This window comes from Myotis daubentonii, chromosome 9 (genome assembly GCF_963259705.1).
Source record: "Myotis daubentonii chromosome 9, mMyoDau2.1, whole genome shotgun sequence".
Lineage (NCBI taxonomy): Eukaryota > Metazoa > Chordata > Mammalia > Chiroptera > Vespertilionidae > Myotis > Myotis daubentonii.
The window spans coordinates 28,011,603-28,286,904 of record NC_081848.1 but is presented as its reverse complement, the minus strand read 5'-3'; the positions used below and the strand labels follow the sequence as shown (position 1 = coordinate 28,286,904).

Here is a 275,302-nt window from a genome sequence, read left to right as displayed (position 1 = left end):
AAGGTCCCAGGTTCAATTCCGGTCAAGGGCATGTACCTTGGTTGTGGGCACATCCCCAGTAGGGGGTGTGCAGGAGGAAGGTGATCGATGTTTCTCTCTCATTGATGTTTCTCACTCTCTATCTCTCTCCCTTCCTCTCTGAAGAAATCAATAAAATATATTTTAAAAAAATAATAAAAAAAATAAGAAAAAGAAGGGCGAGATGTGAGGCGCCGATATAGGGTTAAGACTCGGACTGACCAGTTGGCTAAATCACAAACAAGTCTTCTTCTGAGTCTTAACGCAATCCAAGAGGTGGCTATTGATTTACACACTCTGTCATTTAAATAATAAAAACGGGGGAATTTGCCGGAAGCTGGTCCACCCTTGCTGCTTGACTCAGTCGCTGCAGGGAAGAAATATCTGCACAGCTTATGTTTCAAGGGACCTGGCGTATATGGCACATGTTTGCTCCCCCTCTTAGTGCTATGTGTTTTAAACAGGACCACCTCCCCGAGAAAGGTTGTTTCCCTAGGTGGGGATTTTTTCCCCTGCAGTTAGGGATGAACAGGACTAAGGAAGGGAATCTACACTAATAAAAGAGAAACATGGTAATTTGCGTATGACCGCTACCCTTTTCATTGGCTAATCAGCGAGATATGCAAATTAACTGTCAGCCAAGATGGCGGCGGGCAGCCAGGCAGCTTGAAATAACAGGAGGCTTGCTTGCCTCAGTGATAGAGGATCGTTGGAGGAAACCAACGTTCCCTGCCTGTGGCTGCAGGCCTCTGAGCGGGCAGTTTAAGAAACATTGTAACAAATACCCCCGGACTTCAGCCAGCGTTTTCACAACATTGTAAGCAAAGGCCAGAAACCTACTTTCAGCCGTGGAGGCCTATGAGCTGGAGCCAAGCCTCAAGGTAAAGCTGGCCCAGAATAATAAAAAAAAAAAAAAAGAATAAAAGGAGCGGTTGGGAACTTCAGTCACTCCCAGCCTGAAAACAGCCCTCAGCCCCTCTCCCAGACTGGCCAGGCACCCCAGTGGGGACCCCCACCCTGATCCAGGACACCCTTCAGGGCAAACCAGCCCGCCCCTCCCATGCACCAGGCCTCTACCCTGTATAGTAAAAGGGTAATATGCTTCCTGGCACCGGGATCAGTGTGACAGGGGCCAGCGCCCAAACCCCCTGATCGCCCTGAGGCTCTGTGTGTGACAGAGGGCGGTGCCCCAACCCCCTGAGCAGCCCTGCTCTGTGCCTGATAGGGGGGAGCTCCCCAACGCCCCCCCCCCATGGGCCCTGCTCTGTGTGTGACAGGGTAGAGCCATTACCTCCCCTTCGGCCCTGCCCTAAGTGTGAGAGTGGCAGCGCCCCAACCCCCTGATCGGCCCTGCTCTGTGGGTGATAGAGTGCGGTGCCCCAACCCCCTGATGGGCCCTGCTCTGTGTGTGACGGGGGCAGCGCCCCAACCCCCTGATTGGCCCTGCTCTGTGCGTGACAGGGAGCGGTGCTGCAACCTCCCCATCGAACATGCCTTGAGTGTGACAGGGGATGGTGACCCAACCTCCCAATTGGCCCTACCCTGAGCGTGACTGAGGGTGGCATCACAACCTCCCAATCTGCCCTGCTCTGTGCATGACGGGGCAGCGCCCCAACTCCCCAATCGGCCCTGCTCTGAGCCCGACCAGTGGCTGCACCTAGGGATTGGGCCTGCCCTCTGCCACCCGGGAGCAGGCCTAAGCCAGCAGGTCATTATCTCCCGAGAGGTCCCAGACTGCGAGAGGGCACAGGCCGGTCTGAGGGACCCCCCCCCTTCCCCCCGACTGCACAAATTTTTGTGCACCCGGCCTCTAGTAAATCCATAAAACCCCTTAACTAAGTGCCAGGCGGGTAGTTAATCACTTTAACTACAAATAATCATGCTTAAGCTACATAATCTTTACTTAGGATAATCTCCTTCAGTTACCTCCTTGTAGCTTAATAGAACAATAGAGTAACCTTGGAATGGAGATAAGAAACACCCTAGCCTTTGAAATAGAATGGATAGGATTTAAATTAACTGGTATAAATACAAATGTAAGAGGACAATAAAGAGAGAACCAACTATGCTGATTATCTGAAAAAAAAAATTCATAAATCAAAATCCTATTGCCCCAGCCAATGGGATTAGGAGCTGGAGCTTTGGGATTGGGTTAGGTCCTGAGGGTGGAGCCCTCATGATGAGATTTGTGCCCGTATAAAGGAGGCCTGAGAGAGCTGCCTGCCATATTCCCCAAGTGAGAATACAAGAAGTCAGAAGTCTACAATTGGAAGAGGGCCTGCACCAACTGACCAACCAACCATACAGGTACCATTGTAAGATATGATTTTTGCCTTCATAGTTCATAGTGAGTCCCATGTGGTGTGAACTGTTCTAGTCATGTGCAGTAGGACCACCTTGCACCTTGTAATATTTGAAAATTAGTTTGATTGTGACACTAGCAATGGATAGAATCTTGAATTCGTTGCTTTCATCAAATTTGATTTAATTTTAAAGGTAACATTAAAGGATGATTGTTGGAATTGGCAACTGATGAAAGATTGAAAATGAATAGTGAAAATATATTACTTGTTTCATTTTAGATAAAAGTTAAAAACGAATATTCGTAGCTTGCTGAAATTACTTTAGATATTCATCTTCCAAATATTGTATTTCAACTGTAATTGAAAACAAATCCCAAAACTCTTCTTTCATTTGCATCAATTTATCTTTGTGAGACTGTTTTCTCTATTATGGATATAAAAACAAAACAGAGGAACAGTTCAGATACATTACTCTCTTGATTTCCGCTATGTTAGAATAATGAACCAGGAGGAAATTCATTTGCAACTTTAAAAACCTTAGTTATTGAAATATGGGGTGTTTGTTCAAAGCTTTCTGTACGCTTATGATTGTGGAATGAAGAGTTAGGACAGTCAAAAGAATGCTTAGCAGCTTATACTACCTACATTTTCAAGAAACAATAGGTGCAGTTTTGTAATTACTTTTTTCCTTTCATTTATTCTGATTGTGTTTACTGAACTGAAATTTTATGTTTTCTGCAGCTAATAATTAAAAATAGGGGCTTGTGATCCAACGCAGGAGGCAGAAAGCGCTCTAGCTCGTGTCGACTCTCGGGGCGCGCGGAGGTGAAAGGGGAACCAGTATGATGGCGGAACAGGATGTGGAAAACGAGCTTCTGGATTATGAGGAAGATGAAGAGCCCCAGGCTCCTCCAGAGAGCACCCCAGTACCCCCCAAGAAAGATGTCAAGGGGTCCTACGTTTCCATCCACAGCTCTGGCTTCCGGGACTTTCTGCTGAAGCCTGAGCTCCTGAGGGCCGTAGGGGACTGTGGCTTTGAGCATCCATCTGAGGTTCAGCACCAGTGTATTCCCCAAGCCATCCTGGGCATGGATGTCCTGTGCCAGGCCAAGTCTGGAATGGGCAAGACTGCAGTCTTCGTGCTGGCCACCCTACAGCAGATCGAGCCCGTCAACGGACAGGTGGCTGTCCTGGTCATGTGCCACACTCGGGAGCTGGCCTTTCAGATCAGGAAGGAGTATGAGCGCTTCTCCAAGTACATGCCCAGTGTCAAGGTGTCCGTGTTCTTCGGGGGTCTTTCCATCAAGAAGGACGAAGAGGTGCTGAAGAAGAGCTGTCCCCATGTCGTGGTGGGGACCCCAGGCCGCCTCTTGGCACTCGTGCGCAACAGCAGCCTCAACCTGAGAAACGTGAAGCACTTCGTGCTGGACGAGTGTGACAAGATGCTGGAGCAGCTGGACATGCGGCGGGATGTACAGGAGATCTTTCGCCTGACGCCACACGAGAAGCAGTGCATGATGTTCAGTGCCACGCTGAGCAAGGAGATCCAGCCCGTCTGCAGGAAGTTCATGCAAGATCCCATGGAGGTGTTGGTGGACGACGACACCAAGCTCACGCTGCATGGGCTGCAGCAGTACTATGTCAAGCTCAAAGACAGCGACAAGAACCGTAAACTCGTCGACCTCCTGGACGTGCTAGAGTTTAACCAGGTGGTGATCTTCGTGAGGTCGGTGCAGCGCTGCATGGCCCTGGCCCAGCTACTTGTGGAACAGAGCTTCCCGGCCATCGCCATCCACAGGGCCATGGCCCAGGAGGAGCGCCTAGCACGCTATCAGCAGTTCAAGGACTTTCAGCAGCGGATCCTGGTGGCCACCAATCTGTTTGGCCGAGGGATGGACATTGAGCGAGTCAACATCGTCTTCAATTATGACATGCCTGACGACTCGGACACCTACCTCCACCGGGTGGCCCGGGCCGGGCGCTTTGGCACCAAAGGCCTGGCTATCACTTTTGTGTCTCATGACAATGATGCCAAAATCCTCACTGATGTTCAGGGTAGGTTTGAAGTCAATGTGGCGGAGTTTCCTGAAGAAATGGACATCTCCACATACATGGAGCAGAGCCCGTAACCACACACCTGACATCCCTGAGCCACCCTGCTTCCCACGTGCTGCTTCAAGTCCTCTTTCTAGGCGACAGTGGGGCTTTCTTTTTCTGTTCAAACACTGTGCATTTCTGCAACAATAAATTTGTATTGTGGAAAAATAAATAAAGATATGGGCTTGTATTTTGCTTCTTTCCCCCATTTTTCAAGTCATTCAATATGTATAGAATGCTAGATTTATAGAAACATTCCAACTATTATACAGAGAATTCTTGTCTACCCCTCACCAGTTTTCCCTAATGTTCCATTCACATGGAACATTTGTTAAAACTAAGATGTCTGCATATTATTATTCACTAAGCTGCAAATTTTATTCAGATTTCACCAATTTTTTGTTATAACGCACTTTGATGTTCCTGGATCCAATGTAGGATACCACGCTGCATTTAACATCTAGTAATTTTGTCAGAAAATATAGCTAAATGAAAATATCAAAGAAAATTGGATTCTGTTTGGATTTATTCTAAGAATTAGCGTGCTGCAGTTATAATCAGAATTAGGTTAAAATATGGAAAAATAAAATTTTAATCCTATTATTTTCTTTCAATTTTCAAACTGGAGTGCCAATCAGACCATTTCTTACAAAATTTACTACCAAATTTACGTCCCATTTGTAGAAATTTAACTTTAACCAGTTTTTTGTTTTATGCTTCCAACTATGCTTAGATAACTACAATAGATGGTTAGTGAGGCTTCCTTAAAATACGTAAAAGAGTATGTGACTAGGATCTGTGGATTAAAAAAGTAAGTTTGATGTCTGTATAATCAGTGGAACTGTATGTAATATGCATATTATTCTTTGAGCTACAAGTTAAATAAATGAATAAAGCAAGACTAGTTTTGATAGAGTGTAGAACCCACAGATGAAGCACTGTCAGATGGTAATTATTCTCTGCCTGCCCCTTGTTGCACAAATATATACTTTCAAACAGATATGCAGCACTGTAGTAAAAAAAAGATTTTCATTCATTTTAGGATATTCTATTTCACCAATATCACTTTTATAATGTTAAAAAATGAGCCCCAATGGATATGTAGCTTATATGTTGGAGGTGAGGCACATTTCCATTATTTGGTTCAATAAATAACTCTCCTAATGTCTAGGAGAATTAACATTTTCCAAGAAGCCAAATACACCCTTTTCTTCAAAAATTTTCACTGAACTGTGGCAGTTAGCTAGTGTCACAGAATTGCTGTGTGGCACACAACACTGCACATTTTTTTCTCAGGTGCCTGAAGGCTCGGCTAGGTTGACCTTTACTGGGAATGAAATCCTGGGCTGATACTCCAACCAGTGAGCTCAAACAGCCAGGGCTGTTGTCATATATTAATGTAAGAATACCTTGACCACTACTCTTTATTTTAAAAACCTCACCCAATAGTATCTTTATTTGTTCTGGAGAGAGAGAGAGAAAAGAGAGAGAAAAGAGAAAGATTGATAGGTTGCCTCCCTTATTCACTCTAACCAGGGATAGAACCCGCAACCTGGGTATGTGCCCTGACCAGGACTCAAACTCTTGCCCTGAGATCACAAATAGTACCCCCTTGCTCTAAAATCGCTGCTCTGGTGCTTGGAGCATATCTCAGTGGTTGAGCCTCAACTTATGAGTCAGGGGGTAATGGTTCCATTCTGGGTGGAGGCACATGCCTGGGTTGCAGGCTTGATCCCCAGTGGGAGGCATGCAGGAAGCAGCCAATTAATGATTCTCTCTCATCATTAATGTTTCTATCTCTCTCTCCCCTTCTATGCCTCTCTGAAATCATAGAAAAGAAAAAATAGCTGCTTTGTCATGCCATGGCTGTGGCTGTGGCTGTGGCTGTGGCCTTGACATCACAGATATTGTTAACATGTTGTTAAAATTAACAGTCAAATTAACCATCTGGGTGCTCCCTGCACAAGTCCTTAAGTGAAACTTTCCCTGACACCCACCTCTATCCAGCCTGCTGCCTACTCTGAAAATCACTTTGGTCTCCTTTAACTACTTAGTTTATGACTCACTGTAACAAGATGGAAACCCACATCAATGGGGGAAAATGACAAAGGAAGAATATTTGTAAATGAATAATTCCTATCTGGACTCTGCCAAAACTTGCTACTTAAACCTGGATGCATCCCATCCTCGATATATTTCTCACTAAATAAACCAACTGTGGGAATGCAGAGATTTTGTAAGAAATGGGAATTGCAACCTTGACTCTAAACCTTTTGCAACAAATGCCAATATATACTCAAAGTAGATGAAGTTACTAAGTTAGTACAGTTATGATTTTTAAAAATAGTCTGGAACTCCAAAAGCACAATTACTCTCTCCTGGGGGGACATAATTGTTCAAAATAAAGCCAAAGGCCATTTTTCCTTCTATTTATTAACCACTTTTTCTAGCAGCAAATTTTCCTCAGTTAAGTACAAGAATTTTGTTTACTAAGGAAATATAAACTAGTCCATCCCCGCCAGTGTGGATCAGTGGTTGGGCATCAACCCCTGCCCCAGAGCTCACTGGTTGGATTCCTGGGGAGGGCACTTGCCCAGGGTGTGGGCTCCATCTGCACTGGGATATGTGCAGGAGGCAGCCAATAAATGTTTCTCTCTCATCAATGTCTCTCTTTTTGTATCCCTCCCTTCTTCTCTCTGAAATCAATTTAAAAAGACAAAACAAAACACATGTAACAGCAAGAAAAGAGAGATTAGTTTGAGTTCATCAAAATTAGAAGCTTAAAATAGTTCTGGGATATAATTAAAGTTAAATTGCCTGAAATTACATGACATAATGAAAATCAAAGTCAAATATCTTGAGCCAGGTGAGTGACTGGCATTGAGTGTTAGCTGGGATATTAGAGCCTTCAGGACCCAGCGCCTGGAGCTATGGATTTGGGTGAAGTGCCTGAAACTCAAGCTATTTGGAAAAGGAAGGATGTCAGCAGAAGAGGGATTGTTCTTTATGCAGAAGAAAAGGGGGCGGGAGGGGGATGGAGTTGATTAAATAGTTAAGTAACTTCTCCAGGTTGTGGGAGCTTTCCTGGGTCTGCTTTCCATGTGTGTCACATGCCTACAAAGCCTGTCCTGCTCTAGACACAGTCATTGAGTCACATTTTGCTTAGACCGTTGTGTCTCCAGGGCAGAGGAAGAAACTCCTGATTTCTCCCCTCAGAAAAATGGGATCAGACCTCCCAAAAACTTCGCTAAAGAGCTCACCTGTGCCATCTGCCTGAATTACTGTATAGACCCAGTCACCATGGGCTGTGGGCACAGCTGCTGTTGTTCCTGTCTCTAGGTATCCTGGGAGAAAGCTCTACTTGCTGTCCTGTGTGCAGGGAACCATCAGAGCAGAAAATCTTCAAAACCAATATTATCCTGAAAAATGTGGTTTCCATTTGCCAGAAAAGCCAGTCTGCTGCAATTCCTGAGCTCTGAGGACAATGGGTGTGGGATGCACAAGGAGATAAGCAGATCTTCTGTGAAAATGACAGGAGCCTGCTGTTGCACTGCTCTAGCGCTCAGGAGCACCAGGCTCTCAGACATGGCTCCGGGGAAGAGGCTGGTGAGGAACACAGGGTGAGTGGTGCCCTCAGAGCACTTAGAATGCTGGAGGAGAGCACAGCAAAGAGATGAGGGTTGCATCTTCTCCTTTCTAATGGCATTGATACCCACGTCAGACTCAATAATGAAGCTGTGAGGAAATGCACTGGTTTACCTGTCTTCATGGACTCTGCAATTGAATATGGAACTGCCATTGGACCCAGTGATCCTAATTCAAGGAATATATTCCAAAAAACCAGAAACCAGAAAGAATGTATGCACCCCTATGTTCATAGCAGCACAATTTACAATAGCTAAGATCTGGAAACAGCCCAAGTGCACATCAGTAGATAAGTGGATAAAAAAGCTGTGGCACCTTTATAGCATGGAATACTAGGCAGCAGTGAACAAAGGAGGATCTCTTACCCTTTGAGACAGCATGGAGGGTAATGGAGAATATTACACTAAGAAAAATAAGCCATTCAAGAGAGATAAGTATCACATGATCTCAGTCATATGTGGAATCTAATTTATCAAAATAAAGTGATGAATAGAGTGGACCCAGAGACATAGAAGCATGAAAAAGTGTTTGGAATCTGGAGGGAAAGCAGGGTAAGTTTGTGGGTGGGTAATGATGAACCAAAGAACTAGAAGGCATGTATGCACATAACCCATGGACAGAGACAACAGGGTGATGAAGCCCTGGGCAGCGGGCTGGCGCGAGCTGGAGGGGTTGATTGGGGGGAAAAAGGGGACATATTTAACACTTTCAATATTAAGTTTACAAAAGAAGACCATGGTGGCAGTGACAGGCACACATATCCTGGGCTTGCCTTTCCTCTTTGTGACCTCTCGCCAGGGCTCTGCTTGCTGGGAGTAGGGCTTTTCCTGAGCTCTCCAATTTCTGAGGACTGGTTTCCTGATTTGTAACTGGCAGGCTCCATAGAGAGTGCCTGGGGAGGAGAGAACCCTCCGGGCACCTGCTGTTTCCTGCTCTTCACCTCAGTCAGGCTCAGCGGCCTCCTGGGCATTTCTCCCACTCCTGCCTGGTTTCCTGGCAGCTGCAGGCTTTCTGTGCTGGGGGAGCTCAGGGGGCTAACCTGCACTCAGGGCCACGTGGGGGTCACAGAGCTCTGCTCAGAGGCCTTGCAGGCACTGGTGCCTGCCCCTCTCCAGCTCTGAGCTGCGCTTTCCTGTCCACATCAGGCCATCATCACCATCAGCCTCCCAAGGCTTCCTCACCATCTTTACTGGGTTCTTCCTATCAGTGCTTTCCCATTGGCTGAGGTATCTCCAGGGTTGGAACAGAGAAGGAACCCTGAGCCCCTTTGCAGCCCACACCTCCACTCACTGTGCTCCCTGGTAATTCTGAGCTTTCTGCCCGGACCCCACTCTCCTCCAGGGAAGTGTTTGCATCCTATTGATGCCCTTCAGGCAACAAGGCTGTGCCACCATATCTCCCTTTGCTAGGCCAGCTAGTTAATGCTCCCTCACCTACTTCGCCTTTGCAACAGTCTCCTATTGATTCTCTAAATCTCCCATCTCCTACCGCCTCCTCTCCAGTCACACCACCCAGCATGTTTACAGGGTTTTCCTCTGCTTTACCATCATATGAGTAGGATTTCCGGGAGTCATGTCTAAAGAGAAGTCATCTAATAGTAAACATTTAGAGAAATAAACAAACTCATTCTTTAAGTTGATCTGGAATAAAAGAATATAGAAGATTCATCATGAAAATTCCGTAGGGAAAGGCCTGGATATATTACTGTAGAGCTATAGGACATGAAACACTGTAGAGTTGGCAATAAAAAGATTCTCTCTTAGCCTTTCCCCTTTTTCATTATAATGAGTGCAGTCTCCTGAGGAGGCTCCAGGATTCCTTGCTACCACCAGTCCCTTCTACACCTGGCCTTTTGTAAACTCCTGGAGAGCCTCTCATTTTACTCCCTAAAGTCCCTCCTGGTCCCCGAGCCATGGCTGCTCCTGACACTTTCCAGGGCTAGTGGAGCCTAAGGGCTTTCCTTAGCCCCTCTTGAGAGCCAGCGCTTGGGCAATGGGAGCTATTTCCTCTCACAAGTCCCAGGAACTAGTGTCTGAGGAGTTGCTCCTGGAAGAGCTGGGTTCTCTGTTCCTGGCCCCACCTACAGGTAACTCCCTGCAGGAGAGCTCAGGGAAATGGGTATTTCTCTGGCTTGGTCCAAGGACACCAGAGGGCTCTGCTCCCCATCTAGGCCTTGAGTTGGATTTCTTGGACCCCACTAGTAGCTAGATGCAGGACAGGGACAGTACCTATCTTCTTAAGCTTGGAAATGACCTGCCCTGGACCACAGGTTCACTGCCCCTGAGCTAGATTTCAGAGATGTGCCTTTCCTCCCATGGCTCCTCTGGGATCCAGGGACTAACTTCACCTTGATATACTCAATATTTACCAGTAGACAGATTGGAACATATAATAAAATATTTTTCAAAAAAAGAAATCAAGCACCTTAGGTGGTTTGGCTCAGTGGATAGAGCATTGGATTTCAGACTGGCTTAGTCTGGGATGTGATTCAGGTCAAGGGCACTTACCTGGGATGCTAGCTCCCCCCAGGCCAGGACCCTGGTTGGGGCCCATGCAGCAGGCAACCAATTGATGAGTTCTCTCACATTGATATTTCTCTCCGTCTTTTTCTTTCTTTTCCATTCTCTCTAAAAATCAATGAAAAAATATTCTTGTGACTCTTTAAAATAAAAACAAAGCAAAAATATTCTCCAATGAGGATTAAAAAGAACAAAACAAAAACAGCAACTTGAATTATTATCAGTCTCATTAGATAACAAGAGAAAAAGATAACTGTAATCCACAGAACTAACTAATAATAGAATGACAGATTAGCCTTTTTAAACTGAAAGAGTATTTACATACCATAAGCAAAAACCACCAACAACCATCATAACTCTCCAGGCACAGACAGTCCCAGCCTCCTTAACATCCCTTCAGTAACCTCCAGGTGGGCTGGCCATCCTCAAGTGGGGGTGGCAGAATGCTAAGTATAGATGAGATGAGTGGCAGTTGACAATGCTGAAATTCTGGACCACAAATCAGGTCATAGCAACCAGGAGCCCTCTCTGGCTCCTCCATTCTGCAGCAGCCAGGACAGGACTATGGCATTTCAGCCCCAGTAGAGCTGCTGTGTGTACATGCATATGTTTGTGTGTGTGGAGGTGGCATGCCTGGATAGACAAGCTGAAATCTATTCCCTCCACAAACTCCCCACACTTCCTAGGGCTTTGGTTCACTTTCTAAATGTTTTAATAAAACAGAAATATAACCCATAAATAGAAAGAAAAATATTTTAAATGCATATGTATCTTAAAGGATTTGTATCCAAAGAAAATTACAGTTCAAAATAAGACCAAAAATCCAATGATCATTGTACAATTTAGAGACTTGAGTAGGCACTTCACTAAAGAGGATATTTGGATGGCTACCAAGGACATAGTCTTAGCCTATTTTTACTTCTATAGCAAAAAGACAGTAGACTGGGTGGTTTATAAACAACATCAATGTGTTCCTCACATTTGTGGGGCTGAAAAGGTCAAGGTCAATATGCTGGCTGAATCAGTTCCTGGGAAAGTCCTATTTCCTGTTTTATACACAGCTGTTTTCTCTTCCAGTTTTAACAATTAGGAGAGGGGAGGGAGTTTCTGAAGTCTCCTTCATAAGGGCACTAATCCTATTCATGAGGGCTCCAGCCTCATAAGCAAATCACCTCCCAAAGGCCTTTTAAACCTATCAAAAGTTTTAGGTAGCTGATGAGTAAAGAATGAAATTGTGATTTATTGAGATTCTAAATCCACTGCAGCTGTCTGGGTTACCCTATCTTACATAAACTCAAGGTCACTGCTTGCGGGGGGTTGGGGGGAGGACCTGAGATATATCTTCTTAGACCAGTGGTTCTCAACCTTCCTAATACAGCTAGTCTTGTTGTGGAGACCTCCAACCATAAAATTTTTTCATTGCTACTTCATAACTGTAATTTTGCTACTGTTATGAATCATAATGTAAATATCTGATATGCAGGATGTATTTTCATTGCTACAAATTGAACATAATTAAAGCATAGTGATTAATCACAAAACAATATGAAATTATATATGTGTTTTCTGATGGTCTTAGGCGGCCCTGTGAAAGGGTCTGTAGACCCCCAAAGCAGTCACGGCCCACAGGTTGAGAACCGCTGTCTTAGACAGACTTTTATACCCTGTGACTATGACAGTTTATCTCTTCTTTTACACAAATATTCCCCCCCATAATATGGAAGCTGTTATATGTGTGCTATGTAGATATGAAAGTAATTGAGGTGATAATGCCTACAATACTAATTCCTTTTTAGTGAGGTTTGTCTCTCCTTTATTGATTAAAACACCTTTTAAGAGTCCTAGTCACAGACTCATTTAAAAACCAACTTCCCATTACATACACATGTATATGCACATACATTTTTTAAGTTATTGAATCATTAATGGTATTGGTCTGTCTGGTGACATTGGACATAGTGACCATATTATGTTTTTCAACCCATGAATATGGGATATTTCCATTTACAGGACTCATAGTTCTTTACTCTGTTGTTGTTGTTTTTTTAATAGCATTTTATAGTTTATATACACAGAATTATATAACTGTCATCAGATTTCATTTTAGGAATTTCATTTTCTGAGCATATAACATGCATTGTAAATTTCCTTTCCATTTTTTTTTTTTGTTTGTTTAGAAGAAATTCACTGATCTCATTTTTTCCTAACTTCATTAAATATAGATTTCAGGAAAATTTATAATTATGCAATCATGCTGAGCTAATAATATAAATTATTATAGCTTTCTTTCCTCTTAGAGTTATTTCTTTCACATGTCTAACTGTATTGAATAGGAATCCATCATAGTGTTGAATATATGTGGTAACAGCAGAAATTCTGTTGTTTTTTAATAAATTTTTATTGATTTCAGAGAAGGGAAAGGGAGATAGAAACATCAATGATGAGAGGCAATCTTTGGTTTTAGTGCACTTGCACACTGCCCACTGGGGATGGAGCCCACAACCCAGGCATGTGTGCTGACAGGGAATGAACCTATGCCCTCTTATTCCCAGGGCCCATGCTAAATGGCTGAGCACCATCAGGAGGCTTAGTCCAATGTTTTCGAGCTTGCACATGGCAGCGGAGTAGCTATTTCCTGCTTATTGCCCCTCTCATGCTTAGCCATAGCAGGAACTCAAGCCTCTTTATACCTATTTTGTCATTGTTTTCCTGGGGACTTTTTCTGGGGAAAGATGAGGGGGAAGGATCCTCAGTTCAGTCATCTGCTTTTCATTTTCTTCTTTAGTTGTACACAGCAGATCCCTCTTCCTTATTTGAGCCCTTAGGAATTTTTTATTTCTCTGTACATTCATTTATCATTTCCACTAAACTATAATCTGCAGATTCTAGGGCTTTTGCCTTACCTTTGAAGATTGGGTTTGGGCTAAGGGAATGGAGAAGGTATTATGGTACATAGCAAAACTTAGTTACTATATTTATGTATTTTGATAAATATTTTTTTAGATTGATTTCAGAGAGAGGAAGGGCAGACGGAGAGAGACTAACATCAATGTTGACAGATAATGAGTGCTTGGCTGCCTCCTACAAGCCCCCTAAGGGAATCTATCCTGAAACTCTGGCATAAGCACTGACCAAAATTCAAACCAAGTCCATCTGGTTCATTGGTAGAGACTCAACCATTCAACCACACCAGCCAGACTAGTTGCTCTATTTATTTATTTTTTTTAATTAAATCTTTATTGTTCAGATTATTACATTTGTTCCTCTTTTTTCCCCCCCATAACTCCCCTCCTCCCAGTTCCCGCCCTACCCTCTGCCCTCACTCCCCACCTACTGTCCTCATCCATAGGTGCATGATTTTTGTAAAATATATTTTATTGATTTTTTACAGAGAGGAAGGGATATGCCCTTGACCGGAATCAAACCTAGGACCTATGAATCCACAGGCCAACGCTCTATCCACTGAGCCAAACCGGTCAGGGATGTCTATTTATTATTTGAAGTAAGAACCAGATTACAGGGTCTGGGTTATAGAATGTTAAAATGCTCTGTGACAGAATGAGAAATCTAGGAAATATCAGTGCAAGTGAGTGTTGGAGAAGTTTCTGTGCGGGACAGCAGTAGGTAACAACACTACAGGAGGGCACACTGCCCACAGAATTAATTGATTTTTGCTGAAAAAAGGAAACTTCTTCTGCTATAAGCTTACGTGGGTGACTTGCAACAAGTTGATAACTGTTTGAGATAATTTTCTGAAAATTAATTAAATTTGGGATCTTGCAGGTCAATGACACTTCCGTTGGTTTACAATACTGTACATTGAATTAGAGGGCAGCAGCTGCGCCACTTTCTAGAATATGTGGTCTTTGATGGCTTTTACATTTTGTTTTTCCATAAATTTTAAAAGTAGAGTTACTTAGATTTTCACTTCTGAAACTCCTCACAACATTATTTTCATAGAGTTTTAAAAATAGGACTTAAATTCCCAAACATTTGATAATGTGGAAAATAATTCATATGGCATCAATAACTTCTTAACTTGTGATGGGTTTCAACAAAACACAGGTAGAATGGCACCTCTTTTAAAAATAATTTTCTACAGCGTCTATGAAGTAGTGACTACAGTTAATACTGAATTGCATATTGAAAAGTTTCATGTTTCTCACCAGAAAACACATTTACATTCTGTTAAGGTGTCAGCCCCCAGGTGTTTTCTATGTGTTGTAACCCTAATTAGCTATCAAACTATAATCTGTATAATCCATTTAAGGTGTTCACTTCCTTTTTTAGATTTTAGCCAATCTCAGCAAGTGGGTGTGGCCTAAGGGGAGTCATATAAAAGGCCCATCTGTGGCAGAGGACACATCACTTCTCCAGAGTAGACTGACTGAAGTTGGAGCTTCTGGTTGAGTGAAGAGAATTCCTACTGACCCTGATATCCACAGAACTCACCGAGGTGGGAGCACTCATAGTAGACTCTGGTGAGTATGGAATTTAGAATAAATATGTTTTTATTTTTTTTGAGTAAATAGCTCAAAAGATGCCTACTTTATCTTACTACAAATATTTTCAATTTTCCTCTCCAATTACTGGGATCTTCTCTAAGTAGAGAAGTAGATTTCCTAGTTAATTGAAATGACATCAATATTTCAAATATCTGGAATTGGAGCACTTTAATAGAGTGATATTTAGTATAATAAGTTATTTCATTATTTTTTATTTTAGTACCATATTGCCACTAGATGTTTTTTAGGTCGTAAAAGAGATTTCCCTAATTATGGAAATCATAAACCAACTAAAATTTATTCACATAATGTATGCATGTAAGAATGTACATACACATTAACCTAAAAAAAATGTGTCAATGAGAAAAAACTCATAAAGGTCCGCTTTGCTATTCCTTTAATACCTTCAGTTCCAGGCTATATTTGAAAACTTTAAAATAGATCCCAACCACTGTAAGGCTTCCCAAGAAGTGGCACTGGTCATAATGAGAGACTATCAGACATAGTGATAAACCAGTCATGCTTCCATGAACTGCATCTTAGCATTTCCTAGTGTAGAGATTCCTGTGTTTTCATTTGTTTTAAATTATTTACAGGGAGAATTAAGGAGAGAGAGGGAGAGAGATTGAGGTATTGATGAGAAAGACAAAGGGGAATCCATTGCCTCCAGCATGCACCTTGAATGTGTATGAAACCTGAGCCGTGGCTTGTGCCCTGAGCAGGAATCTAACCCATGGGCATTTGGTACAGGTGATGTTGCTCCACCCATCTGGTCCACACTGGCCAGGGCTTTAGTTTTGTATTTATTTATTTATTTAATCCTGGGACTATATTCAAGTGTGAATACATTAGATGACAGGGGTGAGGAACCTTTTTTCTGCCAAGGGCCATTTGGATATTTATAACATCATTTGAGGGCCATAACAAATGAAATGAAATTATTGATAATTAGCCTGCTGCAATTTGGTCAAACCTTTAAATTACCCCTATGCCTTGGGAGGGCCAGACCAAATGATTTTGGGGGCCTTATATGGACCTCAGACAGTATGTTCCCCACCTGGGGATTAGAGGATCACTTTAAGAAATGGCTGGCACCCTACCAAAAACTCAATAAATATCATTAAATGAATCTTAGATATTGTTGAGCATCTGTCTACTATGATAGCGTTTATGTTTTATTTATTTTATTTTTATTTCAGAGGCAAAGGCACAGGAAGAGAGACATAGAAACATCAATGAAGAAAGAGAATCGCTGAATTGCTGCCTCCTGCAAGCCCCACACACTGGGGATCGAGCCTGCAACGTGGCCACCTACCCTGACCTGGTCGCTCAAGCACTGAACCACGCTCCCAAAACAGCATTTATCTTCTGGTGCAACTTTCAGACACTTATTTTCAGAAGCAAAGCCTGGATGTTGTAGAGAGTATGAAGCAAATGAAGAAGGACAGGTACCAGCAGCTGTAGGCCCTGCTCTGAGAGAGTTCCTGTTAGACAAGACAACTTCATCTTCCCACTACTGACTTAACGTGGGTGAAAAGTGAACAGAAATCTTTGTCCTCTGACTTTGGAAATCTTGTTTAACTTTCAAACTTGCAATGTCAAGGGTTCCAAGTCCGCCACCTCCAGCAGAAATGTCGAGTGGCCCTGCAGCTGAGAGCTGGTGCCACACTGAGATCAAGGTAGTGAAATTCTCCCACAGGTGGACCATCAGTAACTTTAGCTTTTGCCCGCAGGAAGTGGGTGAAGTCATTCAAAGTTCAACCTTTTCATCAGAAGCCATTGCTCAACTGAAATGGTGTTTGAGAGTATACCCAAAAGGGGTAGATGCACACAGCAAGGATTACCTGTCACTTTACCTCTTTCTGGTCACTTCTCCAAAGCGTATATTTTTGGCAAAATTCAAACTCTCCATCCTGAATGACAAGGGAGAAGAAATCAAATGTTTGGAGAGTCACCAGGCATATAGCTTTGTGCAAGGCAAAGACTGGGGATTCAAGAAATTCATCCGGAGAGATGTTCTCTTGGATGAAGACAATAGTCTTCTCCCTGATGACAAGCTGACCCTCCTCTGTGAGGTGAGTGTGGTGCAAGATTCCGTCACCATTTCTGGCCAGAATACCATGAAGATGGTGAAGGTGCCTGAGTGCCAGCTGGCCGATGAGCTAGGAGGACTTTGGGAAAATTCCTGGTTCACAGACTGCTGTTTTTGTGTTGCTGGCCAGGAATTCCAGGCTCACAAAGCTATCGTAGCAGCTCGTTCTCCAGTGTTTAGGGCCATGTTTGCACACGCAATGGAGGAGAGCAAAAAGAATCGGGTTGAAATCATTGACATGGAGCCTGGAGTTTTTAAGGAAATGATGTGCTTCATTTACACGGGGAAGGCTCCGAACCTGGACAAAATGGCTGATGGTTTGCTGGCAGCTGCTGACAAGTATGCCCTGGAGCGTTTGAAGGTCATGTGTGAGGAAGCCCTCAGCAGACAGCTCTCTGAGGAGAACGCTGCAGAAATGCTCACCTTGGCTGACCTCCACAGCGCAGATCAACTGAAAACTCAGGCAGTGCATTTCATCCACTCTCATGCTGAGGGTGTCTTGGAGTCTGAAGGGTGGCAGGCAATGGTGGCGTCCCATCCCCACTTGGTGGCTGAGATGTACCGCTCTCTGGCTTCAGCACAGGGCGCCTGTCTGGGACCACCACGCAAGCGCCCGAAGCAGTCCTGAGATCCTGCCTGTTGTAAGCCTCCTTTGATTTTCCAGAAGCAGCGGCCACTGTTGCTGCCATTGAGCACCTGGTAGACAGCACAATCTGTGGAGTTTTCGTCTGCTGTCAGGGGAAGTCTGCATCTCGGCCCAAGATTTTTAGTTTTATTATTTTCCTTAAAGAAATCTTATTTTCAAATGTATCTTTACTGATTTCACAGAGGAAGTGGTGGGGAGAGAGGGAGAAACATCAGCGATGAGAGTGAATCTTCCATAAGCTGATTCCTGCATGCACCCCACTGGCGATCAAACCCACAACCAAGGCATCTACCCTGACCACCAATGGATCCTTGACCTCCTGGGTCATAGACTGACACACACCGACTGAGCAGCACTGGCCAGGCTGAGCATATTTTCTTCCATAGATTTTAGAGGGAGCGCAAAGTAGGGAAGGAAAGACTGAGACTCTGAGAAAGAGAAAGAGATGCAAAGCTCAGACAGATGCATTGCAAGGGATGGAAACTGCAACCCAGATATGCAGCCTGGAGTGGAGTCAAACCCCTGACCCTTCAGGTCTGAGCCAAAGCTGTAAACACTGAGACACTGACCAGGGTGAGATAACTCCTACATTGGGCCATAAACATTTAAATTTAGACAAATGCTCAAATGTCTGTCTTTAGGGATTTGCTTGTTCTGCAGATGGTGTGCTCATCTCTGCACTTCACTAGATGTGACAACCCAAACTGCACGTGTTGTTGTAGCTCACAATAAAGTAACATCTTAAAAGACCAACTTTTGCCTCAGGACTTTATTTGCAAGGTGTCCACATGATTTCTTTTTCTTTTTGCAGTGACTCTCACTTTGCAGCCGGGAAGAACTAATAGACTTGTCTTCCTTCCTGGAGGTTTGATCAGCCTTTGTGTGGGATGTGGTCCCGAAGGTGCAAATGTCTCTCCTGGATCTGAGTGTTTTTATGACTGGGGTGCTGAGACTTCTACCTCTGGGAGACAAGACTGGGAGATACAAGTGGGAGACATTGGAATCGGGCTGCTGGAGTCTGTAGTGATGATTGGAAAGAGAGGAATAGGAGTGTCCAGAAGGGCCTCTTCTTGGCTGTGCTAAAACCACATCCACTACAATGTCTGTGCCACCTCCTCACTTTTACTGCAATATGTGCCCTAACCTATTGGCTGAGTAGGGCCATTCCTGGATTATGAAGGTGAAAGTGTGACCTTTATAAAAGTAGCTCAAAGTTCCTTATATGTAAAATTTCTTCCTGCTCCTTCTCTCTCCATCTCAGGCCTAACTCTTCCTTTAGTCACTTTTGACTAGAAATAGATTAGGAATCATTCTACATGCTGGGGAACACCAGTATCTAAGAAAGGCTTTTTCCTAATACACTATCAATTAAGACAAACATATTACCCTTTTTTTGTTTTGGGTTTTCTTTTATGCCATGAAAACCCATTCACTATATTTTTAAATATGATGAAAACATTCAAAACATAGGTTTTGGTTTGCCCTTTACTCAGTTTGTTAAAATCTGCACGCATGATGCACGGCATAGGATATGTTCTCTGGATTTTGCTCTATTTCTAAACTGTCATCGGGAAGTATAATAATAGATGACAGGGGTGTCTGAAAAAGTACAATTAAATGCAAGAAGTTGCCTGATTTCATGTAGCATGATATTCTTCAGGTGCATTCATGCTGCCCCAAAGTTTCAGAAACCCCTCTTTTCAGCTGTGTAGTATTCCATTGTGTAAATGTCCCACAGCTTTTTTTATCCATTTGCCTATGGATGGCCACTTGGGCTGTTTCCAAATCTTAGTTATTGGGCAACAGAAATGAAGGAGAAAATAGACAAATGGAACTAGATCAAAATAAAAAGCTTCTGCACAGCAAAAGAATCATGATCAAAATGAAAAAGGACCCCTCTGTATGGGAGAAAATATTCGCCAATGTTACCTCTGATACGGGGTTAATATCCAAATTATATAAAGTCCTCATACAAGACGACAAAAGGTAAAGAAACTATCCAACAAGAATGGGCTGAAGGACCGATTAGACATCTCTCCAGTAGAATGACCAAGTTGTGGTACAATCATATAGTGGAATGCCCCGAGAGAAAATAATAAAAACAATTGCTCCACACAGAGGAGTGCATAAATCTCGCCAAAATACTTTTCTTTAATTCTTTAATTTTAAAAAGTGTATATATATATAATTTCAGAGAGGAAAGGAGAGGGAGAGAGAGATAGAAGCATCAGTGATGAGAGGAAAGTTTTGATTGGCTGCCTCCTACTAGTAATTCCTCTGACTGAGGATCAAACCTGCACCCTGGGTATGTGCCATGCCTGAGAATTGAACTGTGACCTGCTGGTTTATACGTCGACACTCAACCACTAAGTCACTCTGGCTGGGCTCACCAACATACTTTTAAACAAATGAAAGTACACACCAAAGTGTATGCATTGTGATTTTATTCATATGAATTTGAATAAATGATCATTAGAAACAGGGCATATTAATCACCAGCATATGATTACCTTTTTGGGAGAGGGGATTAGATTTTGGACAGGGTAGGCAATCCTGGGATCTAGAGGTCTGAGTATGTTACATTTGTGGTATGAAAGAGAACATTCTTTTGACCAGTTCTTCACCATTTTCCATAACATTAAGAAATCTCTGGACAGGGAAGCTATATTTTTGGGTGAGTATCATGGAACTGTATCCTTTCACTGTGTTCCCAAATATTATTTCATTTATGGTTTCCTACCTTATGGATTCTAGGGACCTCTAAGAGCATTATTTCCCCAGATTGATACATATAGACACAAAATTGCTATCAGTTAACAGCAATATCTAAGATGTGGGAAGTCAGCTCAAAAGACCTTTTAATTTGATCTAACTCTGTAAAAACCATTGTTTTCCTGGTCAAATATGAAGCTTTGGTATAATTTTAAAAATATGCTCATTTTCAATGATACTCATTTCTTTTCTTGTGTCGCCTAACATATAAGCTACAGTTTGGAATTTGCTTTCAATACAACTCTACACTATTCAAAGCTTATCATATCATACAATTAAAGATGGTTAGTGAAGTTACATTTACATTATGCATCCAAACTGCTACACAGAAGCATGCTATGGGAGTAAAATTTGTAAAGGAAAGGGAAATAAAGATGTGGAGGAGAATAAAAGAATGAAGACACAGGTGGAGAAAATGGAAAGAACAGACCTGAGGTATCTTAGAGTTTTGGGGTTTGTACCTTATTCTGGGCTTTCTGTATTTAGATAACTCTAATCCGCAATAACGAAATAATAATAGAAAGACAGATTAGCCTTTTTAAACTGAAAGATTATTGACATCCTATATGCAAATACCACCAACAATCATCATAACTCTCCAGGCACAGATAGTCCCAGCCCCCCTAACATCATATCTCTCCAGGCACAGAGAGTCCCAACCCCCCTAACATCTCTTCAGTAACCTCCAGGTGGGCTGGCCATGCTCAAGTGGGGGTGGCAGAAAGCTCAGTATAGATGAGATGAGTGGCAGTTGTCAATGCTGAAATTCTGGACCACAAATCAGGTCATAGTAAGCCAACACCCTGACAGGTTGCTTTCTCCCTGGCTCCTCCATTCTGCAGCAACCAGGACAGGACTATGGCATTTCAGCCCCAGTAGAGCTGCTGTGTGTACATGCATATGTTTGTGTGTGTGGAGGTGGCATGCCTGGATAGACAAGCTGAAATCTATTCCCTCCACAAACTCCCCACACTTCCTAGGGCTTTGGTTCACTTTCTAAATGTTTTAATAAAACAGAAATATAACCCATAAATAGAAAGAAAAATATTTTAAATGCATATGTATCTTAAAGGATTTGTATCCAAAGAAATCTTACAGTTCAAAATAAGTCCAAAAATCCAATGATCATTGTACAATTTAGAGGACTTGAGTAGGCACTTCACTAAAGAAGATATATGGATGGCTACCAAGGACATTGTCTTAGCCTATTTTTACTTCTATAACAAAAAGACTATAGACTAGGTGGCTTATAAACAACATCATTGTATTCCTCATAGTTCTGGCACCTGAAAAGTCCAAGGTCAATATTGTGGCTGATTCAGTTTCTGGGGAAGGCCTATTTCCTGTTTTATACACAGCTGGCTTCTCCTTCAGTTTTACCAATTAGTAGAGGTTAGGGAGCTTTCTGAAGTCTCCTTCTTAAGGGCACTAATCCTGTTTCTGAGGGTTCCAGCCTCATAAGCAAATCACCTCCCAAAAGCCTTTTAAATCTATCAATACTTTTAGGTTCTAGGTGATGAGTAAAGAATGAAATTGTGATTAATGAGATTCTAAATCCACTGCAGCTGCCTGGGTTACCATATGTTACATGAACTCAAGGTCACTGCTTGAAGGAAAGAAAAGCTGAGATAGATCTTCTTAGACAGACCTTTATACCCTGTTCCTACAACAGTTTATCTCTTCTTTTACACAAATATTCTCCCCCACAATATGGAAGCAGTTATAATTGTGCTATGTAGATATGAAAGTAATTGACGTGATATTGCCTACAATACTAATTCATTTTAGTGAGGTCTGTCTCTCCTTTATTGACTAAAACACCTTCTAAGGGTCCTAGTCACACACTCATTTAAAAACCAACTTCTCAATTACATACACATGTATATGCACACACTTTTTTTAAGTTATTGAATCATATTTATGGTATTGGTCTGTTTGGTGACATTAGGCATAGTTAGCATATTATGTCTTTCAATCCGTGAATATGGGACATTCACACTTACAGGACTTAAGGTTCTCTCTTTCGTTTCTTTCAGTAGCATTTAATAGTTTATACACACAGAATTGTATTACTTTTATGAGATTTATTTTTAGGTTTTGCAGTTTTTGATCATACAAGATGCCTTGTGAATTTCTTTTACTATTTTTCATTGTTTAGAGGAAATCCACTGATCTCATTTCTTCCTAACTTCATTAATTATAGACTTCAGGAAAATTTCTGATCATGTGATCCTGCTGAGCTAATAATATACATTATTATAGCTTTCTTTCCTCTTTCCTGTTAGATTTATTTCTTTCACGTGTCTAATTGCATTGAATAGCAATCCATCATAGTGTTGAATATATGTGATAACAGCAGAAATTCTGTTGTTCCTTAATATATTTTTATTGATTTCAGAGAAGAAGGGAGAGGGAGATGGAAACATTGATGATGAGAGGGAATCATTGATTTTGTGCCACTTGGGGATGGAGCCCACAACACAGGCATGTGTTCTGACAGGGACTGAACCTATGACCTCTTATTCCCAGGGCCCATGCTAAATGGCTGAGCCACACACGAAGTGTCAGTCCAAAGTTTTTGAGCTTGCACATGGCAGAGGAGTAGCTATTTGCTCCTTATTGCGGGGCTCATTGTTAACCATATCAGGGATTCAAGCCTTTCTCATCCTCTTTAGTCAATGTTCTCCTGGGGCCTTTTTCTGGGGAATGATGAGGGGGAAGGGTTCTCAGGTTCAGTCATCTGCTTCTCATATTCTTCTTTAGGTGTATACAGCAGATCCCTCTTCCTTATTTGAGCTTTTATGAGTTTTTTATTTCTCTGTGCTTGCATTTATCTTTTCCACTTACATATAATCTTCAGATTCTAGGGGATTTGCCTTACCTTTGAAGACTGGGTTTGGGGCAGGGAAATTGAGAAGTTACCATGGTACCCAGCAAAACTTAGTTATAATAACTTAGTTACTATATTTATTTATTTTGATAAATATATTTTGCTATTGTTTTCAGAGAGAGCAAGGGCAGAAGGAGAGAGAGAGTAACATCAATGTTGACAGATAATAACTGATTGGCTGCCTCCTACAAGCCCCGTCGTGGTCGGCAAAATGTGGCTCCCGAGCTACATGTGGCACCTAGGACCCATGAGTGTGGCTCTCCTAACCTTAGACGTACCATAATTAAGTTAATAACAATGTACTTATGTATATAGTTTAACTTCAAAACAATTCGGCTCTCACTAGAAATTTCAATTGTTGTACTGTTGATATTTGGCTCTGTTGACTAATGAGTTAGCTGACCACTGGCTAGCCTGAAACTCTGGCATATGCCCTAACCAAGATTCAAACCAAGTCCATCTGGTTCATGGCTAGAGACTCAACCATAAAACTACACCTGCCAGGCTAGTTCCGCTATTTATTATTTGAAGAAAGGCGTGCTCCTGGAGAATGGCTGTGGGCAGTGGTCCAGAAAGCCCACATGAAAATAAGCGGAGGCTCCTGGAGTTAGATGTGTCTATCTCTCTATCCCTCTCCTGTTCTCTCTGTATAAAATCCATACAAACATATTATTTAACAAATTACAAACATTCTCAAGGCAGTACTGGCTGACAGACTCATTGGGTAAAGTTCTAGTTCCAGCCTGAGCAGAGGCCTGAGCTGTGTGTAGGTGTGTCACAGCTGCCGAGTAAGAGAAGCTGCTGGGCTCAGTTGTGGCTGCAGCATGTCCAGTGGGAACCAGGGTCTTAGGAATCTGCAGAATGAGTCATCTGGAAACTAATACACACTTCCAAAGACAGCCACAGGAATGTGAGCTCTCCTTTGGTAGTTGGCTCCAAGCCATCATTAAGAGACTAACAGTTCTATCTATCTATCTATCTATCTATCTATCTATCTATCTATCTATCTATCATCTCCTGCTGTAATTTAGTTTAGAACACCTGAGAATGTTCTTATCAAGGCACACTATGGCAGGGAGGGATCCTGAAGGTGATATCAAAACCAGCCGTGTCCATGGCATCTAGGAGTGGGCTGAGAATGCCTGAGAGGTACCACAGCATTCCAGGGCAGCTGCCCAATGGGGAGGTGTGTTTGTCTAACAAATAGGAGCCCTGCTTGTCATAGTAGTAGAAACATCTGGCAACTTAATAAATGCGTCTTTTCTAGGAGAAAAAGCATCTTGACTGTGGACAGGGCCAGCCCAGATTGCTGCTTGGCTGGGAGGTGCTGTGTTCCCAGGTTTGAGGGTCAGATACAGCCATATTTGGCTAAATCTTCATCAGTGATAGGCTCAAAGATGGAAGACTGCCCATTGGCAGGGAATGTGTCCCAGGACTCCAGAGAGGTAGCTGCCTCTAGCTTTAGCTCCAGGGATTGACAGTCAGGGGCCCAGGAAATTTTGGCAACTGTGGCGGGGACCTGGACCATGGAGGCATGAGAGTGGTCCATCCTTACAAGCTCAGAGAGGCTCGCAGGGGCCCTGGGGTTTCCAGCAGTGTCTGTGGGGAAGGACCTCAGAGTCCCAGTGACACAGCGAGGAGTTAGTGGGACATTGTCAGGGAAATTGACTGGAATATTGTCCAGAGAGAGCAGGCACGGGCCAGGGTGCATCGGTGCATCAGGATCCAATGGGGGCCCCAAGGGCTGAAGGTCAGGGGCACAACAGCACCCAGAAGCCCACACAGGATGCTGGCCACCAGGGCTCAGTGGTGCTGGGCTGTCCATGGAGGGTTTGTCCTCAGGCACAGGCTGGGCTTTGGGATCCGGAGCTGTGCGCACTGCGCCCACTAGGCGGCCCCTCTTAGCAGGGGCCTGAACAATCCACCCTTGAGTCCCTGTTCCCGAGGGCGATGACCACTCTCAGGACCACGAGTGCCAGTTGGCTGGAGATCCTGGGCAGATGGGCGGGAGGTTGGCTGTGAGGATGGGTCGGGCTTTGAGGAGCAGAGGGCCGCGGCAGCAGCGGGCTGGGCAGCAGAGGCAGAACCCTGGCCTAGTGAGGGGTGCAGGCATGGCTGGCGCACAAGGGTATGGCGGCGACCATACCCACAGCCAGTGCCCACTGATTGAGGGGTGTGCGTGGCCCGACGGGGCTGCAGGTGCCTCAGGACCAGCGCAGATCTCCAGGCCGCCCCGCCCTCCCTCCAGACACTCAGCACCTCGCTGCCCAGGGCCTTGGGCTCCATATGGTCCACAACAGTCTGGTCCTGCCCACGTTTCCACAGCTCATAGCGCTCGGGCTGCAGGATGCACACGAACAAGTCCATGGAAAAGCTCACCCGGGCCTCCCCACAGCTGCACTGAGAGGCCACTTTGCCATAGTCGACCCATCGCGGGGTGGCAAAGTTGATGGCCTCCGCACAGTTGAAGCCATGGTTGAAGCCAGCGTGGTAGCCATAGGGAAAGGTCACCATGAACTCTCCAGCCTCCTGAGTGATGCGACTGAACGGGACCCCGTTCTCCTTGAGGACAGTGGGCGAGATTAGGGCCACCTTGTGCCGTAGGAAGGCCTCGCAGCCCTGAGAGCTGCCTGGGAAAAGGTCCCTGGCCAGGCGCTCCAGGCGCTGGCCGTGCTCTGGGGGCACCGCGTACCACGTTTTGGGCTCCCCGAAGTGCAGGTAGTTGATGCTGTAAAGGTCCATGTCCTCCGTGTGCCAAGCGAAGGTGGTCTTCCACATGCCAAAGTACAGGTAGGGGGTGTTGACGCCTTCGATGACAACCCCACACTCCTGCTCCAGCAGGTCCTGGATGGTTCCCAGGTGGCCAAGGTTCCATTGCTTAGTGTTGGCATCAAACAAGGAGCCACTGATGTCAGCGCCATATATGGGCGAGTCGTACAGGCGCGTTTTCCAGTATTTCCGCTCCAGATCCTCAAAGTCCAAGTGTGGTGGAGTCTGATACTGTGCACTGTTTGCCAACAGGCGATACTCGCCCACTGTCATGGCCCTCTTCTTTCTGTGGTATTGAATAAACACACCTGCTCGCCCAGACGCCACCTGCTGGAGGGGAGTGGCTATCACCATGTCACTGACATCATCATAGGTCTGTCTGGCTTTCCATTCCTTGGGTGGAATGACCTTCGCCAGGCCAGCTCGGTGGGCACCTTGGGACTCCATGTAACCAATATATTTGTTGAAATCTTTAAATTCTTCCATGGTTGGGTGGAAGGTCATGATTGTCCCACTTGGCTAATTAGACACCATGTCTGCAATGTAAGCAGAGGATTCCCGAGTTCTCAGGGATGTTTTAGATTCCTGAGAATGAGGGAGTAATGTCTTCTCTCTTGTTTTGTTTGTTTGTTTGTTTCTTTCTTTCTTTCTTTTGTTTTTTTAAGCTTTGGTGTATCTGTGAGGCAGTAAGTCAGATTCAGTAACCCTAACCCAATAATACATCTCAATCATAAATAATATAAAACTATAGTCAGTTCGTTAAACTGGTAATAGGAAAATAGCTCTTTTGCTCACAAGCACAAATAGCAGAAATCAAAATCCCAATTCCAAGTGAAGGTCCTGCAGGATCCAGAGAGCCAGTATCTGCTTGAGAGCTGGCTTTCAAATGCAGCCCACATCCTCTTGGGCCTGGCTTTATACCGGGGCCATAGTAATCTTCTCATTGCTCATCCAATGGGATCTAGGGAGGAGGGGCCTGGTTAGTCATCTGACTTTGTCCAGGTCCCATTTTCAAAACAAAAACTTGCCCTAGCAAGTTTGGCTCAGTGGAAGGGTCCTGGGTTCAATTCCAGTCATGGCACATGCCGAATTGGGGGCTTGATCCCGTGTGGGGTGTGCAGGAGGCAGCCAATGAATGATTCTGGCTTATCATTAAAGTTTCTCTCTCTCTCTCTCTCTCTCTCTCTCTCTCTCTCTCTCTTTCTCTCCCTTCCTCTTTGAAACCAATTTTTTTAAAAAAAGATATACAAGGCCCTAAAGGAGAAATAAAAAATGAAATGAAGACTGGATTGCGCCCAACCTGCAAGGCCCAGCGGGACCCCACGCCACTGTTGCGCTCACCTCCATGCTGGTCCTGGCTGCAGGCTGTGCTCTGCAGCTGCCTCTGGATGGCGGAGTCCACCTGGTGCTGGAGCCCGAGCCCACATGGGTCCTGCAGCAACTGTCTCTGGGAGGGCACACCCTGGTGCTGGTCCCCGAGGCGCTCTTGGGCTCAGGAGCTGGGGCGCACCGGCCCTTTGTCAGCCTTGAACCCAGCTCTCTCCTGGGCGCAAGGCGGGTGGAGGGGGGGGGGGGATGGTGTCGCCATCCAGCAGGGATTCTTCTGCGCATTTGCCCCACAGATCACAGTCCCAGAAGAGCCCCACCACCAGGAGTAGGATGAGACCTCCGGGTTCCTGAATCCCTGGATGGTTCCTGCAGCCAGCTGGGTCGCTGGAAAGGGGTTAGGCACCCACCCACAGGACCCCATCAAACAGCGATGGCCTCAGACCCCCATGCCTAGTCCAGAGGGACGCCTGCCTGAGCCCTGCATCAAGCTGAACTTCAACCTGTGGGAGCGCTTCCCCAGCTCACTGCTCCAAGCTCTACCTCCTGGGCCTGCTCTCCCAAGGCCCCGAAACGCCTGTTCCAGGGATGAACTGCTGCAATCCCACCCCCGGGGCTGAGGACCAGGAGAAGGGATTCTGATAGCCCTTGTGTGTATTTTGCACATCCTACAAGAATGGATAAAGGCAGATACTCTTGATGCAGGACGCTTTGCAGAATTTTCGACCAATGGGAGACTAAAACATTTGGAAGAAAGATCGCAAAGCAGCAGAGAAATGCTGCTTCAAACACAGGAAACTTGACTTGGGGTGGTGAGCACACAATGCTATATACAGATGATGTATTATGTAAAATTGGGCACTTGAAACGTATGCAATTTATTAACCAGTGACCCTAATAAACATGTTATTTAAGAAATATTTTAAAAATACAGTGTACTTCCAGCTTGCTACTTAGGTTGTTTTCTTTATGTAGGTCACCTTTAAGCAGTTCCATTCCCCCTAGTTTTGCTTCAAACCTCGCGCCAGTACTTTTCTCTAAAAATACTTCCCATTTTGTGGGTCCTAATCTATAATAATAAAGCATAATGCGATAATTGGACTGGCTGTCCTTCCGACATCCTTCTGTCGTCCTTCTGGGTGACCTTCCTGGAAGCCCAGGTTCCGGGGGTCAAAGGGAAGCCGGTGCCAGCAGCCAGGGAAAGGAAGGCCTACTCTTGCACAAATTTCGAGCATTGGGCCTCCAGTATATAATAGTTTGGAATCAAGATTTTATAATAGTACAAGGCAAGCACTTTTTAATTGTTTTATATAATAATTAGGAATCAAGATTTTGCAATCATAGAAGGCAAGCACTTTTTTTATTGTTGATTTTCCTTTAAAGCATAAACCAGTAGAAAACAATAACCTGTTATATCAGAAAGCAGAAAGATACATCTACCTCCAGGCACCTCTGCTTATTTACACGTGGGCTTTCTGGACCACTGCTCACAGCCAGTCTCCAGGAGCAGGTCTTTCTGCATTCAAATTCTGCTCCTATCCCAGAGCTGGCCTCCTCCTTCTCTCACCCCTTTGCCTATAGGCCATGTAAATTTATCTTAGATTAACTATTTGTACCCTCCACCCCTCCTGCCAACCCCTCCCCCCCCCCGATTTGATGTATAAAGAGCTTGCAATACTCTGGGACAATGGGCATGTTGTCTTTTCTACTATGCTGCTGGAGGTTTCGACTCCATGCCTCAAGTCAGGACTTGCTTTCGGTGAGCATTTTGGTTAATAAAACCGTACTTACAAAAAAGACTTTCAGCCCTGGAAGTGAAATTTTTTTTATCAGCCTCTAGCCTCCACAATTATTTGGGAGCAACAAATCCTGGACTTTGGTTCCCCTCCAGTCTCCCTCCCTTTTCTTTTCTTCCTTCCCTTCCCCCACCCAACACCCTCTCCTGGTAAACCAGGCTCCTTTCACCAATTAGGTCAGCAGATACTCAAAAAACAGTTATGATCTTTCTGAGTCATTGATATGTTTAAAATGCTATCACCAGTATTTCTTCACAAATATATTAAAGGTAACCGATATCTTACTGTTTTTCTAATATTGTTCATTCTACCAATTGAGGGTTTGAGGTTACTGTTTTCTGCACTTGTCTTAGTAATTATATCAAAACATTTTAAGCAAAACATGTTTTTATGGCCTAGTAAAAGTGTGTGGAGTTGGTGAATGAAGTTGGGGATGGTTGTGGGGTTCTGCTTGACTGCCTGGCTGGGGAATTGGATACGTACAGACATTATCTTAAGGATAACTCGGTGGAAATCATTTGGCACTGGGCTGAGCGGTAGGTAGTACCAGAGTTGCTGGGAGACATATGCAAGCAGAGGACAAAAGTACCATCATCCAAATTTTTTCTCTTCAAGTCTTCTTGCTGTTTCCAAGGTATATGTATGTATATATTTTTATATTTTGATATATTTTATTGATTTCAGAGAGAAAAGGAAAGGGAGAGAGAGATAGAAACATTAATGATGAGAGAGAATCATTGATCAGCTGTCTCCTGCACACTCCCAACAGGGGATTGAGCCCTGCATATGCCCTGACGGGGAATCCAACCGTGACCTCCTGGTTCATAGGTAGATGCTCAACCACAGAGCCCTTCCAGTCGGGCTATCTGTATATTTAATGCGGTTAATTCCCTGATTCATTTCAATAAACAAATCCATTAAATAAATTAACAATATTATTCCAATTGGTAACATGTGGGGATGGGACAGTAGGGCAGAATTTGTAGGGGCTGGCCTGGGTTCTGGTGATCAGGGAAAGTTTAGAGCAGGAGAACTTTCTGAGACCCAACTGACAAAAGGAGTTGGTTTCCACTTAGAGAAAACAGCAAATGTAATAGCTCTGCTGTGGAATGGAAAGGAAGCTTGTTCTTTGAGTCATAGAATAGAAGAAGGAGAACCATAGAACCTTTTGACTCATATTAGGTATTTGATTATTTTTCTTTTTCTTTTTTTAATAACTAATTAGTTACGTATTTTTATTGATTTCAGAGAGGAAGGGGGAGCGAGAAAGAGATAGAACCATCAATGATAAGAAAGAAACATTGATATGCTGCCTGCTGCATACCCACTAATGGGGATTGAGCCCACAACCCGGGTATGTACCCTTGATCAGAATCCAACCCAGGAAACTTTGGTCCACAGGCCGATGCTCTGTCCACTGAGCCAAACCAGTTAAGGCTGTATTTGAATATTTTTCAACTTGAAATAAGGCATTGGCAATTTAAAACAGCACTTCAGATGATGTGACATCCATATTCAATCAGCATAGCTCTTTGAACAAGGAGGGAGAAGTACTTAGAGTATCCAAGTGATACAGGGAGAGTTGATGGTTATTTTGACTTAGTCTTTACTATTGAAGATGCGTGGAGTGGACAAACTCAGAATAAATGTTGGAAATTGAAAATGATAGTTTGGGTACAGAAGGAAACATTTCAAAGAAGCAGACCACCTTTCCCCTGGCCCCAGACCTCCCTTACAGAACGTCAGTAACCCTCAGGCACATGAAGCACCGAATAAACAAGTGAAGAGCAGTGAGTACCCTCCTGTGAAGCCAGTGAGTGTATAATTGGTGAAAACTGTTGAGAAACAGTAGCAAGATAAAATTTGAATTCACATAACCTATGACCAAGAGATTCATTTGTAGGCACTGGTGCGGGGTCCTCCAATGGATGTGTGAGCGGATGTTCACAGCAGCGGAGTAAGAGGTCAGAAGAAGAAACAACACAAAGGCTCAGTGGCAGCAGCAAGGTCTACAATTGAATGCAGCCCAGGAACAAAACTAAATCCAGCTATGTGCGTGACACAAACGAAGGAAAAATACACACCAAAGGGAACATGAAAACATTCTCTTCTTAAAGGGTTATATTTAAAGGTCCTATAAAGTTTTAAAAAAACAGGTACAGTTTTAATTTCATATTGTGTACTGAAATTAATATGCTTATAGTTCGGTCAAGGTTAGTAGGAGAGGCAGATGAGGCAGTGCTCCCGAAGGAGGAGCCTGGGTCAGGTACCGGGTGACTGGCAATAGAGTGTTTCTTGACCTGGGACGTGCTTCTACTTTGTTCACTCTCCGGTTATTCATAGATGTGAATAGTTCTTAATATGTGTAAGTTAAGCTGTACAAATATGCTTTGTGAATTTCTGTATTAACATATTTTATAATTAAACAAATGTTAAACCTTCCTGCTTTAAAAAAATTATCATGTACTGGTTTATAGAATTGTTTGTTTTATATTGCGCCGTTTTGTAGACTGTTTTTAAAAGTAGGTTATGTTTCTAAGTTTTTTCATTCTTCTATTCTTCATTGACACCTACTCTTATCTATTATTTTAATACACTTAGTGATACTTTATTTTTTAGAACAGTTTTAGATTGAAAATTTGATCAGAGAATTGGGAGAGTTCCCCCCATATAACTACCCCCATGCTACCTCATTCACGGTTTCCACTATTATTAATACCTTACAATACTGTGGTACATTTGTTACAGCTAATAAATCAACGCTTATACGTTATTTAATAAATCTGTTAATCAGATTTCCTCAGTTTTTACACAATGTCCATTGTATGTTCCTGCCGGAAGCCAATCAACCCTTGCTGCTTAACACAGTCGCTGCAGGGAAGAAACATTTGCACAGCTTATGTTTCCAGGGACCTGGCATATATGGCATATGTTTGCTCCCCCTCTTAACACTATGTGTTTTGAACAGGACCACCACCCCGAGAAAGGTTGTTTCCCCAGGTGGGGATTTTTCCCTGGAGTTAGGGAGGGAATAAAACCCCTTAACTAAGTGCCAGGAGGGTAACTAATCACTTTAACTAGGAACAATCACACTTAAGCTACATAATATTTACTTAGGATAATCTCCTTCAGTTACTCCCTTGTAGTTTAAAAGAACAATAGAGTAACCTTGGAATGGAGATAAGAAACACCCTAACCTTTGGAATAGAATGGATAGGATTAAAATCAACTGGTGTGAATATAGATGTAATAGGACAATAGACACAGACCTTGGCTGGAATTCCTGGCTAGAGAACGGGGCTATGATGACCAACTGAAAGCTGGTCAAACAAGAGAGAAGACATTACTCCCTCATTCTCAGGTATCTAAAACATCCCTGAGAACCTGGAAATCCTCTGCTTACATTGCAGCCATGGTGTCTAATGAGCCAAGTGGGACAATCATGACCTTCCACCCAACCATGGAAGAATTTAAAGATTTCAGCAAATATATTGGTTACATGGAATCCCAAGGTGCCCACCGAGCTGGCCTGGCGAAGGTCATTCCACCCAAGGAATGGAAAGCCAGACAGACCTATGATGATGTCAATGACATGGTGATAGCCACTCCCCTCCAGCAGGTGGCGTCTGGGCGAGCAGGTGTGTTCATTCAATACCACAGAAAGAAGAGGGCCATGACAGTGGGCGAGTATCGCCTGTTGGCAAACAGTGCACAGTATCAGACTCCACCACACTTGGACTTTGAGGATCTGGAGCGGAAATACTGGAAAACGCGCCTGTACGACTCGCCCATATATGGCGCTGACATCAGTGGCTCCTTGTTTGATGCCAACACTAAACAATGGAACCTTGGCCATCTGGGAACCATCCAGGACCTGCTGGAGCAGGAGTGTGGGGTTGTCATCGAAGGCGTCAACACCCCCTACCTGTACTTTGGCATGTGGAAGACCACCTTCGCTTGGCACACGGAGGACATGGACCTTTACAGCATCAACTACCTGCACTTCAGGGAGCCCAAAACGTGGTACGCGGTGCCCCCAGAGCACGGCCAGCGCCTGGAGCGCCTGGCCAGGGCCCTTTTCCCGGGCAGCTCTCAGGGCTGCCAGGCCTTCCTGCGGCACAAGGTGGCCCTCATCTCGCCCACTGTCCTCAAGGAGAACGGGGTCCCGTTCAGTCGCATCACTCAGGAGGCTGGAGAGTTCATGGTGACCTTTCCCTATGGCTACCACGCTGGCTTCAACCATGGCTTCAACTGTGCGGAGGCCATCAACTTTGCCACTCCGCGATGGGTCGACTATGGCAAAGTGGCCTCTCAGTGCAGCTGTGGGGAGGCCCGGGTGAGCTTTCCCATGGACGTGTTCGTGCGCCTCCTGCAGCGCATGCGCTATGAGCTGTGGAAATGAGGGCAGGACCACACTGTTGTGGACCACGTGGAGCTGGGCCTCAGGCACCTCCAGCCCCTTCGGGCCATGCACACCCTTGGATCAGTGGGCAGGGGCCGTGGGTCCCGAGGCCACCATGGCAGCCGAGCCCTTGTGCGCTAGCCATGCTTGCGCCCCCCACTAGGCCAGGGTTCTGTCTCTGCTGCCCATCCCACAGCTGCCTTTGCCTTCTGCTCCTCAAAGCCGGAACCATCCTCACAGCTAACCCCGGGCCCATCTGCCCAGGATCACCAGCCAACTGGCACATATGGTCATGAGAGTGGTCGTCGTCCTCCAGAACCAAGGACTCAAGAGTCCATTGTACAGGTCCCAGCTAAGAGGCGCCGCCTAGTGGGTGCAGTGCGCACAGCTCCGGATCCCAAAGCCCAGCCTGTGCCTGAGGACAAACCCTGCATGGACAGCCCAGCACTGCTGGTCCCAGCATCCTAAGGTAGCTTTTGGGTGCGCTGTGCTCCAGTCTCTTAAGCCCAGGGGATGTATACTTTTGTTCTCCGTGGTCTTTTTTTAAAAAAAATTAAATCTTTGTTGTTCAGATTATTACAGTTGTGCCTCTTTCCCCCCCCCCCCCCACATAGCTCCCCTACCTGTTTCCCACGCCCTCTACGCCTTCACCCCTTCCCCCCACTGTCCTCATCCATAGGTGCACGAATTCTGTCCAGTCTCTTCCCGCATCCCCTTCACCCCTTTCCCCCCCAAGAATAGTCAGTCCACTCCCTTTCTATGCCCCTGATTCTATGATAATCACCAGTTTATTCTGTTCATCAGATTATTTATTCACTTGATTTTTAGATTCACTTGTTGATAGATGTGTATTTGTTGCTCATAATTTGTATCTTTACCTTTTTCTTCTTCTTCCTTTTCTTAAAGGATATCTTTCAGCATTTCATATAATACTGGTTTAGTGATGATGAACTCCTTTAGCTTTTTCTTATCTGTGAAGCTCTTTATCTGACCTTCAAATCTGAATAATAGCTTTGCTGGATAAAATAATCTTGGTTATAGGTTCTTGGTATTCATCACTTTGAATATTTCTTGCCACTCCCTTCTGGCCTGCATAGTTTCTGTGGAGAAATCAGCTGACAGTTGTATGGGTACTCCCTTGTAGGTAACTGACTGTCTTTCTCTTGCTGCTTTTAAGATTCTCTCTTTGTTTTTGCTCTTGGCATTTTAATTATGATGTGTCTTGGTATGGTCCTCTTTGGATTCCTTTTGTTTGGGGTTCTCTGCACTTCCTGGACTTGGAAGTCTATTTCTTTCATCAGATAAGGGAAGTTTTCTGTCATTATTTCTTCAAACAGGTTTTCAATATCTGGCTCTCTCTCTTCTTCTGGCGCCCCTATAATTCGGATGTTGGTACAGTTGAAGCTGTCCCAGAGGCTCCTTTGTATTTTTGGATTCTTTTTTCATTTTGCTCTTTTTGTTGGGTATTCTTTGCTTCTTTGCATTTCAAATCTTTGACTTGATTCTTGCGATCCTCTAGTCTGCTGTTGGAACTCTGCATAATATCCTTTATTTCAGTAAGTGTAGCCTTAATTTCTAGTTGGTCCTTTTTCATAACCTCGAGGGTCTCACCAGATTTCTTGAGGGTCTCATTACATTTATCGGCATTCTCACCAGACTTTCTGAGGGTCTTACTAAATTTATCAGTGGTTTCTAGAAAGTTCTTGAAAAACCTTAAAAGTGTGGTTTTGAACTCTATATCCAGTAGTTTGCTTTCCTCCATTTCTGTCATTTCTGAACTGTTTCGTTGTCTCCGCATTTTTTATGCTTGCCTGTGTTGGTAGAGTGGCTTTGTTTGCCAGTTGTCCTATAAGGCCCAGTGGCTCAGCCTCCCCAATTACCTGAGTTGGACACTCTTGGTGCACCCCTTTGTGGGCTTTGTGCACAGTCTTGTTGTAGTTAAGGCTTGATTGTTGTAGGTATCACTGGGAGGAATTGACCTCCAGGCCAATTGGCTGTGAGAATCAGCTGTGTCTACGGTGGGAGAGCTTCTGTGCTGAAGACGCCCTTATGAGGCAAGACTTGCTTCAGTGGGGCTTTGGTGCTCACTGAGTCTGTCCCCTGAGTGTGTCCCTTATGGATTTGAGGAGTTGTAATTAGATGGTCCCGCTCAGAGCACTGGGTACACTGGCTCTTGGATCTCTAAGGAGGTGCTAATTTAGCCTCTGCCTGAGGCTACACAGCAGGAGCTACGAGGAGATCTGCAGATTCCCCTTCCTTGTTTGGGGTTTGGAGGTGCCCAAATGAGGCCCAGCTGTGAAGCAATGCAAGCGGCTGTGGGGCCTTGGGCCTTCTCTTGGAATTTCTGGGTCTGTCTGGCCCAGCTGCAGTTTGTTAGGTAATTTTCACATTGCAAAGGGCCAGGACATTCATATGCAAAATCCTCTGCCACAGCTTTGGTAGGGCAGGGTCTCAGGGAATCAACAGGGCAGAGCAAGCAACTATGGGTGATCCTCAGCCCTGCCCTAAGGGGCCCCACATCTCACTGTCCTGGTATTCTCTGAAGCACCTTTGAGAGAAAGCCACCCTCGAGTTCTGAGTTCTTCCCACTGCCAGATAGTCCACTTTCTCCCTGTATGAGTCTGGATCCCCAGGGAGTCACCTGGAACTGGAGATCAGAGCAGTCGGGGGCTTGTGACACCCTCCTGATTCAAAAAGACAGCCGCGTCCTCTGTTGATAGCCCTTGCCGCATGCTTCTCCGTACCTCTGCACTTCCGCACCTCCTCTGAGTCTCAGTGTGCTTTTCTCTTTCCTTCTAGTTGTAGAATTTCCACTCAGCCAGCCTTCCTGAGGTTCTGGATGATGTCCATTTTGTCTTTTAGTTGTATTTTTGAATTTATTGTGGGAGGCAGCAATTTCTGGTGTTTACCTATGCCGCCATCTTGGTTTCTCCCTCCATGTTCTTTTGTGTGGCAATTCATTGAACCTGTCCACATTTACATCTCAAAGCTGTGAGAAAGTTTGTAAGTCACTGGTCTTGCAGGAGAGTTCCCCTGTTGTTGTCTCTGGACAGGCTGAGTCCCTGGGATTTAATAAGTTCGCCATAGATTATTCTTCCTCCCAAACCCTGGAATGTTCTTGGACTCTGCTAACTCCTGTGTGGCCAACTGAGCTTCACCCCCTGGACACACCGTGTCTACATGCATCCTGAAGGTTCTGCTGAGTTTTCCAAAGCTGGATCTACCCCAGACTCCCATCCTCTGGAACAGCTGTGGAGGTTGTCCATCTTCTGAAGAATTCTGGGCTTTGGTTCCCCTCCAGTCTCCCTCCCTTTTCTTTTCTTTCTACCCTTCCCCCACCCAATGCCCTCTCCTGATAAACCAGGCCCCTTTGACCAGTTAGGTCAGCAGATACTCAAAAAATGGTTATGATCTTTCTGAGTCATTGATATGTTTAAAATGCTATCACCGGTATTTCTTCACAAATATATTAAAGGTAACCGATATCTGACTTTTTTTCTAATATTGTTCATTCAACCAATTGAGGGTTTGAGGTTACTGTTTTCTGCACTTGTCTTAGTAATTATATCAAAACATTTTAAGCAAAACATGTTTTTATGGCCTAGTAAAATTGTGTGGAGTTGGTGAATGAAATTGGGGATGGTTGTTGAGTTCTGCTTGACTGCCTGACTGGCGAATTGGATATGTATAGACATTTATCTTCAGGGTGACTGGGTGGAAATCATTTGGCACTGGGCTAAGCAGTAGTACCCGACTTACTGGGAGACATGAGTGAGCAGAGGACAAAAGTACCATCAATTTTTTTCTCTTCAAGTCTTCTTGCTGTTTTAAAGCTATGTGTATGTATATATTTTTATATTTTAATATATTTTATTGATTTCAGGGAGAAAAGGAGAGGGAGAGAGAGATAGAACCATCAATGATGAGAGAGAATCATTGATCAGCTGTCTCCTGCACACTCCTGAGGGTATCTAGCCCACAACCCAGGCATAACCCTGACCGGAAATCCAACCGTGACCTCCTGGTTCATAGGTAGATGTTCAACCACAGAGCCATTCCAGTCAGGCTATATGTATATTTAATGTGGTTAATTCCCTGATTCATTTCAATAAGCAGATCCATTAAATAAATTAACATGATTATTTCAATTGGTAATATGTGGGTATTATAGTAATCATTATGATACTTAATGTTAGGCCCTTAGAATGTAAGACTTAAAGCATGTAACCCTGTGTGGACTGTTATAGTAATGTTAGATTAAGAATGCTGTGTGGGACCCAGGAATGCACCCTTGTAGCTCTGCTTGGTACTGATAAACAACCTATCTGATGGGAACACTCAAAGCCTGTACACACCCATAGATTAATAGACCCCGGGTGGATCCACATATGGCAGCCACTAATAACACACACACCAACGAAGACCACATCTACAGAGGGGTATAAGATCAGACAGTTTGATGGACCCAGCAGCTCATAGCTCTCCTGTCGCCAGAGCGTGAGGACCTGTGTGTGCTCACGTCTCAGTTCCCAGCACGAAACTCTGCCCAATTAACTGTCGATCAACAAAGGAGCCAGCAGCCAAGGGCACTGTCTACCCCTGTGTGTGTGTCAGCAAGCATCGCCAGGTGGATCCTTCCCAGCATCTGAGACCCATCAGGAACTGGTAAATAAACCCCCTGTGTGCTTCCATCTAACCTGTTTGTCTGTGTGTAATTTTTCCGGCACGCCTCAGATCTCGGTGCTGTCTCTGTGAAAGTGTCTGACCAGAAGGTATTGGCGCAAGCCTCAAGCCGATAGTCCAGACCACCTGTGCATGTCCCACTTAGGAGCAGCACCTGTATGGGAACCCCCCGCACCTCGACATAGGTGACAGGCCTTAAATATATAAGAAATAGAAGCTTATGTGGGACAGTGGGGATGGGACAGTAGGGAAGAATTGGCAGGGGCTGGCCTGGGTTCTGGTGATCATGGAAATCTTAGAGCAGGAAACCTCTCTGAGACACAACTGACAAAAGGAGTTGGTTTCCACTTAGAGAAAACAGCAAATGTAATAGCTCTACTGTGGAATAGAAAGGAAGCTTATTTGCATGAATCATAGAATAGAAGGAGAACCATAGAACCATGTGACTCTTTTTAGGTATTTGAATTTTTTCTTTTTTTTAATCACAATTTATTAAGTATTTCTATTGATTTCAGAGAAGAAAGGGTGGGGGGGAGAGAGAGAGAGAAACATCAATGATAAGAGAGAATCAATGATCTGCTGCCTCCTACATGCCCCCTGCTGGGGATTGATCCCTCAGCCCGGGTATGTACCCTTGATCAGAATCAAACCCAGGACACTTTGGTCCACATGCCAATGCTCTGTCCACTGAGCCAAACCAGCTAGGGCTGTATTTGAATATTTTTCAACTTGAAATAAGGCATTGCCAATTTAAAACAGCACTTCAGATGATGTGACATCCATATTCAATCAGCATAGCCCCGTGGACAATGGGGGAGAAGTACTTAGAATATCTAAGTGATACAAGGGAGAGTTGCTGAAACCGGTTTTGCTCAGTGGATAGAGCTTCGGCCTGCGGACTGAAAGGCCCCAAGTTCGATACCGGTCAGGGGCATGTACCTGGGTTTCGGGTACATCCCCAGTGGGAGATGTGCAGGAGGCAGCTGATCGATGTTTCTCTCTCATTGATGTTTCTAACTATCTCTCTCCCTTCCTCTCTGTAAAAAACCACTAAAATATATTTTTTTTTAAAAAAAAAGGGAGAGTTGATGGTTATTTTGACTTAGTTTTTACTATTGAAGATGCACAGAGTGGACAAACTTACAATAAATGTTGGAAATTGAAAATGATAGTTTGGATACAGAAGGAAACATTTCAAAGAAGCAAACCACCTTTCCCCTGGCCCCAGGCCTCCCTTACAGAACGTCAGTAACCCTCGGGCATATGAAGCACCGAATAAAAAAGTGAAGAGCAGTGAGCACCCTCCTTGAAGCTAGTGAGTGTGTAATTCAGAGGTCCTCAAACTATGGGCCGTGGGCCACATGCAAATACAAATATTGTATTTGTTCCCGTTTTGTTTTTTTACTTCAAAATAAGATATGTGCAGTGTGCATAGGAATTTGTTCATAGTTTTTTTTTTTTTTTGAACTATAGTCTGGCTCTCCATCGGTCTGAGGAACAGTGAACTGGCCCCCTGTTTAAAAGTTTGAGGACCCCTGGTGTTTGGTGAAAACTCTTGAGAAACAGTAGCAAGGTAAAATATGAATTCACATTCAAATCTATGACCAAGAGCTTAATTTGTAGGCACTGGTGTGCGGTCCTCCTATAGATGTGTGGGCGGATGTTCACCGCAGCGGAGTAAGAGGTCAGAAGAGGAAACAACGCAAAGGCTCAGCGGCAGAAGACACGTCTGTACAATTGAATGCAGCCCGCAAACAAAACAAAGTCCAGCTCTGTGCATGACGCCATCGAAGGGAAATACACACAAGAGGGAACATGAAAACATTCTCTCTTAAAGGTTTATTCTTAAAGGTCCTATAAAACACTCTCCCTGGTGCATTATGAATATTCTGTGTTCTTGTCTCCTAAAGGTTTATAAAACCTTTAAGAGACAAGTGGCAAAGGAAGAAACACAGTCAACTCAATATCAAACTTTAAGTACAGTCAATTCCGCTCGGCTTTGAGTTTACAAATATTCTTTTAAAAAGAAAAAGAGGAAAAGTTACCCCTAATGTTCAAATTTATATAACTGTAGTCCTAATACAGTTAGGATGTTCGGCCATTTTAAAAAACAGGTACAGTTTTAATTTCGTATTGTTTACTGAAATTAATATGCTTGTAGTTCTCTGATTATCTATCAGGTTCTGAAAAAATGATATTAATTACTGCTAGTCTAGGGTGGGTTATCTTTTCTAATATTGGTGTGGTTTGACTTACTCACTCCTTTATTTTTAGCACACTACTTTATTTTTAACATCCTAATCTGCTTAATGATTGGAGTTTAGTTTTTACTTTGGTATAAAAGGTGGCCTACTCAAAGTGAAAGGATTAACAAGGCCTCCTCCCAAGATCCCATTGGATGGGCAATGAGAAGATTACTATGGCCTCGGTATAAAGCCAGGCCCAGGAGGATGTAGGCTGCATTTGAAGGCCAGCTCTGAAGCAGATACTGTCTCTCTGGATCCTGCAGTACCAACACCGGGAATTGGGAGTTTGCTGGTGGAAGGTAGGTCACTTGATTTCTGCTATTTGGGCTTGTGAGCAAAAGCGCTATTTTCCTATTACAAGTTTAAAAAAATGACTATAGTTTTACATTATTTACCATGGAGAAATATGCATCTGAATATCATCCCTTGAGCTAAAGCAAGTTTTTATTCTTTTAAAAATCAATTGATTTATTTAGAGAGAGAGCAGGAGGAATAGAGAGAGATGGAAACATCGATGAGAGTGAAATCGATCAGTAGCCCCCTGTGTGCCCCTAACGCAGAATCGAATTCATAATCTGGGCATGTATCCTGATGGGGAGTTCATCTGGAGACCCCTTGGATCATAGATTGATGCTCAACCCTGAGCCACACCTGCCAGGCTGAAAAACACAGTTTAAAAGTAAAAACTTTATTTTTCTTGGGAGAGGGAGAGGGAGAGAGACATCAATGTTGAGAAAGAATCATTGATCGGCTGCCTCCTGCATATCCCCCATTGGGGATCAAGCCCACAACCCAGGCATGTGCCCTGACCAGGAGTTGACCATGATCTACTGGTTCATAGGTTGATTCTTAACCGTGGAGGCACACTAGCTGGGGCATATATGTACTTTTGAGAAAATGATTTATTTTACTTTTCAAAATTATTATCAACAAGGTGTTCATAAGATTAAACTCTAATTTTTTTTTAAGACTCACCCTGGTGCATTTTTAGATGTGTCCCCTATTTTATTATACTGTGCTTATTTATTTGTACTTTTCAACACTTATGTCTTTTCATTTCTAATGGTCTTTTCTAAGAATCAGGTTTTAGAATAATTTCTATTAGGTGTTAGGTGTGTGTGTGTGTGTAATTCTTTATGAATATTCTATGTTCTTGTCTTCCGGTTTAGCTTTTAAACTTCCTTGAGGAAACTTTCCACTACAGCGGGGTGAGGAGCCATCCAGGCACTCCAACCTGTGATCCAGGAGAAGCCTCAGAGACCGTAACACTCCAACTGAGGAGACTCACAGTGCTTCAGGCTGAGACCCGCTCTCCCCCTCCCCCCCAAAGCTTGTGCTCCTGAGCCACACCTGTCAGGCTGAAAAACACAGTTTAAAAGCAAACACTTTTGTCCTGGAGAACAGAGCCGGGACCTGGGGCGGCAGCGGTGGCGCGTTGGAGGCGGCCATGGCAAAGCAATACGACTCAGTGGCGTACCCCTTCTGTGATGAGGTGACCAAATATGAGATGCTCACTAAGATCGGCCAAGGCACTTTCGGGGAGGTGTTTAAGGCAAAGCATCGCCTGACCGGCCAAAAGGTGGCTCTGAAGAAAGTCCTGATGGAGAACGAGAAGGAGGGGTTCCCCATCACGGCCTTGCGGGAAATCAAGATCCTCCAGCTTCTAAAACATGAGAATGTGGTCAACTTGATTGAGATCTGTCGAGCCAAAGCTTCCCCCTATAACCGCCGCAAAGGCAGCATATACCTGGTGTTCGACTTCTGCGAGCATGACCTTGCTGGGCTGCTGAGCAACGTGTCAGTCAAGTTCACACTGTCTGAGATCAAGAAGGTCATGCAGATGCTGCTCAATGGCCTCTACTACATCCACAGGAACAAGATCCTGCACAGGGACCTGAAGCCAGCAAATGTGCTCATCACCCGAGACGGGGTCCTCAAACTGGCAGACTTTGGGCTGGCCAGGGCCTTCAGTCTGGCCAAGAACAGCCAGCCCAACCGCTATACCAACCGTGTGGTGACACTCTGGTACCGGCCCCCGGAGCTATTGCTCGGGGCGCGGGAATATGGCCCCCCCATTGACCTGTGGGGTGCTGGATGCATCATGGCGGAGATGTGGACCCGCAGCCCTATCATGCAGGGCAACACGGAGCAGCGCCAGCTTGCCCTCATCTGCCAGCTCTGTGGCTCCATCACACCTGAGGTGTGGCCAAATGTGCACAAGTACGAGCTGTTTGAGAAACTGGAGCTAGTGAAGGGCCAGAAGCGGAAGGTGAAGGATAGGCTGAAGGCCTATGTGCGCCACCCCTATGCACTGGACCTCATGGACAAGTTGCTGGTGTTGGACCCTGCGCAGCGCATCGACAGCGATGATGCCCTCAACCATGACTTCTTCTGGTCTGACCCCATGCCCTCAGACCTCAAGGGCATGCTCTCCACCCACCAGACATCCATGTTCCAGTACCTGGCGCCACCACGCCGCAAGGGCAGCCAGGTCACCCAGCCTTCCACTAACCAGAGCCGCAATCCCACCCATATCAACCAGACGGAGTTCGAGCGTGTCTTCTGAGTGGTGGCGCTGCTGCTTTTCTTTAGGGCTCTATCTTCTGCTCTGTGACTCACGCTGTGGAGACAATGGGGCATTTGTGTTTTTTCTCCAGTGCATATGTTGTCTTATCCCCACCTGGGCACTGGGAATGCCATCCGAGTGGACTGGAGTAAAGCTTTGGCTCAATGTCCAGGAAGGCACTGAGGGTGCCCCCCTGGTTCCCTGGCTATGGAGAATGTCCAGAGTGTCTCCGCTTACCTTAGGACAGGGATGAGGTGGGGGAGAGGTGCACCCCACCAGTATCTTTCTAGGTTCCCAGCATGATGGGAGGAGGGACAGGTCCTCACCCATTCCCGGTTTTTCTCTTGGCCTAAGTCACTTGCATGGGGGACACCAGCCTAGAATATGGGCTGCTCTTGGCCTGAGCCTCAGAGGCACTGGGGCTAGCAAAAACCTGGTTTCTTCAGTAGGAGAATTTTATCACAGCACCTCCCAGCCAATCAGCAATCTGGGCTGGCCCTGTCCACAGTCAAGATGCTTTATCTCCTAGGAATGACCCTTTTGTTAAGCTGCCAGATGATTCTACTACTATGACAAGCAGGGCTCCCAGTTGCTAGCCAAATGGACCTCCCTGTTGGTACAGCTGCCCTGGAATGCTGTGGTACCTCTCAGGCATTCTCAGCCCACTCCTAGATGCCATGGACACGGCTGATTTCGATATTACCTTCAGGATCCCTCCCCTGCCATAGTGTGCCTTGATAAGAAGAACAATCTCAGGTGTTCTAAACTAAATTACAGCAGGAGATAGATAGATAGATAGATAGATAGATAGATAGATAGATAGATCTGTTAGTCTCTTCATGGCTTGGAGCCAACTACCAAAGGAGAGCTCACATTCCTCTGGCTGTCTTTGGAAGTGTGTATTAATTTCCAGATGACTCGTTCTGCAGATTCCTAAGACCCTGGTTCCCACTGGACATGCTGCAGCCACAACTGAGCCCAGCAGCTTCTCTTACTCGGCAGCTCTGACACACCTACACACGGCTCAGGCCTCTGCTCAGGCTGGAACTAGAACTTTACCCAATGAGTCTGTCAGCCAGTACTGCCTTGGGGATATTTGTAATTTGTTATATATTATGTTGGTATCGATTTTATACAGAGAGAACGGGATAGGGATAAGAGATAGACACATCTAATTCCAGGAGCCTCTGCTTATTTTCACGTGGGCTTTCTGGACCACTGCCCACAGCCAGTCTCCTGGAGCACGCCTTTCTTCATTCAAATTCTGCTCCTATCCCAGAGCTGGCCTCCTCCTTCTCTCACCCTTTTGCCTATAGGTCATGTAAATTTATTTTAGGTTAACTCTTTTTCTTCCCTCCCCACCGTCAACCCTCCTACCATTTGATGTATAAAAAGCTTGCAATACTCTGGGACAATGGGCATGTTGTCTTTTCTACCGTGCTGCTGGAGGTTTAGACTCCATGCCTCAAGATGGGTCTTGTTTTTGGTGAGCATTTTGATTAATAAAACCTTACTTACAAAAAAGACTTTCAGCCGTGGAAGTGAAATTTTTTGATCAGCCTCTAGCCTCCACAATTATTTGGGGCCAACATCAGGTGATTCTGAGGACCTAGCTGAGCCATATCTGAGCCTCTGAATCACTGAACATGCTACAGCTACATCAGAGCCCAGGAGCTTTCTCTCTCTGCAGCTCTGACTCACCTACTCCCAGGCCACTGCTCAGGCCTCTGCTCATACCTGAAACTAGACCGTTACCCAATGAATCTGTCAGCCAGTTCTGCCTTAGGGATGTTCATAATTTTTATTAAAAAATATGCTTTTTTGCCCCACCCTCACAGTTCAGTGTTTGAGCACCTACCCATGAACTTTGTTAATGTAAAAATAAAAACACATTGAAACCTGTAAAGAATTTTTGTGAGTTTATTTGAGACAAACTGTCGAAATATGCCAGGAGGCAGAACCTTAATGAATTGAGATAATGTTCTGGAGAATGGAGGGTTACATCTGTATTTATACATTGCAATCAAAGGAAAGGGATGTAGGTGGGTTACATGAAATCATTGGTGATAGATTAAGGAGGTGGGAATAAGCAAAGCGGGGAAACCTCTGGTATAGGATAAAAAGTGAAATGATGGACATGTGCTCTCTTACACAGATGGGTACAGGATAGCTTAACATAATTAACAGTTGACAATTAACTTGATAACAGTGACAATGAGGGAATGTCCTGGTGCCATTTGTTGTGCCCTGTGGGGTCCGGGGGTAAAAAGAAAGTTACAAGTTACCCAGACATCTCACAGATATGTTATCTTAGAGGCCAAAAGGTGAATGGGCTCAGTAAGGACCAAAGTTGATCTTTGTCAGGGAAAATATCGGCTTAGGACATGACTACCCATTATAACCTGTTTGTAATTAAATATTTAATTTTCAGACCTTCTTTTGTGGTTATTTTAGGTCTCTGAGTTTGCAAGACTGCCAGCCACACAGGCCTCTCCTGAGCTTGTCAGGTTAGCATGTGGCTCCTTTCGTCCACAACTTGCAAGTGGTGTTTTGATCCCCAGTCAGGGCACATGCCAGCGTTCAGGGCTTGATCCCCAGGAAGGGGCATGCAGGAGGCAGCCGGTCAATGATTCTCTCTTATTGATGTTTCAATCTCTCTTTCCCACTCCCTTCCTCTCTGAATCAATAAAAACATATTAAAACAATAAATAAATAAAACTATGTTTTCATTGATTTTAGAGAGAAAGAGAGAAGGACAGAGAGAAACATTAGAGAGAACCATAGATTGGCTACCTGGTCCCACTGGGAATGTGCCCTTACTTTAATGGACCCGGGGACCTCTTTAACAGGCCTGGGCACCGTCACTGCTGGCAGCCTGAGCATAGCTTCCTCTTTTCCCACCTGAGCGTCTCCTCCCCCACATCCCAGCTCCAGGCCACAAGCAATGCCCATGATGATGAGAAGGTCTGAGAAGGCGGCTCCCCTCTCAGGGTCAGGGGCTCAGGCAGCCCCTCGTGCTGCACATGGCACGTGTATCTCTGCTCCGCAACAGGGGGTACCCCCACGGCCGGGCTGCCCACTTCTGGAAGGTCCCGTCCCCTGCAGGCTTGGTCTCCACCAGCTCCATGTCCTGGGTCTGGTCCTTTCGGTCACGCTGCCAGGTCAGGGCGATGTCCGCAGGGTAGAAGCCCAGCGCCCAGCACCTCGGGGTGACCTCAAGGTCAGAGATGGGGCTGCGGGTCCCCTGTGCCTTTGGAGGGTCTGCGCGCTGCAGGGTCTCCTTCCCTTTCTCCAGGAAAACGCGGTGCCACTCCATGCAGGAGCCCTTCAGGTAGCTCTTGGGATGCTCAGCGTCACAGGTGATGTGAGCTGCCATGTGGGCCGCGGTCCGGGAGGTCAGGTCCTCGTTCAGGGCGCTGCAGCTGGCGCCATCATAGGCGGATTGTCCGTCCGTACCGCGTTGGAGGCGTCCGTCGGTCCCACGTCGCAGCCATACATGACCTGGAAGGTGTGAGACCCGTCCTCGCTCTGGTTGCGGGATGTCCAGGCTCACTCGCTAACTCTGTGCGGATCCCTTGAACTTCCCCGGTTCTGTCCCAGAACTGCGGGTCCTCCTGCTCCACGCACGGCAGCGGCATCCAGGGCCCACGGCTCCATCATCGGACTCGAACCGCAGGCTTTGCGTGTGTCCATGAAGCTGAAGGCGAGATACCCAGTCTCCCTGAGACCGGGCCCGGACACGACGGTGCAGAAATACCCCAGGGAGTGGGGCCGGCCCAGCTGGGGGTCAGTACCAGCACCCCCGAGTGCACCAGGAGTGGGGTGGGGGACTTCATGACCCGCATCCTCGGCGTTGGGGGGACAATCTCTTACTTATGTTTGATTAAAGTTGTTATCCCCCGTGTGTATTTTCAGAATAAAGAAAGGTAAAATCCTTACAATGCTTTCTCAAAATTCAGAGTGATATAAAAGACACATAGCTGTTAAAAGCAAGAAAACAGGGCCATATAGGAGTCGCTCACGCTAGGCATCACCTCACCAAACCAAGACTTAACTTAGATTCAGTTCCCAGAAATGGAAGCCAAGCCAGTGAATCAGGACTCGCCTGATGAGCCTCAGTTAGATAATCTGCCTGATGGGCCCCTCCGGCCCCTAAGGCAGCGGTTCTCAACCTGTGGGTCGCGACCCCTTTGGCGGTCAAACGACCCTTTCACAGGGGTCGCCTAAGACCATCCTGCATATCAGATATTTACATTACGATTCATAAGAGTAGCCACATTACAAATCTGAAGTAGCAGCGAAAGTAATTTTATGTTGGGTAACAACATGCGGAGCTGTATTCAAAGGACCAGAAGGCTGAGAACCACTGTCCCTAAGGGAAGGTAACCTTGCAATAACCCACCCAGGTGTTGCCTCTGTGACTTCCTGCTTCTGCTCCTTTCCGCCTGGAAAGGCCTTGCTTTTTGCCCAGCTCCTCTGAGCTCCTTCCCAGCTGCTACCCTGTATGCTGCCTGATCTGAATCCATGGAATTTTAAAATGACCTGAGTTTATCTTTTAACAATCTCAAACAAAGTGATTCAGAAAAGTTACCAGTAAAAGGACAAGCAAAACTCTGTGGTGCAAATACAAACAGAAAGCAGGAGTTATGGGGCTAAAATCAGACAAATTAGAATTGAGGCCCAAAGGCAAGTATCACCATGAAAATATGGCCGTCATTGAATACCCATGCAACTTTGATAAGGATAGATTTCAGAAAATAAAACAGGTTAAAAGAAACAGATTAAAAATAGGATATGTTTATGTGATATTGTGATTTATAATAGGTATAGATTGTATATTGGGTCTTCATCCCTATTTCTGGCACAGAGCTCCTAAAACCCTTGGGAATTCCTAAGAGCTGAGAGCTACACAGGTCTTTTTTGTTATATTAATGAGGTGACTTTCAGAATGCCCCTTGGCAACCAAAAGATGGGAAGTAGTCACCCAGAAACCAACCTTGTGATGAGAGGGTTGGAAGCCCCAACCCATACCCCAGCCCCATCTCCTGGGAGGAAAGAGGGGCTGGAGAGCCAATCAATTCCACTGGCCAGTGACTTAATTATTCATGACTATGGAACCAAACCTCCCTAAAACCAAAAAGGACAGCATTTGGGGAGCTTTCTGATTGGTGAAGAAATGGAGGTGTTGGGAGTTTGTGTGTTGTTACTAGAGAGGGCATGGATGCTTCTCACCTGGCCCAAGCCTTGCTCTGTGCACCTTTCCATCTGGCTGTTCCTGAGCTGTAACTGTTAGGTCTGATCCAATGTGGAAATCAACACCACCTCCCGGGGACCTGACCTTTAGCCCACTTCACAAACCATTTTGCCTTTTGCTTAGACCACGTTCCACTTGCTAAGACCATTATCTCTCCCTCAGGACCCACCCAGGGAATGCTCCACCCAGAAAAAGCCCCCCTAGAGTCCTTTAAAACCTCTGACTCCCTGTCCCTGGGTGTGGGCCCCAATTTGGGGCTCAGCCTATCTGGTTTTCCAGATGACCTCATAAATTCATAATTCTTTACCCCTTTTGGCTTCTTGCATTCCTCCTTTGGCGACCCTCACAATCACTTTTTATACTAAACCGGTAACATGGTAAGTGAAATGTTCTCTGAATTCTGTTAGGTGTTCTAACAAATTAATAAAACCCAAGCAGGTGGCCCGGAACCCCTGATTTATAGCCAATGGGTCAGAAGTTCCTGGGCTTGTGACTGGCATCTGAAGGCCATGGCCGGGTGGGGGCAAGGGCAGTTTTGTAGGACTGAGCCCTGCAGATGTGAGATCTGATGCTTCTCCAGGAATGTAGTATGAGAACTGAGCTGAACTGTGGGACAACCTGCTGGTGCCCTGAGCATTCTTGGTGTTGATGTGAGGACAAACCTTGGCCACACATCGGAACTGGATGTTCAGAGGCCTCTTTTACTTTGTGTTGTGCAAGACAAAAAACAACATATAAAATAGACAAGCTTAAGGATACAGAAAGCTTAAACCACAAGAACAATCAGGTAGAATTTATGTACCTGGTAATAGAATGCTCCCTTTTGTAATGTGCCAATGATCTGATCAATCACAAAATTAATAGTATAAGTAGTATTAGGCTGAAGAGAAAACATTCATAAATTCCAAAGCAGAGAAAAAAATCAGGCTTCTTAATTTCCATGCAATAAAAGTAGACATTATTGTTAAAAATCAGAACTATGGGAGTCTTCGTTTTTGGAAAGTTAAACATTTTCAATGGACTGACTTGTAGGCTTCAGGAACAGATGTAGGTTGCAGGAAACAGGGAACCAGAATATTTGTTAACTCTATGAACTCTGGCGCCATACCACCTGGTTTTGAATTCCAGTTTAACTTATACCAGTTTGTGTGACCTTAGCAAATCACTTAAATTCTAGGTGACTCAGTTTCCTCAACTGTAAAATGGGTATAGTAATCGCATCAACCTCATATGATTAGTATGACAGTTCTATGAGCTAATGTTTGTAAAGCGATAAAATGGATGTCTAAAACCTAATAAGCATTATGGAAATGCTTTTAGATTTCAAAACGAATGAAATACACATAACAATAGATGTGATCAGTTAAAATAGGATTGAGGAAAATTTTCAGTCTTATCAATGAAATTAACTGGATTAAGCTTCTGTCTCATAAAATCAGGAAAAAACAAAGTTACCTAAAGTAGCAGGAAGAAATTAATAAAAACATGCAGAAATTACTGAGTTAGATAAATTATAAAATAATATAAGTGGAAAATCAACAAAAAGCTCAAATAATATAGATACTTTTCTAGAAAAAATGAACTAAACCTGATTTCAGAAGTTAAAAATCTTCTGCCCTAACCGGTTTGGCTCAATGGATAGAGCGTCGGCCTGCGGACTGAAGGGTCCCAGATTGGATTCTGGTCAAGGACATGTACCTTGGTTGCGGGCACATCCCCAATAAGGGGTGTGCAGGAGGCAGCTGATCGATGTTTCTAATTCTCTATCCTTCTCCCTTCCTCTTTGTAAAAAATAAAAATAAAAAAATAAAACAAACAAACAAACAACAAACAAAAACTTCTATGTAATAAATATCAAAAGACATCAAAAGATCTGCCTTTTCCAAAACCACCAGTACTAGATGATTTCACAAGGAAATGTGGGAAACCTTTGAAGAGGAAACATTTCCAAATCTATTTGGCATAGGAAAAAAAATTCAAAGTTTTAAAGTAAACACAATATTGATAGAAAAAAATTGAGGAATTGCATGATAAAAATTAGTAAAGTTATGAATAATTAGCTAATACAATCTAACTACATTAAAAGAATACTATAATGACTAAAGGGGCTTATCCTAGGAAGGCAATGATGCTTTAAAATAAGGAAATCAGTAACATAACTTATCCTATTAGTAGATCCAAGGAGAAAGTTATATGGCCATTTTCAGGTGCTGATAGGTATTTGACAATATTCAACTGTCTTGTTTTAAACACATCCCCACATAGGAACCAATGGAGAGTTTCTTAACATGAAAACATTTTCTCTATTCATATAGTTAGCTATTTTAGCCCCAAAGCCAGCATTTTTCTTTTTTTTAATTTTTCATTTTTTAAAATTAATTTCAGAGAGGCAGGGTGAGGGAGAGAGAGATAGAAACATCAATGATAAGAGAGAATCATGGATTGGCTGCCTCTTGCACACCCCACACTGGGGATTGAGTCCACAACCTGGGCATGTGTCCTTGACCGGAATCGAACATGGGACCCTTCAATCCGCAGGCCAGTGCTCTGTTTACTGAGCCAAACAAGCCAGTGCAAGCCAGCATTTTTCTTAAGAGTGAAATATTTGAGCTCTAGCTGATTTGGCTCAGTGCATAGAGCATCAGCCTATGGACTGAACAGCCCCAGGTTCGATTCTGGTCAAGGGCAGATGCCCATGTTGTGGGCTCGATCTTCAGTAGGGGGCATGCAGGAGGCAGCTGATCAATGATTCTCTCTGATCATGGATGTTTCTGTCTCTTCCTCTCCCTTGCTCCCTGAAATCAATTAAAAAATATTTTTTTAAAAAGGGTGAAATATCTGAGACATTTCTGCAAGTAATTAAAATAGTTATCATTATTTATTGTTAGCTATTACTGTTAATCTCTTCCTGTGCCTAATTTATAAATATATAATACAAAGGTAATATGCAAATCAAGAGGACAGCAGAATAACTGGTCGCTATGACATGCACTGACCACCAGGGGGCAGATGCTCAATGCAGGAGATACCCCCTGGTGGTCAGTGCACTCCCACAAGCCGGCTGATGGCTGGTGAGTGCAGTGGTGTTAAGCCAGTTGGACATCTCCTGAGGGCTTCCCCGAATGCTAAAGGGTGCAGGCCAGGCTGAGGGGACCCCTTCCCGACCTCCTCCTCCCTGAGTGTACAAATGTCGTGCACCGGGCCTCTAGTTTTTAAATAAACTTTATTATAGATATGTCTAGAAAAATACAAAGTTTACCTATTCATGATTTTGGGCATTCACTGGGGAGGTCTTAGAACCCCCGTGGATAAGGAGGAACAAATGTCACCACTTAGTAAATATTGGAGTCAGTATTCAAATCCAACTTATGAATTAGTGCTATTTCTGTACCTGTCTTATCTTCCCTATGGAAATGATCATTTTTTCAAAACAGCCTAAGTCTTGATTTCTTAAAATTCTCTCTTGAAGCTATCTCAGTACTTAAGCATTCTAATCACTCTTTTCATATTTTTTAAAAATATATTTTTATTTATTTCAGAGAGGAAAGGAGAGGAAGAAAGCGATAGAAACACCAATGATGAGAGAGAATCATTGATTGGCTGCTCCGGTATGCCCCACATGGGGGATCGAACCCGCAATCTGGTCATGTACCCTGACCAGGAATCAAACTGTGACCTCCTGATTCATAGATCAATGCTCAATCACTGAGCCATATTTCATATTTATTTGAATAAATGATTAAGTGAAATTATCTAGCTGGAGTTTCTCATCTTTCTCTTTCCTGACTGGAAATATCTCTGGATCCTCATCTTTTGTAGCTTTTAATTTTAAGTTTAATCCTATTTTGAATTACAGTGAGGAGCCATGGGATTGGATTAGGATATGCCTAATTGGATTAAAATGTTATTGCTATCAGCCTATTCCCTTTTAGGATGGCTCCAAGTAAGAAAGCACTTTCAGATTAGTGGCAGGTAGGCTATGTATTATTCCATTCCTTCTTTTTCTTGTTAAATGTGAAATTGATAGAAAGAGAGAACTTTCTCTGTTAAAAGTTTAAAGCATTTGCTTTTTAATTGTGGGAACATTTTTTACTTTTACCTTAGAAGTTGTGATAGATGGAGTTTCCATTTCTCCTAAATTAAAATTGAATATATGTATTTATTTCATTAAAAAATATATATATATATACACACACATATACATATACACACATATACATATGCACCTATATCTTCAGCTAGTTTTGCGATGTTGTCATGTTGAAAGTTTTAAAGCAAATGTTTTTAAATTGTTGTTTGTTGATATTTAGAGAAACAGAGGGAGAGAGAGAGAGAGAGAGAGAGAGAGAGAGAGAGAGAGAGAGAGAGAGATTTGTTGTTCCACTTGTTGATGCATTCATAGGTTGCCTCTTGTATGTGCCCTGACCAGAGATTGAACCTGAAACCTTGGTCATATCAGGATGATGCTCTAACCATCTAAGCTACTTGGCCAAGGCAGTTAAAGGAAGATTTTTATGATGAAAAAAATCTTTTTATTTGATGGGAAACTGAAGGAGTAGACCCGTTTTGGACATAAATGGTTTTGGAGGATGTTGACAGATTGTATAGGGATGGTGCTGAGAGAATTCAATTTTTGATGAAACACATAGAGCCAGACCTGCAGTCCATGCTGCTTCATTTTGAGGTTGAGTCCACAGGGAAAGCATATTTTTGGATCTTGGAAAATGTTCATGTAAAATTGAGATTCCATATTATTGGACAATTGCCTTTTTATTCCTCCATCCTTTTTTAAAATTTTTATTGATTAATTTTTATTGATTACATCTGTGTCCTTATCTCCATATTACCCCCCTCTCCCGCCACTCATGCCCTCAACCCCCTCTTGTCTGTGTCCATTGGTTAGGCATATATATATATATATATATATATATATATATATATATATATATACACACACACACACAGTGGGGCCTTGACTTATGAGTGTTTCGACTAATGAGTTTTTTGAGATAAGAGCCGTCTCTCGGCCGATTTTTTGCTTTGAGTTGTGAGCTAAAATTTGGGTTATGAGCCAGCTTCAGATACCCCCCACTAGTTGGCGCAGTGAACCTCACAGTGAACGCCACAACATCAGCCCAGCATCACGTGTCTCACTCGTTCACTTTTTGATTTGACATAACGAGTAATTTGAGTTATGAGCTCCGTCACAGAACGAATTAAACTCGTAAGTCAAGGCCCCACTGTATATATATTTAAATTTATACCATGGAATGTTATGCAGCAGTAAAAAAAGAAGAATCTCTTACCCTTTGAGACAGCATGGAGGGACCTGGAGAGTATCATGTGAAGTGAAATAGGTCAGTCAGAGAAAGACAAGTATGATAGGATCTCACTCATACGTGGAATCTAAGTAACAAAATAAACTGATGAATGGAGTGGATCCAGAGACATGAAAGCATGGAACAGTGTGTGGAATCTCAGAGGGAAGGAGGGGGAGGGCGGGTGGGAGTAATCAACCAGGACCTTGTATGCATATATGCATGGCCCATGGACACAGATGAGGCCATGCATGTATGGGGTGGTAATGGCCTGTGGCAGGGGGCGGGCTGGAGGGGGTTAATGGGGTAATGGGGGACAAAAGGGGACATATGTAATATTTTCAACAATAAAGAATTATGTTTTAAAAAAAGAATTAAGGATTGGCAAAAAAATGTTCAAAAGAGATTAAAGCAAGACTATTTACATTTAAAATATAGTTCTTTATTGATTTCAGAGATGAAGGAAGGGGGAGAGAGAAATAAAAACATCAATGATGAGAAAGAATCATTGATTGGCTGCCTCCTGCACATCCCCTACTGGGGATTGAGCCCGCAACTGGGGCATGTGCCCTTGTCAGGAATCCAGCCTGGGACCCTTCAGTCCACAGGCTGATGCTCTACCAGTGGTTCTCAACATTCCTAATGCCGTGACCCTTTAATACAGTTCCTCATGTTGTGGTGCCCCCCAACCATAAAATTATTTTCGTTGCTACTTCATAACTGTAATTTTGCTACTGTTATGAATCATAATGTAAATATCTGATATGCTATATTTGTTTTCTGATGGCCACGATCCACAGGTTGAGAACCTCCAATCCACTGAGCCAAACTGGTTAGGACAAGACTATTTTCATTTAAAGTGGAGTCTAAAATTTTTAAATCTTTACCTTTTGTTTTGGTGATTATTTTTTTTTATTTTATTTGGTCAAATTTTCAGTTTATTGGGGCATTTATGGGGTTTTGTGTATTTTCACATTCAGCTCTCAAAGAAATACATTCACAGAAAATAGTTTTCTTTAGTGAGATGATAAAACAAGGTTTACTAGCAGTGATAAAGAACATTTTGGAGCATGTGGTTGATCAATTACATTGGACCTGATTGAATAAAATTGTTTTTTCATTCACATCTATCATACTAAGATTTTTTAATGAACTGTCAATGAAAATATCCCATTTGTTTTGTGAAAGAAACTGCTGAATCTTGTATGTAGTTTCTGAATGAATTGGCAAGCTGGGAGATATTTTTATAATTGTAGTTGCTACAGAGTTCTAGTTCGAATAGTTGGTGCTGTGTGACATAGGTGAGATGTTATGTTGTTGTGGTGGTTAATATTTATGTGTTCGATAATAGTCGCTTCATGCATTTCTCTAGCAACCTTAGCTGTATTCAGAACAGACTCTGGGATTTGGGGAGTTTGCTGCTTATTTATTTAAAACCTTAGCATCTGAGGAACATGGCATCTAGACTCTAAGATTTAAAATAATGACATTTCATTCAGTGTGAAAAAATATATTTTAAAAATATATTGTTAATCCCAGCAACAACACAGAGTGGTTCCTGGTACGCGGTGCCTTGTTGTGTTGTATTTTGTGCCTTTAAATCAACGCAGCAGATCCAAACAACAGCAGCCTCCTGAGCACCACACCCTCTGTCTGAGGAACAGCAGCTGTACATGAAACCTCCCCCTACTAGCCAGAAGAGCTACCACACCTGTGAACAGCACCCACCAGAGGAGCTGCTGCCAACTGAGAAGCAGCTGCTACAGCAACCGCCCGAATAGCAACCACAGCCCAAGGAGTCACTGCCACCAAGGGAGCAGCCACTGAACGACTCAACGTCTAGATATGTCAGTGAGATCAAACATGGGTAGACAAAGAAACCCCCAAAGGAAAGAAAAAGAGGACTCGCCAGAAAAGCAACTAAGTGATACAGAGGCATGCAACATGACTGAAAAAGAATTCAGAATAAGGGTCCTAGAGTTCATAAACTGGACGGAGGACAAAATCAATAACATATGCAAGAAGCTAGAAGAAACAGATGAAAAAATCAACAACTTAAGTAAGACCCAAGAAGAAATGAAGAGTGATGTAGCTGCAATAAAAAACACCATTGAAAGTATCAACAGTAGACTAGGAGAAGCGGAGGACCGAATTAGTGAATTAGAAGACAAGGAAGCAAAACACACCCAAACTGTACTGCAATTGGAGAAAAAAATTAAAAGACAGGAGGAGAGCCTAAGGGAGCTTTGGGACAACATGAAACGAAACAACATACAAATAATAGGGGTGCCAGAACAACAGAAAGAGGAACAAGGATTAGAAAACCTATTCGAAGAAATAATATCAGAAAACTTCCCTGAGGTGGGGAAGAAAAAAGTCACACAAGCCCAGAGAATCCCAAACAAGGTGAACCCGAAAAGACCCACACCAAGACACATCATAATTACCATGGCCAATGTTCAGAACAAAGAGAAAATCTTACAGGCCGCAAGAGAGAGACGGAAAGTTACATACAAGGGATCTCCCATTAGATTGTCAAATGATTTCTCAACAGAAACATATCAGGCAAGAAAAGAATGGACCGAAATTTACAAAGTGATGCAAAGCAAAGGACTGAATCCAAGAATACTCTATCCAGCAAGGCTATCATTCAAACTTGAAGGGGAAATAAGAAGCTTCACAGACAAAAAAAGGCTAAGGGAGTTTATCACCACCAAACCAGCAATGCAAGAAATGCTAAAGGGACTGGTGTAAAAAGAAGAAATAAAAAGCTCAGAAAGAAAACAGCCACACAAAAAACGAAATGGCTACAAACAAGTACCTTTCAATAATAACTTTAAACGTAAATGGACTAAATGATCCAACCAAAAGACATCGAATGGCTGAATGGATAAAAAAACATGACCCATACATCTGCTGTCTACAAGAGACCCACCTCATTAGAAGGGACTCACACAGACTGAAAGTGAAGGGATGGAAAAATATCTTTCAGGCAAATGGAAAGGAAAAGAAAGCTGGGGTAGCAATACTTATATCGGACAAAATAGACCTCAAAGTGAAGGCCATAACAAGAGATAAGGAAGGCCACTTCATAATACTAAATTGATCAATACAACAAGAAGATATAACTCTGGTAAACATATATGCACCCAATGCAGGAGCACCCAAATTCATAAAAAAAAAACTCCTGGAAGATATCAAAGGAGAGATCGACAGCAATACAATCATAGTAGGGGACTTAAATACACCACTGACATCACTGGATAAGTCCGCTAGACAAACAATCAGCAAAGATACAGCAATCCTAAATGACTCACTAGATCAGATGGACTTAATAGACATCTTCAGAACACTTCACCCCAAAGCCAGGGAATATACATTCTACTCAAATGCTCATAAGACATATTCAAAAATAGACCATATATTGGGACACAAGCAAAGTATCCCCAAATTCAAGAAGATTGAAATCATAAAAAGCATCTTCGCAGACCACGATGGCATAATACTAGAAATAAACTACAATAAAAACAACCCAAAATACTCAAACACCTGGAAGCTGAATAGCATGCTATTAAACATTGATTGGGTTACCAATGAGATCAAAGAAGAAATGAAAAACATCCTGGAAACTAATGACAACGAAAACACAACAATCCAAAACCTATGGGACACAATGAAAGCAGTCCTGAGTGGGAAGTTTATAGCTCTACAGGCCTATCTCAAAAAACAAGAAAAAATGGTAATAAATCATCTAACTCTACAACTCAAAGAATTAGAAAGACAGCAACAAGAAAACCCCAGAGTGAGCAGAAGGAAGGAGATAATAAAGATCAGAGAAGAAATAAATGACATAGAGACCAAAAAAACAATACAGAAAATCAATGAAACCAAGAGCTGGTTCTTTGAAAGGATAAACAAGGTTGACAAACCTCTAGCCAGACTCACCAATAAGCAAAGAGCGAGGACCCAAATAAACAAAATCAGAAATGATAGAGGCGAAATAACAACAGACCCCACAGAAATACAAATGATTGTTAAAAAATACTATGGACAGCTCTACTCCAACAAACTAGACAACCTGGAGGAAATGGACAAATTCCTAGAAAAATACAACATTCCAAAACTCAATCAGGAAGAATCTAAAAACCTCAACAGGCCAATAACTATGGAAGAAATTGAAGCAGTCATCAAAAAGCTTCCATCAAACAAAAGCCCAGGACCAGACAGCTTCACAGGGGAGTTTTACCAAACATTCAAGGAAGAACTAAAACCTATCCTCCTCAGACTACTACAAAAAATTCAAGAGGAAGAAACACTTCTAAGCTCATTCTATGAAGCCAGCATGACCCTGATACCAAAACCAGGAAAAGACAACACAATGAAAGAGAATTACAGGCCAATATCCCTCATGAACATAGATGCCAAAATCCTCAACAAAATCTTAGCAAATCGGATCCAGCAGTACATCAGAAAGATCATACACCATGACCAAGTAGGATTTATCCCAGGGATGCAAGGATGGTACAATATCCGCAAATCAATAAACGTGATACATCACATAAACAAATTGAAAGAAAAAAACCACATGGTCATATCAATTGATGCAGAAAAAGCATTTGACAAAATTCAACACCCATTTTTGATAAAAACTCTCAGTAAGGTGGGAGTAGAAGGATCATACCTCAACATAATAAAAACCATATGTGACAGGCCCACAGCCAGCATCATACTCAATGGACAAAAACTAACACCATTTCCCCTAAGAACAGGAACAAGACAGGGATGCACCCTCTAACCACTCCTGTTCAACATAGTACTGGAAATGTTAGCCATTGCAATTAGGCAAGAAGAAGAAATAAAAGGCATCCAAATTGGAAAAGAGGAAGTAAAACTGTCCTTATTTGCAGACGACATGATTTTATACATACAAAACCCTAGAGACTCCATCAAAAAGCTACTAGACTTAATACATGAATTTGGCAATGTAGCAGGATACAAAATTAACCCCAAGAAATCTGAGGCATTTCTATACACCAATAGTGAACTTTCAGAAAGAGAGATTATAAAAACAACCCCGTTTACCATCACACCAAAAAAATTAAGCTACCTAGGAATAAACTTAACTAAAGAGGTAAAAGACCTCTACTCAGAAAACTACAGGACGTTGAAAAAAGATATAGAGGAAGACATAAACAGATGGAAGAACATACCGTGTTCATGGATTGGTAGAATCAACATCATCAAAATGTCCATACTACCCAAAGCAATCTATAAATTCAATGCACTTCCCATTAATATACCAACGGCATACTTCAGAGATCTAGAACGAACTCTCCAATAATTCATCTGGAATAAAAAAAGACCCCGAATAGCTGCAGCAATCCTGAAAAAGAACAAAGTAGGTGGGATCTCAATACCAGATATCAAGTTGTATTACAAAGCCACTGTTCTCAAAACTGCCTGGTACTGGCACAAGAGTAGGCATATAGATCAATGGAATAGAATAGAGAGCCCAGAAATCGGCCCGAACCAATATGCTCAATTAATATTTGACAAAGGAGGCAAGAACATACAATGGAGCCAAGCTAGTCTCTTCAATAAATGGTGTTGGGAAAATTGGACAGATATATATGCAAGAAAATGAAACTAGACCACCAACTTACACCATACACAAAAATAAACTCAAAATGGATAAAGGACTTAAATGTACGACAGGAAACCATAAAAATTCTAGAAGAATCCAAAGGCCACAAAATCTCAGACATATGCCGAAGCAATTTCTTCACTGATACGGCTCCTAGGGCACTTGAAACTAAAGAGAAAATGAACAAATGAGACTACATCAAAATAAAAAGCTTCTGCACAGCAAAAGAAACCATCAACAAAACAACGAAAAAACCCACTGTGTGGGAAAACATATTTGCCAATGTCATATCTGATAAGGGCCTAATCTCCAAAATTTATAGGGAACTCATACAACTTAACAAAAGGAAGATAAACAATCCAATCAAAAAATGGGCAAAGGACCTAAATAGACACCTTTCAAAAGAGGACATTCAGAAAGCCAAGAGACATATGAAAACATGCTCAAAGTCACTAATCATCCGAGAGATGCAAATCAAAACAACAATGAGGTACTATCTTACACCTGTCAGACTGGCTATCATCAAGAAATCAACAAACGACAAGTGCTGGAGAGGATGTGGAGAAAAAGGAACACATGTGCACTGCTGGTGGGAATGCAGACTGGTGCAGCCACTATGGAAGACAGTATGGAGTTTCCTCAAAAAACTGAAAATGGAATTCCCATTTGACCCTGTGATCCCACTTCTAGGAATATATCCCAAGAAACCAGAAACACCAATCAGAAAGGATATATGCACCCCTATGTTCATAGCAGCACAATTCACCATAGCTAAGATCTGGAAACAGCCTAAGTGCCCATCAGTAGATGAATGGATTAGAAAACTGTGGTACATCTACACGATGGAATACTATGCTGCTCTAAAAAGGAAGGAACTCTTACCATTTGCAACGTCATGGATGGAACTGGAGAGCATTATGCTAAGTGAAATAAGCCAGTCAATGAAGGAAAAATACCACATGATCTCACTCATTCGTGGATAATAGAGACCATTATAAACTTTTGAACAATAATAGATACAGAGGCGGGGCTGCCTCGGACAGATTGTCGGACTGCAGCGGGGGGGCCGGGGAGGGTTTGGGGGCAGGAGGTAGCGGGTAGGAGATCAACCGAAGGACTTGTGTGCATGCATATAAGCGTGACCAATGGACATGGCACACTGGGGGATGGGGGAGGCTAGGGGACTGCCTAGGGCGGGCGGGGGGGGGGGAAATGGACACATATGTAATACCCTTTGTAATACTTTAAGCAATAAAAAATAAATAAAAGCAAAAAAAAAAAGCTGGGGTAGCAATACTTATATCTCACAAAATAGACCTTAAAGCAGGGGTCCTCAAACTTTTTAAACAGGGGGCCAGTTCACTGTCCCTGAGACCATTGGAGGGCCGGACTATAGTTTAAAAAACAACTATGAACAAATTCCTATGCACACTGCACATATCTTATTTTGAAGTAAAAAAACAAAATGGGAACAAATACAATATTTGTATTTGCATGTGGCCCACGGGTCATAGTTTGAGGACCCCTGCCTTAAATTGAAAAGAAAATATATATATATATATATATATATATATATATATATATATATATATATATATATATATATATATATTGTTTACATGGAATCCACAGACAGAGCAGGCCTAGCTAAGAATCTCAAAATCAGGAGTCCATAGCATTGTAATGTCCACTCCTGTCCAGCAGGTGGCGGGTGTTGGTGTTCCAGGAAAAATCCCCACATTTTGGGGAAAAGCTGAAAGTATCTGACCCAGGCACCTAGGATTTTGAGGATTTGGAGTGAAAATATTTGAAGAAACCTTTATATAACCAAGTTATGTCATTTAAAAAAAAATCAGTGACTCTATATGTGATAAAAACGCTGGGAACCATTCAGTAACTACTGGAGCAGGAGTGTGGAGGGTCGCTGGGCACTAGGAGGACATGAACCTTTTCAGCATCAACTACCTGCACTTCGGGGAGCCCAAAACGTGGTAGGCGGTGCCCCCAGAGCACGGCCAGCGCCTGGAGCGCCTGGCCAGGGACCTTTTCCCAGGGCAGCTCTCAGGGCTGCCAGGCGTTCCTGCGGCACAAGGTGGCCCTAATCTCGCCCACTGTCCTCAAGGAGAACGGGGTCCCATTCAGTCGCATCACTCAGGAGGCTGGAGAGTTCATGGTGACCTTTCCCTATGGCTACCACGCTGGCTTCAACCATGGCTTCCACTGTGCGGAGGCCATCAACTTTGCCACCCAGCGATGGGTCGACTATGGCAAAGTGGCCTCTCAGTGCAGCTGCGGGGAGGCCCGGGTGAGCTTTCCCATGGACGTGTTCGTGCGCCTCCTGCAGCCCGAGCGCTATGAGCTGTGGAAACGCGGGCAGGACCGGACTGTTGTGGACCACGTGGAGCCCACGGCATCGCGCAGCCAGACGCTGAGCGTCTGGAGGGAGGGCAGGGCGGCCTGGAGATCTGCGCTGGGCCTGAGGCACCTGCAGCCCCGTCGGGCCACGCACACCACTGGGTCAGTGGGCACTGGCCATAGGTCCCGCGGCCACCAATGCTTCAGGGTCTTGTGCGCCAGCCATGCTTGCGCCCCCCACTAGCCCTGGGTTCTGCCCCTGCTGCCCAGCCCGAGGCTGCCGCGGCCCTCTGCTCCTTGAAGCCAGACCCATCCTCACAGCCAACCTCGGGCCCATCTGCCCAGCCCAGCCAACTGGCGCACGTGGTGGGGGAAGTGGTCATCGTCCACAGGAACAGGGGACTCGAGTGGACTGTCAGGCCCCGGCTAAGAGGCGCCGCCTAGTGGGCGCAGTGCGCAAACTCCGGATCCCACTGGGGCATCAGGGTGGTGTCCACAGCATCAATGAGGCCTCTCATGGCCTTGGACAGCTGCTGGGCCTCCACCACGTCCCGGCTGCCCGGACTCAGTGGCTCTGTGGCTGCTTCCACCTCCTGGGCCAGGCTCTGGCCCACTTCTCGGGCCTGCTCCCCAGTGATGGCCAGCAGGCGGTGGTGCCCTTTTTGAGCTGGCGCTCCCCAACGATGACCAGGTCTCCTACAGCCCCTGTGGGCAGCAAGTGCGTCCACAGCACAGCTCCACAGAGGTCTGCAGTGCAGCCTGAGAAGCTGGGTCCAGTGCCTGGGCCACGGGCACCCACACTGACACCACCCGCACTGGGTCTGGGTTTACCACATCCAGGCAGCACAGGCCAGGGACATGGGCAGTGTGTGCCAGGGCTACCTCCTCCATGGACATGGCCTCGTCCGGCTGCACAGCCTCCTGCACCGTGCTCTCCACTGCCTGGAGCTGCTCTGGGGTCAGCAGGGCCTGGGTGGCCATGTCAAAGAGCAGCCGCTCGGGGTTGAGATGGGAGCCTCGCTGCTCTGTGCCAGGGCCCAGGGCCCAAGACCTGCCGCAGCGCCCAGTTTAGCCGGTGGATGGCCGTGTGCTTCTGCATGCAGCCTAGATGCCAGGACCTATCCACATGCAGCTGCACCGCATCCCCCACCTTCAGGCCCTCAGAGGCCACAGCCTCAAACAGGATGAAGCCTTCACACACCTGGGCCCGGGCAACCGTGAACAGCACATCCTGCTGCCCCACCCGTACCAGGTAAGCTCGGCCTGAAGCCTGACCCCCTGTTCAGCGTAGAGGTTGGTTCTGTCTAAGAGGATGCCACAGCGCTGGCCTTCCCCCACAGAGGCCTCGGCTGTTCAGTCCTCTGTCTGTAGCTGGAGCTCCTGGGCCTCGCAGGTGCCAAACTCATAACCCCCACGGGGTCGAAGGCAGTAGTGGTACTTGGGGCTGTCATCGGTTGGGGGCAGCCCTCGGCGCTGCAGCTCCCCCAGCGCATGGATGTTGATCCGCAGTCCCTGCTCCTCAGCTGGCTCAGCCTGCTGGGCCCGGTGCTGGGCCTCCTCCTGGGCCAGCTGCGCCAGCCCAGCAGAGTCCAGCTGCACCCCTTTCTCCTCCAGCATTAGCTCTACCAGGTCCAGTGGGAGCCCCAGGCCACCAGACATTGACAAGGACCAGGCCACGTAGGCAGGGAGCACATCAGAAGGTCCCAGGTGCCTAATGGTCCGATCGATGATCCGCCGACCGACCCCGCTGCAGGGAGGCCAGGAAGGCTGCCTTGTCCTCCGACACCAGGTTGGCTATCTGGGCTGAGTTCTTCTGCAGCTCTGGGTAAGTGTCTCCCTGGAGGAGGGGACAGGGCAGTGTCTCCACCACTACCGGTACCAGGCTGCCTAGGAAGCCGGGTGGTGCCCGCAAGACCTCTGTAGAGAACCGCACGGCTCGATGGAGGGTCAGACGAAGAACCAGCCCGGTGCCCGACAGGAATCGAACTTGGGACCCTTCAGTCCGCAGGCCCACGCTCTATCCACTGAACCAAACCAGCTAGGGCATCCTCTGCTACCTCTTAAAGCAATCTTTCTCAACTTGGGAATTAGCACTTAGCGAGCTTTTACCGTTTGGGATAATCTGAAAACAAAAACAAACAGAAAACACAGCGAACACAAGCCTGTTTGGGGCACCGCATTATAGCATTATACCTGGGTGTGGGCCTGTGTTGAATTTCCATTTGCCTGTGTGAATTCCTGCCTTCTATGGAGCCATTGCCTTGCAGAGACAGGGATTTGGTTATTGTTATTTGCTTCTGAGAGTCTCATGGCTGATTCTCCATGGACTGAAGACAATCTCTGAATCTAGCTTGTGCCCCTTGTTTACATCTCTCCTGAGCCTTTTGCCTTTGTTTTCATTGGCTGTCAATTCTCATCAGCTGTTTTATTTCCTCAGTTCTTTGTGAATTTGAAGTGTAGGGAAAGTGGAGACACAGGGTTCCCTGTGCAAACATTAATTAATTACCTGTGTTCCTACCGTTTTGAGGTTGTACAAGTCATTTTATAAAAAACTGACCAGGTCTAAAATCAGTCTCCTCTCAAATCTCCCTCCCTTCTTAACTCTAGGCTCTACAGGGGTGGGCAAACTTTTTGACTCGAGGGCCACAATGGGTTCCTAAACTGGACCGGAGGGCCGGAACCAAAGCATGGATGGAGTGTTTGTGTGAACTAATATAAATTCAAAGGAAACATCATTTCATAAAAGGGTACGGTCTTTTTTTTCAATAGTTTTATTCATTTCAAAAGGGCCGGATCTGGCCCATGGGCCGTAGTTTGCCCATGGCTGTTAGCACCTTCCTTCCCAATGCCCTGGAGGAAAACGCAGCATTACAACAAAATGCAATCGCAAATGTTGCAAAAGATGCTGTATTTCACGTAGTTGAGCAAAGAGATGAGGGAAATGGCAAGTCATGGACAAATGGGGACAGGGCAGGAAGAAATTCAGAAATTCATAAATTGACAGAACCTGGCTGGAGAACCTGACTAGAGAACCTGGCTGGGCTGCTGATCAATTGAACGCTGTCTCCTTGTCCTTCCGTCTTTGCTGGCTCCATCCACACGTATGGGAACCCCTGGACCTGCTGGTGTTGGACCCCAGCATATGGCACTGCGGAGGCACGGGGACTTGCGGCGCCACCAGGCCGCGCTCTTCTTCCTGAACAACATCTCCCTGGACAGGCAGCCTGAGCCTGGGCCGGGTCAGCGAGAATCTCCCGCCGCCTCCACAGCTGCTGCCACTAGGCCCTCCTGACAGCATGGTCAGGGCCTGCTCAGCCCAGCACCCGCGCCCTCCCTGCTGGCCTAGGTCTGGATGCCCTGCGCCCGAGAAGGCGAGTTGCCTCCCAGCGCTGCTCCCTCCAGTTCCTGGAAGACACCATGGGATGTCCCTTGGCTCAAAGAACCCAGCACATACCCGGATCCCCCAGACACAAGGGCCTAAAGAAGCAGGATCATGCTGAGCTGCACCAAGCGGTTCCTGTGTGCGGCCTTGTCTGTCCTGCCTTATGGAGAAGGCCTGCAGGTCAGTGACCTGAGGGTGGACAGCCAGAAGCAGAGACATCCATCCGGTGGCGTGTCTGTTTCTTCTGAGATGTAGCAGAAACACACTTATTACTGTTTTGGATTGCCATTGTTTTATTTCCAAACAGGGACCCTTAGAAGGAGCAGTGCGGACAATTTGGGTACCAGAGTATTACGTGAGTCACCACAACGGACCCAGAGAAGCTCCTTGTCCCATCGTTCCGAAGACTTAGATTTGTCCCGATGACAGAAAAGTGGAAAAAAGAAGAAAAGGAAGGCTATGCAAGGGACTGAGGTGCCAACATGGTATCAGGTAAAGTAGTTAACAACTGAGGCCCAGCAGATGGTAGAAAAGCAAGAAGTGGAAGCTCCTCTCTCAGCCAAGTCTGAGGACTCTGAGTAAATCAGCAAAAGAAACTTGCATTTAGCAGAAACTCACTTACTGCTTTTTGCATTGCCATTGTTTTATTATTCTTACTAGCTTTAAAAATGTTATGTTTGTTTTAAAATGTTTTGGGTTTTGCATTGGTATTGTCTTGTTATTGTTTTAATAGCCAGAGTTTTGTTCGTGATGCTTAAGTTTTACTTTCATTATGGTAGCTTTTTGTTCTTGATGCTTAAAAACTTTCATTATAGTACCTTAAAAAATAGTGAAGGTCCCTGACTGGTTTGGCTCAGAGGATGGAGCGTTGGCCTGTGGATGAAAGGTCCCAGGTACGATTCCCGTCAAGGGCATGTACCTTGGTTGTGGGCACATCCCCAGTAGGGGGTGTGCAGGAGGAAGGTGATCGATGTTTCTCTCTCATTGATGTTTCTCACTCTCTATCTCTCTCCCTTCCTCTCTGTAAGAAATCAATAAAATATATTTTTAAAAAATAATAAAAAAAAATAAGTAAAAGAAGGGTGAGATGTGAGGAGCCGATATAGGGTTAAGACTCGGACTGACCAGTTGGCTAAATCACAAACAAGTCTTCTTCTGAGTCTTAACCCAATCCAAGAGGTGGCTATTGATTTACACACTCTGTCATTTAAATAGTAAAAACGGGGGAATTTGCCGGAAGCTGGTCCACCCTTGCTGCTTGACTCAGTCGCTGCAGGGAATAAATATCTGCACAGCTTATGTTTCAAGGGACCTGGCGTATATGGCACATGTTTGCTCCCCCTCTTAGTGCTATGTGTTTTAAACAGGACCACCTCCCCAAGACAGGTTGTTTCCCTAGGTGGGGATTTTTTTCCCTGCAGTTAGGGATGAACAGGACTAAGGAAGGGAATCTACACTAATAAAAGAGAAACATGGTAATTTGCGTATGACTGCTACCCTTTTCATTGGCTAATCAGCGAGATATGCAAATTAACTGTCAGCCAAGATGGCGGCGGGCACCCAGGCAGCTTGAAATAACATGAGGCTTGCTTGCTTCAGTGATAGAGGATCGTTGGAGGAAACCAACGTTCCCCGCCTGCGGCTGCAGGCCTCTGAGTGGGCAGTTTAAGAAACATTGTAACAAATACCATCGGACTTCAACCAGCATTTTCACAACATTGTAAGCAAAGGCCAGAAACCTACTTTCAGCCATGGAGGCCTAAGAGCTGGAGCCAAGCCTCAAGGTCAAGCTGGCCCAGAATAATAAAAACAAAAAGAATAAAAGGAGCGGTTGGGAACTTCAGTCACTCCCAGCCAGAAAACAGCCCTCAGCCCCTCTCCCAGACTGGCCAGGCACCCCAGTGGGGTCCCCCACCCTGATCCAGGACACCCTTCAGGGCAAACCAGCCGGCCCCACCCATGCACCAGGCCTCTACCCTGTATAGTAAAAGGGTAATATGCCTCCCGGCACCGGGATCAGTGTGACAGGGGCCAGCGCCCAAACCCCCTGATCGCCCAGAGGCTCTGTGTGTGACAGGGGGCGGTGCCCCAACCCCCTGAGCAGCCCTGCCCTGTGCCTGATAAGGGGGAGCTCCCCAACCCACACCCCCCTGCTCTGTGTGTGACGGGGTAGAGCCATAACCTCCCCATCAGCCCTGTACTGAGTGTGAGAGTGGCGGCGCCCAAACCCCCTGATCGGCCCTGCTCTGTGGGTGATAGAGTGTGGTGCCCCAACCCCCTGATGGGCCCTGCCTTGTGCGTGACAGGGAGTGGTGCCACAAACTCCCCATCGAACCTGCCTTGAGTGTGGCAGGGGACGGTGACCCAACCTACCAATTGGCCCTACCCTGAGCGTGACTGAGGGTGGCATCACAACCTCCCAATCTGCCCTGCTCTGTGCATGACGGGGCAGCCCCCCAACTCCCCAATCGGCCCTGCTCTGAGCCCGACCAGTGGCTGCACCTAGGGATTGGGCCTGCCCTCTGCCACCCGGGAGCAGGCCTAAGCCAGCAGGTCGTTATCTCCCGAGGGGTCCCAGACTGCGAGAGGGCACAGGCCGGTCTGAGGGACTCCCCCCCGGCCCCCAGACTGCACAAATTTTTGTGCACCCGGCCTCTAGTAAATCCATAAAACCCCTTAACTAAGTGCCAGGTGGGTAGTTAATCACTTTAACTACTAACAATCATGCTTAAGCTACATAATCTTTACTTAGGATAATCTCCTTCAGTTACCTCCTTGTAGCTTAATAGAACAATAGAGTAACCTTGGAATGGAGATAAGAAACACCCTAGCCTTTGAAATAGAATGGATAGGATTAAAATCAACTGGTATAAATACAAATGTAACAGGACAATAAAGAGAGAACCAACTATGCTGATTATCTGAAAAAAAAAATTCATAAATCAAAATCCTATTGCCCCAGCCAATGGGATTAGGAGCTGGAGCTTTGGGATTGGGTTAGGTCCTGAGGGTGGAGCCCTCATGATGAGATTTGTGCCCGTATAAAGGAGGCCTGAGAGAGCTGCCTGCCATATTCCCCAAGTGAGAATACAAGAAGTCAGAAGTCTACAATTGGAAGAGGGCCTGCACCGACTGACCGACCAACCATACAGGTACCATTGTAAGATATGATTTTTGCCTTCATAGTTCATAGTGAGTCCCATGTGGTGTGAACTGTTCTAGTCATGTGCAGTAGGACCACTTTGCACCTTGTAATATTTGAAAATTAGTTTGATTGTGACACTAGCAATGGATAGAATCTTGAATTCATTGCTTTCATCAAATTTGATTTAATTTTAAAGGTAACATTAAAGGATGATTGTTGGAATTGGCAACTGATGAAAGATTGAAAATGAATAGTGAAAATATATTACTTATTTCATTTTAGATAAAAGTTAAAAACGAATATTCGTAGCTTGCTGAAATTACTTTAGATATTCATCTTCCAAATATTGTATTTCAACTGTAATTGAAAAAAAATCCCAAAACTCTTCTTTCATTTGCATCAATTTATCTTTGTGAGACTGTTTTCTCTATTATGGATATAAAAACAAAACAGAGGAACAGTTCAGATACATTACCCTCTTGATTTCGGCTATGTTAGAATAATACCAGGAGGAAATTCATTTGAAACTTTAAAAACTTTAGTTATTGAAATATGGGGTGTTTGTTCAAAGCTTTCTGTACACTTATGATTGTTAAATGAAGAGTTAGGATAGTCAAAAGACTGCTTAGCAGCTTATACTACCTACATTTTCAAGGAACAATATGTGTAGTTTTTATAATTACTTTTTTCCTTTCATTTATTCTGATTGTGTTTACTGGAATGAAATTTTATGTTTTCTGCAGCTAATAATTAAAAATAGGGGCTTGTGATCCAACGCAGGAGGCAGGAAGCGCTCTAGCTCGTGTCGACTCTCGGGGCGTGCGGAGGCGAAAGGGGAACCAGTATGATGGCGGAACAGGATGTAGAAAACGTGCTTCTGGATTATGAGGAAGATGAAGAGCCCCAGGCTCCTCCAGAGAGCACCCCAGCACCCCCCAAGAAAGATGTCAAGGGGTCCTACGTTTCCATCCACAGCTCTGGCTTCCGGGACTTTCTGCTGAAGCCTGAGCTCCTGAGGGCCGTAGGGGACTGTGGCTTTGAGCATCCATCTGAGGTTCAGCACCAGTGTATTCCCCAAGCCATCCTGGGCATGGATGTCCTGTGCCAGGCCAAGTCTGGAATGGGCAAGACTGCAGTCTTCGTGCTGGCCACCCTACAGCAGATCGAGCCCGTCAACGGACAGGTGGCTGTCCTGGTCATGTGCCACACTCGGGAGCTGGCCTTTCAGATCAGGAAGGAGTATGAGCGCTTCTCCAAGTACATGCCCAGTGTCAAGGTGTCCGTGTTCTTCGGGGGTCTTTCCATCAAGAAGGACGAAGAGGTGCTGAAGAAGAGCTGTCCCCATGTCGTGGTGGGGACCCCAGGCCGCCTCTTGGCACTCGTGCGCAACAGCAGCCTCAACCTGAGAAACGTGAAGCACTTCGTGCTGGACGAGTGTGACAAGATGCTGGAGCAGCTGGACATGCGGCGGGATGTACAGGAGATCTTTCGCCTGACGCCACACGAGAAGCAGTGCATGATGTTCAGTGCCACGCTGAGCAAGGAGATCCGGCCCGTCTGCAGGAAGTTCATGCAAGATCCCATGGAGGTGTTGGTGGACGACGACACCAAGCTCACGCTGCATGGGCTGCAGCAGTACTATGTCAAGCTCAAAGACAGCGACAAGAACCGTAAACTCGTCGACCTCCTGGACGTGCTAGAGTTTAACCAGGTGGTGATCTTCGTGAGGTCGGTGCAGCGCTGCATGGCCCTGGCCCAGCTACTTGTGGAACAGAGCTTCCCGGCCATCGCCATCCACAGGGCCATGGCCCAGGAGGAGCGCCTAGCACGCTATCAGCAGTTCAAGGACTTTCAGCAGCGGATCCTGGTGGCCACCAATCTGTTTGGCCGAGGGATGGACATTGAGCGAGTCAACATCGTCTTCAATTATGACATGCCTGACGACTCGGACACCTCCCTCCACCGGGTGGCCCGGGCCGGGCGCTTTGGCACCAAAGGCCTGGCTATCACTTTTGTGTCTCATGACAATGATGCCAAAATCCTCACTGATGTTCAGGGTAGGTTTGAAGTCAATGTGGCGGAGTTTCCTGAAGAAATGGACATCTCCACATACATGGAGCAGAGCCCGTAACCACACACCTGACATCCCCGAGCCACCCTGCTTCCCACGTGCTGCTTCAAGTCCTCTTTCTAGGCGACAGTGGGGCTTTCTTTTTCTCTTCAAACACTGTGCATTTCTGCAACAATAAATTTGTATTGTGGAAAAATAAATAAAGATATGGGCTTGTATTTTGCTTCTTTCCCCCATTTTTCAAGTCATTCAATATGTATAGAATGCTAGATTTATAGAAACATTCCAACTATTATACAGAGAATTCTTGTCTACCCCTCACCAGTTTTCCCTAATGTTCCATTCACATGGAACATTTGTTAAAACTAAGACGTCTGCATATTATTATTCACTAAGCTGCAAATTTTATTCAGATTTCACCAATTTTTTGTTATAACGCACTTTGATGTTCCTGGATCCAATGTAGGATACCACGCTGCATTTAACATCTAGTAATTTTGTCAGAAAATATAGCTAAATGAAAATATCAAAGAAAATTGTATTCTGTTCGGATTTATTCTAAGAATTAGCGTGCTGCAGTTATAATCAGAATTAGGTTAAAATATGGAAAAATAAAATTTTAATCCTATTATTTTCTTTCAATTTTCAAACTGGAGTGCCAATCAGACCATTTCTTACAAAATTTACTACCAAATTTACGTCCCATTTGTAGAAATTTAACTTTAACCAGTTTTTTGTTTTATGCTTCCAACTATGCTTAGATAACTACAATAGATGGTTAGTGAGGCTTCCTTAAAATACGTAAAAGAGTATGTGACTAGGATCTGTGGATTAAAATGTAAGTTTGATGTCTGTATAATCAGTGGATGCCAGGGTCCAGCCCCAGCGGGTCCAGGGGTCCCCAAAGGTGTAGACAGAGTCGGCGAAGAAGGAAGGGCACGGAGACAGCGTTCAGTTGATCAGCAGCCTAGCCAGGATCTCCAGCCAAGTTCTGGTCTGGATCTCCAGAGAGGTTCTGCTTCGGATTTCCAGCGAGGTTCTGTAGCCATGTTCCCTCACTAGGTTCTCCAGCCAGGTTCTGTCCAGGCTCTCCAGTCAGGTTCTCCTGCCAATCTCTGTAGTCAGGTTCAGTCCAGGATCCCTTGCCATGTTCTCCCGCTAGGCTCTGTCTCTAGGCTCCGAGTAGATTCTGTCTTCTTGATTCTGTTCTAAGTTCTGAGTGTTTCTGTCTTGTTACAACTGTATTTATACCAGTTGATTCAATCCTATCAATCTCTATTACAAAGGTTAGGGCGTTTCTTATCTCCATTCCAGGGAGAAAAGATTATGTAGTTTAAGCATGATTGTTCGTAGTTAAAGGGATTAATTACCCGCCTGGCACTTAGTTGAGGGGTTTTATTCCCTCCCTAACTTCAGGGGAAAATCCCTACCTGGGGATTCAACCTTTCTCGGAGAGGTGACTTTGGTTAAAACACAGCGCCAAGAAGGTGAGCAAACATATTAAGAAAAGTATGCCATATATGCCAGGTCCCTTGAAACAGCAAGGATGGACCAGCTCCCAGTAAGTGGAACTGTAAGTAATATGCATATTATTCTTTGAGCTACAAGTTAAATAAATGAATAAAGCAAGACTAGTTTTGATAGAGTGTAGAACCCACAGATGAAGCACTGTCAGATGGTAATTATTCTCTGCCTGCCCCTTGTTGCACAAATATATACTTTCACACAGATATGCAGCACTGTAGTAAAAAAAAGATTTTCATTCATTTTAGGATATTCTATTTCACCAATATCACTTTTATAATGTTAAAAAATGAGCCCCAATGGATATGTAGCTTATATGTTGGAGGTGAGGCACATTTCCATTATTTGGTTCAATAAATAACTCTCCTAATGTCTAGGAGAATTAACATTTTCCAAGAAGCCAAATGCACCCTTTTCTTCAAAAATTTTCACTGAACTGTGGCAGTTAGCTAGTGTCACAGAATTGCTGTGTGGCACACAACACTGCACATTTCTTTCTCAGGTGCCTGAAGGCTCGGCTAGGTTGACCTTTACTGGGAATGAAATCCTGGGCTGATACTCCAACCAGTGCGCTCAAACAGCCAGGGCTGTTGTCATATATTAATGTAAGAATACCTTGACCACTACTCTTTATTTTAAAAACCTCACCCAATAGTATCTTTATTTATTCTGGAGAGAGAGAGAGAGAAAGAGAGAGAAAAGGGAAAGATTGATAGGTTGCCTCCCATATTTACTCTAACCAGGGATAGAACCCGCAACCTGGGTATGTGCCCTGACCAGGACTCAAACTCTTTCCCTGAGATCACAAATAGTACCCCCTTGCTCTAAAATCGCTGCTCTGGTGCTTGGAGCATAGCTCAGTGGTTGAGCCTCAACTTATGAGTCAGGGGGTAATGGTTCCATTCTGGGTGGAGGCACATGCCTGGGTTGCAGGCTTGATCCCCAGTGGGAGGCATGCAGGAAGCAGCCAATTAATGATTCTCTCTCATCATTAATGTTTCTATCTCTCTCTCCCCTTCTATGCCTCTCTGAAATCATAGAAAAGAAAAAATAGCTGCTTTGTCATGCCATGGCTGTGGCTGTGGCTGTGGCTGTGGCCTTGACATCACAGATATTGTTAACATGTTGTAAAAATTAACAGTCAAATTAACCATCTGGGTGCTCCCTGCACAAGTCCTTAAGTGAAACTTTTCTTGACACCCACCTCTATCCAGCCTGCTGCCTACTCTGAAAATCACTTTGGTCTCCTTTAACTACTTAGTTTATGACTCACTGTAACAAGATGGAAACCCACATCAATGGGGGAAAATGACAAAGGAAGAATATTTGTAAATGAATAATTCCTATCTGGACTCTGCCAAAACTTGCTACTTAAACCTGGATGCATCCCATCCTCGATATATTTCTCACTAAATAAACCAACTGTGGGAATGCAGAGATTGTGTAAGAAATGGGAATTGCAACCTTGACTCTAAACCTTTTGCAACAAATGCCAGTATATACTCAAAGTAGATGAAGTTACTAAGTTAGTACAGTTATGATTTTTAAAAATAGTCTGGAACTCCAAAAGCACAATTACTCTCTCCTGGGGGACATAATTGTTCAAAATAAAGCCAAAGGCCATTTTTCCTTCTATTTATTAACCACTTTTTCTAGCAGCAACTTTTCCTCAGTTAAGTACAAGAATTTTGTTTACTAAGGAAATATAAATTAGTCCATCCCAGCCAGTGTGGATCAGTGGTTGGGCATCAACCCCTGCCCCAGAGCTCACTGGTTGGATTCCTGGGGAGGGCACTGGCCCAGGGTGTGGGCTCCATCTGCACTGGGATATGTGCAGGAGGCAGCCAATAAATGTTTCTCTCTCATCAATGTCTCTCTTTTTGTATCTCTCCCTTCTTCTCTCTGAAATCAATTTAAAAAGACAAAGCAAAACACATGTAACAGCAACAAAAGAGAGATTAGTTTGAGTTCATCAAAATTAGAAGCTTAAAATAGTTCTGGGATATAATTAAAGTTAAATTGCCTGAAATTACATGACATAATGAAAATCAAAGTCAAATATCTTGAGCCAAGTGAGTGACTGGCATTGAGTGTTAGCTGGGATATTAGAGCCTTCAGGACCCAGCACCTGGAGCTATAGATTTGGGTGAAGTGCCTGAAACTCAAGCTATTTGGAAAAAGAAGGATCAGCAGAAGAGGGATTGATCTTTATGCAGAAGAAAAGGGGGCGGGAGGGGGATGGAGTTGATTAAATTGTTAAGTAACTTCTCCAGGTTGTGGGAGCTTTCCTGGGTCTGCTTTCCATGTGTGTCACATGCCTACAAAGCCTGTCCTGCTCTAGACACAGTCATTGAGTCACATTTTGCTTAGACCGTTGTGTCTCCAGGGCAGAGGAAGAAACTCCTGATTTTCTTCCCTCAGAAAAATGGGATCAGACCTCCCACAAAGTTCCCTATAGAGCTCACCTGTGCCATCTGCCTGAATTACTGTATAGACCCAGTCACCATGGGCTGTGGGCACAGCTGCTATTGTTCCTGTCTCTAGGTATCCTGGGAGAAAGCTCTACTTGCTGTCCTGTGTGCAGGGAACCATCAGAGCAGAAAATCTTCAAAACCAATATTATCCTGAAAAATGTGGTTTCCATTTGCCAGAAAAGCCAGTCTGTGGCAATTCCTGAGCTCTGAGGACAATGGGTGTGGGATGCACAAGGAGACAAGCAGATCTTCTGTGAAAATGACAGGAGCCTGCTGTTGCACTGCTCTAGCGTTCAGGAGCACCAGGCTCTCAGACAGGGCTCCGGGGAAGAGACTGGTGAGGAACACAGGGTGAGTGGTGCCCTCAGAGCACTTAGAATGCTGGAGGAGAGCACAGCAAAGAGATGAGGGTTCCATCTCCTCCTTTCTAATGGCATTGATAACCACTTCAGACTCAATAATGAAGCTGTGAGGAAATGCAGTGGTTTACCTGTCTTCATGGACTCTGCAATTAAATATGGAACTGCCATTGGACCCAGTGATCCTAATTCAAGGAATATATCCCAAAAAACCAGAAACCAGAAAGAATGTATGCACCCCTATGTTCATAGCAGCACAATTTACAATAGCTAAGATCTGGAAACAGCCCAAGTGCACATCAGTAGATAAGTGGATAAAAAAGCTGTGGCACCTTTATAGCATGGAATACTAGGCAGCAGTGAAAACAGGAGGATTTCTTACCCTTTGAGACAGCATGGAGGGTAATGGAGAATATTACACTAAGAAAAATAAGCCATTCAAGAGAGATAAGTATCACATGATGTCAGTCATATGTGGAATCTAATTTATCAAAATAGAGTGATGAATAGAGTGGATCCAGAGACATAGAAGCATGAAAAAGTGTTTGGAATCTTGGAGGGAAATCAGGGTAAGGTTGTGGGTGGGTAATGATGAACCAAAGAACTAGAAGGCATGTATGCACATAACCCATGGACACAGACAACAGGGTGATGAAGCCCTGGGCAGCGGACTGGCGCGAGCTGGAGGGGTTCAATGGGGGGAAAAAAGGGACATATTTAACACTTTCAATATTAAGTTTACAAAAGAAGACCATGGTGGCAGTGACAGGCACACATATCCTGGGCTTGCTTTCCCCTTTGTGACCTCTCGCCAGGGCTCTGCTTGCTGGGAGTAGGGCTTTTCCTGAGCTCTCCACTTTCTGAGGACTGGTTTCCTGATTTGTAACTGGCAGGCTCCATGGAGAGTGCCTGGGGAGGAGAGAACCCTCCGGGCACCTGCTGTTTCCTGCTCTTCACCTCAGTCAGGCTCAGCGGCCTCCTGGGCATTTTTCCCACTCCTGCCTGGTTTCCTGGCAGCTGCAGGTTTTCTGTGCTGGGGGAGCTCAGGGGGCTAACCTGCACTCAGGGCCGTGTGGGGGTCACAGAGCTCCGCTCAGAGGCCTTGCAGGCACTGGTGCCTGCCCCTCTCCAGCTCTGAGCTGCGCTTTCCTGTCCACATCAGGCCATCATCACCATCAGCCTCCCAAGGCTTCCTCACCATCTTTACTGGGTTCTTCCTATCAGTGCTTTCCCATTGACTGATGTATCTCCAGGGTTGGAACAGAGAAGGGACCCTGAGCCCCTTTGCAGCCCACACCTCCACTCACTGTGCTCCCTGGTACTTCTGAGCTTTCTGCCCCGACCCCACTCACCTCCAGGGAAGTGTTTGCATCCTATTGATGCCCTTCAGGCAACAAGGCTGTGCCACCATATCTCCCTTTGCTAGGCCAGCTAGTTAATGCTCCCTCACCTACTTCACCTTTGAAACAGTCTCCTATTGATTCTCTAAATCTCCCATCTCCTACCGCCCCCTCTCCAGTCACACCACCCAGTGTGTTTACAGGGTTTTCCTCTGCTTTGCCTTCATATGAGTAGGATTTCCGGGAGTCATGTCTAAACAGACGCCATCTAATATTTAGAGAAATAAACAAACTCATTCTTTAAATTGATCTGGAATGAAAGAATATGGAAGATTCATCATGAAAATTACATAGCGAAAGGCCTGGATATATTACTGTAGAGCTATAGGACATGAAACACTGTAGAGTTGGGAATAAAAAGATTCTCTCTTAGCCTTTCCCCTTTTTCATTATAATGAGTGCAGTCTCCTGAGGAGGCTCCAGTCCCTTGCTACCAACAGTCCCTTCTACACCTGGCCTTTTGTAAACTCCTGGAAAGCCTCTCATTTTATTTCCTAAAGTCCCTCCTGGTCCCTGAGCCATGGCTGCTCCTGACACTTTCCAGGGCTAGTGGAGCCTAAGGGCTTTCCTCAGCCCCTCTTGAGAGCCAGCGCTTGGGCAATGGGAGCTGTTTCCTCTCACAAGTCCCAGGAACTAGTGTCTGAGGAGTTGCCCCTGCAAGAGCTGGGTTCTCTGTTACTGGCCCCACCCACAGGTAACTCCCTGCAGGAGAGCTCAGGCAAATGGGTATTTCTCTGGCTTGGTCCAAGGACACCAGAGGGCCCTGCTCCCCATCTAGGCCTTGAGCTGGATTACTTGGACCCCACTAGTAGCTAGATGCAGGACCAGGGACAGTACCTATCTTCTTAATCTTGGCAGTGACCTGCCCTGGACCACAGGTGCACTGCCCCTGAGGTAGATTTCAGAGATGCGAGTTCCCTTCCATGGCTCCTCTGGGATCCAGGGACTAACTTCACCTTGATATACTCAATATTTTCCAGTAGACGGATTTGAACATATAATAAAATATTTTTCAAAAAAGAAACCAAGCACCTTAGGTGGTTTGGCTCAGTGGATAGAGCATTGGATTTCGGACTGGGTTAGTCTGGGATGTGATTCAGGTCAAGGGCACTTACCTGGGATGCTAGCTCCTCCCAGGCCAGGACCCTGGTTGGGCCCATGCAGCAGGCAACTAATTGATGTGTACTCTCACATAGATATTTCTCTCCATCTTTTTCTTTCTTTTCCATTCTCTCTAAAAATCAATGAAAAAATATCCTTGTGACTCCCTAAAAAAAAATAAATAAATAAAAAAATAAAAAATTCAAAAATATCCTCAGATGAGGATTTAAAAGAACAAAACAAAAACAGCAACTTGAATTATTATCAGTCTCATTATCTAACAAGAAAAAAGGATAAGTGTAATCCACAGAACTTACTAATAATAGAATGACAGATTAGCCTTTTTAAACTGAAAGATTATTTACATACCATAAGCAAATACTACCAACAACCATCATAACTCTCCATGCACAGACAGTCCCAGCCCCCTTAACATCCCTTCAGTAACCTCCAGGTGGGCTGGCCATCCTCAAGTGGTGGTGGCAGAACGTTAAGTATAGATGAGATGAGTGGCAGTAGACAATGCTCAAATTCTGGACCACAAATCAGGTCATAGTAAGCCAAGACCCTGACAGACCCTCTCTGGCTCCTCCATTCTGCAGCAACTAGGACAGGACTATGGAATCTCAGCCAAAGGAGAGCTGCTGTGTGTACAAGCATATGTTTGTGTGTGTGGAGGTGGCATGCCTGGATAGACAAGCTGAAATCTATTCCCCCCCCCAAATCCCCACTCTTACTAGGGCTTTGGTTCACTTTCTAAATGTTTTAAAAAAGCAAAAAGATAACCGATAAATAGAAAGAAAAATATTTTAAATACATATGTATCTTAAAGGATTTGTATCCAAAGAACTCTTATAGTTCAAAAATAAGACCAAAAATCCAATGATCATTGTACAATTTAGAGACTTGAGTAGGCACTCCACTAAAGAATATGGATGGATAGCTACCAAGGACATTGTCTTAGCATATTTTTACTTCTATAGCAAAAAGACAGTAGACTGGGTGGTTTATAAACAACATCATTGTGTTCCTCACAGTTGTGGGGGCTGAAAAGGTCAAGGTCAATATGCTGGCTGAATCAGTTCCTGGGAAAGTCCTATTTCCTGTTTTATACACAGCTGTTTTCTCTTCCAGTTTTAACAATTAGGAGAGGTGAGGGAGCTTTCTGAAGTCTCCTTCATAAGGGCACTAATCCTATTCATGAGGGCTCCAGCCTCATAAGCTAATCACCTCCCAAAGGCCTTTTAAACCTATCAAATGTTTTAGGTAGCTGACGAGTAAAGAATGAAATTGTGATTTATTGAGATTCTAAATCCACTGCAGTTGTCTGGGTTACCCTATCTTACATAAACTCAAGGTCACTGCTTGCGGGGGGAGGGGGGAAGCTGAGATATATCTTCTTAGACCAGTGGTTCTCAACCTTCCTAATGCCGTGACCCTTCAGTACAGCTAGTCTTGTTGTGGAGACCTCCAACCATAAAAATTTTAATTGCTACTTCATAACTGTAATTTTGCTACTGTTATGAAGCATAATGTAAATATCTGATATGCAGGATGTATTTTCATTGCTACAAATTGAACATAATTAAAGCATAGTGATTAATCACAAAACAATATGAAATTATATATGTGTTTTCTGATGGTCTTAGGCGGCCCTGTGAAAGGGTCTGTCGACCCCCAAAGCTTTTACGGCCCACAGGTTGAGAACCGCTGTCTTAGACAGACTTTTATACCCTGTGACTATGACAGTTTACCTCTTCTTTTACACAAATATTCCCCCCCATAATATGGAAGCTGTTATATGTGTGCTATGTAGATATGAAAGTAATTGAGGTGATAATGCCTACAATACTAATTTTTTTTTAGTGAGGTGTGTACCTCCTTTATTGACTAAAACACCTTTTAAGAGTCCTAGTCACAGACTCATTTAAAAACCAACTTCCCATTACATACACATGTATATGCACATACATTTTTTAAGTTATTGAACCATTAATGGTATTGGTCTGTCTGGTGACATGGGACATAGTGACAACATTATGTTTTTCAACACATGAATATGGGATATTTCCATTTACAGGACTCATAATTCTTTCCTCTGTTGTTGTTTTTCTCCAATAGTGTTTTATAGTTTATATACACAGAATTATATAACTTTTATTAGATTTCATTTTAGGAATTTCAGTTTCTGAGCATATAACATGCATTGTAAATTTCCTTTCCATTTTTTTTTGTTTGTTTAGAAGAAATTCACTGATCTCGTTTCTTCCTAACTTCATAAATTATAGATTTCAGGAAAATTTCTAATTATGCAATCATGCTGAGTTAATAATATAAATTATTATAGCTTTCTTTCCTCTTAGAGTTATTTCTTTCACGTGTCTAATTGTATTGAATAGGAATCCATCATTGTGTTGAATATGTGTGGTAACAGCAGATATTCTGTTGTTTATTAATAAATTTTTATTGATTTCAGAGAAGGGAAGAGGAGATAGAAACATCGATGATGAGAGGCAATCTTCGGTTTTATTGCACTTGCACACTGCCCACTGGGGATGGAGCCCACAACCCAGGCATGTGTGCTGACAGAGAATGAACCTATGACCTCTTATTCCCAGGGCCCATGCTAAATGGCTGAGCACCATCAGAAGGCTTAGTCCAATGTTTTCGAGCTTGCACATGGCAGCGGAGTAGCTATTTCCTGCTTATTGCCCCTCTCATGCTTAGCCATAGCAGGGATTCAAGCCTCTTTATACCTATTTTGTCATAGTTTTCCTGGGGCCTTTTTCTGGGGAAAGATGAGGGGGAAGGATCCTCAGTTCAGTCATCTGCTTTTCATTTTCTTCTTTAGTTGTACACAGCAGATCCCTCTTCCTTATTTGAGCCCTTGGGAATTTTTTATTTCTCTGTGCATTCATTTATCATTTCCACTAAACTATAATCTGCAGATTCTAGGGCTTTTGCCTTACCTTTGAAGATTGGGTTTGGGCTAAGGGAATGGAGAAGGTATTATGGTACATAGCAAAACTTAGTTACTATATTTATGTATTTTGATAAATATTTTTTTAGATTGATTTCAGAGAGAGGAAGGGCAGACGGAGAGAGACTAACATCAATGTTGACAGATAATGAGTGATTGGCTGCCTCCTACAAGCCCCCTAAGGGAATCTATCCTGAAACTCTGGCATAAGCACTGACCAAAATTCAAACCAAGTCCATCTGGTTCATTGGTAGAGACTCAACCATTCAACCACACCAGCCAGACTAGTTGCTTTATTTATTTATTTATTTATTTATTTATTTATTTTTTAATTAAATCTTTATTGTTCAGATTATTACATTTGTTCCTCTTTTTTCCTCCTATAACTCCCCTCCTCCCAGTTCCCGCCCTACCCTCCCCCCTCACTCCCCACCCACTGTCTTCATCCATAGGTGCACGATTTTTGTAAAATATATTTTATTGATTTTTTACAGAGAGGAAGGGATATGCCCTTGACCGGAATCAAACCTGGGACCCATGAGTCCGCAGGCCAACGCTCTATCCACTGAGCCAAACCGGTTAGGGATGTCTATTTATTATTTGAAGTAAGAACCAGATTACAGGGCCTGGGTTATAGAATGTTAAAATGCTCTGTGACAGAATGAGAAATCTAGGAAATATCAGTGCAAGTGAGTGTTGGAGAAGTTTCTGTGCGGGACAGCAGTAGGTAACAACACTACAGGAGGGCACACGGCCCACAGAATAAATTGATTTTTGCTGAAAAAAGGAAACTTCTTCTGCTATAAGCTTCCGTGGGTGACTTGCAACAAGTTGATAACTGTTTGAGATAATTTTCTGAAAATTAATTAATTTTGGGATCTTGCAGGTCAATGACCCTTCCGTTGGTTTACAATACTGTACATTGAATTAGAGGGCAGCAGCTGCGCCTCTTTCTAGAATATGTGGTCTTTGATGGCTTTTACATTTGTGTTTCCATAAATTTTAAAAGTGGAGTTACTTAGATTTTCACTTCGGAAACTCCTCACAACATTATTTTCATAGATTTTTAAAAATAGGACTTAAATTCCCAAACATTTGATAATGTGGAAAATAATTCATATGGCATCAATAACTTCTTAACTTGTGATGGGTTTCAACAAAACACAGGTAGAATGGCACCTCTTTTAAAAATAATTTTCTACAGCGTCTATGAAGTAGTGACTACAGTTAATACTGAATTGCATATTGAAAAGTTTCATGTTTCTCACCAGAAAACATATTTACATTCTGTTAAGGTGTCAGCCCCCAGGTGTTTTCTATGTGTTGTAACCCTAATTAGCTATCAAACTATAATCTGTATAATCCATGTAAGGTGTTCACTTCCTTTTTTAGATTTTAGCCAATCTCAGCAAGTGGGTGTGGCCTAAGGGGAGTCATATAAAAGGCCCATCTGTGGCAGAGGACACATCACTTCTCCAGAGTAGACTGACTGAAGTTGGAGCTTCTGGTTGAGTGAAGAGAATTCCTACTGACCCTGATATCCACAGAACTCACCGAGGTGGGAGCACTCATAGTAGACTCTGGTGAGTATGGAATTTAGAATAAATATGTTTTTATTTTTTTTGAGTAAATAGGTCAAAAAATGCCTACTTTATCTTATTACAAATATTTTCAATTTACCTCTCCAATTACTGGGATCTTCTCTAAGTAGAGAAGTAGGTTTCCTAGTTAATTGAAATGACATCAATATTTCAAATATCTGGAATTGGAGCACTTTAATACAGTGATATTTAGTATAATAAGTTATTTCATTATTTTTTATTTTAGTACCATATTGCCACTAGATGTTTTTTAGGTCATAAAAGAGATTTCCCTAATTATGGAAATCATAAACCAACTAAAATGTTTCACATAATGTATGCATGTAAGAATCTACATACACATTAACCTAAAAAAAATGTGTCAATGAGAAAAAACTCATAAAGGTCCGCTTTGCTATTCCTTTAATACCTTCAGTTCCAGGCTATATTTGAAAACTTTAAAATAGATCCCAACCACTGTAAGGCTTCCCAAGAAGTGGCACTAGTCATAATGAGAGACTATCAGACATAGCGATGAACCAGTCATGCTTCCATGAACTGCATCTTAGCATTTCCTAGTGTAGAGATTCCTGTGTTTTTATTTGTTTTAAATTATTTACAGGGAGAATTAAGGAGACAGAGGGAGAGAGATTGAGGTATTGATGAGAAAGACAAAGGGGAATCCATTGCCTCCATCAGGCACCTTGAATGTGTATGAAACCTGAGCCGTGGCTTGTGCCCTGACCAGGAATCTAACCCATGGGCATTTGGTACAGGTGATGTTGCTCCACCCATCTGGTCCACACTGGCCAGGGCTTTAGTTTTGTATTTATTTGTGTATTTAATCCTGAGACTGTATTCAAGTGTAAATACATTAGATTACAGGGGTAAGGAACCTTTTTTCTGCCAAGGGCCATTTGGATATTTATAACATCATTTGAGGGCCATAACAAATGAAATGAAATTATTGATAATTAGCCTGCTGCAATTTGGTCAAACCTTTAAATTACCCCTATGCCTTGGGAGGGCCAGACCAAATGATTTTGGGGGCCTTATATGGACCTCAGGCAGGACGTTCCCCACCTGGGGATTAGAGGATCACTTTAAGAAATGGCTGGCACCCTACCAAAAACTCAATAAATATTCTTCAATGAATCTTAGATATTGTTGAGCATCTGTCTACTATGATAGCATTTAGGTTTTATTTATTTTATTTTTATTTCAGAGGCAAAGGCAGAGGAACAGAGACATAGAAACATCAATGAAGAAAGAGAATCGCTGAATTGCTGCCTCCTGCAAGCCCCACACACTGGGCATCGAGCCTGCAACGTGGCCACCTACCCTGACCTGGTCGCTCAAGCACTGAACCACGCCTGCAAAACAGCATTTATCTTCTGGTGCAACTTTCAGACACTTATTTTCCGAAGCAAAGCCTGGATGTTGTAGAGAGTATGAAGCGAATGCAGAAGGACAGGTACCAGCAGCTGTAGGCCCTGCTCTGAGAGAGTTCCTGTTAGACAAGACAACTTCATCTTCCCACTACTGACATAACGTGGGTGAAAAGAGAACAGAAATCTTTGTCCTCTGACTTTGGAAATCTTGTTTAACTTTCAAACTTGCAATGTCAACGGTTCCAAGTCCGCCACCTCCAGCAGAAATGTCGAGTGGCCCTGCAGCTGAGATCTGGTGCCACACTGAGATCAAGGTAGTGAAATTCTCCCACAGGTGGACCATCAGTAACTTTAGCTTTTGCCCGCAGGAAGTGGGTGAAGTCATTCAAAGTTCAACCTTTTCATCAGAAGCCATTGCTCAACTGAAATGGTGTTTGAGAGTATACCCAAAAGGGGTAGATGCACACAGCAAAGATTACCTGTCACTTTACCTCTTTCTGGTCACTTCTCCAAAGCGTATATTTTTGGCAAAATTCAAACTCTCCATCCTGAATGACAAGGGAGAAGAAATCAAATGTTTGGAGAGTCACCGGGCATATAGCTTTGTACAAGGCAAAGACTGGGGATTCAAGAAATTCATCCGGAGAGATGTTCTCTTGGATGAAGGCAATAGTCTTCTCCCTGATGACAAGCTGACCCTCCTCTGTGAGGTGAGTGTGGTGCCAGATTCCGTCACCATTTCTGGCCAGAATACCACGAAGATGGTGAAGGTGCCTGACTGCCAGCTGGCCCATGAGCTAGGAGGACTTTGGGAAAATTCCTGGTTCACAGACTGCTGTTTTTGTGTTGCTGGCCAGGAATTCCAGGCTCACAAAGCAATCGTAGCAGCTCGTTCTCCAGTGTTTAGGGCCATGTTTGCACACGCAATGGAGGAGACCAAAAAGAATCGGGTTGAAATCATTGACATGGAGCCTGGAGTTTTTAAGGAAATGATGTGCTTCATTTACACGGGGAAGGCTCCGAACCTCGACAAAATGGCTGATGGTTTGCTGGCAGCTGCTGACAAGTATGCCCTGGAGCGTTTGAAGGTCATGTGTGAGGAAGCCCTCAGCAGACAGCTCTCTGAGGAGAATGCTGCAGAAATGCTCACCTTGGCTGACCTCCACAGCGCACATCAACTGAAAACTCAGGCAGTGCATTTCATCCACTCTCATGCTGAGGGTGTCTTGGAGACCGAAGGGTGGCAGGCAATGGTGGCGTCCCATCCCCACTTGGTGGCTGAGATGTACCGCTCTCTGGCTTCAGCACAGGGCGCCTGTCTGGGACCCCCACGCAAGCGCCCAAAGCAGTCCTGAGATCCTGCCTGTTGTAAGCCTCCTTTGATTTTCCAGAAGCCGCAGCCACTGTTGCTGCCATTGAGCACCTGGTAGACAGCACAATCTGTGGAGTTTTCATCTGCTGTCAGGGGCAGTCTGCATCTCCGCCCAAGATTTTTAGATTTATTATTTTCCTTAAAGAAATCTTATTTTCAAATGTATCTTTACTGATTTCAGAGAAGAAGTGGTGGGGAGAGAGGGAGAAACATCAGCGATGAGAGTGAATCTTCCGTAAGCTGATTCCTGCATGCACCCTACTGGCGATCAAACCCACAACCAAGGCATCTACCCTGACCACCAATGGATCCTTGACCTCCTGGGTCATAGACTGACACACACCGACTGAGCAGCACTGGCCAGGCTGAGCATATTTTCTTCCATAGATTTTAGAGCGAGTGCAAAGGAGGGAAGGAAAGACTGAGACTCTGAGAAAGAGAAAGAGATGCAAGGCCCAGACAGATGCATTGCAAGGGATGGAAACTGCAACTCAGATATGCAGCCTTGAGTGGAATCAAACCCCTGACCCTTCAGGTCTGAGCCAAAGCTGTAAACACTGAGACACTGACCAGGGTGAGATAACTCCTACATTGGGCCATAAACATTTAAATTTAGACAAATGCTCAAATGTCTGTCTTTAGGGATTTGCTTGTTCTGCAGATGTTGTGCTCATCTCTGCACTTCACTAGATGTGACAACCCAAACTGCTCGTGTTGTTGTAGCTCACAATAAAGTAACATCTTAAAAGACCAACTTTTGCCTCAGGACTTTATTTGCAAGGTGTCCACATGATTTCTTTTTCTTTTTGCAGTGACTCTCACTTTGCAGCCGGGAAGAACTAATAGACTTGTCTTCCTTCCTGGAGGTTTGATCAGCCTTTGTGTGGGATGTGGTCCCGAAGGTGCAAATGTCTCTCCTGGATCTGAGTGTTTTCATGACTGGGATGCTGAGACTTCTACCTCTGGGAGACAAGACTGCGAGATACAAGTGGGAGACATTGGAATCGGGCTGCTGGAGTCTGTAGTCATGATTGGAAAGAGAGGAATAGGAGGGTCCAGAAGGGCCTCTTCTTGGCTGTGCTAAAACCCACATCCACTACAATGTCTTTGCCACCTCCTCACTTGTACTGCAATATGTGACCTAACCTATTGGCTGAGTAGGGGCATTCCTGGATTATGAAGGTGAAAGTGTGACCTTTATAAAAGTAGCTCAAAGTTCCTTATATGTAAAATTTCTTCCTGCTCCTTCCCTCTCCATCTCAGGCCTAACTCTTCCTTTAGTCACTTTTGACTAGAAATAGATTAGGAATCACTCTACATGCTGGGGAACACCAGTATCTAAGAAAGGCTTTTTCCTAATACACTATCAGTTAAGACAAACATATTACCCTTTTTTTGTTTTTGGTTTTCTTTTATGCCATGAAAACCCATTCACTATATTTTTAAATATGATGAAAACATTCAAAACATAGGTTTTGGTTTGCCCTTTACTCAGTTTGTTAAAATCTGCACGCATGATGCACGGCATAGGATATGTTCTCTGGATTTTGCTCTATTTCTAAACTGTCATCAGGAAGTATAATAAGAGATGACAGGGGTGTCTGAAAAAGTACAATTAAATGCAAGAAGTTGCCTGATTTCATGTAGCATGATATTCTTCAGGTGCATTCATGCTGCCCCAAAGTTTCAGAAACCCCTCTTTTCAGCTGTGTAGTATTCCATTGTGTAAATGTCCCACAGCTTTTTTTATCCATTTGCCTATGGATGGCCACTTGGGCTGTTTCCAAATCTTAGTAATTGGGCAACAGAAATGAAGGAGAAAATAGACAAATGGAACTAGATCAAAATAAAAAGCTTCTGCACAGCAAAAGAATCATGATCAAAATGAAAAAGGACCCCTCTGTAGGGGAGAAAATATTTGCCAATGTTACCTCTGATACGGGGTTAATATCCAAATTATATAAAGTCCTCATACAAGACCACAAAAGGTAAAGAAACTATCCAACAGGAATGGGCTGAAGGACCGATTAGACATCTCTCCAGTAGAATGACCAAGTTGTGGTACAATCATATAGTGCAATACCCTGACACAAATTAATAAAAACAATTGCTACACACAGAGGAGTGCATAAATCTCACCAAAATACTTTTCTTTAATTTTTTAATTTTAAATATGTGTATATATATATATAATTTCAGAGAGGAAAGGAGAGGGAGAGAGAGAGAGAAGCATCAATGTTGAGAGGGAAGTATTGATTGGCTTCCTCCTACTAGTAATTCCTCTGACTGAGGTTCAAACCTGCACCCTGGGTATGTGCCATGCCTGAGAATTGAACTGTGACCTGCTGGTTTATAGGTCGACACTCAACCACTAAGTCACTCTGGCTGGGCTCACCAACATACTTTTAAACAAATGAAAGTACACACCAAAGTGTATACATTGTGATTTTATTCATATGAATTTGAAGAAGTGATCATTAGAAACTGGGCATATTAATCACCAGCATATGATTACCTTTTTGGGAGAGGGGATTAGATTTTGGACAGGGTAGGCAATCCTGGGATCTAGAGGTCTGAGTATGTTACATTTGTGGTATGAAAGAGAACATTCTTTTGACCAGTTCTTCACCATTTTCCATAACATTAAGAAATCTCTGGACAGGAAAGCTATATTTTTGGGTCAGTATCATGGAACTGTATCCTTTCACTGTGTTCCCAAATATTATTTCATTTATGGTTTCCTACCTTATTGATTCCAGGGACCTCTAAGAGCATTATTTCCCCAGATTGATACATATAGACACAAAATTGCTATCAGTTAACAGCAATATCTAAGATGTGGGAAGTCAGCTCAAAAGACCTTTTAATTTGATCTAACTCTGTAAAAAACATTGTTTTCCTGGTCAAATATGAAGCTTTGGTATAATTTCAAAAATATGCTCATTTTCAATGATACTCATTTCTTTTCTTGTGTCGCCTAACATATAAGCTACAGTTTGGAATTTGCTTTCAATACAACTCTACACTATTCAAAGCTTATCACATCATACAATTAAAGATGGTTAGTGAAGTTACATTTACATTATGCATCCAAACTGCTACACAGAAGCATGCTATGGGAGTAAAATATGTAAAGGAAAGGGAAATAAAGATGTGTAGGAGAATAAAAGAATGAAGACACAGGTAGAGAAAATGGAAAGAACAGACCTGAGGTATCTTAGAGTTTTGGGGTTTGTACCTTATTCTGGGCTTTCTGTATTTAGGTAACTCTAATCCGCAATAACGAAATAATAACAGAAAGACAGATTAGCCTTTTTAAACTGAAAGATTATTGACATCCTATATGCAAATACCACCAACAACCATCATAACTCTCCAGGCACAGATAGTCCCAGCCCCCCTAACATCATATCTCTCCAGGCACAGAGAGTCCCAGCCCCCCTAACATCTCTTCAGTAACCTCCAGGTGGGCTGGCCATGCTCAGGTGGAGGTGGCAGAACGCTCAGTATAGATGAGATGGGTGGCAGTTGTCAATGCTGAAATTCTGGACCACAAATCAGGTCATAGTAAGCCAACACCCTGACAGGTTGCTTTCTCCCTGGCTCCTCCATTCTGCAGCAACCAGGACAGGAATATGGCATTTCAGCCCCAGTAGAGCTGCTGTGTGTACATGCATATGTTTATGTGTGTGTGGAGGTGGCATGCCTGGATAGACAAGCTGAAATCTATTCCCTCCACAAAATCCCCACACTTCCTAGGGCTTTGGTTCACTTTCTAAATGTTTTAATAAAACAGAAATATAACCCATAAATAGAAAGAAAAATATTTTAAATGCATATGTATCTTAAAGGATTTGTATCCAAAGAACACTTACAGTTCAAAATAAGTCCAAAAATCCAATGATCATTGTACAATTTAGAGGACTTGAGTAGGCACTTCACTAAAGAAGATATATGGATGGCTACCAAGGACATTGTCTTAGCCTATTTTTACTTCTATAGCAAAAAGACTGTAGACTGGGTGGCTTATAAACAACATCATTGTATTCCTCATAGTTCTGGCACCTGAACAGTCCAAGGTCAATATTGTGGCTGATTTAGTTTCTGGGGAAGGCCTATTTCCTGTTTTATACACAGCTGGCTTCTCCTTCAGTTTTACCAATTAGTAGAGGTTAGGGAGCTTTCTGAAGTCTCCTTCTTAAGGGCACTAATCCTGTTTCTGAGGGTTCCAGCCTCATAAGCAAATCACCTCCTAAAAGCCTTTTAAATCTATCAATACTTTTAGGTTCTAGGTGATGAGTAAAGAATGAAATTGTGATTAATGAGATTCTAAATCCACTGCAGCTGCCTGGGTTACCATATCTTACATGAACTCAAGGTCACTGCTTGAAGGAAAGAAAAGCTGAGATAGATCTTCTTAGACAGACCTTTATACCCTGTTCCTACAACAGTTTATCTCTTCTTTTACACAAATATTCTCCCCCACAATATGGAAGCAGTTATAATTGTGCTATGTAGATATGAAAGTAATTGAGGTGATATTGCCTACAATACTAATTCATTTTAGTGAGGTCTGTCTCTCCTTTATTGACTAAAACATCTTCTAAGGGTCCTAGTCACACACTCATTTAAAAACCAACTTCTCAATTACATACACATGTATATGCACACACTTTTTTTAAGTTATTGAATCATATTTATGGTATTGGTCTGTTTGGTGACATTGGGCATAGTTAGCATATTATGTCTTTCAATCCGTGAATATGGGACATTCACACTTACAGGACTTAAGGTTCTTTCTTTCGTTTCTTTCAGTAGCATTTAATAGTTTATACACACAGAATTGTATTACTTTTATGAGATTTATTTTTAGGTTTTGCAGTTTTTGATCATACAAGATGCCTTGTGAATTTCTTTTACTATTTTTCATTGTTTAGAGGAAATCCACTGATCTCATTTCTTCCTAACTTCATTAATTATAGATTTCAGGAAATTTTCTGATCATGTGATCCTGATGAGCTAATAATATACATTATTATAGCTTTCTTTCCTCTTTCCTGTTAGATTTATTTCTTTCACGTGTCTAATTGCATTGAATAGCAATCCATCATAGTGTTGAATATATGTGATAACAGCAGAAATTCTGTTGTTCTTTAATATATTTTTATTGATTTCAGAGAAGAAGGGAGAGGGAGATGGAAACATTGATGATGAGAGGGAATCATTGATTTTGTGCCACTTGGGGATGGAGCCCACAACACAGGCATGTGTGCTGACAGGGACTGAACCTATGACCTTTTATTCCCAGGGCCCATGCTAAATGGCTGAGCCACACACGAAGGGTCAGTCCAAAGTTTTCGAGCTTGCACATGGCAGAGGAGTAGCTATTTGCTCCTTATTGCGGGGCTCATTGTTAACCATATCAGGGATTCAAGCCTTTTTCATCCTCTTTAGTCAATGTTCTCCTGGGGCCTTTTTCTGGGGAATGATGAGGGGGAAGGGTTCTCAGGTTCAGTCATCTGCTTCTCATATTCTTCTTTAGGTGTACACAGCAGATCCCTCTTCCTCATTTGAGCTTTTATGAGTTTTTTATTTCTCTGTGCTTGCATTTATCTTTTCCACTTACATATAATCTTCAGATTCTAGGGGATTTGCCTTACCTTTGAAGACTGGGTTTGGGGCGGGGAAATTGAGAAGTTACCATGGTACCCAGCAAAACTTAGTTATAATAACTTAGTTACTATATTTATTTATTTTGATAAATATATTTTGCTATTGTTTTCAGAGAGAGCAAGGGCAGAAGGAGAGAGAGAGTAACATCAATGTTGACAGATAATAACTGATTGGCTGCCTCCTACAAGCCCCGTCGTGGTCGGCAAAATGCGGCTCCCGAGCTACATGTGGCACCTAGGACCCATGAGTGTGGCTCTCCTAACCTTAGACGTACCATAATTAAGTTAATAACAATGTACTTATGTATATAGTTTAACTTCAAAACAATTCGGCTCTCACAAGAAATTTCAATTGTTGTACTGTTGATATTTGACTCTGTTGACTAATGAGTTAGCTGACCACTGGCTAGCCTGAAACTCTGGCATATGCCCTAACCAAGATTCAAACCAAGTCCATCTGGTTCATGGCTAGAGACTCAACCATAAAACTACACCTGCCAGGCTAGTTCCGCTATTTATTTTTTGAAGAAAGGCGTGTTCCTGGAGACTGGCTGTGGGCAGTGGTCCAGAAAGCCCACATGAAAATAAGCGGAGGCTCCTGGAGTTAGATGTGTCTATCTCTCTATCCCTCTCCTGTTCTCTCTGTATAAAATCCATACAAACATATTATTTAACAAATTACAAACATTCTCAAGGCAGTACTGGCTGACAGACTCATTGGGTAAAGTTCTAGTTCCAGCCTGAGCAGAGGCCTGAGCCGTGTGTAGGTGTGTCAGAGCTGCCGAGTAAGAGAAGCTGCTGGGCTCAGTTGTGGCTGCAGCATGTCCAGTGGGAACCAGGGTCCAGTGGGAACCAGGGTCTTAGGAATCTGCAGAATGAGTCATCTGGAAACTAATACACACTTCCAAAGACAGCCACAGGAATGTGAGCTCTCCTTTGGTAGTTGGCTCCAAGCCATCATTAAGAGACTAACAGTTCTATCTATCTATCTATCTATCTATCTATCTATCTATCTATCATCTATCTATCTATCATCTCCTGCTGTAATTTAGTTTAGAACACCTGAGAATGTTCTTATCAAGGCACACTATGGCAGGGAGGGATCCTGAAGGTGATATCAAAACCAGCCGTGTCCATGGCATCTAGGAGTGGGCTGAGAATGCCTGAGAGGTACCACAGCATTCCAGGGCAGCTGCCCAATGGGGAGGTGTGTTTGTCTAACAAATAGAAGCCATGCTTGTCATAGTAGTAGAAACATCTGGCAACTTAATAAATGCGTCTTTTCTAGGAGAAAAAGCATCTTGACTGTGGACAGGGCCAGCCCAGATTGCTGCTTGGCTGGGAGGTGCTGTGTTCCCAGGTTTGAGGGTCAGATACAGCCATATTTGGCTAAATCTTCATCAGTGATAGGCTCAAAGATGGAAGACTGCCCATTGGCAGGGAATGTGTCCCAGGACTCCAGAGAGGTAGCTGCCTCTAGCTTTAGCTCCAGGGATTGACAGTCAGGGGCCCAGGAAATTTTGGCAACTGTGGCGGGGACCTGGACCATGGAGGCATGAGAGTGGTCCATCCTTACAAGCTCAGAGAGGCTCGCAGGGGCCCTGGGGTTTCCAGCAGTTTCTGTGGGGAAGGACCTCAGAGTCCCAGTGACACAGCGAGGAGTTAGTGGGACATTGTCAGGGAAATTGACTGGAATATTGTCCAGAGAGAGCAGGCACGGGCCAGGGTGCATCGGTGCATCAGGATCCAATGGGGGCCCCAAGGGCTGAAGGTCAGGGGCACAACAGCACCCAGAAGCCCACATAGGATGCTGGCCACCAGGGCTCAGTGGTGCTGGGCTGTCCATGGAGGGTTTGTCCTCAGGCACAGGCTGGGCTTTGGGATCCGGAGCTGTGCGCACTGCGCCCACTAGGCGTTGCCTCTTAGCCGGGGCCTGAACAATCCACCCTTGAGTCCCTGTTCCCTAGGGCGATGACCACTCTCAGGACCACGTGTGCCAGTTGGCTGGAGATCCTGGGCAGATGGGCCGGAGGTTGGCTGTGAGGATGGGTCGGGCTTTGAGGAGCAGAGGGCCGCGGCAGCAGCGGGCTGGGCAGCAGAGGCAGAACCCTGGCCTAGTGAGGGGTAAAGGCATGGCTGGCGCACAAGGGTATGGCGGCGACCATACCCACAGCCTGTGTCCACTGATCGAGGGGTGTGCGTGGCCCGACGGGGCTGCAGGTGCCTCAGGCCCAGCGCAGATCTCCAGGCCGCCCCGCCCTCCCTCCAGACACTCAGCTCCTCGCTGCCCAGGGCCTTGGGCTCCATGTGGTCCACAACAGTCTGGTCCTGCCCTCCTTTCCACAGCTCATAGCGCTCGGGCTGCAGGAGGCGCACGAACACGTCCATGGGAAAGCTGGCCCGGGCCTCCCCGCAGCTGCACTGAGAGGCCACTTTGCCATAGTCGACCCATCGCGGGGTGGCAAAGTTGATGGCCTCCGCACAGTTGAAGCCAGCGTGGTAGCCATAGGGAAAGGTCACCATGAACTCTCCAGCCTCCTGAGTGATGCGACTGAACGGGACCCCGTTCTCCTTGAGGACAGTGGGCGAGATGAGGGCCACCTTGTGCCGCAGGAAGGCCTCGCAGCCCCGAGAGCTGCCCGGGAAAAGGTCCCTGGCCAGGCGCTCCAGGCGCTGGCCGTGCTCTGGGGGCACCGCGTACCACGTTTTGGGCTCCCCGAAGTGCAGGTAGTTGATGCTGTAAAGGTCCATGTCCTCCGTGTGCCAAGCGAAGGTGGTCTTCCACATGCCAAAGTACAGGTAGGGGGTGTTGACGCCTTCGATGACAACCCCACACTCCTGCTCCAGCAGGTCCTGGACGGTTCCCAGGTGGCCAAGGTTCCATTGTTTAGTGTTGGCATCAAACAAGGAGCCACTGATGTCAGCGCCATATATGGGCGAGTCGTACAGGCGCGTTTTCCAGTATTTCCGCTCCAGATCCTCAAAGTCCAAGTGTGGTGGAGTCTGATACTGTGCACTGTTTGCCAACAGGCGATACTCGCCCACTGTCATGGCCCTCTTCTTTCTGTGGTATTGAATGAACACACCTGCTCGCCCAGACGCCACCTGCTGGAGGGGAGTGGCTATCACCATGTCACTGACATCATCATAGGTCTGTCTGGCTTTCCATTCCTTGGGTGGAATGACCTTCGCCAGGCCAGCTCGGTGGGCACCTTGGGACTCCATGTAACCAATATATTTGTTGAAATCTTTAAATTCTTCCATGGTTGGGTGGAAGGTCATGATTGTCCCACTTGGCTAATTAGACACCATGTCTGCAATGTAAGCAGAGGATTCCCGAGTTCTCAGGGATGTTTTAGATTCCTGAGAATGAGGGAGTAATGTCTTCTCTCTTGTTTTTTTTGTTTGTTTGTTTCTTTCTTTCTTTCTTTTGTTTTTTTAAGCTTTGGTGTATCTGTGAGGCAGTAACTCAGATTCAGTAACCCTAACCCAATAATACATCTCAATCATAAATAATATAAAACTATAGTCAGTTCGTTAAACTTGTAATAGGAAAATAGCTCTTTTGCTCACAAGCACAAATAGCAGAAATCAAAATCCCAATTCCAAGTGAAGGTCCTGCAGGATCCAGAGAGACAGTATCTGCTTGAGAGCTGGCTTTCAAATGCAGCCCACATCCTCTTGGGCCTGGCTTTATACCGGGGCCATAGTAATCTTCTCATTGCTCATCCAATGGGATCTAGGGAGGAGGGGCCTGGTTAGTCATCTGACTTTGTCCAGGTCCCATTTTCAAAACAAAAACTTGCCCTAGCAAGTTTGGCTCAGTGGAAGGGTCCTGGGTTCAATTCCAGTCATGGCACATACCGAATTGGGGGCTTGATCCCGTGTGGGGTGTGCAGGAGGCAGCCAATGAATGATTCTGGCTTATCATTAAAGTTTCTCTCTCTCTCTCTCTCTCTATCTCTCTCTCTTTCTCTCCCTTCCTCTTTGAAACCAATTTTTTAAAAAAAGATATACAAGGCCCTAAAGGAGAAATAAAAAATGAAATGAAGACTGGATTGCGCCCAACCTGCAAGGCCCAGCGGGACCCCACGCCACTGTTGCGCTCACCTCCATGCTGGTCCTGGCTGCAGGCTGTGCCCTGCAGCTGCCTCTGGATGGCGGAGTCCACCTGGTGCTGGAGCCCGAGCCCACATGGGTCCTGCAGCAACTGTCTCTGGGAGGGCACACCCTGGTGCTGGTCCCCGAGGCGCTCTTGGGCTCAGGAGCTGGGGCGCACCGGCCCTTTGTCAGCCTTGAACCCAGCTCTCTCCTGGGCGCAAGGCGGGTGGAGGGGGGGGGGGTGTCGCCATCCAGCAGGGATTCTTCTGCGCATTTGCCCCACAGATCACAGTCCCAGAAGAGCCCCACCACCAGGAGTAGGATGAGACCTCCGCGTTCCTGAATCCCTGGATGATTCCTGCAGCCAGCTAGGTCGCTGGAAAGGGGTTAGGCACCCACCCGCAGGACCCCATCAGACAGCGATGGCCTCAGACCCCCACGCCTAGTCCAGAGGGACGCCTGCCTGGGCCCTGCATCAAGCTGAACTTCAACCTGTGGGAGCGCTTCCCCAGCTCACTGCTCCAAGCTCTACCTCCTGGGCCTGCTCTCCCAAGGCCCCGAAACGCCTGTTCCAGGGATGAACTGCTGCAATCCCACTCCCGGGACTGAGGATCAGGAGAAGGGATTCTGATAGCCCTTGTGTGTATATTGCACATCCTACAAGAATGGATAAAGTCAGATACTCTTGATGCAGGAGACTTTGCAGAATTTTCGACCAATGGGAGACTAAAACATTTGGAAGAAAGATCACAAAGCAGCAGAGAAATGCTGCTTCAAACACAGGATACTTGACTTGGGGTGGTGAGCACACAATGCTATATACAGATGATGTATTATGTAAAATTGGGCACTTGAAATGTATGCAATTTATTAACCAGTGACCCTAAAAACATGTTATTTAAGAAATATTTTAAAAATACAGTGTACTTCCAGCTTGCTACTTAGGTTGTTTTCTTTATGTAGGTCACCTTTAAGCAGTTCCATTCCCCCTAGTTTTGCTTCAAACGTCGCGCCAGTACTTTTCTCTAAAAATACTTCCCTTTCTGTGGGTCCTAATCTATAATAATAAAGCATAATGCGATAATTGGACTGGCTGTCCTTCCGACATCCTTCTGTCGTCCTTCTGGATGACCTTCCTGGAAGCCCAGGTTCCGGGGGTCAAAGGGAAGCTGGTGCCAGCAGCCAGGGAAAGGAAGGGCTACTCTTGCACAAATTTCGAGCATTGGGCCTCCAGTATATAATAATTTGGAATCAAGATTTTATAATACTACAAGGCAAGCACTTTTTAATTGTTGTTTTATATAATAATTAGGAATCAAGATTTTGCAATCATAGAAGGCAAGCACTTTTTTTATTGTTGATTTTCCTTTAAAGCATAAACCAGTAGAAAACAATAACCTGTTATATCAGAAAGCAGAAAGATACATCTAACTCCAGGCACCTCTGCTTATTTACACGTGGGCTTTCTGGACCACTGCTCACAGCCAGTCTCCAGGAGCAGGTCTTTCTGCATTCAAATTCTGCTCCTATCCCAGAGCTGGCCTCCTCCTTCTCTCAACCCTTTGCCTATAGGCCATGTAAATTTATCTTAGATTAACTATTTGTACCCTCCACCCCTCCTGCCGCCCCCCCCCCCCCCGATTTGATGTATAAAGAGCTTGCAATACTCTGGGACAATGGGCATATTGTCTTTTCTACCATGCTGCTGGTGGTTTAGACTCCATGCCTCAAGTCGGGACTTGCTTTCGGTGAGCATTTTGGTTAATAAAACCGTACTTACAAAAAAGACTTTCAGCCGTGGAAGTGAAATTTTTTTTATCAGCCTCTAGCCTCCACAATTATTTGGGAGCAACAAATCCTGGGCTTTGGTTCCCCTCCAGTCTCCCTCCCTTTTCTTTTCTTCCTTCCCTTCCCCCACCCAACACCCTCTCCTGGTAAACCAGGCTCCTTTCACCAATTAGGTCAGCAGATACTCAAAAAACAGTTATGATCTTTCTGAGTCATTGATATGTTTAAAATGCTATCACCAGTATTTCTTCACAAATATATTAAAGGTAACCGATATCTTACTGTTTTTCTAATATTGTTCATTCTACCAATTGAGGGTTTGAGGTTACTGTTTTCTGCACTTGTCTTAGTAATTATATCAAAACATTTTAAGCAAAACATGTTTTTATGGCCTAGTAAAAGTGTGTGGAGTTGGTGAATGAAGTTGGGGATGGTTGTGGGGTTCTGCTTGACTGCCTGGCTGGGGAATTGGATACGTACAGACATTATCTTAAGGATAACTCGGTGGAAATCATTTGGCACTGGGCTGAGCGGTAGGTAGTACCAGAGTTGCTGGGAGACATATGCAAGCAGAGGACAAAAGTACCGTCATCCAAATTTTTTCTCTTCAAGTCTTCTTGCTGTTTCCAAGGTATATGTATGTATATATTTTTATATTTTGATATATTTTATTGATTTCAGAGAGAAAAGGAGAGGGAGAGAGAGATAGAAACATTAATGATGAGAGAGAATCATTGATCAGCTGTCTCCTGCACACTCCCAACAGGGGATTGAGCCCACAACCCAGGCATATGCCCTGACGGGGAATCCAACCGTGACCTCCTGGTTCATAGGTAGATGCTCAACCACAGAGCCCTTCCAGTCGGGGTATATGTATATTTAATGCGGTTAATTCCCTGATTCATTTCAATAAACAAATCCATTAAATAAATTAACAATATTATTCCAATTGGTAACATGTGGGAATGGGACAGTAGGGCAGAATTTGCGGGGGCTGGCCTGGGTTCTGGTGATCAGGGAAAGTTTAGAGCAGGAGAACTTTCTGAGACCCAACTGACAAAAGGAGTTGGTTTCCACTTAGAGAAAAAAGCAAATGTAATAGCTCTACTGTGGAATGGAAAGGAAGCTTGTTCTTTGAGTCATAGAATAGAAGAAGGAGAACCATAGAAACTTTTGACTCATATTAGGTATTTGATTATTTTTCTTTTTCTTTTTTTAATCACTAATTAGTTACGTATTTTTATTGATTTCAGAGAGGAAGGGGGAGCGAGAAAGAGATAGAACCATCAATGATAAGAAAGAAACATTGATATGCTGCCTGCTGCATACCCACTAATGGGGATTGAGCCCACAACCCGGGTATGTACCTTTGATCAGAATCCAACCCAGGAAACTTTGGTCCACAGGCCGATGCTCTGTCCACTGAGCCAAACCAGTTAAGGCTGTATTTGAATATTTTTCAACTTGAAATAAGGCATTGGCAATTTAAAACAGCACTTCAGATGATGTGACATCCGTATTCAATCAGCATAGCTCTTTGAACAAGGAGGGAGAAGTACTTAGAGTATCCAAGTGATACAGGGAGAGTTGATGGTTATTTTGACTTAGTCTTTACTATTGAAGATGCGTGGAGTGGACAAACTCAGAATAAATGTTGGAAATTGAAAATGATAGTTTGGGTACAGAAGGAAACATTTCAAAGAAGCAGACCACCTTTCCCCTGGCCCCAGACCTCCCTTACAGAACTTCAGTGACCCTCAGGCACATGAAGCACCGAATAAACAAGTGAAGAGCAGTGAGTACCCTCCTGTGAAGCCAGTGAGTGTATAATTGGTGAAAACTGTTGAGAAACAGTAGCAAGATAAAATTTGAATTCACATAACCTATGACCAAGAGATTCATTTTTAGGCACTGGTGCGAGGTCCTCCAATAGATGTGTGAGCGGATGTTCACAGCAGCGGAGTAAGAGGTCAGAAGAGGAAACAACGCAAAGGCTCAGTGGCAGCAGCAAGGTCTACAATTGAATGCAGCCCAGGAACAAAACAAAATCCAGCTATGTGCGTGACACAAACGAAGGAAAAATACACACCAAAGGGAACATGAAAACATTCTCTTCTTAAAGGGTTATATTTAAAGGTCCTATAAAGTTTTAAAAAAACAGGTACAGTTTTAATTTCATATTGTGTACTGAAATTAATATGCTTGTAGTTCGGACAGGGTTAGTAGGAGAGGCAGATGAGGCAGTGCTCCTGAAGGAGGAGCCTGAGTCAGGTACCAGGTGACTGGCAATAGAATGTTTCTTGACCTGGGACGTGCTTCTACTTTGTTCACTCTATGGTTATTCACAGATGTGAATAGTTCTTAATATGTGTAAGTTAAGCTGTACAAATATGCTTTGTGAATTTCTGTATTAACATATTTTATAATTAAACAAATGTTAAACCTTCCTGCTTTAAAAAAATTATCATGTGCTGGTTTATAGAATTGTTTGTTTTATATTGCGCCGTTTTGTAGACTGTTTTTAAAAGTAGGTTATGTTTCTAAGTTTTTTCATTCTTCTATTCTTCATTGACACCTACTCTTATCTATTATTTTAATACACTTAGTGATACTTTATTTTTTAGAACAGTTTTAGATTGAAAATTTGATCAGAGAATTGGGAGAGTTCCCCCCATATAACTACCCCCATGCTACCTCATTCACGGTTTCCACTATTATTAATACCTTACAATACTGTGGTACATTTGTTACAGCTAATGAATCAAAGCTTATACGTTATTTAATAAATCTGTTAATCAGATTTCCTCAGTTTTTACACAATGTCCATTGTATGTTCCTGCCGGAAGCCAATCAACCCTTGCTGCTTGACACAGTCGCTGCAGGGAAGAAACATTTGCACAGCTTATTTTTCCAGGGACCTGGCATATATGGCATATGTTTGCTCCCCCTCTTAACACTATGTGTTTTGAACAGGACCACCACCCCGAGAAAGGTTGTTTCCCCAGGTGGGGATTTTTCCCTGGAGTTAGGGAGGGAATAAAACCCCTTAACTAAGTGCCAGGAAGGTAATTAATCACTTTAACTAGGAACAATCACACTTAAGCTACATAATATTTACTTAGGATAATCTCCTTCAGTTACTCGCTTGTAGTTTAAAAGAATAGAGTAACCTTGGAATGGAGATAAGAAACACCCTAACCTTTGGAATAGAATGGATAGGATTAAAATCAAATGGTATGAATACAGATGTAATAGGACAATACACACAGACCTTGGCTGGAATTCCTGGCTAGAGAACGGGGCTATGATGACCAACTGAAAGCTGGTCAAACAAGAGAGAAGACATTACTCCCTTATTCTCAGGTATCTAAAACATCCCTGAGAACCTGGAAATCCTCTGCTTACATTGCAGCCATGGTCTCTAATGAGCCAAGTGGGACAATCATGACCTTCCACCCAACCATGGAAGAATTTAAAGATTTCAGCAAATATATTGGTTACATGGAATCCCAAGGTGCCCACCGAGCTGGCCTGGCGAAGGTCATTCCACCCAAGGAATGGAAAGCCAGACAGACCTATGATGATGTCAATGACATGGTGATAGCCACTCCCCTCCAGCAGGTGGCGTCTGGGCAAGCAGTTGTGTTCATTCAATACCACAAAAAGAAGAGGACCATGAGAGTGGGCGATTATCGCCTGTTGGCTAACAGTGCACAGTATCAGACTCCACCACACTTGGACTTTGAGGATCTGGAGCGGAAATACTGGAAAACGCGCCTGTGGGACTCGCCCATATATGGCGCTGACATCAGTGGCTCCTTGTTTGATGCCAACACTAAGCAATGGAACCTTGGCCACCTGGGAACCATCCAGGACCTGCTGGAGCAGGAGTGTGGGGTTGTCATCGAAGGCGTCAACACCCCCTACCTGTACTTTGGCATGTGGAAGACCACCTTCGCTTGGCACACGGAGGACATGGACCTTTACAGCATCAACTACCTGCACTTCGGGGAGCCCAAAACGTGGTACGCGGTGCCCCCAGAGCACGGCCAGCGCCTGGAGCGCCTGGCCAGGGACCTTTTTCCGGGCAGCTCTCGGGGCTGCGAGGCCTTCCTACGGCACAAGGTGGCCCTCATATCGCCCACTGTCCTCAAGAAGAACGGGGTCCCGTTCAGTCGCATCACTCAGGAGGCTGGAGAGTTCATGGTGACCTTTCCCTATGGCTACCACGCTGGCTTCAACCATGGCTTCAACTGTGCGGAGGCCATCAACTTTGCCACCCTGCGATGGGTCGACTATGGCAAAGTGGCCTCTCAGTGCAGCTGTGGGGAGGCCCGGGTGAGCTTTCCCATGGACATGTTCGTGTGCCTCCTGCAGCCCCAGCGCTATGAGCTGTGGAAATGAGGGCAGGACCACACTGTTGTGGACCACATGGAGCTGGGCCTCAGGCACCTCCGGCTCCTTCGGGCCATGCACACCCTTGGATCAGTGGGCAGGGGCCGTGGGTCCAGAGGCCACCATGGCAGCCGAGCCCTTGTGCGCTAGCCATGCTTGCGCCCCCCACTAGGCCAGGGTTCTGTCTCTGCTGCCCATCCCACAGCTGCCTTTGCCTTCTGCTCCTCAAAGCCCGAACCATCCTCACAGCTAACCCCGGGCCCATCTGCCCAGGATCACCAGCCAACTGGCACATGTGGTCATGAGAGTGGTCGTCGTCCTCCAGAACCAAGGACTCCAGAGTCCATTGTACAGGTCCCAGCTAAGAAGCGCCGCCTAGTGGGTGCAGTGCGCACAGCTCCGGATCCCAAAGCCCAGCCTGTGCCTGAGGACAAACCCTCCATGGACAGCCCAGCACTGCTGGTCCCAGCATCCTAAGGTGGCTTTTGGGTGCGCTGTGCTCCAGTCTCTTAAACCCAGGGGATGTATACTTTTGTTCTCCGTGGTCTTTTATTAAAAAAAATTAAATCTTTATTGTTCAGATTATTACAGTTGTGCCTCTTCCCCCCCCCCCCACATAGCTCCCCTACCTGTTTCCCACGCCCTCTACGCCTTCACCCCTTCCCCCCACTGTCCTCATCCATAGGTGCACGAATTCTGTCCAGTCTCTTCCCGCATCCCCTACACCCCTTTCCCCCCCAAGAATAGTCAGTCCACTCCCTTTCTATGCCCCTGATTCTATGATAATCACCAGTTTATTCTGTTCATCAGATTATTTATTCACTTGATTTTTAGATTCACTTGTTGATAGATGTGTATTTGTTGCTCATAATTTGTATCTTTACCTTTTTCTTCTTCTTCCTTTTCTTAAAGGATATCTTTCAGCATTTCATATAATACTGGTTTAGTGATGATGAACTCCTTTAGCTTTTTCTTATCTGTGAAGCTCTTTATCTGACCTTCAAATCTGAATAATAGCTTTGCTGGATAAAATAATCTTGGTTATAGGTTCTTGGTATTCATCACTTTGAATATTTCTTGCCACTCCCTTCTGGCCTGCATAGTTTCTGTGGAGAAATCAGCTGACAGTTGTATGGGTACTCCCTTGTAGGTAACTGACTGTCTTTCTCTTGCTGCTTTTAAGATTCTCTCTTTGTTTTTGCTCTTGGCATTTTAATTATGATGTGTCTTGGTATGGTCCTCTTTGGGTTCCTTTTGTTTGGGGTTCTCTGCACTTCCTGGACTTGGAAGTCTATTTCTTTCATCAGATAAGGGAAGTTTTCTGTCATTATTTCTTCAAACAGGTTTTCAATATCTGGCTCTCTCTCTTCTTCTGGCACCCCTATAATTCGGATGTTGGTACAGTTGAAGCTGTCCCAGAGGCTCCTTTGTATTTTTGGATTCTTTTTTCATTTTGCTCTTTTTGTTGGGTATTCTTTGCTTCTTTGCATTTCAAATCTTTGACTTGATTCTTGCGATCCTCTAGTCTGCTGTTGGAACTCTGCATAATATCCTTTATTTCAGTAAGTGTATCCTTAATTTCTAGTTGGTCCTTTTTCATAACCTTGAGGGTCTCACCAGATTTCTTGAGGGTCTCATTACATTTATCGGCATTCTCACCAGACTTTCTGAGGGTCTTACTAAATTTATCAGTGGTTTCTAGAAAGTTCTTGAAAAACCTTAAAAGTGTGGTTTTGAACTCTATATCCAGTAGTTTGCTTTCCTCCATTTCTGTCATTTCTGAACTGTTTCGTTGTCTCCGCATTTTTTATGCTTGCCTGTGTTGGTAGAGTGGCTTTGTTTGCCAGTTGTCCTATAAGGCCCAGTGGCTCAGCCTCCCCAATTACCTGAGTTGGACACTCTTGGTGCACCCCTTTGTGGGCTTTGTGCACAGTCTTGTTGTAGTTAAGGCTTGATTGTTGTAGGTATCACTGGGAGGAATTGACCTCCAGGCCAATTGGCTGTGAGAATCAGCTGTGTCTACGGTGGGAGAGCTTCTGTGCTGAAGACGCCCTTATGAGGCAAGACTTGCTTCAGTGGGGCTTAGGTGCTCACTGAATCTGTCCCCTGAGTGTGTCCCTTATGGATTTGAGGAGTTGTAATTAGATGGTCCCGCTCAGAGCACTGGGTACACTGGCTCTTGGATCTCTAAGGAGGTGCTAATTTAGCCTCTGCCTGAGGCTACACAGCAGGAGCTACGAGGAGATCTGCAGATTCCCCTTCCTTGTTTGGGGTTTGGAGGTGCCCAAATGAGGCCCAGCTGTGAAGCAATGCAAGCGGCTGTGGGGCCTTGGGCCTTCTCTTGGAATTTCTGGGTCTGTCTGGCCCAGCTGCAGTTTGTTAGGTAATTTTCACATTGCAAAGGGCCAGGACATTCATATGCAAAATCCTCTGCCACAGCTTTGGTAGGGCAGGGTCTCAGGGAATCAACAGGGCAGAGCAAACAGCTATGGGTGATCCTCAGCCCTGCCCTAAGGGGCCCCACATCTCACTGTCCTGGTATTCTCTGCAAGCACCTTTGAGAGAAAGCCACCCTCGAGTTCTGAGTTCTTCCCACTGCCAGATAGTCCACTTTCTCCCTGTATGAGTCTGGATCCCCAGGGAGTCACCCGGAACTGGAGATCAGAGCAGTCGGGGGCTTGTGACACCCTCCTGATTCAAAAAGACAGCCGCGTCCTCTGTTGATAGCCCTTGCTGCATGCTTCTCCGTACCTCTGCACTTCCGCACCTCCTCTGAGTCTCAGTGTGCTTTTCTCTTTCCTTCTAGTTGTAGAATTTCCACTCAGCCAGCCTTCCTGAGGTTCTGGATGATGTCCATTTTGTCTTTTAGTTGTATTTTTGAATTTATTGTGGGAGGCAGCAATTTCTGGTGTTTACCTATGCCGCCATCTTGGTTTCTCCCTCCATGTTCTTTTGTGTGGCAATTCATTGAACCTGTCCACATTTACATCTCAAAGCTGTGAGAAAGTTTGTAAGTCACTGGTCTTGCAGGAGAGTTCCCCTGTTGTTGTCTCTGGACAGGCTGAGTCCCTGGGATTTAATAAGTTCGCCATAGATTATTCTTCCTCCCAAACCCTGGAATGTTCTTGGACTCTGCTAACTCCTGTGTGGCCAACTGAGCTTCACCCCCTGGACACACCGTGTCTACATGCATCCTGAAGGTTCTGCTGAGTTTTCCAAAGCTGGATCTACCCCAGACTCCCATCCTCTGGAACAGCTGTGGAGGTTGTCCATCTTCTGAAGAATTCTGGGCTTTGGTTCCCCTCCAGTCTCCCTCCCTTTTCTTTTCTTTCTACCCTTCCCCCACCCAATGCCCTCTCCTGATAAACCAGGCCCCTTTGACCAGTTAGGTCAGCAGATACTCAAAAAATAGTTATGATCTTTCTGAGTCATTGATATGTTTAAAATGCTATCACCGGTATTTCTTCACAAATATATTAAAGGTAACCGATATCTGACTTTTTTTCTAATATTGTTCATTCAACCAATTGAGGGTTTGAGGTTACTGTTTTCTGCACTTGTCTTAGTAATTATATCAAAACATTTTAAGCAAAACATGTTTTTATGGCCTAGTAAAATTGTGTGGAGTTGGTGAATGAAATTGGGGATGGTTGTTGAGTTCTGCTTGACTGCCTGACTGGCGAATTGGATATGTATAGACATTTATCTTCAGGGTGACTGGGTGGAAATCATTTGGCACTGGGCTAAGCAGTAGTACCCGACTTACTGGGAGACATGAGCGAGCAGAGGACAAAAGTACCATCAATTTTTTTCTCTTCAAGTCTTCTTGCTGTTTTAAAGCTATGTGTATGTATATATTTTTATATTTTAATATATTTTATTGATTTCAGGGAGAAAAGGAGAGGGAGAGAGAGATAGAACCATCAATGATGAGAGAGAATCATTGATCAGCTGTCTCCTGCACACTCCTGAGGGTATCTAGCCCACAACCCAGGCATAACCCTGACCGGAAATCCAACCGTGACCTCCTGGTTCATAGGTAGATGTTCAACCACAGAGCCATTCCAGTCAGGCTATATGTATATTTAATGTGGTTAATTCCCTGATTCATTTCAATAAGCAGATCCATTAAATAAATTAACATGATTATTTCAATTGGTAATATGTGGGTATTATAGTAATCATTATGATACTTAATGTTAGGCCCTTAGAATGTAAGACTTAAAGCATGTAACCCTGTGTGGACTGTTATAGTAATGTTAGATTAAGAATGCTGTGTGGGACCCAGGAATGCACCCTTGTAGCTCTGCTTGGTACTGATAAACAACCTATCTGATGGGAACACTCAAAGCCTGTACACACCCATAGATTAATAGACCCCGGGTGGATCCACATATGGCAGCCACTAATAACACACACACCAACGAAGACCACATCTACAGAGGGGTATAAGATCAGACAGTTTGATGGACCCAGCAGCTCATAGCTCTCCTGTCGCCAGAGCGTGAGGACCTGTGTGTGCTCACGTCTCAGTTCCCAGCACGAAACTCTGCCCAATTAACTGTCGATCAACAAAGGAGCCAGCAGCCAAGGGCACTGTCTACCCCTGTGTGTGTGTCAGCAAGCATCGCCAGGTGGATCCTTCCCAGCATCTGAGACCCATCAGGAACTGGTAAATAAACCCCCCGTGTGCTTCCATCTAACCTGTTTGTCTGTGTGTAATTGTTCCGGCACGCCTCAGATCTCGGTGCTGTCTCTGTGAAAGTGTCTGACCAGAAGGTATTGGCGCAAGCCTCAAGCCGATAGTCCAGACCACCTGTGCATGTCCCACTTAGGAGCAGCACCTGTATGGGAACCCCCCGCACCTCGACATAGGTGACAGGCCTTAAATATATAAGAAATAGATGCTTATGTGGGACAGTGGGGATGGGACAGTAGGGAAGAATTGGCAGGGGCTGGCCTGGGTTCTGGTGATCATGGAAATCTTAGAGCAGGAAACCTCTCTGAGACACAACTGACAAAAGGAGTTGGTTTCCACTTAGAGAAAACAGCAAATGTAATAGCTCTACTGTGGAATAGAAAGGAAGCTTATTTGCATGAATCATAGAATAGAAGGAGAACCATAGAACCATGTGACTCTTTTTAGGTATTTGAATTTTTTCTTTTTTTAAATCACAATTTATTAAGTATTTCTATTGATTTCAGAGAAGAAAGGCGGGGGGAGAGAGAGAGAGAAACATCAATGATAAGAGAGAATCAATGATCTGCTGCCTCCTACATGCCCCCTGCTGGGGATTGATCCCTCAGCCCGGGTATGTACCCTTGATCAGAATCAAACCCAGGGCACTTTGGTCCACATGCCGATGCTCTGTCCACTGAGCCAAACCAGCTAGGGCTGTATTTGAATATTTTTCAACTTGAAATAAGGCATTGGCAATTTAAAACAGCACTTCAGATGATGTGACATCCATATTCAATCAGCATAGCTCCGTGGACAATGGGGGAGAAGTACTTAGAATATCTAAGTGATACAAGGGAGAGTTGCTGAAACCGGTTTTGCTCAGTGGATAGAGCTTCGGCCTGCGGACTGAAAGGCCCCAAGTTCGATACTGGTCAGGGGCATGTACCTGGGTTTCGGGTACATCCCCAGTGGGAGATGTGCAGGAGGCAGCTGATCGATGTTTCTCTCTCATTGATGTTTCTAACTATCTCTCTCCCTTCCTCTCTGTAAAAAACCACTAAAATATATATTTTTTTTTAAAAAAAGGGAGAGTTGATGGTTATTTTGACTTAGTTTTTACTATTGAAGATGCACAGAGTGGACAAACTTACAATAAATTTTGGAAATTGAAAATGATAGTTTGGATACAGAAGGAAACATTTCAAAGAAGCAAACCACCTTTCCCCTGGCCCCAGGCCTCCCTTACAGAACGTCAGTAACCCTCGGGCACATGAAGCACCGAATAAACAAGTGAAGAGCAGTGAGTACCCTCCTTGAAGCTAGTGAGTGTGTAATTCAGAGGTCCTCAAACTATGGCCCGTGGGCCACATGCAAATACAAATATTGTATTTTTTCCCGTTTTTTTACTTCAAAATAAGATATGTGCAGTGTGCATAGGAATTTGTTCATAGTTTTTTTTTTTTAAACTATAGTCCGGCTCTCCATAGGTCTGAGGAACAGTGAACTGGCCCCCTGTTTAAAAGTTTGAGGGCCCCTGGTGTTTGGTGAAAACTCTTGAGAAACAGTAGCAAGGTAAAATATGAATTCACATTCAAATCTATGACCAAGAGCTTAATTTGTAGGCACTGGTGTGCGGTCCTCCTATAGATGTGTGGGCGGATGTTCACCGCAGCGGAGTAAGAGGTCAGAAGAGGAAAATACGCAAAGGCTCAGCGGCAGAAGACACGTCTGTACAATTGAATGAAGCCCGCAAACAAAACAAAGTCCAGCTATGTGCATGACGCCATCGAAGGGAAATACACACAAGAGGGAACATGAAAACATTCTCTCTTAAAGGCTTATTCTTAAAGGTCCTATAAAACACTCTCCCTGGTGCATTATGAATATTCTGTGTTCTTGTCTCCTAAAGGTTTATAAAACCTTTAAGAGACAAGTGGCAAAGGAAGAAACACAGTCAACTCAATATCAAACTTTAAATACAGTCAATTCCGCTCGGCTTTGAGTTTACAAATATTCTTTTAAAAAGAAAAAGAGGAAAAGTTACCCCTAATGTTCAAATTTATATAACTGTAGTCCTAATACAGTTAGGACTTTCGGCCATTTTAAAAAACAGGTACAGTTTTAATTTCGTATTGTTTACTGAAATTAATATGCTTGTAGTTCTCTGATTATCTATCAGGTTCTGAAAAAATGATATTAATTACTTCTAGTCTAGGGTGGGTTATCTTTTCTAATATTGGTGTGGTTTGACTTACTCACTCCTTTATTTTTAGCACACTACTTTATTTTTAACATCCTAATCTGCTTAATGATTGGAGTTTAGTTTTTACTTTGATATAAAAGGTGGCCTACTCAAAGTGAAAGGATTAACGAGGCCTCCTCCCAAGATCCCATTGGATGGGCAATGAGAAGATTACTATGGCCCGGGTATAAAGCCAGGCCCAGGAGGATGTAGGCTGCATTTGAAGGCCAGCTCTGAAGCAGATACTGTCTCTCTGGATCCTGCAGTACCAACACCGGGAATTGGGAGTTTGCTGGTGGAAGGTAGGTCACTTGGTGGAAGGTAGGTCACTTGATTTCTGCTATTTGGGCTTGTGAGCAAAAGCGCTATTTTCCTATTACAAGTTTAAAAAACTGACTATAGTTTTACATTATTTACCATGGAGAAATATGCATCTGAATATCATCCCTTGAGCTAAAGCAAGTTTTTATTCTTTTAAAAATCAATTGATTTATTTAGAGAGAGAGCAGGAGGAATAGAGAGAGATGGAAACATCGATGAGAGTGAAATCGATCAGTAGCCCCCTGTGTGCCCCTAACGCAGAATCGAATTCATAATCTGGGCATGTATCCTGATGGGGAGTTCATCTGGAGACCCCTTGGATCATAGATTGATGCTCAACCCTGAGCCACACCTGCCAGGCTGAAAAACACAGTTTAAAAGTAAAAACTTTATTTTTCTTGGGAGAGGGAGAGGGAGAGAGACATCAATGTTGAGAAAGAATCATTGATCGGCTGCCTCCTGCATATCCCCCATTGGGGATCAAGCCCACAACCCAGGCATGTGCCCTGACCAGGAGTTGACCATGATCTACTGGTTCATAGGTTGATTCTTAACCGTGGAGGCACACTAGCTGGGGCATATATGTACTTTTGAGAAAATGATTTATTTTACTTTTCAAAATTATTATCAACAAGGTGTTCATAAGATTAAACTCTAATTTTTTTTTAAGACTCACCCTGGTGCATTTTTAGATGTGTCCCCTATTTTATTATACTGTGCTTATTTATTTGTACTTTTCAACACTTATGTCTTTTCATTTCTAATGGTCTTTTCTAAGAATCAGGTTTTAGAATAATTTCTATTAGGTGTTAGGTGTGTGTGTGTGTGTAATTCTTTATGAATATTCTATGTTCTTGTCTTCCGGTTTAGCTTTTAAACTTCCTTGAGGAAACTTTCCACTACAGCGGGGTGAGGAGCCATCCAGGCACTCCAACCTGTGATCCAGGAGAAGCCTCAGAGACCGTAACACTCCAACTGAGGAGACTCACAGTGCTTCAGGCTGAGACCCGCTCTCCCCCTCCCCCCCAAAGCTTGTGCTCCTGAGCCACACCTGTCAGGCTGAAAAACACAGTTTAAAAGCAAACACTTTTGGCCTGGAGAACAGAGCCGGGACCTGGGGCGGCAGCGGTGGCGCGTTGGAGGCGGCCATGGCAAAGCAATACGACTCAGTGGCGTACCCCTTCTGTGATGAGGTGACCAAATATGAGATGCTCACTAAGATCGGCCAAGGCACTTTCGGGGAGGTGTTTAAGGCAAAGCATCGCCTGACCGGCCAAAAGGTGGCTCTGAAGAAAGTCCTGATGGAGAACGAGAAGGAGGGGTTCCCCATCACGGCCTTGCGGGAAATCAAGATCCTCCAGCTTCTAAAACATGAGAATGTGGTCAACTTGATTGAGATCTGTCGAGCCAAAGCTTCCCCCTATAACCGCCGCAAAGGCAGCATATACCTGGTGTTCGACTTCTGCGAGCATGACCTTGCTGGGCTGCTGAGCAACGTGTCAGTCAAGTTCACACTGTCTGAGATCAAGAAGGTCATGCAGATGCTGCTCAATGGCCTCTACTACATCCACAGGAACAAGATCCTGCACAGGGACCTGAAGCCAGCGAACGTGCTCATCACCCGAGACGGGGTCCTCAAACTGGCAGACTTTGGGCTGGCCAGGGCCTTCAGTCTGGCCAGGAACAGCCAGCCCAACCGCTATACCAACCGTGTGGTGACACTCTGGTACCGGCCCCCGGAGCTATTGCTCGGGGCGCGGGAATATGGCCCCCCCATTGACCTGTGGGGTGCTGGATGCATCATGGCGGAGATGTGGACCCGCAGCCCTATCATGCAGGGCAACACGGAGCAGCGCCAGCTTGCCCTCATCTGCCAGCTCTGTGGCTCCATCACGCCTGAGGTGTGGCCAAATGTGCACAAGTACGAGCTGTTTGAGAAACTGGAGCTAGTGAAGGGCCAGAAGCGGAAGGTGAAGGATAGGCTGAAGGCCTATGTGCGCCACCCCTATGCACTGGACCTCATGGACAAGTTGCTGGTGTTGGACCCTGCGCAGCGCATCGACAGCGATGATGCCCTCAACCATGACTTCTTCTGGTCTGACCCCATGCCCTCAGACCTCAAGGGCATGCTCTCCACCCACCAGACATCCATGTTCCAGTACCTGGCGCCACCACGCCGCAAGGGCAGCCAGGTCACCCAGCCTTCCACTAACCAGAGCCGCAATCCCACCCATATCAACCAGACGGAGTTCGAGCGTGTCTTCTGAGTGGCGGTGCTGCTGCTTTCCTTAGGGCTCTATCTTCTGCTCTGTGACTCACGCTGTGGAGACAATGGGGCATTTGTGTTTTTTCTCCAGTGCATATGTTGTCTTATCCCCACCTGGGCACTGGGAATGCCATCCGAGTGGACTGGAGTAAAGCTTTGGCTCAATGTCCAGGAAGGCACTGAGGGTGCCTCCCTGGTTCCCTGGCTCTGGAGAATGTCCAGAGTGTCTCCGCTTACCTTAGGACAGGGATGAGGTGGGGGAGAGGTGCATCCAAGCCAGTATCTTTCTAGGTTCCCAGCATGATGGGAGGAGGGACAGGTCCTCACCCATTCCCGGTTTTTCTCTTGGCCTAAGTCACTTGCATGGGGGACACCAGCCTAGAATATGGGCTGCTCTTGGCCTGAGCCTCAGAGGCACTGGGGCTGGCAAAAACCTGGTTTCTTCAGTAGGAGAATTTTATCACAGCACCTCCCAGCCAATCAGCAATCTGGGCTGGCCCTGTCCACAGTCAAGATGCTTTATCTCCTAGGAATGACCCTTTTGTTAAGCTGCCAGATGATTCTACTACTATGACAAGCAGGGCTCCCAGTTGCTAGCCAAATGGACCTCCCTGTTGGTACAGCTGCCCTGGAATGCTGTGGTACCTCTCAGGCATTCTCAGCCCACTCCTAGATGCCATGGACACGGCTGATTTCGATATTACCTTCAAGATCCCTCCCCTGCCATAGTGTGCCTTGATAAGAAGAACAATCTCAGGTGTTCTAAACTAAATTACAGCAGGAGATAGATAGATAGATAGATAGATAGATAGATAGATAGATAGATCTGTTAGTCTCTTCATGGCTTGGAGCCAACTACCAAAGGAGAGCTCACATTCCTCTGGCTGTCTTTGGAAGTGTGTATTAATTTCCAGATGACTCGTTCTGCAGATTCCTAAGACCCTGGTTCCCACTGGACATGCTGCAGCCACAACTGAGCCCAGCAGCTTCTCTTACTCGGCAGCTCTGACACACCTACACACGGCTCAGGCCTCTGCTCAGGCTGGAACTAGAACTTTACCCAATGAGTCTGTCAGCCAGTACTGCCTTGGGGATATTTGTAATTTGTTATATATTATGTTGGTATCGATTTTATACAGAGAGAACGGGATAGGGATAAGAGATAGACACATCTAACTCCAGGAGCCTCTGCTTATTTTCACGTGGGCTTTCTGGACCACTGCCCACAGCCAGTCTCCTGGAGCACGCCTTTCTTCATTCAAATTCTGCTCCTATCCCAGAGCTGGCCTCCTCCTTCTCTCACCCTTTTGCCTATAGGTCATGTAAATTTATTTTAGGTTAACTCTTTTTCTTCCCTCCCCGCCGTCAACCCTCCTACCATTTGATGTATAAAAAGCTTGCAATACTCTGGGACAATGGGCATGTTGTCTTTTCTACCGTACTGCTGGAGGTTTAGACTCCATGCCTCAAGATGGGTCTTGTTTTTGGTGAGCATTTTGATTAATAAAACCTTACTTACAAAAAAGACTTTCATCCGTGGAAGTGAAATTTTTTTATCAGCCTCTAGCCACAATTATTTGGGGCCAACATCAGGTGATTCTGAGGACCTAGCTGAGCCATATCTGAGCCTCTGAATCACTGAACATGCTACAGCTACATCTGAGCCAGGAGCTTTCTCTCTCTGCAGCTCTGACTCACCTACTCCCAGGCCACTGCTCAGGCCTCTGCTCATACCTGAAACTAGACCGTTACCCAATGAATCTGTCAGCCAGTTCTGCCTTAGGGATGTTCATAATTTTTATTAAAAAATATGCTTTTTTGCCCCACCCTCACAGTTCAGTGTTTGAGCACCTACCCATGAACTTTGTTAATGTAAAAATAAAAACACATTGAAACCTGTAAAGAATTTTTGTGAGTTTATTTGAGACAAACTGTCGAAATATGCCAGGAGGCAGAACCTTAATGAATTGAGATAATGTTCTGGAGAATGGAGGGTTACATCTGTATTTATACATTGCAATCAAAGGAAAGGGATGTAGGTGGGTTACATGAAATCATTGGTGATAGATTAAGGAGGTGAGATTAAGCAAAGCGGGGAAACCTCTGGGATAGGATAAAAAGTGAAATGATGGACATGTGCTCTCTTACACAGATGGGTACAGGATAGCTTAACATAATTAACAGTTGACAATTAACTTGATAACAGTGACAATGAGGGAATGTCCTGGTGCCATTTGTTGTGCCCTGCGGGGTCCGGGGGTAAAAAGAAAGTTACAAGTTACCCAGACATCTCACAGATATGTTATCTTAGAGGCCAAAAGGGGAATGGACTCAGTAAGGACCAAAGTTGATCTTTGTCAGGGAAAATATCGGCTTAGGACATGACTACCCATTATAACCTGTTTGTAGTTAAATATTTAATTTTCAGACCTTCTTTTGTGGTTATTTTAGGTCTCTGAGTTTGCAAGACTGCCAGCCACACAGGCCTCTCCTGAGCTTGTCAGGTTAGCATGTGGCTCCTTTCGTCCACAACTTGCAAGTGGTGTTTTGATCCCCAGTCAGGGCACATGCCAGCGTTCAGGGCTTGATCCCCAGGAAGGGGCATGCAGGAGGCAGCCGGTCAATGATTCTCTCTTATTGATGTTTCAATCTCTCTTTCCCTCTCCCTTCCTCTCTGAATCAATAAAAACATATTAAAACAATAAATAAATAAACCTATGTTTTCATTGATTTTAGAGAGAAAGAGAGAAGGACAGAGAGAAACATTAGAGAGAACCATAGATTGGCTACCTGATCCCACTGGGAATGTGCCCTGACTTTAATGGACCCGGGGACCTCTTTAACAGCCCTGGGAACTGTCACTGCTGGCAGCCTGAGCATAGCTTCCTCCTTTCCCACCTGAGGATCTCCTCCCCCACATCCCAGCTCCAGGCCCCAAGCGATGCCCATGATGATGAGAAGGTCTGAGAAGGCGGCTCCCCTCTCAGGGTCAGGGGCTCAGGCAGCCCCTCGTGCTGCACATGGCACGTGTATCTCTGCTCTGCAACAGTGGGTACCCCCATGGCCGGGCTGCCCACTTCTGGAAGGTCCCGTCCCCTGCAGGCTTGGTCTCCACCAGCTCCATGTCCTGGGTCTGGTCCTTTCGGTCACGCTGCCAGGTCAGGGCGATGTCCGCAGGGTAGAAGCCCAGCGCCCAGCACCTCGGGGTGACCTCAAGGTCAGAGATGGGGCTGCGGGTCCCGTGTGCCTTTGGAGGGTCTGCGCGCTGCAGGAAAACGCGGAGCCACTCCATGCGGGAGCCCTTCAGGTAGCTCTTGGGATGCTCAGCGTCACAGGTGATGTGAGCTGCCATGTGGGCCGCTGTCCGGGAGGTCAGGTCCTCGTTCAGGGCGCTGCAGCTGGCGTCATCGTAGGCGGATTGTCCGTCCGTACCGCGTTGGAGCCGTCCGTCGGTCCCACGTCGCAGCCATACATGACCTGGAAGGTGTGAGACCCGTCCTCGCTCTGGTTGCGGGATGTCCAGGCTCACTCGCTAACTCTGTGCGGATCCCTTGAACTTCCCCGGTTCTGTCCCAGAACTGCGGGTCCTCCTGCTCCACGCACGGCAGCGGCATCCAGGGCCCACGGCTCCATCATCGGACTCGAACCGCAGGCTTTGCGTGTGTCCATGTAGCTGGAGGCGAGATACCCAGGCTCCCTGAGACCGGGCCCGGACACGACGGTGCAGAAATACCCCAGGGAGTGGGGCCGGCCCAGCTGGGGGTCAGTACCAGCACCCCCGAGTGCACCAGGAGTGGGGTGGGGGACTTCATGACCCGCATCCTCGGCGTTGGGGGGACAATCTCTTACTTATGTTTGATTAAAGTTGTTATCCCCCGTGTGTATTTTCAGAATAAAGAAAGGTAAAATCCTTACAATGCTTTCTCAAAATTCAGAGTGATATAAAAGACACATAGCTGTTAAAAACAAGAAAACAGGGCCATATAGGAGTCGCTCACGCTAGGCATCACCTCACCAAACCAAGACTTAACTTAGATTCAGTTTCCCAGAAATGGAAGCCAAGCCAGTGAATCAGGACTCGCCTGATGAGCCTCAGTTAGATAATCTGCCTGATGGGCCCCTCAGGCCCCTAAGGCAGCGGTTCTCAACCTGTGGGTCGCGACCGCTTTGGCGGTCAAACGACCCTTTCACAGGGGTCGCCTAAGACCATCCTGCATATCAGATATTTACATTACGATTCATAAGAGTAGCCACATGACAAATCTGAAGTAGCAGCGAAAGTAATTTTATGTTGGGTCAGAACATGAGGAACTGTATTTAAAGGGCCAGAAGGTTGAGAACCACTGTCCCCTAAGGGAAGGTAACCTTGTAATAACCCACCCAGGTGTTGCCTCTGTGACTTCCTGCTTCTGCTCCTTTCTGCCTGGAAAGGCCTTGCTTTTTGCCCAGCTCCTCCGAGCTCCTTCCCAGCTGCTACCCTGAATACTGCCTGATCTGAATCCATGGAATTTTAAAATGACCTGAGTTTATCTTTTAACAATCTCAAACAAAGTGATTCAGAAAAGTTACCAGTAAAAGGACAAGCAAAACTCTGTGGTGCAAATACAAACAGAAAGCAGGAGTTATGGGGCTAAAATCACACAAATTAGAATTGAGGCCCAAAGGCAAGTATCACCATGAAAATATGGCCGTCATTGAATACCCATGCAACTTTGATAAGGATAGCTTTCAGAAAATAAAACAGGTTAAAAGAAACAGATTAAAAATAGGATCTGTTTATGTGATATTGTGATTTATAATAGGTATAGATTGTATATTGGGTCTTCATCCCTATTTCTGGCACAGAGCTCCTAAAACCCTTGGGAATGCCTAAGAGCTGAGAGCTACACAGGTCTTTTTTGTTATATTAATGAGGTGACTTTCAGAATGCCCCTTGGCAACCAAAAGATGGGAAGTAGTCACCCAGAAACCAACCTTGTGATGAGAGGGTTGGAAGCCCCAACCCATACCCCAGCCCCATCGCCTGGGAGGGAAGAGGGGCTGGAGAGCCAATCAATTCCACTGGCCAGTGACTTAATTATTCATGACTATGGAACCAAACCTCCCTAAAACCCAAAAAGGACAGCATTTGGGGAGCTTTCTGATTGGTGAAGAAATGGAGGTGTTGGGAGTGTGTGTGGTGTTACTAGAGAGTGCATGGATGCTTCTCACCTGGCCCAAGCCTTGCTCTGTGCACCTTTCCATCTGGCTGTTCCTGAGCTGTAACTGTTAGGTCTGATCCAATGTGGAAATCAACACCCCCTCCCGGGGACCTGACCTTTAGCCCACTTCACAAACCATTTTGCCTTTTGCTTAGACCACGTTCCACTTGCTAAGACCATTATCTCTCCCTCAGGACCCGCCCAGGGAATGCTCCACCCAGAAAAAGCCCCCCTAGAGTCCTTTAAAACCTCTGACTCCCTGTCCCTGGGTGTGGGCCCCAACTTGGGGCTCAGCCTATCTGGTTTTCCAGATGACCTCATAAATTCATAATTCTTTACCCCTTTTGGCTTCTTGCATTCCCCCTTTGGCGACCCTCACAATCACTTTTTATAATAAACCGGTAACATGGTAAGTGAAATGTTCTCTGAATTCTGTGAGGTGTTCTAACAAATTAATAAAACCCAAGCAGGTGGCCAGGAACCCCTGATTTATAGCCAATGGGTCAGAAGTTCCTGGGCTTGTGACTGGCATCTGAAGGCCGTGGCCGGGTGGGGGCAAGGGCAGTTTTGTAGGACTGAGCCCTGCAGATGTGAGATCCGATGCTTCTCCAGGAATGTAGCATCAGAACTGAGCTGAACTGTGGGACAACCTGCTGGTGCCCTGAGCATTCTTGGTGTTGATGTGAGGACAAACCTTGGCCACACATCGGAACTGGATGTTCAGAGGCCTCTTTTACTTTGTGTTGTGCAAGACAAAAAACAACATATAAAATAGACAAGCTTAAGGATACAGAAAGCTTAAACCACAAGAACAATCAGGTAGAATTTATGTACCTGGTAATAGAATGCTCCCTTTTGTAATGTGCCAATGATGTGATCAATCACAAAATTAATAGTATAACTAGTATTAGGCTGAAGAGAAAACATTCATAAATTCCAAAGCAGAGAAAAAAATCAGGCTTCTTAATTTCCATGCAATAAAAGTAGACATTATTGTTAAAAATCTGAACTACGGGAGTCTTTGTTTTTGGAAAGTTAAACATTTTCAATGGACTGACTTGTAGGCTACAGGAACAGATGTAAGTTGCAGGAAACAGGGAACCAGAATATTTGTTAACTCTATGAACTCTGGAGCCATACCACCTGGTTTTGAATTCCAGTTTAACTTATACCAGTTTGTGTGACCTTAGCAAATCACTTAAATTCTAGGTGACTCAGTTTCCTCAACTGTAAAATGGGTATAGTAATCGCATCAACCTCATATGATTAGTATGACAGTTCTATGAGCTAATGTTTGTAAAGCGATAAAATGGATGTCTAAAACCTAATAAGCATTATGGAAATGCTTTTAGATTTCAAAACGAATGAAATACACATAACAATAGATGTGATCAGTTAAAATAGGATTGAGGAAAATTTTCAGTCTTATCAATGAAATTAACTGGATTAAGCTTCTGTCTCAAAAAATCAGGAAAAAACAAACTTACCTAAAATAGCAGGAAGAAATTAATAAAAACATGCAGAAATTACTGAGCTAGATAAATTATAAAATAATATAACTGGAAAATTAACAAAAAGCTAAAATAATATAGATACTTTTCTAGAAAAACTGAACTAAACCTGATTTCAGAAGTTAAAAATCTTCTGCCCTAACCGGTTTGGCTCAGTGGATAGAGCGTCGGCCTGCGGACTGAAGGGTCCCAGATTGGATTCTGGTCAAGGACATGTACCTTGGTTGCGGGCACATCCCCAATAAGGGGTGTGCAGGAGGCAGCTGATCGATGTTTCTAACTCTCTATCCCTCTCCCTTCCTCTCTGTAAAAACAAAAAAAAACAACAATAAGAAAACCAAAAAAAAACCAAACAAAAACTTCTATGTAAGAAATATCAAAAGACATCAAAAGATCTGCCTTTTCCAAAACCACCAGTACTAGATGATTTCACAAGGAAATGTGGGAAACCTTTGAAGAGGAAACATTTCCAAATCTATTTGGCATAGGAAAAAAAATTCAAAGTTTTAAAGTAAACACAATATTGATAGAAAAAAATTGAGGAATTGCATGATAAAAATTAGTAAAGTTATGAATAATTAGCTAATACAATCTAACTACATTAAAAGAATAATATAATGACTAAAGGGGCTTATCCTAGGAAGGCAATGATGCTTTAAAATAAGGAAATCAGTAACATAACTTATCCTATTAGTAGATCCAAGGAGAAAGTTATATGGCCATTTTCAGGTGCTGATAGGTATTTGACAATATTCAACTGTCTTGTTTTAAACACATCCCCACATAGGAACCAATGGATAGTTTCTTAACATGAAAACATTTTCTCTATTTATATAGTTAGCTATTTTAGCCCCAAAGCCAGCATTTTTCTTTTTTTTAATTTTTCATTTTTAAAAATTAATTTCAGAGAGGCAGGGTGAGGGAGAGAGAGATAGAAACATCAATGATAAGAGAGAATCATGGATTGGCTGCCTCTTGCACACCCCACACTGGGGATTGAGTCCACAACCTGGGCATGTGTCCTTGACCGGAATCGAACATGGGACCCTTCAATCCGCAGGCCAGTGCTCTGTTTACTGAGCCAAACAAGCCAGTGGAAGCCAGCATTTTTCTTAGGAGTGAAATATTTGAGCTCTAGCTGATTTGGCTCAGTGCATAGAGCATCAGCCTATGGACTGAACAGCCCCAGGTTCGATTCTGGTCAAGGGCAGATGCCCATGTTGTGGGCTCGATCTTCAGTAGGGGGCATGCAGGAGTCAGCTGATCAATGATTCTCTCTGATCATGGATGTTTCTGTCTCTTCCTCTCCCTTCATCTCTGAAATCAATTAAAAAATATTTTTTTAAAAAGGGTGAAATATCTGAGACATTTCTGCAAGTAATTAAAATAGTTATCATTATTTATTGTTAGCTATTACTGTTAATCTCTTCCTGTGCCTAATTTATAAATATATAATACAAAGGTAATATGCAAATCAAGAGGACAGCAGAATAACTGGTCGCTATGACATGCACTGACCACCAGGGGGCAGATGCTCAACGCAGGAGATACCCCCTGGTTGTCAGAGCACTCCCAGAAGCTGGCTGATGGCTGGCGAGTGCAGTGGTGTTAAGCCAGTTGGACATCTCCTGAGGCCTTCCCCGACTGCAAAAGGGTGCAGGCCAGGCTGAGGGGACCCCTTCCCGTCCTCCTCCTCCCTGAGTGTACAAATGTCGTGCACCGGGCCTCTAGTTTATAAATAAACTTATTATAGATATGTCTAGAAAAATACAAAGTATACCTATTCATGATTTTGGGCATTCACTGGGGGGGTCTTAGAACCCCCGTGGATAAGGAGGAACAAATGTCACCACTTAGTAAATATTGGAGTCAGTATTCAAATCCAACTTATGAATTAGTGCTATTTCTGTACCTGTCTTATCTTCCCTATGGAAATGAACATTTTTTCAAAACAGCCTAAGTCTTGATTTCTTAAAATTCTCTCTTGAAGCTATCTCAGTATCTTAAGCATTCTAATCACTCAATTCATATTTTTTAAAAATATATTTTTATTTATTTCAGAGAGGAAAGGAGAGGAAGAAAGCGATAGAAACACCAATGATGAGAGAGAATCATTGATTGGCTGCCTCCGGCATGCCCCACATGGGGGATCAAACCCGCAATCTGGTCATGTACCCTGACCAGGAATCAAACTGTGACCTCCTGATTCATAGATCAATGCTCAATCACTGAGCCATATTTCATATTTATTTGAATAAATGATTAAGTGAAATTATCTAGCTGGAGTTTCTCATCTTTCTCTTTCCTGACTGGAAATATCCCTGGATCCTCATCTTTTGTAGCTTTTAATTTTAAGTTTAATCCTATTTTGAATTACAGTGAGGAGCCATGGGATTGGATTAGGATATGCCTAATTGGATTAAAATGTTATTGCTATCAGCCTATTCCCTTTTAGGATGGCTCCAAGTAAGAAAGCACTTTCAGATTAGTGGCAGGTAGGCTATGTATTATTCCATTCCTTCTTTTTCTTGTTAAATGTGAAATTGATAGAAAGAGAGAACTTTCTCTGTTAAAAGTTTAAAGCATTTAGTTTTTAATTGTGGGAACATTTTTCACTTTTACCTTAGAAGTTGTGATAGATGGAGTTTCCATTTCTCCTAAATTAAAATTGAATATATGTATTTATTTCATTAAAAATAAATAAATATATATATACACACACATATACATATACACACATATACATATGCACCTATATCTTCAGCTAGTTTTGCTATGTTGTCATGTTGAAAGTTTTAAAGCAAATGTTTTTAAATTGTTGTTTGTTGATATTTAGAGAAACAGAGGGAGAGAGAGAGAGAGAGAGAGAGAGAGAGAGAGAGAGAGAGTGAGAGAGAGAGAGAGGGAGAGAGATTTGTTGTTCCACTTGTTGATGCATTCATAGGTTGCCTCTTGTATGTGCCCTGACCAGAGATTGAACCTGAAACTTTGGTCATATCAGGATGATGCTCTAACCATCTAAGCTACTTGGCCAAGGCTGTTAAAGGAAGATTTTTATGATGAAAAAAAATCTTTTTATCTTATGGGAAACTGAAGGAGTAGACCAGTTTTGGACATAAATGGTTTTGGAGGATGTTGACAGATTGTATAGGGATGGTGCTGAGAGAATTCAATTTTTGATGAAACACATAGAGCCAGACCTGCAGTCCATGCTGCTTCATTTTGAGGTTGAGTCCACAGGGAAAGCATATTTTTGGATCTTGGAAAATGTTCATGTAAAATTGAGATTCCATATTATTGGACAATTGCCTTTTTATTCCTCCATCCTTTTTTAAAATTTTTATTGATTAATTTTTATTGATTACATCTGTGTCCTTATCTCCATATTACCCCCCTCTCCCGCCACTCATGCCCTCACCCCCCTCTTGTCTGTGTCCATTGGTTAGGAATATATATATATATATATATATATATATGTATATATATATATATATATATATATATATATATATATATATATATACACACACACACACAGTGGGGCCTTGACTTATGAGTGTTCCGAGTAATGAGTTTTTTGAGATACAAGCCGTCTCTGGGCCAATATTTTGCTTTGAGTTGCGAGCTAAAATTTGGGTTATGAGCCAGCTTCAGATACCCCCCACTAGTTGGCGCAGTGAACCTCACAGTGAACGCCACAACATCAGCCCAGCATCAAGTGTCTCACTAGTTCACTTTTTGAGTTGACATAACGAGTAATTTGAGTTATGAGCTCCGTCACGGAACGAATTAAACTCGTAAGTCAAGGCCCCACTGTATATATATTTAAATTTATACCATGGAATGTTATGCAGCAGTAAAAAAAGAAGAATCTCTTACCCTTTGAGACAGCATGGAGGGACCTGGAGAGTATCATGTGAAGTGAAATAGGTCAGTCAGAGAAAGACAAGTATGACATGATCTCACTCATACGTGGAATCTAAGTAACAAAATAAACTGATGAATGGAGTGGATCCAGAGACATGAAAGCATGGAACAGTGTGTGGAATCTCAGAGGGAAGGAGGGGGAGGGTGTGTGGGAGTAATCAACCAGGACCTTGTATGCATATATGCATGGCCCATGGACACAGATGAGGCCATGCATGTATGGGGTGGTAATGGCCTGTGGCAGGGGGCGGGCTGGAGGGGGTTAATGGGGTAATGGGGGACAAAAGGGGACATATGTAATATTTTCAACAATAAAGAATTATGTTTTAAAAAAAGAATTAAGGATTGGCAAAAAAATGTTCAAAAGAGATTAAAGCAAGACTATTTACATTTAAAATATAGTTCTTTATTGATTTCAGAGATGAAGGAAGGGGGAGAGAGAAATAAAATCATCAATGATGAGAAAGAATCATTGATTGGCTGCCTCCTGCACATCCCCTACTGGGGATTGAGCCCGCAACTGGGGCATGTGCCCTTGTCAGGAATCCAGCCTGGGACCCTTCAGTCCACAGGCTGATGCTCTACCAGTGGTTCTCAACATTCCTAATGCCGTGACCCTTTAATACAGTTCCTCATGTTGTGGTGCCCCCCAACCATAAAATTATTTTCGTTGCTACTTCATAACTGTAATTTTGCTACTGTTATGAATCATAATGTAAATATCTGATATGCTATATTTGTTTTCTGATGGCCACGACCCACAGGTTGAGAACCTCCAATTAACTGAGCCAAACTGGTTAGGACAAGACTATTTTCATTTAAAGTGGAGTCTAAAATGTTTAAATCTTTACCTTTTGTTTTGGTGATTATTTTTTTTTATTTTATTTGGTCAAATTTTCAGTTTATTGAGGCATTTATGGGGTTTTGTGTATTTTCATATTCAGCTCTCAAAGAAATACATTCACAGAAAATAGTTTTCTTTAGTGAGATGATAAAACAAGGTTTACTAGCAGTGATAAAGAACATTTTGGAGCATGTGGTTGATCAATTACATTGGACCTGATTGAATAAAATTGTTTTTTCATTCACATCTATCATACTAAGATTTTTAATGAACTGTCAATGACAATATCCCATTTGTTTTGTGAAAGAAACTGCTGAATCTTGTATGTAGTTTCTGAATGAATTGGCAAGCTGGGAGATATTTTTATAGTTGTAGTTGCTACAGAGTTCTAGTTCGAATAGTTGGTGCTGTGTGACATAGGTGAGATGTTCTGTTGTTGTGGTGGTTAATATTTATGTGTTCGATAATAGTCGCTTCATGCATTTCTCTAGCAACCTTAGCTGTATTCAGAACAGACTCTGGGATTTGGGGAGTTTGCTGCTTATTTATTTAAAACCTTAGCATCTGAGGAACATGGCATCTAGACTCTAAGATTTAAAATAATGACATTTCATTCAGTGTGAAAAAATATATTTTAAAAATATATTGTTAATCCCAGCAACAACACAGAGTGGTGCCTGGTACGCGGTGCCTTGTTGTGTTGTATTTTGTGCCTTTAAATCAACCCAGCAGATCCAAACAACAGCAGCCTCCTGAGCACCACACCCTCTGTCTGAGGAACAGCAGCTGTACATGAAACCTCCCCCTACTAGCCAGAAGAGCTACCACAGCTGTGAACAGCACCCACCAGAGGAGCTGCTGCCAACTGAGAAGCAGCTGCTACAGCAACCGCCCGAAGAGCAACCACAGCCCAAGGAGTCACTGCCACCAAGGGAGCAGCAACTGAACGACTCAACGTCTAGATATGTCAGTGAGATCAAACATGGGTAGACAAAGAAACCCCCAAAGGAAAGAAAAAGAGGACTCGCCAGAAAAGCAGCTAAGTGATACAGAGGCATGCAACATGACTGAAAAAGAATTCAGAATAAGGGTCCTAGAGTTCATAAACTGGACAGAGGACAAAATCAATAACATATGCAAGAAGGTAGAAGAAACAGATGAAAAAATCAACAACTTAAGTAAGACCCATGAAGAAATGAAGAGTGATGTAGCTGCAATAAAAAACACCATTGAAAGTATCAACAGTAGACTAGGAGAAGCGGAGGACCGAATTAGTGAATTAGAAGACAAGGAAGCAAAACACACCCAAACTGTATTGAAATTGGAGAAAAAAATTAAAAGACAGGAGGAGAGCCTAAGGGTGCTTTGGGACAACATGAAACAAAACAACATACAAATAATAGGGGTGCCAGAACAACAGAAAGAGGAACAAGGATTAGAAAACCTATTCGAAGAAATAATATCAGAAAACTTCCCTGAGGTGGAGAAGAAAAAAGTCACACAAGCCCAGAGAGTCCCAAACAAGGTGAACCCGAAAAGACCCACACCAAGACACATCATAATTACCATGGCAAATGTTCAGGACAAAGAGAGAATCTTACAAGCTGCAAGAGAGAGACGGAAAGTTACATACAAGGGATCTCCCATTAGATTGTCAAATGATTTCTCAACAGAAACACATCAGGTAAGAAAAGAATGGACCGAAATTTACAAAGTGATGCAAAGCAAAGGACTGAATCCAAGAATACTCTATCCAGCAAGGCTATCATTCAAACTTGAAGGGGAAATAAGAAGCTTCACAGACAAAAAAAGGCTAAGGGAGTTTATCACCACCAAACCAGCAATGCAAGAAATGCTAAAGGGACTGGTGTAAAAAGAAGAAATAAAAAGCTCAGAAAGAAAACAGCCACACAAAAAGGAAATGGCTACAAACAAGTACCTTTCAATAATAACTTTAAATGTAAATGGACTAAATGCTCCAACCAAAAGACATCGAATGGCTGAATGGATAAAAAAACATGACCCATACATCTGCTGTCTACAAGAGACCCACCTCATTACAAGGGACTCACACAGACTGAAAGTGAAGGGATGGAAAAATATCTTTCAGGCAAATGGAAAGGAAAAGAAAGCTGGGGTAGCAATACTTATATCGGACAAAATAGACCTCAAAGTGAAGGCCATAACAAGAGATAAGGAAGGCCACTTCATAATACTAAAGGGATCAATACAACAAGAAGATATAACTCTGGTAAACATATATGCACCCAATGCAGGAGCACCCAAATTCATAAAAAAAAAACTCCTGGAAGATATCAAAGGAGAGATCGACAGCAATACAATCATAGTAGGGGACTTAAATACACCACTGACATCACTGGATAAGTCCGCTAGACAAACAATCAGCAAAGATACAGCAATCCTAAATGACTCACTAGATCAGATGGACTTAATAGACATCTTCAGAACACTTCACCCCAAAGCCAGGGAATATACATTCTACTCAAATGCTCATAAGACATATTCAAAAATAGACCATATATTGGGACACAAGCAAAGTATCCCCAAATTCAAGAATATTGAAATCATAAAAAGCATCTTCGCAGACCACGATGGCATAATATTAGAAATAAACTACAATAAAAACAACCCCAAATACTCAAACACCTGGAAGCTGAATAGCATGCTATTAAACATTGATTGGGTTACCAATGAGATCAAAGAAGAAATTAAAAACATCCTGGAAACTAATGACAACGAAAACACAACAATCCAAAACCTATGGGACACAATGAAAGCAGTCCTGAGTGGGAAGTTTATAGCTCTACAGGCCTATCTCAAAAAACAAGAAAAAATGGTAGTAAATCATCTAACTCTACAACTCAAAGAATTAGAAAGACAGCAACAAGAAAACCCCAGAGTGAGCAGAAGGAAGGAGATACTAAAGATCAGAGAAGAAATAAATGACATAGAGACCAAAAAAACAATACAGAAAATCAATGAAACCAAGAGCTGGTTCTTTGAAAGGATAAACAAGGTTGACAAACCTCTAGCCAGACTAACCAATAAGCAAAGAGCGAGGACCCAAATAAACAAAATCAGAAATGATAGAGGCGAAATAACAACAGACCCCACAGAAATACAAATGATTGTTAAAAAATACTATGGACAGCTCTACTCCAACCAACTAGACAACCTGGAGGAAATGGACAAATTCCTAGAAAAATACAACATTCCAAAACTCAATCAGGAAGAATCTAAAAACCTCAACAGGCCAATAACTATGGAAGAAATTGAAGCAGTCATCAAAAAGCTTCCAGCAAACAAAAGCCCAGGACCAGACGGCTTCACAGGGGAGTTTTACCAAACATTCAAGGAAGAACTAAAACCTATCCTCCTCAGACTACTACAAAAAATTCAAGAGGAAGGAACACTTCCAAGCTCATTCTATGAAGCCAGCATGACCCTGATACCAAAACCAGGAAAAGACAACACAATGAAAGAGAATTACAGGCCAATATCCCTCATGAACATAGATGCCAAAATCCTCAAAATCTTAGCAAATCAGATCCAGCAGTACATCAGAAAGATCATACACCATGACCAAGTAGGATTTATCCCAGGGATGCAAGGATGGTACAATATCCGCAAATCAATAAACGTGATACATCACATAAACAAATTGAAAGAAAAAAACCACATGGTCATATCAATTGATGCAGAGAAAGCATTTGACAAAATTCAACACCCATTTTTGATAAAAACTCTCAGTAAGGTGGGAGTAGAAGGATCATACCTCAACATAATAAAAACCATATATGACAGGCCCACAGCCAGCATCATACTCAATGGACAAAAACTAACACCATTTCCCCTAAGAACAGGAACAGGACAGGGATGCCCCCTCTCACCACTCCTGTTCAACATAGTACTGGAAATGTTAGCCATTGCAATTAGGCAAGAAGAAGAAATAAAAGGCATCCAAATTGGAAAAGAGGAAGTAAAACTGTCCTTATTTGCAGATGACATGATTTTATACATACAAAACCCTAGAGGCTCCATCAAAAAGCTACTAGACTTAATACATGAATTTGGCAATGTAGCAGGATACAAAATTAACCCCAAGAAATCTGAGGCATTTCTATACACCAATAGTGAACTTTCAGAAAGAGAGATTATAAAAACAACCCCGTTTACCATCGCACCAAAAAAATTAAGCTACCTAGGAAGAAACTTAACTAAAGAGGTAAAAGACCTCTACTCAGAAAACTACAGGATGTTGAAAAAAGATATAGAGGAAGACATAAACAGATGGAAGAACATACCGTGTTCATGGATTGGTAGAATCAACATCATCAAAATGTCCATACTACCCAAAGCAATCTATAAATTCAATGCACTTCCCATTAATATACCAACGGCATACTTCAGAGATCTAGAACGAACTCTCCAATAATTCATCTGGAATAAAAAAAGACCCCGAATAGCTGCTGCAATCCTGAAAAAGAACAAAGTAAGTGGGATCTCAATACCAGATATCAAGTTGTATTACAAAGCCACTGTTCTCAAAACTGCCTGGTACTGGCACAAGAGTAGGCATATAGATCAATGGAATAGAATAGAGAGCCCAGAAATCGGCCCAAACCAATATGCTCAATTAATATTTGACAAAGGAGGCAAGAACATACAATGGAGCCAAGCTAGTCTCTTCAATAAATGGTGTTGGGAAAATTGGACAGATATATATGCAAGAAAATGAAACTAGACCACCAACTTACACCATACACAAAAATAAACTCAAAATGGATAAAGGACTTAAATGTACGACAGGAAACCATAAAAATTCTAGAAGAATCCAAAGGCAACAAAATCTCAGACATATGCCGAAGCAATTTCTTCACTGATACGGCTCCTAGGGCACTTGAAACTAAAGAGAAAATGAACAAATGAGACTACATCAAAATAAAAAGCTTCTGCACAGCAAAAGAAACCATCAACAAAACAATGAAAAAACCCACTGTGTGGGAAAACATATTTGCCAATGTCATATCTGATAAGGGCCTAATCTCCAAAATTTATAGGGAACTCATACAACTTAACAAAAGGAAGATAAACAATCCAATCAAAAAATGGGCAAAGGACCTAAATAGACACCTTTCAAAAGAGGACATTCAGAAAGCCAAGAGACATATGAAAACATGCTCAAAGTCACTAATCATCCGAGAGATGCAAATCAAAACAACAATGAGGTACTATCTTACACCTGTCAGACTGGCTATCATCAACAAATCAACAAACGACAAGTGCTGGAGAGGATGTGGAGAAAAAGGAACACGTGTGCACTGCTGGTGGGAATGCAGACTGGTGCAGCCACTATGGAAGACAGTATGGAGTTTCCTCAAAAAACTGAAAATGGAATTCCCATTTGACCCTGTGATCCCACTTCTAGGAATATATCCCAAGAAACCAGAAACACCAATCAGAAAGGATATATGCACCCCTATGTTCATAGCAGCACAATTCACCATAGCTAAGATCTGGAAACAGCCTAAGTGCCCATCAGTAGATGAATGGATTAGAAAACTGTGGTACATCTACACGATGGAATACTATGCTGCTCTAAAAAGGAAGGAACTCTTACCATTTGCAACAGCATGGATGGAACTGGAGAGCATTATGCTAAGTGAAATAAGCCAGTCAATGAAGGAAAAATACCACATGATCTCACTCATTCGTGGATAATAGAGACCATTATAAACTTTTGAACAATAATAGATACAGAGGCGGGGCTGCCTCGGACAGATTGTCGGACTGTAGCGGGGGGGCCGGGGAGGGTTGGGGGGCAGGAGGTAGCGGGTAGGAGATCAACCGAAGGACTTGTGTGCATGCATATAAGTGTGACCAATGGACATGGCACACTGGGGGATGGGGGAGGCTAGGGGACTGTCTAGGGCGGGCGGGGGGGGGGGAATGGACACATATGTAATACCCTTTGTAATACTTTAAGCAATAAAAAATAAATAAAAGCAAAAAAAAAAAGCTGGGGTAGCAATACTTATATCTCACAAAATAGACCTTAAAGCAGGGGTCCTCAAACTTTTTAAACAGGGGGCCAGTTCACTGTCCCTGAGACCATTGGAGGGCCGGACTATAGTTTAAAAAACAACTATGAACAAATTCCTATGCACACTGCACATATCTTATTTTGAAGTAAAAAAACAAAATGGGAACAAATACAATATTTGTATTTGCATGTGGCCCACGGGTCATAGTTTGAGGACCCCTGCCTTAAATTGAAAAGAAAATATATATATATATTGTTTACATGGAATCCACAGACAGAGCAGGCCTAGCTAAGAATCTCAAAATCAGGAGTCCATAGCATTGTAATGTCCACTCCTGTCCAGCAGGTGGCGGGTGTTGGTGTTCCAGGAAAAAATCCCCACATTTTGGGGAAAAGCTGAAAGTATCTGACCCAGGCACCTAGGATTTTGAGGATTTGGAGTGAAAATATTTGAAGAAACCTTTATATAACCAAGTTATGTCATTTAAAAAAAAATCAGTGACTCTATATGTGATAAAAACGCTGGGAACCATTCAGTAACTACTGGAGCAGGAGTGTGGAGGGTCGCTGGGCACTAGGAGGACATGAACCTTTTCAGCATCAACTACCTGCACTTCGGGGAGCCCAAAACGTGGTAGGCGGTGCCCCCAGAGCACGGCCAGCGCCTGGAGCGCCTGGCCAGGGACCTTTTCCCGGGCAGCTCTCGGGGGTGCGAGGCCTTCCTACAGCACAAGGTGGCCCTCATCTCGCCCACTGTCCTCAAGGAGAACGGGGTCCCGTTCAGTTGCATCACTCAGGAGGCTGGAGAGTTCATGGTGACCTTTCCCTATGGCTACCACGCTGGCTTCAACCATGGCTTCCACTGTGCGGAGGCCATCAACTTTGCCACCCCGCGATGGGTCGACTATGGCAAAGTGGCCTCTCAGTGCAGCTGCGGGGAGGCCCGGGTCAGCTTTCCCATGGACGTGTTCGTGCGCCTCCTGCAGCCCGAGCGCTATGAGCTGTGGAAACGCGGGCAGGACCGGACTGTTGTGGACCACGTGGAGCCCACGGCATCGCGCAGCCAGACGCTGAGTGTCTGGAGGGAGGGCAGGGCGGCCTGGAGATCTGCGCTGGTCCTGAGGCACCTGCAGCCCCGTCGGGCCACGCACACCACTGGGTCAGTGGGCACTGGCCATAGGTCCCGCGGCCACCAATGCTTCAGGGTCTTGTGCGCCAGCCATGCCTGCGCCCCCCACTAGCCCTGGGTTCTGCCCCTGCTGCCCAGCCCGAGGCTGCCGCGGCCCTCTGCTCCTTGAAGCCAGACCCATCCTCACAGCCAACCTCGGGCCCATCAGCCCAGCCCAGCCAACTGGCACACGTGGTGGGGGAAGTGGTCATCGTCCACAGGAACAGGGGACTCGAGTGGACTGTCAGGCCCCGGCTAAGAGGCGCCGCCTAGTGGGCGCAGTGCGCAAACTCCGGATCCCACTGGGGCATCAGGGTGGTGTCCACAGCATCAATGAGGCCTCTCATGGCCTTGGACAGCTGCTGGGCCTCCACCACGTCCCGGCTGCCCGGACTCAGTGGCTCTGTGGCTGCTTCCACCTCCTGGGCCAGGCTCTGGCCCACTTCTCGGGCCTGCTCCCCAGTGATGGCCAGCAGGCGGTGGTGCCCTTTTTGAGCTGGCGCTCCCCAACGATGACCAGGTCTCCTACAGCCCCTGTGGGCAGCAAGTGCGTCCACAGCACAGCTCCACAGAGGTCTGCAGTGCAGCCTGAGAAGCTGGGTCCAGTGCCTGGGCCACGGGCACCCACACTGACACCACCCGCACTGGGTCTGGGTTCACCGCATCCAGGCAGCGCAGGCCAGGGACATGGGCAGTGTGTGCCAGGGCTACCTCCTCCATGCACATGGCCTCATCCGGCTGCACAGCCTCCTGCACCGTGCTCTCCACTGCCTGGAGCTGCTCTGGGGTCAGCAGGGCCTGGGTGGCCATGTCAAAGCACAGCCGCTCGGGGTTGAGATGGGAGCCTCGCTGCTCTGTGCCAGGGCCCAGGGCCCAAGACCTGCCGCAGCGCCCAGTTTAGCCGGTGGATGGCCGTGTGCTTCTGCATGCAGCCTAAACGCCAGGACCTATCCACATGCAGCTGCACCGCATCCCCCACCTTCAGGCCCTCAGAGGCCACAGCCTCAAACAGGATGAAGCCTTCACACACCTGGGCCCGGGCAACCGGGAACAGCACATCCTGCTGCCCCACCCGTACCAGGTCAGCTCGGTCTGAAGCCTGACCCCCCTGTTCAGCGTAGAGGTTGGTTCTGTCTAAGAGGATGCCGCAGCGCTGGCCTTCCCCCACAGAGGCCTCGGCTGTTCAGTCCTCTGTCTGTAGTTGGAGCTCCTGGGCCTCGCAGGTGCCAAACTCATAACCCCCACGGGGTCGAAGGCAATAGTGGTACTTGGGGCTGTCATCGGTTGGGGGCAGCCCTCGGCGCTGCAGCTCCCCCAGCGCATGGATGTTGAGCCTCAGTCCCCGCTCCTCAGCTGGCTCAGCCTGCTGGGCCCGGTGCTGGGCCTCCTCCTGGGCCGGCTACGCCAGCCCAGCAGAGTCCAGCTGCACCCCTTTCTCCTCCAGCATTAGCTCTACCAGGTCCAGTGGGAGCCCCAGGCCGCCAGACATTGACAAAAACCAGGCCACGTCGGCAGGGAGCACATCAGAAGGTCCCAGGTGCCTCAGGGTCCGATTGATGATCCTATGACCGATCCCGCTGCAGGGAGGCCAGGAAGGTTGCCTCGTCCTCCGACACCAGGTTGGCTATCTGGGCTGAGTTCTGCAGCTCTGGGTAAGTGTCTCCGTGGAGGAGGGGACAGGGCAGTGTCTCCACCACTACCGGTACCAGGCTGCCTAGGAAGCCGGGTGGTACCCGCAAGACCTCTGTAGAGAACCGCACGGCTCGATGGAGGGTCAGACGAAGAACCAGCGGGGTGCCCGACAGGAATCGAACTTGGGACCCTTCAGTCCGCAGGCCCACGCTCTATCCACTGAACCAAACCAGCTAGGGCATCCTCTGCTACCTCTTAAAGCAATCTTTCTCAACTTGGGAATTAGCACTTAGCGAGCTTTTACCGTTTGGGATAATCTAAAAACAAAAACAAACAGAAAACACAGCGAACACAAGCCTGTTTGGGGTACCGCATTATAGCATTATACCTGGGTGTGGGCCTGTGTTGAATTTCCATTTGCCTGTGTGAATTCCTGCCTTCTATGGAGCCATTGCCTTGCAGAGACAGGGATTTGGTTATTGTTATTTGCTTCTGAGAGTCTCATGGCTGATTCTCCATGGACTGAAGACAATCTCTGAATCTAGCTTGTGCCCCTTGTTTACATCTCTCCTGAGCCTTTTGCCTTTGTTTTCATTGGCTGTCAATTCTCATCAGCTGTTTTATTTCCTCAGTTCTTTGTGAATTTGAAGTGTAGGGAAAGTGGAGACACAGGGTTCCCTGTGTTCCAAACATTAATTAATTACCTGTGTTCCTACCGTTTTGAGGTTGTACAAGTCATTTTATAAAAAACTGACCAGGTCTAAAATCAGTCTCCTCTCAAATCTCCCTCCCTTCTTAACTCTAGGCTCTACAGGGGTGGGCAAACTTTTTGACTCGAGGGCCACAATGGGTTCCTAAACTGGGCCGGAGGGCCGGAACCAAAGCATGGATGGAGTGTTTGTGTGAACTAATATAAATTCAAAGGAAACATCATTTCATAAAAGGGTACGGTCTTTTTTTTCAATAGTTTTATTCATTTCAAAAGGGCCGGATCTGGCCCATGGGCCGTAGTTTGCCCATGGCTGTTAGCACCTTCCTTCCCAATGCCCTGGAGGAAAACGCAGCATTACAACAAAATGCAATCGCAAATGTTGCAAAAGATGCTGTATTTCACGTAGTTGAGCAAAGAGATGAGGGAAATGGCAAGTCATGGACAAATGGGGACAGGGCAGGAAGAAATTCAGAAATTCATAAATTGACAGAACCTGGCTGGAGAACCTGACTAGAGAACCTGGCTGGGCTGCTGATCAATTGAACGCTGTCTCCTTGTCCTTCCGTCTTTGCTGGCTCCATCCACACCTATGGGAACCCCTGGACCTGCTGGCGTTGGACCCCAGCATATGGCACTGCGGAGGCACGGGGACTTGCGGCGCCACCAGGCCGCGCTCTTCTTCCTGAACAACATCTCCCTGGACAGGCAGCCTGAGCCTGGGCCGGGTCAGCGAGAATCTCCCGCCGCCTCCACAGCTGCTGCCACTAGGCCCTCCTGACAGCATGGTCAGGGCCTGCTCAGCCCAGCACCCGCGCCCTCCCTGCTGGCCTAGGTCTGGATGCCCTGCGCCCGAGAAGGCGAGTTGCCTCCCAGCGCTGCTCCCTCCAGTTCCTGGAAGACACCATGGGATGTCCCTTGGCTCAAAGAACCCAGCACATACCCGGATCCCCCAGACACAAGGGCCTAAAGAAGCAGGATCATGCTGAGCTGCACCAAGCGGTTCCTGTGTGCGGCCTTGTCTGTCCTGCCTTATGGAGAAGGCCTGCAGGTCAGTGACGTGAGGGTGGACAGACAGAAGCAGAGACATCCGTCCGGTGGCGTGTCTGTTTCTTCTGAGATGTAGCAGAAACTCACTTATTACTGTTTTGGATTGCCATTGTTTTATTTCCAAACAGGGACCCTTAGAAGGAGCAGTGCGGACAATTTGGGTACCAGAGTATTACGTGAGTCACCACAACGGACCCAGAGAAGCTCCTTGTCCCATCGTTCCGAAGACTTAGATTTGTCCCGATGACAGAAAAGTGGAAAAAAGAAGAAAAGGAAGGCTATGCAAGGGACTGAGGTGCCAACATGGTGTCAGGTCAAGAAGTTAACAACTGAGGCCCAGCAGATGGTAGAAAAGCAAGAAGTGGAAGCTACTCTCTCAGCCAAGTCTGAGGACTCTGAGTAAATCAGCAAAAGAAACTTGCATTTAGCAGAATCTCACTTACTGCTTTTTGCATTGCCATTGTTTTATTATTCTTACTAGCTTTAAAAATGTTATGTTTAAGTTTTAAAATGTTTTGGGTTTTGCATTGGTATTGTCTTGTTATTGTTTTAATAGCCAGAGTTTTGTTCGTGATGCTTAAGTTTTACTTTCATTATGGTAGCTTTTTGTTCTTGATGCTTAAAAACTTTCATTATAGTACCTTAAAAAATAAAAGAAGGGCCCTGACTGGTTTGGCTCAGAGGATGGAGCGTTGGCCTGTGGATGAAAGGTCCCAGGTACGATTCCCGTCAAGGGCATGTACCTTGGTTGTGGGCACATCCCCAGTAGGGGGTGTGCAGGAGGCAGGTGATCGATGTTTCTCTCTCATTGATGTTTCTCACTCTCTATCTCTCTCCCTTCCTCTCTGTAAGAAATCAATAAAATATATTTTTAAAAAATAATAAAAAAAAAAATAAGTAAAAGAAGGGTGAGATGTGAGGAGCCGATATAGGGTTAAGACTCGGACTGACCAGTTGGCTAAATCACAAACAAGTCTTCTTCTGAGTCTTAACCCAATCCAAGAGGTGGCTATTGATTTACACACTCTGTCATTTAAATAGTAAAAACGGGGGAATTTGCCAGAAGCTGGTCCACCCTTGCTGCTTGACTCAGTCGCTGCAGGGAATAAATATCTGCACAGCTTATGTTTCAAGGGACCTGGCGTATATGGCACATGTTTGCTCCCCCTCTTAGTGCTATGTGTTTTAAACAGGACCACCTCCCCGAGAAAGGTTGTTTCCCTAGGTGGGGATTTTTTTCCCTGCAGTTAGGGATGAACAGGACTAAGGAAGGGAATCTACACTAATAAAAGAGAAACATGGTAATTTGCGTATGACCGCTACCCTTTTCATTGGCTAATCAGCGAGATATGCAAATTAACTGTCAGCCAAGATGGCGGCGGGCACCCAGGCAGCTTGAAATAACATGAGGCTTGCTTGCTTCAGTGATAGAGGATCGTTGGAGGAAACCAACGTTCCCCGCCTGCGGCTGCAGGCCTCTGAGTGGGCAGTTTAAGAAACATTGTAACAAATACCATCGGACTTCAACCAGCATTTTCACAACATTGTAAGCAAAGGCCAGAAACCTACTTTCAGCCATGGAGGCCTAAGAGCTGGAGCCAAGCCTCAAGGTCAAGCTGGCCCAGAATAATAAAAACAAAAAGAATAAAAGGAGCAGTTGGGAACTTCAGTCACTCCCAGCCTGAAAACAGCCTTCAGCCCCTCTCCCAGACTGGCCAGGCACCCCAGTGGGGTCCCCCACCCTGATCCAGGACACCCTTCAGGGCAAACCAGCCGGCCCCACCCATGCACCAGGCCTCTACCCTGTATAGTAAAAGGGTAATATGCCTCCCGGCACCGGGATCAGTGTGACAGGGGCCAGCGCCCAAACCCCCTGATCGCCCAGAGGCTCTGTGTGTGACAGGGGGCGGTGCCCCAACCCCCTGAGCAGCCCTGCCCTGTGCCTGATAGGGGGGAGCTCCCCAACCCCCACACCCCCACGGGCCCTGCTCTGTGTGTGACGGGGTAGAGCCATAACCTCCCCATCAGCCCTGCACTGAGTGTGAGAGTGGCGGCGCCCAAACCCCCTGATCGGCCCTGCTCTGTGGGTGATAGAGTGTGGTGCCCCAACCCCCTGATGGGCCCTGCCTTGTGCGTGACAGGGAGTGGTGCCACAAACTCCCCATCGAACCTGCCTTGAGTGTGGCAGGGGACGGTGACCCAACCTACCAATTGGCCCTACCCTGAGCGTGACTGAGGGTGGCATCACAACCTCCCAATCTGCCCTGCTCTGTGCATGACGGGGCAGCCCCCCAACTCCCCAATCGGCCCTGCTCTGAGCCCGACCAGTGGCTGCACCTAGGGATTGGGCCTGCCCTCTGCCACCCGGGAGCAGGCCTAAGCCAGCAGGTCGTTATCTCCCGAGGGGTCCCAGACTGCGAGAGGGCACAGGCCGGTCTGAGGGACTCCCCCCCGGCCCCCAGACTGCACAAATTTTTGTGCACCCGGCCTCTAGTAAATCCATAAAACCCCTTAACTAAGTGCCAGGTGGGTAGTTAATCACTTTAACTACTAACAATCATGCTTAAGCTACATAATCTTTACTTAGGATAATCTCCTTCAGTTACCTCCTTGTAGCTTAATAGAACAATAGAGTAACCTTGGAATGGAGAAAAGAAACACCCTAACCTTTGAAATAGAATGGATAGGATTAAAATCAACTGGTATAAATACAAATGTAACAGGACAATAAAGAGAGAACCAACTATGCTGATTATCTGAAAAAAAAATTCATAAATCAAAATCCTATTGCCCCAGCCAATGGGATTAGGAGCTGGAGCTTTGGGATTGGGTTAGGTCCTGAGGGTGGAGCCCTCATGATGAGATTTGTGCCCGTATAAAGGAGGCCTGAGAGAGCTGCCTGTCATATTCCCCAAGTGAGAATACAAGAAGTCAGAAGTCTACAATTGGAAGAGGGCCTGCACCGACTGACCGACCAACCATACAGGTACCATTGTAAGATATGATTTTTGCCTTCATAGTTCATAGTGAGTCCCATGTGGTGTGAACTGTTCTAGTCATGTGCAGTAGGACCACTTTGCACCTTGTAATATTTGAAAATTAGTTTGATTGTGACACTAGCAATGGATAGAATCTTGAATTCATTGCTTTCATCAAATTTGATTTAATTTTAAAGGTAACATTAAAGGATGATTGTTGGAATTGGCAACTGATGAAAGATTGAAAATGAATAGTGAAAATATATTACTTGTTTCATTTTAGATAAAAGTTAAAAACGAATATTCGTAGCTTGCTGAAATTACTTTAGATATTCATCTTCCAAATATTGTATTTCAACTGTAATTGAAAAAAAATCGCAAAACTCTTCTTTCATTTGCATCAATTTATCTTTGTGAGACTGTTTTCTCTATTATGGATATAAAAACAAAACAGAGGAACAGTTCAGATACATTACCCTCTTGATTTCGGCTATGTTAGAATAATGAACCAGGAGGAAATTCATTTGAAACTTTAAAAACTTTAGTTATTGAAATATGGGGTGTTTGTTCAAAGCTTTCTGTACACTTATGATTGTGAAATGAAGAGTTAGCATAGTCAAAAGAATGCTTAGCAGCTTATACTGCCTACATTTTCAAGGAACAATATGTGTAGTTTTTATAATTACTTTTTTCCTTTCATTTATTCTGATTGTGTTTACTGGAATGAAATTTTATGTTTTCTGCAGCTAATAATTAAAAATAGGGGCTTGTGATCCAACGCAGGAGGCAGGAAGCGCTCTAGCTCGTGTCGACTCTTGGGGCGAGAGGAGGCGAAAGGGGAAGCAGTATGATGGCGGAACAGGATGTAGAAAACGTGCTTCTGGATTATGAGGAAGATGAAGAGCCCCAGGCTCCTCCAGAGAGCACCCCAGCACCCCCCAAGAAAGATGTCAAGGGGTCCTACGTTTCCATCCACAGCTCTGGCTTCCGGGACTTTCTGCTGAAGCCTGAGCTCCTGAGGGCCGTAGGGGACTGTGGCTTTGAGCATCCATCTGAGGTTCAGCACCAGTGTATTCCCCAAGCCATCCTGGGCATGGATGTCCTGTGCCAGGCCAAGTCTGGAATGGGCAAGACTGCAGTCTTCGTGCTGGCCACCCTACAGCAGATCGAGCCCGTCAACGGACAGGTGGCCGTCCTGGTCATGTGCCACACTCGGGAGCTGGCCTTTCAGATCAGGAAGGAGTATGAGCGCTTCTCCAAGTACATGCCCAGTGTCAAGGTGTCCGTGTTCTTCGGGGGTCTTTCCATCAAGAAGGACGAAGAGGTGCTGAAGAAGAGCTGTCCCCATGTCGTGGTGGGGACCCCAGGCCGCCTCTTGGCACTCGTGCGCAACAGGAGCCTCAACCTGAGAAACGTGAAGCACTTCGTGCTGGACGAGTGTGACAAGATGCTGGAGCAGCTGGACATGCGGCGGGATGTACAGGAGATCTTTCGCCTGACGCCACACGAGAAGCAGTGCATGATGTTCAGTGCCACGCTGAGCAAGGAGGTCCGGCCCGTCTGCAGGAAGTTCATGCAAGATCCCATGGAGGTGTTGGTGGATGACGACACCAAGCTCACGCTGCATGGGCTGCAGCAGTACTATGTCAAGCTCAAAGACAGCGACAAGAACCGTAAACTCGTCGACCTCCTGGACGTGCTAGAGTTTAACCAGGTGGTGATCTTCGTGAGGTCGGTGCAGCGCTGCATGGCCCTGGCCCAGCTACTTGTGGAACAGAGCTTCCCGGCCATCGCCATCCACAGGGCCATGGCCCAGGAGGAGCGCCTAGCACGCTATCAGCAGTTCAAGGACTTTCAGCAGCGGATCCTGGTGGCCACCAATCTGTTTGGCCGAGGGATGGACATTGAGCGAGTCAACATCGTCTTCAATTATGACATGCCTGACGACTCGGACACCTACCTCCACCGGGTGGCCCGTGCCGGGCGCTTTGGCACCAAAGGCCTGGCTATCACTTTTGTGTCTCATGACAATGATGCCAAAATTCTCACTGATGTTCAGGGTAGGTTTGAAGTCAATGTGGCGGAGTTTCCTGAAGAAATGGACATCTCCACATACATGGAGCAGAGCCCATAACCACAGACCTGACATCCCCGAGCCACCCTGCTTCCCACGTGCTGCTTCAAGTCCTCTTTCTAGGCGACAGTGGGGCTTTCTTTTTCTCTTCAAACACTGTGCATTTCTGCAACAATAAATTTGTATTGTGGAAAAATAAATAAAGATATGGGCTTGTATTTTGCTTCTTTCCCCCATTTTTCAAGTCATTCAATATGTATAGAATGCTAGATTTATAGAAACATTCCAACTATTACACAGAGAATTCTTGTCTACCCCTCACCAGTTTTCCCTAATGTTCCATTCACATGGAACATTTGTTAAAACTAAGACGTCTGCATATTATTATTCACTAAGCTGCAAATTTTATTCAGATTTCACCAATTTTGTGTTATAACGCACTTTGATGTTCCTGGATCCAATGTAGGATACCACGCTGCATTTAACATCTAGTAATTTTGTCAGAAAATATAGCTAAATGAAAATATCAAAGAAAATTGGATTCTGTTTGGATTTATTCTAAGAATTAGCGTGCTGCAGTTATAATCAGAATTAGGTTAAAATATGAAAAAATAAAATTTTAATCCTATTATTTTCTTTCAATTTTCAAAGTGGAGTGCCAATCAGACCATTTCTTACAAAATTTACTACCAAATTTACGTCCCATTTGTAGAAATTTAACTTTAACCAGTTTTTTGTTTTATGCTTCCAACTATGCTTAGATAACTACAATAGATGATTAGTGAGGCTTCCTTAAAATACGTAAAAGAGTATGTGACTAGGATCTGTGGATTAAAAAAGTAAGTTTGATGTCTGTATAATCAGTGGAACTGTATGTAATATGCATATTATTCTTTGAGCTACAAGTTAAATAAATGAATAAAGCAAGACTAGTTTTGATAGAGTGTAGAACCCACAGATGAAGCACTGTCAGATGGTAATTATTCTCTGCCTGCCCCTTGTTGCACAAATATATACTTTCAAACAGATATGCAGCACTGTAGTAAAAAAAAGATTTTCATTCATTTTAGGATATTCTATTTCACCAATATCACTTTTATAATGTTAAAAAATGAGCCCCAATGGATATGTAGCTTATATGTTGGAGGTGAGGCACATTTCCATTATTTGGTTCAATAAATAACTCTCCTAATGTCTAGGAGAATTAACATTTTCCAAGAAGCCAAATGCACCCTTTTCTTCAAAAATTTTCACTGAACTGTGGCAGTTAGCTAGTGTCACAGAATTGCTGTGTGGCACACAACACTGCACATTTTTTTCTCAGGTGCCTGAAGGCTCGGCTAGGTTGACCTTTACTGGGAATGAAATCCTGGGCTGATACTCCAACCAGTGAGCTCAAACAGCCAGGGCTGTTGTCATATATTAATGTAAGAATACCTTGACCACTACTCTTTATTTTAAAAACCTCACCCAATAGTATCTTTATTTGTTCTGGAGAGAGAGAGAGAAAAGAGAGAGAAAAGAGAAAGATTGATAGGTTGCCTCCCGTATTCACTCTAACCAGGGATAGAACCCGCAACCTGGGTATGTGCCCTGACCAGGACTCAAACTCTTGCCCTGAGATCACAAATAGTACCCCCTTGCTCTAAAATCGCTGCTCCGATGCTTGGAGCATAGCTCAGTGGTTGAGCCTCAACTTATGAGCCAGGAGGTAATGGTTCCATTCTGGGTGGAGGCACATGCCTGGGTTGCAGGCTTGATCCCCAGTGGGAGGCATGCAGGAAGCAGCCAATTAATGATTCTCTCTCATCATTAATGTTTCTATCTCTCTCTCCCCTTCTATGCCTCTCTGAAATCATAGAAAAGAAAAAATAGCTGCTTTGTCATGCCATGGCTGTGGCTGTGGCTGTGGCTGTGGCCTTGACATCACAGATATTGTTAACATGTTGTAAAAATTAACAGTCAAATTAACCATCTGGGTGCTCCCTGCACAAGTCCTTAAGTGAAACTTTTCTTGACACCCACCTCTATCCAGCCTGCTGCCTACTCTGAAAATCACTTTGGTCTCCTTTAACTACTTAGTTTATGACTCACTGTAACAAGATGGAAACCCACATCAATGGGGGAAAATGACAAAGGAAGAATATTTGTAAATGAATAATTCCTCTCTGGACTCTGCCAAAACTTGCTACTTAAACCTGGATGCATCCCATCCTCGATATATTTCTCACTAAATAAACCAACTGTGGGAATGCAGAGATTTTGTAAGAAATGGGAATTGCAACCTTGACTCTAAACCTTTTGCAACAAATGCCAGTATATACTCAAAGTAGATGAAGTTACTAAGTTAGTACAGTTATGATTTTTAAAAATAGTCTGGAACTCCAAAAGCACAATTACTCTCTCCTGGGGGACATAATTGTTCAAAATAAAGCCAAAGGCCATTTTTCCTTCTATTTATTAACCACTTTTTCTAGCAGCAAATTTTCCTCAGTTAAGTACAAGAATTTTGTTTACTAAGGAAATATAAACTAGTCCATCCCAGCCAGTGTGGATCAGTGGTTGGGCATCAACCCCTGCCCCAGAGCTCACTGGTTGGATTCCTGGTGAGGGCACTGGCCCAGGGTTTGGGCTCCATCTGCACTGGGATATGTGCAGGAGGCAGCCAATAAATGTTTCTCTCTCATCAATGTCTCTCTTTTTGTATCTCTCCCTTCTTCTCTCTGAAATCAATTTAAAAAGACAAAGCAAAACACATGTAACAGCAACAAAAGAGAGATTAGTTTGAGTTCATCAAAATTAGAAGCTTAAAATAGTTCTGGGATATAATTAAAGTTAAATTGCCTGAAATTACATGACATAATGAAAATCAAAGTCAAATATCTTGAGCCAAGTGAGTGACTGGCATTGAGTGTTAGCTGGGATATTAGAGCCTTCAGGACCCAGCGCCTGGAGCTATGGATTTGGGTGAAGTGCCTGAAACTCAAGCTATTTGGAAAAGGAAGGATCAGCAGAAGAGGGATTGATCTTTATGCAGAAGAAAAGGGGGCGGGAGGGGGATGGAGTTGATTAAATAGTTAAGTAACTTCTCCAGGTTGTGGGAGCTTTCCTGGGTCTGCTTTCCATGTGTGTCACATGCCTACAAAGCCTGTCCTGCTCTAGACACAGTCATTGAGTCACATTTTGCTTAGACCGTTGTGTCTCCAGGGCAGAGGAAGAAACTCCTGATTTTCTTCCCTCAGAAAAATGGGATCAGACCTCCCACAAAGTTCCCTATAGAGCTCACCTGTGCCATCTGCCTGAATTACTGTATAGACCCAGTCACCATGGGCTGTGGGCACAGCTGCTGTTGCTCCTGTCTCTAGGTATCCTGGGAGAAAGCTCTACTTGCTGTCCTGTGTGCAGGGAACCATCAGAGCAGAAAATCTTCAAAACCAATCTTATCCTGAAAAATGTGGTTTCCATTTGCCAGAAAAGCCTGTCTGCGGCAATTCCTGAGCTCTGAGGACAATGGGTGTGGGATGCACAAGGAGAAAAAGCAGATCTTCTGTGAAAATGACAGGAGCCTGCTGTGTGCACTGCTCTAGCTCTCAGGAGCACCAGGCTCTCAGACAGGGCTCTGGGGAAGAGGCTGGTGAGGAACACAGGGTGAGTGGTGCCCTCAGAGCACTTAGAATGCTGGAGGAGAGCACAGCAAAGAGATGAGGGTTCCATCTCCTCCTTTCTAATGGCATTGATACCCACGTCAGACTCAATAATGAAGCTGTGAGGAAATGCACTGGTTTACCTGTCTTCATGGACTCTGCAATTAAATATGGAACTGCCATTGGACCCAGTGATCCTAATTCAAGGAATATATTCCAAAAAAAACAGAAACCAGAAAGAATGTATGCACCCCTATGTTCATAGCAGCACAATTTACAATAGCTAAGATCTGGAAACAGCCCAAGTGCACATCAGTAGATAAGTGGATAAAAAAGCTGTGGCACCTTTATAGCATGGAATACTAGGCAGCAGTGAAAACAGGAGGATCTCTTACCCTTTGAGACAGCATGGAGGGTAATGGAGAATATTACACTAAGAAAAATAAGCCATTCAAGAGAGATAAGTATCACATGATGTCAGTCATATGTGGAATCTAATTTATCAAAATAGAGTGATGAATAGAGTGGACCCAGAGACATAGAAGCAGGAAAAAGTGTTTGGAATCTTGGAGGGAAAGCAGGGTAAGGTTGTGGGTGGGTAATGATGAACCAAAGAACTAGAAGGCATGTATGCACATAACCCATGGACACAGACAACAGGGTGATGAAGCCTTGGGTAGCAGCTGGCGCGAGCTGGAGGGATTCAATGGGGGGGGGAAAAAGGGACATATTTAACACTTTCAATATTAAGTTTACAAAAGAAGACCATGGTGGCAGTGACAGGCACACATAACCTGGGCTTGCCTTTCCCCTTTGTGACCTCTCGCCAGGGCTCTGCTTGCTGGGAGTAGGGCTTTTCCTGAGCTCTCTGCTTTCTGAGGACTGGTTTCCTGATTTGTAACTGGCAGGCTCCATGGAGAGTGCCTGGGGAGGAGAGAACCCTCCGGGCACCTGCTGTTTCCTGCTCTTCACCTCAGTCAGGCTCAGCGGCCTCCTGGGCATTTCTCCCACTCCTGCCTGGTTTCCTGGCAGCTGCAGGTTTTCTGTGCTGGGGGAGCTCAGGGGGCTAACCTGCACTCAGGGCCGTGTGGGGGTCACAGGGCTCTGCTCAGAGGCCTTGCAGGCACTGGTGCCTGCCCCTCTCCAGCTCTGAGCTGCGCTTTCCTGTCCACATCAGGCCATCATCACCATCAGCCTCCCAAGGCTTCCTCACCATCTTTACTGGGTTCTTCCTATCAGTGCTTTCCCATTGGCTGAGGTATCTCCAGGGTTGGAACAGAGAAGGAACCCTGAGCCCCTTTGCAGCCCACACCTCCACTCACTGTGCTCCCTGGTACTTCTGAGCTTTCTGCCCCGACCCCACTCTCCTCCAGGGAAGTGTTTGCATCCTACATTGTCCTTCAAGCAACAAGGCTGTGCCACCATATCTCCCTTTGCTAGGCCAGCTAGTTAATGCTCCCTCATCTACTTCGCCTTTGAAACAGTCTCCTATTGATTCTCAAAATCTCCCATCTCCTACCGCCTCCTCTCCAGTCACACCACCCAGCGTGTTTACAGGGTTTTCCTCTGCTTACCATCATATGAGTAGGATTTCCCGGAGTCATGTCTAAACAGACGCCATCTAAATGTAATAGTAAACATTTAGAGAAAGGCACAAACTCATTCTTTAAGTTGATCTGGAATGAAAGAATATGGAAGATTCATCATGAAAATTACATAGCGAAAGGCCTGGATATATTACTGTAGAGCTATAGGACATGAAACACTGTAGAGTTGGCAATAAAAAGATTCTCTCTTAGCCTTTCCCCTTTTTCATTATAATGAGTGCAGTCTCCTGAGGAGGCTCCAGTCCCTTGCTATTAACAGTCCCTTCTACACCTGGCCTTTTGTAAACTCCTAGAAAGCCTCTCATTTTACTTCCTAAAGTCCCTCCTGGTCCCTGAGCCATGGCTGCTCCTGACACTTTCCAGGGCTAGTGGATCCTAAGGGCTTTCCTCAGCCCCTCTTGAGAGCCAGCGCTTGGGCAATGGGAGCTGTTTCCTCTCACAAGTCCCAGGAACTAGTGTCTGAGGAGTTGCCCCTGGAAGAGCTGGGTTCTCTGTTCCTGGCCCCACCCACAGGTAACTCCCTGCAGGAGAGCTCAGGCAAATGGGTATTTCTCTGGCTTGGTCCAAGGACACCAGAGGGCCCTGCTCCCCATCTAGGCCTTGAGCTGGATTACTTGGACCCCACTAGTAGCTAGATGCAGGACCAGGGACAGTACCTATCTTCTTAATCTTGGCAGTGACCTGCCCTGGACCACAGGTGCACTGCCCCTGAGGTAGATTTCAGAGATGCGCGTTCCCTTCCATGGCTCCTCTGGGATCCAGGGACTAACTTCACCTTGATATACTCAATATTTTCCAGTAGACGGATTTGAACATATAATAAAATATTTTTCAAAAAAAGAAACCAAGCACCTTAAGTGGTTTGGCTCAGTGGATAGAGCATTGGATTTCGGACTGGGTTAGTCTGGGATGTGATTCAGGTCAAGGGGACTTACCTGGGATGCTAGCTCCTCCCAGGCCAGGACCTTGGTTGGGCCCATGCAGCAGGCAACTAATTGATGTGTACTCTCACATAGATATTTCTCTCCATCTTTTTCTTTCTTTTCCATTCTCTCTAAAAATCAATGAAAAAATATCCTTGTGACTCCCTAAAAAAAAATAAAAAAAATAAAAAAATAAAAAAATTCAAAAATATCCTCAGATGAGGATTAAAAAGAACAAAACAAAAACAGCAACTTGAATTATTATCAGTCTCATTATCTAACAAGAAAAAAGGATAAGTGTAATCCACAGAACTTACTAATAATAGAGTGACAGATTAGCCTTTTTAAACTGAAAGATTATTTACATACCATAAGCAAATACTACCAACAACCATCATAACTCTCCAGGCACAGACAGTCCCAGCCCCCTTAACATCCCTTCAGTAACCTCCAGGTGGGCTGGCCATCCTCAAGTGGTGGTGGCAGAACGTTAAGTATAGATGAGATGAGTGGCAGTAGACAATGCTCAAATTCTGGACCACAAATCAGGTCATAGTAAGCCAAGACCCTGACAGACCCTCTCTGGCTCCTCCATTCTGCAGCAACTAGGACAGGACTATGGAATCTCAGCCAAAGGAGAGCTGCTGTGTGTACATGCATATGTTTGTGTGTGTGGAGGTGGCATGCCTGGATAGACAAGCTGAAATCTATTCCCTCCCCCAAATCCCCACACTTACTAGGGCTTTGGTTCACTTTCTAAACGTTTTAAGAAAGCAAAAAGATAACCGATAAATAGAAAGAAAAATATTTTAAATACATATGTATCTTAAAGGATTTGTATCCAAAGAACTCTTATAGTTCAAAATAAGACCAAAAATCCAATGATCATTGTACAATTTAGAGACTTGAGTAGGCACTCCACTAAAGAATATGGATGGATGGCTACCAAGGACATTGTCTTAGCATATTTTTACTTCTATAGCAAAAAGACAGTAGACTGGGTGGTTTATAAACAACATCATTGTGTTCCTCACAGTTGTGGGGGCTGAAAAGGTCAAGGTAAATATGCTGGCTGAATCAGTTCCTGGGAAAGTCCTATTTCCTGTTTTATACACAGCTGTTTTCTCTTCCAGTTTTAACAATTAGGAGAGGTGAGGGAGCTTTCTGAAGTCTCCTTCATAAGGGCACTAATCCTATTCATGAGGGCTCCAGCCTCATAAGCTAATCACCTCCCAAAGGCCTTTTAAACCTATCAAATGTTTTAGGTAGCTGACGAGTAAAGAATGAAATTGTGATTTATTGAGATTCTAAATCCACTGCAGCTGTCTTTGTTACCCTATCTTACATAAACTCAAGGTCACTGCTTGCGGGGGGAGGGGGGAAGCTGAGATATATCTTCTTAGACCAGTGGTTCTCAACCTTCCTAATGCTGTGACCCTTCAGTACAGCTAGTCTTGTTGTGGAGACCTCCAACCATAAAAATTTTAATTGCTACTTCATAACTGTAATTTTGCTACTGTTATGAAGCATAATGTAAATATCTGATATGCAGGATGTATTTTCATTGCTACAAATTGAACATAATTAAAGCATAGTGATTAATCACAAAACAATATGAAATTATATATGTGTTTTCTGATGGTCTTAGGCGGCCCTGTGAAAGGGTCTGTAGACCCCCAAAGCTTTCACGGCCCACAGGTTGAGAACCGCTGTCTTAGACAGACTTTTATACCCTGTGACTATGACAGTTTACCTCTTCTTTTACACAAATATTCCCCCCCATAATATGGAAGCTGTTATATGTGTGCTATGTAGATATGAAAGTAATTGAGGTGATAATGCCTACAATACTAATTCTTTTTTAGTGAGGTGTGTACCTCCTTTATTGACTAAAACACCTTTTAAGAGTCCTAGTCACAGACTCATTTAAAAACCAACTTCCCATTACATACACATGTATATGCACATACATTTTTTAAGTTATTGAACCATTAATGGTATTGGTCTGTCTGGTTACATTGGACATAGTGACAACATTATGTTTTTCAACACATGAATATGGGATATTTCCATTTACAGGACTCATAATTCTTTCCTCTGTTGTTGTTTTTCTCCAATAGTGTTTTATAGTTTATATACACAGAATTATATAACTTTTATTAGATTTCATTTTAGGAATTTCAGTTTCTGAGCATATAACATGCATTGTAAATTTCCTTTCCATTTTTTTTGTTTGTTTAGAAATAATTCACTGATCTCATTTCTTCCTAACTTCATAAATTATAGATTTCAGGAAAATTTCTAATTATGCAATCATGCTGAGCTAATAATATAAATTATTATAGCTTTCTTTCCTCTTAGAGTTATTTCTTTCACGTGTCTAATTGTATTGAATAGGAATCCATCATTGTGTTGAATATATGTGGTAACAGCAGATATTCTGTTGTTTATTAATAAATTTTTATTGATTTCAGAGAAGGGAAGAGGAGATAGAAACATCAATGATGAGAGGCAATCTTTGGTTTTATTGCACTTGCACACTGCCCACTGGGGATGGAGCCCACAACCCAGGCATGTGTGCTGACAGGGAATGAACCTATGACCTCTTATTCCCAGGGCCCATGCTAAATGGCTGAGCACCATCAGAAGGCTTCGTCCAATGTTTTCGAGCTTGCACATGGCAGCGGAGTAGCTATTTCCTGCTTATTGCCCCTCTCATGCTTAGCCATAGCAGGGATTCAAGCCTCTTTATACCTATTTTGTCATGGTTTTCCTGGGGCCTTTTTCTGGGGAAAGATGAGGGGGAAGGATCCTCAGTTCAGTCATCTGCTTTTCATTTTCTTCTTTAGTTGTACACAGCAGATCCCTCTTCCTTATTTGAGCCCTTGGGAATTTTTTATTTCTCTGTGCATTCATTTATCATTTCCACTAAACTATAATCTGCAGATTCTAGGGCTTTTGCCTTACCTTTGAAGATTGGGTTTGGGCTAAGGGAATGGAGAAGGTATTATGGTACATAGCAAAACTTAGTTACTATATTTATGTATTTTGATAAATATTTTTTTTTGATTGATTTCAGAGAGAGGAAGGGCAGACGGAGAGAGACTAACATCAATGTTGACAGATAATGAGTGATTGGCTGCCTCCTACAAGCCCCCTAAGGGAATCTATCCTGAAACTCTGGCATAAGCACTGACCAAAATTCAAACCAAGTCCATCTGGTTCATTGGTAGAGACTCAACCATTCAACCACACCAGCCAGACTAGTTGCTCTATTTATTTATTTAATTAAATCTTTATTGTTCAGATTATTACATTTGTTCCTCATTTTTCCCCCCATAACTCCCCTCCTCCCAGTTCCCGCCCTACCCTCCGCCCTCACTCCCCACCCACTGTCCTCATCCATAGGTGCACGAGTTTTGTAAAATATATTTTATTGATTTTTTACAGAGAGGAAGGGATATGCCCTTGACCGGAATCAAACCTGGGACCCATGAGTCCGCAGGCCAACGCTCTATCCACTGAGCCAAACCGGTTAGGGATGTCTATTTATTATTTGAAGTAAGAACCAGATTACAGGGCCTGGGTTATAGAATGTTAAAATGCTCTGTGACAGAATGAGAAATCTAGGAAATATCAGTGCAAGTGAGTGTTGGAGAAGTTTCTGTGCAGGACAGCAGTAGGTAAAAACACTACAGGAGGGCACAGTGCCCACAGAATTAATTGATTTTTGCTGAAAAAAGGAAACTTCTTCTGCTATAAGCTTACGTGGGTGACTTGCAACAAGTTGATAACTGTTTGAGATAATTTTCTGAAAATTAATTAATTTTGGGATCTTGCAGGTCAATGACCCTTCCGTTGGTTTACAATACTGTACATTGAATTAGAGGGCAGCAGCTGCGCCTCTTTCTAGAATATGTGGTCTTTGATGGCTTTTACATTTGTGTTTCCATAAATTGTTAAAGTGGAGTTACTTAGATTTTCACTTCGGAAACTCCTCACAACATTATTTTCATAGAGTTTTAAAAACAGGACTTAAATTCCCAAACATTTGATAATGTGGAAAATAATTCATATGGCATCAATAACTTCTTAACTTGTGATGGGTTTCAACAAAATACAGGTAGCATGACACCTCTTTTAAAAATAATTTTCTACAGCGTCTATGAAGTAGTGACTACAGTTAATACTGAATTGCATATTGAAAAGTTTCATGTTTCTCACCAGAAAACACATTTACATTCTGTTAAGGTGTCAGCCCCCAGGTGTTTTCTATGTGTTGTAACCCTAATTAGCTATCAAACTATAATCTGTATAATCCATTTAAGGTGTTCACTTCCTTTTTTAGATTTTAGCCAATCTCAGCAAGTGGGTGTGGCCTAAGGGGAGTCATATAAAAGGCCCATCTGTGGCAGAGGACACATCACTTCTCCAGAGTAGACTGACTGAAGTTGGAGCTTCTGGTTGAGTGAAGAGAATTCCTACTGACCCTGATATCCACAGAACTCACCAAGGTGGGAGCACTCATAGTAGACTCTGGTGAGTATGGAATTTAGAATAAATATGTTTTTATTTTTTTGAATAAATAGCTCAAAAAATGCCTACTTTATCTTATTACAAATATTTTCAATTTACCTCTCCAATTACTGGGATCTTCTCTAAGTAGAGAAGTAGGTTTCCTAGTTAATTGAAATGACATCAATATTTCAAATATCTGGAATTGGAGCACTTTAATAGAGTGATATTTAGTATAATAAGTTATTTCATTATTTTTTATTTTAGTACCATATTGCCACTAGATGTTTTTAAGGTCGTAAAAGAGATTTCCCTAATTATGGAAATCATAAACCAACCAAAATGTTTCACATAATGTATGCATGTAAGAATCTACATACACATTAACCTAAAAAAATGTGTCAATGAGAAAAAACTCATAAAGGTCCGCTTTGCTATTCCTTTAATACCTTCAGTTCCAGGCTATATTTGAAAACTTTAAAATAGATCCCAACCACTGTAAGGCTTCCCAAGAAGTGGCACTAGTCATAATGAGAGACTATCAGACATAGCGATGAACCAGTCATGCTTCCATGAACTGCATCTTAGGATTTCCTAGTGTAGAGATTCCTGTGTTTTTATTTGTTTTAAATTATTTACAGGGAGAATTAAGGAGAGAGAGGGAGAGAGATTGAGGTATTGATGAGAAAGACAAAGGGGAATCCATTGCCTCCAGCATGCACCTTGAATGTGTATGAAACCTGAGCCGTGGCTTGTGCCCTGACCAGGAATCTAACCCATGGGCATTTGGGACAGGTGATGTTGCTCCACCCATCTGGTCCACACTGGCCAGGGCTTTAGTTTTGTATTTATTTATGTATTTAATCCTGAGACTGTATTCAAGTGTAAATACATTAGATTACAGGGGTGAGGAACCTTTTTTCTGCCAAGGGCCATTTGGATATTTATAACATCATTTGAGGGCCATAACAAATGAAATGAAATTATTGATAATTAGCCTGCTGCAATTTGGTCAAACCTTTAAATTACCCCTATGCCTTGGGAGGGCCAGACCAAATGATTTTGGGGGCCTTATATGGACCTCAGGCAGGACGTTCCCCACCTGGGGATTAGAGGATCACTTTAAGAAATGGCTGGCACCCTACCAAAAACTCAATAAATATTCTTCAATGAATCTTAGATATTGTTGAGCATCTGTCTACTATGATAGCATTTAAGTTTTATTTATTTTATTTTTCTTTCAGAGGCAAAGGCAGAGGAACAGAGACATAGAAACATCAATGAAGAAAGAGAATCGCTGAATTGCTGCCTCCTGCAAGCCCCACACACTGGGGATCGAGCCTGCAACGTGGCCACCTACCCTGACCTGGTCGCTCAAGCACTGAACCACGCCTGCAAAACAGCATTTATCTTCTGGTGCAACTTTCAGACACTCATTTTCCGAAGCAAAGCCTGGATGTTGTAGAGAGTATGAAGCGAATGCAGAAGGACAGGTACCAGCAGCTGTAGGCCCTGCTCTGAGAGAGTTCCTGTTAGACAAGACAACTTCATCTTCCCACTACTGACTTAACGTGGGTGAAAAGAGAACAGATATCTTTGTCCTCTGACTTTGGAAATCTTGTTTAACTTTCAAACTTGCAATGTCAAGGGTTCCAAGTCCGCCACCTCCAGCAGAAATGTCGAGTGGCCCTGCAGCTGAGAGCTGGTGCCACACTGAGATCAAGGTAGTGAAATTCTCCCACAGGTGGACCATCAGTAACTTTAGCTTTTGCCCGCAGGAAGTGGGTGAAGTCATTCAAAGTTCAACCTTTTCATCAGAAGCCATTGCTCAACTGAAATGGTGTTTGAGAGTATACCCAAAAGGGCTAGATGCACACAGCAAGGATTACCTGTCACTTTACCTCTTTCTGGTCACTTCTCCAAAGCGTATATTTTTGGCAAAATTCAAACTCTCCATCCTGAATGACAAGGGAGAAGAAATCAAATGTTTGGAGAGTCACCAGGCATATAGCTTTGTGCAAGGCAAAGACTGGGGATTCAAGAAATTCATCCGGAGAGATGTTCTCTTGGATGAAGACAATAGTCTTCTCCCTGATGACAAGCTGACCCTCCTCTGTGAGGTGAGTGTGGTGCAAGATTCCGTCACCATTTCTGGCCAGAATACCACGAAGATGGTGAAGGTGCCTGAGTGCCAGCTGGCCCATGAGCTAGGAGGACTTTGGGAAAATTCCTGGTTCTCAGACTGTTGTTTTTGTGTTGCTGGCCAGGAATTCCAGGCTCACAAAGCAATCGTAGCAGCTCGTTCTCCAGTGTTTAGGGCCATGTTTGCACACGCAATGGAGGAGAGCAAAAAGAATCGGGTTGAAATCATTGACATGGAGCCTGGAGTTTTTAAGGAAATGATGTGCTTCATTTACACGGGGAAGGCTCTGAACCTCGACAAAATGGCTGATGGTTTGCTGGCAGCTGCTGACAAGTATGCCCTGGAGCGTTTGAAGGTCATGTGTGAGGAAGCCCTCAGCAGACAGCTCTCTGAGGAGAATGCTGCAGAAATGCTCACCTTGGCTGACCTCCACAGCGCAGATCAACTGAAAGCTCAGGCAGTGCATTTCATCCACTCTCATGCTGAGGGTGTCTTGGAGACCGAAGGGTGGCAAGCAATGGTGGCGACCCATCCCCACTTGGTGGCTGAGATGTACCGCTCTCTGGCTTCAGCACAGGGCGCCTGTCTGGGACCCCCACGCAAGCGCCCAAAGCAGTCCTGAGATCCTGCCTGTTGTAAGCCTCCTTTGATTTTCCAGAAGCCGCAGCCACTATTGCTGCCATTGAGCACCTGGTAGACAGCACAATCTGTGGAGTTTTCATCTGCTGTCAGGGGAAGTCTGCATCTCCGCCCAAGATTTTTAGTTTTATTATTTTCCTTAAAGAAATCTTATTTTCAAATGTATCTTTACTGATTTCACAGAGGAAGTGGTGGGGAGAGAGGGAGAAACATCAGCGATGAGAGTGAATCTTCCGTAAGCTGATACCTGCATGCACCCTACTGGCGATCAAACCCACAACCAAGGCATCTACCCTGACCACCAATGGATCCTTGACCTCCTGGGTCATAGACTGACACACACCGACTGAGCAGCACTGGCCAGGCTGAGCATATTTTCTTCCATAGATTTTAGAGCGAGCGCAAAGGAGGGAAGGAAAGACTGAGACTCTGAGAAAGAGAAAGAGATGCAAGGCCCAGACAGATGCATTGCAAGGGATGGAAACTGCAACCCAGATATGAAGCCTTGAGTGGAATCAAACCCCTGACCCTTCAGGTCTGAGCCAAAGCTGTAAACACTGAGACACTGACCAGGGTGAGAAAACTCCTACATTGGGCCATAAACATTTAAATTTAGACAAATGCTCAAATGTCTGTCTTTAGGGATTTGCTTGTTCTGCAGATGGTGTGCTCATCTCTGCACTTTACTAGATGTGACAACCCAAACTGCATGTGTTGTTGTAGCTCACAATAAAGTAACATCTTAAAAGACCAACTTTTGCCTCAGGACTTTATTTGCAAGGTGTCCACATGATTTCTTTTTCTTTTTGTAGTGACTCTCACTTTGCAGCCGGGAAGAACTAATAGACTTGTCTTCCATCTTGGAGCTTTGATCAGCCTTTGTGTGGGATGTGGTCCCGAAGGTGCAAATGTCTCTCCCAGATCTGAGTGTTTTCATGACTGGGGTGCTGAGACTTCTGCCTCTGGGAGACATGACTGGGAGATACAAGTGGGAGACATTGGAATCGGGCTGCTGGAGTCTGTAGTGATGATTGGAAAGAGAGGAATAGGAGTGTCCAGAAGCGCCTCTTCTTGGCTGTGCTAAAACCACATCCACTACAATGTCTCTGCCACCTCCTCACTTTTACTGCAATATGTGCCCTAACCTATTGGCTGAGTAGGGCCATTCCTGGATTATGAAGGTGAAAGTGTGACCTTTATAAAAGTAGCTCAAAGTTCCTTACATGTAAAATTTCTTCCTGCTCCTTCCCTCTCCATCTCAGGCCTAACTCTTCCTTTAGTCACTTTTGACTAGAAATAGATTAGGAATCATTCTACATGCTGGGGAACACCGGTATCTAAGAAAGGCTTTTTCCTAATACACTATCAATTAAGACAAACATATTACCCTTTTTTTGTTTTTGGTTTTCTTTTATGCCATGAAAACCCATTCACTATATTTTTAAATATGATGAAAACATTCAAAACATAGGTTTTGGTTTGCCCTTTACTCAGTTTGTTAAAATCTGCACGCATGATGCACGGCATAGGATATGTTCTCTGGATTTTGCTCTATTTTTAAACTGTCATCAGGAAGTATAATAATAGATGACAGGGGTGTCTGAAAAAGTACAATTAAATGCAAGAAGTTGGCTGATTTCATGTAGCATGATATTCTTCAGGTCCATTTATGCTGCACCAAAGTTTCAGAAACCCCTCTTTTCAGCTGTGTAGTTTTCCATCGTGTAAATGTCCCACAGCTTTTTTTTATCCATTTGCCTATGGATGGCCACTTGGGCTGTTTCCAAATCTTAGTAATTGGGCAACAGAAATGAAGGAGAAAATAGACAAATGGAACTAGATCAAAATAAAAAGCTTCTGCACAGCAAAAGAATCATGATCAAAATGAAAAAGGACCCCTCTGTATGGGAGAAAATATTCGCCAATGTTACCTCTGATATGGGGTTAATATCCAAATAATATAAAGTCCTCATACAAGACGACAAAAGGTAAAGAAACTATACAACAGGAATGGGCTGAAGGACCGATTAGACATCTCTCCAGTAGAATGACCAAGTTGTGGTACAATCATATAGTGGAATGCCCCGAGAGAAAATAATAAAAACAATTGCTACACACAGAGGAGTGCATAAATCTCGCCAAAATACTTTTCTTTAATTCTTTAATTTTAAATATGTCTATATATATATAATTCCAGAGAGGAAAGGAGAGGGAGAGAGAGATAGAAGCATCAATGATGAGAGGGAAGTATTGATTGGCTTCCTCCTACTAGTAATTCCTCTGACTGAGGATCAATCCTGCACCCTGGGTATGTGCCATGCCTGAGAATTGAACTGTGACCTGCTGGTTTATACGTCGACACTCAACCACTAAGTCACTCTGGCTGGGCTCACCAACATACTTTTAAACAAATGAAAGTACACACCAAAGTGTATACAATGTGATTTTATTCATATGAATTTGAAGAAATGATCATTAGAAACAGGGCATATTAATCACCCGCATATGATTACCTTTTTGGGAGAGGGGATTAGATTTTGGACAGGGTAGGCAATCCTGGGATCTAGAGGTCTGAGTATGTTACATTTGTGGTATGAAAGAGAACATTCTTTTGACCAGTTCTTCACCATTTTCCATAACATGAAGAAATCTCTGGACAGGGAAGCTATATTTTGGGTCAGTATCATGGAACTGTATCCTTTCAATGTGTTCCCAAATATTATTTCATTTATGGTTTCCTACCTTATGGATTTCAGGGACCTCTAAGAGCATTATTTCCCCAGCTTGATACATATAGACACAAAATTGCTATCAGTTAACAGCAATATCTAAGATGTGGGAAGTCAGCTCAAAAGACCTTTTAATTTTATCTAACTCTGTAAAAAACATTATTTTCCTGATCATATATGAAGCTTTGCTATAATTTCAAAAATACGCTCATTTTCAATGATACTCATTTCTTCTGTTGTGTCGCCTAACATGTAAGCTAAAGTTTGGAATTTGCTTTCAATACAACTCTACACTATTCAAAGCTTATCACATCATACAATTAAAGTTGGTTAGTGAAATTATATTTAAATTATGCATACAAACTGCTACACAGAAGCATCCTATGGGAGTAAAATATGTAAAGGAAAGGGAAATAAAGATATGGAGGAGAATAAAAGAATGAAGACACAGGTAGAGAAAATGGAAAGAACAGACCTGAGGTATCTTAGAGTTTTGGGGTTTGTACCTTATTCTGGGCTTTCTGTATTTAGATAACTCTAATCCGCAATAACGAAATAATAATAGAATGACAGATTAGCCTTTTTAAACTGAAAGATTATTGACATCCTATATGCAAATACCACCAACAACCATCATAACTCTCCAGGCACAGATAGTCCCAGCCCCCTAACATCATATCTCTCCAGGCACAGATAGTCCCAGCCCCCCTAACATCCCTTCAGTAACCTCCAGGTGGGCTGTCCATGCTCAAGTGGGGGTGGCAGAACGCTCAGTATAGATGAGATGAGTGGCAGTTGTCAATGCTGAAATTCTGGACCACAAATCAGGTCATAGTAAGCCAACACCCTGACAGGTTGCTTTCTCCCTGGCTCCTCCATTCTGCAGCAACCAGGACAGGACTATGGCATTCCAGCCACAGTAGAGCTGCTGTGTGTACATGCATATGTTTGTGTGTGTGGAGGTGGCATGCCTGGTTAGACAAGCTGAAATCTATTCCCTCCACAAAATCCCCATACTTCCTAGGGCTTTGGTTCACTTTCTAAATGTTTTAGGAAAACAGAAATATAACCCATAAATAGAAAGAAAAATATTTTCAATGCATATGTATCTTAAAGGATTTATATCCAAAGAACTCTTACAGTTCAAAATAAGACCAAAAATCCAATGATCATTGTACAATTTAGAGGACTTGAGTAGGCACTTCACTAAAGAAGATATATGGATGGCTACCAAGGACATTGTCTTAGCCTATTTTTACTTCTATAGCAAAAGGACTGTAGACTGGGTGGCTCATACTTCTGACACACGAAAAGTCCACGGTCAATATTGTGGCCGATTCAGTTTCTGGGGAAGGCCTATTTCCTGTTTTATACACAGCTGGCTTCTCCTTCAGTTTTACCAATTAGTAGAGGTTAGGGAGCTTTCTCCTTCTTAAGGGCACTAATCCTGTTTCTGAGGGCTCCAGCCTCATAAGCAAATCACCTCCCAAAAGCCTTTTAAATCTATCAATACTGTTAGGTTCTAGGTGATGAGTAAAGAATGAAATTGTGATTAATGAGATTCTAAATCCACTGCAGCTGCCTGGGTTACCATATCTTACATGAACTCAAGGTCACTGCTTGAAGGAAAGAAAAGCTGAGATAGATCTTCTTAGACCTTTATACCCTGTTCCTACAACAGTTTATCTCTTCTTTTACACAAATATTCTCCCCCACAATATGGAAGCAGTTATAAGTGTGCTATGTAGATATGAAAGTAATTGAGGTGATAATGCCTACAATACTAATTCATTTTAGTGAGGTCTGTCTCTCCTTTATTGACTAAAACATCTTCTAAGGGACCTAGTCACACACTCATTTAAAAACCAACTTCTCAAATACATACACATGTTTATGCACACACTTTTTTTAAGTTATTGAATCATATTTATGGTATTGGTCTGTTTGGTGACATTGGACATAGTTACCATATTATGTCTTTCAATCCATGAATATGGGACATTCCACTTACAGGACTTATGGTTCTTTCTTTCGTTTCTTTCAATAGCATTTAATAGTTTATACACACAGAATTATATTACTTTTATGAGATTTAATTTTAGGTTTTGCAGTTTTTGATCATACAAGATGCCTTGTAAATTTCTTTTACAATTTTCATTGTTTAGAGGAAATCCACTGATCTCATTTCTTCCTAACTTCATTAATTATAGATTTCAGGAAAATGTCTAATTATGTGATCCTGCTGAGCTAATAATATACATTATTATAGCTTTCTTTCCTGTTAGATTTATTTCTTTCACGTGTCTAATTGCATTGAATAGCAATCCATCGTAGTGTTGCATATATGTGGTAACAGCAGAAATTCTGTTGTTCCTTAATATATTTTTATTGATTTCAGAGAAGAAGGGAGAGGGGACACTTGCACTCTGCCCACTGGGGATGGAGCCCACAACCCAGGCATGTGTGCTCACAGGGACTGAACCTATGACCACTTATTTCCAGGGCCCATGCTAAATGGCTGAGCCACACACGAAGTGTCAGTCCAAAGTTTTCGAGCTTGCACATGGCAGAGGAGTAGCTATTTGCTCCTTATTGCGGGGCTCATTGTTAACCATATCAGGGATTCAAGCCTTTCTCATCCTCTTTAGTCAATGTTCTCCTGGGGCCTTTTTCTGGGGAATGATGAGGGGGAAGGGTTCTCAGGTTCAGTCATCTGCTTCTCATATTCTTCTTTAGGTGTATACAGCAGATCCCTCTTCCTTATTTGAGCTTTTATGAGTTTTTTATTTCTCTGTGCTTGCATTTATCTTTTCCACTTACATATAATCTTCAGATTCTAGGGGATTTGCCTTACCGTTGAAGACTGGGTTTGGGGCAGGGAAATTGAGAAGTTACTATGGTACCTAGCAAAATTTAGTTATAATAACTTAGTTACTATATTTATTTATTTTGATAAATATATTTTTTTATTGATTTCAGAGAGAGAAAGGGCAGAAGGAGAGAGAGAGTAACATCAATGTTGACAGATAATGATTGATTGGCTGCCTACAAGCCCCATCGTGGTAGGCGAAATGCGACTCCTGAGACACATGCAGCACCTAGGACCATTGAGTGTGGCTCTCCTAAGCCTTAGGAGTACCCTAATTAAGTTAATAACAATGTACTTATGTATATAGCTTAACTTCAAAACAATTTGGCTCTCACAAGAAATTTCAATTGTTGTACTGTTGATATTTGGCTCTGTTGACTAATGAGTTAGCTGACCACTGGCTAGCCTAAAACTCTGGCATATGCCCTAACCAAGATTCAAACCAAGTCCATCTGGTTCATGGCTAGTGACTCAACCATACAAATACACCTGCCAGGCTAGTTCCTCTATTTATTATTTGAAGAAAGGCGTGTTCCTGGAGACTGGCTGTGGGCAGTGGTCCAGAAAGCCCACATGAAAATAAGCGGAGGCTCCTGGAGTTAGATGTGTCTATCTCTCTATCCCTCTCCTGTTCTCTCTGTATAAAAGCCATACAAACATATTATTTAACAAGTTGCAAACATCCTCAAGGCAGTACTGGCTGACAGACTCATTGGGTAAAGTTCTAGTTCCAGCCTTAGCAGAGGCCTGAGCCATGTGTAGGTGTGTCAGAGCTGGTGAGTAAGAGAAGCTGCTGGGCTCATTTGTGGCTGCAGCATGTCCAGTGGGAACCAGGGTCCAGTGGAAACCAGGGTCTTAGGAATCTGCAGAATGAGTCATCTGGAAACTAATAAGCACTTCCAAAGACAGCCACAGGAATGTGGGCTCTCCTTTGGTAGTTGGCTCCAAGCCATCATTAAGAGACTAACAGTTCTATCTATCTATCTATCTATCTATCTATCTATCTATCTATCTATCTATGTATCATCTCCTGGTGTAATTTAGTTAAGAACACCTCAGAATGTTCTTATCAAGGCACACTATGGCAGGGAGGGATCCTGAAGGTGATATCAAAACCAACCGTGTCCATGGCATCTAGGAGTGGGCTGAGAATGCCTGAGAGGTACCACAGCATTCCAGGGCAGCTGCCCAATGGGGAGGTCTGTTTGTCTAGCAACTGGGAGCCCTGCTTGTCATAGTAGCAGAAACATCTGGCAGCTTAAGAAATGCGTCATTTCTAGGAGATAAAGCATCTTGACTGTGGACAGGGCCAGCCCGGATTGCTGCTTGGCTGGGAGGTGCTGTGTTCCCAGGGTTGAGGGTCAGATACAGCCATATTTGGCTAAATCTTCATCAGTGATAGGCTCAAAGATGAAAGACTGGGCATTGGCAGGGAATGTGTCCCAGGACTCCAGAGAGGCAGCTGCCTCTGGCTTTAGATCCAGGGTTTCACATTCAGGGGCCCAGGGAATTTTGGCAACTGTGGCGGGGGACTGGACCATGGAGGCATGAGAGTGGTCCATCCTTACAAGCTCAGAGAGGCTCGCAGGGGCCCTGGGGTTTCCAGCAGGGTCTGTGGGGAAGGACCTCAGAGGCCCAGTGACACAGCGAGGAGTTAGTGGGACATTGTCAGGAAATTGACTGGAATATTGTCCAGAGATAGCAGGCACGGGCCAGGGCGCATCGGTGCATCAGGATCCAATGGGGGCCCCAAGGGTTGAAGGTCAGGGGCACAACAGCACCCAGAAGCCCACACAGGATGCTGGCCACCAGGGCTCAGTGGTGCTGGGCTGTCCATGGAGGGTTTGTCCTCAGGCACAGCCTGTGCTTTGGGATCCGGAGCTGTACGCACTGCGCCCACTAGGCGGCGCCTCTTAGCAGGGGCCTGAACAATCCACCCTTGAGTCCCCTGTTTCCGAGGGCGATGACCACTCTCAGGACCACGAGTGCCAGTTGGCTGGAGATCCTGGGCAGATGGGCCGGAGGTTGGCTGTGAGCATGGGTCGGGCTTTGAGGAGCAGAGGGCCGCGGCAGCAGCGGGCTGGGCAGCAGAGGCAGAACCCCTGCCTAGCGAGGGGCGCAGGCATGGCTGGCGCACAAGGGTATAGCGGCGACCATACCCACAGCCAGTGCCCACTGATCGAGGGGTGTGCGTGGCCCGACGGGGCTGCAGGTGCCTCAGGCCCAGCGCAGATCTCCAGACCGCCCTGCCCTCCCTCCAGACGCTCAGCTCCTGGGTGCCCGGCACGGTGGGCTCCACGTGGTCCACCATGGTCTGGTCCTGCCCACGTTTCCACAGCTCATAGCACTCGGGCTGCAGGAGGCGCACGAACACGTCCATGGGAAAGCTCACCCGGGCCTCCCCGCAGCTGCACTGAGAGGTCACTTTGCCATAGTCGACCCATCGCGGGGTGGCAAAATTGATGGCCTCCGCACATTTGAAGCCATGGTTGAAGCCAGCGTGGTAGCCATAGGGAAAGGTCACCATGAACTCTCCAGCCTCCTGAGTGATGCGACTGAACGGGACCCCGTTCTCCTTGAGGACAGTGGGCGAGATGAGGGCCACCTTGTGCCGTAGGAAGGCCTCGCAGCCCCGAGAGCTGGCCGGGAAAAGGTCCCTGGCCAGGCGCTCCAGGCGCTGGCCGTGCTCTGGGGGGGCACCGCGTACCACGTTTTGGGCTCCCCGAAGTGCAGGTAGTTGATGCTGTAAAGGTCCATGTCCTCCGTGTGCCAAGCGAAGGTGGTCTTCCACATGCCAAGGTACAGGTAGGGGTGTTGACGCCTTCGATGACAACCCCACACTCCTGCTCCAGCAGGTCCTGGATGGTTCCCAGGTGGCCAAGGTTCCATTGTTTAGTGTTGGCATCAAACAAGGAGCCACTGATGTCAGCGCCATATATGGGCGAGTCGTACAGGCGGGTATTCCAGTATTTCCGCTCCAGATCCTCAAAGTCCAAGTGTGGTGGAGTCTGACACTGTGCACTGTTTGCCAACAGGCGATACTCGCCCACTGTCATGGCCCTCTTCTTTCTGTGGTATTGAATGAACACACCTGCTCGCCCAGACGCCACCTGCTGGAGGGGAGTGGCTATCACCATGTCATTGACATCATCATAGGTCTGTCTGGCTTTCCATTCCTTGGGTGGAATGACCTTCGCCAGGCCAGCTTGGTGGGCACCTTGGGATTCCATGTAACCAAATATATTTGTTGAAATCTTTAAATTCTTCCATGGTTGGGTCATGATTGTCCCACTTGGCTCATTAGACACCATGTCTGCAATGTAAGCAGAGGATTTCCAGGTTCTCAGGGATGTTTTAGATTCCTGAGAATGAGGGAGTAATGTCTTCTTTCTTGTTTGACCAGCTTTCAGGTTGTCATCATAGCCCCGTTCTCTAGCCAGGATCTCCAGCCAAGGTCTGTGTCTATTGTCCTATTACATCTATATTCACACCAGTTGATTTTAATCCTATCCATTCTATTCCAAAGGTTAGGGTGTTTCTTATCTCCATTCCAAGGTTACTCTATTGTTCTTTTAAGCTACAAGGGAGTAACTGAAGGAGATTATCCTAAGTAAATATTATGTAGCTTAAGCATGATTGTTAGCAGGTAAAGTGATTAATTACCCGCCTGGCACTTAGTTAAGGGGTTTTATTCCCTCCCTAACTCCAGGGAAAAATCCCCACCTGGGGAAACAACCTTTCTCGGGGTGGTGGTCCTGTTTAAAACGCATAGCATTAAGAGGAGGAGCAAACATATGCCATATATACCAGGTCCCTTGAAACATAAGCTGTGCAAATGTTTCTTCCCTGCAGCAACTGTGTCAAGCAGCAAGGGTTGATTGGCTTCCGCAGGAACATACAGTGGACATTGAGTAAAAACTGAGGAAATCTGATTAACAGATTTATTAAATAACGTATAGGCCTTGATTCATTAACTGTAACAAATGTACCACTGCATAGTAAGGTATTAATATTAGGGGAAACCGTGAATGAGGTAGCATGGGGATAGTTATATGGGGGGAACTCTCCCAATTCTCTGATCAAATTTTTAATCTAAAACTGTTCTAAAAAATAAAGTATCACTAAGTATAATAAAATAATAGATAAGTGTAGGTGTCATCGAAGAATAGAAGAATGAAAAAAATTAGAAACATAATTTACTTTTAAAAACAGTCTACAAAAAGGCGCAATATGAAACAAACAATTCTATAAACCAGTACATGATAAGTTTTTTAAAGCAGGAAGGTTTAACATTTGTTTAATTATAAAATATGTTCTTACAGAAATTCACAAAGCATATTTGTACAGCTTAACTTACACATATTAAGAACTATTCACATCTGTGAATAACCAGAGAGTGAACAAAGTAGAAGCACGTCCCAGGTCAAGAAACACTCTATTGCCAGTCACCTGGTACCTGACCCAGGCTCCTCCTTCGGGAGCACTGCCTCATCTGCCTCTCCTACTAACCCTGTCCGAACTACAAGCATATTAATTTCAGTAAACAATATGAAATTAAAACTGTACCTGTTTTTTTAAAACTTTATAGGACCTTTAAATATAAACTTTTAAGAAGAGAATGTTTTCATGTACCTTTTGGTGTGTATTTTTCCTTCGTTTGTGTCACGCACATAGCTGGATTTTGTTTTGTTCCTGGGCTGCATTCAATTGTAGACCTTGCTGCTGCCACTGAGCCTTTGCGTTGTTTCCTCTTCTGACCTCTTACTCCGCTGCTGTGAACATCCGCTCACACATCTATTGGAGGATCCCGCACCAGTGCCTACAAATTAAGCTCTTGATCATAGATTATGTGAATTCAGATTTTATCTTGCTACTGTTTCTCAACATTTTTCACCAATTATACACTCACTAGCTTCACAGGAGGGTACTCACTGCTCTTCACTTTTTTATTCGGTGCTTCATGTGCCTGAGGGTAACTGAAATTCTGTAAGAGAGGGCTGGGGCCAGGGGAAAGGTGCTTTGCTTCTTTGAAATGTTTCCTTCTGTACCCAAACTATCATTTTCAATTTCCAAAATTTATTCTGAGTTGGTCCACTTCGTGCATCTTCAATAGTAAAGACTAAGTCAAAATAACCATCAACTCTCCCTGTATCACTTATATATTCTAAGTACTTCTCCCTCCTTGTTCAAAGAGCTATACTGATTGAATATGGATGTCACATCATCTGAAGTGCTGTTTTAAATTGCCAATGCCTTATTTCAAGTTGAAAAATATTCAAATACAGCCCTAGCTGGTTTGGCTCAGTGGACAGAGCATCGGCATGTGGACCAAAGTGTCCTGGGTTCGATTCTGGTCAAGGGTACATACCCGGGTCGTGGGCTCAATCCCTATTAGGGGGTGTGCAGGAGGCAGCCGATCAATGTTTCTCTTTTATCATTGATGGTTCTATCTCTTTCTCCCTCCCCCTTCCTCTCTGAAATCAAAAAAATACTTCACAAATCAGTGATTAAAAAAAGAAAAAGATTCAAATACCTAATATGAGTCAAAAGGTTCTATGGTTCTCCTTCTTCTATTCTATGACTCATAGAAACAAGCTTCCTTTCTATTCCACAGTAGAGCTATTACATTTGCTGTTTTCTCTAAGTGGAAACCAACTCCTTTTGTCAGTTGGGTCTCAGAAAGTTCTCCTGCTCTAAGCTTTCCCTGATCACCAGAACCCAGGCCAGCCCCCGCAAATTCTGCCCTACTGTCCCATCCCCACATATTTCCAATTGGAATAATCTTGTTAATTTATTTAATGGATTTGTTTATTGAAATGAATCAGGGAATTCACCACATTAATTATACATATAGCCCGACTGGAAGGGCTCTGTGGTTGAGCATCTACCTATGAACCAGGAGGTCATGGTTGGATTCCCAGTCAGGGCATATGCCTGGGTTGTGGCCTCAATCCCCTGTTGGGAGTGTGCAGGAGACAGCTGATCAATGATTCTCTCTCATCATTGATGTTTCTATCTCTCTCTCCCTCTCCTTTTCTCTCTGAAATCAATAAAATATATTTGTGGGAAACTGTTTATTGCCTTCACTATCTGATAAGCATAGACAGAGAACTCCCTGAAACCCCCAAAGGCTGAGTGCCTTTGAAGCCCTAGCAAAGCTTGGAGCTAGGCGCCACCTCTGTTTGTCCAGACAGTGGTAGCTGAAACTACTCCCCCATTTATTATTATGTAAATCCTTGCTGATGGGCTAGTCTGCTTGTTACTAGGTCACCTGCCTAAGGGCTATTCTATGGGGGCATCCCAGATCAATAAAAGCTTGGTGAGGCCTGAGCACGGAGGAAGTCCTATGGGACTTGCCATCTGGTCCCCCAATATTGCAAAATTATCTCATGTCTCTTTCTCTCCTTTGTTGTGTGGCTCTTCTTTCAGATACCGAACCCTACTCCACGCGGGACGTGGAAGGAAACACTCAACATATGTTAAAATATAAAAATATATACATACATATAGCTTTGAAACAGCAAGAAGACTTGAAGAGAAAAAATTTGGACGATGGTACTTTTGTCCTCTGCTTGCATATGTCTCCCAGCAACTCTGGTACTACCGCTCAGCCCAGTGCCAAATGATTTCCACCGAGTCATCCTGAAGATAATGTCTGTACGTATGCAATTCCCCAGCCAGGCAGTAAAGCAGAACCCCACAACCATCCCCAACTTCATTCACCAACTCCACACACTTTTACTAGGCCATAAAAATATATTTTGCTTAAAATGTTTTGATATAATTGTTAGGTTAGGTGGCTCAGGAGGCGGCGCAAGAAATAGAGTCCAGTGAATCAGAAAAGAAAGGAAAGGAAAAGGTTTATTCTGCGTCCCCGGGAGACCCACGTACCCCCAGGACAGGGCACTTGGATTCACTCCAACAGGGAGAGGGGCGCTTTTTTTATACTGCAGTTGGGTGAGGGGCGGGGACATGAGCTGAGGAATTCTCTGCCACAGGGGATGGGCAGGGGTATTCAGAAGAAGTCCCTATCTGTGTGGGGGTATGTGGATTCAGGGAGAAGAAGCTGGTATCTGTGTCTGGCACGTTGATCTGTGAGAAATCCCAGGGGAAGTCCATTGTCTCATCACATGTATCTAATCCTGGGCTCTCTCCTACCTAACAATAATTACTAAGACAAGTGCAGAAAACAGTAACCTCAAACCCTCAATTGGTTGAATGAACAATATTAGAAAAAAAGTGAGAAATCAATTATCTTTAATATATTTGTGAACAAATATCGGTGATAGCATTTTAAACATATCAATGACTCAGAAAGATCATAACTGTTTTTGAGTATCTGCTGACCTAATTGGTGAAAGGAGCCTGGTTTAGCAGGAGAGGGTGTTGGGTGGGGGAAGGGAAGGAAGAAAAGAAAAGGGAGGGAGACTAGAGGGGAACCAAAGTCCAGGGTTTGTTGCCCCAAATAATTGTGGAGGCTAGAGGCTGATAAAAAAAATTTCACTTCCACGGCTGAAAGTCTTTTTTGTAAGTACGGTTTTATTAACCAAAATGCTCACCGAAAGCAAGTCCCGACTTGAGGCATGGAGTCTAAACCTCCAGCAGCATAGTAGAAAAGACAACATGCCCATTGTCCCACAATATTGCAAGCTTTTTATATATCAAATAGGGGGGGGTACAAAAAGAGTTAATCTAAGATAAATTTACATGGCCTATAGGCAAAGGGTTGAGAGAAGGAGGAGGCCAGCTCTGGGATAGGAGCAGAATTTGAATGCAGAAAACCCTGCTCCTGGAGACTGGCTGTGAGCAGTGGTCCAGAAAGCCCACGTGTAAATAAGCGGAGGTGCCTGGAATTAGATGTATCTTTCTGCTTTCTGATATAACATGTTATTGTTTTCTACTGGTTTATGCTTTAAAGGAAAATCAACAATAAAAAAAGTGCTTGCCTTCTATGATTGCAAAATCTTGATTCCTAATTATTCTATAAAACAATTAAAAAGTGCTTGCCTTCTACTATTGTAAAATCTTGATTCCAAATTATTATATACTGGAGGCCCAATGCTCGAAATTTGTGCAAGAGTAGGCCTTCCTTTCCCTGGCTGCTGGCACCGGCTTCCCTTTGACCCCCGGAACCTGGGCTTCCAGGAAGGTCATCCAGAAGGACGACAGAAGGATGTCGGAAGGACAGCCAGTCCAATTATCGCATTATGCTTTATTATTATAGATTAGGACCCACAAAAAGGGAAGTATTTTTAGAGAAAAGTACTGGCGCGAGGTTTGAAGCAAAACTAGGGGGAATGGAACTGCTTAAAGGTGACCTACATAAAGAAAACAACCTAAGTAGCAAGCTGGATGTACACTGTATTTTTAAAATATTTCTTAAATAACATATTTATTAGGGTCACTGGTTAATAAATTACAAACGTTTCAAGTGCCCAATTTTACATAATACATCATCTGTATATAGCATTGTGTGCTCACCACCCCAAGTCAAGTTTCCTGTGTTTGAAGCAGCATTTCTCTGCTGCTTTGTGATCATTCTTCCAAATGTTTTAGTCTCCCATTGGTCGAAAATTCTGCAAAGCGTCCTGCATCAAGAGTATCTGCCTTTGCCAAAACCGGTTTGGCTCAGTGGATTGAGCGTCGGCCTGCGGACTGAAGGGTCCTAGGTTCGATTCCGGCCAAGGGCATGTACCTGGGTTGCGGGCACATCCCCAGTAGGAGATGTGCAGGAGGCGGCCGATCGATGTTTCTCTCTCATCGATGTTTCTAACTCTCTATCTCTCTCCCTTCCTCTCTGTAAAAAATCAATAAAATATATTAAAAAAAAAAAAAAAAGAGTATCTGCCTTTATCCATTCTTGTAGGATGTGCAATATACACACAAGGGCTATCAGAATCCCTTCTCCTGGTCCTCAGCCCCGGGGGTGGGATTGCACGAGTTCACCCCTGGAACAGGCGTTTCGGGGCCTTGGGAGAGCAGGCCCAGGAGGTAGAGCTTGGAGCGGTGAGCTGGGGAAGCGCTCCCACAGGTTGGAGTTCAGGTTGAAGCAGGGCCCAGGCAGGCGTCTCTCTGGAATAGGCCTGGGGGCCTGAGGCCATCGCTGTCTGATGGTGTCCTGTGGGTGGGTGCCTAACCCCTTTCCAGCGACCCAGCTGGCTGCAGGAACCATCCAGGGATTCAGGAACCCGGGGGCCTCGTCCTAGTCCTGGTGGTGGGCCTCTTCTGGGACTGTGATCTGTGGGGCAAATGCGCAGAAGAATCCCTGCTGGATAGCGACGCCCCCCTCCCACCCCCCCTCTCCCTTGTGCACAGTATCAGACTCCACCACACTTGGACTATGAGGATCTGGAGCGGAAATACTGGAAAACGGGCCTGTACGACTCGCCCATATATGGCGCTGACATCAGTGGCTCCTTGTTTGATGCCAACACTAAACAATGGAACCTTGGCCACCTGGGAACCATCCAGGACCTGCTGGAGCAGGAGTGTGGGGTTGTCATCGAAGGCGTCAACACCCCCTACCTGTACCTTGGCATGTGGAAGACCACCTTCGCTTGGCACACGGAGGACATGGACCTTTACAGCATCAACTACCTGCACTTCGGGGAGCCCAAAACGTGGTACGCGGTGCCCCCAGAGCACGGCCACCGCCTGGAGCGCCTGGCCAGGGACCTTTTCCCGGGCAGCTCTCGGGGGTGCGAGGCCTTCCTACGGCACAAGGTGGCCCTCATCTCGCCCACTGTCCTCAAGGAGAACGGGGTCCCGTTCAGTCGCATCACTCAGGAGGCTGGAGAGTTCATGGTGACCTTTCCCTATGGCTACCACGCTGGCTTCAACCATGGCTTCCACTGTGCGGAGGCCATCAACTTTGCCACCCCGCGATGGGTCGACTATGGCAAAGTGGCCTCTCAGTGCAGCTGCGGGGAGGCCCGGGTGAGCTTTTCCATGGACGTGTTCGTGCGCCTCCTGCAGCCCGAGCGCTATGAGCTGTGGAAACGTGGGCAGGACCAGACCATGGTGGACCACGTGGAGCCCACCGTGCCGGGCACCCAGGAGCTGAGCGTGTGGATGGAGGGCAGGGCGGTCTGGAGATCTGCGCTGGGCCTGAGGCACCTGCAGCCCCGTCGGGCCACGCACACCCCTCGATCAGTGGCACTGGCCATAGGTCCCACGGCCACCAAGGATTCCGGGTCTTGTGCGCCAGCCATGCCTGCGCCCCCCACTAGCCCTGGGATCTGCCCCTGCTGCCCAGCCCGCTGCTGCCGCGGCCCTCTGCTCCTTGAAGCCAGACCCATCCGCACAGCCAACCTCGGGCCCATCAGCCCAGCCCAGCCAACTGTCACACGTGGTGGTGGAAGTGGTCTTTGTCCTCAGGAACAGGGGACTCCAGTGGATTGTGAGGCCCCAGCTAAGGGGCGCCGCCTAGTGGGCGCAGTGCACAAACTCCGGATCCTACTGGGGCATCAGAGTGGTGTCCACAGCATCGATGAGGCGTCCCATGGCCTTGGACAGCTGCTGGGCCTCCACCACGTCCCGGCTGCCCGGACTCAGTGGCTCTGTGGCTGCTTCCACCTCCTGGGCCAGGCTCTGGCCCCCTTCACGGGCCTGCTCCCCAGTGATGGCCAGCAGGCAGTGGTGCCCTTTTTGAGCTGGCGCTCCCCAATGATGACCAGGTCTCCTACAGCCCCTGTGGGCAGCAAGTGCGTCCCACAACACAGCTCCACAGAGGTCTGCAGTGCAGGCTGAGAAGCTGGGTCCAGTGCCTGGGCCAGGAGCACCCACACTGACACCACCCGCACTGGGTCTGGGTACATCGCATCGAGGCAGCGCAGGCCATTGACATGGGCAGTGTGTGCCAGGGCTACCTCCTCCATGGACATGGCCTCGTCCGGCTGCACAGCCTCCTGCACCGTGCTCTCCACTGCCTGGAGCTGCTCTGGGGTCAGCAGGGCCTGCGTGGCCACATACAAGCGCAGACGCTCGGGTTGAGATGGGAGCCTCGCTGTTCTGTGCCAGGGCCCAGAGCCCAGGGCCTGCCGCAGCGCCCAGTTTAGCAGGTGGATGGCCGTGTGCTTCTCCATGCAGCCTAGACGCCAGGACCTATCCACATGCAGCTGCACCGCATCCCCCACCTTCAGGCACTCAGGGGCCACAGCCTCACGCAGGAGGAAGCCTCCACACACCTGGGCCCGGGCAACCGGGAACAGCACATCCTGCTGCCCCACCCGTACCAGGTCAGCTCGGTCTGAAGCCTGACCCCCCTGTTCAGCGTAGAGGTTGGTTCTGTCTAAGACGATGCCGCAGCGCTGGCCTTCCCCCACAGAGGCCTCGGCTGTTCAGTCCTCTGTCTGTAGTTGGAGCTCCTGGGCCTCGCAGGTGCCAAACTCATAACCCCCACGGGGTCGAAGGCAGTAGTGGTACTTGGGGCTGTCATCGGTTGGGGGCAGCCCTCGGCGCTGCAGCTCCCCCAGCGCATGGATGTTGAGCCGCAGTCCCTGCTCCTCAGCTGGCTCAGCCTGCTGGGCCCGGTGCTGGGCCTCCTCCTGGGCCGGCTGCACCAGCCCAGCAGAGTCCAGCTGCACCCCTTTCTCCTCCAGCATTAGCTCTACCAGGTCCAGTGGGAGCCCCAGGCCACCAGACATTGACAAGGACCAGGCCACGTCGGCAGGGAGCACATTAGAAGGTCCCAGGTGCCTAAGGGTCCGATCGATGATCCTCTGACCGACCCCGCTGCAGGGAGGCCAGGAAGGTTGCCTCGTCCTCCGACACCAGGTTGGCTATCTGGGCTGAGTTCTTCTGCAGCTCTGGGTAAGTGTCTCCCTGGAGGAGGGGACAGGGCAGTGTCTCCACCACTACCGGTACCAGGCTGCCTAGGAAGCCGGGTGGTGCCCGCAAGACCTCTGTAGAGAACCGCACGGCTCGATGGAGGGTCAGACGAAGAACCGGCAGGGTGCCCGACAGGAATCGAACTTGGGACCCTTCAGTCCGCAGGCCCACGCTCTATCCACTGAACCAAACCAGCTAGGGCATCCTCTGCTACCTCTTAAAGCAATCTTTCTCAACTTGGGAAATAGCACTTAGCGAGCTTTTACCTTTTGGGATAATGTGAATACAAAAACATTTTGCCGACCACGATGGGGCTTGTAGGCAGCCAATCAATCATTTTCTGTCAACATTGATGTTACTCTCTCTCTTCTTCTGCCCTTCATCTCTCTGAAATCAATAAAAAAATATATTTATCAAAATAAATAAATATAGTAACTAAGTTATTATAACAAAATTTTGCTAGGTACCATAGTAACTTCTCAATTTCCCTGCCCCAAACCCGCTCTTCAAAGGTAAGGCAAATCCCCTAGAATCTGAAGATTATATGTAAGGGAAAAGATAAATGCAAGCACAGAGAAATAAAAAACTCAAAAAGCTCAAATGAGGAAGAGGGATCTGCTGTGTACACCTAAAGAAGAATATGAGAAGCAGATGACTGAACCTGAGAATCCTTCCCCCTCATCATTCCCCAGAAAAAGGCCCCAGGAGAACATTGACTAAAGAGGATGAAAAAGGCTTGAATCCCTGATATGGTTAACAATGAGCCCTGCAATAAGCAGTGAATAGCTACTCCTCTGCCATGTGCAAGGTCTAAAACATTGGACTGACACTTCGTGTGTGGCTCAGCCATTTAGCATGGGCCCTGGAAATAAGTGGTCATAGGTTCAGTCCCTGTGAGCACACATGCCTGGGTTGTGGGCTCCATCCCCAGTGGGCAGAGTGCAAGTGTCCCCTCTCCCTTCTTCTCTGAAATCAATAAAAATATATTAAGGAACAACAGAATTTCTGCTGTTACCACATATATGCAACACTATGATGGATTGCTATTCAATGCAATTAGACACGTGAAAGAAATAATCTAACAGGAAAGAAAGCTATAATAATGTATATTATTAGCTCAGCAGGATCACATAATTAGAAATTTTCCTGAAATCTATAATTAATGAAGTTAGGAAGAAATGAGATCAGTGGATTTCCTCTAAACAATGAAAATTGTAAAAGAAATTTACAAGGAATCTTGTATGATCAAAAACTGCAAAACCTAAAAATAAATCTCATAAAAGTAATACAATTCTGTGTGTATAAACTATTAAATGCTATTGAAAGAAACGAAAGAAAGAACCATAAGTCCTGTAAGTGTGAATGTCCCATATTCATGGATTGAAAGACATAATATGGTAACTATGTCCAATGTCACCAAACAGACCAATACCATAAATATGATTCAATAACTTAAAAAAAGTGTGTGCATATACATGTGTATGTAATTGAGAAGTTGGTTTTTAAATGAGTGTGTGACTAGGTCCCTTAGAAGATGTTTTAGTCAATAAAGGAGAGACAGACCTCACTAAAATGAATTAGTATTGTAGGCAATATCACCTCAATTACTTTCATATCTACATAGCACACTTATAACTGCTTCCATATTGTGGGGGAGAATATTTGTGTAAAAGAAGAGATAAACTGTTGTAGGAACAGGGTATAAAGGTCTGTCTAAGAAGATCTATCTCAGCTTTTCTTTCCTTCAAGCAGTGACCTTGAGTTCATGTAAGATATGGTAACCCAGGCAGCTGCAGTGGATTTAGAATCTCATTAATCACAATTTCATTCTTTACTCATCACCTAGAACCTAACAGTATTGATAGATTTAAAAGGCTTTTGGGAGGTGATTTGCTTATGAGGCTGGAGCCCTCAGAAACAGGATTAGTGCCCTTAAGAAGGAGAAAGCTCCCTAACCTCTACTAATTGGTAAAAGTGAAGGAGAAGCCAGCTGTGTATAAAACAGGAAATAGGCCTTCCCCAGAAACTGAATCAGCCACAATATTGACAGTGGACTTTTCGTGTGTCAGAAGTATGAGCCACCCAGTCTACAGTCCTTTTGCTATAGAAGTAAAAATAGGCTAAGACAATGTCCTTGGTAGCCATCCATATATCTTCTTTAGTGAAGTGCCTACTCAAGTCCTCTAAATTGTACAATGATCATTGGATTTTTGGTCTTATTTTGAACTGTAAGAGTTCTTTGGATATAAATCCTTTAAGATACATATGCATTGAAAATATTTTTCTTTCTATTTATGGGTTATATTTCTGTTTTACTAAAACATTTAGAAAGTGAACCAAAGCCCTAGGAAGTGTGGGGATTTTGTGGAGGGAATAGATTTCAGCTTGTCTATCCAGGCATGCCACCTCCACACACACAAACATATGCATGTACACACAGCAGCTCTACTGTGGCTGGAATGCCATAGTCCTGTCCTGGTTGGAGGAGCCAGGGAGAAAGCAACCTGTCAGGGTGTTGGCTTACTATGACCTGATTTGTAGTCCAGAATTTCAGCATTGACACCTGCCACTCATCTCATCTATACTGAACATTCTGCCACCCCCACTTGAGCATGGCCAGCCCACCTGGAGGTTACTGAAGGGATTTTAGGAGGGCTGGGAATATCTGTGCCTGGAGAGTTATGATGGTTGTTGGTGGTATTTGCATATAGGATGTAAATAATCTTTCAGTTTAAAAAGGCTAATCTGTCATTCTATTATTATTTCGTTATTGCGGATTAGAGTTATCTAAATACAGAAAGCCCAGAATAAGGTACAAACCCCAAAACTCTAAGATACCTCAGGTCTGTTCTTTCCATTTTCTCCACCTGTGTCTTCATTCTTTTATTCTCCTCCATATCTTTATTTCCCTTTCCTTTACATATTTTACTCCCATAGGATGCTTCTGTGTAGCAGTTTGGATGCATAATTTAAATATAATTTCACTAACCAACTTTAATTGTATGATGTGATAAGCTTTGAATAGTGTAGAGTTGTATTGAAAGCAAATTCCAAACTTTAGCTTACATGTTAGGCGACACAACAGAAGAAGTGAGTATCATTGAAAATGAGCGTATTTTTGAAATTATAGCAAAGCTTCATATATGATCAGGAAAATAATGTTTTTTACAGAGTTAGATAAAATTAAAAGGTCTTTTGAGCTGACTTCCCACATCTTAGATATTGCTGTTAACTGATAGCAATTTTGTGTCTATATGTATCAAGCTGGGGAAATAATGCTCTTAGAGTTCCCTGAAATCCATAAGGTAGGAAACCATAAATGAAATAATATTTGGGAACACAGTGAAAGGATACAGTTCCATGATACTGACCCAAAAATATAGCTTCCCTGTCCAGAGATTTCTTCATGTTATGGAAAATGGTGAAGAACTGGTCAAAAGAATGTTCTCTTTCATACCACAAATGTAACATACTCAGACCTCTAGATCCCAGGATTGCCTACCCTGTCCAAAATCTAATCCCCTCTCCCAAAAAGGTAATCATATGCTGGTGATTAATATGCCCTGTTTCTAATGATCATTTCTTCAAATTCATATGAATAAAATCACATTGTATACACTTTGGTGTGTACTTTCATTTGTTTAAAAGTATGTTGGTGAGCCCAGCCAGAGTGAGTTAGTGGTTGAGTGTCGACGTATAAACCAGCAGGTCACATTTCAATTCTCAGGCATGGCACATACCCAGGGTGCAGGTTTGATCCTCAGTCAGAGGAAATACTAGTAGGAGGCAGCCAATCAAAACTTTCCTCTCATCATAGATGCTTCTATCTCTCTCTCCCTCTCCTTTCCTCTCTGAAATTATATATATATACACATATTTAAAATTAAAGAATTAAAGAAAAGTATTTTGGCGAGATTTATGCACTCCTCTGTGTGTAGCAATTGTTTTTATTATTTTCTCTCAGGGCATTCCAATATATGATTGTACCACAACTTGGTCATTCTACTGGAGAGATGTCTAATCAGTCCTTCAGCCCATTCCTGTTGGATAGTTTCTTTACCTTTTGTCGTCTTGTATGAGGACTTTATATTATTTGGATAATAACCCCGTATCAGAGGTAACATTGGCGAATATTTTCTCCCATGCAGAGGGGTCCTTTTTCATTTTGATCATGATTCTTTTGCTGTGCAGAAGCTTTTTATTTTGATCTAGTTCCATTTGTCTATTTTCTCCTTCATTTCTGTTGCCCAATAACTAAAATTTGGAAACAGCCCAAGTGGCCATCCATAGGCAAATGGATAAAAAAAGCTGTGGGACATTTACACGATGGAATACTACACAGCTGAAAAGAGGGGTTTCTGAAACTTTGGGGCAGCATGAATGCACCTGAAGAATATCATGCTACATGAAATCAGCCAACTTCTTGCATTTAATTGTACTTTTTCAGACACCCCTGTCATCTATTATTATACTTCCTGATGACAGTTTAGAAATAGAGCAAAATCCAGAGAACATATCCTATGCCGTGCATCATGCGTGCAGAATTTAACAAACTGAGTAAAGGGCAAACCAAAACCTATGTTTTGAATGTTTTCATCATATTTAAAAACATAGTGAATGGATTTTCATGGCATGAAAGGAAATCAAAAACAAAAAAACGGTAACATGTTTGTCTTAATTGATAGTGTATTAGGAAAAAGCCTTTCTTAGGTACTGGTGTTCCCCAGCATGTAGAATGATTCCTAATCTATTTCTAGTCAAAATTGACTAAAGGAAGAGTTAGGCCTGAGATGGAGAGAGAAGGAGCAGGAAGAAATTTTACATGTAAGGAACTTTGAGCTATATTTATAAAGGTCACGCTTTCACCTTCATAATCCAGGAATGGCCCTACTCAGCCAATAGGTTAGGGCACATATTGCAGTAAAAGTGAGGAGGTGGCAGAGACATTGTAGTGGATGTGGGTTTTAGCACAGCCAAGAAGAGGCCCTTCTGGACACTCCTATTCCTCTCTTTCCAATCATCACTACAGACTACAGCAGCCCGATTCCAATGTCTCCCACTTGTATCTCCCAGTCATGTCTCCCAGAGGTAGAAGTCTCAGCACCCCAGTCATGAAAACACTCAGATCCGGGAGAGACATTTGCACCTTCGGGACCACATCCCACACAAAGACTGATCAAACCTCCAGGTAGGAAGACAAGTCTATTAGTTCTTCCCGGCTGCAAAGTGAGAATCACTGCAAAAAGAAAAAGAAATCATGTGGGCACCTTGCAAATAAAGTCCTGAGGCAAAAGTTGGTCTTTTAAGATGTTACTTTATTGTGAGCTACAACAACACGTGCAGTTTGGGTTGTCACATCTAGTAAAGTGCAGAGATGAGAACAACATCTGCAGAACAAGCAAATCCCTAAAGACAGACATTTGAGCATTTTTCAAAATTTAAATGTTTATGTCCCAGTGTGGGAGTTTCCTCACCCTGGTCAGTGTCTCAGTGTTTACAGCTTTGGCTCAGACCTGAAGGGTCAGGGGTTTGATTCCACTCAAGGCTGCATATCTGGGTTGCAGTTTCCATCCCTTGCAATGCATCTGTCTGGGCCTTGCATCTCTTTCTCTTTCTCAGAGTCTCAGTCTTTCCTTCCCTCCTTTGCGCTCGCTCTAAAATCTATGGAAGAAAATATGCTCAGCCTGGCCAGTGCTGCTCAGTCGGTGTGTGTCAGTCTATGACCCAGGAGGTCAAGGATCCATTGGTGGTCAGGGTAGATGCCTTGGTTGTGGGTTTGATCGCCAGTAGGGTGCATGCAGGAATCAGCTTATGGAAGATTCACTCTCATCGCTGATGTTTCTCCCTCTCTCCCCACCACTTCCTCTCTGAAATCAGTAAAGATACATTGGAAAATAAGATTTCTTTAAGGAAAATAATAAAACTAAAAATCTTGGGCGGAGATGCAGACTTCCCCTGACAGCAGATGAAAACTCCACAGATTGTGCTGTCTATCAGGTGCTCAATGGCAGCAACAGTGGCTGCGGCTTCTGGAAAATCAAAGGAGGCTTACAACAGGCAGGATCTCAGGACTGCTTTGGGCGCTTGCGTGGGGGTCCCAGACATGCGCCCTGTGCTGAAGCCAGAGAGCGGTACATGTCAGCCACCAAGTGGGGATGGGACGCCACCATTGCCTGCCACCCTTCGGTCTCCAAGACACCCTCAGCATGAGAGTGGATGAAATGCACTGCCTGAGTTTTCAGTTGATCTGCGCTGTGGAGGTCAGCCAAGGTGAGCATTTCTGCAGCATTCTCCTCAGAGAGCTGTCTGCTGAGGGCTTCCTCACACATGACCTTCAAACGCTCCAGGGCATACTTGTCAGCAGCTGCCAGCAAACCATCAGCCATTTTGTCGAGGTTCGGAGCCTTCCCCGTGTAAATGAAGCACATCATTTCCTTAAAAACTCCAGGCTCCATGTCAATGATTTCAACCCGATTGTTTTTGCTCTCCTCCATTGCATGTGCAAACATGGCCCTAAACACTGGAGAACGAGCTGCTACGATTGCTTTGTGAGCCTGGAATTCCTGGCCAGCAACACAAAAACAACAGTCTGAGAACCAGGAATTCTCCCAAAGTCCTCCTAGCTCATCGGCCAGCTGGCACTCAGGAACCTTCACCATCTTCGTGGTATTCTGGCCAGAAATGGTGAAGGAATCTTGCACCACACTCACCTCACAGAGGAGGGTCAGCTTGTCATCAGGGAGAAGACTATTGTCTTCATCCAAGAGAACATCTCTCCGGATGAATTTCTTGAATCCCCAGTCTTTGCCTTGCACAAAGCTATATGCCCGGTGACTCTCCAAACATTTGATTTCTTCTCCCTTGTCATTCAGGATGGAGAGTTTGAATTTTGCCAAAAATATACGCTTTGGAGAAGTGACCAGAAAGAGGTAAAGTGACAGGTAATCCTTGCTGTGTGCATCTACCCCTTTTGGGTATACTCTCAAACACCATTTCAGTTGAGCAATGGCTTCTGATGAAAAGGTTGAACTTTGAATGACTTCACCCACTTCCTTCGGGCAAAAGCTAAAGTTACTGATGGTCCACCTGTGGGAGAATTTCACTACCTTGATCTCAGTGTGGCACCAGCTCTCAGCTGCAGGGCCGCTCGACATTTCTGCTGGAGGTGGCGGACTTGGAACCGTTGACATTGCAAGTTTGAAAGTTAAACAAGATTTCCAAAGTCAGAGGACAAAGATTTCTGTTCTCTTTTCACCCACGTTATGTCAGTAGTGGGAAGATGAAGTTGTCTTGTCTAACAGGAACACTCTCAGAGCAGGGCCTACAGCTGCTGGTACCTGTCCTTCTGCATTCGCTTCATACTCTCTACAACATCCAGGCTTTGCTTCGGAAAATGAGTGTCTGAAAGTTGCACCAGAAGATAAATGCTGTTTTGCAGGCGTGGTTCAGTGCTTGAGCGACCAGGTCAGGGTAGGTGGCCACGTTGCAGGCTCGATCCCCAGTGTGTGGGGCTTGCAGGAGGCAGCAATTCAGCGACTCTCTTTCTTCATTGATGTTTCTATGTCTCTCTTCCTCTGCCTTTGCCTCTGAAATAAAAATAAAATAAATAAAACCTAAATGCTATCATAGTAGACAGATGCTCAACAATATCTAAGATTCATTGAAGAATATTTATTGAGTTTTTGGTAGGGTGCCAGCCATTTCTTAAAGTTATCCTCTAATCCCCAGGTGGGGAACATACTGCCTGAGGTCCATATAAGGCCCCCAAAATCATTTGGTCTGGCCCTCCCAAGGCATAGGGGTAATTTAAAGGTTTGACCAAATTGCAGCAGGCTAATTATCAATAATTTCATTTCATTTTTTATGGCCCTCAAATGATGTTATAAATATCCAAATGGCCCTTGGCAGAAAAAAGGTTCCTCACCCCTGTCATCTAATGTATTTACACTTGAATAGAGTCCCAGGATTAAATAAATAAATAAATACAAAACTAAAGCCCTGGCCAATGTGGACCAGTTGGGTGGAGCAACATCACCTGTCCCAGATGCCCATGGGTTAGATTCCTGGTCAGGGCACAAGCCATGGCTCAGTTTTCATACACATTCAAGGTGCATGCTGGAGGCAATGGATTCCCCTTTGTCTTTCTCATCAATACCTCAATCTCTCTCCCTCTGTCTCCTTAATTCTCCCTGTAAATAATTTAAAACAAATAAAAACACAGGAATCTCTACACTAGGAAATGCTAAGATGCAGTTCATGGAAGCATGACTGGTTCATCGCTATGTCTGATAGTCTCTCATTATGACTAGTGCCACTTCTTGGGAAGCCTTACAGTGGTTGGGATCTATTTTAAAGTTTTCAAATATAGCCTGGAACTGAAGGTATTAAAGGAATAGCAAAGCGGACCTTTATGAGTTTTTTCTCATTGACACATTTTTTTAGGTTAATGTGTATGTAGATTCTTACATGCATACATTATGTGAAACATTTTAGTTGGTTTATGATTTCCATAATTAGGGAAATCTCTTTTACGACCTAAAAAACATCTAGTGGCAATACGGTACTAAAATAAAAAAAAATGAAATAACTTATTATACTAAATATCACTCTATTAAAGTGCTCCAATTCCAGATATTTGAAATATTGATGTCATTTCAATTAACTAGGAAATCTACTTCTCTACTTAGAGAAGATCCCAGTAATGGGAGAGGAAAATTGAAAATATTTGTAATAAGATAAAGTAGGCATCTTTTGAGCTATTTACTCAAAAAAAATAAAAACATATTTATTCTAAATTCCGTACTCACCAGAGTCTACTATGAGTGCTCCCACCTCGGTGAGTTCTGTGGATATCAGGGTCAGTAGGAATTCTCTTCACTCAACCAGAAGCTTCAACTTCAGTCAGTCTACTCTGGAGAAGTGATGTGTCCTCTGCCACAGATGGGCCTTTTATATGACTCCCCTTAGGCCACACCCACTTGCTGAGATTGGCTAAAATCTAAAAAAGGAAGTGAACACCTTAAATGGATTATACAGATTATAGTTTGATAGCTAATTAGGGTTACAACACATAGAAAACACCTGGGGTCTGACACCTTAACAGAATGTAAATGTGTTTTCTGGTGAGAAACATGAAACTTTTCAATATGCAATTCAGTATTAACTGTAGTCACTACTTCATAGACGCTGTAGAAAATTATTTTTAAAAGAGGTGCCATGCTACCTGTATTTTGTTGAAACCCATCACAAGTTAAGAAGTTATTGATGCCATATGAATTATTTTCCACATTATCAAATGTTTGGGAATTTAAGTCCTATTTTTAAAAATCTATGAAAATAATGTTGTGAGGAGTTTCAGAAGTGAAAATCTAAGTAACTCCACTTTTAAAATTTATGGAAACACAAATGTAAAAGCCATCAAAGACCACATATTCTAGAAAGAGGCGCAGCTGCTGCCCTCTAATTCAATGTACAGTATTGTAAACCAACGGAAGGGTCATTGACCTGCAAGATCCCAAATTTAATTAATTTTCAGAAAATTATCTCAAACAGTTATCAACTTGTTGCAAGTCACCCACGTAAGCTTATAGCAGAAGAAGTTTCCTTTTTTCAGCAAAAATCAATTTATTCTGTGGGCCGTGTGCCCTCCTGTAGTGTTGTTACCTACTGCTGTCCCTCACAGAAACTTCTCCAACACTCACTTGCACTGATATTTCCTAGATTTCTCATTCTGTCACAGAGCATTTTAACATTCTATAACCCAGGCCCTGTAATCTGGTTCTTACTTCAAATAATAAATAGACATCCCTAACCGGTTTGGCTCAGTGGATAGAGCGTTGGCCTGCGGACTCATGGGTCCCAGGTTTGATTCCGGTCAAGGGCATATCCCTTCCTCTCTGTAAAAAATCAATAAAATATATTTTACAAAACTCGTGCACCTATGGATGAGGACAGTGGGTGGGGAGTGAGGGCGGAGGGTAGGGCGGGAACTGGGAGGAGGGGAGTTACGGGGGGAAAAATGAGGAACAAATGTAATAATCTGAACAATAAAGATTTAATTAAAAAATAAATAAATAAATAAATAAATAAATAAATAAATAAATAAATAGAGCAACTAGTCTGGCTGGTGTGGTTGAATGGTTGAGTCTCTACCAATGAACCAGATGGACTTGGTTTGAATTTTGGTCAGTGCTTATGCCAGAGTTTCAGGATAGATTCCCTTAGGGGGCTTGTAGGAGGCAGCCAATCACTCATTATCTGTCAACATTGATGTTAGTCTCTCTCCGTCTGCCCTTCCTCTCTCTGAAATCAATCTAAAAAAATATTTATCAAAATACATAAATATAGTAACTAAGTTTTGCTATGTACCATAATACCTTCTCAATTCCCTTAGCCCAAACCCAATCTTCAAACGTAAGGCCAAAGCCGTAGAATCTGCAGATTGTAATTTAGTGGAAATGATAAATGAATGCACAGAGAAATAAAAAATTCCCAAGGGCTCAAATAAGGAAGAGGGATCTGCTGTGTACAACTAAAGAAGAAAATGAAAAGCAGATGACTGAACTGAGGATCCTTCCCCCTCATCTTTCCCCAGAAAAAGGCCCCAGGAAAACCATGACAAAATAGGGATAAAGAGGCTTGAATCCCTGCTATGGCTAAGCATGAGAGGGGCAATAAGCAGGAAATAGCTACTCCGCTGCCATGTGCAAGCTCGAAAACATCGGACTAAGCCTCCTGATGGTGCTCAGCCATTTAGCATGGGCCCTGGGAATAAGAGGTCATAGGTTCATTCCCTGTCAGCACACATGCCTGGGTTGTGGGCTCCATCCCCAGTGGGCAGTGTGCAAGTGCAATAAAACCAAAGATTGCCTCTCATCATCGATGTTTCTATCTCCCTTTCCTTTCTCTGAAATCAATAAAAATTTATTAATAAACAACAGAATATCTGCTGTTACCACATATATTCAACACAATGATGGATTCCTGTTCCATACAGTTAGAAACGTGAAAGAAATAACTCTAAGAGGAAAGAAAGCTATTATAATTTATATTATTAGCTCAGCATGATTGCATAATTAGAAATTTTCCTGAAATCTATAATTAATGAAGTTAGGAAGAAATGAGATCAGTGAATTATTTCTAAACAAACAACAAAAAAATGGAAAGGAAATTTACAATGCATGTTATATGCTCAGAAAATGAAATTCCTAAAATGAAATCTAATAAAAGTTATATAAATCTGAGTATATAAACTATAAAATGCTATTGAAAAAAAAACACACAACAACAGAGTAAAGAACTATGAGTCCTGTAAATGGAAATATCCCATATTCATGGGTTGAAAAACACAATATGGTCACTATGTCCAATGTCACCAGACAGACCAATACCATTAATGATTCCATAACTTAAAAAATGTATGTGCATATACATGTGTATATAATGGGAAGTTGGTTTTTAAATGAGTCTGTGACTAGGACTCTTAAAAGGTGTTTTAGTCAATAAAGGAGAGACACACCTCACTAAAAAGGAATTAGTATTGTAGGCATTATCACCTCAATTACTTTCATATCTACATAGCACACATATAACAGCTTCCATATTATGGGGGGGAATATTTGTGTAAAAGAAGAGATAAACTGTCATAGTCACAGGGTATAAAAGTCTGTCTAAGACAGCGGTTCTCAACCTGTGGGCCGTGACTGCTTTGGGGGTCGACAGATCCTTTCACAGGGCTGCCTAAGATCATCAGAAAACACATATATAATTTCATATTGTTTTGTGATTAATCACTATGCTTTAATTATGTTCAATTTGTAGCAATGAAATACATTCTGCATATCAGATATTTACATTATGATTCATAACAGTAGCAAAATTACAGTTATGAAGTAGCAATGAAAAAATTTTATGGTTGGAGGTCACCACAACAAGACTAGCTGTATTAGGAAGGTTGAGAACCACTGGTCTAAGAAGATATATCTCAGGGCCCCCCCCAACCCCCCGCAAGCAGTGACCTTGAGTTTATGTAAGATAGGGTAACCCAGACAGCTGTAGTGGATTTAGAATCTCAATAAATCACAATTTCATTCTTTACTCATCAGCTACCTAAAACTTTTGATAGGTTTAAAAGGCCTTTGGGAGGTGATTTGCTTATGAGGCTAGAGCCCTCATGAATAGGATTAGTGCCCTTATGAAGGAGACTTCAGAAAGCTCCCTCCCCTCTCCTAATTGTTAAAACTGGAAGAGAAAACAGCTGTGTATAAAACAGGAAATAGGACTTTCCCAGGAACTGATTCAGCCAGCATATTGACCTTAACCGTTTCAGCCCCCACAACTGTGAGGAACACAATGATGTTGTTTATAAACCACCCAGTCTACTGTCTTTTTGTTATAGAAGTAAAAATTGGCTAAGACAATGTCCTTGGTAGCCATCCATATAACCTCTTTAGTGAAGTGCCTACTCAAGTCTCTAAATTGTACAATGATCATTGTATTTTTGGTCTTATTTTGAACTGTAAGATTTCTTTGGATACAAATCCTTTAAGATACATATGTATTTAAAATAGTTTTCTTTCTATTTATGGGTTATCTTTTGGTTTCTTAAAACATTTAGAAAGTGAACCAAAGCCCTAGGAAGTGTGGGGAGTTTGTGGAGGGAATAGATTTCAGCTTGTCTATCCAGGCATGCCACCTCCACACACACACAAACATATGCATGTACAAACAGCAGCTCTCCTTTGGCTGAGATTCCATAGTCCTGTCCTGGTTGCTGCAGAATGAAGGAGCCAGAGAGGGTCTGTCAGGGTCTTGGCTTGCTATGACCTGATTTGTGGTCCAGAATTTGAGCATTGTCAACTGCCACTCATCTCATCTATACTTAGCGTTCTGCCACCCCCACTTGAGCATGGCCAGCCCACCTGGAGGTTACTGAAGGGATGTTAAGGGGGCTGGGACTGTCTGTGCCTGGAGAGTTATGATGGTTGTTGGTAGTATTTGCTTATGGTATGTAAATACTCTTTCAGTTTAAAAAGGCTAATCTGTCATTCTATTATTAGTTAGTTCTGTGGATTACAGTTATCTTTTTCTCTTGTTATCTAATGAGACTGATAATAATTCAAGTTGCTGTTTTTGTTTTGTTCTTTTTAATCCTCATTGGAGAATATTTTTGCTTCTTTTTTTTTTTAGAGAGTCACAAGAATATTTTTTCAATGATTTTTAGAGAGAATGGAAAAGAAAGAAAAAGACGGAGAGAAATATCAATGTGAGAGAACTCATCAATTGGTTGCCTGCTGCATGGGCCCCAACCAGGGTCCTGGCCTGGTAGGAGCTAGCATCCCAGGTAAGTGCTCTTGACCTGAATCACGTCCCAGACTAACCCAGTCCGAAATCCAATGCTCTATCCCCTGAGCCAAACCACCTAAGGTGCTTGGTTTCTTTTTTTGAAAAATATTTTATTATATGTTCCAATCCGTCTACTGGAAAATATTGAGTATATCAAGGTGAAGTTAGTCCCTGGATCCCAGAGGAGCCATGGGAGGAAAGGCACATCTCGGAAATCTAGCTCAGGGGCAGTGAACCTGTGGTCCCGGGTAGGTCACTGCCAAGCTTAAGAAGATAGGTACTGTCCCTGGTCCTGCATCTAGCTACTAGTGGGGTCCAAGTAATCCAGCTCAAGGCCTTGATGGGGAGCAGGGTCCTCTGGTGTCCTTGGACCAAACCAGAGAAATCCCCAATTTCCTGAGCTCTCCTGCAGGGAGTTACCTGTGGGTGGGCCAGGAACAGAGAACCCAGCTCTTGCAGGGGCAACTCCTCAGACATTAGCTCCTGGGACTTGTGAGAGGAAACAGCTCCCATTGCCCAAGCGATGGCTCTCAAGAGGGGCTGAGGAAAGCCCTTAGGCTCCACTAGCCCTGGAAAGTGTCAGGAGCAGCCATGGCTCAGGGACCAGGAGGGACCTTAGGGAGTAAAATGAGAGGCTTTCCAGGAGTTTACAAAAGGCCAGGTGTAGAAGGGACTGGTGGTAGCAAGGAATCCTGGAGCCTCCTCAGGAGACTGCACTCATTATAATGAAAAAGGGGAAAGGCTAAGAGAGAATCTTTTTATTCCCAACTCTACAGTGTTTCATGTCCTATAGCTCTACAGTAATATATCCAGGCCTTTCGCTACGGAATTTTCATGATGAATCTTCCGTATTCTTTTATTCCAGGTCAACTTAAAGAATGAGTTTGTGCCTTTCTCTAAATGTTTACTATTACATTTAGATGACTTCTGTTTAGACATGACTCCCAGAAATCCTACTCATATGAAGATAAAGCAGAGGAAAACCCTGTAAATACGCTGGGTGGTGTGACTGGAGAGGAGGCGGTAGGAGATGGGAGATTTAGAGAATCAATAGGAGACTGTTTCAAAGGAGAAGTAGATGAGGGAGCATTAACTAGCTGGCCTAGCAAAGGGAGATATGGTGGCACAGCCTTGTTGCCTGAAGGGCATCAATAGGATGCAAACACTTCCCTGGAGGTGAGTGGGGTCCGGGCAGAAAGCTCAGAAGTACCAGGGAGCACAGTGAGTGGAGGTGTGGGCTGCAAAGGGGCTCAGGGTTCCTTCTCTGTTCCAACCCTGGGGATACCTCAGCCAATGGGAAAGCACTGATAGGAAGAACCCAGTAAAGATGGTGAGGAAGCCTTGGGAGGCTGATGGTGATGATGGCCTGATGTGGACAGGAAAGCGCAGCGCAGAGCTGGAGAGGGGCAGGCACCAGTGCCTGCAAGGCCTCTGAGCGGAGCTCTGTGACCCCCACACGGCCCTGAGTGCAGGTTAGCCCCCTGAGCTCCCCCAGCACAGAAAGCCTGCAGCTGCCAGGAAACCAGGCAGGAGTGGGAGAAATGCCCAGGAGGCCGCTGAACCTGACTGAGGTGAAGAGCAGGAAACAGCAGGTCCCTGGAGGGTTCTCTCCTCCCCAGACACTCTCCATGGAGCCTGCCAGTTACAAATCAGGAAACCAGTCCTCAGAAAGCGGAGAGCTCAGGAAAAGCCCTACTTCCAGCAAGCAGAGCCCTGGCGAGAGGTCACAAAGAGGAAAGGCAAGCCCAGGGTATGTGTGCCTGTCACTGCCACCATGGTCTTCTTTTGTAAACTTAATACTGAAAGTGTTAAATATGTCCCTTTTTTTCCCCATTGAACCCCTCCAGCTCGGGCCAGCCCGCTTCCCAGGGCTTCATCACCCTGTTGTCCGTGTCCGTGGGTTATGTGCATACATGCCTTCTAGTTCTTTGGTTCATCATTACCCACCCACAACCTTACCCTGCTTTCCCTCCAAGATTCCAAACACTTTTTCCTGCTTCTATGTCTCTGGATCAACTCTATTCATCACTTTATTTTGATAAATTAGATTCCACATATGACTGAGATCATGTGATACTTATCTCTCTTGAATGGCTTATTTTTCTTAGTGTAATATTCTCCATTACCCTCCATGCTGTCTCAAAGGGTAAGAGATCCTCCTGTTTTCACTGCTGCCTAGTATTCCATGCAATAAAGGTGCCACAGCTTTTTTATCCACTTATCTACTGATGTGCACTTGGGCTGTTTCCAGATCTTAGCTATTGTAAATTGTGCTGCTATGAACATAGGGGTGCATACATTCTTTCTAGTTTCTTGGAATATATTCCTTGAATTAGGATCACTGGGTCCAATGGCAGTTCCATATTTAATTGCAGAGTCCATGAAGACAGGTAAACCAGTGCATTTCCTCACAGCTTCATTATTGAGTCTGACGTGGGTATCAATGCCATTAGAAAGGAGAAGATGGAACCCTCATCTCTTTGCTGTGCTCCCCTCCAGCATTCTAAGTGCTCTGAGGGCACCACTCACCCTGTGTTCCTCACCAGCCTCTTCCCCGGAGCCGTGTCTGAGAGCCTGATGCTACTGAGAGCTAGAGCAGTGCAACAGCAGGCTCCTGTCATTTTCACAGAAGATCTGCTTTGTCTCCTTGTGCATCCCACACCCATTGTCCTCAGAGCTCAGGAATTGCCACAGACAGGCTTTTCTGGCAAATGGAAACCACATTTTTCAGGATAATATTGGTTTTGAAGATTTTCTGCTCTGATGGTTCCCTGCACACAGGACAGCAAGTAGAGCTTTCTCCCAGGATACCTAGAGACAGGAACAATAGCAGCTGTGCCCACAGCCCATGGTGACTGGGTCTATACAGTAATTCAGGCAGATGGCACAGGTGAGCTCTTTAGCGAAGTTTTTGGGAGGTCTGATCCCATTTTTCTGAGGGGAGAAATCAGGAGTTTCTTCCTCTGCCCTGGAGACACAAAGGTCTAAGCAAAATGTGACTCAATGACTGTGTCTAGAGCAGGACAGGCTTTGTAGGCATGTGACACACATGGAAAGCAGACCCAGGAAAGCTCCCACAACCTGGAGAAGTTACTTAACTATTCAATCAACTCCATCCCCCTCCCGCCCCCTTTTCTTCTGCATAAAGAACAATCCCTCTTCTGCTGATCCTTCCTTTTCCAAATAGCTTGAGTTTCAGGCACTTCACCCAAATCCATAGCTCCAGGTGCTGGGTCCTGAAGGCTCTAATATCCTAGCTAACACTCAATGCCAGTCACTCACTTGGCTCAAGATATTTGACTTTGATTTTCATTATGTCATGTGATTTCAGGCAATTTAACTTTAATTATATCCCAGAACTATTTTAAGCTTTTAATTTTGATGAACTCAAACTAATCTCTCTTTTGTTGCTGTTACATGTGTTTTGTTTTGTCTTTTTAAATTTATTTCAGAGAGAAGAAGGGAGAGATACAAAAAGAGAGACATTGATGAGAGAGAAACATTTATTGGCTGCCTCCTGCACATATCCCAGTGCAGATGGAGCCCACACCCTGGGCAAGTGCCCTCCCCAGGAATCCAACCAGTGAGCTCTGGGGCAGGGGTTGATGCCCAACCACTGATCCACACTGGCTGGGATGGACTAATTTATATTTCCTTAGTAAACAAAATTCCTGTACTTAACTGAGGAAAAGTTGCTGCTAGAAAAAGTGGTTAATAAATAGAAGGAAAAATGGCCTTTGGCTTTATTTTGAACAATTATGTCCCCCAGGAGAGAGTAATTGTGCTTTTGGAGTTCGAGACTATTTTTAAAATCATAACTGTACTAACTTAGTAACTTCATCTACTTTAAGTATATATATGCATTTGTTGCAAAAGGTTTAGAGTCAAGGTTGCAATTCCCATTTCTTACAAAATCTCTGCATTCCCACAGTTGGTTTATTTAGTGAGAAATATATCGAGGATGGGATGCATCCAGGTTTAAGTAGCAAGTTTTGGCAGAGTCCAGATAGGAATTATTCATTAAAAAATATGCTTCCTTTGTCATTTTCCCCATTGATGTGGGTTTCCATCTTGTTACAGTGAGTCATAAACTAAGTAGTTAAAGGATACCAAAGTGATTTTCAGAGTAGGCAGCAGGCTGGATAGAGGTGGGTGTCAGGGAGCAGGGAGCAGGCTGGATAGAGGTGGGTGTCAGGGAAAGTTTCACTTAAGGACTTGTGCAGGGAGCACCCAGATGGTTAACTTGACTGTTAATTTTAACAACATGTTAACAATATCTGTGATGTCAAGACCACAGCCACAGTCACAGCCACAACCATGGCAAGACATAGCAGCTATTTTTTCTTTTCTATGATTTCAGAGAGGCATAGAAGGGGAGAGAGAGATAGAAACATTAATGATGAGAGAGAATCATTGATTGGCTGCCTCCTGCATGCCTCCCACTGGGGATCAAGCCTGCAATCCAGTCATGGGCCTCCACCCAGAATGGAACCATTACCTCCTGGCTCATAAGTTGAGTCTCAACCACTGAGCTATGCTCCAAGCACCAGAGCAGAGATTTTAGAGCAAGGGGGTACTATTTGTGATCTCAGGGCAAGAGTTTGAGTCCTGGTCAGGGCACATACCCAGGTTGCGTGTTCTATCCCTGGTTAGAGTGAATACGGGAGGCAACCTATCAATCTTTCCCTTTTCTCTCTCTTTCTCTCTCACTCCAGAATAAATAAAGATACTATTGGGTGAGGTTTTGAAAATAAAGAGTAGTGGTCAGGTATTCTTACATTAATATATGACAACAGCCCTGGCTGTTTGAGTGGAATCCAATTTTCTCTGGTATTTTTGTTTAGCTATATTTTCTGACAAAATTAAGAGATGTTCAATGAAGCGTGGTATCCTAAATTGGATCCAGGAACACCAAAGTGCGTTATAACACAAAATTGGTGAAATCTGAATAAAATTTGCAGCTTAGTGAATAATAATATGCAGACGTCTTAGTTTTAACAAATGTTCCATGTGAATGGAACATTAGGGAAAACTGGTGAGGGGTAGACCAGAATTCTCTGTGTAATAGTTGGAATGTTTCTATAAATCTAGCATTCTATACATATTGAATGACTTGAAAAATGGGGGAAAGAAGCAAAATACAAGCCCATATCGTTATTTATTTTTCCACAATACAAATTTATTGTTGCAGAAATGCACAGTGTTTGAACAGAAAAGGACAACCCCACTGTCACCTAGAAAGAGGACTTGAAGCAGCACGTGGGAAGCAGGGTGGCTCGGGGATGTCAGGTGTGTGGTTACGGGCTCTGCTCCATGTATGTGGAGATGTCCATTTCTTCAGGAAACTCCGCCACATTGACTTCAAACCTACCCTGAACATCAGTGAGGATTTTGGCATCATTGTCATGAGACACAAAAGTGATAGCCAGGCCTTTGGTGCCAAAGCGCCCGGCACGGGCCACCCGGTGGAGGTAGGTGTCCGAGTCGTCAGGCATGTCATAATTGAAGACGATGTTGACTCGCTCAATGTCCATCCCTCGGCCAAACAGATTGGTGGCCACCAGGATCCGCTGCTGAAAGTCCTTGAACTGCTGATAGCGTGCTAGGCGCTCCTCCTGGGCCATGGCCCTGTGGATGGCGATGGCCGGGAAGCTCTGTTCCACAAGTAGCTGGGCCAGGGCCATGCAGCGCTGCACCGACCTCACGAAGATCACCACCTGGTTAAACTCTAGCACGTCCAGGAGGTCGACGAGTTTACGGTTCTTGTCGCTGTCTTTGAGCTTGACATAGTACTGCTGCAGCCCATGCAGCGTGAGCTTGGTGTCGTCGTCCACCAACACCTCCATGGGATCTTGCATGAACTTCCTGCAGATGGGCCGGATCTCCTTGCTCAGCGTGGCACTGAACATCATGCACTGCTTCTCGTGTGGCGTCAGGCGAAAGATCTCCTGTACATCCCGCCGCATGTCCAGCTGCTCCAGCATCTTGTCACACTCGTCCAGCACGAAGTGCTTCACGTTTCTCAGGTTGAGGCTCCTGTTGCGCACGAGTGCCAAGAGGCGGCCTGGGGTCCCCACCACGACATGGGGACAGCTCTTCTTCAGCACCTCTTCGTCCTTCTTGATGGAAAGACCCCCGAAGAACACGGACACCTTGACACTGGGCATGTACTTGGAGAAGCGCTCATACTCCTTCCTGATCTGAAAGGCCAGCTCCCGAGTGTGGCACATGACCAGGACGGCCACCTGTCCGTTGACGGGCTCGATCTGCTGTAGGGTGGCCAGCATGAAGACTGCAGTCTTGCCCATTCCAGACTTGGCCTGGCACAGGACATCCATGCCCAGGATGGCTTGGGGAATACACTGGTGCTGAACCTCAGATGGATGCTCAAAGCCACAGTCCCCTATGGCCCTCAGGAGCTCAGGCTTCAGCAGAAAGTCCCGGAAGCCAGAGCTGTGGATGGAAACGTAGGACCCCTTGACATCTTTCTTGGGGGGTGCTGGGGTGCTCTCTGGAGGAGCCTGGGGCTCTTCATCTTCCTCATAATCCAGAAGCTCGTTTTCTACATCCTGTTCCGCCATCATACTGGTTCCCCTTTCGCCTCCTCGCGCCCCAAGAGTCGACATGAGCTAGAGCGCTTTCTGCCTCCTGCGTTGGATCCCAAGCCCCTATTTTTAATTATTAGCTGCAGAAAACATAAAATTTCATTTCAGTAAACACAATCAGAATAAATGAAAGGGAAAAAGTAATTATAAAAACTGCACATATTGTTCCTTGAAAATGTAGGTAGTATAAGCTGCTAAGCATTCTTTTGACTATCCTAACTCTTCATTTCATAATCATAAGTGAACAGAAAGCTTTGAAAAAACACCCCATATTTCAATAACTAAAGTTTTTAAAGTTTCAAATGAATTTCCTCCTGGTTCATTATTCTAACATAGCCGAAATCAAGAGAGTAATGTATCTGAACTGTTCCTCTGTTTTGTTTTTATATCCATAATAGAGAAAACAGTCTCACAAAGATAAATTGATGCAAATGAAAGAAGAGTTTTGGGATTTTTTTTCAATTACAGTTGAAATACAATATTTGGAAGATGAATATCTAAAGTAATTTCAGCAAGCTACGAATATTCGTTTTTAACTTTTATCTAAAATGAAACAAGTAATATATTTTCACTATTCATTTTCAATCTTTCATCAGTTGCCAATTCCAACAATTATCCTTTAATGTTACCTTTAAAATTAAATCAAATTTGATGAAAGCAACGAATTCAAGATTCTATCCATTGCTAGTGTCACAATCAAACTAATTTTCAAATATTACAAGGTGCAAGGTGGTCCTACTGCACATGACTAGAACAGTTCACACCACATGGGACTCACTATGAACTATGAAGGCAAAAATCATATCTTACAATGGTACCTGTATGGTTGGTTGGTCAGTTGGTGCAGGCCCTCTTCCAATTGTAGACTTCTGACTTCTTGTATTCTCACTTGGGGAATATGGCAGGCAGCTCTCTCAGGCCTCCTTTATACGGGCACAAATCTCATCATGAGGGCTCCACCCTCAGGACCTAACCCAATCCCAAAGCTCCAGCTCCTAATCCCATTGGCTGGGGCAATAGGATTTTGATTTATGAATTTTTTTCTTTTCAGATAATCAGCATAGTTGGTTCTCTCTTTTTTTTATTTTTTTTATTTTTTATTTATTTATTTTTTATTGCTTAAAGTATTACAAAGGGTATTACATATGTGTCCATTTTTTCCCCCCGCCCTAGACAGTCCCCTAGCCTCCCCTATCCCCCGGTGTCTTATGTCCATTGGTTATGCTTATATGCATGCATACAAGTCCTTTGGTTGATCTCTTACCCCCCTACCTCCTGCACCCCCACCCTCCCCGGCCTTCCCGCTGCAGTTTGACAATCTGTTTGAGGCAGCTCTGCCTCTGTATCTATTATTGTTCAAAATTTTATAATGGTCTCTATTATCCATGAATGAGTGAGATCATGTGGCATTTTTCCTTCATTGACTGGCTTATTTCACTTAGCGTAATGCTCTCCAGTTCCATCCATGCCGTTGCAAATGGTAAGAGTTCCTTCCTTTTTAGAGCAGCATAGTATTCCATCGTGTAGATGTACCACAGTTTTCTAATCCATTCATCTACTGATGGGCACTTAGGCTGTTTCCAGAGCTTAGCTATGGTGAATTGTGCTGCTATGAACATAGGGGTGCATATATCCTTTCTGATTGGTGTTTCTGGTTTCTTGGGATATATTCCTAGAAGTGGGATCACAGGGTCAAATGGGAGTTCCATTTTCAGTTTTTTGAGGAAACTCCATACTGTCTTCCATAGTGGCTGCACCAGTCTGCATTCCCACCAGCAGTGCACAAGTGTTCCTTTTTCTCCACATTCTCTCCAGCACTTGTCGTTTGTTGATTTGTTGATGATAGCCAGTCTGACAGGTGTGAGATGGTACCTCATTGTTGTTTTGATTTGCATCTCTCGGATGATTAGTGACTTTGAGCATGTTTTCATATGTCTCTTGGCTTTCTGAATGTCCTCTTTTGAAAGGTGTCTATTTAGGTCCTTTGCCCATTTTTTGATTGGATTGTTTATCTTCCTTTTGTTAAGTTGTATGAGTTCCCTATAAATTTTGGAGATTAGGCCCTTATCAGATATGTCATTGGCAAATATGTTTTCCCACACAGTGGGTTTTCTCATTGTTTTGTTGATGGTTTCTTTTGCTGTGCAGAAGCTTTTTATTTTGATGTAGTCCCATTTGTTTATTTTCTCTTTCGTTTCAAGTGCCCTAGGAGTTGTATCAGTGAAGAAATTGCTTCGGCATATGTCTGAGATTTTGTTGCCTTTGGATTCTTCTAGAATTTTTATGGTTTCCTGTCGTACATTTAAGTCCTTTATCCATTTTGAGTTTATTTTTGTGTATGGTGTAAGTTGGTGGTCTAGTTTCATTTTCTTTCATATATCTGTCCAATTTTCCCAACACCATTTATTGAAGAGACTATCTTGGCTCCATTGTATGTTCTTGCCTCCTTTGTCAAATATTAATTGAGCATATTGGTTCGGGACGATTTCTGGGCTCTCTATTCTATCCCATTGATCTATATGCCTATTCTTGTGCCAGTACCAGGCAGTTTTGAGAACAGTGGCTTTATAATACATCTTGATATCTGGTATTGAGATCCCACCTACTTTGTTCTTTTTCAGGATTGCTGCAGCTATTCGGGGTCTTTTTTTATTCCAGATGAATTTCTGGAGAGTTCGTTCTAGATTTCTGAAGTATGCCGTTGGTATTTTAATGGGAAGTGCGTTGAATTTATAGATTGCTTTGGATAGTATGGACATTTTAATGATGTTGATTCTACCCATCCATGAACACGGTATGTTCTTCCATCTGTTTATGTCTTCCTCTATATCTTTTTTCAACGTCCTGTAGTTTTCTGAGTAGAGGTCTTTTACTTCTTTAGTTAAGTTTATTCCTAGGTAGCTTAATTTTTTTGGTGCAATGGCAAACGGGATTGTTTTTATAATCTCTCTTTCTGAAAGTTCACTATTGGTGTATAGAAATGCCTCAGATTTCTTGGGGTTAATTTTGTATCCTGCTACATTGCCAAATTCATGTATCAAGTCTAGTAGCTTTTTGATGGAGCCTCTAGGGTTTTGTATGTATAATATCATGTCGTCTGCAAATAAGGGCAGTTTACTTCCTCTTTTCCAATTTGGATGCCTTTTATTTCTTCTTGTTGCCTAATTGCAATGGCTAAAATTTCCAGTACTATGTTGAACAGGAGTGGTGAGAGGGGGCATCCCTGTCTTGTTCCTGTTCTTAGGGGAAATGGTGTTAGTTTTTGTCCGTTGAGTATGATGCTGGCTGTGGGCCTGTCATATATGGCTTTTATTATGTTGAGGTATGATCCTTCTACTCCCACCTTACTGAGAGTTTTTATCAAAAATGGGTGTTGAATTTTGTCAAATGCTTTTTCTGCATCAATTGATATGACCATGTGGTTTTTTTCTTTCAATTTGTTTATGTGATGTATCACGTTTATTGATTTGCGGATATTGTACCATCCTTGCATCCCTGGGATAAATCCTACTTGGTCATGGTGTATGATCTTTCTGATGTACTGCTGGATCTGATTTGCTAAGATTTTGTTGAGGATTTTGGCATCTATGTTCATGAGGGATATTGGCCTGTAATTCTCTTTCATTGTGTTGTCTTTACCTGGTTTTGGTATTAGGGTGATGCTGGCTTCATAGAATGAGCTTGGAAGTGTTCCTTCCTCTTGAATTTTTTGTAGTAGTCTGAGGAGGATAGGTTTTAGTTCTTCCTTGAATGTTTGGTAAAACTCCCCTGTGAAGCCGTCTGGTCCGGGGCTTTTGTTTGCTGGAAGCTTTTTGATGACTGCTTCAATTTCTTCCATAGTTATTGGCCTGTTGAGGTTTTTAGATTCTTCCTGATTGAGTTTTGGAATGTTGTATTTTTCTAGGAATTTGTCCATTTCCTCCAGGTTGTCTAGTTTGTTGGAGTAGAGCTGTCCATAGTATTTTTTAACAATCATTTGTATTTCTGTGGGGTCTGTTGTTATTTCGCCTCTATCATTTCTGATTTTGTTTGTTTGGGTCCTCTCTCTTTGCTTCTTGGTGAGTCTGGCTAGAGGTTTGTCAATCTTGTTTATCCTTTCAAAGAACCAGCTCTTGGTTTCATTGATTTTCTGTATTGTTTTTTTGGTCTCTATGTCATTTATTTCTGCTCTAATCTTTATTATCTCCTTCCTTCTGCTCACTCTGGGGTTTTCTTGTTGCTCTCTTTCTAAATCTTTGAGTTGTAGAGTTAGGTGATTTACTACCATTTTTTCTTGTTTTTTTGAGATAGGCCTGTAGCGCTATAAACTTCCCTCTCAGGACTGCTTTCATTGCGTCCCAAATGTTTTGGATTGTTGTGTTTTCATTGTCATTAGTTTCCAGGATGTTTTTCATTTCTTCTTTGATCTCATTGGTAACCCAGTCAATATTTGATAGCATGCTATTCAGCTTCCAGGTGTTTGAGTATTTTGGGTTGTTTTTATTGTAGTTTATTTCTAGTATTATGCCATCGTGGTCTGCGAAGATGCTTTTTATGATTTCAATCTTCTTGAATTTGGGGATACTTTGCTTGTGACCCAATATGTGGTCTATTTTTGAATATGTCCCATGAGCACCTGAGAAGAACGTATATTCCCTGGCTTTGGGGTGAAATGTTCTGAAGATGTCTATTAAGTCCATCTGATCTAGTGAGTCATTTAGGATTGCTGTATCTTTGCTGATTGTTTGTCTAGCGGACTTATCCAGTGCTGTCAATGGTGTATTAAAGTCCCCTACTATGATTCTATTGCTGTCGATCTCTCCTTTGATATCTTCCAGGAGTTTTTTTATGAATTTGGGTGCTCCTGCATTGGGTGCATATATGTTTACCAGAGTTATATCTTCTTGTTGTATTGATCCCTTTAGTATTATGAAGTGGCCTTCCTTATCTCTTGTTATGGCCTTCACTTTGAGGTCTATTTTGTCCGATATAAGTATTGCTACCCCAGCTTTCTTTTCCTTTCCATTTGCCTGAAAGATATTTTTCCATCCTTTCACTTTCAGTCTGTGTGAGTCCCTTCTAATGAGGTGGGTTTCTTGTAGACAGCAGATGTATGGGTCATGTTTTTTTATCCATTCAGCCACTCGATGTCTTTTGGTTGGAGCATTTAGTCCATTTACGTTTAAAGTTATTATTGAAAGGTACTTGTTTGTAGCCATTTCTTTTTTTGTGTGTGTGTAGCTGTTTTCTTTCTGAGCTTTTTATTTCTTCTTTTTATACCAGTCCCTTTAGCATTCCTTGCATTGCTGGTTTGGCGGTGATAAACTCCCTTAGCCTTTTTTTGTCTGTGAAGCTTCTTATTTCCCCTTCAAGTTTGAATGATAGCCTTGCTGGATAGAGTATTCTTGGATTCAGTCCTTTGCTTTGCATCACTTTGTAAATTTCTGTCCATTCTTTTCTGGCCTGGTGTGTTTCTGTTGAGAAGTCATTTGACAATCTAATGGGAGATCCCTTGTATGTAACTTTCCGTCTCTCTCTTGCAGCCTGTAAGATTCTCTCTTTGTCCTGAACATTTGCCATGGTAATTATGATGTGTCTTGGTGTGGGTCTTTTTGGGTTCACCTTGTATGGGACTCTCTGGGCTTGTGTGACTTTTTTCTTCCCCACCTCAGGGAAGTTTTCTGATATTATTTCTTCGAATAGGTTTTCTAATCCTTGTTCCTCTTTCTGTTGTTCTGGCACCCCTATTATTTGTATGTTGTTTTGTTTCATGTTGTCCCAAAGCTCCCTTAGGCTCTCCTCCTGTCTTTTAATTTTTCTCTCCAATTGCAGTACAGTTTGGGTGTGTTTTGCTTCCTTGTCTTCTAATTCACTAATTCGGTCCTCCGCTTCTCCTAGTCTACTGTTGATACTTTCAATGGTGTTTTTTATTGCAGCTACATCACTCTTCATTTCTTCTTGGGTCTTACTTAAGTTGTTGATTTTTTCATCTGTTTCTTCTAGCTTCTTGCATATGTTATTGATTTTGTCCTCCGTCCAGTTTATGAACTCTAGGACCCTTATTCTGAATTCTTTTTCAGTCATGTTGCATGCCTCTGTATCACTTAGCTGCTTTTCTGGCGAGTCCTCTTTTTCTTTCCTTTGGGGGTTTCTTTGTCTACCCATGTTTGATCTCACTGACATATCTAGACGTTGAGTCGTTCAGTGGCTGCTCCCTTGGTGGCAGTGACTCCTTGGGCTGTGGTTGCTCTTTGGGCGGTTGCGGTAGCAGCTGCTTCTCAGTTGGCAGCAGCTCTTCTGGTGGGTGCTGTTCACAGCTGTGGTAGCTCTTCTGGCTGGTAGGGGGAAGTTTCACGTACAGCTGCTGTTCCTCAGACAGAGGGTGTGGTGCTCAGGAGGCTGCTGTTGTTTGGATCTGCTGCGTTGATTTAAAGGCACAAAATACAACACAACAAGGCACCATGTACCAGGCACCACTCTGTGTTGTTGCTGGGATTAACAATATATTTTTAAAATATAATTTTTCACACTGAATGAAATGTCATTATTTTAAATCTTAGAGTCTAGATGCCATGTTCCTCAGATGCTAAGGTTTTAAATAAATAAGCAGCAAACTCCCCAAATCCCAGAGTCTGTTCTGAATACAGCTAAGGTTGCTAGAGAAATGCGTGAAGCGACTATTATCGAACACATAAATATTAACCACCACAACAAAATAACATCTCACCTATGTCACACAGCACCAACTATTCGAACTAGAACTCTGTAGCAACTACAATTATAAAAATATCTCCCAGCTTGCCAATTCATTCAGAAACTACATACAAGATTCAGCAGTTTCTTTCACAAAACAAATGGGATATTTTCATTGACAGTTCATTAAAAAATCTTAGTATGATAGATGTGAATGAAAAAACAATTTTATTCAATCAGGTCCAATGTAATTGATCAACCACATGCTCCAAAATGTTCTTTATCACTACTAGTAAACCTTGTTTTATCATCTCACTAAAGAAAACTATTTTCTGTGAATGTATTTCTTTGAGAGCTGAATATGAAAATACACAAAACCCCATAAATGCCTCAATAAACTGAAAATTTGACCAAATAAAATAAAAAAAAATAATCACCAAAACAAAAGGTAAAGATTTAAATATTTTAGACTCCACTTTAAATGAAAATAGTCTTGTCCTAACCAGTTTGGCTCAGTGGATTGGAGGTTCTCAACCTGTGGGTCGTGGCCATCAGAAAACAAATATAGCATATCAGATATTTACATTATGATTCATAACAGTAGCAAAATTACAGTTATGAAGTAGCAACGAAAATAATTTTATGGTTGGGGGGCACCACAACATGAGGAACTGTATTAAAGGGTCACGGCATTAGGAATGTTGAGAACCACTGGTATAGCATCAGCCTGTGGACTGAAGGGTCCCAGGCTGGATTCCTGACAAGGGCACATGCCCCAGTTGCGGGCTCAATCCCCAGTAGGGGATGTGCAGGAGGCAGCCAATCAATGATTCTTTCTCATCATTGATGTTTTTATTTCTCTCTCCCCCTTCCTTCATCTCTGAAATCAATAAAGAACTATATTTTAAATGTAAATAGTCTTGCTTTAATCTCTTTTGAACATTTTTTTGCCAATCCTTAATTCTTTTTTTAAAACATAATTCTTTATTGTTGAAAATATTACATATGTCCCCTTTTGTCCCCCATTAACCCCCTCCAGCCCGCCCCCTGCCACAGGCCATTACCACCCCATACATGCATGGCCTCATCTGTGTCCATGGGCCATGCATATATGCATACAAGGTCCTGGTTGATTACTCCCACCCGCCCTCCCCCTCCTTCCCTCTGAGATTCCACACACTGTTCCATGCTTTCATGTCTCTGGATCCACTCCATTCATCAGTTTATTTTGTTACTTAGATTCCACGTATGAGTGAGATCCTGTCATACTTGTCTTTCTCTGACTGACCTATTTCACTTCACATGATACTCTCCAGGTCCCTCCATGCTGTCCCAAAGGGTAAGAGATTCATCTTTTTTTACTGCTGCATAACATTCCATGGTATAAATTTAAATATATATACAGTGGGGCCTTGACTTACGAGTTTAATTCGTTCCGTGACGGAGCTCATAACTCAAATTACTCGTTATGTCAAATCAAAAAGTGAACGAGTGAGACACGTGATGCTGGGCTGATGTTGTGGCGTTCACTGTGACGTTCCCTGTTCCAACTAGCGGTGGGGTATCTGAAGCTGGCTCATAACCCAAATTTTAGCTCGCAACTCAAAGCAAAAAATCGGCCGAGAGACGGCTCTTATCTCAAAAAACTCATTAGTCGAAACACTCATAAGTCAAGGCCCCACTGTGTGTGTGTGTGTATATATATATATAAGCCTAACCAATGGACACAGACAAGAGGGGGGTGAGGGCATGAGTGGCGGGAAAGGGGGGTAATATGGAGATAAGGACACAGATGTAATCAATAAAAATTAATCAATAAAAATTTTAAAAAAGGATGGAGGAATAAAAAGGCAATTGTCCAATAATATGGAATCTCAATTTTACATGAACATTTTCCAAGATCCAAAAATATGCTTTCCCTGTGGACTCAACCTCAAAATGAAGCAGCATGGACTGCAGGTCTGGCTCTATGTGTTTCATCAAAAATTGAATTCTCTCAGCACCATCCCTATACAATCTGTCAACATCCTCCAAAACCATTTATGTCCAAAACGGGTCTACTCCTTCAGTTTCCCATAAGATAAAAAGATTTTTTTTCATCATAAAAATCTTCCTTTAACAGCCTTGGCCAAGTAGCTTAGATGGTTAGAGCATCATCCTGATATGACCAAGGTTTCAGGTTCAATCTCTGGTCAGGGCACATACAAGAGGCAACCTATGAATGCATCAACAAGTGGAACAACAAATCTCTCTCTCTCTCTCTCTCTCTCTCTCTCCCTCTGTTTCTCTAAATATCAACAAACAACAATTTAAAAACATTTGCTTTAAAACTTTCAACATGACAACATCGCAAAACTAGCTGAAGATATAGGTGCATACGTATATGTGTGTATATGTATATGTGTGTGTATATATATATATATTTTTAATGAAATAAATACATATATTCAATTTTAATTTAGGAGAAATGGAAACTCCATCTATCACAACTTCTAAGGTAAAAGTGAAAAATGTTCCCACAATTAAAAACTAAATGCTTTAAACTTTTAACAGAGAAATTTCTCTCTTTCTATCAATTTCACATTTAACAAGAAAAAGAAGGAATGGAATAATACATAGCCTACCTGCCACTAATCTGAAAGTGCTTTCTTACTTGGAGCCATCCTCAAAGGGAATAGGCCGATAGCAATAACATTTTAATCCAATTAGGCATATCCTAATCCAATCCCATGGCTCCTCACTGTAATTCAAAATAGGATTAAACTTAAAATTAAAAGCTACAAAAGATGAGGATCCAGAGATATTTCCAGTCAGGAAAGAGAAAGATGAGAAACTCCAGCTAGATAATTTCACTTAATCATTTATTCAAATAAATATGAAATATGGCTCAGTGGTTGAGCATTGATCTATGAATCAGGAGGTCACAGTTTGATTCCTGGTCAGGGTACATGACCAGATTGCGGGTTTGATCCCCCATGTGGGGCATACCGGAGCAGCCAATCAATGATTCTCTCTCATCATTGGTGTTTCTATCGCTTTCTTCCTCTCCTTTCCTCTCTGAAATAAATAAAAATATATTTTTAAAAAATATGAATTGAGTGATTAGAATGCTTAAGTACTGAGATAGCTTCAAGAGAGAATTTTAAGAAATCAAGACTTAGGCTGTTTTGAAAAAATGATCATTTCCATAGGGAAGATAAGACAGGTACAGAAATAGCACTAATTCATAAGTTGGATTTGAATACTGACTCCAATATTTACTAAGTGGTGACATTTGTTCCTCCTTATCCACGGGGGTTCTAAGACCTCCCCAGTGAATGCCCAAAATCATGAATAGGTAAACTTTGTATTTTTCTAGACATATCTATAATAAAGTTTATTTAAAAATTAGAGGCCCGGTGCACGACATTTGTACACTCAGGGAGGAGGAGGACGGGAAGGGGTCCTCTCAGCCTGGCCTGCACCCTTTAGCATTCGGGGAAGCCCTCAGGAGATGTCCAACTGGCTTAACACCACTGCACTCGCCAGCCATCAGCCAGCTTGTGGGAGTGCACTGACCACCAGGGGGTATCTCCTGCATTGAGCATCTGCCCCCTGGTGGTCAGTGCATGTCATAGCGACCAGTTATTCTGCTGTCCTCTTGATTTGCATATTACCTTTGTATTATATATTTATAAATTAGGCACAGGAAGAGATTAACAGTAATAGCTAACAATAAATAATGATAACTATTTTAATTACTTGCAGAAATGTCTCAGATATTTCACCCTTTTTAAAAAAATATTTTTTAATTGATTTCAGGGAGCAAGGGAGAGGAAGAGACAGAAACATCCATGATCAGAGAGAATCATTGATCAGCTGCCTCCTGCATGCCCCCTACTGAAGATCGAGCCCACAACATGGGCATCTGCCCTTGACCAGAATCGAACCTGGGGCTGTTCAGTCCATAGGCTGATGCTCTATGCACTGAGCCAAATCAGCTAGAGCTCAAATATTTCACTCTTAAGAAAAATGCTGGCTTGCACTGGCTTGTTTGGCTCAGTAAACAGAGCACTGGCCTGCGGACTGAAGGGTCCCATGTTCGATTCCGGTCAAGGACACATGCCCAGGTTGTGGACTCAATCCCCAGTGTGGGGTGTGCAAGAGGCAGCCAATCCATGATTCTCTCTTATCATTGATGTTTCTATCTCTCTCTCTCCCTCACCCTTCCTCTCTGAAATTAATTTTAAAAAATTAAAAATTAAAAAAAAGAAAAATGCTGGCTTTGGGGCTAAAATAGCTAACTATATAAATAGAGAAAATGTTTTCATGTTAAGAAACTATCCATTGGTTCCTATGTGGGGATGTGTTTAAAACAAGACAGTTGAATATTGTCAAATGCCTATCAGCACCTGAAAATGGCCATATAACTTTCTCCTTGGATCTACTAATAGGATAAGTTATGTTACTGATTTCCTTATTTTAAAGCATCATTGCCTTCCTAGGATAAGCCCCTTTAGTCATTATATTATTCTTTTAATGTAGTTAGATTGTATTAGCTAATTATTCATAATTTTACTAATTTTTATCATGCAATTCCTCAATTTTTTTCTATCAATATTGTGTTTACTTTAAAACTTTGAATTTTTTTTCCTATGCCAAATAGATTTGGAAATGTTTCCTCTTCAAAGGTTTCCCACATTTCCTTGTGAAATCATCTAGTACTGGTGGTTTTGGAAAAGGCAGATCTTTTGATGTCTTTTGATATTTCTTACATAGAAGTTTTTGTTTGTTTGTTTGTTTTATTTTTTTATTTTTATTTTTATTTTTTACAAAGAGGAAGGGAGAGGGATAGAGAGTTAGAAACATCGATCAGCTGCCTCCTGCACACCCCTTATTGGGGATGTGCCCGCAACCAAGGTACATGTCCTTGACCAGAATCCAATCTGGGACCCTTCAGTCCGCAGGCCGACGCTCTATCCATTGAACCAAACTGGTTAGGGCAGAAGATTTTTAACTTCTGAAATCAGGTTTAGTTCATTTTTTCTAGAAAAGTATCTATATTATTTGAGCTTTTTGTTGATTTTCCACTTATATTATTTTATAATTTATCTAACTCAGTAATTTCTGCATGTTTTTATTAATTTCTTCCTGCTACTTTAGGTAACTTTGTTTTTTCCTGATTTTATGAGACAGAAGCTTAATCCAGTTAATTTCATTGATAAGACTGAAAATTTTCCTCAATCCTATTTTAACTGATCACATCTATTGTTATGTGTATTTCATTCGTTTTGAAATCTAAAAGCATTTCCATAATGCTTATTAGGTTTTAGACATCCATTTTATCGCTTTACAAACATTAGCTCATAGAACTGTCATACTAATCATATGAGGTTGATGCGATTACTATACCCATTTTACAGTTGAGGAAACTGAGTCACCTAGAATTTAAGTGATTTGCTAAGGTCACACAAACTGGTATAAGTTAAACTGGAATTCAAAACCAGGTGGTATGGCTCCAGAGTTCATAGAGTTAACAAATATTCTGGTTCCCTGTTTCCTGCAACCTACATCTGTTCCTGAAGCCTACAAGTCAGTCCATTGAAAATGTTTAACTTTCCAAAAACAAAGACTCCCGTAGTTCAGATTTTTAACAATAATGTCTACTTTTATTGCATGGAAATTAAGAAGCCTGATTTTTTTCTCTGCTTTGGAATTTATGAATGTTTTCTCTTCAGCCATATACTAGTTATACTATTAATTTTGTGATTGATCAGATCATTGGCACATTACAAAAGGGAGCATTCTATTACCAGGTACATAAATTCTACCTGATTGTTCTTGTGGTTTAAGCTTTCTGTATCCTTAAGCTTGTCTATTTTATATGTTGTTTTTTGTCTTGCACAACACAAAGTAAAAGAGGCCTCCGAACATCCAGTTCCGATGTGTGGCCAAGGTTTGTCCTCACATCAACACCAAGAATGCTCAGGGCACCAGCAGGTTGTCCCACAGTTCAGCTCAGTTCTGATGCTACATTCCTGGAGAAGCATCAGATCTCACATCTGCAGGGCTCAGTCCTACAAAACTGCCCTTGCCCCCACCCGGCTACGGCCTTCAGATGCCAGTCACAAGCCCAGGAACTTCTGACCCATTGGCTATAAATCAGGGGTTCCTGGCCACCTGCTTGGGTTTTATTAATTTGTTAGAACACCTCACAGAATTCAGAGAACATTTCACTTACCATGTTACCGGTTTATTATAAAAAGTGATTGTGAGGGTCGCCAAAGGGGGAATGCAAGAAGCCAAAAGGGGTATAGAATTATGAATTTATGAGGTCATCTGGAAAACCAGATAGGCTGAGCCCCAAATTGGGGCCCACACCCAGGGACAGGGAGTCAGAGGTTTTAAAGGACTCTAGGGGGGCTTTTTCTGGGTGGAGCATTCCCTGGGTGGGTCCTGAGGGAGAGATAATGGTCTTAGCAAGTGGAACGTGGTCTAAGCAAAAGGCAAAATGGTTTGTGAAGTGGGCTAAAGGTCAGGTCCCCGGGAGGGGGTGTTGATTTCCACATTGGATCAGACCTAACAGTTACAGCTCAGGAACAGCCAGATGGAAAGGTGCACAGAGCAAGGCTTGGGCCAGGTGAGAAGCATCCATGCACTCTCTAGAAACACCACACACACTCCCAACAGCTCCATTTCTTCACCAATCAGAAAGCTCCCCAAATGCTGTCCTTTTTGGGTTTTAGGGAGGTTTGGTTCCATAGTCATGAATAATTAAGTCACTGGCCAGTGGAATTGATTGGCTCTCCAGCCCCTCTTTCCTCCCAGGAGATGGGGCTGGGGTATGGGTTGGGGCTTCCAACCCTCTCATCACAAGGTTGGTTTCTGGGTGACTACTTCCCATCTTTTGGTTGCCAAGGGGCATTCTGAAAGTCACCTCATTAATATAACAAAAATGACCTGTGTAGCTCTCAGCTCTTAGGCATTCCCAAGGGTTTTAGGAGCTCTGTGCCAGAAATAGGGATGAAGACCCAATATACAATCTATACCTATTATAAATCATAATATCACATAAACATATCCTATTTTTAATCTGTTTCTTTTAACCTGTTTTATTTTCTGAAATCTATCCTTATCAAAGTTGCATGGGTATACAATGACGGCCATATTTTCATGGTGATACTTGCCTTTGGGCCTCAATTCTAATTTGTGTGATTTTAGCCCCATAACTCCTGCTTTCTGTTTGTATTTGCACCACAGAGTTTTGCTTGTCCTTTTACTGGTAACTTTTCTGAATCACTTTGTTTGAGATTGTTAAAAGATAAACTCAGGTCATTTTAAAATTCCATGGATTCAGATCAGGCAGCATACAGGGTAGCAGCTGGGAAGGAGCTCAGAGGAGCTGGGCAAAAAGCAAGGCCTTTCCAGGCAGAAAGGAGCAGAAGCAGGAAGTCACAGAGGCAACACCTGGGTGGGTTATTGCAAGGTTACCTTCCCTTAGGGGACAGTGGTTCTCAACCTTCTGGTCCTTTAAATACAGCTCCGCATGTTGTGACCCAACCATAAAATTACTTTCGCTGCTACTTCAGATTTGTAATGTTGCTACTCTTATGAATCGTAATGTAAATATCTGATATGCAGGATGGTCTTGGGCGACCCCTGTGAAAGGGTCGTTTGACCGCCAAAGGGGTCGCGACCCACAGGTTGAGAACCGCTGCCTTAGGGGCCGGAGGGGCCCGTCAGGCAGATTATCTAACTGAGGCTCATCAGGCGAGTCCTGATTCACTGGCTTGGCTTCCATTTCTGGGAAACTGAATCTAAGTTAAGTCTTGGTTTGGTGAGGTGATGCGTAGCGTGAGCGACTCCTATATGGCCCTATTTTCTTGTTTTTAACAGCTATGTGTCTTTTATATCACTCTGAATTTTGAGAAAGCATTGTAAGGATTTTACCTTTCTTTATTCTGCAAATACACAAGGGGAATAACAACTTTAATCAAACATAAGTAAGAGATTGTCCCCCCAACGCCGAGGATGCGGGTCATGAAGTCCCCCACCCCACTCCTGCTGCACTCGGGGGCGCTGGTCCTGACCCCCAGCTGGGCCGGCCCCACTCCCTGGGGTATTTCTACACCGTCGTGTCCGGGCCCGGCCTCGGGGTGCCCAGGTACCTCGCCTTCAGCTTCATGGACACACGCAAAGCATGCGGTTCGAGTCCGATGATGGAGCCGTGGGCCCTGGATGCCGCTGCCGTGCGTGGAGCAGGAGGACCCGCAATTCTGGGACAGAACCAGGGAAGTTCAAGGGATCCGCACAGAGTTAGCGAGTGAGCCTGGACATCCCGCAACCAGAGCGAGGACGGGTCTCACAACTTCCAGGTCATGTATGGCTGCGACGTGGGACCGACAGACGCCTCCAACGCGGTACGGACAATCCGGACAATCCGCCTACGATGGCGCCGGCTGCAGCGCCCTGAACGAGGACCTGACCTCCCGGACCGCGGCCCACATGGCAGCTCACATCACCTGTGACGCTGAGCATCCCAAGAGCTACCTGAAGGGCTCCCGCATGGAGTGGCTCCGCGTTTTCCTGGAGAAAGGGAAGGAGACCCTGCAGCGCGCAGACCCTCCAAAGGCACACGGGACCCGCAGCCCCATCTCTGACCTTGAGGTCACCCCGAGGTGCTGGGAGCTGGGCTTCTACCCTGCGGACATCGCCCTGACCTGGCAGCGTGACCGAAAGGACCAGACCCAGGACATGGAGCTGGTGGAGACCAGGCCTGCAGGGGACGGGACCTTCCAGAAGTGGGCAGCCCGGCCTTGGGGGTGCCCCCTGTTGCGGAGCAGAGATACACGTGCCATGTGCAGCACGAGGGGCTGCCTGAGCCTCTGACCCTGAGAGGGGAGCCGCCTTCTCAGACCTTCTCATCATCATGGGCATCGCTTGGGGCCTGGAGCTGGGATGTGGGGGAGGAGATGCTCAGGTGGGAAAAGAGGAAGCTATGCTCAGGCTGCCAGCAGTGACGGTTCCCAGGGCTGTTAAAGAGGTCCCCGGGTCCATTAAAGTCAGGGCACATTCCCAGTGGGATCAGGTAGCCAATCTATGGTTCTCTCTCTAATATTTCTCTCTGTCCTTCTCTCTTTCTCTCTCTCTAAAATCAATAAAAACATAGTTTTATTTATTTATTGTTTTAATATGTTTTTATTGATTCAGAGAGGAAGGGAGAGGAAAAGAGAGATTGAAACATCAATAAGAGAGAATCATTGACCGGCTGCCTCCTGCATGCCCCTTCCTGGGGATCAAGCCCTGAACGCTGGCATGTGCCCTGACTGGGGATCAAAACACCACTTGCAAGTTGTGGACAAAAGGAGCCACATGCTAACCTGACAAGCTCAGGAGAGGCCTGTGTGGCTGGCAGTCTTGCAAACTCAGAGACCTAAAATAACCACAAAAGAAGGTCTGAAAATTAAATATTTAACTACAAACAGGTTATAATGGGTAGTCATGTCCTAAGCCGATATTTTCCCTGACAAAGATCAACTTTGGTCCTTACTGAGCCCATTCACCTTTTGGCCTCTAAGATAACATATCTGTGAGATGTCTGGGTAACTTGTAACTTTCTTTTTACCCCCGGACCCCGCAGGGCACAACAAATGGCACCAGGACATTCCCTCATTGTCACTGTTATCAAGTTAATTGTCAACTGTTAATTATGTTAAGCTATCCTGTACCCATCTGTGTAAGAGAGCACATGTCCATCATTTCACTTTTTATCCTATCCCAGAGGTTTCCCCGCTTTGCTTAATCCCACCTCCTTAATCTATCACCAATGAATTTCATGTAACCCACCTACATCCCTTTCCTTTGATTGCAATGTATAAATACAGATGTAACCCTCCATTCTCCAGAACATTATCTCAATTCATTGAGGTTCTGCTTCCCAGCATATTTCGACAGTTTGTCTCAAATAAACTCACAAAAATATTTTACAGGTTTCAATGTGTTTTTATTTTTACATTAACAAAGTTCATGGGTAGTTGCTCAAACACTGAACTGTGAGGGTGGGGCAAAAAAGCATATTTTTTAATAAAAATTATGAACATCCCTAAGGCAGAACTGGCTGACAGACTCATTGGGTAACGGTCTAGTTTCAGGTATGACCAGAGGCCTGAGCAGTGGCCTGGGAGTAGGTGAGTCAGAGCTGCAGAGAGAGAAAGCTCCTGGGCTCAGATGTAGCTGTAGCATGTTCAGTGATTCAGAGGCTCAGATATGGCTCAGCTAGGTCCTCAGAATCACCTGATGTTGGCCCCAAATAATTGTGGAGGCTAGAGGCTGATAAAAAAATTTCACTTCCACAGCTGAAAGTCTTTTTTGTAAGGTTTTATTAACCAAAATGCTCACCAAAAACAAGACCCATCTTGAGGCATGGAGTCTAAACCTCCAGCAGCACGGTAGAAAAGACAACATGCCCGTTGTCCCAGAGTATTGCAAGCTTTTTATACATCAAATGGTGGGAGGGTTGACCACGGGGAGGGAAGAAAAAGAATTAACCTAAAATAATTTACATGACCTATAGGCAAAAGGGTGAGAGAAGGAGGAGGCCAGCTCTGGGATAGGAGCAGAATTTGAATGAAGAAAGGCGTGCTCCTGGAGACTGGCTGTGGGCAGTGGTCCAGAAAGCCCACGTGAAAATAAGAGGAGGCTCCTGGAATTAGATGTGTCTATCTCTTATCCCTATCCCGTTCTCTCTGTATAAAATCAATACCAACATATTATATAAAAAATTACAAATATCCCCAAGGCAGTACTGGCTGACAGACTCATTGGGTAAAGTTCTAGTTCCAGCCTGAGCAGAGGCCTGAGGTGTGTCAGAGCTGCCGAGTAAGAGAAGCTTCTGGGCTCAGTTGTGGCTGCAGCACGTCCAGTGGGAACCAGGGTCCCGTGGGAACCAGGGTCTTAGGAATCTGCAGAACGAGTCATCTGGAAACTAATACACACTTCCAAAGACAGCCACAGGAATGTGAGCTCTCCTTTGGTAGTTGGCTCCAAGCCATCATTAAGAGACTAACAGTTCTATCAATCTATCTATCTATCTATCTATCTATCTATCTATCTATCTATCATGTATCTATCTATCATCTCCTGGTGTAATTTAGTTTAGAACACCTGAGAATGTTCTCCTTATCAAGGCACACTATGGCAGGGGAGGGATCCTGAAGGTGTTATCGAAATCAGCCGTGTCCATGGCATCTAGGAGTGGGCTGAGAATGCCTGAGAGGTACCACAGCATTCCAGGGCAGCTGCCCAATGGGGAGGTCCATTTGGCTAGCAACTGGGAGCCCTGCTTGTCATCGTAGTAGAATCATCTGGCAGCTTAACAAATGGGTCATTCTTAGGGGATAAAGCATCTTGACTGTGGACAGGGCCAGCCCAGATTGCTGCTTGGCTGGGAGGTGCTGTGATAAAATTCTCCTACTGAAGAAACCAGGTTTTTGCCAGCCCCAGTGCCTCTGAGGCTCAGACCAAGAGCAGCCCATATTCTAGGCTGGTGTCCCCCATGCAAGTGACTTAGGCCAAGAGAAAAACCAGGAATGGGTGAGGACCTGTCCCTCCTCCCATCATGCTGGGAACCTAGAAAGATACTGGTGGGGTGCACCTCTCCCCCACCTCATCCCTGTCCTAAGGTAAGTGGAGACGCTCTGGACATTCTCCAGAGCCAGGGAACCAGGGAGGCACCCTCAGTGCCTTCCTGGACATTGAGCCAAAGCTTTACTCCAGTCCACTCGGATGGCATTCCCAGTGCCCAGGTGGGGATAAGACAACATATGCACTGGAGAAAAAACTCAAATTCCCCATTGTCTCCACAGCGTGAGTCACAGAGCAGAAGATAGAGCCCTAAGGAAAGCAGCAGCGCCGCCACTCAGAAGACACGCTCAAACTCCGTCTGGTTGATATGGGTGGGATTGCGGCTCTGGTTAGTGGAAGGCTGGGTGACCTGGCTGCCCTTGCGGCGTGGTGGCGCCAGGTACTGGAACATGGATGTCTGGTGGGTGGAGAGCATGCCCTTGAGGTCTGAGGGCATGGGGTCAGACCAGAAGAAGTCATGGTTGAGGGCATCATCGCTGTCGATGCGCTGCGCAGGGTCCAGCACCAGCAACTTGTCCATGAGGTCCAGTGCATAGGGGTCGTGCACGTAGGCCTTCAGCCTATCCTTCACCTTCCGCTTCTGACCCTTCACTAGCTCCAGTTTCTCAAACAGCTCCTACTTGTGCACATTTGGCCACACCTCAGGCGTGATGGAGCCACAGAGCTGGCTGATGAGGGTAAGCTGGCGCTGCTCCGTGTTGCCCTGCATGATAGGGCTGCGGGTCCACATCTCCGCCATGATGCATCCAGCACCCCACAGGTCAATGGGGGGGCCATATTCCCGCGCCCCGAGCAATAGCTCCGGGGGCCGGTACCAGAGTGTCACCACACGGTTGGTATAGCAGTTGGGCTGGCTGTTCCTGGCCAGACTGAAGGCCCTGGCCAGCCCAAAGTCTGCCAGTTTGAGGACCCCGTCTCGGGTGATGAGCACGTTCGCTGGCTTCAGGTCCCTGTGCAGGATCTTGTTCCTGTGGATGTAGTAGAGGCCATTGAGCAGCATCTGCATGACCTTCTTGATCTCAGACAGTGTGAACTTGACTGACACGTTGCTCAGCAGCCCAGCAAGGTCATGCTCGCAGAAGTCGAACACCAGGTATATGCTGCCTTTGCGGCGGTTATAGGGGGATGCTTTGGCTCGACAGATCTCAATCAAGTTGACCACATTCTCATGTTTTAGAAGCTGGAGGATCTTGATTTCCCGCAAGGCCGTGATGGGGAACCCCTCCTTCTCGTTCTCCATCAGGACTTTCTTCAGAGCCACCTTTTGGCCGGTCAGGCGATGCTTTGCCTTAAACACCTCCCCGAAAGTGCCTTGGCCGATCTTAGTGAGCATCTCATATTTGGTCACCTCATCACAGAAGGGGTACACCACTGAGTCGTATTGCTTTGCCATGGCCGCCTCCAACGCGCCACCGCTGCCGCCCCAGGTCCCGGCTCTGTTCTCCAGGCCAAAAGTGTTTACTTTTAAACTGTGTTTTTCAGCCTGACAGGGTGGCTCAGGAGCAGAAGCTTTGGGGGAGAGGGGGAGAGCGGGTCTCAGCCTGAAGCACTGTGAGTCTCCTCAGTTGGAGTGTTACGGTCTCTGAGGCTTCTCCTGGATCACAGGCTGGGGTGCCTGGATGGCTCCTCACCCCACTGTACCGGAAAGTTTCCTCAAGGAAGTTTAAAAGCTAAACCGGAAGACAAGAACATAGAATATTCATAAAGAATTACACACACACACACCTAACACCTAATAGAAATTATTCTAAAACCTGATTCTTAGAAAAGACCATTAGAAATGAAAAGACATAAGTGTTGAAAAGTACAAATAAATAAGCACAGTATAATAAAATAGGGGACACATCTAAAAATGCACCAGGGTGAGTCTTAAAAAATTAGAGTTTAATCTTATGAACACCTTGTTGACAATAATTTTGAAAAGTAAAATAAATCATTTTCTCAAAAGTACATATATGCCCCAGCTAGTGTGTCTCCATGGTTAAGAATCAACCTATGAACCAGTAGATCATGGTCGACTCCTGGTCAGGGCACATGCCTGGGTTGTGGGCTTGATCCCCAATGGGGGATATGCAGGAGGCAGCCGATCAATGATTCTTTCTCAACATTGATGTTTCTCTCTCTCTCTCTCTCTCTCTCTCTCTCTCTCTCTCTCTCTCTCTCTCTCTCCCTCTCCCAAGAAAAATAAAGTTTTTACTTTTAAACTGTGTTTTTCAGCCTGGCAGGTGTGGCTCAGGGTTGAGCATCGATCTATGATCCAAGGGGTCTCCAGATGAACTCCCCATCAGGATACATGCCCAGATTATGAATTTGATTCTGCGTTAGGGGCACGCAGGGGGCTACTGATCGATTTCACTCTCATCGATGTTTCCATCTCTCTCTATTCCTCCTGCTCTCTCTCTAAATAAATCAATTGATTTTTAAAAGGATAAAAACTTGCTTTAGCTCAAGGGATGATATTCAAATGCATATTTCTCCATGGTAAATAATGTAAAACTATAGTCAGTTTTTTAAACTTGTAATAGGAAAATAGCGCTTTTGCTCAGAAGCACAAATAGCAGAAATCAAGTAACCTACCTTCCACCAGCAAACTCCCAATTCCCGGTGTTGGTACTGCAGGATCCAGAGAGAGAGTATCTGCTTCAGAGCTGGCCTTCAAATGCATTCTACACCCTCCTGGGCCTGGCTTTATACCGAGGCCATAGTAATCTTCTCATTGCCCATCCAGTGGGATCTTGGGAGGAGGCCTCATTAATCCTTTCACTTTGAGTAGGCCACCTTTTATATAAAAGTAAAAACTAAACTCCAATCATTAAGCAGATTAGGATGTTAAAAATAAAGGAGTGTGCTAAAAATAAAGGAGTGAGTAAGGCAAACCACACAAATATTAGAAAAGATAACCCACCCTTGACTAGCAGTGATTAATATCATTTTTTCAGAACCTGATAGATAATCAGAGAACTACAAGCATATTAATTTCAGTAAACAATACGAAATTAAAACTGTACCTGTTTTTTTAAAATGGCCGAAAGTCCTAAATGTATTAGGACTACAGTTATATAAATTCGAACATTAGGGGTAACTTTTCCTCTTTTTCTTTTTTAAAGAATATTTGTAAACTCAAAGCCGAGCGGAATTGACTGTACTTAAAGTTTGATATTGAGTTGACTGTGTTTCTTCCTTTGCCACTTGTCTCTTAAAGGCTGATAAAAAAAATTTCACTTCCACGGATGAAAGTCTTTTTTGTAAGTACGGTTTTATTAACCAAAATGCTCACCGAAAGCAAGTCCCGACTTGAGGCATGGAGTCTAACCCACCAGCAGCATGGTAGAAAAGACAACATGCCCATTGTCCCACAGTATTGCAAGCTCTTTATACATCAAATCGGGGGGGGTGGGGGGCAGCAGGGGTGGAGGGTACAAATAGTTAATCTAAGATAAATTTACATGACCTATAGGCAAAGGGGTGAGAAAAGGAGGAGGCCAGCTCTGGGATAGGAGCAGAATTTGAACGCAGAAAGCCCTGCTCCTGGAGACTGGCTGTGAGCAGTGGTCCAGAAAGCCCACGTGTAAATAAGCGGAGGTGCCTGGAGTTAGATGTATCTTTCTGCTTTCTGATATAACATGTTATTGTTTTCTACTGGTTTATGCTTTAAAGGAAAATCAACAATAAAAAAAGTGCTTGCCTTCTATGATTGCAAAATCTTGATTCCTAATTATTATATAAAACAACAATTAAAAAGTGCTTGCCTTGTACTATTATAAAATCTTGATTCCAAATTATTATATACTGGAGGCCCAATGCTCGAAATTTGTGCAAGAGTAGGCCTTCCTTTCCCTGGCTGCTGGCACCGGCTTCCCTTTGACCCCCGGAACCTGGGCTTCCAGGAAGGTCATCCAGAAGGACGACAGAAGGATGTCGGAAGGACAGCCAGTCCAATTATCGCATTATGCTTTATTATTATAGATTAGGACCCACAAAATGGGAAGTATTTTTAGAGAAAAGTACTGGCGTGAGGTTTGAAGCAAAACTAGGGGGAATGGAACTGCTTAAAGGTGACCTACATAAAGAAAACAACCTAAGTAGCAAGCTGGATGTACACTGTATTTTTAAAATATTTCTTAAATAACATGTTTATTAGGGTCACTGGTTAATCAATTGCATATGTTTCAAGTGCCCAATTTTATATAATACATCATCTGTATATAGCATTGTGTGCTCACCACCCCAAGTCAAGTTTCCTGTGTTTGAAGCAGCATTTCTCTGCTGCTTTGTGATCTTTCTTACAAATGTTTTAGTCTCCCATTGGTTGAAAATCTGCAAAGCGTCCTGCATCAAGAGTATCTGCCTTTATCCATTCTTGTAGGATGTGCAAAATACACACAAGGGCTATCAGAATCCCTTCTCCTGGTCCTCAGCCCCGGGGGTGGGATTGCAGCAGTTCATCCCTGGAACAGGCGTTTCGGGGCCTTGGGAGAGCAGGCCCAGGAGGTAGAGCTTGGAGCAGTGAGCTGGGGAAGCGCTCCCACAGGTTGAAGTTCAGCTTGAAGCAGGGCCCAGGCAGGCGTCTCTCTGGACTAGGCCTGGGGGTCTGAGGCCATCGCTGTCTGATGGGGTCCTGCGGGTGGGTGCCTAACCCCTTTCCAGCGACCCAGCTGGCTGCAGGAACCATCCAGGGATTCAGGAACCCGGAGGCCTCGTCCTAGTCCTGGTGGTGGGCCTCTTCTGGGACTGTGATCTGTGGGGCAAATGCGCAGAAGAATCCCTGCTGGATGGCGACACCGCGCCCCCCCCCCCCACCTCCACCCGCCTTGCGCCCAGGAGAGAGCTGGGTTCAAGGCTGACAAAGGGCCGGTGCGCCCCAGCTCCTGAGCCCAAGAGCGCCTCGGGGACCAGCACCAGGGTGTGCCCTCCCAGAGACAATTGCTGCAGGACCCATGTGGGCTCGGGCTCCAGCACCAGGTGGACTCCGCTATCCAGAGGCAGCTGCAGGGCACAGCCTGCAGCCAGGACCAGCACGGAGGTGAGTGCAACAGTGGCGTGGGGTCCCGCTGGGCCTTGCAGGTTGGGCGCCATCCAGTCTTCATTTCATTTTTTATTTCTCCTTTAGGGCCTTGAATATCTTTTTTGTTTTTAATTGGTTTCAAAGAGGAAGGGAGAGAAATAGAGAGAGAGAAAAAAACTTTAATGATAAGCCAGAATCATTCATTGGCTGCCTCCTGCACACCCCACACTGGGGATCAAGCCCCCAATTCCGCATGTGCCATGACTGGAATTGAACCCAGGACCCTTCCACTGAGCCAAACTTGCTAGGGCAAGTTTTTGTTTTGAAAATGGGACCTGGACAAAGTTAGATGACTAACCAGGCCCCTCCTCCCGAGATCCCATTGGATGAGCAATGAGAGGATTACTATGGCCCCGGTATAAAGCCAGGCACAAGAGGATGTGGGCTGCATTTGAAAGCCAGCTCTCAAGCGGATACTGTCTCTCTGGATCCTGCAGGACCTTCACTTCGAATTGGGATTTTGATTTCTGCTATTTGTGCTTGTGAGCAAAAGAGCTATTTTCCTATTACAAGTTTAACGAACTGACTATAGTTTTGTATTATTTATGATTGAGATGTATTATTGGGTTAGGGTTACTGAATCTGAGTGACTGCCTCACAGATACACCAAAGCTTAAAAAAAACAAAACAAACAAACAAAAAAACAAGAGAGAAGACATTACTCCCTCATTCTCAGGAATCTAAAACATCCCTGAGAACCCGGGAATCCTCTGCTTACATTGCAGACATGGTGTCTAATGAGCCAAGTGGGACAATCATGACCTTCCACCCAACCATGGAAGAATTTAAAGATTTCAACAAATATATTGGTTACATGGAATCCCAAGGTGCCCACCAAGCTGGCCTGGCGAAGGTCATTCCACCCAAGGAATGGAAAGCCAGACAGACCTATGATGATGTCAATGACATGGTGATAGCCAATCCCCTCCAGCAGGTGGCGTCTGGGCGAGCAGGTGTGTTCATTCAATACCACAAAAAGAAGAGGGCCATGACAGTGGGCGAGTATCGCCTGTTGGCAAACAGTGCACAGTATCAGACTCCACCACACTTGGACTTTGAGGATCTGGAGCGGAAATACTGGAAAACGCGCCTGTACGACTCGCCCATATATGGCGCTGACATCAGTGGCTCCTTGTTTGATGCCAACACTAAACAATGGAACCTTGGCCACCTGGGAACCATCCAGGACCTGCTGGAGCAGGAGTGTGGGGTTGTCATCGAAGGCGTCAACACCCCTACCTGTACTTTGGCATGTGGAAGACCACCTTCGCTTGGCACACGGAGGACATGGACCTTTACAGCATCAACTACCTGCACTTCGGGGAGCCCAAAACATGGTACGCGGTGCCCCCAGAGCAAGGCCAGTGCCTGGAGCGCCTGGCCAGGGACCTTTTCCCGGCCAGCTCTCGGGGCTGCGAGGCCTTCCTGCGGCACAAGGTGGCCCTCATCTCGCCCACTGTCCTCAAGGAGAACGGGGTCCCGTTCAGTCGCATCACTCAGGAGGCTGGAGAGTTCATGGTGACCTTTCCCTATGGCTACCACGCGGGCTTCAACCATGGCTTCCACTGTGCGGAGGCCATCAACTTTGCCACCCCGCGATGGGTCGACTATGGCAAAGTGGCCTCTCAGTGCAGCTGCGGGGAGGCCCGGGTGAGCTTTCCCATGGACGTGTTCGTGCGCCCCCTGCAGCCCGAGCGCTATGAGCTGTGGAAACGCGGAGAGGACCGGACTGTTGTGGACCACGTGGAGCCCAAGGCCCTGGGCAGCCAGGAGCTGAGTGTCTGGAGGGAGGGCAGGGCGGCCTGGAGATCTGCGCTGGGCCTGAGGCACCTGCAGCCCCGTCGGGCCACGCACACCCCTCAATCAGTGGGCACGGGCTGTGGGTATGGTCGCCGCCATACCCTTGTGCGCCAGCCATGCCTGCGCCCCTCGCTAGGCAGGGGTTCTGCCTCTGCTGCCCAGCCCGCTGCTGCCGCGGCCCTCTGCTCCTCAAAGCCCGACCCATGCTCACAGCCAACCTCCGGCCCATCTGCCCAGGATCTCCAGCCAACTGGCACTCGTGGTCCTGAGAGTGGTCATCGCCCTCGGAAACAGGGGACTCAAGAGTGGATTGTTCAGGCCCCTGCTAAGAGGCGCCGCCTAGTGGGCGCAGTGCGCACAGCTCCGGATCCCAAAGCCCAGCCTGTGCCTGAGGACAAACCCTCCATGGACAGCCCAGCACCACTGAGCCCTGGTGGCCAGCATCCTGTGTGGGCTTCTGGGTGTTGTTGTGTCCCTGACCTTCAGCCCTTGGGGCCCCCATTGGATCCTGATGCACCGATGCGCCCTGGCCCGTGCCTGCTATCTCTGGACAATATTCCAGTCAATTTCCCTGACAATGTCCCACTAACTCCTCGCTGTGTCACTGGGACTCTGAGGTCCTTCCCCACAGACCCTGCTGGAAACCCCAGGGCCCCTGCGAGCCTCTCTGAGCTTGTAAGAATGGACCACTCTCATGCCTCCATGGTCCAGGTCCCCGCCACAGCTGCCAAAATTTCCTGGGCCCCGACTGTCAATCCCTGGAGCTAAAGCTAGAGGCAGCTGCCTCTCTGGAGTCCTGGGACACATTCCCTGCCAATGGGCAGTCTTCCATCTTTGAGCCTATCACTGATGAAGATTTAGCCAAATATGGCTGTATCTGACCCTCAACCCTGGGAACACAGCACCTCCCAGCCAAGCAGCAATCTGGGCTGGCCCTGTCCACAGTCAAGATGCTTTATCTCCTAGAAAAGACACATTTATTAAGTTGCCAGATGTTTCTACTACTATGCAAGCAGGGCTCCTATTTGTTAGACAAACACACCTCCCCATTGGGCAGCTGCCCTGGAATGCTGTGGTACCTCTCAGGCATTCTCAGCCCACTCCTAGATGCCATGGACACGGCTGGTTTTGATATCACCTTCAGGATCCCTCCCTGCCATAGTGTGCCTTGATAAGAACAATCTCAGGTGTTCTAAACTAAATTACAGCAGGAGATGATAGATAGATACATGATTGATAGATAGATAGATAGATAGATAGATAGATAGATAGATAGAACTGTTAGTCTCTTAATGATGGCTTGGAGCCTACTACCAAAGGAGAGCTCACATTCCTGTGGCTGTCTTTGGAAGTGTGTATTAGTTTCCAGATGACTCGTTCTGCAGATTCCTAAGACCCTGGTTTCCACTGGACATGCTGCAGCCACAACTGAGCCCAGCAGCTTCTCTTACTCGGCAGCTCTGACACACCTACACATGGCTCAGGCCTCTGCTCAGGATGGAACTAGAACTTTACACAATGAGTCTGTCAGACAGCACTGCCTTGAGGATATTTGTAATTTGTTAAATAATATGTTTGTATGGATTTTATACAGAGAGAACAGGAGAGGGATAGAGAGATAGACACATCTAACTCCAGGAGCCTCCGCTTATTTTCTTGTGGGCTTTCTGCACCACAGCCCACAGCCAGTCTCCAGGAACACGCCTTTCTTCAAATAATAAATAGCGGAACTAGCCTGGCAGGTGTAGTTTTATGGTTGAGTCTCTAGCCATGAACCAGATGGACTTGGTTTGAATCTTGGTTAGGGCATATGCCAGAGTTTTAGGCTAGCCAGTGGTCAGCTAACTCATTAGTCAACAGAGCCAAATATCAACAGTACAACAATTGAAATTTCTTGTGAGAGCCAAATTGTTTTGAAGTTAAACTATATACATAAGTACATTGTTATCAACTTAATTAGGGTACGTCTAACGCTTAGGAGAGCCACACTCAAGGGTCCTAGGTGCCGCATGTGGCTCGGGAGCCGCATTTTGCCGACCACAACGGGGCTTGTAGGAGGCAGCCAATCAGTTATTATCTGTCAACATTGATGTTACTCTCTCTCTCCTTCTGCCCTTGCTCTCTCTGAAAACAATAACAAAATATATTTATCAAAATAAATAAATATAGTAAATAAGTTATTATAACTAAGTTTTGCTGGGTATCACGGTAACTTCTCAATTTCCCCGCCCCAAACCCAGTCTTCAAAGGTAAGGCAAATCCCCTAGAATCTGAAGATTATATGTAAGTGGAAAAGATAAATGCAAGCACAGAGAAATAAAAAACTCATAAAAGCTCAAATGAGGAAGAGGGATCTGCTGTGTACACCTAAAGAAGAATATGAGAAGCAGATGACTGAACCTGAGAATCCTTCCCCCTCATCATTCCCCAGAAAAAGGCCCCAGGAGAACATTGACTAAAGAGGATGAAAAAGGCTTGAATCCCTGATATGGTTAACAATGAGCCCCGCAATAAGGAGCGAATAGCTACTCCTCTGCCATGTGCAAGCTCGAAAACTTTGGACTGACCCTTCGTGTGTGGCTCAGCCATTTAGCATGGGCCCTGGGAATAAGAGGTCATAGGTTCAGTCCCTGTCAGCACACATGCCTGTGTTGTGGGCTCCATCCCCAATTGGCACAAAATCAATGATTCCCTCTCATCATCAATGTTTCCATCTCCCTCTCCCTTCTTCTCTGAAATCAATAAAAATATATTAAGGAACAACAGAATTTCTGCTGTTACCACATATATTCAACACTATGATGGATTGCTATTCAATGCAATTAGAAACATGAAAGAAATAAATCTAACAGGAAAGAGGAAAGAAAGCTATAATAATGTATATTATTAGCTCAGCAGGATCACATAATCAGAAATCTTCCTGAAATCTATAATTAATGAAGTTAGGAAGAAATGAGATCAGTGGATTTCCTCTAAACAATGAAAAATAGTAAAAGAAATTCACAAGGCATCTTGTATGATCAAAAACTGCAAAACCTAAAAATAAATCTCATAAAAGTAATATAATTCTGTGTGTATAAACTATTAAATGCTACTGAAAGAACCGAAAGAGAGAACCTTAAGTCCTGTAAGTGTGAATGTCCCATATTCACGGATTGAAAGACATAATATGCTAACTATGCCCAATGTCACCAAACAGACCAATACCATAAATATGATCCAATAACTTAAAAAAAGTGTGTGCATATACATGTGTATGTAATTGAGAAGTTGGTTTTTAAATGAGTGTGTGACTAGGACCCTTAGAAGATGTTTTAGTCAATAAAGGAGAGACAGACCTCACTAAAATGAATTAGTATTGTAGGCAATATCACCTCAATTACTTTCATATCTACATAGCACACTTATAACTGCTTCCATATTGTGGGGGAGAATATTTGTGTAAAAGAAGAGATAAACTGTTGTAGGAACAGGGTATAAAGGTCTGTCTAAGAAGATCTATCTCAGCTTTTCTTTCCTTCAAGCAGTGACCTTGAGTTCATGTAAGATATGGTAACCCAGGCAGCTGCAGTGGATTTAGAATCTCATTAATCACAATTTCATTCTTTACTCATCACCTAGAACCTAAAAGTATTGATAGATTTAAAAGGCTTTTGGGAGGTGATTTGCTTATGAGGCTGGAGCCCTCAGAAACAGGATTAGTGCCCTTAAGAAGGAGACTTCAGAAAGCTCCCTAACCTCTACTAATTGGTAAAACTGAAGGAGAAGCCAGCTGTGTATAAAACAGGAAATAGGCCTTCCCCAGAAACTGAATCAGCCACAATATTGACCTTGGACTTTTCAGGTGCCAGAAGTATGAGAAATACATTGATGTTGTTTATAAGCCACCCAGTCTAGAGTCTTTTTGTTATAGAAGTAAAAATAGGCTAAGACAATGTCCTTGGTAGCCATCCATATATCTTCTTTAGTGAAGTGCCTACTCAAGTCCTCTAAATTGTACAATGATCATTGGATTTTTGGACTTATTTTGAACTGTAAGATTTCTTTGGATACAAATCCTTTAAGATACATATGCATTGAAAATATTTTTCTTTCTATTTATGGGTTATATTTCTGTTTTACTAAAACATTTAGAAAGTGAACCAAAGCCCTAGGAAGTGTGGGGATTTTGTGGAGGGAATAGATTTCAGCTTGTCTATCCAGGCATGCCACCTCCACACACACAAACATATGCATGTACACACAGCAGCTCTACTGGGGCTGAAATGCCATAGTCCTGTCCTGGTTGCTGCAGAATGGAGGAGCCAGGGAGAAAGCAACCTGTCAGGGTGTTGGCTTACTATGACCTGATTTGTGGTCCAGAATTTCAGCATTGACAACTGCCACTCATCTCATCTATACTGAGCGTTCTGCCACCCCCACTTGAGCATGGCCAGCCCACCTGGAGGTTACTGAAGGGATGTTAGGGGGGCTGGGACTATCTGTGCCTGGAGAGATATGATGTTAGGGAGGCTGGGACTATCTGTGCCTGGAGAGTTATGATGGTTGTTGGTGGTATTTGCATATAGGATGTAAATAATCTTTCAGTTTAAAAAGGCTAATCTGTCATTCTATTATTATTTCGTTATTGCGAATTAGAGTTATCTAAATACAGAAAGCCAAGAATAAGGTACAAACCCCAAAACTCTAAGATACCTCAGGTCTGTTCTTTCCATTTTCTCTACATGTGTCTTCATTCTTTTATTCTCCTCCATATCTTTATTTCCCTTTCCTTTACATATTTTACTCCCATAGCATGCTTCTGTGTAGCAGTTTGGATGCATAATGTAAATATAATTTCACTAACCATCTTTAATTGTATGATGTGATAAGCTTTGAATAGTGTAGAGTTGTATTGAAAGCAAATTCCAAACTGTAACTTATATGTTACGCGACACAACAAAAGAAATGAGTATCATTGAAAATGAGCATATTTTTGAAATTATACCAAAGCTTCATATTTGACCAGGAAAACAATGTTTTTTACAGAGTTAGATAAAATTAAAAGGTCTTTTGAGCTGACTTCCCACATCTTAGATATTGCTGTTAACTGATAGCAATTTTGTGTCTATATGTATCAAGCTGGGGAAATAATGCTCTTAGAGGTCCCTGGAATCCATAAGGTAGGAAACCATAAATGAAATAATATTTGGGAATACAGTGAAAGGATACAGTTCCATGATACTGACCCAAAAATATAGCTTCCCTGTCCAGAGATTTCTTCATGTTATGGAAAATGGTGAAGAACTGGTCAAAAGAATGTTCTCTTTCATACCACAAATGTAACATACTCAGACCTCTAGATCCCAGGATTGCCTACCCTGTCCAAAATCTAATCCCCTCTCCCAAAAAGGTAATCATATGCGGGTGATTAATATGCCCTGTTTCTAATGATCATTTCTTCAAATTCATATGAATAAAATCACATTGTATACACTTTGGTGTGTACTTTCATTTGTTTAAAAGTATGTTGGTGAGCCCAGCCAGAGTGACTTAGTGGTTGAGTGTCGACCTATAAACCAGCAGGTCACAGTTCAATTCTCAGGCATGGCACATACCCAGGGTGCAAGTTTGATCCTCAGTCAGAGGAATTACTAGTAGGAGGAAGCCAATCAAAACTTTCCTCTCATCATAGATGCTTCTATCTCTCTCTCCCTCTCCTTTCCTCTCTGAAATTATATATATATATACATACACACATATTTAAAATCAAAATTAAAGAAAAGTATTTTGGCGAGATTTATGCACTCCTCTGTGTGTAGCAATTGTTTTTATTATTTTCTCTCGGGGCATTCCACTATATGATTGTACCACAACTTGGTCATTCTAGTGGAGAGATGTCTAATCGGTCCTTCAGCCTATTCCTGTTGGATAGTTTCTTTACCTTTTGTCGTCTTGTATGAGGACTTTATATTATTTGGATATTAACCCCGTATCAGAGGTAACATTGGCGAATATTTTCTCCCATATAGAAGGGTCCTTTTTCATTTTGATCATGATTCTTTTGCTGTGCAGAAGCTTTTTATTTTGATCCATTTGTCTATTTTCTCCTTCATCTCTGTTGCCCAATAACTAAGATTTGGAAACAGCCCAAGTGGCCATCCATAGGCAAATGGATAAAAAAAGCTGTGGGACATTTACACCATGGAATACTACACAGCTGAAAAGAGGGGTTTCTGAAAATTTGGGGCAGCATGAATGCACCTGAAGAATATCATGCTACATGAAATCAGCCAACTTCTTGCATTTAATTGTACTTTTTCAGACACCCCTGTCATCTATTATTATACTTCCTGATGACAGTTTAGAAATAGAGCAAAATCCAGAGAACATATCTTATGCCGTGCATCATGCGTGCAGATTTTAACAAACTGAGTAAAGGGCAAACCAAAACCTATGTTTTGAATGTTTTCATCATATTTAAAAATATAGTGAATGGATTTTCATGGCATAAAAGAAAACCAAAAACAAAAAAAGGGTAATATGTTTGTCTTAACTGATAGTGTATTAGGAAAAAGCCTTTCTTAGATACTGGTGTTCCCCAGCATGTAGAATGATTCCTAATCTATTTCTAGTCAAAAGTGACTAAAGGAAGAGTTAGGCCTGAGATGGAGAGGGAAGGAGCAGGAAGAAATTTTACATATAAGGAACTTTGAGCTACTTTTATAAAGGTCACACTTTCACCTTCATAATCCAGGAATGGCCCTACTCAGCCAATAGGTTAGGGCACATATTGCAGTAAAAGTGAGGAGGTGGCACAGACATTGTAGTGGATGTGGTCTTAGCATAGCCAAGAAGAGGCCCTTCTGGACACTCCTATTCCTCTCTTTGCAATCATGACTACAGACTCCAGCAGCCCGATTCCAATGTCTCCCACTTGTATCTCCCAGTCATGTCTCCCAGAGGTAGAAGTCTCAGCACCCCAGTCATGAAAACACTCAGATCCAGGAGAGACATTTGCACCTTCGGGACCACATCCCACACAAAGGCTGATCAAACCTCCAGGAAGGAAGACAAGTCTATTAGTTCTTCCCAGCTGCAAAGTGAGAGTCACTGCAAAAAGAAAAAGAAATCATGTGGGCACCTTGCAAATAAAGTCCTGAGGCAAAAGTTGGTCTTTTAAGATGTTACTTTATTGTGAGCTACAACAACACGTGCAGTTTGGGTTGTCACATCTAGTAAAGTGCAGAGATGACCACACCATCTGCAGAACAAGCAAATCCCTAAAGACAGACATTTGAGCATTTGTCTAAATTTAAATGTTTATGTCCCAATGTAGGAGTTTTCTCACCCTGGTCAGTGTCTCAGTGTTTACAGCTTAGGCTCAGACCTGAAGGGTCAGGGGTTTGATTCCACTCAAGGCTGCATATCTGGGTTGCAGTTTCCATCCCTTGCAATGCATCTGTGTGGGCCTTGCATCTCTTTCTCTTTCTCAGAGTCTCAGTCTTTCCTTCCCTCCTTTGCGCTCCCTCTAAAATCTATGGAAGAAAATATGCTCAGCCTGGCCAGTGCTGCTCAGTCGGTGTGTGTCAGTCTATGACCCAGGAGGTCAAGGATCCATTGGTGGTCAGGGTAGATGCCTTGGTTGTGGGTTTGATCGCCAGTAGGGTGCATGCAGGAATCAGCTTATGGAAGATTCACTCTCATCGCTGATGTTTCTCCCTCTCTCCCCACCACTTCCTCTCTGAAATCAGTAAAGATACATTTGAAAATAAGATTTCTTTAAGGAAAATAATAAAACTAAAAATCTTGGGCGGAGATGCAGACTTCCCCTGACAACAGATGACAACTCCACAGATTGTGCTGTCTACCAGGTGCTCAATGGCAGCAACAGTGGCTGCGGCTTCTGGAAAATCAAAGGAGGCTTACAACAGGCAGGATCTCAGGACTGCTTCGGGCGCTTGCGTGGGGGTCCCAGACAGGCGCCCTGTGCTGAAGCCAGAGAGCGGTACAATTCAGCCACCAAGTGGGGATGGGACGCCACCATTGCCTGCCACCCTTCGGTCTCCAAGACACCCTCAGCATGAGAGTGGATGAAATGCACTGCCTGAGTTTTCAGTTGATCTGCACTGTGGAGGTCAGCCAAGGTGAGCATTTCTGCAGCATTCTCCTCAGAGAGCTGTCTGCTGAGGGCTTCCTCACACATGACCTTCAAACGCTCCAGGGCATACTTGTCAGCAGCTGCCAGCAAACCATCAGCCATTTTGTCCAGGTTCGGAGCCTTCCCCGTGTAAATGAAGCCCATCATTTCCTTAAAAACTCCAGGCTCCATGTCAATGATTTCAACCCGATTCTTTTTGCTCTCCTCCATTGCGTGTGCAAACATGGCCCTAAACACTGGAGAACGAGCTGCTACGATAGCTTTGTGAGCCTGGAATTCCTGGCCAGCAACACAAAAACAACAGTCTGTGAACCAGGAATTTTCCCAAAGTCCTCCTAGCTCATCGGCCAGCTGGCACTCAGGCACCTTCACCATCTTCGTGGTATTCTGGCCAGAAATGGTGACGGAATCTTGCACCACACTCACCTCACAGAGGAGGGTCAGCTTGTCATCAGGGAGAAGACTATTGTCTTCATCCAAGAGAACATCTCTCCGGATGAATTTCTTGAATCCCCAGTCTTTGCCTTGCACAAAGCTATATGCCCGGTGACTCTCCAAACATTTGATTTCTTCTCCCTTGTCATTCAGGATGGAGAGTTTGAATTTTGCCAAAAATATACGCTTTGGAGAAGTGACCAGAAAGAGGTAAAGTGACAGGTAATCCTTGCTGTGTGCATCTACCCCTTTTGGGTATACTCTCAAACACCATTTCAGTTGAGCAATGGCTTCTGATGAAAAGGTTGAACTTTGAATGACTTCACCCACTTCCTTCGGGCAAAAGCTAAAGTTACTGATGGTCCACCTGTGGGAGAATTTCACTACCTTGATCTCAGTGTGGCACCAGCTCTCAGCTGCAGGGCCACTCGACATTTCTGCTGGAGGTGGCGGACTTGGAACCGTTGACATTGCAAGTTTGAAAGTTAAACAAGATTTCCAAAGTCAGAGGACAAAGATTTCTGTCCCCTTTCACCCACGTTATGTCAGTAGTGGGAAGATGAAGTTGTCTTGTCTAACAGGAACTCTCTGAGAGCAGGGCCTACAGCTGCTGGTACCTGTCCTTCTGCATTCGCTTCATACTCTCTACAACATCCAGGCTTTGCTTCGGAAAATGAGTGTCTGAAAGTTGCACCAGAAGATAAATGCTGTTTTGCAGGCGTGGTTCAGTGCTTGAGCGACCAGGTCAGGGTAGGTGGCCACGTTGCAGGCTCGATCCCCAGTGTGTGGGGCTTGCAGGAGGCAGCAATTCAGCGATTCTCTTTCTTCATTGATGTTTCTATGTCTCTGTTCCTCTGCCTTTGCCTCTGAAATAAAAATAAAATAAATAAAACCTAAATGCTATCATAGTAGACAGATGCTCAACAATATCTAAGATTCATTGAAGAATATTTATTGAGTTTTTGGTAGGGTGCCAGCCTTTCTTAAAGTGATCCTCTAATCCCCAGGTGGGGAACGTCCTGCCTGAGGTCCATATAAGGCCCCCAAAATCATTTGGTCTGGCCCTCCCAAGGCATAGGGGTAATTTAAAGGTTTGACCAAATTGCAGCAGCCTAATTATCAATAATTTCATTTCATTTGTTATGGCCCTCAAATGATGTTATAAATATCCAAATGGCCCTTGGCAGAAAAAAAGTTCCTCACCCCTGTAATCTAATGTATTTACACTTGAATAGAGTCCCAGGATTAAATAAATAAATAAATACAAAACTAAAGCCCTGGCCAGTGTGGACCAGATGGGTGGAGCAACATCACCTGTACCAAATGCCCATGGGTTAGATTCCTGGTCAGGGCACAAGCCACGGCTCAGGTTTCATACACATTCAAGGTGCATGCTGGAGGCAATGGATTCCCCTTTGTCTTTCTCATCAATACCTCAACCTCTCTCCCTCTGTCTCCTTAATTCTCCCTGTAAATAATTTAAAACAAATAAAAACACAGGAATCTCTACACTAGGAAATGCTAAGACTGGTTCATCGCTATGTCTGATAGTCTCTCATTATGACTAGTGCCACTTCTTGGGAAGCCTTACAGTGGTTGGGATCTATTTTAAAGTTTTCAAATATAGCCTGGAACTGAAGGTATTAAAGGAATAGCAAAGCGGACCTTTATGAGTTTTTTCTCATTGACACATTTTTTTTTAGGTTAATGTGTATGTACATTCTTACATGCATACATTATGTGAAACATTTTAGTTGGTTTATGATTTCCATAATTAGGGAAATCTCTTTTACGACCTAAAAAACATCTAGTGGCAATATGGTACTAAAATAAAAAATAATGAAATAACTTATTATACTAAATATCACTCTATTAAAGTGCTCCAATTCCAGATATTTGAAATATTGATGTCATTTCAATTAACTAGGAAACCTACTTCTCTACTTAGAGAAGATCCCAGTAATTGGAGAGGAAAATTGAAAATATTTGTAATAAGATAAAGTAGGCATTTTTTGAGCTATTTACTCAAAAAAAATAAAAACATATTTATTCTAAATTCCATACTCACCAGAGTCTACTATGAGTGCTCCCACCTCGGTGAGTTCTGTGGATATCAGGGTCAGTAGGAATTCTCTTCACTCAACCGGCAGCTCCAACTTCAGTCAGTCTACTCTGGAGAAGTGATGTGTCCTCTGCCACAGATGGGCCTTTTATATGACTCCCCTTAGGCCACACCCACTTGCTGAGATTGGCTAAAATCTAAAAAAGGAAGTGAACACCTTAAATGGATTATACAGATTATAGTTTGATAGCTAATTAGGGTTACAACACATAGAAAACACCTGGGGTCTGACACCTTAACAGAATGTAAATGTGTTTTCTGGTGAGAAACATGAAACTTTTCAATATGCAATTCAGTATTAACTGTAGTCACTACTTCATAGACGCTGTAGAAAATTATTTTTAAAAGAGGTGCCATGCTACCTGTGTTTTGTTGAAACCCATCACAAGTTAAGAAGTTATTGATGCCATATGAATTATTTTCCACATTATCAAATGTTTGGGAATTTAAGTCCTATTTTTAAAAATCTATGAAAATAATGTTGTGAGGAGTTTCCGAAGTGAAAATCTAAGTAACTCCACTTTTAAAATTTATGGAAACACAAATGTAAAAGCCATCAAAGACCACATATTCTAGAAAGAGGCGCAGCTGCTGCCCTCTAATTCAATGTACAGTATTGTAAACCAACGGAAGGGTCATTGACCTGCAAGATCCCAAATTTAATTAATTTTCAGAAAATTATCTCAAACAGTTATCAACTTGTTGCAAGTCACCCACGGAAGCTTATAGCAGAAGAAGTTTCCTTTTTTCAGCACAAATCAATTAATTCTGTGGGCACTGTGCCCTCCTGTGGTGTTGTTACCTACTGCTGTCCCGCACAGAAACTTCTCCAACACTCACTTGCACTGATACTTCCTAGATTTCTCATTCTGTCACAGAGCATTTTAACATTCTATAACCCAGGCCCTGTAATCTGGTTCTTACTTCAAATAATAAATAGACATCCCTAACCGGTTTGGCTCAGTGGATAGAGCGTTGGCCTGCGGACTCATGGGTCCCAGGTTTGATTCCGGTCAAGGGCATATCCCTTCCTCTCTGTAAAAATCAATAAAATATATTTTACAAAAATCGTGCACCTATGGATGAAGACAGTGGGTGGGGAGTGAGGGTGGAGGGTAGGGCAGGAACTGGGAGGAGGGGAGTTATAGGGGGGAAAAAGAGGAACAAATGTAATAATCTGAACAATAAAGATTTAATTAAAAAAATAAATAAATAAATAGAGCAACTAGTCTGGCTGGTGTGGTTGAATGGTTGAGTCTCTACCAATGAACCAGATGGACTTGGTTTGAATTTTGGTCAGTGCTTATGCCAGAGTTTCAGGATAGATTCCCTTAGGGGGCTTGTAGGAGGCAGCCTATCACTCATTATCTGTCAACATTGATGTTAGTCTCTCTCCGTCTGCCCTTCCTCTCTCTGAAATCAATCTAAAAAAATATTTATCAAAATACATAAATATAGTAACTAAGTTTTGCTATGTACCATAATACCTTCTCCATTCCCTTAGCCCAAACCCAATCTTCAAAGGTAAGGCAAAAGCCCTAGAATCTGCAGATTATAGTTTAATGGAAATGATAAATGAATGCACAGAGAAATAAAAAATTCCCAAGGGCTCAAATAAGGAAGAGGGATCTGCTGTGTACAACTAAAGAAGAAAATGAAAAGCAGATGACTGAACTGAGGATCCTTCCCCCTCATCTTTCCCCAGAAAAAGGCCCCAGGAAAACCATGACAAAATAGGGATAAAGAGGCTTGAATCCCTGCTATGGCTAAGCATGAGAGGGGCAATAAGCAGGAAATAGCTACTCCGCTGCCATGTGCAACCTCGAAAACATTGGACTAAGCCTCCTGATGGTGCTCAGCCATTTAGCATGGGCCCTGGGAATAAGAGGTCATAGGTTCATTCCCTGTCAGCACACATGCCTGGGTTGTGGGCTCCATCCCCAGTGGGCAGTGTGCAAGTGCAATAAAACCAAAGATTGCCTCTCATCATTGATGTTTCTATCTCTCTTTCCCTTCTCTGAAATCAATAAAAATTTATTAAAAAACAACAGAATTTCTGCTGTTACCACATATATTCAACACAATGATGGATTCCTATTCAATACAGTTAGACACGTGAAAGAAATAACTCTAAGAGGAAAGAAAGCTATAATAATTTATATTATTAGCTCAGCATGATTGCATAATTAGAAATTTTCCTGAAATCTATAATTAATGAAGTTAGGAAGAAATGAGATCAGTAAATTTCTTCTAAACAAACAAAAAAAAATGGAAAGGAAATTTACAATGCATGTTATATGCTCAGAAAATGAAATTCCTAAAATGAAATCTAATAAAAGTTATATAATTCTGTGTATACAAACTATAAAATGCTATTGAAAAAAACAACAACAACAACAGAGTAAAGAACTATGAGTCCTGTAAATGGAAATATCCCATATTCATGGGTTGAAAAACATAATATGGTCACTATGTCTAATGTCACCAGACAGACCAATACCATTAATGATTCAATAACTTAAAAAATGTATGTGCATATACATGTGTATGTAATGGGAAGTTGGTTTTTAAATGAGTCTGTGACTAGAACTCTTAAAAGGTGTTTTAATCAATAAAGGAGAGACAAACCTCACTAAAAAGGAATTAGTATTGTAGGCATTATCACCTCAATTACTTTCATATCTACATAGCACACATATAACAGCTTCCATATTATGGGGGGGAATATTTGTGTAAAAGAAGAGATAAACTGTCATAGTCACAGGGTATAAAAGTCTGTCTAAGACAGCGGTTCTCAACCTGTGGGCTGTGACTGCTTTGGGGGTCTACAGACCCTTTCACAGGGCCGCCTAAGACCATCAGAAAACACATACATAATTTCATATTGTTTTGTGATTAATCACTATGCTTTAATTATGTTCAATTTGTAGCAATGAAAATACATCCTGCATATCAGATATTTACATTATGATTCATAACAGTAGCAAAATTACAGTTATGAAGTAGCAATGAAAAAATTTTATGGTTGGAGGTCTCCACAACAAGACTAGCTGTATTAGGAAGGTTGAGAACCACTGGTCTAAGAAGATATATCTCAGGTCCTCCCCCCAACCCCCCGCAAGCAGTGACCTTGAGTTTATGTAAGATAGGGTAACAAAGACAGCTGCAGTGGATTTAGAATCTCAATAAATCACAATTTCATTCTTTACTCATCAGCTACCTAAAACTTTTGATAGGTTTAAAAGGCCTTTGGGAGGTGATTTGCTTATAAGGCTGGAGCCCTCATGAGTAGGATTAGTGCCCTTATGAAGGAGACTTCAGAAAGCTCCCTCCCCTCTCCTAATTGTTAAAACTGGAAGACAAAACAGCTGTGTATAAAACAGGAAATAGGACTTTCCCAGGAACTGATTCAGCCAGCATATTGACCTTGACCTTTTCAGCCCCCACAACTGTGAGAAACACAATGATGTTGTTTATAAACCACCCAGTCTATTGTCTTTTTGTTATAGAAGTAAAAATAGGCTAAGACAATGTCCTTGGTAGCCATCCATATATCCTCTTTAGTGAAGTGCCTACTCAAGTCTCTAAATTGTACAATGATCACTGTATTTTTGGTCTTATTTTGAACTGTAAGAGTTCTTTGGATACAAATCCTTTAAGATACATATGTATTTAAAATATTTTTCTTTCTATTTATGGGTTATCTTTTTGCTTTCTTAAAACATTTAGAAAGTGAACCAAAGCCCTAGGAAGTGTGAGGAGTTTGTGGAGGGAATAGATTTCAGCTTGTCTATCCAGGCATGCCACCTCCACACACACAAACATATGCATGTACACACAGCAGCTCTCCTTTGGCTGAGATTCCATAGTCCTGTCCTGGTTGCTGCAGAATGGAGGAGCCAGAGAGGGTCTGTCAGGGTCTTGGCTTGCTATGACCTGATTTGTGGTCCAGAATTTGAGCATTGTCAACTCAACTGCCACTCACCTCATCTATACTTAGCGTTCTGCCACTCCCACTTGAGGATGGCCAGCCCACCTGGAGGTTACTGAAGGGATGTTAAGGGGGCTGAGACTCTCTGTGCCTGGAGAGTTATGATGGTTGTTGGTGGTTTTTGCTTATGGTATGTAAATACTCTTTCAGTTTAAAAAGGCTAATCTGTCATTCTATTATTAGTTAGTTCTGTGGATTACAGTTATCTTTTTCTCTTGTTATCTAATGAGACTGATAATAATTCAAGTTGCTGTTTTTGTTTTGTTCTTTTTAATCCTCATTGGAGAATATTTTTGCTTTGGTTTTTTTTCTTTTTTTTTTTTAGAGAGTCACAAGGATATTTTTTCATTGATTTTTAGAGAGAATGGAAAAGAAAGAAAAAGACGGAGAGAAATATCAATGTGAGAAAACACATCAATTGGTTGCCTGCTGCATGGGCCCCAACCAGGGTCCTGGCCTGGGAGGAGCTAGCATCCCAGGTAAGTGCCCTTGACCTGAATCACATCCCAGACTAACCCAGTCTGAAATCCAATGCTCTATCCCCTGAGCCAAACCACCTAAGGTGCTTGGTTTCTTTTTTTGAAAAATATTTTATTATATGTTCCAATCTGTCTACTGGTAAATATTGAGTATATCAAGGTGAAGTTAGTCCCTGGATCCCAGAGGAGCCATGGGAGGAAAGGCACATCTCTGAAATCTAGCTCAGGGGCAGTGCACCTGTGGTCCAGGGCAGGTCACTGCCAAGATTAAGAAGATAGGTACTGTCCCTGTCCTGCATCTAGCTACTAGTGGGGTCCAAGTAATCCAGCTCAAGGCCTAGATGGGGAGCAGGGTCCTCTGGTGTCCTTGGACCAAACCAGAGAAATCCCCATTTCCCTGAGCTCTCCTGCAGGGAGTTACCTGTGGGTGGGGCCAGGAACAGAGAATCCAGCTCTTGCAGGGGCAACTCCTCAGACACTAGCTCCTGGGACTTGTGAGAGGAAACAGCTCCCATTGCCCAAGCGCTGGCTCTCAAGAGGGGCTGAGGAAAGCCCTTAGGCTCCACTAGCCCTGGAAAGTGTCAGGAGCAGCCATGGCTCAGGGACCAGGAGGGACCTTAGGGAGTAAAATGAGAGGCTTTCCAGGAGTTTACAAAAGGCCAGGTGTAGAAGGGACTGGTGGTAGCAAGGAATCCTGGAGCCTCCTCAGGAGACTGCACTCATTATAATGAAAAAGGGGAAAGGCTAAGAGAGAATCTTTTTATTCCCAACTCTACAGTGTTTCATGTCCTATAGCTCTACAGTAATATATCCAGGCCTTTCGCTAAGGAATTTTCATGATGAATCTTCCGTATTCTTTTATTCCAGGTCAACTTAAAGAATGAGTTTGTGCCTTTCTCTAAATATTAGATGACTTCTCTTTAGACACGACTCTCGGAAATCCTACTCATATGAAGGTAAAGCAGAGGAAAGCCCTGTAAACACGCTGGTGGTGTGACTGGAGAGGGGGCGGTAGGAGATGGGAGATTTAGAGAATCAATAGGAGACTGTTTCAAAGGCGAAGTAGGTGAGGGAGCATTAACTAGCTGGCCTAGCAAAGGGAGATATGGTGGCACAGCCTTGTTGCCTGAAGGGCATCAATAGGATGCAAACACTTCCCTGGAGGTGAGTGGGGTCCGGGGCAGAAAGCTCAGAAGTACCAGGGAGCACAGTGAGTGGAGGTGTGGGCTGCAAAGGGGCTCAGGGTTCCTTCTCTGTTCCAACCCTGGAGATACCTCAGCCAATGGGAAAGCACTGATAGGAAGAACCCAGTAAAGATGGTGAGGAAGCCTTGGGAGGCTGATGGTGATGATGGCCTGATGTGGACAGGAAAGCGCAGCTCAGAGCTGGAGAGGGGCAGGCACCAGTGCCTGCAAGGCCTCTGAGCAGAGCTCTGTGACCCCCACACGGCCCTGAGTGCAGGTTAGCCCCCTGAGCTCCCCCAGCACAGAAAACCTGCAGCTGCCAGGAAACCAGACAGGAGTGGGAGAAATGCCCAGGAGGCCGCTGAGCCTGACTGAGGTGAAGAGCAGGAAACAGCAGGTGCCTGGAGGGTTCTCTCCTCCCCAGACACTCTCCATGGAGCCTGCCAGTTACAAATCAGGAAACCAGTCCTCAGAAAGCGGAGAGCTCAGGAAAAGCCCTACTCCCAGCAAGCAGAGCCCTGGCGAGAGGTCACAAAGGGGAAAGGCAAGCCCAGGGTATGTGTGCCTGTCACTGCCACCATGGTCTTCTTTTGTAAACTTAATATTGAAAGTGTTAAATATGTCCCTTTTTTCCCCCCATTGAACCCCTCCAGCTCGGGCCAGCCCGCTGCCCAGGGCTTCATCACCCTGTTGTCCGTGTCCATGGGTTATGTGCATACATGCCTTCTAGTTCTTTGGTTCATCATTACCCACCCACAACCTTACCCTGCTTTCCCTCCAAGATTCCAAACACTTTTTCATGCTTCTATGTCTCTGGATCCACTCTATTCATCACTTTATTTTGATAAATTAGATTCCACATATGACTGAGATCATGTGATACTTATCTCTCTTGAATGGCTTATTTTTCTTAGTGTAATATTCTCCATTACCCTCCATGCTGTCTCAAAGGGTAAGAGATCCTCCTGTTTTCACTGCTGCCTAGTATTCCATGCTATAAAGGTGCCACAGCTTTTTTATCCACTTATCTACTGATGTGTACTTGGGCTGTTTCCAGATCTTAGCTATTGTAAATTGTGCTGCTATGAACGTAGGGGTGCATACATTCTTTCTGGTTTCTGGTTTTTTGGGATATATTCCTTGAATTAGGATCACTGGGTCCAATGGCAGTTCCATATTTAATTGCAGAGTCCATGAAGACAGGTAAACCAGTGCATTTCCTCACAGCTTCATTATTGAGTCTGACGTGGGTATCAATGCCATTAGAAAGGAGAAGATGGAACCCTCATCTCTTTGCTGTGCTCTCCTCCAGCATTCTAAGTGCTCTGAGGGCACCACTCACCCTGTGTTCCTCACCAGCCTCTTCCCCGGAGCCGTGTCTGAGAGCCTGATGCTCCTGAGAGCTAGAGCAGTGCAACAGCAGGCTCCTGTCATTTTCACAGCAGATCTGCTTTGTCTCCTTGTGCATCCCACACCCATTGTCCTCAGAGCTCAGGAATTGCCACAGACAGGCTTTTCTGGCAAATGGAAACCACATTTTTCAGGATAATATTGGTTTTGAAGATTTTCTGCTCTGATGGTTCCCTGCACACAGGACAGCAAGTAGAGCTTTCTCCCAGGATACCTAGAGACAGGAACAATAGCAGCTGTGCCCACAGCCCATGGTGACTGGGTCTATACAGTAATTCAGGCAGATGGCACAGGTGAGCTCTTTAGCGAAGTTTTTGGGAGGTCTGATCCCATTTTTCTGAGGGGAGAAATCAGGAGTTTCTTCCTCTGCCCTGGAGACACAAAGGTCTAAGCAAAATGTGACTCAATGACTGTGTCTAGAGCAGGACAGGCTTTGTAGGCATGTGACACACATGGAAAGCAGACCCAGGAAAGCTCCCACAACCTGGAGAAGTTACTTAACTATTCAATCAACTCCATCCCCCTCCCGCCCCCTTTTCTTCTGCATAAAGAACAATCCCTCTTCTGCTGATCCTTCCTTTTCCAAATAGCTTGAGTTTCAGGCACTTCACCCAAATCCATAGCTCCAGGTGCTGGGTCCTGAAGGCTCTAATATCCTAGCTAACACTCAATGCCAGTCACTCACTTGGCTCAAGATATTTGACTTTGATTTTCATTATGTCATGTGATTTCAGGCAATTTAACTTTAATTATATCCCAGAACTATTTTAAGCTTTTAATTTTGATGAACTCAAACTAATCTCTCTTTTGTTGCTGTTACATGTGTTTTGTTTTGTCTTTTTAAATTGATTTCAGAGAGAAGAGGGAGAGATACAAAAAGAGAGACATTGATGAGAGAGAAACATTTATTGGCTGCCTCCTGCACATATCCCAGTGCAGATGGAGCCCAAACCCTGGGCAAGTGCCCTCACCAGGAATCCAACCAATGGGCTCTGGGGCAGGGGTTGATGCCCAACCACTGATCCACACTGGCTGGGATGGACTAGTTTATATTTCCTTAGTAAACAAAATTCTTGTACTTAACTGAGGAAAAGTTGCTGCTAGAAAAAGTGGTTAATAAATAGAAGGAAAAATGGCCTTTGGCTTTATTTTGAACAATAATGGCCCCCAGGAGAGAGTAATTGTGCTTTTGGAGTTCCAGACTATTTTTAAAAATCATAACTGTACTAACTTAGTAACTTCATCTACTTTGAGTATATATTGGCATTTGTTGCAAAAGGTTTAGAGTCAAGGTTGCAATTCCCATTTCTTACACAATCTCTGCATTCCCACAGTTGGTTTATTTAGTGAGAAATATATCGAGGATGGGATGCATCCAGGTTTAAGTAGCAAGTTTTGGCAGAGTCCAGATAGGAATTATTCATTTACAAATATTCTTCCTTTGTCATTTTCCCCCATTGATGTGGGTTTCCATCTTGTTACAGTGAGTCATAAACTAAGTAGTTAAAGGAGACCAAAGTGATTTTCAGAGTAGGCAGCAGGCTGGATAGAGGTGGGTGTCAGGGAGCAGGCAGCAGGCTGGATAGAGGTGGGTGTCAGGGAAAGTTTCACTTAAGGACTTGTGCAGGGAGCACCCAGATGGTTAACTTGACTGTTAATTTTAACAACATGTTAACAATATCTTTGATGTCAAGGCCACAGTCACAGTCACAGCCACAACCTTGGCAAGACATAGCAGCTATTTTTTCTTTTCTATGATTTCAGAGAGGCATAGAAGGGGAGAGAGAGATAGAAACATTAATGATGAGAGAGAATCATTAATTGGCTGCCTCCTGCATGCCTCCCACTGGGGATCAAGCCTGCAACCCAGGCATGTGCCTCCACCCAGAATGGAACCATTACCTCCTGGCTCATAAGTTGAGGCTCAACCACTGAGCTATGCTCCAAGCACCAGAGCAGCGATTTTAGAGCAAGGGGGTACTATTTGTGATCTCAGGGCTAGAGTTTGAGTCCTGGTCAGGGCACATACCCAGGTTGCGGGTTCTATCCCTGGTTAGAGTGAATACGGGAGCCAACCTATCAATCTTTCTCTTTTCTCTCTCTTTCTCTCTCTCTCCAGAATAAATAAAGATACTATTGGGTGAGGTTTTGAAAATAAAGAGTAGTGGTCAAGGTATTCTTACATTAATATATGACAACAGCCCTGGCTGTTTGAGCGCACTGGTTGGAGTATCAGCCCAGGATTTGATTCCCAGTAAAGGTCAAGCATGTTGATTGAATGTTGATCCCCTGCCCTGCTCTGGGCATGTAAAGAAGACAACCAATCTATGTCTTTCTCTCAAGTGTATGTTTCTCTCTCTGTCTCTCTTTTTCTCGTTATCTCTCTACAAAGGGCCATTGATCAGCAAATTATCCCAAAATTAATTCTGGGAAATTTATCTCAAACATTTCTCAACATGTTGCATGTCAACTATGGAAGCACATGGATGAAGAACTTTCATTGTTTAGCAAAAATCAAATAATTCTGTGAGAGTCTCCTTCCTCCCTGTAGCGCTGTTACACGGTGCACTCCCTTACAGGGACTTGTCCCAACAATCACTTGCAGTACTGTTTCCTGGATTTGTGATTATGTCACACAGAATTTTAAAATTCTATAACCTTTCCATCTCATTCCTTCCTAAACAATAAATATAGTAAGTAGCCCAGCTGCTATGACTCATGGTGGAGCGTCAACCCATGAAACAGGAGCTCAAGATCTGATTCCAGGTCAGGGCACATGCCTGGCATTCAGGCTCAACCTCCAGTAGAGAGCTTAAAAGAAGCAGCTGATCAATGATTCTCTCTCACATTGATGTGTCTCTCTCTCTATATTTCTCTTTCTTCCTCTCTCTGAAATCACTATGAAAATTGATTTACAAAATAAATTTATTTACAAAAATAAATCAGTAAATAAATACAGTAACTAAGCTACATAGAATCTAAAATGAGAAAGGAATCTCAGGTTGAGTCATTTGCCCTTTGTTTTCTTCTTCAGGTGTACACAGCAGATTCTTCTTCTTTATTTGATGTTCTGATTTTTTTTAAATTTCTCTGTGCATATATTCATCTTTTCTACTAACCTATAATCTCCAAATTCTAGAGGATTGGTCTTACCATTGAAGCCTGGGTTTTGGGAAGGAGAATCCAGAAGTTACTATGGTACCTAGCAAAACTTAGTTATGATGGTTTAGTTATTTATTGATATATTATTTATTTTTATAAATTTAGCTTTTATTGGTTTCAGAGAGAGGAAGGGAGAGAGAGAAAAAGATAGAAACATCAATAAAGAGAGAGAATTATGGATGGGCTGCGTTCTACAAATCCCCTACAAGCCAGCATGTCAGGTATGTGGCCTGACCAGGATTCCAACTGTGACCATGGGCGGCCTGCCCACAGAATCACTTGATTTTGGCTGAAAAATGAAACTCCTTCGTCTATATGCTTACGTAGATGTCTTGCAACATGTTGATAAATGTTTGAGATAATTTTCCCAGATTTAATTTTGGGATCATTCCTAGTCAATGACCCTTACCTTAATTTACAATCCTATTCATTGAGTAAGAGCTCACGTACTTCACCTCTTTCTAGGTTATGTGGGCTTTGATAGATTTATCATTAATTTTTCAATAAATTTTAAAAGGTGAGTTTCATTTAGATTTTCACTTTTCAACTTTCCAGCATGGTTAGATTATTTTCATTTCATATATTTCTAAAAATCAGACCTAAATTTTATAACTTAGATGGTGTGTGTATCAGTGATTATTAATAGTGATAGGTGCCAACAAAATACAGGTAGCATGGCATCACTATTAAAAATAATTTTCTACAGCATCTATAAGATGGTGACTATAGTTAATAATACCATATTTGAAAGTTTCATGCCTCTTACCTCAAAATACATTTACGTTCTGTTAGGATGAAAGCCCCCAAGTGTTGTGTTCTATGTGTTGTAAACCTAATTAGCCATCCGACTACTATCTGTAATCTATTCAGGTTCAGACTGGTTACTTCCATTTGAAGACATAAGCCCATCTCAGCAAGTGGGTGTGGCCTTACCTGGGTGGGATCATATAAAAGGCATATTTGTGCAGAGGCCACTTCACTTCTTCTCCAGGGGAGACTGACTGAAGTTGGAGCTGCCAGTTGAACACAGAGGTTTCCTATTGACCCTGATATTGACAGAAATTCCAGAGGTGGGACCATTCTTAGTGCACACTGGTGAGTATGGATTTAGAGTAAATATATATATATATATTTTTTGGAGTAAATAACTCCATGCCTTCTTTCTCTTCTTACAAATATTTTCAATTTACCTGTTGGAGTGCTTGCATCTTTTCTAAGTACACAAGTAGATTTCCTAGTTAATTGAAATGACAGCAATATCTGTGATTAGAGCAATTGTAATATATGGATATTTATTGTAATAAATTAATTGATAATATTTTATTTTAGTACCATATTGCTACTAGATATTTTAGTTTTTAAAAGAGATTTCTCTAGTTTTTGAGCAATTATGAAAATCATACACCACCTAAAATATCCCACATAATATATGTATGTAAGTGTCTTCATACATCTTAAGCTAAAAAGTAAATGTGTTCAATTAGTTAAAAAAAACCCAAAAAACCTTGTAAAGGTCCTATTTGCTATTTTTTTGTTTTTTAAGGCTCATGTGGCCAGTTTCTGATTTTTTTTTCCTTAACAGGCACATTTTTATTTTTATTTTTAAGTACATTTTTATTGATTTCAGAGAAGAAGAGAGAGGGAGAGTAAATAGAAAGATCAATGATGAGAGAGAAACGTTGGTTGGCTGCCTCCTGCATGTCCCCCCTGGGGATCAAGCCCACAGCCCAGGCATGCGCCCTAACCTCGTGGTTCATAGGTCAATGCTCAACCACGGAGCCTGCGGGCCGGGCTGATTGCTGTTTCAAAAGGAAAGGGGGAAATAATCCCCGTGGGGAAACAAACAAACAAAAACAACCAGCAAGCAAGAACCAAACCAAATCTGTTCAGCCCTTTCAGTCCTGAACCTTTTTCATTTCGGCTTCCTGAGCAGGACGGAGACAACTTAGACAGCCATCCCAGAGATGAGAGGATTTCAGGTTCTAGACCAGAGGGAAAGACTAAATTGGCACTGAAGGGCAGGACCTATATTCAAACACAGTACCATTCGAAATAAAGTAGGATGTAGGGGCAGGAATGGGAGTAGAATGTGGGAATATTTGCCATGTGGATGTTTAAAATCAATGCCAGGAATGAATTACAAAGGGGGAGAGGGTTAAATAGATGATTCCTGAAATTCCAAAGGAAATTAATCGAATCAATGAACTGTCTTCCCCACTACAAAAACCTAATTAGGGTGGAGTTTCAGGGATCCCTATATCAATGTGTCTCAAAAGCCAGATTCATTCTGTTTGGAGGCATTTGAAGTTGCTGGAAAACTCAGAAGGTTACTGCTGTCTTTGGGTACAAGAACCCAGAGAACACAGAACTCCTGACCTGACTGGGTGGGGGATCCTATAAACATTGATGAGATCAATTATAGAATCATAAGATTTGTACACACTTGTAAGTAAATGAGTTCTTTCTTCTTTGATTAGAATAAATAAATAAGCACATGTATAGTAATTTAACCGAACTATCCGTAGGCCTAAGACTGTATTAACAAAATGTAATTACATAATGAAAATTATATAATTATTTTTAGTTTACTCTTGAGCTATAGAATTTTGATCTGTTATTATTTTGACATTTACATAATTATTTTTTTAAGTTATGTTCCTTGTGCATACAAATTGGGATATCTAGAGGGAAAGTTATATATTTTGGATACTTTTATAATTGGCATGAAACCTAAAGCTTAATTGGAAAACCTTGTTGTAAAATAGTAAAAGTGACAGATGCTTAAGAATGAAGAAGAGTTAATCAAATAAAATAGTGAATATTCCATAATTCTTATTCAGTCCTTGACATTTGAGGAAAGAATCGATATGATTCATTAGAAATCAGTCATTCCCCTGCACTCCAGATAACCTACAAATTCACCATTAGTGCAGGTTCAAGATACACTCACAGAAAAAGACCTCAGTGGAATGCATGTCTCCTTGGCTTGTTTCATTTTATTTCAAGCCTGTACCTTCAGTCACAGACAGCTGAGCTGCACTTAGAAGGTAGCCACACTCAAGGCTCTAGAGAGCAACAGTCCTCTGCCTTTTCCACATTTCTCTTTTCATTTTAAATTTTTTCTTCTTCCCAGGGCTTTTTTTCTTACATTGAGCCTTGAAAAGCCAGTTATTGTTCTATTTAATAAAGGCCCTGGTGAGATCTGGCAAAAGGCAGGACAGAATGAAAGTTAATATAACTCTTTTGAAAAGTGCAAATGTAGCATATGGAAGGTAAACATAAATTTTGCTTCAGAGGTAGGCAGGCCATTTTTTACTTATTTTTTTTAAGGCAATTTAATTGTATGAGGGACATATCCCGAGTGAGTTCTGATTTTCTCATTCATTCTTCTATTGCTCCTCAGAAACATAGAACACACACTGCAGAACTTCCAAAATAGCTCAGCTGCTAAGTCTTAAGCTTGAAGACTTTTGAGTTTCTGCTTTGGTGTTTGCATAACTGGGGCCTCATAAGTGACCCAAAGTCCTAGAAATGGCATTGAGTAACAGCCAAGACCAATGGCCCAAAGAAGACATTGTGATGTTACTGGACCTCATGAAGAATATTCTCCCATCCAATGACAACCACACCTTCAAAACAACCCAGTCACATATGGACTGGGGAAAAGTAGCTTTTAAAGGTTATTCTGGAGAAATGTGCAAACGCAAGTGGTTTGAAATTTCTAGTAAGATAAGAAAGTATCGCACTTTGACAGAATTAGTCCTGGAAGCTAAGGAACTTGTTAAAAATTCTTACAAAAGCAAAAAACTTAAGAAACATCCAGACATGCCCAAGAAGCCCCTGACTCCTTACCTCCGCTTCTTCAAGGAGAAGCGGCCCTTGTATTCCCAAATGCACCCCAAACTCAACAACAAGGAGCTGACCAAGGTCATGTCTGAGAAATACAAGGCACTCCCAGAGGAGATGAAGCTGAAATATATTCAAGATTTCCAGAAGGAGAAACAGGAGTTTCAGGAGAAACTGGCTCAGTTCAGGAAAAACCACCCTGAACTGGTGCAGAAATCCAAGCCATCTGTTGTCCGCAAAAGGAACCCAAACAAAGCCGCCAAGAAATTTCAGAGAAAAGGGAAAGAAGTGAAGTCTTCCCCAAAAAACTATTTTTCTGAGTTTAAATCCCATGGAGAGCCCAAGAAGCCCCCCATGAATGAATTCCAGAAGTTCCACCAGGATTTGTGGTGGAGTAGGGAGCTGCAAGGCCTGCCCCAGAGGGAGCGCATGATGGAGATTAGCAGACGCTGGCAGCACATCCCAAGGAGCCAGAAGGAGCATTATAGGAAGCAGGCTGAGGAGCTGCAGAAACAGTACAAGGTGGACCTGGAGCACTGGCTTAAGAGTCTGTCTCCTGAAGAGTACGCTGCCTACAGAGAGAGGACCTCTGGGAAGCGTAAGAACACGAACATGTTTGGAGCCCCAGACCCCAAGATCATCAGGACAGATGTGCAGTCTCCACCAGCACAGCCTCTGCCAGGAGGGCTTACACAGAACCAGGGGCCACAGGCTCCCAGGATGGCATCTTCAGAGACAAATAGGGACTGTCCTCATTGCTCACGGGGATCTGAAGAAAAGAAGGAACATGGGGGAAAGGCAGAAAGCAGCAGCTCCTCAGACTCCAGCAGTAGCGATGAAGATGACAGCAGCTCCACCTCATCTTCCTCGGGAGACACCTCTGACTCAGACTCCAACTGAGCTTTGTGCATTCCTGGATGGCGGGACAGAGAGCTTCCCAACAGAAGTCTTTGGCATCTGCGTACATTGAAGGGCTCTTCTCCCTGTCCCTTTTTATTGCTTTGCTTCTTCCTTCCTTTCCCCTCCTCCTCCTCAATACAGAGTAGGACAGGTTGGGAAGCAGGGGATTGGGACAGAACTCTCAATATCAGGTCCACACACCTGGGAAGAGAGGTTCCTTCTGGAGAAGAAATATATGTGAGCCTGTATTGGGTCCCACTACACCATCAGTACCACTACCCCTAGGATCTCCATGCAATGAAGGATCTTGAAATAGACAGTGAGATGATTGGGCAGCGGTGAGGAGCACACTGCACTAGACTGCATATTTCTGTAGAAAGAAGCTTTGCTTTCCTCATTTTCTGTCTGCCAGAGGTGGTCGGGGGCCACCGTGAGCCTGTGACGCCTACATTCTCTGCAAGAACTCTACCTCTGGACTCTTACACTACATCTGCTGTGAGAAAGGAGTTGGTCATTCTTAATGTGAGAGTGGGCAGCATCATGGAGCAGGCAATGTTTATACATGAATGTTGAACTCTTACATCTCTATGAGACTTTCTTACTAATTTCAACTAAAATTATATTTCCTAAGGTTAGCTACTTTCTTTGAATGAGGGCCTCCATGGAATAAGTGTTTTATAATTTGGGGCACTGCTGCTCTAAGTAGTGCCTGCATTTGTTCTTGGCAAATCCCAAAATCCTTTCTGTTGCTTCAGGTTCAAGTGAATCTCTTATTTAGCTTTCAGGGTGGATAGGAAGGAAGGAAGGAAGGAAGGAAGGAAGGAAGGAAGGAAGGAAGGAAGGATGGGAGAGAGAGAGAGAGAGAGAGAGAGAGAGAGAGAGAGAGAGAGAGAGAGAGGAAGGAAAGAAAGAAAGAAAGAAAGAAAGAAAGAAAGAAAGAAAGAAAGAAAGAAAGAAAGAAAGAAAGAAAGAAAGAAAGGAAGAAAGAAAGAAAGAAAGAAAGGAAGAAAGAAAGAAAGAAAAACATACCTGGATAGCTCTGGCTGCTGTCCTCAGTGGTTAGAGCATTGGCCTGCACTCCAAAGGGTCTTGAGTTCAATTCCTGATCAAGAGCACCTACCTGGGTTGCAGGTTTAATCCCTGCCCCCTCTTGGGTTGTGTTTGGGAGGCAACCAACCGTTTTGTCTCTCACATAGATTTCTCTATCTCTAAAATTAATGGGGGAAAAATCCTCGGGTAAGGATTAACAACAACAACAAAAAATATATAGATAGATACATAGAAAGATATAGGCATGTAAATATACACTATTCTGTTTTACTGGTCTGCCTGTGAATTACTGTGGCAGTACCACATTGCTTTGATTATTTGGTTTACTGATGTATTTGAAAATCTATTTAATGTGAGAGTAAATTAAATCCTTTCCCCCTGTATATTCCTGGCTATTTCCATATTGTGTTCTCATGAATATAAGCATGATAAAAGTAATTGCATCATTTTCATGTGAAAACCATCAAGGTTTGAGCATTTAGATAATCGCATATCTTAGTGAATTATTATTAAGTGTTTTTCTAGATAAAGAGTACATTTTAGAATATAATGGCAGCATTAACATGTTTTATACCTCTAATCCTTTCTCTTTCTAAAAGTGTTGGTTGGAATATTCAGAACAACATTACGTAACAGCAGTGATATGTGCTTGTCCTGCTTCTGACTTTCAAACTCATGTTTGAAGGATTTGCAACTATTGAAATTATGCTGATTAATATTACATTTAAAATAAGCTATGCATCCTATTCAGAAAATGCATATGTATGTATATTATAGTTTTTATTACATAATGTGTATTATTATTTAACACATCACTTCTATCATTGATCAATATTTTCCTTACGTATATTTGTATCAGGAATTGGGTTATTGCATGTCCTAATATTAAACACTCATCATATTCCAGAAATAAATCTGCTTTTTTTATTCCATGTTGAAAAGATGGCTAGAGGCATATTTTCCAGACATTCCTATGCTGGGAATGTGACATTTACACAAAGCTTCTGGGTATATTTACTACATTCACTAACTCTTTTTCAAAAACCAGGTTTGAATTGTTTTCCCCACAGTAATGAAACCTGACTGGGGGTAGCAGGCTGAGGGAAACAGGACACATTATTATAATAAAGCTGAAGGATCTCCCCTCTCTCTCCCCTAGAAAATGAAAAGAAAACGTATTTATGGGTGAGGATCCAGGGAGGGAAATCTCTCAGAACTGTTCCAGACATCTAGACTGGGTACATTAGCACTTAGTATCTTTCACTTTGCATAAAATTGGAGAGGAAATGAATGTTAAGTATCAGGGAGCCATGTGAGTGCCATGATGTGTACGGTGTCTGACAGTCCAGAGGAAGGTAGCTATCACTTGTGCCTGTGGTGCTTGAACTGAGACTCAAGGAGCTAGCAAGTTCAGGAGGGAAAATGAGGTTGCAGAGTGATTTGTCTCATGCACTCACCCACTTGTTGATTGGCTCTCATTCATCAGGCATTCCTTTCCTTCAAGCACCATGAACTCCTGGTTTCCTGATGGGGCCTCTCAGTCTGCTCTGCTGCTTTCCCTGTTGGGATCTGCATATTCTTTTTTTTAAAATGTATTTTATTGATTTTTTACAGAGAGGAAGGGAGAGGGATAGAGAGTTAGAAACATCGATGAGAGAGAAACATCAATCAGCTGTCTCCTCCACACCCCCTAACTGGGGATGTGCCCGCAACCAAGGTACATGCCCTTGACAGGAATCGAACCTGGGACCCTTGAGTCCGCAGGCCGATGCTCTATCCACTGAGCCAAACCAGTTAGGGCTGCATATTCTTATTTTAGTCTACACACTTTTGTGATATGACCTCACTTTACATATACATCTCCACAGAAATTCAGTTCACAATGTAAAGATCTCATGGACATCTCCAGTACAATTTTCCTCTGAAACAGCATTTCCAAAGTGTCAAAACCAGAAATCATCCCAAATCCAGAACCTGCTCCTTCCTTGAGCATCCTCTCCCCATTGATCCCACCGATCCATCACCACTTGCCCCAATGGTTTTCATTGTATATTCAGTGACGTTCCCTCCTCATCTCCACAAGCACAGTGAAGGCGACACACCCTCTCTACACACAAGCAGAAATGGAAATGTGAGTCTCAGGAGGGGTTTTATAGGGCCTGCCAAGCTCTAAGAGAATTTTCCTAAATTATCCTGGCTAGCTAAATTTTCTTCAGGCTTTGCTTGTTGCTAAACATAGAATGAGTTATAAAGAGTGAAGGAGCACTGACCGGTTTGCTCAGTGAATAGAGCGTTGGCCTGGGGACTGAAAGGTCCCAGGTTCAATTCCAGTCAAGGGCATGTACCTTGGTTGAGGGCACATCTCAAGTAGGGGGTGCACAGGAGGCAGCTGATCGATGTTTCCAACTATCCCTCTCCCTTCCTCTCTGTAAAAAATCAATAAGATACATTTTTTAAAAAGAGTGAAGGAAAAAGTGTAATTCTACAGTTGATGATTATAAATTTTTAGACAATTAAAATACTGAAGGGATATATTTTTAATTAACTTTATTTTTTTGGAGCAGTTCTAGGTTATTAGCAAATTGAATGGCAAGTACAGAGTTTTCCCTTATAACTCCTATCCCCACACATGCATTACCTCCCCTATTGCCAACATCCCCCACCAGCATGGTATGTATATCTATTACAGCCAATGAACACACATTGACATAACATTATCACCCAAAGTCCATAGTTTTCACTATTGGTGTAGAAAAAAATATTTTTTTCAATGTAACTTAGATTTTTATTCCAGCTCACCACGTTGATTTCTTCATTTATTTTTATTTTTATTTTTATTAAATTTATTGGGGTGACACTGTTTAATAAAATTATACAGGTTTCAGGAGCACAATTCTGCAACACATCATCTGTATACTGTATTGTATGCTCACTATCCTGTAGGGAAAATTTTTTGTAGGAAAGTATTTTTAATTTAGCACATCAAGACTTTGACGGTTGTATCTTATCTATATACATAGTGCAGACCCTAAAAGTTTTTTGTTTCCTCTTATTAAAACAAATATTAAAGCCAAGTTAGAGATTTTTATTGAATTCACATGACATCTAGCATTCAAAGAAAGACTAATACTCTTATTGTCTATAGATTTCTTTTCCATTTCAGTAGGATGCTAAGTGTAAACACATGCATTTATTCTCAAAGTTCCTGGAGATTTTTCAATTTTCTATGAATGACATATTATACTTATTTGGACAATTCTTTAGCAGATTGTGTCACTTGCCTTCCCTCTTAACATTAAATTTGCAAAATTAGGTTTAAGACATGTTTCTTTTTACTTCAAATCAGCAGAAGTCGGAAGTCATTTTTGCCACTAGGTGGTGGTACAGTTTAGGCTATCAGTGATGGCGAACCTTTTGAGCTCGGGGTGTCAGCATTTTGAAAAACCCTAACTTAACTCTGGTGCCGTGTCACATATAGAAATTTTTTGATATTTGCAACCATAGTAAAACAAAGATTTATATTTTTGATATTTATTTTATATATTTAAGTACCATTTAACAAAGAAAAATCAACCAAAAAAATGAGTTCGCGTGTCACCTCTGACATGCGTGTCATAGTTCGCCATCACTGGGCTAGATAGTGAGATTCTTAGTCAGTTAGGGCTCTGCTTGTGAATTGAAAGCATGTCTTTTCTAATTCACTCAGCACTTCCTGTTTTGAAAGCCATGTCTCCTTGCATGGGAATCAGGGATGAACGTTATCGTTTCTGACTTCATAACACAGTCTGGCAGTGAAGACTGACCAATGTAATCAGTAAGAGGAAGTATTATTTGGTTACAAAAAGCACTAACACTGGAATTGAACAAATATACATTAAAATTCTGAAGTTGCTATTATAATAAGAATACATTGGTTAAAATAATTACCTCTTTATCATCTGTTTCCCCATCTATACATTCATAAACTGGTAATAAAATTACAGTGAGCTTTGATAACAGTAGAAATTAAGCTTAATACTTATACAATGCTTGGCTCACAGTAGATTTATAGAAAATGTTAGGTTGATTCTATTGGAGCTGCTATAGCAAAATATCATAGACTGGGTAGCCTATAAACAACAGAAATTTAGCTTTCACTCTTCTAGAGCCTGGAAGTCTCAGATCAGGGGGCCTACGTGGCTGGCTGATAGCTGTTTCCAGGTGGCAGACTTCTTATATCATCACTTGGCAAGGGGCCTCTCTGAAGCTTGTGTAAGGCACTAATCCCATTTCTGAAGGCTCCACTCTCATGACTTACGCATTTTTCAAAGACCCTACCTCCAGTGCCATCACATGGGGTGTTAGGGTTCAATACATGAAGTTTGGGGCCACACCAACATTAAGATCATAGTTCTTAACTTCTTTCATTCCTTGATTTCATCCATCTTCCAAATTTCTTCTTTAATGAATTCCAGCAAGAAACCATTAAATAATACATATCATATAGCAAGATAATTTTCGTGAAAACGCATTTAATGAAATTATAATATACAGGCTATGATAACCTATAATCTTGCCGGAATTTGTTTTCAACTCTGTCCAAAGCATCATTCCAGAAATTTAGAAAAGTAGTTCCATTACCATATAGATAGATTTCTATAGAATAATAGTAGGAGATCCATGGTGCAAGGGAAAATGATAGCAGTACCGCACACTTTTTGAAATATAAAAATTTTACCGAAAGAAAAGTTATTCCTGAGTTTGTTCTCAAACAAATAGGGATTTGGGGAAGAAAATAAAAGGTAGTGGAGGTGGTGTTCAGGTAGAGGTAACAGCGTGGCCAAAAATTCAGAGTGAAGGTGGGCGTGCTGTCTTGGAGAACAACTTCCACTGTCCCTTCGTCCTGGTTCTCTCTCACACACAACTCCTACAAACCACTAAAATCCCTGGTATTCAGGCTGGAGGCATTCTTCATTTATTCATATATTTCTAAAAATTATACTTAGGGCTCTGGCCTCTGTGTGCTAGCGTTGGCTCATGCACCTCAGCTCCGGCATTACTCAGAATTCAAGAGGCACAGAATGACTCTCAGAACCTAACAGCTCACACGGGTTATTAGACCCCACTGCAGGCCTGCCAATCACTGAACTCTCTCCCCCATGAGCCAGTGCCAGTGGCCAATTCCCCGGCGTAAACACCACCGGAAGTGTTTATGGGGAATGAACGCAGGCCTGGGGCGCAAACAGCCCACAGCGTGAACAACAGTGAAGAGAGGTGACATCTGAGGGGTAAGTGTCCGTGTGTCCCTTACTTCTTCGTTTACATAACCCACTCCTGTGGCCGCTATGCCAAGCCTCGTGTAGGCCAGGAGCACTGTTGAGGCCCCCCCTTCCCCACGCATGTATGCCCACCAGAGCCAGCCTTACAACAGATACAACCCATGCTGGGAGTCCTTGCAGGGTGGAGCCCCTCCCCCATCTTCTGTACCAGAACGCAGGTACGTGCATCCTGGCGCAAGGCATCCCCTCTTTCCCAGCCCCCTCCCCGCCGACCCCCCATCTTCTGCACCAGAACAGGACAAGGCTGAGGAACAGGAGAGGAAAGAACTGGAGGAGGTGGGGGACTTCTTGCAAAGCTTCTCCAGCAAGGCCTCCTGATCAGGAACCTCCAAGGCTGTCCGTGGTTCAGACCAGGGCGTGTGCAATGAGCACTTAGGATCTTAAAATTGTAACCGTGCAATCCATGCTATAGATGCAGCCCTCACTCCGGAAAGAATTTGGAGAGGTCTACCTGAGCACATGTCCTCAACTTGGGGCAAGTGCCTTCATGTCCTCTGAACTGCATTTCCGTGGTTTCTAAAAACAGTCGTCTTTTCTCCTAGCAAGTCTGAATGTTTCATTAAACAATTCTGGCCATGAAATCGTTTACCATATACTTTCCCCTGACTCCATCCCTCAAGATTTTTCGAACACATTTACTGTACTAGAATGTGTTTTTTTTTTAATTTTATTTCTCTAGCGCATGGAGGTTTTTCAATAAATGTTGATTTGCAGATATATCTATTGTAAGGTTGCTGTTATAACATTGATCAAGACTTGACTGGGCTAATTTCTGTTCACAAAGCAGGTCGTATGGGAAGAATTTCATCCTCTCCTCCCTTCTTTTTCTATGATGTGCAGAATTTGAATTATATTGGAGTCTTTTTCAGGGAATGTTCACAGTCCTTTACCCTACCAGTAGTAGGACTTACGCTGCTACAGCAGGGAGGGAAGCTTGTCTTCCCAGCGATTTGGTTGCAATCCTCCCAAGTCGTCACCCTTCATCTCCATTGACCAATTTCCTGACAATCCTCTCCTCTCACAGCACAGAACACAATTGCTCTTTCAGATCATTGTGACAGTGATTAACAGACATTTATGCACAGTATGAAAATAAGTATCGAACAAGTTTTTTAAGGGGTGCTACCATGGTTCACACGCAGATGGAACCATGGGCAATGATGAACCTGTCTTTCAAAGAGCGAGGGTGTATGTCACAGGCAGGAAACTGGGAAGTCTATGAGCAGGGCTTCCAGGCTCAGACTGGCAAGCTGGGCTGTAGGTGGATGCAGGTTTCTGAGGAAGGGGGTTGGGCATGGCGGAGAGAGATGTGGCTTTGCCTCAGAGGCACGTGTGTCTCATGGCTAGTGGAATTTTAACAACTTGGGCCAACCAGACCTTGGGATGTCAAGCCCTGTTGACACATGGAATCACAAGATTTTCTGCCTTCCCGGCCCTTACGTCTGTCTTTTCCCCACTAGACATGAGGGACATTCAGTGCTGGCTGATGATGGCTCTCACAAATTCCGTATCTACCAACGAATGTGCACATGTCACGTGTGTGTGCAATTGTGTTTAGTGGTGGAGCCAAGATGCACACCTGAATCTTTTTTACTTAAAGTTCTCCTTCTTCTAGGAGGAGTAGCTAATAGTAGCCTAATAAGTTACTTGTCCAGGAGATAAAATAGAGGATGCCAGTTAAATGTCAATTTCAGAAAACAGCAAACAAATTTACAGTAAAGGTATGTTCCAAGTACAGTGTGGACCCAATTATCCTAAAAACTAATTCGTTGTGTATCTGAAATCCAAATTCCATTGGGTGTCTATTATTTACTAAATCGGGCCACCTATTCTTTCATTAAAATCATTCAAAAGATACTTTGAATTTTAAGGAACTGTAGAACTTCATGTTCTAAGAATCTAGCCTCCAGAAATAAAGAGGAGCCATGTTACCAGTACAAAGACAATCATTATGGTATACCCTAAGTAAAATTACATATAAAATAAGTATATTAAGACATATATTATTTTTAACCAGAGAAAAAAGCCAAGAGCATTTTTTAAAAAAAAAAAAATAGTTTGCATTTGCTCTTAGTTGCATAATACATCTCTGAAAAAATTTAAAGGAAACAGATAACAATGGCATCCTGTGGTAAGAAGGCTGTGCTGCCAGGGCAAAGAGGCAGGCGAAAGACACGTCACCATATTTTCCATTTTGTGCAATTACACTGTAAACTATGCAAGGCATTGCTTGTTTAATATATTACATTAAAATCAGTCAAAAGGTTAAAAAGTAAACATTGAACAATGGAATACTCTGAGAAACAAAGACTAGTGATTTCTGGTCTTGGCCGTGTAGGCTATGGAGCCTTCCCCTGATGGACTGGAGCAAAGGGGATCATTTGGAAGGCTGGGCCAGCTGCATTCTGCAGAGCTCCCAGCACTGGATGGCACTTGGGGCCAGAGGACTGCTCCCCAAAGAATGATATGCACACAGCCCCCCAACAGGCTGGATCTTGCTGAGTCAATCCGGGTTTCAAACACTAGGTTCCGTGTGGCCACAAGTTCCCATTGTTGTTTATGTTTGAAATCTGTTCAGAAAGTGTAGTCTGTGTTGAAGTCAGCCAAGAGCTAGATAGGAAGCAGGTTGAAGGATCCAAACTAGGCTGATGGATCAAGAACTGAAATAAAGGGAACATCAAGTAAAGCTTTTATGCCGTGAATCTGAAAAACCAACATATAAATGGCCTAAAGAGGCACACAACAATTGTGTCATCACTAAAAACTTGAAAGGAGATGCTGGTTCTTGTCTACCTGCCAGAGCCTTCCATGGAATGTCTCCTCACCCCACCCCCACCCAGGCACCTAACTGTCGCCCCTCCCCCGATGCAGAATGTCTGGAATCCTACATTCTGACATTTAAATCCAACCTGTTCCTTCACTGGATCCTGAGTGTCTGTTGGAGCAGGTCACCTCTTGGACCTGGACTTGAATTCTCTCATTCTTTCTCAGCGGTGGTCAGTGCCTCAGCCTTCAGGGATGGCTTCAGAAGGAGGTAAGCCTATAGGTTGGAACGGGAGTTGGGGGTTGATTCGTGACCATGATGTACCTCAACACTTGGAATTAAAATGTAATACTTCCACTGGAGAAACATAGTTCGGACTGAAGTAGGGGAAGGAAAGAGCACTGGCCCCCCAAGAACCTTTCACCAGGGAAGACTGAGAGTTCGTGGAAACCTGTGACTGGACAGGAGGGCTCCTCAGAGGTGGGTCAGGATGACTTCAGGGGAAATGCCTGGTTGTGGAGGCAGCAGGCACATGGATTCTTTCTAAAGGAGAGACGCCACTTCCACATGTGTGTAGACAGTAGTGGGCTATGTCATGGTGGTGGCACAGGGAGGGTCACAGGAAAGCCTAGTCCTGTGTCCTGTTCTTCAGGCACCTGGAGTTCGCCCAGAATATCTTTCTAAGGGATTTCAGTTTAGGATACCGGAGCTATTGGGGCAGTGGGGAGAGGTAGTCGCAGCCAGAAAGTTGTCCAGTGCTGTCTGTGGCCAAGTCCACAATGAAATGTCCGCCCCGAGGGCTGGGCTGGAAGGAACTCCAGCTGCTGCAGCCCAGGCTCCTCCACTGCTTCCAGCCCAGAGCTCACTTCTGAGCACAGGGAGCTGCTTGTTGTCCTGGACTCCACAGGAGCAGGGCAGCCGGGCAACTTTCACCAACATAGGGCAGAAGAGGGGGACAGTGACCTGGGTGGTCCTGAATTGTTCCCCTTCTGTGGCAAGTCAGTTCTTCAGACCTTCATCCTCTTGTTGTGTATCCTCTGTCCTGCCTTTATTTTTATTTTTTAAAATATATTTTTATTGATTTCAGAGAGGAAAAAAGGGGGAGAGAGCGATAGAAATATCAACGATGAGAGAGAATCATTGATCGGCTGCCTTCTGCACACCCCACATTGGGGATCAAGCCCACAACCCGGGCATGCGCTCTGACCGAGAGTCCAACCATGACCTCTTGGTTCATAGGTTGATCCTCAATCACTGAGCACCCAGGCCAGGCTCCCCTGCCTTTTCTCTTTGAGATGAGGGGTTTGCTCACAGTTCAAATCCCTGCTTTATAGACAGAGAACAAATGTGGAGTGTGGTTGTTTCTCTCTCAGAACATCTTTAAAGGCAGATTTCTTTTTAAAGGGGGCAAGGGGAGTAGCACAGAAGCAGGAAGATGATCTGTATCATTAGTAAACGCTTTAGGACACCAGTCCTGAGTAATTAGGGGCACATGATGTGTACCTAAGAAGCGATTGAACAGGGGCGTGGGGGTCCTTGGAGAATCAGGGGCTCTGCACATCCTCACATTTCACTCTCATGGATGCTTCCCTTGGAACTCTCCCCTCTCATGGTAACATGGCTTCAGAGGTTCTGACCCAGTCGCACCAGTGTTACTGTCCCCCCAATACTGCCCTCACTATCGCATGCTCAGGGGGTGGAAGCTGGAGTCCCTCACACTCCCTCTTCTTTCCTCTGCCACAGAGTGCATTGCCGAGAAGGCTATACCCAGGGCCCAAAGTGTCCGCGGCTCCCAGCAGCCCCAGGAGACCAAGGCACCCAAGGATATCCCCCCTGAGGCTGTGAAAGAGAACATGGATGTCAAGGATGGGCTGGTGGAGCTGGCCCCCCCAGCCACGGGGGAGCCAGGTGGAGAAAAGGAAGAGGAAAGAATGGAGTCACAGCAGGAAGAGAATGGGCTCTCCCTGGACCCAGAAATGCTGCGTTACATTGACAAGCTGTTCTCCCAGGACGACTTGATCAACAGGGTGAGTTGGCTCCGAGCTCCGAGGTCTACAAGGTTCCAGAGCTTGGCACTCCAGCACCCAGATCTGGGTTCTGCCCAGGAGAATTGGATGAAGCTCTGTTCTTTGTTCCTGAGCTGGGTGCATGCATGGGTGATGGGTGTGTCTCTTTGTGCATGTGTGTATGTTGTGTGTGTGGTGTGTGCTTTCAGTGTGTATATGTGGGTGTGCCCTTGTGTTTGTATGTGTATATATTCCTCTGTGTGTGTGCGCTTGGGGCTGATGACCATGAGTAGTAAAACACTCACCTTGTGCAAGAGGATAGGGTGGGTCTTTGCTTTTCTACTTCTCCTCCAGGTCCTGCTTATACCTTCTTCCTTCTGTCCCAGGTGGAGGAGGTCATTCAATCCCGATTCGTGGCACAATTACTTTCCTCAGATTCGCAGTTGGATCTCATGGCTCTAGCTAAGGAGTTGTTGGAGCTGGAGGAAGGACTCGCTCTTATCTGGGTGAGTCAGGGGATGAGGGAAACTTAAGAAGATGGGAGGGGGGCTTCAGGTGGGCCATGGGAGGGAGGGACAGATGCCAGGTGAGTTAAAGGAGGAAGGGTCCCTATGTGAGTCATGGAGGGAGGGACTCCAGGTAAACCAGGGCAAGGAGCAGCTCAGAAAAGCTGACTCTGTCCACCCCAGTGCTGCCTGTAGGCATGGCATACCCAGGGGCCAGCTCTGGGGTGGGCGAAGTGCAGGAGGACAAAGACGAGAGAATTGTAGACAGAAAAGGATGACGGGAAGAAGAGGATTGCGGGCCCAGAAAGGGAGAGAAGGACACAACGCTGGGAATATGGCAGAGGGATACAGAGGAGAGCCACATGTCTGTTTGGGATTTGAATCACGGTGTCCCCCCTATCACTCCTTCCCCAACACCACTGTCCCATCACCCACGCTCCTCCTCCTCTCACACATGTGGGCAGAGCATGTCACTGTCCCCCTCTTCCTCCCAGCTGTTAGAGAAGCTGCGCCTGGACGAGGAGGAGGAGGAAGAGGAGGAGGACGAGCAGGCAACCCAGAGTGATGGTGCACTCCAATGTGACTCAAGTCCTCCTGAGTCTGTGGCCAGCCAAGATGCCCAGAGAGATGACCACGGCCCCCAGCTGGGGGTCAGTGGCAAAGCCTGCCCACCGGAGACTGACTTCAAGGATGGTCAAAGGCCTGGTCATGCAGATGTCCACCTGTCCAGTCTCCAAGCCTTTGCTGCCCCTTCAGGATGTCTGGAGTGTCCACCCCTCGGGGCTATATGCCCTCCCTCTTCTCCCCAGAGTCCCAGGCGCACTGATTCTGGCCTGGAACCCAGGGATGCCACCATTCCCAGGCAGGTCTCTCCTGTCAGGGTGACCCGCAGGCGAGTGGACAGGTCCAGTGAGAAGAAGGGGGACCTCCCCCACCTGGCCTTCACCTTGGCCTCTCCTAAGAGCCTGTCACCCAGTGCTCTCTCTCTGAGTCCTGGCCCTGCCTCGGGCCTTGCCTGCCCTGGAGGTCGAGGGTCCCGGAAGGCTGCTCAGTCCCAGCCTCCAAAGAGAAAGAGTGAGCAGTCTGTCGCGGGGAGGGTGAGGAAGAGGAAGAGGTACTGCAGCCAGCGTGGAGCAGTGGGGGGCCCCTCCTGCCCCCAGTCAGGCGACCCAAACTAAATGGGACCTGGCTGTGCCCCAGAGGAGCCCTGGGCTCCTTCTCATTTCAGAGCTGATCCTGGCTGTTCTAGGGACGTGGGAGGGTAGGAAGGTGGGAGGGTGGGAGGCTGGGAGGGAGGGCATGGTTGTTAGGGTGGGGGTGGGCCTGGGGGTGGGGGTAGGATCAGCACCTTTGGGACATTGTATTTCAGTTATGAATAAAGATGGTTGTGTTTGAAAATGCTCGGGGCCATTGTCTTTGTCGAGTCTGCGCTGCTCCTTGGAGAGGGGACCCAAGAGGAAGGGAATGTGGGAGGTCAGGGCGTTCTAGATTCACAGGTGAGCCTCAGTCCCTCCTTCCAGATTGAGAGGAATCTCCTTCCGCCTGCTCCTGGCAGCACACGGCTCTCTGATCCCCAGCAACCCCTCCCATCATCACTTCTACTCCCAAGGCCAGGCTAGACGGATGGGGGGCCTACCGGAAGCAGCCAGACAATGGGGCCCAGTGCTTCTCAGCTCCTCCAGGGTTTCCTGTGTGGGTGGCCTGACCCTAGACCACAAGGCTTGGCCCCAGGTGACGGACTGTCTGCCTCTGTGCCTCCTTACAGGGGAAGCATCCTTTAGTCTCAGTGGGATGATCAAATGTGGAGGGAAGTGGAGGGGTGAGGCTGGAACAAGGGGGTGACAAGAAAGTAATGATGACAAGCCTGTTAAAGGCGTGGACTCGGGAAATGACAGTGGCGGGGGAGGGGGGGGGAGGATGCCATGTTCCTGTCTGGATTTCTGTGTGGGAGACTCTTGTCCAACTGAGAAAGGAGGACCCATCTGGTGTGGCTGGGGGACTAGGCTCAGGGACAATGGGTCTTCAAAGCCACCCCACAATACTGTTCCTTCTTTTACAGTCATGGCTGGACTCGTGTGTGAATAGATGCCAACATAGATTTCTATTCCCGTGGATAAAAAAGTCCTACTAACAAACCGAGACCCAGTTTCACAAGCACAGCAGGACCAGCAGGGGCCATAGGAGAAGAGTCGCACCAGATACAATACTTCCGGAATTGTTTCTTTGTTACTAATGTTGTGGCCCCACCCCATAACAAAGAAACAGAATTTCTGGAGGACGAGGCCCAGAAATCAGGGTTTTTTAAAGATTCCCAGGTGATTCTAATGTGCCGCCAAGATTGAGAACCACTGCCCTAGGCGTACATTACGTTGCGTTTCTGGAGTAACCTATCGCTCTCACCTGATTTCCATCGCCTGATTCTACCTTACATTCATCCAACCCCCTTAACAACTTGGGGAGGTGTCCCTAAACACGACTAGGAGAACCTGTGGCCCTGAAAACATTCTGAGGTGAAGCAAGAACCTCATATACCTGTGGGGGAAAATATTGCAACTGTATTTTCAGTTGTGCAGTATTGATTTTATTTCAGTAAAAGAGCCACAAAGTACATTCAACCTATACAAATAATAATAAATTAAACCTAAAATAAATAATTGTAGGCTTCCTCACATTAAGCCTACCCCTGTCCCAGCCCAGGGGAATAGAAAGGTAATAGGCAGGTTTCCCAGTCTGTTCAGGATGCCACAGTCACTGCAGAGAAACCCAATCCCTGGCTCTTTACCAAAGGGTCATTCCACATGGACCAAGATGTATGCCTCACTCACATCCCGGTGAGGTTATTTGTCTGGAATCAGACAAAGTATCCAAAATACAATTGCAGCATCACAGCCCCCCTAACAAGCAATATATGGCCATCAAGGATACGGCAGCTAAAGCTAAGCCTGCTGCTTCCCATTGTGGCCACAGCAACATCACAGCTGCGAGCAGCTCTGTGAGCAGCTCTGTGAGACTCAGTCACAACTTTCCCAGGATCACACGTGATTTCAGCAGAGCACAAGGACATTGTCACTGGAAATAACTTGCCTCATGGTGATGTCATCACTAATACCCAACATTGGCTCTTTCCTCTCAGATGCTCCTATTTTCTCCTTTCACTCACTATTATCATTTCTATGTCTCATTGTGTGAAAATGTCTTCTTTGCAGGTTTGAATACACTCACACTAGTGGTGTAAACACCTCCAGCTGTGTAAGTGTGAACGCATGAGAAAATGTGTCGTGTGTCTACCCTCAGCTCTATGACTCCATGAAACAAAGAGGAGACATCCTTTTGGTATATATATTGCCCACCCTTTTAGTTTTCACTTTTCTCAAACAGTAGATATCTTACATTCAGCACAGAATTGAGTTTTGTGTTTTAATTGGACAGTATCTTTTTGCTCTTCCTAAGAGAATTAAGTGCATTGACTTCGATTCCTGTGAATTCCGTTGGCATTTATTTGGGGGCCTGGTATTTTACACTGTGTGTTTCATGCACGTATGTGTCTTGCACTATCTTGTTTGCATTTGTTGCTTTTGTTTTACTGTTGAGATATTTAGGCAGGTTGGCCTTTTGTTCTGATGGCTGTCTGATCTACTTCCCTACACTCGTCACTTCCTTTAGATAGCAGTTACTGTCTCCAGCCAATGTTCCTTGGACTTTCTTTCTTCACCCTCCCATGTTCTCCTTCATCCTCCAGTTTGATATCATACCAACATTAAGTGTCTCCCTTGGCAGCAGTAAATATGCCTTCGCTTCCACAAACAACTCTTTGACTTCCAGGCATCAGAGATGGACCAGTCAGAAAGCTTATTCTACAGAATTCCTTCTCTTTCTCCTTTTCTCCCATTTTTCATCCTTCTGTCATTTCATTATCAGACCACCTGACATTGCACTCCATTCCTTCAGCTAGGTCCTGCACTTGTTGTCTTCTTAGATTTGAAGTTAAATATATTCCAGGCTCACCACCTCCACACTGAAGGGAGGAAGTTGTTTTGCTTTGTTTTTTAATACGGGATGAAACAATCAAAAATGTACATGCCCATAAAATAGGGGGCACGAAAGAGAGCAAATGAGGGAATGAGTTTGAATGCGCTCTGCACTGGGAGGGATAGCACACAGAGTATTGGCTCTAAGACAGCAGGAAGGATGGTGGAGTATCAACAGGTGAAGTTAATAGCTTTTTACAGGCGGCAGGACGTGCTGCCCCCAATAAAAAGCTGAGCAGACGCGCGCACTGGTGATATTTCAAATCCACGGGTCGACCCAGCGGTAGGAGTTTGAGAGAGCTCTTTTAGTACTATTTTTCTGAGAAAATATTAGGTACTTTTTGCTGAGCAACTGTCTGTCGTGGGACAGGTCTGAGAAAGAGAATGATTGGATTAGTAACAAGAGTTAGAAGATTTAACTTATTGAGCCAAGACTTTTATTATTTATTTCACATTCATGGCTTCTGGTCTTTCTGGAACCTCAAGGTAAGGAAATGACCTGTGCTTGAATTTGCTGAGATCTGCCTCTACCACCCCCACCCTCCGGCTGTGTAATCTGGACATCTCTTTTCTTGGTCCTTGTCCAACTTCATAACTGACTTTCTGAAGTTACTCCTCAGGAAAGGGCTTTGTTCTGGAAGTGGTTAAATCGGTGAGTTCATGGGGCTGCAGACCACCGACTCCGTCTGCTTTTGCCATCCTCTCTCTCCCCTAAGGAGCTGGAAGCCTCCAGCCCTCCTGGCCTCAGCTGCTCTCTCCAGGCCTGCCAAGCAGAGCTCCCTGAACCGGGGGGAAGGGTGTCTGTTAGCAATTGGATTTCTAAGTTTCAAGGATCCCAGAGCCTTTGGGAACCCTGTGTCCTTTCCTTGTGTCCTCTGGGACAGATGGTGGCTCCTGTGAGTTTTTGTGGATTACCTCTACTTGCTCAGTGTGGGGTTCACGGGGGTGTGGGGCTCACGGGGGTGTGGGGCTCATGGGCACCTCATCACTCTGTGTGGTCATAGGTGCTGCCTTGTTATCCTACTTGCTCTGTAGGGTTTGGTGGCAGATTCAGAGAGATTAAAACTTGGCTGCTGCTCACACATTGCATAGAATCCCTATTAACATGTTTAATGTACGTATGGTTTGAGCCTATCCTTTTCATCTAAGCTATTTGACAGAAATATGAAAGACGGCCTCCTTATATTTCTACCTTTGTAAAAATACCAGATTTTTCATTGCGATGTTATGTGAACAATATAAATGACCCAAAAAACAAACCCATCACCCATTCATTATGAACTGAAATACTATGCAGGTGTTAAGAATGAGGGAATTAATACAAATTAACATGGGAGTAACTACACTAAATTAAGTAATTTATACTTTTTAAATAACGTCATTTCATTCAACTTAGTTATTTTTCTATTGTGTGTGTGCATGTGCTTTTATTATGTGTGTGGACTCATGGAACCACCAACATAATCAGGACGCAGAATATTACCATATAAGGATCCTTTGTCTTATCCTTTGTAGCTACAGCCAACTCTCTCATTCTTTCTGTGTCTCTAGCCCCTGGCAACTACTCTGATAAGTATCTATATGATTTTGACATTTCAGGAATTTTTTAATAAATAGGATTGTGCGGTATGAAACCTTTGGAGACTGACTTTTAAAACCCAGCATAATTCCCTTGGGAATCCATCCAAGTTTTGCCTGTATTTATACTTTGTTCCTTTTTGTTGCTGAGTAGAATTTCATGGTTTGGTTTGTTTGATCTTTCACCCACTGAAGAAGATTTGAGTGGGGATATTATGAATACAAACTATACACACTCATATATATGTGTTTGTGTGAACATAAACCCATTTTATATCTCTAGGATAAATGCCAAGAGTTCAATTGCTGAGTTTAGCAAATATTTAGTTTTATAAGAAACTTCCATATTCTCTTCTCGCCAGCATTTGGTATTATCATGATTTTTTTGTTTTAGCTATTCTGATAGATGTATAGTTATATCTCATTGTGGTTTCAATGTGCATTTCCCTAGTGGCTAATGATATTGAATATATTTTCCTGTGCTTATTATAAATATCTGTGTAGCATTCTCAGTAAAATGCCTAGCCAAGTCTTTGGCCTATTTTCTAATTAGATAGCTTGTTACTTTTCACTGTCCATTCTCTCCATATTTTACATATAAGTTCTTTGTAAGGTATGTGGTATGCAAATTATTTTCCCCCTATGCAAATTATTCCCCCCCCTATGCAAATTATTTTTCCCCCAGGCTGAAAGTTGTCTTTTCATCCTTTATGGGTCTTTCTCAGGGCAAATTCTTTTACTTTGATGAAATCTAATTTTGTAAATGTTTTTATCTTTGTGAATTGTGCTTTTATTTTCAAGCACAAAAATTACTGCCTCGCCCCAAGTCCAAGGATATTTCTTCTATTTTTTTTTTTTAATAAAAGTTTTATAGTTTCACATTCTCTGATCCATTTGAATTTTTGTTTTAGCTGTGAATTTAGTCAAAGCTCATTTTCCTGCCTATGGAGCTAATAGTTCCAGCTGGCTATCTTGTCTCTTTCAATTGCTTATGCATCCTTTTAAAAATCAGGTATATTTGTGTGTATTCTTTACTCTTTAACAAAAAGAAAATAAAAAAACAACAAACCCTTAATATTCACCAATTATTAAATGTTAACATTTTTTTTAGAGGGGATAGTTCTGAAATTAGAATAAAATACCTTCACATGTCAAATTGGTTAATATGCATAGCACTATTTCCTTTAAACATATTCAAATGAAAACAATTCAAACCGCTAAAATTACCTGACCATAAGTAATAAAAATATATTAAGTCAAATTGTTTAATTCTATGCATTTGAATGTGTTCAGAAAAGTCTATTTTAACCATAAATAAGCAAAATCTTAGTGTTTTTGTTTGTTTGTGAGGCTGGAATTGACGCACTTTGTGCCAATACTGTCCATTTCAGGTTATTTTGAAAAGCAATGAGGGTGTGTCATTTTTGCAAAAGCCATTTTCTGCTTTCTCAACTCCTCAAATGCAATGCAAATTTAGAAAGCCCCTTTTTCCTTTTCTTAAAACACAATTGTAGATATTTGCATCAGTGAATTATTGTGTTTGTGGTAATATATTTAAATATGTTTTGGTAATATATTTGAATAGTTTAATTTGTTAAATAATTTGTGTCAGATATTTTTTAAATATATTTTTATTCATTTCAGAGAGGAAGGGAGAGGAAGAGAGAGATAGAAACATCAATGATGAAAGAGAATCATTGATTGGCTGCCTCCTGCATGCCCCCCACTGGGGATTGAGCCCACAACCCGGGCACGTGACCTCGACCAGAATTGAACCCAGGACCTTTCAGTCCACAGGCCGATGCTCTATCCACTGAGCCAAACGGGCTAGGGCTGTGTCAGATAATTTTAATTAAAACTAAAACTACAAACCAAGCAGGGTGTGGGGTTTTGTTTTTTCTTTCTTTGAAAAATCAAAGTGGATTCTAACAGTTTTGTAAAAGCTTTTGGCAACTATGAAGCTGAGGCGGTCCCAGCCTCCTGGAGGACTTCGGGTCTCACTGTACTCCTGGCCCTTGGACCCTTCCCATAAGCCCCTTGCAGGGACACAAAAAGTTCCTCCCACCTTCTAACCTTTTCCGCCTGGGCTAATGATGAAATTAAAATGAAATATATTAACAGAAGAAAATGACCAAAGGTGGTCGACGTGGATATTTGAGAGTGCCATGAAAATAGATCAAGGACACACTGGGCAGTTGAGGCTTGTATTCCACCTGGAACCAAGGAGAAGGGGGTTTGTGGTTTGGGACTTAAAAGGGCAGAAAGGCAAGTCACGTGGAGGTAGAAAAACGCATATTTGGTAAATGTCTTCTGGACTACTGTAACACTGGGGCACAGAGAGGAACTGAATCAAAAGGGCCTTGCTAGGTTCTTCCCTGGCTATCACACACCAGCTCATTTCAAATGGTAGTTATCTGCGATGAGATCACCCTCCTGGAGCAGTAAAGGGGAAGGTCAAAGGGTTTCCCAGAGTCTTTTTTTTTCTTGAAAGTAACCAGCTTGTAAGAATCAGTATCCCAAAGAGGCATATTTGCTCTTAGCAAACTCTGCTCTCCCTCCCACCCCTCCTCAATAAAATGGTTTGATCTCAGAAAAAAAAAAGTTATATAAAAATCTAAAAGTGTTGCCCAGCCAGCGTGGCTCAGTGGTTGAGCATCGACATATGAACCTGGAGGTCACAGGTCGATTCTTGGTCGGGGCACATGCCCAGCAGGAGGCAGCTGATGGATGATTCTCATCATTGATGTTTCTATATCTCTGTCCCTCTCCCTTCATCTCTGAAATCAATAAATATATTTAAAAAAAATCTAAAAGTGTTAAAAAGATTCCAGTTAATCTTGAACACATTTTGACAGATGTGTACTCAAGATATCAATGTATTTTGAGAACTTGAGTCCCATTGGAGTTTGTGTGTTTTTTGAGACCAGAATCTCTGCAAATGAAAGTACATTTAGATCACCTGGGTACCTTGTCAAACTGCAGATACTTACTGAGGGAGGCCTGAGGGTGCTCGCAGGTAATGCTGATGCTGCTGGCCTTAGACCAAACTTTGAGTAAAATGATTATAGGCTAGTGGTTTGAAGCTCTAGCTAAATATTCACCTATGGAGCTCTTAATTAGGCCAGACCCTGGAATCAATACAATGAATTTAGAAACCTTGGGATTAGGCTCCAATCACTGTCATGTTTAAAGTGCAGTCATTGCCCTAACTGGTTTGGCTCAGTGGATAGAGCATTGGCCTGCGGACTGAAGGGTCCCAGGTTCGATTCCGGTCAAGGGCACGTACCTGGGTTGCGGGCACATCCCTAGCAGGGAGTGTGCAGGAGGCAGCTGATTGATGTTTCTCTCTCATCAATGTTTCTAACTCTCTATCCCTCTCCCTTCCTCTCTGTAAAAAATCAATAAAGTATATTTAAAAAAAATAAAAAATAATAAAGTGCAGTCATTATGTTCTAAAACGGAGAGATCCACTGTGTAGGGAGAAGCTGGCATCTCTTAAAAACTACAAGGATTAGTTCTGTCTCTGTCCCACTCTTGGAAACCTCAAATGAATTTCAAATTTGGGACAGAGGTAGAAACCAAACCAAAATAACCCTGAAAACACCCAACACCAGAGGACATTGGTAGATATTTGCATACAACATGACCCGTATGCCATGAGGTCAGTTTCCTCAGAATATTAAGAATAAAGTTTTTTTTTTAATATTTTATTGAGTTTTTACAGAGAGGAAGGGAGAGGGATAGAGAGTTAGAAACATTGATGAGAGAGAAACTTCAATCAGCTGCCTTCTGCACACCCGCAACTGGGTATGTGCCCACAACCAAGGTACATGCCCTTGACCGGAATCGAACCTGGGACCTTTCAGATCGCAGGCTGACGCTCTATCCACTGAGCCAAACCAGCTAGGGCAAGAGTAAAGTTTTAATAGTGCTCGCTTCGGCAGCACATGTACTAAAATTGGAATGATACAGAGAAGATTAGCATGACCACTGAGCAAGGATGACATGCAAATTCATGAAGCATTCCATATTTTCTTTTTAAAAATAGTAAAGTCTAACAAATAAGTCAAAAGCTATCCTGTTACTGGTTCAAAGTCCTTGTGCCTGATGCTTTGAAAGGCCAAAACTCAAAATGTCAGAGTTTGGAGCAAGGAAATGTTTACTGATTGAGAAGGTGGGAGACTCAAATTCATTTTAAGAAAGTAGAGAGTGCAGACGTCTTTAACATCAAGGGAAGGGGGAACGGGAATGGCAAGAAGTGATTGATGAACCAAGGGGGCACTGATTTTGAGATTTATCTATGTTGTTATCTGCATGAATTTTTATTGCAGAAATAATATTCATTTGAATAGATATACCATAGTTTGGTTAATCATGTACCTGTTCATAGAAATCTCAGTGGTTTTTCACTTTGGGGATATAACCAAGAAAGCTGCTATGAACAGTCATGTACAAATCTTTGAATGGACACATGCTTTGATTTCTCTTGAGTAACACTTTGGAGTGAAATGGCTGAACCACAAGCTATCTCTGCTTGTTGACAGCACCCGGTTTGAGCAAATCCCCATTTCCTTAGACCCTCACTCAAATTCCTCAACCAAAGCTCAAATCCTGTAATATGTGTGTTTTTTTCTAACATACTATTACTGAGACATCTCATGGATCCCCATTGTAAGTGTGTTTCCTCATTGAAGAAAGTCATAAACTCAATCTATTGTAGGTGTGTTCTGGTAGGCTGGGGCTGAACTGCCTTTCAAGGTTTCTTTTTTATTTCATTTAAATTGCCTAATTTATTGGCAGAAAGTTGTTTATAATATATTCTTAGTCTTTATTTACTGTCTGTAGAATCTATAGCAATGTCACCTTTTTAATTCCTATATTGGTCATTTGTATCTTCTCCACTTTTTTTCTGATTAGTCTGGCTAGTGTATTGATCTTATCAAAGATTTTGGTTTTGTTGATTTTCTCAGTTGTTTTTGTTTTCTATATCACTGATTTCTGCTCAGATTGTTATTTCTGTGCTTTGGCTTACTTTGGGTTTAATTTCTTTTCTATTTTTCTTTTTTTATTTTTTTTGTTCCCTGGGTTCTTGAGGTGAAATCTGAAGTCACTGACTTGAGACATCCCTTCTTTTCTAATATCGAGATTTTAGTGCTATAAATTTCCCCCTTAAGTGTTGCTTTACTGTCATACCATAGATTTTGATATGTTTCATTTTAATTGAGTTTAAAACACCTTGATATGTCTTTTTACATTTTTTTCTTTGAATCATAGGTTATTTAGAAGTATATTATTTAGTTTCCAAATAATTTGGAATTTCTTCATTATTGCTTTCTAATTTAATTTCATTGTTTTCAGAAAATATATTTTGTGTGAATTTTCATCATGTCAAAGTTGTTTCAATTAGTTTTATGGCCTAAAATATGGACTATCTTGCTAAATGTGCATAATCGAAAAGAATGCTTAAACTGCTGTTAGGGGTGGTATGTTCTATGTTAATTAGCTCAAGTTGGTTGATAGAGTTGCTCCATCTTCTATATCTTTATTAAGCTTAATTATTGACAGAGATGCATCAAAATATTCTATTATAATTATGGATTTGTTATTTCTTCTTGTAATTCTATTATTGTTTGTCTCATCTATTTTAAAGGTCTTCTCTTAGTGAATCAATGTTTATGATCATGTGTTCTTTTGATGAGTTCACCATTTTATTCTAAAATTACCTATTTAGTACAATAAAAGAATTGGAAAAAAACTTTTTACTGATATTGCAGGAAACACAGTAAAATAAAAAATTTAATAAATTTTTTGCCATAACCCAAAATATAATATATATATATATACCAAAAAATAAAATGATGTACCTATCTCTGCCAATGTTTTTTGTTATTAAGTATAGTTTCTCTGATACATCAAAAAGCAGTTTTGTTATTTTTTTGGCTTAGTGTTATCAAGTTATATTTTTTTAATCCTTTTACTCTTTAGCCAAGTTGTCTTTATATTTAAAGTGCATTTCTTCCTATAGGCACATATAGGCTAAACTTTCATTATTTTTTTGTATGTCTTACTTTACATATATTGTAAATTCCACACTACACTGGTATTATCATTCTTTAAACAGTAAAATACTTTTTAAAGAAACTTGAATATAAAAATGATTAATTGCTACCAGCATGCTCAGTGGTTAGAGCATTGGCCCATGTACAAGAGAGTGCATGCCTCCTGCGTGCCCCACACTGGGGATCGAGCCTGCAACCCAGGCATGTGCCCTGACCGGGAATTGAACCATGATCTCCTGGTTCATAGGTAGATGCTCAACCACTGAGCCATGCCGGCCGGGCTATCCTATTCTTCAGTATGCAAGTTACACTTGGATTTTGGTTCTAGCTTAAAGGATTTTTATAAAATATCTTAATGACATTCTTCTTTATGGAAAGAGACTTCAGGGGGAATAAACAAAATGTCTATGTCAGTTAGAGATTTAGTTTCGTTGTGGAAGGATGACCTGTGTTTCAGGAATTAGGACAGAATGTTGTTTAAAATTTTGATCTTTGCGGAAGTCGGCGAGCATTCATAGAACCAGTTATTTCACATTCTTTGGACCACACCATGTGGTTCTCTTACTCTATCTCTTCTTCCCGTGATCCAGTCCTACGTGCAAACCAGAGTGTACAATAACCACCAGTTTAAGCAAGAGCATGAAGGTTTCTGATTATCTGAAAACCTCTTTCACTTGCTTGCCAATAGCCTTGCTTTCTGGGTCTATGACAAATAAGGCGTTCTGCATGAAAGCTGGCAGTGATAGGAGCTTGGCAAGTAGCTGGCAGACTTTCTCAGGATGGTCTGAGGTTTAGAGAGAAGAGAATAAGCACTGAATTCCAAATAATGGCAGTGCAGTTTAGGGAACCAATGGGCTGATCTTTATTGTGGAGATGGCCTGCAGAATAGGAAATAACGTTGCTATTGTCATGAGTTATTTTGTCCTTGGTCATTCTAGCTGGCCAAGAAGATCTAGCCGTTAAAAGTGTCTCAGCTCACTGGAGTGAAAACATGAAATACTTTTAGTTCTAATAACTGCCTCTAATTATACAATTTGAATTCTGTTTCCCTACTGTTTGCTTTGTTAGGGACCCTGGGACAATACTGTGGAAGGAGGCCAGGAACGTCCTTGGCCATTTGTCCCTTACCAATGCCTCCTCCATTGGCAGACATGTGGATGTAGTACACTCACTGGGAGAGCATGGTAAGTAGCACGGGCCTCCCTTTGGGATTGTCTGGTTCTTTGTGATGCTGGTGACCACTGCTGATGTGGTGGTTTCCTGGTCTCTATGCATTGGGTTGTCATGTGTTTTCCTTCCCTCAAAGGGAGGCAAGATTCAAAAGCTAGATCAAGTGGGTTTGGTTGCCAGCTTCCAGAAGTCTTAAGTCTCATTGTTTTTAAGTTTAATGAGAAAGCTTTGAAGGATTTTAATAATACCCCAATCTGGAAGAAAACTCTACTAAGTCAGAGATGGTCTATATGTGAGCAAGAGTGGGGCCAGAGACCACTGACGGGGGGCAGAGGGGCGGGGGGCGGGCAATTACAGAAGTCTAGATTACAGATGATTGCGCCTGAGATTAGCGGGATCCTGGTGAAACAGCTGGATTCAAGCAGAGCCAATAGAACTTACTGGTTTGTTGGATACAAGGTGTGAATGAAAACAAAGAGTGAGGGACTGGAGATGCACCCACATCTACAAAGCAGACATTACTGTAACTACAGGAGGTAGGAGAGCTGCTTGGTGGGAGAGGCTCACTGGGGGCAAAGATGAGAACAGAAAGCAAATGATAATAATCAAAGGTAAAGAACTTCCAAAGGAAATACATAGTAAAAGACCTTTGGCAGAGAAAGGTTCCATCTTTCCTCCCTGACCCCACAAGTCCCCATGACGTGGACATTTATCTGGTTTGAGGGAAACTGGTCTCATCAAGTGAGGGTAGGTGCCAGGTCAGATGGAACAGAAAGCGGGCTATCAGAAGCAAGATCAAGAATCTAGAGATTTATGCAAATTCTAAAGATACTGAAAGTCCACGGGGACTGAGGATGTAAATGAGGCCAGAGATGAAAGAGCTGGAAGAATAAGCATGAGGACCCCTGACCATTGCACTGTCTGATAAAAGCCATCATGGAAAATAGACTGAGGACACATGCTGATAAGGAATGAAAAACATTGAGCAAGAAAATTTAGTTTAAAGGTCAACCCGTAGAACTTACCATTGCCAAGTTTCCACCTGGAATGTGAGCATCATGGCACTCATGTACCGTGTCAACAGGAGGTCATGGGTGGTGGTCTTCTCTCTGTTTTACAGTTTAACTTGGGGGTGGAGGGTAGGGGGAGGTCTTTACTAATTTACACATTTACTGTTGAGTAGAGTAATTGTGACATCAGAAGGAAAATATCCAATCATGGTTTTGTGCTTTTCTTTTGAAATTTCTCCCCACTCTTATTAGTCTTTTACATCTATACTCGTGTCTTACTTCTCACCTGCTTTATAGGTTATGGTATATTGTACAATGTCCTAACATTCTAACATCTTTAAGTTTCAAATGGATTTTTGGCAGTTTTGTGACCTAGGGTTTTGAAATATTCAACGGGAACATATCTCTTCTCATGAATCTCAGCCATGTTAACATCAATCTTTCACTTTTTCAGAAAGGGGACACTGCTGCCTGCATGACCAGATCATCATCATGGCACCTTGTGACATCATTAATGTCTGGATCATGTCTGGATCCCCGCAGTGAGCATCCAGGTGATCCCTCTCTTATGAAAGACATGGCAACATCGTCAAACAAAATATGAACCTTGACACCGTTAAACATCATTCCTTCTTTATGAAACCTTAACTACTGGTATGTTCGTTAAGGAATTCACCTATATTGCTTTATTAGGCCACGAGTGAAACTTTGTTTTCAAATCTCCTGTGACCCAGTTGATGGAATTTTAACTTGAAAGTTACAAGAGGGCCTCTTTCAGGATGTGAAAAGGGGGAGAGGTTATGTAAGAGCAGTTTATGTTTGTGAACGGAGAAACTAGTTCTGTCATGTGAGAGCTCACTGAATAATGAGCAGGTCAAGTGTGTTAAGTAGTTTTATTGAGAGTTGCATTTTCCAATACCAAAAGGTTCTTATACACGTTTTAGCTTTGAAGGAAGGATTGAAAGGGGTTGGCGTAAGTCAACAATGGTGTTTTGTTAAATGTGCTTATAGGAAGCAAATATTGTCCAAGGACAAATAATTAGAAACTGTGATAGCAACCTTCTGTTATAAGGTGAGTTAAGATAAAATAATGTATCATCTGTATCTGTATTAACACAAGGTCAAAGATGTGCTGAACTGGCTAAGTGGACATTTTACGATGGATTGGCAAGACAACGATTGTAGATGCCACCTACTGAGGCAGCGACAACCTTCACATTTAAGGTAATATTGCTCCACCCTAGAACACTTACCTTTAATTACATATTCAGTATTTGCCTTCTCATTGTACCATCGGCTTCCTAAAGGCAAGGATCAGATTCTCAGAATTTTTCACTTCTGGCCGGCTGTAGCCTCTTAATAAATATTGAGTTAAGAATAACCTACCTTTAATTTGGGAAAATTAATCAGCTTAGAAAACTGCTAATTAATACACCAATTTCTTCTATTAACCCAACTTTAGCTATAAAATTGAGATGGGAGTAGGAAAACACAAATTTCACCAATAACAGTCCTTTTAATCAGTACTTTCTAACTCGTCTTTCTGCAACAAGCCTTCGTCTAGAGATGGTTTTGATCTGCCTTTTGAGAGGAATGTAGCCAATAACAGTATCCCATGGGGAGCAGATAGAAAAGGCCAAGAGCCTAGAAATTAAGAAATTATCTAACCAATCCACCAAAGTTATATGCATAACACATTTTTTTGAATCCTGACACAAATGACATTTGAGATTGATTGTGGCATTGAGGAGACCCTTGTCGCCCGACTAAAGTATTTTGAAATCAATTAATTCACTAACAATATTTGTTTCAATGCTAACTATCAGGCATTTCACACAAGTGCCAAGAGAAAAATCATCAGATATATTCATCAACAATTACAGTGCAAGAAACAAGAAATTAGACTCTTCTGGAAACTCCTTAGGAGCAAAGTAAAATGCCTTAACTTTGTTCATCTAAACTAACAGGCCAGAGTGATGGGCAACAAGCATTTCTCTGAGATCCAAAAGAACAGCTATTTAGGAAGCACTGATTCAGGCAGAAACCCAGATAGCATTCTGATTAGGGGGTGAAGGCAAGGGGTTTTTATGAGAAAGGGAAGAATAATCACATTAATAGAAGGGAAGGCATTTCTATTGGTGCTAATCAGCCAAGGAAGGAATTTCTATAGGGCAGATAAGCTAAGTTATTGCTTGGCTATACATAGTGCTGCTGATTCTAAAGGATGTCTTTAACTTTCGGTCCTGTCGTCAGACTGTCTGCTTTGCCAACAGTGGTTTGGAATACCATGTAGCTTTGTCCCAGTTATTCTGCTCACTTAAAACATTTCAAAATTTGAGGAGTGAGATGGGTAAGGCAGTTCCTCTAGGTTGGTGACTCCAGCTTCATTTTAAGGTGGATCTATTTACATATAGTTTTTAAAGTGTGTTTTTATTGATTTATTTTAGAGGAAGGGAAAAGGATAGAAACATTGGTGAGAAATATTAATGACCTGTGATCTGCTGCCTCCTGCATGCCCCCTACTAGGGATGGAGCCTGTAACCCCGGGCATGTACCTGACCAGGAATCCAGCCAGTGACCTCTTGGTTCATGTGTCAACACTCAACCACCACGCGACGCCAGCCAGGCTGTTTATATATTTTTCACAGCTGAGATCATCAGGGCTTGGAAAATGCAGTAGAGATTGGGAATGTAACCACAGATATACTATCTCTCATAACCCACTCATAGGCATTTTTCCTTTAGCTGCAAAACTGCTTTCAGTTGGATATGAGGAATCCAGTCGGGACTTGCTAAAGATTTCCCCTAGGGCAGCAGTTCTCAACCTGCAGGTCGCGACCCCTTTGGGGGTCTAATGACCCTTTCACAGGGGTCGCCTAAGACCATCGGAAAACACATATATAATTACATATTGTTTTTGTGATTAATCACTATGCTTTAATTATGTTCCATTTGTAACAATGAAAATACATCCTGCATATCAGATATTTACATGACGATTCATAATAGTAGCAAAATTACAGTTATGAAGTAGCAACGAAAATAATTTTATGGTTGGGAGTCACCACAACATGAGGAACTGTATCAAAGGGTCGTGGCATTAGGAAGGTTGAGAACCACTGCTCTAGGGTGAAATGGATGGATTTGGGAGTGCTATTTCCAGGGACCTTCCTTGTGCAAACTTTCTAAAACACTTTTGTTGTTGTTGTTCAAAACACTTACTTTACTATAAAGACAAAACACTTTTATTTATTTATTTTTAAATATATTTTATTGATTCTTCACAGAGAGGAAGGGAGAGGGATAGAGAGTTAGAAACATCGATGAGAGAGAGAAGCATTGATCAGCTGCCTCCTGCACACTCCCCACTGGGGATGTTGCCCGCAACCAAGGTACATGACCTTGACTGGAATCGAACTCAGGACCCTTCAGTCTGGAGGCCGACGCTCTATTCACTGAGCCAAACCAGCTAGGGCAAAGACAAAACACTTTTAAAGAGAAGCATCTGTAAACGTGATAGGTGTGGGAGGACAGAGAGGGTGGCGTTTGTTGAGACCCTCCTGCCAGTGATGGAGCAAAGCACTTGCGATGGTTAATCTCATGAACTTGAACCCACAGCACTCCAGTGGGGTAGGGACACGCTCCAGTTGCAGAGGGAACGGAGAAGTACAGGAATCTGGAGACCTGTTCAGCTAAGGGGGAAACAAAAGAACGCAAACCTACCAGTTGTGATGTTGATGCCTGAAGGAACTCCTATGTCAGACAGTGAAGCGGCCAGCATCCAAAATGCTTCCCAAGTGTGACCCATCAGAAATTAGGACAGAATCCGGGGCAGCAGGGTAATCCACAGGGAAGGGAGAGCAAGTGGGACTTCGGTGCATTTCCCGCTGAAACTCAGCAATGCCTAGAACGGGGGTGGCACAGAGGCAGGTCAGCAGTGCTTTAGGCACCCAGTAGGGACACTTTCAGAGCTCCCACGGCAGCCGACTTTGCTGCCTGGAATCAACAGACTGGAAGTTGCCTGCCAACCTGAACAATGTGTTTCCCTCCCCTGCAGAGCGTTCTCTCTCCCTTGGCGGCCCCCTGGGGAACGAAGGAGCCAGGAGTTGCTGGGAGCAGGCTTTCCCTTCTCCTCGATGGGGGGGTCTGGGGGGCGGAGGCAGAGCCTGGGCCAAGGTGCACGGTGGCCACGCCCCGCGGGAGCCTGGATGCTCAGCGCCTCCCCAAGCGCGCTCTCCTGGTTCCTGTGCACCCTCGAGGCTCCTTACAGCAGCCTGCGCTCCAAGCTCAGCCGCGAAGAGGCCATGGCCAAGTCCAGGGGCCGGCTGTACCTCTGCATGTGCTTGGCTGCAGCGCTGGCCTCTTTCCTGGCAGGATTCATGGTGGGTAAGTGTGCAAACCCCAGCCCCCAGCCCAGGGCAGCTGCGGCTCTGCAGGGAAAACGGGGTTGGACTGTGCTGGCCTCCTCCCGCCTGCTGAGCTCATCTCCGTCCGGGATGGTGAACTCGCGGAGTTTCAGCCCAACCGGAAGCCTAACGGAACGCAGTGGGCTTTCCTAATAAAGTGACCGAAGTCCAGGTTTATTAGATGCTCCCAGGGTTCAGGGTACTGATAAGAGCTGTTTAGAGCGTCACTCTCCGCAGGGATGAACATGGAGGTTTCCCTTACAAGCATTATCAATGAGTCACCCAAAGCTAGTAATTAATGTGTGCCGCGCTGCAAAAAGTGCCCTTCCCCCATCATTGATTAAATAAAAATCTGTGGAATGCTTCCTGTGTGTCTGGCATGGTGCTAAGAATTAGCGCCCCCCACCCCCATCACGCTCCTTGTCCGACCCCCTCTCCCCCCCCCCGCCCCACCCCCGCCAGAACAAGAGGAAGGCCCAGGCCTTGATATCTAACGTGGGAAAATGAAAAGAACTTCCCTGATATAAAAACTCTTTTTAACCAACTCAAAATTGCATTACACAATGGAATTGGAAGGTTCCCTGCCTTTAATATGAATTATTTCTGTAAAGCTCACCGAGATCTATTTCTTACTTAGGGAAGGGCTATATTTGGCTCTAGTTTTTATAAAAGTCTAAAGTGTGTGTGTGTGTGTGTGTGTGTGTGTGTGTGTGTGTGTGTGTGTGATGTATATGTGCCTGTGTCTTCTCCCCTCAGGCTGGTTTATTAAGCCTCTCAAAGAAACAACTACTACCCACCGCTACCATCAAAGTGTGCGGTGGAACCTGATATCTGAGATGAAAGCTGAGAATATTAGGTCATTTCTTCGGTAAGTTCGTTTTGCATATTTGATCTTAACAATAAAGTGTTTAAGATATTGCAGAGTGAAGAGTGTACTGAAACTGGTTGTACTCCCATGGTAATCTTTGTGTAAAGTTAACAGGATATCGCCTTCATAAAGTGTCCCTAAACCACTATTAGGATGCAATCTATTTGACTGTGGCAGGAGCCTTTCTGCCCTAATTTCATCTTCACAAAACGTTAGCTGATTGCTTTATTAAGAAATGTTTCAAGTTCATGTAACTTTGGGCTGCAACTGAATGTTATTCTTTGTTCCTCGGTCCCTGGGTTTAATCAGCAATCTTATTTAGACATTATATTTTGTCAAGAAGATTTAACTGGTTGCAAACTCTGACTTAGAGGGAAGGAGGTTAAAGTTTCAGAATCTCTCTGCCACAGATTAAACCTCTCTCCCATGTTGCAAGTATAAGTAATACAAATAGGACAAAGTGAAAGCCAAAAGATCAGTGCAAATCCTCCGGTTTGTAGGCATGAAAAAGAGTGACATTTGAGGGAGCCATTTTGAACTCCTTGAAGCTAATCAGCATGACAGTTATTCCTATATTCAGACTCTTTCAAAGGATACTGTCATAAGAAATACCCCAGCTTTATTGAAGTATAATTTACATAAAGTAAACTGCTTCCATATATAGCCTGCAATTTGAGAGTATTGACAGATGTAGAATAGACTCAAAAAACCACCACCTCAATCTCAATAGAGAAAATGTACATCTTGCCCTTTGCAGTTTATTCCTCCCTTTACCCTTGGCCCTAGATCAGCCGTGGGCAAACTATGGCCCGCGGGCCGGATCCTGCCCGTTTGAAATGAATAAAACTAAAACTAAAAAAAAAAAAAAAAAAAAGACCGTACCCTTTTATGTAATGATGTTTACTTTGAATTTATATTAGTTCACACAAACACTCCATCCATGCTTTTGTTCCGGCCCTCCGATCCAGTTTAAGAACCCATTGTGGCCCTCGAGTCAAAAAGTTTGCCCACCCCTGCATGATCATGGATCAATTTTACATCACTATGGATTCCTTTGCATTTCCTATAATTTTATGTAGATGGAATCATACAATAAGTGCTCTTTTGTGTTTATCTTCGTTTACTCAGCGTGATGATTTTAGAGTTTATCAAAGTTGTTGCATGCATTAGTAGTTTATTGCTTTCTACTGCTGAGTAGTATTACATTGAATGAATACTACAATGGGTAGATGATGGACATTGGGTTGTTTCTAGTTTCTTTTTTATTGTGAATAAAGCTGCGATGAGCAAATATGTGCAAGATTTTTGTGTGCACATATGTTTTCATTACTTTTGGATTGCTGTTTTGGGATGATAAGCATATGTTCAACATAAGAAAATGCAAAACAGACTTCCAAAGGGGTTGTACCACTTTCCATTGCCAGGGATCATGTGTGAATGTGCCCGTGCTCCCCATCCTAGCCAGCAGTTGGTACTGTTAGTTGTCTTAATCTTCTCCAATCTAGTGGGTGTGTAGGGGCATCTCGTTGTGCTTTTAATTTGCATTGTCTGATGCTAAGCATCATCTCCAGTGCTTATTAGACACTTGTATATCTTCTTTTATAAAGTCTCTCATGTGGTCCATCTTTGTGAATGATCCACGTGCACTTGAGAAAAATGTATATTCTGCTGCATTGGTGTGAAATGTTCTATAAATGTCAATTAAATCCATCTCATCCACTATGTCCTTTAGAGTCTGATTCCTTGTTAAGTTTTTGTCTGGAAGATCTACCCAGTGAAGTCAGAGGGGTGTTAAAGTCCCCTACTATGACTGTATTGTTGTCTTTCTCTCTGTTAAAGTCCTCTAGAAGTTGTTTTTTTATATATATATATTTAGGTGCTCCTATATTGGGTGCATATATGTTTACCGGGGTTATAACCTCTTGTTGGATCGATCCCTTTATTATTATGTAGTGACCTTTGTTGTCTCTTTTGATGGCCTTCATTTTAAAGTCTATTTTGTCAGATATCTCACTGTGGTTTTCATTTGGATTTCTCTGATGACCTTGAACATCTTTTCTTATGTCTGTTGGCCATCTATATGTCCTCTTTGGAGAAGTGTCTATTCAGGTCCTTTGCCCATGTTTAAATTGGATTATTTGTCTTCCTGGTGTTGAGTTGTATAAGTTCTTTATAAATTTTGGATATTAACCCCTTATCTGATGTATCGTTGGTAAATATGTTCTCCCATTCAGTGGGTTGTCTTTTCACGTTGTTGATGGTGCAAAAGCTTTGTAGTTTTATGTGGTCCCATTTGCTTATTTTCTTTTCCTTTGTTTCCCTTGCCAGAGGAGGTATGTCAGAAAAAAATATTGCTACAAGAAATGTCTGAGACTTTACTACCTATGTTTTCTTCTAGGATTTTTATGTTTTCATGACTACGTTTAAGTCGAATCCATTTTGAGTTTTTTCTTGTGTATGGTGCAAGTTGGTGATCTAGTTTGTGTCCATCAGTAAATGAATGGATAAGGAAGCTGTGGTACATTTACTCTCAGAAATTTGAACTCATGGCTTCAGTGTTTTCTAGCCTTCAAGATTCCTGTTGAGATTTGGGGGCCATTTGAGCCCAGTTCCTTTGTATCTGATATCTCTTAAAGGAAGATTTTAGTATCTTTTCTTTTTTTCTTCCTTTCTTTCTTTCTTTCTTTTTTTTTTTTTTTTTTTTTTTTAGAGAGAGTAAGTGTAGGGAGGATTGGAGAGGGCGGAGAGAGAAAGAGCGAACGACTGAAACATCATTGATGTGATAGAGACACATCAATTGGTTGCCTCCCATACGTGCCCCCAACCAAGGCTGGGGATCGAAACTGCACCCCAGGTATGTGCCCTTGACCAGGAATCAAACCCACAACTCTTAAATCTAAAGGCCAATAATCTAACCACACTGGCCAGGGCTTCCTCATTTTCAAAATGGGAACAATAGAAGAGGGGTTGGGAGAATTCAATGAGATAATCCATGTGCAAGTACCTGGCATATAGTTCCTGGCATTTGGTAAGTTTTCAATAAATGTTAATTTTCCTTTTTTGGTTGTCCTCTGGTTGACTAAAAAACCAACTTACGAAAGTATTATTGTTCTGATGGGGAAAGGGGTTTGGGGAATAGTTTTAAAATATTACTTACCTCAAGCAAAATATATCTCATTAAGAACTACATTTGTGAGGTCACGTGAATGTTCCCAATCATTTAAACTCAGAACCGAGAGAACATTGCCCAAACTCAATTAAACAAACCTCTATTGTATAATTCTTAGGTCACAGGCAGGAATTAAGCAGGAGGGACTTTCTCTTTAGTGAGATAAACAATTTCATACAAAATGATAAAGCAACACTATATATATATATAGTTAAATAGACTAGCCCAACTGGCCCAAAATGTCCTCGCTTACTGATGAGCAGCAAGAAGGCATGCCGCTGGTATAGAGGCGTGATGTTTGTCTAGGGTGAGTTCTCATCTGAGCCTCTACTGATTGTATGTGTTTACCATGAAATGTGTTCTTTTCCAGGGGAGCATGATGTGACACCTGTAGCTACACACAAACATTTAAACACTGGGGTGGAGCAGCCATCTGGTGTGGCTCCAGCAGGAGATCATGCTTCGATTTCCCGTCAGGGCACATGCCCAGGTTTCCACTCGATCCTCAGTAGGAGGCATGCAGGAGGCAGCTGATCACTGATTCTCTCTCATCATTGATGTTTCTGTCTCTCTCACCCTCTCCCTTCCTCTCTCTGAAATCAATAGAAACACATTTTAAAAAAGAAACAAACTGGAGTGGGGCAGAAAAATAAATTTTCCTCCTACCTTTCCTCCAAGGTCTTCTGGCTGGACTGATAAACTAACATAAGATGGGTTAACAGGAGAAAATAACCAAATTTGTTGCATATGTATACGCGGGGGTCCCATAAGAACATGGGGCCGGAGGACAGATCCCGCAGTTCAGGCTGGTATTGCACCTGGAGCTAAAGGGAAGGGCATTTGTGGTATGGGACTTCAAAGGGCAGGAATGCAAATCACATGGAACTTCAAAGGGCATGACAGCAAGTCACCTGTATTTATTGGTAAATACGTATTTTAAACAACGGCACACAGAGAGGACTTTGATCAAATGGGCCTTGCTAGATTCCTTCCTGTCTATCAGATTTGGCTCATAGCAAACTATAGTTACCTGTGATGATATCTCCCTTTCTGATGCAGGTTCTCCATTTGAATTCCTTTCAGGCAGTAGAGGGAAAGGCCAAAGATTTTTTTCTGAGATGTTTATTTCTTGGAAATAACCAGCTTAAAATAATCAGTACCCCAAAAGGCTCATTTTGAGGTGGCCATCTCTGCTCCCCCTCACTGGCACATCGAGAAATGGGTAATGCTCGCTGGGTTTTTTATTTATTTATCTCTGATACAGAAATGGTAAGTTAATGCCTACAGTATGAGTCACGCATCTAGTATAGTTCTTAGGCACACCATCTGAAAAGAGTAGTCGCTAACTCCCCCTTGTGTTCTCTTTTCATTTTAGTTCCTTTACAAAGCTCCCTCATCTGGCGGGAACAGAACAAAATTTGCTGCTTGCCAAGAAAATCCAAACCCAGTGGAAGAAATTTGGACTGGACTCTGCCAAGTTGGTTCATTATGATGTTCTCCTGTCTTACCCTAATGAGACAAATGCCAATTATATATCCATTGTGGATGAACATGGCATTGAGGTGATGTAGAATTGTTGGTACTTCTCATACTTTACAACTCCACCTTTGCACATGAATTGGAATTTAGGGTCAAGTAAAGATAAATCTGGTAATAGTGCACTGGGATTCATGTTTTCTAGAAGTTAAGTTGCAAACTAATTATTCGGCGTTTACTATGTGCCAGGCACAGTGCTAGGTCCGGTGACCAGAATGAAGACTAGGGCATGGTTCTGTTGCTACATAAGGTCCAGCAGACATTATTTTTTTTTCATTTTATTTTATTTTATTTTATTTTATTGCTTAAAGTATTACAAAGGGTATTACATATGTGTCCATTTTATCCCCCCGCTCTAGACAGTCCCCTAGCCTCCCCTATTCCCCAGTGTCTTATGTCCATTGGTTATGCTTATATGCATGCATACAAGTCCTTTAGTTGATCTCTTACCCCCCTACCTCCTGCCCCCCAACCCTCCCCGGCCTTCCCGCTGCAGTTTGACAATCTGTTTGAGGCAGCTCTGCCTCTGTATCTATTATTGTTCAAAAGTTTATAATGGTCTCTATTGTCCATGAATGAGTGAGATCATGTGGTATTTTTCCTTTATTGACTGGCTTATTTCACTTAGCATAATGCTCTCCAGTTCCATCCATGACGTTGCAAATGGTACGAGTTCCTTTTTACAGCAGCATAGTATTCCATCGTGTAGATGTACCACAGTTTTCTAATCCATTCATCTACTGATGGGCACTTAGGCTGTTTCCAAATCTTAGCTATGGTGAATTGTGCTGCTATGAACATAGGGGTGCATATATCCTTTCTGATTGGTGTTTCCAGTTTCTTGGGATATATTCCTAGAAGTGGGATCACAGGGTCAAATGGGAGTTCCATTTTCAGTTTTTTAAGGAAA

The 275,302-nt window shown here is 43.8% G+C and overlaps 16 protein-coding genes, 1 non-coding gene and 14 pseudogenes across 17 annotated transcripts in view; 19 read left to right on the top strand and 12 right to left on the bottom strand.

Moving 5' to 3' along the window:
- The first annotated feature begins 3,083 nt into the window (after positions 1 to 3,083).
- On the top strand, positions 3,084 to 4,541 carry LOC132240684 (ATP-dependent RNA helicase DDX39A-like). The gene has a single exon (XM_059708180.1). The coding sequence runs from the start codon at positions 3,164 to 3,166 to the stop codon at positions 4,448 to 4,450; it is 1,287 nt and encodes a 428-aa protein (XP_059564163.1). The 5' UTR covers positions 3,084 to 3,163; the 3' UTR covers positions 4,451 to 4,541.
- Positions 4,542 to 16,538: 11,997 nt separating this feature from the next.
- LOC132242057 (speckle-type POZ protein-like) lies at positions 16,539 to 17,807 on the top strand. The gene has a single exon (XM_059710983.1). It carries the CDS (start codon positions 16,683 to 16,685, stop codon positions 17,805 to 17,807), a length of 1,125 nt encoding a protein of 374 aa, XP_059566966.1. The 5' UTR covers positions 16,539 to 16,682.
- Positions 17,808 to 24,835: 7,028 nt separating this feature from the next.
- Positions 24,836 to 27,186, bottom strand: LOC132241767 (lysine-specific demethylase 4D-like; annotated as a pseudogene).
- A 24-nt stretch (positions 27,187 to 27,210) lies between these two features.
- On the top strand, positions 27,211 to 28,202 carry LOC132241766 (proline-rich protein 23B-like; annotated as a pseudogene).
- Positions 28,203 to 32,192: 3,990 nt separating this feature from the next.
- LOC132241765 (lysine-specific demethylase 4D-like) lies at positions 32,193 to 34,356 on the top strand (annotated as a pseudogene).
- A 7,776-nt stretch (positions 34,357 to 42,132) lies between these two features.
- LOC132240683 (cyclin-dependent kinase 9-like) lies at positions 42,133 to 43,657 on the top strand. Its single transcript, XM_059708179.1, has one exon. The coding sequence runs from the start codon at positions 42,157 to 42,159 to the stop codon at positions 43,273 to 43,275; it is 1,119 nt and encodes a 372-aa protein (XP_059564162.1). The 5' UTR covers positions 42,133 to 42,156; the 3' UTR covers positions 43,276 to 43,657.
- A 2,460-nt stretch (positions 43,658 to 46,117) lies between these two features.
- LOC132241764 (class I histocompatibility antigen, Gogo-B*0102 alpha chain-like) lies at positions 46,118 to 47,122 on the bottom strand (annotated as a pseudogene).
- Positions 47,123 to 54,076: 6,954 nt separating this feature from the next.
- LOC132241762 (lysine-specific demethylase 4D-like) lies at positions 54,077 to 62,316 on the top strand (annotated as a pseudogene).
- Positions 62,317 to 62,319: 3 nt separating this feature from the next.
- On the bottom strand, positions 62,320 to 65,862 carry LOC132241761 (alanine--tRNA ligase, mitochondrial-like; annotated as a pseudogene).
- Positions 65,863 to 68,996: 3,134 nt separating this feature from the next.
- LOC132240681 (ATP-dependent RNA helicase DDX39A-like) lies at positions 68,997 to 70,583 on the top strand. The gene has a single exon (XM_059708178.1). It carries the CDS (start codon positions 69,218 to 69,220, stop codon positions 70,502 to 70,504), a length of 1,287 nt encoding a protein of 428 aa, XP_059564161.1. The 5' UTR covers positions 68,997 to 69,217; the 3' UTR covers positions 70,505 to 70,583.
- Positions 70,584 to 83,319: 12,736 nt separating this feature from the next.
- LOC132240679 (speckle-type POZ protein-like) lies at positions 83,320 to 84,608 on the top strand. Its single transcript, XM_059708176.1, has one exon. It carries the CDS (start codon positions 83,484 to 83,486, stop codon positions 84,606 to 84,608), a length of 1,125 nt encoding a protein of 374 aa, XP_059564159.1. The 5' UTR covers positions 83,320 to 83,483.
- Positions 84,609 to 85,902: 1,294 nt separating this feature from the next.
- Positions 85,903 to 94,005, bottom strand: LOC132241760 (lysine-specific demethylase 4D-like). The gene is made up of 3 exons (XM_059710653.1): positions 93,997 to 94,005; positions 92,522 to 93,594; positions 85,903 to 85,939 (listed from the first exon to the last, which is right to left on the bottom strand). The coding sequence occupies exons 1-3, from the start codon at positions 94,003 to 94,005 to the stop codon at positions 85,903 to 85,905; spliced, it is 1,119 nt and encodes a 372-aa protein (XP_059566636.1).
- A 24-nt stretch (positions 94,006 to 94,029) lies between these two features.
- On the top strand, positions 94,030 to 95,007 carry LOC132241759 (proline-rich protein 23A-like; annotated as a pseudogene).
- A 4,593-nt stretch (positions 95,008 to 99,600) lies between these two features.
- On the top strand, positions 99,601 to 129,079 carry LOC132241758 (lysine-specific demethylase 4D-like). Its single transcript, XM_059710652.1, has 3 exons — positions 99,601 to 100,518; positions 128,580 to 128,714; positions 128,906 to 129,079. The coding sequence occupies exons 1-3, from the start codon at positions 99,601 to 99,603 to the stop codon at positions 129,077 to 129,079; spliced, it is 1,227 nt and encodes a 408-aa protein (XP_059566635.1).
- On the top strand, positions 108,950 to 110,474 carry LOC132240680 (cyclin-dependent kinase 9-like). Its single transcript, XM_059708177.1, has one exon. It carries the CDS (start codon positions 108,974 to 108,976, stop codon positions 110,090 to 110,092), a length of 1,119 nt encoding a protein of 372 aa, XP_059564160.1. The 5' UTR covers positions 108,950 to 108,973; the 3' UTR covers positions 110,093 to 110,474.
- Positions 129,076 to 132,414, bottom strand: LOC132241757 (alanine--tRNA ligase, mitochondrial-like; annotated as a pseudogene).
- A 3,608-nt stretch (positions 132,415 to 136,022) lies between these two features.
- Positions 136,023 to 137,309, top strand: LOC132241756 (ATP-dependent RNA helicase DDX39A-like). The gene has a single exon (XM_059710651.1). The coding sequence runs from the start codon at positions 136,023 to 136,025 to the stop codon at positions 137,307 to 137,309; it is 1,287 nt and encodes a 428-aa protein (XP_059566634.1).
- Positions 137,310 to 149,413: 12,104 nt separating this feature from the next.
- Positions 149,414 to 150,703, top strand: LOC132240678 (speckle-type POZ protein-like). Its single transcript, XM_059708175.1, has one exon. The coding sequence runs from the start codon at positions 149,579 to 149,581 to the stop codon at positions 150,701 to 150,703; it is 1,125 nt and encodes a 374-aa protein (XP_059564158.1). The 5' UTR covers positions 149,414 to 149,578.
- A 6,976-nt stretch (positions 150,704 to 157,679) lies between these two features.
- Positions 157,680 to 160,810, bottom strand: LOC132241755 (lysine-specific demethylase 4D-like; annotated as a pseudogene).
- A 3,805-nt stretch (positions 160,811 to 164,615) lies between these two features.
- LOC132241754 (lysine-specific demethylase 4D-like) lies at positions 164,616 to 166,773 on the top strand (annotated as a pseudogene).
- On the bottom strand, positions 166,774 to 172,271 carry LOC132241753 (alanine--tRNA ligase, mitochondrial-like; annotated as a pseudogene).
- A 1,941-nt stretch (positions 172,272 to 174,212) lies between these two features.
- Positions 174,213 to 175,381, bottom strand: LOC132240676 (speckle-type POZ protein-like). Its single transcript, XM_059708173.1, has one exon. It carries the CDS (start codon positions 175,335 to 175,337, stop codon positions 174,213 to 174,215), a length of 1,125 nt encoding a protein of 374 aa, XP_059564156.1. The 5' UTR covers positions 175,338 to 175,381.
- Positions 175,382 to 186,719: 11,338 nt separating this feature from the next.
- Positions 186,720 to 188,092, bottom strand: LOC132240675 (ATP-dependent RNA helicase DDX39A-like). Its single transcript, XM_059708172.1, has one exon. It carries the CDS (start codon positions 188,073 to 188,075, stop codon positions 186,789 to 186,791), a length of 1,287 nt encoding a protein of 428 aa, XP_059564155.1. The 5' UTR covers positions 188,076 to 188,092; the 3' UTR covers positions 186,720 to 186,788.
- Positions 188,093 to 202,778: 14,686 nt separating this feature from the next.
- On the top strand, positions 202,779 to 203,786 carry LOC132241752 (patr class I histocompatibility antigen, A-2 alpha chain-like; annotated as a pseudogene).
- Positions 203,787 to 206,251: 2,465 nt separating this feature from the next.
- On the bottom strand, positions 206,252 to 207,807 carry LOC132240677 (cyclin-dependent kinase 9-like). Its single transcript, XM_059708174.1, has one exon. The coding sequence runs from the start codon at positions 207,781 to 207,783 to the stop codon at positions 207,007 to 207,009; it is 777 nt and encodes a 258-aa protein (XP_059564157.1). The 5' UTR covers positions 207,784 to 207,807; the 3' UTR covers positions 206,252 to 207,006.
- Positions 207,808 to 210,804: 2,997 nt separating this feature from the next.
- LOC132241751 (proline-rich protein 23B-like) lies at positions 210,805 to 211,466 on the bottom strand (annotated as a pseudogene).
- Positions 211,467 to 211,802: 336 nt separating this feature from the next.
- LOC132241750 (lysine-specific demethylase 4D-like) lies at positions 211,803 to 214,136 on the top strand (annotated as a pseudogene).
- Positions 214,137 to 221,176: 7,040 nt separating this feature from the next.
- Positions 221,177 to 222,345, bottom strand: LOC132242056 (speckle-type POZ protein-like). The gene has a single exon (XM_059710982.1). It carries the CDS (start codon positions 222,299 to 222,301, stop codon positions 221,177 to 221,179), a length of 1,125 nt encoding a protein of 374 aa, XP_059566965.1. The 5' UTR covers positions 222,302 to 222,345.
- A 15,364-nt stretch (positions 222,346 to 237,709) lies between these two features.
- On the top strand, positions 237,710 to 239,156 carry LOC132242055 (upstream-binding factor 1-like protein 1). Its single transcript, XM_059710981.1, has one exon. It carries the CDS (start codon positions 237,710 to 237,712, stop codon positions 238,922 to 238,924), a length of 1,215 nt encoding a protein of 404 aa, XP_059566964.1. The 3' UTR covers positions 238,925 to 239,156.
- Positions 239,157 to 260,102: 20,946 nt separating this feature from the next.
- On the top strand, positions 260,103 to 260,209 carry LOC132242360 (U6 spliceosomal RNA). Its single transcript, XR_009454566.1, has one exon. It is a non-coding gene; the product is annotated as a U6 spliceosomal RNA (small nuclear RNA).
- Positions 260,210 to 268,557: 8,348 nt separating this feature from the next.
- The window catches only part of NAALAD2 (N-acetylated alpha-linked acidic dipeptidase 2), a 44,158-nt gene continuing 37,413 nt past the window's right edge, over positions 268,558 to 275,302 (top strand). Inside the window, 3 exon segments of the mRNA XM_059708166.1 lie at positions 268,558 to 268,799; positions 269,576 to 269,687; positions 274,232 to 274,418. Of these exon segments, the coding sequence (XP_059564149.1) occupies positions 268,622 to 268,799; positions 269,576 to 269,687; positions 274,232 to 274,418 (477 nt within the window). The 5' untranslated portion in view covers positions 268,558 to 268,621.

What these genes read in the sequence shown, in the direction of transcription:
- LOC132240683 (XM_059708179.1), top strand. Translation starts at nt 42,157, where the DNA reads ATGGCAAAGCAATACGACTCAGTGGCGTACCCCTTCTGTGATGAGGTG.
- LOC132240676 (XM_059708173.1), bottom strand. Translation starts at nt 175,337, where the DNA reads ATGTCAACGGTTCCAAGTCCGCCACCTCCAGCAGAAATGTCGAGCGGC.
- LOC132240681 (XM_059708178.1), top strand. Translation starts at nt 69,218, where the DNA reads ATGATGGCGGAACAGGATGTAGAAAACGTGCTTCTGGATTATGAGGAA.
- LOC132240684 (XM_059708180.1), top strand. Translation starts at nt 3,164, where the DNA reads ATGATGGCGGAACAGGATGTGGAAAACGAGCTTCTGGATTATGAGGAA.
- LOC132240680 (XM_059708177.1), top strand. Translation starts at nt 108,974, where the DNA reads ATGGCAAAGCAATACGACTCAGTGGCGTACCCCTTCTGTGATGAGGTG.
- LOC132241758 (XM_059710652.1), top strand. Translation starts at nt 99,601, where the DNA reads ATGGTCTCTAATGAGCCAAGTGGGACAATCATGACCTTCCACCCAACC. An exon ending in CTCAGTGCAGCTGTGGGGAG is followed by an intron (nt 100,519 to 128,579) that starts GCCCGGGTGAGC and finishes AGCTGCGGGGAG; the next exon opens with GCCCGGGTCAGCTTTCCCAT. An exon ending in CGCGCAGCCAGACGCTGAGT is followed by an intron (nt 128,715 to 128,905) that starts GTCTGGAGGGAG and finishes CCTGCTGCCCAG; the next exon opens with CCCGAGGCTGCCGCGGCCCT.
- LOC132242056 (XM_059710982.1), bottom strand. Translation starts at nt 222,301, where the DNA reads ATGTCAACGGTTCCAAGTCCGCCACCTCCAGCAGAAATGTCGAGTGGC.
- LOC132242055 (XM_059710981.1), top strand. Translation starts at nt 237,710, where the DNA reads ATGGCATTGAGTAACAGCCAAGACCAATGGCCCAAAGAAGACATTGTG.
- LOC132240679 (XM_059708176.1), top strand. Translation starts at nt 83,484, where the DNA reads ATGTCAACGGTTCCAAGTCCGCCACCTCCAGCAGAAATGTCGAGTGGC.
- LOC132240675 (XM_059708172.1), bottom strand. Translation starts at nt 188,075, where the DNA reads ATGATGGCGGAACAGGATGTAGAAAACGAGCTTCTGGATTATGAGGAA.
- LOC132240677 (XM_059708174.1), bottom strand. Translation starts at nt 207,783, where the DNA reads ATGGCAAAGCAATACGACTCAGTGGTGTACCCCTTCTGTGATGAGGTG.
- LOC132240678 (XM_059708175.1), top strand. Translation starts at nt 149,579, where the DNA reads ATGTCAAGGGTTCCAAGTCCGCCACCTCCAGCAGAAATGTCGAGTGGC.
- LOC132242057 (XM_059710983.1), top strand. Translation starts at nt 16,683, where the DNA reads ATGTCAAGGGTTCCAAGTCCGCCACCTCCAGCAGAAATGTCGAGTGGC.
- LOC132241756 (XM_059710651.1), top strand. Translation starts at nt 136,023, where the DNA reads ATGATGGCGGAACAGGATGTAGAAAACGTGCTTCTGGATTATGAGGAA.
- LOC132241760 (XM_059710653.1), bottom strand. An exon ending in AGATCTGCGCTGGGCCTGAG is followed by an intron (nt 85,940 to 92,521) that starts GCACCTGCAGCC and finishes CCCAGCATGTAG; the next exon opens with AGTGATTCCTAATCTATTTC.